Source organism: Leucoraja erinacea, chromosome 5, assembly GCF_028641065.1.
Source record: "Leucoraja erinacea ecotype New England chromosome 5, Leri_hhj_1, whole genome shotgun sequence".
Lineage (NCBI taxonomy): Eukaryota > Metazoa > Chordata > Chondrichthyes > Rajiformes > Rajidae > Leucoraja > Leucoraja erinaceus.
Genome location: NC_073381.1, coordinates 58,510,801 through 58,799,158, shown reverse-complemented (window position 1 = coordinate 58,799,158; position 288,358 = coordinate 58,510,801). Strand labels below are relative to the sequence as shown.

At 41.3% G+C, this 288,358-nt stretch overlaps 1 protein-coding gene across 1 annotated transcript; it reads left to right on the top strand.

The window, feature by feature from the left end:
• The first annotated feature begins 102,044 nt into the window (after positions 1–102,044).
• LOC129697302 (synaptotagmin-like protein 1) lies at positions 102,045–257,548 on the top strand. Its single transcript, XM_055635734.1, is given in 16 exon segments — positions 102,045–102,520; positions 158,439–158,584; positions 160,541–160,646; positions 161,927–161,990; positions 163,081–163,123; positions 186,431–186,798; positions 186,800–187,730; positions 231,398–231,486; positions 232,181–232,300; positions 233,285–233,460; positions 237,334–237,436; positions 241,643–241,804; positions 248,884–248,962; positions 250,734–250,833; positions 255,082–255,287; positions 256,864–257,548. Coding segments are annotated over 16 exon segments (2,961 nt in total). The 5' UTR covers positions 102,045–102,392; the 3' UTR covers positions 257,004–257,548.
• Positions 257,549–288,358: the final 30,810 nt, after the last annotated feature.

The window sequence follows — 288,358 nt, the reverse complement described above, 5'->3', positions numbered from 1 at the left end:
AGTTGTGCCAAAGGACCTATTGTCATGCTGTATAATTCTATTGGTGCTGGTCAAATAATAATTTATTTATCTGCATCTACTGTATGTTCTCAAATCTTCCCACCTGGTTTTCTCTCTCTTTGATCTCTTCCAGCCCACCAACCAAGACACCAGTTCTCCTTCAATTCTCCTTTTGAGTATAGACAGATAGATGCAGTCTGAGGGAGGATCTCGACTTGAAACGCCATCCATTCCTTCTATCCAGAGATACTGCCTGTCCCGTTGAGTTACGCCAGCATTTTGTGTTGATCCTTTCTGCAATTCCTTCCTATTTTGCTTGTTTTTAATCTTTCTATCCTTTTCAGATTTGCCTTTATCTTATTTTTATTACTAACTTTCCTTCCATAAATCTCGTTGTCTTTCCTCCCTGTTTTATTATGTACGAGATGTACTATCAAATCAAGTTGTTGTTGCTATAGCCAGGAGCCACATGGCAGAGACTTTGGTGAAAGGGTATCCTTTCATATTTTCTCTTCTACTTTAGAGCAGAAACAGTTTTAGAACTAAAATCAGATATGTGGCCTTCTGCTCGGCCTTTATAACAAGAGGAATCGAATATAGGAGCAAAGAGGTCCTTCTGCAGTTGTACAGAGCGCTAGTGAGACCACACCTGGAGTATTGTGATCAGTTTTGGTCCCCTAATTTGAGGACGGACATTCTTGCTATTGAGGGACTGCAGCGTAGGTTTACAAGGTTAATTCCCAGGATGGAGGAACTGTCATATGCTGAGAGAATGGAGCAGCTGGGCTTGTACACTCTGGAGTTTAGAAGGATGAGAGGATATCTCATTGAAACATATAAGATTGTTAAGGGCTTGGACACGCTAGAGGCAGGAAACATGTTCCTGATGTTGGGGGAGTCCAGAACCAGGGGCCACAGTTTAAGAATAAGGAATAAGCCATTTAGAACGGAGATGAGGAAACACTTTTTCTCACAGAGAGTGGTGAGTCTGTTGAATTCTCTGCCTCAGAGGGCGGTGGAGGCAGGTTATCTGGATACTTTCAAGAGAGAGCTAGATAGGGCTCTTAAAAATAACAGAGTCAGTGGATATGGGGAAAAGGCAGGAACAGGGTGCTGATTGGGGATGATCAGCCATGATCACATTGAATGGCGGAGCTGGCTCAAAGGGCCAAATGGCCTACTCCTGCACCTATTGTTTATTGTCTATTGCTCCATGGATATGTGCTGATGATCCAGCTCTGGTAACAGACCACTTCATTTATGATTGATTTTGGCATGCTGACTGCCAATGTGAAAACATTGTGTTATGCGCATCGTCTGGTAGTTACAAAGTGATGAAAAGATAGATTGGGTATTCAGAGGACAGATCACCAGAATTACCCATCTGTCCTCTTATTTTTCCAAATCATTATAAATGAAAATAAAACAATGTGTTGGTAGATGCTATTACCATACTACACTGTTGAATCTGGGAAATGAAAGCACACTATTATCTCTCTGTCATGGTCAAAATTTGAAACATGGTGCAAGAAAGGTAGAATAAAAATGAAACATCTTATCTGAAATTATGTTTAATTGGGTATCCTGCCTTCTGTTTCAACATCAATGGTTTCCTGGCATACGTATTGTTGAATATTGATGTGTTGCATTTAGTCTATCAGTTTCCACTTTGCAAAAAGGATATTTGCTATCTGCATGGCGCAAAATACACAAATTGAATGGGCACTGCTCATGTGAATTTACAATAAATCACAGTAATTTTGCAACACACAATTGTAAACTAAACCTCATAATTGTCATAGGACATTGAAGGACTTTCCTGTTCTGATTTTGAGAATAACTTAGAACACAGAACGAATAGAACACAGAATTATACAGTACAAGAACAGGCCTTTCCGCCCACAATATCTCTGCCAAACCTACAAAATCTACAAAATACACTGTGAAAACTCACCAGCTCCTTCCTTCTGATCCATATCTGCCACGTATGAATAAGGAAGAAGGGGCATAACATATCGCCACCTGAATGATTCCCTCAAAGGTGTGTCATACATTAACTTAGAAATATATTCGGGTCCCTTCAAAGTCACAGGGCTAAATACTGGAAGGTCTGAAGACGAGTCCCAACCAGAATCATCACCTATCCATGTTCTCCAGAGATGCTGCCTTACATGCTAGGGTGGGGATTTTATGTTTTGACATACTCAACACATCTGGCCTGCAGCCAAGGCAGTGAAGGGAAGGAACAGTAGAGGAGCAAGTACATTAAAACAGAGGGATTAGATAAGAATCTTAATTAGGTAAATTATGAAAACAAGTGGATGTGTGCACTGGGAAATCCGACGGAAACCTTCTTCTCACTGTCTGGGATCCTGGAGGTATCCGGAGTTTGGAATCTAGTGCAGAAGGAGAATCCAATTTTGTTTGCACATCTGTGCTTCCAGCCATAATGCAATATCCACCGGGTGGCGCCACCATTGTGGCAGCCTCGCCAACAGTATGTGTGTCCTTTCTACTGTTTTAATTATTTTAAGTATGTTCTAAAAGTTTGTTTCAATGTTTCTTGGTCAGTTTATGTGGGGGGTGGAAGGGGGAATAGGGGGAAACTTTTTTTCAGTCACTTACCTCGACGGAGATGCGATTTTCTCCGTGTCGCAACGCCGTCCCCCCTGCGGCCTACAATGTGGAGTGGCGCGGCCTTTCCTGGAGACCGGCCCGGAGATTCAAGCTGCGAGCATGGCGTGGACTTACCATCGCAGAGCTGATCCTTTGCTGAGGATCACCAGACGAAGAGCTCCGACCACGGGGCCTGTGGACTTTAAAACCGTGAAGCCCGCGGTCTCCAGTAAGAAGTGGCCGACTCGGGAGCTCCATGCGCGGAGTGTTCCAATCCGTCCCGACGTCCGAGTGTTCCAATCATTCCGACGAGAGGGCTTAGATATTGGACCATAGGCAATGGCGGAGGGTTCAAGGCCCCGACCACGGGTGAACAAAGAGGAAGATGACTGAACTTTATTGCCTTCCATCACAGCGAGGAATGTTGATTCCACTGTGGTGGATGTTTATGTTATAATTATTTTATTTGTGTATTGTGTTCTTTTCACTTAGTATGATTGTTTGGTAACTCAAATTTCACTGGTTAAGTGCCAATAAACGCAAACTTGAACTTGAACTTGATGGGCAATGTTTCAACTTCCATAGTTGTGTTGGCAACAGCTATTCAATGTTTTAATTGCGTGGCCATACCGATGCTTGATGTTTAGCTAGCTCAGTCTGCTGCCATCCCAATTTGGATAACGTCCTGCAGAGGAGTGAGCACGGTGTCAGAGCAGTCTAATAGGATTGTCTCAGTGCCACAGAGGAGAAGTGCCAGTGGCTTTGAGGATCATGACTGTACTGTTCTCCCACATTGCCAGACATTCAGTGCCCTTGCTGCAGTTTCCTTCACTGATAGTCAGCACTATTTCTTCTGCCAAGCTGCACACACTGGACAAATGAGCACTGAGGCCAAAGCAGATTGGGGAAAAGATATTAAGGAAATGCAAAAAAATAAATCCTGTGAGTTATTTTATGAGCACATTTAAAAAAAAGAATTTTGAATTCCAATTTCTGGTATATCTTTTTATTTTACTAGTAATGGCACAGAAGACGACCAATTCAATTGGGAGCAATTGCACTGATATCATTCCCCCTCTCATTCTTTCTCATATTCCCATCAACATCCCTTTAATTACTCTTTCCGTCAATCTACATTGAGGAGGAATTTACAGTGGCCTATTAATTGAACAACATATTTTTGGGATGTAGGAGAAAACTGGAGCACCTGCAGGAACCCCCTCCCCATTCATTGGGAGAACATGCAAACTTTACACAAGCAACATGCAAGGTGAGAATCAAACACAATTTCCTGGGGCTGAGAGGAACTATGTTTATAGAAAAAGAGGGAAAAGGAAAGTTAAGGAGAATGGCATGCATTTTCCAAGCATTCATTGTAACCGCAGACTTAACTTGACTTAATAAGCATTAATTCCCTCAGTAATTGAGGTCATACATTTAGTTTTAGTTTAGTTTAGAGGTACAGCGTGGAAACAGGCCCTTTGGTTCACTGAGTCCGCACCGACTAGCGATCCCCACACATTAACACCATCCTACTACTAGGGACAATTCACGTATACACCAAGCCTACATATCTGTATTTCTTTCGAGTGCGGGAAAGTAAAAGAGAGCGGGAACCGAAAATCTCGGAGAAAACCCACGCACTCACGGGGAGAACGTTCAAACTCCGTACAGACAACACCCTTGGTTGGGATCGAACCCAGGTCTCTGGCGCTGCAAGCGCTGTAAGGCAGCAACTCTACCGCTGTGCCACCAATATATTCTCAAGCAACACAAATCCATTAATAACGTTTCCTAATTTGAATCTTTCTAAGGACTTTCAATCTTTGTTGATCGCTTGGCCCTCTTTTTGGCCAGGAATTCAATTTTTTGATTAATACAGGTGTCAATGGTTATGGTTATGGGGAGAAGGCAGGAGAATGGGGTTAGGAGGGAGAGATCAACCAGCCATGATTGAATGGCAGAGTAGACTTGATGGGCCGAATGGCCTAATTCTACTATTATTCCTTATAACCTTATGACCTCTGCGTTGCTCTTTATTCTCCATTTTTGTTTCCCATTGTACTTGTACATTTTCTCTCCTCTGCTGACCATTTGCAAGTCAGAAAATGGTCACCTATGACATTCTGTCTCCATGTTCTGGTCATAACTATTTTCAGTGTATATTGATGGACTTTGGCCACACTCTTTCGAGATGAGTTGCCCTCAAATTCCATCCATAATGATGGTTTACAACTTGGTTCTTGATCACCCAACCTAGTTCCATAGTGAGAGTCTTTACCTTCCTACCTGGTAAAATCTTCCCTCCCTTTCTCAGGCAATATAGGAGTAGCTGTTGATTTCACTTTCGGTCTGATCTCTGAGCTGCAACTGGTGATCTGGTCTGATAGGATTTATGAAAATGCTTACGCCATTCTGACCAGTAAGGCCAGCACACCTTACTTCAGTGACCCTGGATATCTTCTGTACTGTTATTTTCTGTTGCATTCTCTTGTTCATTGAAATCGAAACTCTGCCAATCTGCCAATCTGCCAATCAAACCCTCTCCCTCACCTGCATCCACCTATCACTTGCCAGGCTTTGTCCTGACCCCACCTGTTTTACAGCTTTCTCCCCCCTACTACAGTCATCTGAAGGAGGGTCCTGCCCCAAAATATCGCCTAGGTATTCCCTCCACAGATACTGCCTGTCCTCTGTTACTGCAGCACTTTGTGTTCTGCTTAATACCATTATGGCCTGCCTCTATGAAACATTTTTGAGATTCTTCCTGGTCTAAACTGACCAATGGACTGTGGATTGATATGTTAATGATCATGACATTTTCAATTGGCCAGATGGCTATTACCGTTATGTCATTAACCTCTTCTTTAAGTGTACAACAACTTATGTTTAACATACACATTTCCACCTCTTCACTTTCCAACAGAGGAATGGTCTGCAAGATGTTTCTTATATCTGCAGCACCATCAAAAGGGTTCTTCTCTACGCCTACAGGAAACGCTGTTCTTGCTGTTTTGTGGTTGCAATTGAAGCTGCTTCACTTAGCGTTTTCCACTCACAACTATTTTGCAAAGCGAAGATGTCTTATCTAATGGTCCATGCTTAATTTAAGGTAAGAGGTACGCTGCCTGTACACAGTGGGATGGCATGGCCCGCTGATTCTCTTCTTTCTGCTCCTTCCCATTCTAATAACAACTTGGGCTTCATTGTGGGACTGACTACATCTTTGTTCATTCACCTGAGGGCATTGTATAAATCTGCACACCAGAATTGCAACCTGAGAAGCTGCATTGAAGATTGAGATCCAGTTTCAGGCCCTACGTTCAAACCTCATTTGGCTCCAACAACCTAATTAAATGAGTGTTATGCAGAACAATTGCATCCATTAAGTTCATTAAGTTCACTGAATGCAGCTAATTTAACTCCAGTTAAAACACTGTTTACAGAGGAAGGTGTGAGGGTTTAACAGAGAATATAGAACAGCACACCGCAGGAACATGCCGTTCAAACCACAATTTCCATGTCAAACATGATGCTAATTTAAACTAATCTTCATTGCCTGAACATGATCCATATTTCTCCATTCCCTACATATCCATTTGCCTATCAGACAGCCTCTTAAGTTCCACAATCATATCTGTCTCCACCACCACCCCTGGCCAGCATGTACCAGCGCACCTACCACCCATCAGCTCCTGCCTTGAATATTCTTACGCAAAATCTCATTCTCAACCGTACAATCAAGAAGGGCTCAGAGAAAAGCCTAAGTACTGTCCTGATAAAATCAGTATATAAGTTGCCTGTTCTGCGATGTTTTAAATCAGTTGGCTTGAAGTCAACGATACGATACGATATGATATGATAGAACTTTATTCATCCCAGGAGGGAAATTGACCTGCCCACAGTCATAAAAAACACGAAATACATGAAACATGAAATTAACGTGTCGTGGAAAACCTTGGGGGACGTGCAATGATTGAGGAGGGGGAGCGCTGGATAGGCGAGTCAGTCTCAGTCTCAATCTACTCCGTGACAGAAGGGGGAGGAGTTGTAAAGTTTAATAGCCACGGGGATGAAGGATCGCCTGTGGCGTTCTGACCTGCATCTTGGTGGAACCAGTCTGTTGCTGAAAGGTTGACCAGTGTCATGGAGGGGATGAGCTGTATTGTTCAGGATGCTTCGCAGTTTGAGGACCATCCACTCCTCCAAGACCACCTCCCATAAATCCAACACCGCTCCCAGGTCAGAGCCAGCCTTTCATAGAAACATAGAAACATAGAAATTAGGTGCAGGAGTAGGCCATTCGGCCCTTCAAGCCTGCACCGCCATTCAATATGATCATGGCTGATCATCCAACTCAGTATCCCGTACCTGCCTTCTCTCCATACCCCCTGATCCCCTTAGCCACAAGGGCCACATCTAACTCCCTCTTAAATATAGCCAATGAACTGGCCTCAACTACCCTCTGTGGCAGAGAGTTCCAGAGATTCACCACTCTCTGCGTGAAAAAAGTTCTTCTCATCTCGGTTTTAAAGGATTTCCCCCTTATCCTTAAGCTGTGACCCCTTGTCCTGGACTTCCCTAACATCGGGAACAATCTTCCTGCATCTAGCCTGTCCAACCCCTTAAGAATTTTGTAAGTTTCTATAAGATCCCCTCTCAATCTTCTAAATTCTAGAGAGTATAAACCAAGTCTATCCAGTCTTTCTTCATAAGACAGTCCTGACATCCCAGGAATCAGTCTGGTGAACCGTCTCTGCACTCCCTCTATGGCAATAATGTCCTTCCTCAGATTTGGAGACCAAAACTGTACGCAATACTCCAGGTGTGGTCTCACCAAGACCCTGTACAACTGCAGTAGAACCTCTCTGCTCCTATACTCAAATCCTTTTGCAATGAAGCGTTCTGATGCGTTTGTTGATCCTGGCTGACAATGCAAAAGTGTCAGAGCTGGGATACATTTTGGGGTATTATCTGGTAGAATTTTTCAGACTGCTGGAATTTGGCACATTTTGCAACATGTTGCAACTGCTTCAGTCTTGTGTGCTCCCAGCATAAACGTGGAGCCATTATTTGGAGGACTGATGGCCCAGACTCTTTTGAGAAGATGTTAGGTTTTGAAATTGAAGTTCCATGCTGTTTCAAACCTCTTAGCTCTTATAATTCTTGACATCAGCAGCAGCTAATATATTCTGTTCAGAGGTAACCTTGTTTTTTTTATAAAGATTTCACCACTGTGAAACAAAATAGCAATGATTGCGATGAAAAGAATATATCAGACAGCACGATTCTATATAATCAGTTCTTCATTATGCTTGAAATGTGATATGCTTTTTATTTTAACTCAGGTGCACTATCTCTTAGGAATTTTCATATCATTATAAATGCATGGAGGATAAAATGCTGAGGCAGAAAAATAAAACTTATCAGATATTATATCTTGCTAAATTAAGATTTGGCTACTAGTGCAAAAAACAGTAGAGAAATAGGCTTAAAATGAGAGGGGAACGATTTAATGGGAATCCGAGGGGCATCTTTTTCACACAGAAGGTGTTGGGTATATGGAAAAGCTGCTGGAGGGGTTAGTTGAGGCTAAAACTATAGCAACTGTGGCATCGGGGACGACGCTGGGTTCGACCACACCAACACTTGCACAAGGGTTATTTACAGTGTCAAGAAAGTCCAGGCCCATATGGGAAAGCTGTCGCTCATTGTCAGGGTGCATGTGCAGTGGCACTTGACAACCTTGGGGGCTTGTCCCGGCTGCTCAGTCCTGGTCTCAAAGAAGGAGGCGTGGCGATCTCAGGCTTTTCCCTGCAGTTCACCCTTGCCTCAAAACAGGCGCTGGAAGTCTCAGGCTTATCCTAGCGTCTCAGCTTTTGGCTTGAAGTGGCAGCTTTGGCAGTTTCTGTCTCATTCTGGTCGCTCAGATTTTGCCTCTCGTTATTGGCGCAGTCCCTAGTTGTTCAGGGGCAGGAAGAGGCACTGGCATCTCAGATTTCCCCGGCCACTCAGTCTTAGATTTAGTAGAGATGCTGGCTGTCTAGGACTTGTTCTTACTAGCCCAGTCTTAACCACATAGTGGCATTGGTTGTCTCAGGTTTGTCCCAGTGGTTCAGTTTACCTCAAAATTGTAGCAGAAAGGCTCCCCACTCCCCTCTCCTCACTCCACTCCCAAAATTGGGAGAATTCAATGTTCATGCCCGCAGGATGCAGACTGCCCAAGCGGAATATGCTGTTCCTCCATTTTCCAGTGTTGCTCACTCTGGCAATGGAGGAGACCCAGGACAGAGAGCGTACAGTTGGAGGGCAGGGGTCTGTCCTGGGCCTCCTCCATGGCCAGAGTGAGCAAAACCGGAAAATGGAGGAACAGCACCTCAACAGCACCTTGGGCAGTCTGCATCCTGCGGGCATGAACATTGAATTCTCCCAATTTTGTTAGCCCTTGCTGTTTCCTCCCCTTCCTCAGCCCTCGTGCTGTCTCCTCCCATCCCCCAACCCTCGGGCTCCTCCTCCTCCTTTTTCCTTCCTTCTCCCCGCCACCCTCTATCAGCCTGAAGAAGGGTTTTGTCCCGAAACGTTATCTATTTCCTTTGCTCCATAGATGCTGCTGCACCCGCTGAGTTTCTCCAGCATATTTGTGTACCTTCGATTTTCCAGCATCTGCAGTTCTTTCTTGAACACTTTGTCTACTCCACTGCGATATCTCCTCAAGGTATGCCTACTGTGAAGAGGTTCTCCTCCTCTCTCCGGAGACAGTTTCACAACCTCCTCTCTAACTGCCCCCTCTCTGTGATCCACCTGCCCTCCAACTGTACGAGGCCACGCGCCACCTCTCGGACACCTCCACCTACTTACCCCTGGACAATGACCCCACTGACGAGCAACAGGCCTCCATCTCTAGCACCATCACCGACTTCATCAACTCCCACGCCCTGCCCCACCGAGCTTCCAACCTCATCGTTCCCGGCCCGTTTTTACCTTCTCCCCAAAATCCAAAAAGCCTGACTTCCCGGTAGACCCATTGTCTCTGCCTGTTCGTGCCCCACCGAACTCATCTCCTCATACCTTGACTCCATACTATCCCACTTAGTCAAATCCCTTCCTACCTATGTTCAAGACACCTCAGACACTCTCCGCCGCCTCCACGCATTCTACTCTCTAGGCCCTCACCCCCTCATCTTCACCATGGACGTCCAGTCACTCTACACCTCCATCCCCCACCAGGATGGCCTCAAAGCCCTCCGGTTCTTCCTCGACCAGAGGAGCAACCTATACCCGGCCACTGACACTCTCCTCCGCCTAGCGGTGTTGGTCCTTACCCTCAATAACTTCACGTTTGACTCCTCCCATTTCCTCCAAATACAAGGCGTAGCTATGGGCACACGCATGGGCTCCAGCTACGCCTGCCTCTTTGTCAGATAGGTCGAACAATCCTTGTTCAATACGTACTAGGGCCCCATCCCCGACCTCTACCTCCGTTACATCGACGACTGCTTTGGTCCACCTCCTGCACCCGCACACAATTGACTGACTTCATCCACTTCACCACTAACTTCCATCCAGCACTCAAATACACCTGGACTATTTCCGACACTTCCCTACCATTCCTTGACCTCACTATCTCCATCGCAGGTGATAGACTTCTGACTGACATCCACTATAAACCCACTGACTCCCATGGCTATCTGGACTTCACTTCTTCCCATCCTGCTTCCTGTAAGGACTCCATCCCCTACTCCCAATTCCACCACCTACGCCGCATCTGCTCCCAGGATGAGGCGTTCCACACCAGGGCATCTGAAATGTCCTCATTCTTCAGGGAACGGGGTTCCCCTCCTCCACCATAGATGAGGCTCGCACCAGGGTCTCTTCCATACCCCGCAACACTGCTCTCTCTCCCCATCCCCGCACTCGAATCAAGGGATATGAGGAGAAGGCAGGCACGGGTTACTGATTATGGATTGTCAGCCATGATCACAATGAATGGCGGTGCTGGGTCGAAGGGCCAAATTGCCTCCTCCTGCACCTATTTTCTATGCTCCTATGTTTCTAGAACAGGCATCATCTCTGGATAGAAGGAATGTTGATGTTTCGCGTCAAGACCCTTCTTGTGTGTCTGAAGAAGGGTCTTGACACAAAACATCACCTATTCCTTCTATCCAGAGATGCTGCCTGTCCCGCTGAGTTACTCCAGCTTTTTGTGTCTATCTTTGGTGTAAACCAGTATCTGCAGTTCCCTCCCACACTGTCAGAAGGAGTAGGCTGACGAGGTTCAGGTGGCCAAACTGATGTTAATTAATTGGACCCAGCTGTTACTAACGATACTGAGGACTGGTCTCTTCTGGCCTGTCTACCAGTGATGGGGGATCAGAGCGGCATGTGAGGGAAAGGACACCGTCACACAACATTTAAAAAACATTTGGACAGGTAGGTGGATAGGAACGGTTTAGAGCTATATGAGACAAATACTGGCAGGTGGGACACCTTAGTCGACATGGACATAAACTGGGCTCAAGGCCTTGCTTGCATGCTGCATGATTCTTTGACTATTATTCCATTACAAATATTTCAGTAATCTCTTCAGTTTTATACAGTAATTGTCTCCCATTTTGGGGATCTTCTTTCTTCCAATAATTCATGACCTGCTGTGAAATATTACTTTGTGTTTTTGCAAGTGTTCTTTTGCATTCATTTCACTGAGAACAAACTTAAAAAAATGTCTTCAACCAGGGCTCATTAAAACTACTGAGTCATCTATTTATAAATACTTATGAATTTTGAAGAATGAATAACAGACAAGAGTCAAACGATTTTTGGTTTCACTCAGCGGTATTACACCTGGACAGCCAATTTGGAACATCTGAAGGGTGCGGGAGTTGTTAAATAAATGCAAGTGTTTTTTCAGGTAGTGGATGTTGACTGAATGCAACTACTTATCATTCGTGTGACTCAGGTGCATTAACAGCAGTCGTTTGTTGACATGCAAGTCTCGGCTGAAAGGTGTGAACTTTCGCACTGGCATTAGCATAACGTTGAGAATGAACGTACACTTGGAATAGAAATAAAAGGTAACATGGGAGAACTGAAAATCAACATAAATTATCCAGGGCAAGAAAAAAATAAATTAATTGATGACATGTACTGCCAACACTGTGCTACATTGAAATTCCACTTATGTACAGTCGCTGTAATGTAGCTGTGGTTTCATTCACATTGGTCACAGATTTGATTTCAACTGACCAAACCTTGAATTTCTAAGCATTTTTGTGTGATCATGTTTTCATCTCTAAGTAAAACCTTTTTCAAAATCTAAATCTGAAGCCAAGTTTAAGACCAGCTGAAGAATGGAAATGACTAAATATAGTCTTTATTCTCGAGGGCCTTATGCCGGTGCGAAAGTTCACACCTTTCAGCCAAGAGTTGCATGTCAGCATGCGGCTGCTGTGAATGCACTGGATCATGCTACATCTTGTTGCTTAGCAACAGGGGTCGGTGCTGAGGCCTCTCTCCTGACAACACTATCAATTGTGGATGTGAATTTTGGCAAAAGCTCTCTCACTGGGCAGCATTTACTGTGCAGAAGAGATGTGGAAACCCCATGAAAAATAGTCACAGTAACTGAAGGGAGAAATGTTTAGTATAAAATTCTTAAACAGTCCCCCCTACTCCCATTCAATGGAGGGGTGTTGGGACTGGGATCTCCTTCTGAAGGGAGATTGCAAGACCGTACCATCTCTCCTCAGTATGATGCAGGTTCGGCGCGCAGAGGTCCATTTGCAGCTGGATAGTGTGCGAAAACAAGAAACACAGCAGGTCTGCAATCAACTTGAAAGCAAAAAGATAGTTTATGATGTTTTGGGCATCCACCTTGAAACGATGAGAGAATATAAGGGGCCATAATGGAAACTGTTTTAAGTCAATACATGTAGTAACAAATGAACCCACTCAGACTACAAGACCCATAATTTTAGAAGAGGGGTCTCATTAATTCTAAGGATTAAACAATAGTTTTGGCATTAACAAAAAAGGCTAGAAACACTCTGCAGATCAGGTAGCAGAAGATTCTTGGACTAACATTTAGACAATTACATGGATGTGAAATGTTTAGAGGGATGTGAGCCAAATGCAGACATCCTGGTCATCATGGACAAAGTGCCTGTTTCCGTGCTGCATGACTTTATGGCCATGACTCTGCAGAAGACTCTTTATCAGTTTTAATTTCCATGGACACTGCCTTACCTGCAGAGTGTTTCTACCTTAAATAGTTTTTATTTCAGGTTTTGGCATTTGCTGTTCTTTAATTTCCAAATTTGGTATCATCGCTTTTCCCTCTTTTCCCATTGGAACAAAAAAATAGAGGAAACTACCTGCTATTTCAAAATTGTTACCAAAAATAAGAACAATCTTTTTCTCAACAACCAAGTGTTGTCTGTCCCTGTCCCTGTCCCAATCTCGCACCTCCTCCACTAAGCATGTCACCAAATATGCTCTGCTGCGTTAAGCTGCTTTTACATCCTTGTTCTGCATTCATCCCCAAACTCCAACTGTAAACGGAGGAAAATACATCCTTCCATATCCAATGTTTGCTATTTCTCCTAGGCGTTATGGAGAGCAGTAATTGCATGGACATCTTTACCACTTGCAATGACCCTCCCATCCCATAATTTCCCTTGTGCTCATCCTTTCTCAGTATATCTTGGAATATACTAGTCAGCAGAAAATTATAATTATAATTATCAGTTTATGATTGGAGAAAGTAATGTTTTGAGGGCGTTTTTGATATTTTACAATTCCACTAAACTCTATGTTTAAGTGAGCCCCTCTCCTTCAATCAGACAATTCAGAAATTAAATAAAGACATCATGAGTTATATCTTCTTAATGCTAAATTTTCTTTTGTTTTCGTTTTTGTTTTTTTTTTGTTTATTTTATTAGAAGTTAATACAGTACAAAACAGTACAGTGGAACCTAATTTTAGGTGCCAACTATGTCATTCCGTAATCCATTCTATGTACAACCTCTATTTTTATGTTTTGAGAAGGAAGTAAGCAAGACAAGAAAAAGAAAACAATAGAAAGGGGGAAAAAGAGGGAAAATAGAAGGTGGAGAATAGAAAAACGTGAAGTGTGTATATATAAAAAAGAAAAAGTAGAAATAGGAGAGAAGGCCCCTTAAAAGAGAAATTTTCAAATCTTTATTCGGAGATGTAGATCTATCCACGGCATGAACTGAAATCAGCAATCTTTACAGTACCGCTGCATCACATGATTCCAAAAAAGTCGATGATAGGAGACGAACTCCTTAAGAATTGGTCATATTTATCTATTAGTCGGAGTCTCATTTCTTCAAGGCGTGCTATGTCCATCATATTCCTAATCCACATGTTAACAGTTGGTATGGCTGTATTTTTCCAAAATTTAAGTATCAATTTCTTTCCAATTGTTAACCCATAATTTAAAAAAAAAGTTTTGGTCTTTATTTAAATTGATATCTTCTACTATTATTCCAAATATAATCCATTCCGTTTTAGGTTCTATTCTTGACTTGAAAAGCTTTGTAAATATATCAAATATATCGCTCCAAAATTTATTCAACTTTGTACATCCTACAAATGAATGTTATATTAGGGTTTTGAAACAAACATTTATCGCATCTGGGAGAGACGTTTGTATAAAATTTATTCAACCTCGTTTTTGAATAATATAGTCTATGTAATAATTTGAATTGAATTAAATTATGTCTTGCATTAATAGAACAATTATGTGTGTTCATCAGATAATTTTCCCATCTATCCTTCGAGATCTTTATCATTAGCTCATGTTCCCAATCTTCTCTTAGTGCTTCTGTTGAGGGTAATTCTCTATTTAATATATTATTATAAAAGTATGATATTAGTTTTTGTGAATCAGCCTTAATATTCATTGCTTCTTCTAAAGGGTCTAAAAATATAGTTTGAAATCTATGTGTATATTTCTTCATAAAGTCACACATTTGTATATATTTAAAATATTGATTATCCTTCAGTTTAAATTTTAATTTAAAATGTCGAAATGATAACAGTTTGCCCAATTCATACATATCCCCTACTTTCCTAATCCCCAGTATATCCCATTGTTGATATGTTTTGTCGATGAGAGATGGTTTGAATGCGGGGTTGTTCAATAGTGGGGTTAGTACTGATAGATTATTTAATTTCAAGGATACTTTTATTTGTTTCCAAATTCTTATTGTATTGTGAATTGTGTTGTATTTGTTGAATTGTTGAATTGTATTGTGAAGTTCTTCTTATATATTATACTATTCAATTTTATCGGTGAGGGCAAGATCGTTCCTATATCGTGCGGATAGCACTGTTCTTTCTCCATTCTTATCCACTCCAACTGCTGAGTGGAACTATCCAACCAGTACATTATGTTCTTAATATGCACTGCCCAGTAGTAATACATAAAGTTAGGTAATGATAAACCCCCAACTTCTTTAGGTTTACACAAATGCTTTTGTTGAGTTCTGTGTGCTCTGTAATCCCATATAAAATTAATGATAGTAGAATCTAGTATTTTGAAAAAGTATTTTGAAATATATATTGGGATCGCTTGAAACAAATATATTAATTGTGGTTAGCTAAATTTTCTAACTGATATCTTTTTGACAATAGTGCAAGAGCTGCTTTTTGGTGGCTCCAACCTTAAATCAATAAAGTGGCAACCTCGGCAAGTAGAAGAGTGAAAATGGTTTATCATTGGACTGAAAAAGTATCAATAATTCAAACAGACCCTGTGCAAGTGGGAGCAATTTTAAATGATGTGAAGACAGTAAAGTGAGAAGTTACAGCATGTTATGTGAAAAATATTCTCTCTGTGCTTTTCCAAACCTTCCATTTTATTATTATTGGAAGTATTAATATTGCATCTCCATCAAAAACAAATGAAATCTACAATAATTATATCCAGGCTAATGCTCTTGCTGTCTGCAACCTCTGTTCTTAAGTGAAGCTGAATAAACCACAGCTGACCACTTCTTCAAAACCTGATTAGTTTTCTCAAGCAGAGATAGCCATCAACTCAGCTGGCATAGAATGAGAATTGGGACTATTTGGAACAGATTTGATGTTTGACAAATTTAAAGCATTAATGGAAAGGTTAAACAATGTTATAAGAGTATTTATTTGATCTTTAATATACTTAAAAATCAATGTATTTAGTTCTTTGCAAAATCACAGAACATCGAGTCATACCCTCTTGTGAACTAATCCCACAAGGAAACCTACTGAAAATTATTCATGAATCTGTTTAAATAAAATGAAAAGAACTGTACACACAGATTCAGAAATAAAACTGAACAGAATATCTTCATGTTAAATCTTTGGTCAGTGAAAGCTACTTAATATTATTGACTTAAACTGCATGAAAGAGTGATTTAAACACACAGGGGCAGATAACAGCCTCAATGCAGCAATGCTGGAACTTCTGCACTGCGGACACTGACTGCCTGGAGTACAGGAAGCTGACCTTGTGCTTGGATGTGATTTGAGCTCATTTGCATGAAATCTTGGTGCTCCTGGGACAACTCGCGATGCACCAGCTTTAAACCAGGACATGCACCTTTCACCAACAGCATGTACATGGACGGTGATCACCTTCAAAGCTATTCTGTCTCTGAATAGGTGGGAGACATAACAGCAGCAAGTGCTCATATTTGAACAGCTCCGTTTAAGAATGCAGCTTACTGATCTATTTTAAAAATTAAAGGGCATTTTGGTGGCTGAGAAAAGACATATTGTCATATTTCTGGCATATTTTCCATTGAATACAAGGAACAGGAAATCTCTCACATTTCTTAATGCCTTGACTCTTGATAGGTTTGAAAGTAATATACAGATATAGGCATTATTCATGGAATAGAGGGTTTGCAGGAAATTGCAAGTACTGTAAGATAAAGATTTTTGGTTTGGAAACCTGCAACCTGTTGGGGACCACAGGGATCAGTGCTGGAACCACGGTGATTTCAAATATGTATTAATGATTCACAGGCCAATTTGTGAAAAGCTTTTGGATTGACCATTAATAGTAAACTTAACAAATAAATACTATAATGGTTGTGTACGCAAATACACTAGAGGTTCAGTGCCCTCCATAATGTTTGGGACAAAGACCAATCATTAGTTATTTGCTTCTGTACTCCTCAATTTGAGATTTGTAATAGAAAAAATCACATGTGGTTAAAGTGCACATTGGCAGATTTTATTAAAGGCCATTTTTATACATTTTGTTTTTAGCATGTAGAAATTACAGCTGTGTTTATACATAGTCCCCCATTTCAGGGCACCATAATGTTTGGGACACATGGCTTCACAGGTGTTTGTAATTGCTCAGGTGTGTTTAAATGCCTCCTTAATGCAGGTATAAGAGATCTCTCAGCACCAAGTCTTTCCATCATCTTTGGAAACATTTACTTGCTGTTTATCAACATGAGGACCTAAGTTGTGCCAATGAAAGTCAAAGAAACCATTATGAGACTGAGAAACAAGAATAAAACTGTTAGAGACATCAGCCAAACCTTAGGCTTACCAAAAACAACTGTTTGGAACATCATTAAGGAGAAAGGGAACACTGGTGAGCTTACTAATAGAAAATGGACTGGCAGGCCAAGGAAGACCTCCATAGCTGATGACTGAAGAATTATATCTATAACAAAGAAAAACCCTCCAACACCTGTCTGACAGATCAAAAACACTCTTCAGGTGTGAATTTGTCAATGACCACTGTCTGCAGAATTCATGAACAGAAATACAGAGGCTACACTGCAAGATGTAAACCACTGGTTAGCCGCAAAAGTAAGATGGCCGGGTTACAGTTTGCCAAGTAGTTAAAAGAGCTACCACAGTTCTGGAAAAAGGTCTTGTGGACAGATGAGATGAAGATTAACTTATATCAGAGTAATGGTAAGAGCAAAGTATGGAGGAGAGAAGGAACTGCCCAAGATCCAAAGCATACTATCTCATCTGTGAAATACAGTGGTGGGGGTGTTATGGCCTGGGCATGTATGGCTGCTGAAGGTACTGGCTCACTTATCTTCATTGATGATACAACTGCTGATGGTAGCATGATGAATTCTGAAGTGTATAAACACATCCTATCTGCTCAAGTTCAAACAAATGCCTCAAAACTCATTCTCACTCTAACCTCCCCCCCCCCCCCCCCCATGAATGTACTGTCCTCCACTCATTCTACAACAACCCGATTGGGTGATCAAACCTGCCGATTGGGGGGGGGGGGGGGTGCCGTGGTAGTCTGGCGCACTGATCTCTGCTGGTCTGAGACCAGGCGCTAATTCTCAGACACCTCATCCTACTTATCCTTGGACCATGACCCCACAGACTAGTACCAGGCCATTATCTCAAACACTATCACTGCCTTCATCACCTCTGGCTCCCTGCCCTCCCAAGCCTCCAACCTCATTTTACCTTTTCCCCAAAATTCACCAACCTGACTGGCCTGGCAGACCCATTGTTTGTGCTTGTTCTTGTCCCACCAAACATATTTCCACCAACCTCGACTCCATCCTCTCCTCCCTGGTCAAATCCCTCCCTCCCTATGTCCAACACACAACTCACACGCTCTTCGTCCCCTCCATGAGTTCCGTTTTCCAGGCCCCCACTCCCTCATCTTCACCATGGATGTCCAGTCACTCTACACCTCCATCCCCCACCAGGAGGGTCTTAAAACCTTCCGTTTCTTCCTTGACCACAGAACCAACCAATCCCCGTCTACTCTCCGCCTCGCGGAGCTGGTCCTTACCATCTACAACTTTTCCTTTGACTCCTCTCATTTCCTCCAAATCCAGGGCAGAACTATGGGTATGTTTATGGGCCCCAGCTGTGCCTGCCTCTTTGTTGGGTACGTCGAACAATCCTTGTTCAAGGCATACCATGGCTCTATCCCCGAACTCTACCTCCACTACATTGATGACTGCATTGGTGCTACCTCCTGCATCCATGCAGAACTCACTGACTTCATCCATTTCACCACTAACTTCCATCCGGCACTCAAATTCACCTGGACCATTTCCGTCATCTCCCTACAGTTGCTAGACCTCACCATCTCCATCGCAGGTAACAGACTACCGACCGACATCTACTACAAACCTACTGACGCCCATGGTTATCTGGGCTGCACTTCTTCCCACCCTGCTTCCTGTAAGGACTCCACCCCCTACTCCCAATTCCTCCGTCTACGCCGCATCTGCACCCAGGATGACGTGTTCCAAACCAGGGCATCGGAAATGTACTCATTCTTTAGGGAACATGGGTTCCCCTCTTCGACTATAGATGAGGCTCTGACCAGGGTCTCCTCTATATCCCGTAGCTCCGCTCTCACTCCCCTTCCCCCCACTCGTAATAAGGACAGAGCCCCCCTTTTTCTCATCTTCCACCCTACCAGCCGTCAGATACAACAGATAATCCTCACATTTTTGCCACCTCCAACGGGATCCTACCACTGGCCACATCATCCCATCTCCTCCGCGGATCCATAAATCCCTGGTCAATTCATCCCTTCCCACTCAAACCACCCCCTCCCCTGGTACTTTCCCTTGCAACCGCAGGAAATGCTCGACTTGTCACTTTACCTCCCCCCTCGACTACATCCATGGACCCAAGCAGTCTTTCCAGATGCGGCAGAGGTTCACCTGCACCTCCTCCAACCTCATCTATTGCAGCCGCTGTTCTAGGTGCTAACGGCTCTACATTGGTGAGACCAAGGGCAGGCTTGGCGATCACTTCGCCCAACACCTCCGCTCAGGTCGCATTAACCAACCTGATCTCCCAGTGGCTCTGTACTTCAACTCCCCCTCCCATTCTGAATATCCTCCATGGCCAGAATGAGTCCCACCACAAATTGGAGGAGCAGCGCCTCATATTTCACTTGTGTAGTTTACACCCCAGCGGTATGAACATTGACTTCTCCAATTTCAGGCAGTCCTTGCTTTCTCCCTCCTTCCCCCTTCCCCCCCCCTCTGCTCCCACATCCGTCTGAAGAAGGGTCTCGATCCGAAATACCACCTATTCCTTCGCTCCATAGATGCTGCCTCACCCGCTGAGTTTCTCCAGCATTTTTGCCTACCTCAAAACTCATTGGCCGGCGGTTCATTCTACAGCAAGACAATGATCCCAAACATACTGCTAAAGCAACAAAGAAATTTTTCAAAGCTAAAAAATGGTCAATTCTTGAGTGGCCAAGTGAATCACCTGATCTGAACGCAATTGAGCATGACTTTTATATGCTGAAGAGAAAAATGAAGGGAACTAGCCCTCAAAACAAGCATAAGCTAAAGATGGCTACAATACAGGTTGGCAGAATATCACCAGAGAAGACACCCAGCAAGTTAAATGAGATAGTGATCAACTTCAGGAAGCGAAGTGGTACACATTCCCCACTTTGCATTGATGGTTCCAAAGTAGAGATGGTTGAAAACTTCAAATTCCCAAGTGTCAATATCAACAACTTTTTCTGGACCACCCATATTGAAGCAATGACCAAGAAGGCACACCAACAACTCTACTTGCTTAGATGGCTTAGGAAATTTGGCATGTTCCCGAAAAGTCTCATCAACTTCTAAAGATGCACCATAGAAAGCATTTTATCAGGGCACATCACAACTTGGTTTAGGAACAGCTCCATCCAGGATGGCAAGAAATTGCACACAAACTAACCTCAGTTCTATTGACTCCATTGATACCGCATGCTGCATCGGCAAGGCCAGCAGCATAATCAAGGACAAGTCACACCCAGGCCACTCCCTCGTCTCCTCTCTACCATCAGGCAAAAAGTATAGAAGTTTGACAACACACACCACAAGATTCAGGGACAGTTTCTTTGCAGCTGTTATCAGGCAACTTAATCATCCTAACACAACCAGAGAGCAGTGCTGAACTTCTATCTATCTCTTCGATGACCCTCAGATTATCCTTGATCGGACTTTGCTGGCTTTATCTTGTACTAAAGTTATTGCCTTATCATGTATCTATCCCCTGTAAATGGATCGATTGTAATCATGCATTGTCTTTCTGCAACTGGTCAGCATGCAGCAAAAGCTTTTCAATGTACCTTGGTACACATGACAATAAACTAAACTCAAACTGAAGCATTATTGATCCTACGTAACACTCTTACACAGTGTGGAACACGGCAAAGATATCAGTGTGCATATCTCTGAAGATTTCTCCGAGAACACGGATGCAATTATAAAGAAAGCACATCAGCGCCTCTACTTCCTGAGAAGATTACGGAGAGTCGGCATGTCAAGGAGGACTCTCTCGAACTTCTACAGGTGCACAGTAGAGAGCATGCTGACTGGTTACATCGTGGCTTGGTTCGGCAACTTGAGCGCCCAGGGCATCGTGGCTTGGTTCGGCAATGAGCGCCTAGGAGCGGGAAAGACTACAAAAAGTTGTACACACTGCCCAATTCATCATCGGCTCGGACTTCCCTACCATCGAGGGGATCTACCGCAGCCGCTGCCTCAAAAAGGCTGTCAGCATCATCAGCTGCCACACCATCCTGGCCACACATTCATCTCCCCGCTGCTCTCACGTAGAAGGAACAGGAGCCTGAAATCTGCAACATCCAGGTTCAAGAATAGCCGCTTCTCCACAGCCATCAGGCTACTAAACTCAACTCATACAAAACTCCGAACATTAATAGCCCTTTGTACTTTATCCGTTTATTTATTTACGTGTGTGTGTGTGTATATATATTCAATTGTATATGGACACACTGATCTATATTTATGCCTACTATATTCTGTTGTGCTGAAGCAAAGCAAGAATTTAATTGTCCTATCTGGGACACGTGACAATAAACTCTCTTGAATCTTGAACTCAAGAATTGACAATGCCATGCCAATTCTTCTTCGATTTTGGGATGTTTCAAATTTTTGGTATTCCATATCACACACTGGAAGTGGGGCACTCACCATATTTGCACTGGTTGAAAAGTCCTCTATACCTTCCCCAGAAAGAGTATCGGCCTGAAAATGGGGAATTAAATGCTTGTTTAAAGTCTTCCTATCAACACACTCCACAAGTATAGGTTGCCCTGTGATAGTAGACATTGGTTGCACTTGTCAAAACCACACCTTTTTATTATTTCAACTAAAAAGATGTGTATGTTGAAATACCCCTACCTGAAGGTGGGGTGGAAGCAGCAAGAGGTAGCAGCTCCTTTGCGCGAGTGACACAGGCACACCCAATCAGGCAAAATACAAATTTGATTTTTCATTCCCAATCTGTTGCCCTTAGGACAAACACTAATATCTCACTGAGCCTGCCCTGGCATGCTTCCGTTGTTCTCTGATTGTCTTATTATTGTTGCTTCCCAATTGATGTAGAATATGGTATTGTACATTGTCAGCTACTTCATGTTTTTTTTTTCCAAATTCTCTTGATGAAACTAGACTAGTAGGAGATATATTTTAAAGCATGTGTATAACCTGCAACACTCAGTCATAAAATCAGTTTATATTGTAATATAATTTGATCTATAATGGATCTATGTAATGTAGTTATTACTACACATTTGTATTTAAAACTAAATCTTGGTCATATTTTAACCTTGCCTTATAATACAAACTGGGGCCATCCCAATGTCCACCTGGTGCTACTGCTTCCCATTTAATGATTTGGAGTCATTGCAGGATTTAGCAAAATTGCAGTTATTTTCAGTTAATTAGCTTTGGAAATATTTTAATCAAAAAATACAAAACACCATGTTAGCTTTAGGCTACCAATACAAATCTCTGATATTGACATTTTTTGATGTGTTTTTTGTACTCATATCTGTCATTCCCAAGAATTATTACATAAAACTATTTTAATATGACAGCACAAGGGACCTGGGTTCGATCCTGGCTTTGGGTGCTGTGTGTGTAGAGTCAAACACGTTCTCCATGTGATTGCATGGGATTCCTCTGGGGTGTTCTGGTTTTCTCCCTCTCCCAAAGATATGAAAAGGTGTATATGTTAATTGGCCTCTTGTAAATGTGTCCTTAATATATAGGGAGTGGATGCGAAAGTATGATAACATAGAACATGTACGCTTAGGTGATTAGTGGTCGACATGGATAGACAGAAGGCCTGTTTCCATGCTGCATCTCTAAACTAAACACATCTTTGAATGTGCCAGTATTGGTTAACAAAGCAGTTATAGCATATGGGAGACTCTGTTTTACAAATAGGGGCATTGAGCATAATTTCTCGGAAAAATCAGTTCCTAGCTGAAGTATTGTGTCTGATTCTTGGCACCATAATTTAGAAAGAACATGAAGGCTCTGGAGAGAATGCAGAAAAGGTTCACTACAATCTTCCCAGGGATGAGGAATTACAGTCAAGAGGATAAATTGGTGAAGCTGATGGAAGATTGTGAGTGTAAACTTGTTTTTAGTTGCAAAACGCCCACAGTAAATGAGTTTGCATGTTTTGCGGCATTCACGCACATTTCATGGAGTTCAGGAAATTGGATTAAGCTCATCCTGTTACACTTCACCTTAATGCTGATATCATTCCCAGTTGCACATAATGCTGCTGCTGATGCTTGCGATGTGTCATTTATTCAACAGCAGAAACTGGATCAAAGGTCATGACACAAAATGGTGAAGTAACTCAGCGGGTCAGGCAGCATCCTTGGAGAACATGGATAGATGAACTTTCAGGTCGGGACCTTTCTTCAGACTCTCTGAGGAAGTGTCCCGACATATAACATCACCTATCCATGTTCTCCAGGGATGCTGCCTGATCCTCTGATTTACTCCAACACTTTGTGTTTTTTCTTTGTAAATCAGCATCTGCAATTCCTTGTTTCTGAATCAAAAGTTTGTGATTTACAACCATCATTTTTATTTCACAGTACAACAAAGAGCTCATCATACAAAAAGTTGTGCGCTGTGCTCGCCTGGGAAAATCATTTTCCCTGGAAGATTATCTTTTTAATGTTGAAAATCATCTCCCGTAATTGTTATTGCTTTAAAACATTACTGCAGGCAGGCTTGTTATAGATAGAGGATTTGGTGAACAAACTTGCAGATTACATCAGTGAGTAGATGCTGCTGCTGACATTGTGGACTCTGGACCATTTGCCACACTGGGCATGGTGGCCTGCTTCAAGCTCAAGGAAACTAACTTGGGGGAGGCAGGCCCCATTACTTCACCCCCAACAGCAGATGATGCTACTCCAATACAATACAATTTTATTTGTCATTTGAACCTCGCTGAGGTCCAAATGAAATGTTGTTTCTGCAGTCATACATACAAAAAGCTTCAAGCTCCAAATATTGGACTGCCATTCAGGGATCCCTTTATTAGAGCTGCACCTTTCCATGAGTCAGCACATTTGCAGCTCTGTGTTAAGCAAGCAGAAGTGTGTGTGAAATACATGGGGTGGATTGGGTATCCACTTTGTGGAGCACCTGTGTGCTGTCTGCTCTTTCCTTTACTGTCACTTTAATCTTCATCATACTTCTCCTCTGACGTATTGGTCTGTCGTTTCCTTTACTGTTGTAATACCTTGAGGAACAGCCTCATCATCCATCTGGGCATATTGCAACTTTCTTGAGATATTACTGAATTCTACAACTCCAGGTAACTTAATTTATTTGTCTGTAATGGTCATCTATCTGTGACATTGGCTCAGCCTGTTGATTGTTTTAATCTGCTGGAGGAACTCAGCGGGTTAGACAGCATCTATGTAAAGGCATTGACAGATGGCATCCGTTTAAGGTCTGGACTTTCTGCAGACTATGAAACGGAGACAATAGACAATAGGTGCAGGAGTAGGCCATTCGGCCCTTCGAGCCAGCACTGCCATTCAGTGTGATCATCCCCAATCAGAGAAAGTTGGTAGAGAGATCCCGCTTCAACAGTTCCTTCAACAGCTCAATATTCCAACAGTGGTGCAGCGATAGTATTGCTGCCTTACAGCACTAGAGACGCGGGTTCAATCCTGACTATGGGTGCTGTCTGCATGGAGTTTATACATTCCCCGTGTGACCATATGGGTTTTCTCTGAGTGCACCGGTTTCCTTCTACATTCCATAGATGTGTAGGTTTGGAGATTATTTGGCTTCTGTAAATTGTGCCTTGTGTGGAGGATAGATAGATCTAAATTATGGGTGATTATTGGTCGGCCTGGACTCGGTGGGCCGAAGGGCCTGTTTCCATGCCAAATTGTGAAACTAAATCTACTGTTTATTGGGTCTCTTTTTTATTCTTATTTTTCACCCTTTTTGTTTTGAGGACTGGAGGGCTGGGAATCTGCCTGACTTGCCAGACACATCATCCTTTTTTGTATTTTGCAATTCCTACGTTCTTTTGTTTACATTTGCACTCCCTAACTTCTCCCATTCACCCATTGACCAATTAACCTTGTTTACAGCTTATCCCTGTAGTTATGCCAGTTTTACTCCATCAAAGCTCCCCCCTCTCCCCCTCTCCCCCTCTCTCCCCCCCTCTCCCTCTCTCTCCCCCCTCTCCCCCTCTCCCCCTCTCCCCCTCCCCCTCTCCCCCTCTCCTCTCCAAGTCTAACAAAGGATCCTTGACCTACAACATAAGGCCTGTTTGTCTTCCCCTAGATGCAGTCTGAATTGCAGAGTGTTTCCAGCTGTTCCTCTTTTTATTTGGGGTTTCAACATCTCTTCACATAGGCAAGATAGATTTTGGGAAACTGGATAGGACACCTCATATTACAATTGTTAAACATCCTTTGACCCCAAATGCTCCCAAGTGTCGGTGTGACTGACACAACTAGAATCAGAAGTCATGATGTAGCCACTTACACCAGATCACCAGGCCACTTCGCTTTCACTGGTCTATTCTGGGAGATTGGCAGGTCTTTTTCTGTAACTCATTGATAGACTAGTATTGATAGACTAGTATGAGCAAGCCCAGGGCAAGTCAACAATGCCCAGTATGACCAAGGCAGTAGGTCAGTGGTGAACATTACATTTTCTCTGGTAGAAGGCCACAAATGAATAGTTTTTTCTACAAAATGCTATTTTAAAGGGTGCTTGTCCTCTTGCTCTGTTATTTATCTCTCAATAACAATGACCCTGAGCTTTAGCCTTTAGTTTATAATACAATCTCTACTGGCGTGCCTGCCTGCCTGGTGTGTGTTGCAGATACAGCCTACTTTATTTCAAGTGTAAGGCCCAATTAAAGCCAATAGGATCAGGCAGGGAAATAACAAATAAAGAGGAATAAAAAACTTATGTTTCCATGTCCTCTGAGGGTGTCAGCCTCTCAGTGATGCACTCCTGCACAAGGGCCCAAGCCTTTGTTTTTTTATCCTCAGTTCAGACCCTGACATTTCTCTAGAGAATATGGAGGTTTGCAGCTCTACTGAAGGACTGTCTTTTAGATGAGACATTAAATCAAGGCCTCATCTACTTCCTCAAGTGGACATAAAAGATTTCAAGCACAATTTGTAAAAGGAATCTACAATTTTCTTGACATCTTGGTTATGGAACTGATTGAATTTCGAACTAATTGGTTGTGTTGTTTTCGTTTCTGTGGGAAAACAGGAAGTCACCTCTTCTGCACCATAACACGTGTTGCACTAAAAAGAACCATTTTATTGGCTGTAAAGAGGGGTCTCGACTCGAAATGTTACCTATTACTTTTCTCCAGAGAATCTGGCTGACCTGCTGAGTTCCTCCAGCGTTTTGTGTCCAACAATTTGGAAGATCCTGAGGATGTAAACAGAATTACTTTAAAAAAAAATAATAACTTCTTTATTTTCCTACTGTTACCGAAGGCCCGTTATTAATTTTGATGGGGAAAGCCAAAAGATTAATAGGTTGATTGTTTCTAAACCAACTGCATTATCAGTCAACTGAGGCCAGAAGGTTAAAAAAATCTGACAAAACGCCAGACCAATGCAGTTCTGTGAACTCGGAGGGCCACTTGAATTTATTGAGTTGCCATGCTGTTTCAGGAGTTGATTGGCCAGAATAAGATGCATTGCTGCCACTAGCAAGAGTTTCATCTAGGCTGAAGCTTGCAAAGTTCATTTATGCAACTGGAACAACCAGCTCAATATGTTGATTAGGAAGATGTTAAAAAAACAGAGCTGATATTTTCTGCTCATCACCATTGATGTTGATTCATCTACTTCACACTGGTAGATCGAACAACTCCTCAAGCACTTTATCAAATGCAATCACTGTTTAAATATTTAAATATTCACAAAAAAAACTTACTGAAAAGTTCATGTAAATGTTTAAATCTTAAAGATGCTGATTTGAAACACAGAAACATTGGGGGAAAAAAAACAGTAGGAGGTTGTACAGCCTTTTGATCATCCTCTGCCATTTAATGTTCACATAACACATTCCTGTACTTCCCTCATAGCTATGACAACCTTGTGTCTAGAAATCCACGTCTCTTTAAATACATTCAGTGAATTTGCTTCCACATCTTTCTGTATTATAGATTTCTGACTGAAGAACTATATCCTCATTTCAGCATTAATGTCTTACCACCTACTCTGTGACTATGTCTCCTGGTTCAAACGCTCCTTCCTCCCACCACCCACCTAGCAATCATTTACCCTGCATCAGTGTGTATAGCCCTGACAGAAGCTTGTGTATTGCCTCGTAGTCTTCTCAATGTCAGAGAATAGAGTTCATCCAATCACTCTCCATGAGGCATTCCTGCTGTCCCTTCCTGCTGTCCCAGAAATTACTCTGGTGAACATTTGTTCCTGGTATGATCCTTTCCAAGGTTAGAAGAAAACGTAATGGTGGAGAATACATTATTCCAGGTGTGGTCTCACCAAGAATCTTCATAAGTGTGGTCAGATATCCTTGCTCCTACACTCAAAACCACTTGCAATGAAGACCAACAAACCCTTTGCCTTAACTGCTTGTTGCATCAGCATGTTTACCGCCAGTAACTGGTGCACAAGAACATACAGATTCCTTTGTACATCAACACTTTTTAATGCTCTATCATTCAGTCTTTCCTGTCAAAGTGGGTAACATCGCATTTCTGTAAGTTATGTTGTATCTGTCATGCATTTGTCCACATAATCAACTTGTCTAAATCACCTTAAAGAGTTGTATTCCTCATAACTCACAATCCCATTAGTTTAGGTGTCATCAACTAACCTAAAAATATTACTTCTCATCAACTTATTGATATATGTATATTATGAACAACTGAGTGTCATTATGGGATGCCATTATGGGAGATATATAATACTTATCTAGATCCACAGAGAAAAATAAACAATTTAATTACTTTCCCTGAGGAAAGGGAGATAATTTCCTGAGATTAAAATCAATTTTCCATTTACAGACTAAGCAAAGGGTCTCGACCCGAAACGTCACCTATTCCTTCGCCCCATAGATGCTACCTCATCCGCTGAGTTTCTCCAGCATTTTTGTCTACCTTCGATTTTTCCAGCATCTGCAGCTCTTTCTTAAACATCTTAGGCTTTCTTGTAAGTGCTTCACCTATCAAAATGTTACAATACTTGTATATTTAACTTTGTGGCTCACCACTACAAAGTAAAACACTATAGGGCCTGTCCCACGAGCATGTGAATCCTTGCGGCAAGCGCGACCTGAAGGGCCGGTCCCACCAGCATGCACCTGCATGCGGCAAACGCAACCTAACATGGTCGCTTGAGCCGTACGGCCTCGCGGGGCCGGTCCCACTTCAATCACCGGAGCCATATGGAGTTGTGCGGAGCTGGTCCCGACATCGCGCGGGGCTCCGAAAAACTGACCGTGTTTAAATTTTCCGCGCTGTGTCTCTAAAACTAAAATTAACTCTGCACCTCCTCATCAAATGCTGCTTAACTTGATGGGTAGTGCCAACTATATTTTTTTTTTTACTTTTCATGTGAATAGGTTTCCACTTAATACAAACAAAGTTAGATTTTTTTAAATCCTGAACACCATGGTTCATATATATTTTAATATTTGTCTCGTTTGCATTTGTAGACGTACAATATCAAAGTTTGTCAAAATAATCTATTTGCATGAAGCGTTAATATGTGATAGAGCATGATGCTTCCAAGAAGTTGTGTTCACATAGCTCATATATTCAGGCAAATTTATAACCACTAAAGGAATATTTAAATTATAGTAATGTTGCTGACCACTTCATACAGTAGCTCTTAGGTTTTATCTTTCACATTGACCACTAACAGCATTTATTACCAGGGAGAAAAAAAAATCAGAAACCATCATATTGAGTTTTCTAGTTTATTTTGAATGGTCTATTTTTGATGCAACAGTTTCCGAAATGTATAAATAAACACGCAACATAACAACAACTTATCTCCTGTAAATTGGCTGAGCTGGTTGCAAAAATTAGTTTTGTGAGAGTTTGGTCTTCTCTAGCTATCAGCACTCTGCTCGTTGCTGGAGCTAAATCAGAAAGATATGAGAAAATAAAAGCTACTTCACCTACATCAACCGACTCCAACTGGTCCAGAACGCAGCCGCCCGACTCATCACCCACACCAAATCCTGGCATCACATCACTCCAGTCCTCAAACAACTTCACTGGCTTCCCATCTCCTACCGGATCACCTACAAAATCCTGATCCTCACCTACAAAGCCCTCCACCATCTGGCCCCCCCCATATCTCACTGACCTCCTCTCCCCCTACCAACCCTCACGGTCCCTCAGATCCACATCAGCCCGTCTCCTCTCCATCCACAAGTCCAACCTCCGCAGTTTTGGGGACAGAGCCTTCTCCAGGGCAGCTCCCAGGCTCTGGAACTCCCTCCCCAACTGATCCACAATTACGTGTCCCTCACCATCTTCCAGTCCCGCCTCAAGACCCATCTCTTCACCTCTGCCTATCCTTAGCCCCATGTCCCCCTCCCTTTTCATCTGTGCATTAATTGCCTCATATTGTGTTTTGAATTGAATTCTGTCTTTACTTTGTGTACTAGTCATGTCTCTACTATTTATTTCATTCCCCTTGCATGTTTTTCCTCTACCTGCTAAATTTTTGTAAGGTGTCCTTGAGACTCTTGAAAGGCGCCCATAAATAAAATTTATTATTATTATTACTTAAAAATTCTGCACTAATCTGGCCTGACATAAATTGCATGTGCATTCAATTTAAGGCAGTTTACATTATACACTATTGTCACTTGCAGTGATATTACAGAATCTTATTGTGTTACATTGTTTACTTCAAGGCAAAGATGGACTTTATTGGTTGCCACAATGACAGTAACAAGGAATGCATCTGCCACACTTTATAGATCTGAGCACTCCTCCATATAGCTCAACAGTTTGTGGTAGCTTCCTTTTCATTTTGTTCAACCTTTCTTCCTTGCATGCCCATTGCTCCTTCCTTTTGTTCCCCACCTCACCCAAAGCTTTCATGTTGTCTTATTCCTGATGGTCTTAGTCAGGAGGAACTGCCAACCGTGGCTTTGACTGTTTTGTGGAGTTCAGCATTGTGGACCTCTTGCAGATGACCTGAATTTACTGCTTTGTAAGCTGTACACCTCAGCTTTGAAGCAGTCTGTTTATAATTCCATTTGGCTGAGCACAATACAATGTAATTTGTTGCCCTTTTATAAGATCTAATTCAAATCATTAAAATATTATCAGTGTGCAAATCTTACTGAATAATCTGCATCTCTTTTCTCAAAAAACTATTTTTTCATGTTTTTTTAAGTCAATTTTACTAATGGAATGAGAAAGGTCCTTCATCCAGAAAATGATGCAAGGGTTTAATTTACAAATGTATTCTCATGCAAGTCAACTGATTTCATGATGTTAAAGCCTGATTCATGCACTGAGCTTCATCCAAATAATCTCAGAGCTAAAGGCCAGACGAGGACCAGATGAACTGTGAAAGGTTTAGCTGTTAAAGCAAAGTGATTAAAATGGAATGCAGCATTTTGTTCTCTGTTCCTGAATTTTTGCTGTGAAGAAGTGCCTGAAAGAAGAGAAAAGGACGTTTATTTGTACATGAGATGGAATCCATAGGCCTGTCAGTGTGTAAAGATATCCAAGACTTCTAGATAACTACTGCCTTTTGCAGAGCAGCCTGTGATCAAATGGTTTAAACTCTTGAAATAGGGCAGCACAGTGGCGCAGCAGTGGAGCTGCTGCCTCGCAGCGTCACAGACCCGGGTTCAATCCTGACCTCGGATGCTAACTGTGCGTAGTTTGAACATTCTCCCCGTGACTGCATGGGTTTCCTCGGGATGCTCTGGTTTCCTCCCACATCCCAAAGTCTGTAGGTTAATTAGCTTCTGTAAATTGCCCCTAATGTGTAGGACGTACTGTAGAACTAGTGTACCGGTGATTGATGATCAGCATGGACTTGGTGGGTCCAAGGGCCTGTTTCCATGCTGTATCTCTAAACTAAAGTAAAACTGATATGCAGGCCAGCCTGAGCTCAGAGACTGCATTCGCATTAGCAGCTGCTTACAATGGGGAAAAGGCTTGCTGCATGTTTTGCATTTAATAAACAGATTTAATAAACATTTAAAAACATGTAAAAGCTCAAATGTAGAAACAAGGAACTACAAATACTGCTTTGCAAAAACAGACAAAGTGCTGGAGTAACTCAGCAGGCCAGGCAGCTTTTCTGGAGAACATGGATAGGTGATATTTTGGGTCGTGACCCTTCTTCTGAAGAAGGCACATGATCAAAACATCACCTATCCATTTTCTCCAGACATGCTGCCTGATCCACTGAGTTACTCCAGCATTTTGTGTCTTTATTTAATGAACAGCACAAGCCCAGCTGAAGTCGAAATTATCATCAATATTTCTACAGAAATTCAACTGATGGAATACCTATTTCTATTAATTATATCTTAATTACTTAATGAGCTTGATGTCAGATATATCTGAACGAGATTACGTATGTTGTAAACACTGAACACTTTGTAAACCTCATCATCGCGGAGCACATAATTAGCCCCAAGTATGGAACATTGTTGGCCACATTTCAGTGAGCCGACAGTCCATTTACACTCTACTCCTATTACTATTATTGTCCAAGAGGAGCTTTTTTGCCCAGAGCATGAAATAATGAGAAACTTGTGACACAAGGAGGATCTAAGACAGATAACACAGAAGCTACAAATGGAAATTAGACAAGTGCTTGTGGAGGAAAGAAGAGGTTATGCTGATAAAGTTAGATGAAGAGAAGTGGGAGGAGATACTTTTGGAGGATAATCACTAGCATAGATCAAATGACTCATTTCATTGCAGTATATTTTTATCATTTTTGTTCCTGACCACTGAGTATGAGATAACTTACTCTTTCCTGATGCAGTGCAGTCTTCAAATTATAAAGAAGAATATTGTTCAATTAATCACCCTGCCCACAAACCCAACCACCAGCTGCACCATTAACTTTATAAATACAAGTTAAAAATACTGCAAATTGCTGTTTCCTCTCACTAAAACGTGGTATATGATCTAAATAAAAGGAGGCACGTGAAATAAAACTGCATTTTACCTTTCATTTCACTGTCAGCAATTACCTCAAATCAAAAGGATTGATGATGGTTTTTTCAAAAATGTGAGCTAAATAAATAGACCAGAAACCCCCCCAGAAAGATGGTCATTTTGAAGGCAGTTTTTGAAGTTTCTGAGTGGTTGGAAATTGAATCATAAAAGATAGAATTGAGTGTTATTATCCCGACACAAGATGATTGTTTCTCTCCTGTTCCATTTTTTAAGACATCGCCCTTGGTAACTCAGTGTCATTTGTGCCTTCTGATGAATTGAATACTTGATGGACATGTTCTTTTTATTTTCCCTTCAAGCCTATAAAGACAAATCATCTCCGGATTTTGGTTGCATTCAGCAGATTGAAATGTTGACCTAAGACCTGCTATTGTTTTCTAGAATGGAATCATCCCATTCCGTCAATGCTGAAAACAATCTTTTTTTGCTCCAGATATTTATTTAGTTCTCAGGAAACCAAGCAAAAATAGGGTGAATGGATTAGTAATTTTTACCCTATATGTGCACTTGGACTCTTATAAGGAAAATATGACATGTACTCATGATAGCCACATTTAGTTTAGAGGAATAAGATGACTACTGGTTGTTTTTCCATGGGGATGGGAGCATCCCCAAGGGGATTAGAGCATGAGCAGAGAGACAGAGGGGTGTAAAATGAGGGTAGAAGCAATAGGTAGCAAGGTGAAAAGTAAAAGTGGCAGGCAGACAAATCCAGGGCAAAAATCAAAAAGTGCCACTTTTCAACATAATTGTATGGGGTAAGAGTGTTGTAAAAACAAGCCTGAAGGCTTTGTGTCTCAATGCAAGGAGCATTTATAATAAGGTGGATGAGTTGAATATGCAGATAGTTATTAATGAATATGATATAGTTGGGATCACGGAGACATGGCTCCAGGGTGACCAAGGCTGGGAGCTGAACATCCAGTGATATTCAATATTCAGGAGGGATAGACAGAAAGGAAAAGGAGGTGGGGTAGCATTACTGGTTAGAGAGGAGATTAACGCAATAGAAAGGAAGGACAATGGCTTGGAGGATGTGAAATTGATAAAGGTAGAGCTGTGAAACACTAAGGGGCAGAAAACACTAGCGGGAGTTGTGTACAGGTCACCTAACAGTAGTAGTGGAGTTGGGGATGGCATCAAACAGGAAATTAGAAATGCGTGCAACAAAGGTAAAACTGTTATAATGGGTGACTCTAATCTACATATAGATTGGGTGAATTAAATTGGCAGGAATGCTGATTCCAAGAGGATTTCTTGGAATGTATGCGGGATAGTTTTCTAAACCAAGTGATTCTTAAAGGGTTGACGGTGGATATGCAATGGAAGGCATTTAAAGACCGCATGGATGTACTACAACAATTGTTCATCCCAGTTTGGCAAAAGAATAAATCAGGGAAGGTAGTGCATCCGTGGCTAACAAGGGAAATCAGGGATAGTATCAAAACAAAAGAGGAAGCATACAAATTCGCCAGAAAAAGCAGCCTACCAGAGGACTGGGAGAAATTCAGTACAGCAGTGGAGGATAAAGGGCTTGATTAGGAAAGGGAAAATAGATTATGAAAGAAAACTGGCAGGGCACTTACAAACTGATTGCAAATAGATATGTGATACTGACTGCTGCAAATAGATATGTGAAGAGAAAAAGATTAGTTGAAACAAATGTAGGTCCCTTGCAGTCAGAAACAGGTGAATTGATCATGGGGAACAAGGACATGGCAGACCAATTGAATAACTACTTTGATTCGGTCTGCACTAAGGAAGACATAAATAATCTGCCGGAAAGAGCAGGGGACCGGGGGTCAAATGAGATTGAGGAAATGAGTGAAATCCAGGTTAGTCGGGAAGTGATGTTAGATAAATTGAATGGATTAAAGGCCGATAAATCCCCAGGGCCAGATAGACTGCATTCCAGCGTGCTTAAGGAAATAGCCCCAGAAATAGTGGATGCAATAGTGATAATTTTTCAAAACTCTTTAGATTCTGGATTAGTTCCTGAGGATTGGAGGGTAGCTAATGTAATCCCACTTTTTAAAAAGGGAGGGAGAGAGAAAATGGGGAATTACAGACCAGTTAGTCTAACATCGGTAGTGGGGAAAATGCTAGAGTCAGTTATTAAAGATGGGATAGCAGCACATTTGGAAAGTGGTGAAATCATTGGACAAAGTCAGCATGGATTTACGAAAGATAAATCATGTCTGACGAATCTTATAGAATTTTTCGAGGATGTAACTAGTAGAGTGGATAGGGGAGAACCAGTGGATGTGGTGTATCTGGACTTTCAGAAGGCTTTCGACAAGGTCCCACATAAGAGATTAGTATGCAAATTTAAAGCACACGGTATTGGGGGTTCAGTATTGATGTGCATAGAGAACTGGCTGGCAGATAGGAAGGAAAGAGTAGAGTAAACGGGTCCTTTTCAGAATGTCAGGCAGTGACTAGTGGGGTACCGCAAGGCTCAGTGCTGGGACCCCAGCTATTTACAATATATATTAATGATTTGGATGAGGGAATTGAATGCAACATCTCCAAGTTTGCGGATGCCATGAAGCTGGGGGGCAGTGTTAGCTGTGAGGAGGATGCTAGGAGACTGCAAGGTGACTTGAATAGGTTGGGTGAGTGGGCAAATGCATGGCAGATGCAGTATAATGTGGATAAATGTGAGGTTATCCACTTTTGTGGCAAGAACAGGAAAGTAGACTATTATCTGAATGGCGGCCGATTAGAAAAGGGGGAGATGCAACGAGACCTGGGTGTCATGGTACACCAGTCATTGAAAGTAGGCATGCAGGTGCAGCAGGCAATGAAGAAAGCGAATGGTATATTAGCATTAATAGCAAAAGGATTTGAGTATAGGAGAAGGGAGGTTCTACTGCAGTTGTACAAGGCCTTGGTGGGACCACACCTGGAGTATTGCATACTGTTTTGGTCTCCTAGTCTGAGGAAAGGCATTCTTGCCATAGAGGGAGTACAGAGAAGGTTCACCTCACTGATTCCTGGGATGTCAGGACTTTCATATGGAGAAAGACTGGATAGACTCGGCTTGTACTCGCCGGAATTTGGAAGATTGAGGGGGGATCTTATAGAAACTTACAAAATTCTTAAGGGGTTGGACAGGCTAGATGCAAGAAGATTGTTCCCGACGTTGGGGAAGTCCAGAACAAGGGGTCACAGTTTAAGGATAAGGGGGAAGTGTTTTAGGACCGAGATGAGAATTTTTTTTTTCACTCAGAGTGGTGAATCTGTGGAATTCTCTGCCACAGAAAGTAGTTGAGGCCAGTTCATTAGCTATATTTAAGAGGGAGTTAGATGTGGCCCTTGTGGCTAATGGGATCAGGGGGTATGGAGAGAAGGCAGGTACAGGATACTGAGTTGGATGATCAGCCATGATCGTATTGAATGGCAGTGCAGGCTCGAAGGGCTGAATGGCCTACTCCTGCACCTATTTTCTATGTTTCTATGTTTTTATGCTCTGGAACATTTATGATTAGCAAACTTCTGAGATAACCGTTGCACTTTAAAATGGAGTAAATATTATCGTTGATGATGGCTGATAATATCAGCAAAGATGTCTACTGACATTTAGCTCCGCAGGGTGAAAGCATCGGATGCTGGCTTTTGTTGTCACAAATTGCAATGCCATTTTCAGGGCTGCAATTAAAGTTCCTCATTTGGGAACACACAGTACATCTGATTTATTTTAGCCAAGCATGAAGAAAATTGTTGCCAGTTCTTTTTCAATTGATAGAGTCAAGAGTTTGTGCCGCTCCAGAGATTGAGCACATTTTCTAGGCTGACCATTCACTGTGTAACCGGGGAAAAGCTGTACTTTTGAAGCATACCATTTGCTGTGACATTAAAAAACGCTCTCCGTCTGTTCTTTCAGGTGTAGATAAAAGATTCCATGCCAGTATTATATTGAAAAGCAGTCCTCTGTGATATCCTGATTATTACCAACTATCATCACTAAGATAACTAATTTGACCTAGTAGTGCACTGCTGTTTGTGGGATCTTGTTGTCTTAAACTGAGCTATTCCTACCTTACAACAATCGTTCCTCTTCATTAATATTGCATTGGCTACAAAGTGCTTTGGACAACCTGAGTTCCTGAAATATAAATGCAAGTCGTTCCTCTTTTAGGTGACATGTTGTTGTGTTTTCAAGGCAATCACTGGAACTATGGAATCTATATGGGTATACTGAGAGACTCATTTCTCTACTTCAATCAAGCAATTCAATCTGTTCTGACTGTCCACGTACTCTCTATATAATTTTCAGCTTCAAATATCACCCAGTTGTGTGAAAAATATGGAGCAAGGGGCTGTAATTTTATATCAGCCACTCTCATCGGGATCCCAATGACAATTTTATGTTAGTGAAACTTTGTTGCAAATTCCCCAAAATAGTATATTTTTAAAATGTATTCTTTCAAAACTCTCAGGAACACCTGCAAAAGGTCTCTGTACATAAAGGCCTTGTTGAGATTAGAATCTTGTGCCAAGGGGGCTGAAATTGTTGTGAACCTGGTCCACCAAGGACAGTGGGAAGATTGAATATGAAGTCTTTGGAGACAGAGGTCCAGAACCTGTCCCCATTTACAACAATATTGGTCCCTTGCGCATGCCACATTGGGACCACACTTCTACACTTCAGCAGGCTCTGCTTTGATGAGTGATCTACAATCAGGGAGCATCTTTGGTTTGTGGGCAATCAGATTAGCTACTTTTGTAACAATTTAGGATCTTCTGAGGCCTAAGAAAGAACTTTGGCGATTGAGACTTGGACCTTGTTCATTCAAGCTCTTAAACATTACTCTAGGCTGAATTTCCTGTGTTCGTTCATAGGCCGTAGTATTTATTTTCCATTAATTTGATCGTGGCTCTGTATTACTAGACCAGGGCTCTGGATTACTAGCTGAGTTTCATTATCACCGAAATGCCCACTGGTAATTCTACTGAGGCTAAAAATTGATTAGCATCCCAGATTGGAGACCAGCTCCACAAAACATTGGCTTTGTTTGGTCCATGTCTAGCTGAGTTTCATTATCACCAAAATGCCCACTGGTAATTCTACTGAGGCTAATTTACAAAATCCATGATTGCTAGCATCCCAGATTGGAGACCACTGCACTCTCCCCGAAAAGTCAAATTGGCTGGCGATGGCAATTGTCCCGCGGCCATTAAAGCCCGCCGGGTGGTCTCAGCAGACACGCTGGTAAGGCCCCCAAGGCAAATTGCTCCCTGGTCCAACCATGCGGCTTGTCAGGCCCCGCTCCAGGTTCTGATACTGGGAAGTCGCCGTTCCTGGTCTCTCTTTAACCTGCAGTTGAACCCTTCTTCAGATGCTAATGAGCTTTGTGCTGATACAACCTCCTGATCTTTGACACAGTTTCTTCAGATGCTAAAGATTGTGCTGACAATACTGATGTCAATCATGATTGAAAGATGGCTCTCAAAATATGGGAAATGGTTCACTCTCCTCATTATTTTGATGTGGACTGCTGTTATTGGTAGAGTGGGGGCTGGGGTTGTGCACAATAAGGTGCATCTGGAAGAGAACCTGGTTTGGAGATGTTCAGTGTAAGGCCCAGATGAATGTGTTGATGATGTCATGGAGCTCATTCACATGTGTGCAAGATATGCACCAACAATGCTGTCTGCAAAATCAAGCAGATCACTTGGCAGGATATATAAACCAATGCCAGCATCCACTCGAATGTTAATGTCCCTAGAACTGTTGCACCAATCATATGCTCCGATGGGCAGAACATGTCATTAACATATCCTGCACCAGACCTCTAAAGCACTCTACTTTAAGATCCGTCGCTGCATGAGAATACGAGGAAAACAAACACAACAATTTAAGAATGTTCTCTAGAACCATGTCATTCATATTGACTAATGGGAACAGATGGAACTGCAGATTCAGGAATCTTGCACAGAACACAAAGTGCTGGAGGAACTCAGCAGGTCAAGCAGTATCTCATCTGAACCTTGAGACCGGGAAGGGTCTCGTCCCAAAAGGTCACCCATTCCTTTTCTACAGAGATGATACCTGTCCCGCTGAGTTACTCCAACTTTGCATGTCTATCTTGAGACCATTCAACAGATGCACAGTGTAAATGGTGAAAGGGGTATTCCACCTCCAATCCACCACCTGTCATATCAGCCACCACAGAGCCCACAAACTAAAAGTGGAAGTTCATTCTCAATCCTATGGAACTGCCCAAGAAAAATATCCGTGATTAGAATTTTAGACTTGCTGCTTCTTTGGATTCAGGGTTCATACATTTTTCATTGGCTAAAAGGAAAAATCTGAGTGCTAGCCAAACTGAACCAATCTCACACACCCACAACATGGAAATGAACCCTCCAGTCAATGGACTCCCCACTAACCATCGATCAGCCATTCATATTCTGTTATCCCACTTTCGCATCTATTTCCTACACACAAAGAGGGCAATTTTCAGAGGCCATTTAACTAAATCCACACGTCTTTGGGATATGGAATCAAACCGGAGAACCCAGAGAAAATCCATGCGATCACAGGGAGAATGTGCAAACAATACCCGAGGTCAGGATCGAACCCGGATCCCTGGCACTGTGAGGCAGCAGCTCTACCAGCTGTGCCACTGTGCCACCTTTAGTTGGTTGGATATTCAATATACTGGTAGTAAAATAAGTTGTGTATCGGTTTACATTTACTTATGGAAAGTAAGGTAATTAAAAGAGTTGTCTGTTTTTATATATATATATATATATTATATTATATTATATTATATATGTATATATATATATACACACACATACATATACATATACACATATATATACATATATACACACATATATATACATATATATATATATATGTATATATATGTATGTATATATATATGTGTATATATATATATACATATATGTGTGTATATATATATGTGTATATATATATATATATATATGTGTGTGTGTATATATATATACATGTATGTGTATATCTATATATATATATATCTATATATATATATATATATATTTGTATATATGTGTGTGTATATATATATATATGTATATATATATATATATATATATATATATATATATATATATATGTGTGTGTGTATATATATACATACACACACTCACACACACACATATATATATATATATATAGATTTTGAGTAATTGTTCATTTTAGTTTAGTTTAGAGATACGGCGTGGAAAGATGTCCTTCGGCCCCACTGACCAGCGATCGCCTGTACACTGGTTCTATCCTACACACTAGGTAAAATTTACAGAAGCCAATTAACCTACAAACCTGCATGTCTTTGGAATGTGGGAGGAAACCAGAGCACCCAGAGAAAACCCACATGATCACAGGGAGAATGTACAAACTCTGTACACACAGGTCAGGATTAAACCCAGGTTTCTGATGCTGTAAGGCAGCAAGTCTACCACTGTACCACCTACCATTGTGCCCATTCCTTCTCTCCAGATATGCTGCCTCACCTGCTGAGTTACTCTATCATTGTGTGTCTACCTTCGATTTAAACCAGCATCTGCAGTTCTTTCTTACTCCCCACTGTCTTATTCCATTCAGGTAAGCGATCCAGTACACATTTTGGTATTCACTGTGGGGTGTGTCCAAAATTAACAACGAAACAAAGAGCTCTTATATACCTCTCTTTCATCATTCTTTCCCATCTAACAGCTTGAGTTTCACCAAGCAACGCTGTGACAAATAATGATGACACTCCAGAGAGAGGCGTGGACTTTGCCATCCAAGTAATTTGGAGGAAGAAATAAACTGAAATTCAAAAACCAGTAAAACCTGTACTGACACTTTTCAGTCCCTACTTGCTTGATCTATGGCCTACTTTGAAGTATCATTGAGAAGTTGTTGAAACTGCTACCTCAACCTCAATATATTTGTTGATTTGCTTCCTCGGGTATGTGTAGCAGAACAGTCTTAAAAAACCCAAATACTTTGAAAAATTGAAGGTGTAAACTATATGAAGAATGCAGTGGTCATATTTCCATGGTTGATTCTCATAGTTTTTTGCTATAATTTACAGTCTTTTCACAGTCCCTGTGCAGTACAGTACAATTAATAGTCTGCAAATCTCTCTGGGAAAGTGATTATAGGGACATAGATTAACAGAGAGTTTGAGAACCAGGTACTTGAAATTGGAGTCTTAAATAATCTCAAATGTATAAACTGGCTAAGGAAGATTAAAAAGTATGAGGGAAGATAAACTTTGGGGAAATTGTGAAGAAATACTTCATGATACCCAATGAGCATCCATTACATCATTTTGCCAAGAAGAGCAGCAAATCAAGTAACCAAAAATGATAACATTAGTAAAGAAATAGAATATGTGAGCACACTAGAAATGAATACAAAACATATTGCAGAGCTTTGACAAGTAATTGAAAAAAGAGTAAGCTAAATGAATTTGACTGACTTTGAGTGTAAGAAGAAAGAAACTATAATAGGAAATACGGATATGGTTGAAATTCAAAGTACCGGTAAGTATTTTGTATGCTTGTAGTAGAAGACTTGCGTAAAGTATTGGTAATAGTAAAGAAGCAAGGGTTTGCTGAGAGTTAGTAACTTAATTTAATTTCATGCAGAAAGAAAGGACTCATTAGATTGGTTTCTTAGTATTCTGTAGTCAAGTTCAAGTTCAAGTTTGTGTTTATTGGCACATGCACCAATTAAGGTACAGTGACATTTGAGTTACCATGCAGCCATACTAAGTGTAAAGCAACAGTACACAGCCACATGAAATAAAATTTAACATAAACATCCACCACAGTGGAATTCACATTCCTCGTTGTGATGGAAGGTAATAAAGTTCAATCATCTTCCTTCTTTGTTCACCCGTGGTCGGGGCCTTTGAACCCTCCGCAATAGCCGTTGCTGACGGTCCGATGTCAGAAGTCCTCGCATTGGGATAATTGAAACTCTGGCATCGGGACAGAGACCACGGGCTTCATGGTGTTAAAGTCCACAGGCCCCGCAGTGGGAGCACTTCCACTGGCGATCCTTGGCGAAGTCCACGCTGCATCCGCGGCTTGAAGCTCCAGGCCGGTCTTCAGGAAAGACCGCACCATTCCATGTTGTTAGGCTGCAGCGGTCTCAATGGGGGCAAGGTCGGTGGGGGCGCTGCAAGCCGGCAGCAGCGGGTTTGTTTTTTCAACTTCTTATATATTTTTTGTGTGTTTTAATGTATGTTTTCGGGGGAAACCGCTTTGATTGCCTCCTCCACGGAGAGGCGACATTTTCCATGTCGCCTCCTCCATAGCCTAACATCAAGGATCGGCATGGCCTTTCCCGGAGACGTGCCTGGGACTTCTGCGGGGGGGGGCGCAGTGCCGACTCTCGTCGCGGAGCCGGGCGAGCCCCCTCCGGGGTCGCCGGAGGGGAGCGCTCCGTTAGCTGGCCCACGTCAGCCTGAAGCTGCGGTCTGCGGAGCTTCCAGCTTGTGCGGCGTCTGCAGCCTGGGATCACTCGTTGGGGACCCCGGAGGAGAAGAAGCACCGACCGCCGACCCGTGGCCCACATCTACCTGTAGCCGCAGTCTCCAGTGGGGAATAAAAGATTCAGGACTTACCTGGACTTCATCTGGACTTTACCTTGTCTGTACATCTGGACGCCCGCAGCGGCGGCTGCAGAGGGTTGAGGTCCCGACCACGTGGAAAATGATGGAGTACTGGCCAAATTTTGTGATGAATGCTGTGGTGAATGTTTGTGTTAAAACATTTTTTTTGTTTTGGTGCTCTTTTTTCATTGTACCGCTGCTGGCAAATTCATTTCACTTGCACTTTACTGTTATTGATATTGATATTGAATGGTCCCAAAGAATGGAAGGTAATGACAATAACTCTGTCATTCATCAATGAGGATAGGGAAACTAGGGATCTCAATATTTGTCCGCCCACCATCAGTAGGAACGAATCTGCTGAAATAATCGTTAACTAAATGGTAATAGAAATTCATAACTTTATGAAAATTGTCATTTTTTGCATAGAACAGTGCAGCTCAGGAACAGGCCCTTGTGCCCCCAATGTCCAAGCCAGACCTTATGCCAGGTTAAACTAAACTCCCTTGCCTGAATGTCATCCATATCTCTGGATGTCCATGTATCTACCTAATAGCCTCTTAAATCCCACTATCACATCTCCTTTCATCACACCCCTTGACAGCACTCCCAGGCACCCACCAGTCTCTGTGTAAAGAACTTGCCCTGCGTATATCCTTTATGTCCCCCCCCCCCCCCCCCACTTTAAACCTTGGCCCACTGGACGTTGACATTTCCAACCGAGGAAAAGGGCTCTGACTGACTACCCAGTTTGAGAAATGTGTTAGGATTCTTTGAGGACAAAGCCAATGGTCATATAGTCACAGTCCCAGCACAGAATAGCCATAGTACAGAAATAGGCCTTTGGCCAAGCACATCCAGGCTTACATTCTTTGCCCATTTAAACTAACCCTTCTTCTTGCATATTGCGTGCAAAGCCTAAAGTTGTAGGACAACTTGTTCTATTTTGATCTTATTTGATTGTGCACGCCGGGTTGATTGCATTTGTCAAAATAGGGCGGACCACGTGAAGGTTGCAATCTTTCACCCCTAAACTAACCCAATTTGCCTGCATTAGGTCAGCATCCTTCTCTGTCTTGTCTATTTAAGTGCCTGTCTGAATATCTCACTGAATGATTGTGAATGATTCGTCCACCTCCTCAGCCATCAGGTTCCATAGATCAACCACCCTCTATGTACATAGAGAAGTACTGCACAGGGATAGGCACTTTGACCCCCTATATCTGTCCAAATACGATGCCAAGTCAAACTAATTCCATCTATTTGCACATGATCAATATCCTCCTCCATTCCCTGCATATCCCATCCATGTGCCTACCTAAACAATGCTTTTCCCTCTTTAAATCTTCCTCTCATCTTCAGGCTATGTTCACATGTTCTTGATTTCTCTACCATGCAAAACAGAGTCTTACTTTTAATATCTATATTACTAAATGTCTGATCTTGACCGCTTTTGGCCCACTGTGCTGCGATTTCCGACAGAATGCCGCCACCTACGGCTGTCATTTTTGGCCACCTCACTCAGAGCCCCCCTCCGCATTTCGGTACTGGAGGATTTTTCCCATCAATGAAAAATCAGAGAGATATTAATGTTTTTTTTTAAATTGCCATTCTCTCTGCTGCCCCAGCTGGTGGGAGGGGGGAGGGACTATAAAACCCGGAAATGGTGTGCCTCACTCAGTCTCTGCAAGATGGAGGAAGCCTGAGGGTCATGTCTCTGAGCTGTGAATAACACTGAACACATGTCTACTCAAATGCGAGTGCCCTTAATGTGGTTCTAAAATGGTTGCAAAAAGTGTCTATTGTTTCTAAAATGCTTGCAAAAAAGTGTCTATTGGTTTTTAAATGTTTTCAAAAAGTGTCTCTATTGGTTTTAAAATGCTTGCAAAAAGTGTCTCTATTGGTTTTTAAATGCTTGCAAAAAGTGTCTCTATTGGTTTTAAAATGCTTGCAAAAAGTGTCTCTATTGGTTCTAAAATGCTTGCAAAAATGTCTCTATTGGTTCTAAAATGCTTTCAAAAAGTGTCTCTATTGGTTCTAAAATGGTTGCAAAAAGTGCTATATTTGGTTCTAAAATGGTTGCAAAATGTGTCTCTATTTGGTTCTAAATGCTTGCAAAAAGTGTCTCTATTGGTTGTAAAGCTTGCAAAAAGTGTCTATTTGTTCTAAAATGTTTGCAAAACGTGTCTATTGCCTGTTGTTGGTTGTGGTATTTGCTTTGAAAGGCTGCATTGCAAAAAAAAAAAATGGCTGTTGTTGATGGTGGTAACTGCTTTTAAATAGCTGCACTGAAAGAAAAATGGCTGTTGGTGGTGGTGGTAACTGCTTTGAAAGGCTGCACTGCACACAAAAAATGACTGTTGTTGGTGGTGGTAACTGCTTTGAAAGTGTCTATTGATTCTAACATGCTTACAAAAAATGTCTCTATTGGTTCTAAAATGCTTGAGGCTGTCATAGCTGATCATTACAAGACGGAATAGGGTATAGGTATGCATGGGTCAATTTTACTGTGGTTGATTGTTATTAATTAAGTCCCACTAGGACCAGAGCTGGGGGCACTGTTTAAATTATATTAAATTATTTGATAATTGGATTAAGTGGAATTTGTCCAAGTTTTCTGATTGTGCCAGACCGGGTGGGGAAGTAGATTTAAAAGAGAAGCATAAAGTATGGAGACAGATGGTATAAGTAACCAAACAGGTGCTTGCACATGAACACTGGTGGTGCAAATTATTAGGAAGGTAAATCGTTTATTGTAGGGGAGTAACAATCCAGCAGCAAAAAATGCTATTTGTCCCTGATATTTTTAAGAGCCGCATAAGAGCAAAACCCTCAGCTTCACAAATTAAGCATTTGTTTATTTAACATTTGTATATATTTCGGGCTCAGCACAATGACACAGCGGTAGAGTTTCTGCTTTACAGAACTAAACACCTGGGTTCGATCCTGACTATGGGTGGTGTCTGTATGGAATTTGTAAGTTCTTCTTGTGGCCTTACGTGGGTTTTTTCCGGGAGCTCCGGTTTCATAGAAACATAGAAAATAGGTGCAGGAGAAGGCCATTCGGCCCTTCGAGCCAGCACCGCCATTCATTGTGATCATTGGCTGATCATCCCCTATCAATAGCCTGTGCCTGCCTTCTCCCCATATCCCTTGACTCCACTAGCCCCTAGAGCTCTATGTAACTCTCTCTTAAATCCATCCAGTGACACTGCCCTCTGTGACAGGGAATTCCATAAATTCATAACTCTCACACACTCCAAAGACATACAGGTTTGTAGGTTAATTGTTAAAATTGTAAATTGTCCCTATTGTGTGTAGGATAGTGTTAGTGTCTGGGGATCGCTAGTCATCGCTTATTTAGTGGGCATAAGGGCCTGTTTCTATGCTGTATCTCTAAACTAAGCTAAATTGTGAAGTATCAATATCGTTATCTGAATCCTGAGCTTAAATTTTTTTTGGGGCGGTTTCCTGTAACTTTCTTATCAAGGTTCTGTGGAAATCCATCCATCCAGGTTCAAGGTCAGCATGATAATAAAGGATCTGATATCACAATGAGAAAGAGGTGTGGTGAGCAGTGTTTACCATAATCACGCCCCTTCACATTAAACAATGACATCAATAGGATGTGGAATCAATATAGGTAGAGCTATGAAACATTAAGGGGCAGAAAACGCTAGCGGGAGTTGTGTACAGGCCACCTAACAGTAGTAGTGAAGTTGGAGATGGTATCAAACAGGAAATTAGAAATGCGTGCAACAAAGGTAAAGCAGTTATAATGGGTGACTTCAATCTACATATAGATTGGGTGAATCAAATTGGCAGGGGTGCTGAGGAAGAGGATTTCTTGGAATGTATGCGGGATAGTTTTCTAAATCAACATGTAGAGGAACCAACGAGAGAGCAGGCTATTCTAGACTGGGTATTGAGTAATGAGGAAGGGTTAGTTAGCAGTCTTGTTGTGCGTGGCCCCTTGGGCAATAGTGACCATAATATGGTTGAGTTCTTCATTAGGATGGAGAGTGACATTGTTAATTCAGAAACAAGGGTCCTGAACTTAAAGAAAGGTAACTTTGAGGGTATGAGACGTGAATTGGCCAAGATTGACTGGCAATTGATTCTTAAAGGGTTGATGGCGGATATGCAATGGAAGGCATTTAAAGACTGCATGGATGAACTACAACAATTGTTCCTCCCAGTTTGGCAAAAGAATAAATCAGGGAAGGTAGTGCATCCGTGGATAACAAGGGAAATCAGGGATAGTATCAAAACTAAAGATGAAGCATACAAATTATCCAGAAAAAGCAGCCTACCGGAGGACTGGAAGAAATTCAGTCCAGCAGAGGAGGACGAAGGGCTTAATTAGGAAAGGGAAAATAGATTATGAAAGAAAACTGGCAGGGAACATAAAAGCTGACTGCAAACGTTTGTCTAGGTATGTGAAGAGAAAAAGATTAGTTAAAACAAATGTAGGTCCCTTGCAGTCAGAAACAGGTGAATTGATCATGGGGAACAAGGACATGGCAGACCAATTGAATAACTACTTTGGTTCCATTTTCACTAAGGAAGACATAAATAATCTGCCGGAAATAGCAGGGGACGGCGGGTCAAATGAGATGGAGGAACTGAGTGAAATCCAGGTTAGCCGGGAAGGGGAAGTGTTGTTAGGTAAATTGAATGGATTAAAGGCCGATAAATCCCCAGGGCCAGATAGGCTGCATCCCAGCGTACTTAAGGAAGTAGCCCCAGAAATAGTGGATGCATTAGTGATAATTTTTCAAAACTCTTTAGATTCTGGAGTAATTCCTGAGGATTGGAGGGTAGCTAATGTAACCCCACTTCATAAAAAGGGAGGGAGAGAGAAAATGGGGAATTACAGACCAGTTAGTCTAACATCGGTAGTGGGGAAACTGCTAGAGTCAGTTGTTAAAGATGGGATAGCAGCACGTTTGGAAAGTGGTGAAATCATTGGACAAAGTCAGCATGGGTTTACGAAAGGTAAATCATGTCTGACGAATCTTATAGATTTTTTCGAGGATGTAACTAGTAGAGTGGATAAGGGAAAACCAGTGGATGTGATATATGTGGACTTTCAGAAGGCTTTCAACAGTCCCACATAAGAGATTAGTATACAAACTTAAAGCACACAGTATTGGGGGTTCATTATTGATGTGGATAGAGAACTGGCAACAGGAAGCAAAGAGTAGAAGTAAACTTGTCCTTTTCAGAATGGCAGGCAGTGACTAGTGGGGTACCGCAAGGCTCAGTACTGGGACCCCAGCTATTTACAATATATATTAATGATTTGGACGAGGGAATTGAATGCAACCTCTCCAATGACATGAAGCAGGGGGGCACGGTTAGCTGTGAGGAGGATGCTAGGAGGCTGCAAGGTGACTTGGATAGGCTGGGTGAGTGGGCAAATGCATGGCAGGTGCAGTATAATGTGGATAAATGTGAGGTTATCCAGTTTGGTGGCAAAAACAGGAAAGTAGACTGTTATCTAAATGGTGGCCGATTAGGAAAAGGGGAGATGAAACGAGACCTGGGTGTCATGGTACACCAGTCATTGAAAGTAGGCATGCAGGTGCAGCCGGCAGTGAAGAAAGCCAATGGTATGTTAGCATTCATAGCAAAAGGATGTGAGTATAGGAGCAGGGAGGTTCTACTGCACTTGTACAGGGTCTTGGTGAGACCACACCTGGAGTTTTGGTCTCCACATCTGAGGATAGACATTCTTGTCATAGAGGGAGTACAGAGAAGGTTCACCAGACTGAAGTCCTGGGATGTCAGGACTTCCATATGAAGAAAGACTGGATAGACTCGGCTTGTACTCGCTAGAATTTAGGAGATTGAGGGGGGATCTTATAGAAAATTACAAAATTCTTAAGGGGTTGGACAGGCTAGATGCAGGAAGATTGTTCCCGATGTTGGGGAAATCCAGGACAAGGGGTCACAGTTTGAGGATAGAGGGGAAATCCTTCAGGACCGAGATGAGAAAAACATTTTTCACACAGAGAGTGGTGAATCTGTGGAATTCTCTGCCACCGAAGGTAGTTGAGGTCAGTTCATTGGCTGTATTTAAGAGGGAGTTAGATGTGGCCCTTGTGGCTAAAGGGATCAGGGGGTATGGAGAGAAGGCAGGTACAGGATACCGAGTTGGATGATCAGCCATGATCATATTGAATGGCGGTGCAGGCTCAGAGGGCCGAATGGCCTACTCCTGCACCTATTTTCTATGTTTCTATGTTTCTAATATATTTCCTCAAGATTTCTGCAACTCATCTTCTGGTTACAACTCTCTGGAAGGAGAACATGCGTGGATATTAACCTTGCAGCAAACCTTTGGGTTGTTACAGAGAAGCCTACATGCTCACAGTTGAACTAGCCTATCAATTTATTGGTTTAATTCTACATTTATTAATCACGTATATTCTTCTTTCTCCATGAAGTCCTCTCATTATTTGCTGTTCTGGGTATGTGCCTGAACTGACTCTTCACATATTGCTATATTTTTTTTACTGAGGATTGACTTAGTATGGAGTCTATTAGGCTGCTTTCATTGAGATGGATTTTTGCAATTTTTATTTAAGTAGGATATTAGCAGATGTTAAAGTAACATAATCTATAAACAGCAGCATCTTGATGATTATGAATTCAGCTCTTAATCTTTGCTATTCAGTTATCTTCAGCTAACAACACTTTGGTGTGTGTTTAGGAAGGAACTGCAGATGCTGGTTTAAACCGAAGATAGACACAAAATGCTGGAGTAACTCTTGAGGGAAGGAAAGGGTGATGTTTTGGGTCAAAACCCTTCTTTAGACTTTTTGTTCAACCCGAAACGTCACCCATTCCTTCTCTCCAGAGATGCTGCCTGTCCCATTGAGTTACTCCAATACTTTAGTGTGCCGTCCAAAATTAATTCTTCATTGTTCAGTTGATGGACAGTGTGTGATGGTCGGTTAGAATACAACCGTTTTCAGCAATTGTCACCTTCTCCTAAGGAAGCAAATGACCTGAAGTGAACGGGGCCAAGACTGGTCAGTTTCCTACTGGATGTTCACATTCCTGTGGCAGCCGGCTTAAGTAGCGACAGGACTAGAGCCAATGGTCTTGTACAAGAGACTGCTGGGACCATGAGCAGGCACAGCCTGTGATCTGAACAAATTGCTGTCCACTTACACAGAAATTCGAGAACAGGAAGGTACAGGCAGGAGTAAGGTCTGCAGATTTGGGGGAAGAGCTAGCTCGCTGTCAGATTTACCATGTGATCCTGGTGGACCCTCCAGCACACTAAAATATTGATGCCAATTTTCATTTAATTTTAAATGCCTGTATCTGCATTTGCAGTGGAATTTATCTTGGTAACCTTGCTACATTGTGCGATCAGACTTGTTCACTTCTCATTTCCTATTTTAATATTTCAAATTATTAACATTTCATTTAAATGATATGATCATAAATTAATATGTCTTGCTCAGATAAGCCCCTTCCTGGGATCAGGGAGGTACTCTATACACTTTATTGCCAGAATGAGGGGGACATAATCTATTGCACTTACCAGCAGAAAATAGTTTATTGAAATGACTCACAGCTGACTGTGCATTCAGTCAACTCTTAATTTTTACCATTTACAAGAAGATTAATGACGTGAATGATAATTAAGAATCGGAATGAATCCGACCTGTGTTACAAAGCTCCTACGTAATTTAACTCTGCAATCCTCAGATTTAACCAATAACTGTATAAAAGGATTGAAAAGTATGTGCCCTCAAATTTAAAAAAAAATCACTTGACATTTGTATTTAATGAGAAATTTAATTTTCTAAAAAAATGTTGATCACACAGCTTTCAAGGTTCAACTAGTTTCCTGCCTACACAATGTTTATAATTCAAAGCCCTTTTTTCACTTGACAGGTATTTTTATTTCAATTTGATTTTGTCATGTACATCATTTTTTAAATGCAGTACAGTAAGAACATTTGTTAAGTATTCAGTGACTCACCACTTAAATAATCTCTGATTACACATAGGTCCTCAACAAATCAGGCTCCTCCTCGGGTGCAGTGCAGAGAGATTGGAGCACAGTTGATTGAAGATGTGTTGCTGTGAAAATCTCACAGAGGAAGCAGGTAGGTCTGAAACGATGCCTGATTCCCTAAAGTTAAAACTAAACTCTCACAACTTAAAAGTTGTCTGCTTTCAGTCTTCTACGATGGTGCTTCTTAATTTTAGTGCCATTGTTAGTTTAATCAAACATCTTTAAACATTCTATAAAGTTGGCACTTTTGCATATTTTTAAACCTGCTGCAGCATTGTATGTGGAGTGATTCTTACTTAAAATTTCAGGATTTTGTTTCAACTTTTTGTATTCAGTGATAAGTAAGTAAGTAAATTTTATTAATATAGCCGGTTTAAATCAACTCGTGTTGAAACCAACGTGCTTTACAGAAAAAAAAATAAAGTTTCCGTACATCCATAGAAAAATTAAAAAAAAGAAATATGACACAACACATTATAGAATTCAACTTGAACATCCCTCCACAATGTTCATGATGTTGCTAAGAAATGAAGCATCTTGACAACATGAATAATATGATTGTGCAAAATCAGATTTTTAAAATTCCTTCTATTTCCAAACTTCAGCGTCAAATGAAGTTATCCCACTACACCTGTGAGGTATGTCTATTCTCTCAATGGTCATTTAAATGGACTAATGAATTGAGTGACAAATGAACCATATGCAATTTGTTTAATAGACTCTCAGCCACATAAACTCAATGAAGAAAGTGTCAAAATAAATGTTGTTTCCAATAGGCCTCCCACCCTGCTTCCTTCAAAGACTCTATATCCTACCCTCAATTCCTCCGTCTTTGCCGCATCTGTGCCCAAGATGAGGTGTTCCACACCAGGAGATTAGAGATGTCCTCATTCTTTGGGGAATAGGATTCCCCTCTCTCGTCATAGATGAGGCCCTCACTCGTGTCTCCTCAGTACCCCGCAGCTCTGCCCTTGCCCCCCCCCCCCCCCCCAGTTGCAATAAGGACAGAGTCTCCCTATTCCTTCCCTTACACCCCATCGGCCGTCGCATACAACACATAATCCTCCGACATGTTTGCCACCTCCAACAAGATCCTACCACTAGTCACATCTTCCCATCTCCACCCCTTTCTGCCTTCCGCAGAGACCATCCCCTCCGCAATTGGGTTCCAATTGAGAAGCCTTTTGTTTTAACACCATGGTAGGAATATAATTTTGATGTCACTTTGACCCCTTTGCCTTACTATTATTGACCAATGTTCCTGTTTTATGCCAGTTAATGAGTCAAGCGTAGAGATCACACCTGACTGGAGAACTAACGTTGATACTGAAACATTAATTTTTATATAATTTCTGGTTAACCACTGATCCATTGACAATGTAGTATAACAGGACTCCCAATCTCACCTTGAACACGGCCAAGCTATCTTTTGCACACCAGACCTGGTTTATTGAACCTGATTGTTGAGGAACACAATCAGTAAACTAAGGTTTTGCTTAACAACCTCATGACTTGGTATGTACTATCAAACTTCTTTCTCAATATATTTAAGTTGCATCTATAATGGAAATAAGAATTCATTGTGCAAACACTTTGTGCGATGTTATTGAGGTAAGGTTGAGCAGAGTGAACCATCAGGCTCTTGTGCCACTTTGCACAATGTAACTCAGCCCCCCCCCCCCCACACCCTACATCCTACCTTACTACTATTGTACTGAGGATGCATTATGAACTTTGGCTTTCATTAACATGGTCTAGTTTACCCAGAATAACCAATCATTTGTTGTATTAATTTGGTGATTTCTTTCAATATGCATGTAGAACTAAGAATTTAATTGTTTCAGAACCCATGCATATGACTTTGTTAATCCTGGCCAGATTGGAGACGCTAGGACTTTGAAATGGGTTAAAAGCTTCAGGGCTACTGGGAGATTTGGTAAATTTGGAATTGCTCTCTGCAGAGCTGGGACAAGCTGTGGAGTGGCGCCAGTGTGTCTAGAGCTGAGATACAATTTTCAAGAAAAGAATAAGAAAATCTGGAGACCCTGTCAATTAGGTGCAAAATGCATTGAATGGATTGGATGGCTGCAAACCAGACATACACCTTGCAAATAATTGTAATTAATGTTGCAGAGTTCAACTTTGCTGACCGTTGATTGGATGAGGTATTGAGCCTTGTCTAGGTTTCTGGCAGATCAGGGTAAATGTTTGGCTTCCTTGCGAAGTCCGGTTTGAATACAATGTATTGAGCTGCTGTATTATTGAGAGGGAAATGTCTGTTATGTACGGTGTTAATCGATATCTGTAATTGGATTATTAAGAGACCACCCCCATGTGGTTCGGCCCCTCGTCCCAGGACATATAAAAGTCCACTACCATGATGTCCAGTGTCGATCTTCTGGGAGAGCGCTTGGGACTGCGTGACCTTTTGAAGTGTCTCTGGCTGAGCGAGGCCGAGAGGGCTTAAGCAGGCAGATACGAGGATTGAACCCATGGTGGGATAGGTACAGTTGTTGAACTGCAATTGCGCTTTAAAAAAAATAAAGATTAGTTGTTTCAAGTGCTTGATTCGGTGTTTTTACTAAAACTAGACTGGGGGGAAGCTTAAAAATGAGCAATTTACATTGGGGGCTCGTCCTGGATCTCAAAAGACCCCCAAACACAAGTTTGCGATCAAGGGTGGATCTGTTTCGATCGCGAGTGCAGAAATCGGGCCCACGGTGAGGTTTTCGCATCGATTTTTGGCACTTCATTTATCGGAGCGGATCGATTATTCGTGGGCTTGGGAAAGGGTCTAATCAAGATCATTGAAACAGAGTCTAGCAACCACAGAACGCCTTTGGGTTAGGGGCCCATAAAACCAGGGTGGGATTAGTGGCCCTGCTGGGGTTGGGTTAGATACAGATTCAGATTCAGATTCAACTTTAATTGTCATTGTCAGTGTACAGTACAGAGACAACAAAATGCAGTTAGAGTCGCTTTCCTGGGTTAGAGGCCCAAAACTTTGGTCGTAGTTGGCAGACTGTAGCTGCTTTAATGAGAGCCAAACGTGCTTCATTGGGCGAGGAGTGGCACAGGGTTAGACTTGGTATACAAATTGGTGGGGTATTAAAATACAGGTCCAGCCTTTGATCGTATCTTTGCTGGGAGCGTGAATTGCAAAGGTGCGCTCTGAAAATAGGCATTGATAACTCACCGCACGAAGCGGCTAGGCGCTGAATCCTCAGTGTCCAGCAGAGAGGAGTATCTGCATGAAGGTATCTGGGTCTCTACCTGAAGTGACAGATGAAGAATCTCGCAAAGGTATCAGGCTTGGACAGACAGAGTATAGATTGGCTGGAATACTCCAGTCCATTCAAGAATTCAACTGGGCAATTTTAGTTTGATTCGAGAGCCCGCGTAGTAGAAGAGATACGCATTAAAATTAGGAGTTTGAGTTCAAGTCTATATTTGCAAGGCCAAATTTTCAAATACTGATTTTCATATTGAAGTTCTGCCAGTAAGATGGAATTTGAATTCCTATATAGAACTTCGGAGTTGGTGAATGTGTGACTGATTCCGAATAGCGGCAGATCAACAGTGAATAGTAACCCTCTGGTCGATTGTTGACTTGTACCTGATAGCGAAAAGTACCTGAGAGACGGGAACCTGATTTACTTGATGAAAAGTAATCCGAATAGCGAAGGGTACCCCTAATTCTGTCGAACTTAGAGAGGAGGGATAGAGGTCTCCCTATAGAAGTCAGTTTTAGCAGAGGGATAGCAACATTTGGGAGGAAAAGTAGTCATTTAAGGAGTAGTACCCCTCAGCAAAGTGTAAACTAGGAAGGGGAAAATCTTCGGTATCAGAGAGAGAGGTTCACTGAGTGATAACAGTGTGCCTCGGCGTTGAGATTGAGTGCTCGTGAACAGTGCGCTGGTGCTTTAAATCATTTTATAAATTGTAAAAATCTAGCTTTTCGTATTGTCATAGGATCCGGATTTTGTAAATGTTCTGTGTATGTAAATAAACAAAAGTGTATTAAGAATTAAAAGTTAAGATTTAGATCGTGTTAAGTCCGAGGACCGTCATTTGTGTTGCTGCTTGTGTGCGTGTTTACGGATTTAGAAACTTAAAGTAAGAGTGTGTTTGAGTAAAATATTTGTATTTGTTTAAGATTTGTATTGTAGGAATCTGAATCATGGTGGTTCGATCAGGGGCTGTTCTCCTTCGATAGCTGCATTTGGGGAGGAGTCATCCCGCTGATTGATTGCGCCACGAGGAAGATTTTTTAGTGCGTTGTTTATAATAAATAAATGTTTGTGGTTTATTTAAGAGTGTGGTTGTGCCTGATAGTGATAGGTAGCGTGTTATCCTGCTTGTGGACTGTGTTACATATGTGTCTGAAGATCATTTTTGGATGTTTTGATTGAGGATTAAATGAGTGTGGGAGTGTGTTTGATTGTGTTTGGATGTGTTTGATTGTTCCCTGGAGTACTCTGGTTCCTGAGTGACTGGGGATTGAGAATGTTATAAGGTTGAAAGGGTGTGGACATGTGGGAGATAGAAGAAGAATTTGAATAAGAGAATAAGATTGGTGGAGCAAAGGAGTAACGAGATGCAAGGTTGCAGTCGCTTTAAACCATTAGACACTGTCTTCGGAGCGATCTGGGTACATTTAGGAATCAAAACAAAGGATTTAAAAGTTATGTTTCAGTTGTTCGGAAGCATGGGGAATAATGTAGAAATAGATGTAACAGAAGAGGAAAAGAGCCCATTGCAACTAATGTGTAATGAGTCTCCTCACGGCAGAGAAATTAAGAAATTTATCAGGAGCATTAAATAAGAAATTAGGAAATAAGCTATGACCGCCGGGGGGATTTAGAACAGTAAGAGGAATAAAATACATAGAATGGATCATTTGGCAGCATAGTAATAATGAAGGTGCAAAAGAATTATTAGGGTTATGGAGAAAATATTTTGAGGAACGAAAGGTGAATAAGGAGGTTAAGAGAATGACTAGTTGGGAAAAGGCGATCGCTAAACCTGGATTAGCACTAAAAGAATGTAAAGTAGATTGACCTCCAGGCTGTGGGAAGGACAGGAGTGGAGATGAAGGGAAACACTCAGAACAAGGAAAAGTTGGATCTCCTGGAAGAAAAGTAGCCCTGTAAAATTAAATATTAGGAATCTGATGGTTAGTGCTGACTTCGAGGGGGAAGAAGATGAATATTTAGAAGAATGGACAAATGTTAACGCCAGTGGAAGTTTGCAGCTCCCACCATGTTTTTGTTGTGTTTCCAAGGCTTCACTAGTATCGTGTATGACTTGTGTCTGTAATAAATATTTTAGGTCTGCAGAATCTATAACAACTCCTGCAGATTCTACATCTGGACAGATTCTACTAACGGCAGATTCTGAGGTACCAGATCCTTCGATCCTATCCATGCCATCGTTGATAGATCATCCAGTGTTTTATGGCACCCGGAGTAGATCGAAAAGGTTAGCTCTGGTGTATAAAGAAAAGAAAGGTATGTTAGATATAGTGCAACCGCCAGAGTATTTCTGTAATCCACAACCTAGACAGATTACTCGAGTAGAAAGGAATGATTTATTCGGGAAGTATCGGGAAACTCCTAACGAACAGGAAGATTTATCTGAGGGTGAGACAGTAAATTTAGATACCGAAATAGATTTTGACGTAACCGAAAGCTTACAAATTGAACAGGTATCCCATAGGCAGTTACCAGTAAGGGAAGGGATAGGTACAGTGGATTCGGCCAGCGCAGTGAATATGAATAATCCCCGTGCCACAGACGCCCATATGCCGTGGAAGCCCCATGAAATAATGGCAGTACTATACAGAATCCCCGATAGGATGAAGTCACCTGCTGCCTTTATAGATTATTTACAAACCACAATGCGTGTATATCATGCAGATTCCCGGGATTTGTGAGAGACCATACAACAGATAATTACTCCAACTGAGAATACCAAATTTCTAGTAGCCCAAGGACACCCGACTTATGAGACATTGGCAAAGGCAGTAATGGATGACAGTGCAAGAGAAGAGGCTGTTTTAACGGTCCTTGCAAAAAACATTTCAGAAACAAGATTTCAGAAACAAAAGTTCTGGAAATAAAACCAGAGAAGGGTGAAGGAACAGACAAATTTCTAGACCATTTTTCAAAATTGTATATGGACCAATCAGGTGATTTAGATTATCAGAATGGAGCAATTTCCCCTCAATATTAGTTATCTTGTTGAATTGTCTCTCCACTAAAGAAGCGGATTTAATTAAAACTGATAACGGGAACTGGTCTGAGAACCGAGCCAGTCAAATAGCCAGAGCTGTGAGATATTATTGGAAGGGAGGTCGGAACCTAGAAAATGATCCTGTAACTAGGAGAGCAAGTGAATGCACAGCCAAGGAAGAATTACCAAAATCTAACTTAACCATGGATTCCCAGAGTACCAGCAAATTATGGATTGGGAGAAATTAGGGTCCCAGATTACTCAGATTGTTATCACCACTACACTCCCAATTTAGAACCCATTCCAATGAAACCCAGGGGAAGAATAAGATCAACCATGTTGCCTAATCAATGCTATACATATGGGGGAATGGGACATTGGAGTCGGGCCTGTCCAACAAAGGAGGGAATGAAAGAGAGGGTCAAAGAAGGGATTTCCAGGATTACAAAGAATTTAGAGATCCTAGAAAATATAGAAACATCCGAAATCCAAGGAATTATGGGAGGTCCTTTAGTTCAAGAGATTACTGGGACCCAAGAAACCAGAGAGAGAGATGGCCTGAATGTCAGGAACTGAGGTCACACACCGTTTACTCAAGCTAACCCATTTTCTCAGTCCCGACTCACCAACCGGCTCTGGCATTGCGGTCGTGGAGACATGACCCCTACTCTAGACCCCCCTCAAATAATTTACCAGAATGAACAAATTGAATGTACTTTTGTATTAAAAACTGAAAATCTCACAGAAGAAAAATATAAACCATCTTATGACTACCCCAGAAAACCCCTTGGAGCAAAGAAGATTGTAAATCAAGGAGCTTGTTTCAACTGCACCCAATTAGGTCACTGGAGCAAGGAGTGACCAGCAAGAAGGCAGAACATAGCAGGATTAAAGTAAAACCAAGGGGCAATCAAGAAAGTAAGAAAAGGAACACAGTAGCTAGCATGAGAAGGGATGGCAACTAAGAAATGGAAATGGCACTAGGGAGAGAAGAAACAAACTTACTGTGCAGGAGGAACGGGAGTGGGGAAAGAAGATATTATATTAATGTGTTACTGAGTTTGTGCCTGCAGGACAGTATATCGATGAGATACTATCTGGAGAGTGAGGTAAAAATTGCACAGACCCCTTAAGAACGTGAAGAAGACAGCAAAAGGTAATGTCGCTCCCCAGAAACAGGTGACCAGCAGGAGGAACTGATACTGTCCTGCACTGTAAGATATATCTGGGAAGGCCAGCAGACAGAGAGAGCTGCTCCTCAGAATCCCCACTGCCTTGTAATTGAAACTACCATCAGAAAAAAAGAAGAAAGGACCTACCCTAGTCCGTTCCTTGATTCCTTGCTCAACTTTAATATCACCTAACTATTGGAGAAAGAAAAGGCAGGAGAATAAAAGACACTAATCATCTTTAAGAGAAACAACACTGACCTCGTAACGCCTATTGGGATAGCTCCTCTTTAGAATTGGATCTGAATAAAAAATGAATTTCTCTGTGGTTCGGGGCAAAATACTCACTTTGCGCCAAAATTTAATTATTAGTAAATTCATTTAAAGAGGACTTATGGGATACAGTCTTAAAATTGTTAGAGAATTGACTGTTTGGCATTCTTCTCTTGTCTCACCCATAGTAGGATAGTCGAAGATAGGACTGGACTATTTAGTTACTATCAAGGAATGGACAGACCCTAGCGGATATCAGGAATTAAGACATACCCTGGAAATGTAAGGCGGTAGTATAAAATGATGAGGTAGACTGAAATTTTATGTTCCCCTCGGAAAATCAATACTAACCAGTCAGAAGAATTACTTCGAGATAAAAAGAACTAGTACCAGCAAGAACCTCTAGACAAAGAACAAAGTCAACATAGTAAAGAGCCAATAGAGTAAAAAGTCAACATTGTAGAGAATCAACACAGTAACAAGTTAACATAGTGAGGAGACATATATAAATAAGAAGAGGTAATGGAGGAGAGACTTAGTAAATTAGAGGGAAAACTTGAATCGGTATTGAGAATAGGAGAGCCGATGCATATTTGACCGATGGATTTGAATTGTTTAACCCTTGATGGCAAAGCGGCTTCTATTATCAAGGTGGAAAGAAATTGTCCCTCGATTTGGCATCCTGATTGGATTTATGATGAAATTGACAGCATATGGAAATTGATTGTTTAAATTTGAACAGCTGGGAATTCCACAGGAATTGGAATGGAATTGTATTATCGGCTACAATGTGTGGAATGAGAAGGATGAGATGGACACTGAAATTTGAAATAGTAAAATGAAGGCTGAGACTGAATTTGGTTAAATTGGAACATTTATCATGGTTTGCTTTAAATTAGTCACGCCTGTAGGGAAATCTGGACTAAACCGGTTGAAATTTATATGATTACCCATCATCAGATATACATATTATAACATCGTGTGAGTATGAAGATGGCTAATTAGTGTTGATCCTAGAATAATAAAGAGCATATTAGGGAACAGAATAGGAATAGGGATCTGGTAATAGGATAATACAATAGGTTCAAATAGGGATAGTATTGCAGAACTATAGATAATGTATGGGAAAGCATGAGTGCATGATGGTAACTTGCTTTGTCCCAAGTTTTTCAGGAATTTTTAGGTTTTTGGTTCGACTGTGGAAGGTGATGAAAAACTGGGCAGCAACATGGATAGAGGGAATTCACACCCACAAAAACACAGGAGGTGAAGATTCATTAGACGGAACTTATGAAGTTATGCCCATGAAAACTCGGGATGCTTGACAAGATTCTGGGAAGAAACATCATCATCTTGTGTTGCTGATAGATGGGAAATGTAAAGGACACACTTATGTATATCTGGTTAGCTGATTATTGAACTATTTGGTTATCATAAATGGTTATCAAATATGATAATAAGGAAGGAATGTTAATCCTGGCCAGATTGGAGAGGCTAGGACTTTAAAATGGGGTAAAAGCTTCAGGGCTGGTGGGAGATTTGGTCAATTTGTAATTGCTCTCTGCAGACCTGGGACAAGCTGCCGAGTGATGCCAATGTGTCTAGAGCCAAGATACAATTTGCAAGAAAAGAATTAGTAAATCTGCAGACCCTGTCAATTAGGTGCAAAATGCCAAAACAGAAGGTGAAGGAGTTGTAAAGTTTGATAGCCACAGGGAAGAAGGATCTCCAGTGGTATTCTGCCCTGAATCTTGGTGGAACCAGTCTGTTGCTGAAGGTACTCCTCAGGTTGACCAGTCTACCATGGAGGGGGTGAGCTGTATTGTCCAGGATACTCCACAGTTTGAGGAGCATCCTCCTCTCGAAGACCACCTCCCATGAATCCAACTCCGTACCCTGGATGGAGCCAGCCTTCCTGATGAGTGTGTGGATCCTATTGGCTCCGCAGCCTTCGCCCTGCTGCCCCCGCACACGACAGAGAAGAAGATGGCACTGGCTACCACCGATTGGTAGAACATCTGTAGCATCTCACTGAAGATGTTTAAGGAGCAGAGCCTTCTCAAAAAGTACAGTTGGCTCTGCCCCTTCTTGTACAGGTCCTCAGCATTCCTGGACCAGTCCAGTTTACTGTCCAGGTACACTCCCAGGTATTTTAGACATTTCCCTACCCTGGGTAAGAAAACTCCATAAATTTCACACTTTCTATTCCCCTATTTAAGGTCATCTCTCAGCCACCTGCACTCCAAGGAATAAAGTCTGAGCTTGCCAAACCTTTCCTGACAGCTCAGGCCCTCGTTGTCTTAAACCTTTTCTGCATTCTTTCTGGACTAACAACATCTTTCCTATAACAGGGTGACAAAAAAAACCCATAGAACTCCAAATCAGGCCTCATCAACGAGTCTACATGACTGTAATAAGATCCCAACTTCTGTGTTGGAAGGAACCAGAGCTGTTGGTATATACCGAAGATAGACACAAAATGATGGAGTAAATCAGTGGGTCAGGAAGCATCTCTGGAGAAAAGGAATACATGTTTCAGGTTGGAACCCTTCTTCAGACTGAGAGCTAGAGCAGGCCAGAACAAAACCGGGGCCAGCAACATATGACCCAGGAAAGCTGGAGTCCATTGTTGGCTGGAGAAGATTTGCTAATGACAGGGATACGAGGGTGCAAACAGTGCAACTTGTAGTACTACAATGGTGTGGGAGGTGGGGGTGGGGGGGGGGGGGGGGGGGGATGAAACGCAGGAGGTTACTTGTAATTTGAGAAATCAATATTCATACTGCTGGGTTTTAATCTACCCAAATGAAATGTGAGGTGCTGTTCCTCCAATTTGTATGTGGCCTCGCTCTGACAATGGAGGAGGCCCAAGACAGAAAGGCCAGTATGGGAATGGGAAGAGGGGTTAAAATGTTTGGCAACCGGGAGATCACATAGGTAAAGGTGAACTGAGCGCAAGTGTTCAGCGAAACGATTGCCAAATCTACACTTGGTCTCGCTGATTAAGAGGAGCCCACATCGGGAGCACCGGATGCAGTAAGTAAGGAGGTGTAAGTAAACGTCTGCCTCATTTGAAAGGACTGTCGGGGTCCCTGGATGAAGTCAAGGGAGGAAGACTATCCCAACTTCTACACTCACTACCCTGATTGATGAATGCAGATGTACCAAAAGCCTTGCTGACTGCCCTATTTACCCGTGACACCACTTTCAAAGAACTGCATCTACACGCCATGATGCCTCCACACACCAGCCCTCCCCAGGGTCCTACAATTGACAGTAAAAGTCCTGCCCTGGTTTGATTCCCAAAATGCAACCCCTCGCATTTATCTAAACTAAACTCCATTAACCCACTTTCCATTTGTCTCAGCAATGATCTTCTTTCCATGAGAAATGTGGATGGTCCATTTGCAGCTCCTAAATAAATGAATGCAGCAAGACCGAGACAGTATTCAGGCATGGGCTGATTTTCTTTTTTATAAGCAAGCATTCTTGCAGATTTGAATCTTTGATCCTTGACATTCATTGGCATTGCCATAGTGAATTACCCATCAATGATGTACTGGGGGTAATCAATAACCAGAAACTGAACTTGACCACCCACAGAACAGCTTCAAGAGCTGGTCAGAGATTCTCAATCCTCCAGTGACTGACTTCCTTACACATCCAAACCCGCGGGGTGACACGATAGCGCAGTGGTAACGCTACTGCTTTACAGCGCCACAGTCCCGGGTTTGAACCTGACAGCGGGTGCTGTCTGTACAGAGTTTGCACATTCTCCCCGTGACCAGCGTGGATTTCTCCAGGAGATCCGGTTTCCTCCCACACTCCAAAGATGCGCAGGTTTGTTGGAATATTGGCTTGGTAAAATTGTAAATTGTCCCTAGAGTGTGTAGGATAGAGTTAGTGTGTGGGGATTGCTGGTTGGCGTTGACTCGGTGGGCCGAAGGGCCTGTTTCTGCACTGTATCTCTAAACTAAACTAAACCATCCCCTGTCTACAAGACATGGGCCTGGAGTGTAATAGAAACATAGAAACATAGAAATTAGGTGCAGGAGTAGGCCATTCGGCCCTTCGAGCCTGCACCACCATTCAATATGATCATCGCTGATCATCCAACTCAGTATCCTGTGCCTGCCTTCTCTCCATACCCCCTGATCCCTTTAGCCACAAGGGCCACATCTAACTCCCTCTTAAATATAGCCAATGAACTGGCCTCGACTACCTTCTGCGGGAGAGAATTCCAGAGATTCACCACTCTGTGAGAAAAAAGTTTTCCTCATCTCGGTCCTAAAAGATTTCCCCCTTATCTTTAAACTGTGACCCCTTGTTCTGGACTATCTCCACTTGCTTAACTGACTAACTCGAGAAACATAGAAACATAGAAAATAGGTGCTGGAGTAGGCCATTCGGCCCTTTGAGCCTGCACTGCCATTCAATATGATCATGGCTGATCATTCAACTCAGTATCCCATACCTGCCTTCTCTCCATACCCCCTGACCCCTTTAGCCACAAGGGCCACATCTAACTCCCTCTTAAATATAGCCAATGAATTGACCTCAACTACCCTCTGTGGCAGAGAATTCCACCGATTCACCACTCTCTGTGTAATAAATGATTTTCTCATCTCGGTCCTAAAAGACTTCCCGCGTATCCTTAAACTGTGGCCCCTTGTTCTGGACTTCCCCAACATCGGGAACAATCTTCCTGCATCTAGCCTGTCCAACCCCTTAAGAATTTTGTAAGTTTCTATAAGGTCCCCCCTCAATCTTCTAAATTCTAGCGAGTACAAGCCGAGTCTATCCAGTCTTTCTTCATATGAAAGTCCTGCCATCCGAGGAATCAGTCTGGTGAACCTTCTCTGTACTCCCTCTATGGCAAGAATGTCTTTCCTCAGATTAGGAGACCAAAACTGTACGCAATACTCCAGGTGTGGTCTCACCAAGACCCAGTACAACTGCAATAGAACCTCCCTGCTCTTATACTCAAATCCTTTTGCTATGAATGCTAACATACCATTGACTTTCTTCACTGCCTGCTGCACCTGCATGCCTACTTTCAATGACTGATGTACCATGACATCCAGGTCTCATTGCATCTCCCCGTTTCCTAATCGGCCACCATTCAGATAATAGTCTACTTTCCTGATTTTGCCACCAAAGTGGATAACCTCACATGTATCCACATTATACTGCACCTGCCATGCATTTTTCCACTCACCCAACCTATCCAAGTCACCTTGCAGCCTCCTAGCATCCTCCTCACAGCTAACACTGCCCCCCAGCTTCGTGTCATCCGCAAACTTGGAGATATTGCATTCAATTCCCTCATCCAAATCATTAATATATATTGTAAATAGCTGGGGTCCCAGCACTGAGCCTTGTGGTACCCCAGTAGTCACTGCCTGCCATTCTGAAAAGGACTCGTTTACTCCTACTCTTTGCTTCCTGTCTGCCAGTCAGTTCTCTATCCACATCAATACTGAACCCCCAATACTGTGTGCTTTAAGTTTGCATACTAATCTCTTATGTGGGACCTTGTGGAGAAGCTTGACACCATCCCGGACAAATTACCTCAACAACGACCATTCATTCCCTGCACCACCAACTAATCGTGGCACTGTTGCGTGTCAGCTACAAAATCCACTGCAGTTATTCACGTGGTATGCTGTGTATCCTGCAGATAGCGGTATAGTAACACCGCTATCTGTAGGATCTCTTCCAGGCTGTGCAACATCCTGACTAGGATATATATATATATATATATATGGTCTTTCATTGTCACTCTGTCTGAAGCCGGGAACTCCTGAAACAACAGCACTGTGGGAGTAATTTCACCAGAGGCACTGCAGCTTTTCAAGGAGGCGGGTCACCTCCACCACCTGTATGGCAATTACTGCAGGGATGGGCAATAAACACTGGACTTGGAAGAAATCTAAAAACTTGGATGATTAAAAAAAAGCTGAATGCAAGCAGTTTTGTTAATGGATAGAATATAGAATTTAATACCACTTTAAAGCCGAACTGGGAAGCAGAATGATAAAAACCTTATCTGTCTGTTTCTCTCTTGTGACACATCAGCTGTTACTGCCAACAGTCTTATCAGAGCTGACCACTTTTTAATAATGTTCTCCTTCATGTGAATGTGCTTGGAATAATAGGTTGGATTGTCTTCAGGGATACAACCTTATATAGCCCTTAAATGTACCTCCATATATCAGTGGTGGTTCAAAAGAGTGTAGTACAGCTATACTTGATTTATGATTCTACTTGCATTTTGCCAGTTGCTGTACTGAAAGTGAATCCATTAGCAGAAGATTAAAGATAAACAAAAGAATGAATACAAGTTGGGGAGATTCAGAAATGTTGGAGAGTAAAAGACGTGAGCAGCTGTCGAACAACAATATCAAGTGTCACTAAATAAATTGGATGTGAAGTTTAATTATAACACTTTCCAACCCAGAAGCAGCTAAAAACATACATTTATCTATTACATATGGTCTGCTGGGTGCAAGTGGCTGAATACATTAGCATAAATTGCTGGAGTTACATGACATTGCACTTGGTAATAATATTTTTTTACTGGCAGGCAATGTGTGTATATGTGTATAGTGGGAGATGCACCATGCAAACAATGGATCCCTAACTAATTAATGGCTTACTATAGACCTTAATCTCTCTGGCATTGATTCCAACTGTTAGCACCCATGCCATAGAGATAATATTTGAAATATGTCTTTGTTACATTAGAATGGTGTATTACATTCAATCTTGCCAATTTTAGTTTTTCATTACATTTTGTGATTGCATCTTGGTTACAAACTTGACATTTGTCATCTCCTGGCAATTACTGATACTTATCTGTGTGGTTCTCCCTCGAGCTCAAATATCATTAAACTTGTCGAATCAAATATCAACTGTTCTGTCACTGATGGTATTAGAGATATGGAGAATAATCGAACTTGTAGTCAAAATACTGAAACAGTTAAAGAAAATTGATCTTGTTGGGAAATGGAATATGTTGATAGGCATCTGTTTCAATATCAAAAATAATGGAGTGGATCAAGCTTCTATGTAAGCAATGGTTCCAGAGAAACACTCCCTTTTTCTTTTATATTATATTTTTACCTTCCATGTTGTGATCTTGGGTACGGAAATCAAAATGAGTTAGAAGTCAATTGCCAGTGCGCTCATTCTGCTCGGCATTGACTTCAGTGGCAGTCTTTTTTCCTGAATCGTTTAAGGACTGGCGTATTTCCTTTGCCAAAGATTTTATTATTTAGTTCTTCCAAAGTATATTACTTTATGTATGTCCCCATTATCTTCTAATTTCATATTCCATAAATAACAAATTGTTAATGTCACTGCTTCTATTTTACAACTAGATCTCCTTCTTGAACCACTTTAAAGTAATTTGAAAGCCAAACATTTACTGCACTAACTTCATCTACCTTCTCTGCTACTTTATCAATCAAGTTAGTCAGCAATAATTAATAAATCCGTGAAAGCTCTCCCTGCGTAAATGAGAAGGTAATATTAAAGTCGGACAGAATAATGCTGCATGAGTAGATTTAAATACAGATTTAAACACCTCTAAATAGTTAAATTTATGTACCTGAAAAGACACTTGCACCATTCCTGCATAAATTGCATGGTGTCTGTTGGCAGAGCCCACTCTTGTGGGTTCATCAAAATGAATGGATGCCGGCAAGTCACCAAAAAAATCGTGTAAGTGGGACAGGCCCTTTACTTGCTTCATATTTCCATTTATTTTAACCGTTGTGTTTTCTGAAAATATTTTGTTTAATATTTCTGTACTTTAATAATTTGCTTAAAATTTACTATTTATAAATGAATATGTCAGAGTACTTGGTGTTTTGTCAGCTGACGAAGCTGTCAGCTCAGCCCTGTATTCTGTTGGGGTTGTCAGAGGTGTTGTCGGGTGGAGCCCCAATACTAGGCTACTTGATATCCATACTTCAACATCCGACTTGAGGGAGTGGAGTTTAAGTAGGGCAGTTCTCTACATCTGGTCAATGCATTTAGAGGCCAACAGTGGTCACAGCTGGTATTCTGTCCAGTTGACATTCAGCTAGATTTGACATATTTCATCAGTACTGCCTTGCACACTTTATTTCCTTTTCCTTCCCAATCCATTATGAATATATTGTAACCAGAATTTTTTTTTTCATTTCTGCCCATGTTTAGACCAGGCCACCATAGATGTTCTATAACATAAGCCTGTATGGCAACTGGTATCTGTGCATTTTATGCATTAGGATCAGGGTTCCCCTGGTGTCACTGCTGCAAGCTGAACATGAGCTTGTCCTTCCATGTTCTTCGCACTGGGTCAGACAACATCTCAGGAGAAAAAGGATGGGTGACGTTTCGGGTCTGGACCCATCTTCAGAGAAGTAGTCTGGAAAAGGGTCCCGACTCAAACCGTTAACCATCCATTTTCTCCAGAAATGCTGCCTGACAAGTTGAGTTACTTCAGCACTTTGTTTCTATCATTTTCACAAGTTTTTGGAGTAGAATAGGCCATTTGGCCCTTCAAGTCTGCCATTCCATCATGGCTGATCTCTGCCTCCTAATCTTATTTTCCTGCCTTCTTCCATAACCCTTGACACCCATTTTAATCAAGGATCTATCTATCTCTGCCTTAAAAATATCCACTGACTTGGCTTCCACAGCCCTTCGTGGCAATCAGTTCCACAGATTAACCACCCTCTGACTAAAGAAGTTTCTCCTCACCTTTTTTTTTTAAAGAGCACCCTTTAATTCTAAGGCTATGACCTCTGGTCCTAGACTATCCCACCAGTGGAAACATCCTTTCCACATCCACTCGATCTATGCCTTTCATTATTCTATAAGTTTCAATGAGTTCCCCCCTCAACCTTCTAAACTCCAGCAAGTAGATGCCCAGTGCTGTCAAACGCTCATCATATGCTAAGCCACTCATTCCTGGAATCATTTTTGTAAACCTCCTCTGGACCATCTCCAGAGCCAACACATCTTTCCACAGATATAGGGCCCAAATTCGCTCACAGTACTCCAAATGAGGCCTGACCAGCACCTTATAGAGACTCAGTATTACATTTCTGTTTTTGGATTCCAGTATAAACCAGCATCTGCAGTTCCTTTCTACACAGCAGTCCTTCCTGTTGGTAGACACAAAATGCTGGAGTAACTCAGCAAGACAGGCAGCATCTCAGGAGAGAAGGAATGGGTGACGTTTCGGGTGATATCCTACTTCAGACAGACAGTCCTTCCTGCTGCATAGTTCTCCGTCAAGATGAACTTCAAAATTGGAAGCTGTTTGTTGGAACGATTTATAAAGTTGAGGAATTTGTCGAACAACTCCCTTTATGAGCATGTAACAATTCTATTTTTGTGCTCTAGATGCCAATCTGTCCCACCCATCCCATCTAACTATTAAAAAATGTGTATGGGAGGTAATGTTCAGAGAAATGAAACCGAGGGATGTGTCAGAATTTTCTCTGGATTTGGGGCTGTTTTCGTTTTTTCAGAAATTGTGAATTTTCACATTATTTATTAATACAGTATATGTTTTGGCAGGTTAGGAGGAAGGGAGATTGTTAAACATTGAACCTGCTGCTAACTTTTTAGAGAGATTTCATGCCTTTAGTTTAACTTCAATGTGAGTTTTAATGCCTGTATGCTGAATTTCCAGGCAAAGGGAACCCCACCTGTTGAGAGTACTGGATCCACTTTGGTCAATGTTCTACCACTGGAAGCAGCTATGCCCTCTACAGCACATTCTGCTAATTCATGATATCGCCACACTCCCTGTTCAGTCTGCCCGACCATTTATCCCAGCTCCCCCTCCTTCTCCATGCAATCTTCCTGTGACCAGGATCTTCAGCAAAGACTAACCTACTGCTCCCTGTCACCGACCAACTCTTGATGATCACATAATTGGCTGTGATGACAAAATTCCTCGCAATGATGGCCCTCTGCTGATCTGGCTCTCTGATGGTTATTTAACCAAATCAACGTTCAACTGACAGTCATTTACTGCATGTAGAAACAAAGAACGGCAGATGCTGGTTAATACACAATAGGACAAAGTGATGGAGTAACTTAGCAGGTCAGGCAGCATCTCTGGAGAACATGAATAGGTGACCTTTCGGGTTGAGACCCTTCCTCAGACTTTGTGCATGGGGGGTGTGAAGAAAATGCGAAAAGGGGAGAGCCAGGACATGATTTGAAAGGCACCACTTTCATGTCACCTGGCTGTTAAATCTCCTCCTTCCCCACCATTTTATTTCTTTCCCACCTTGTGAAGTCGTGAATTAGTGCTTTCAATGGGCTAGTATGAGCAGCATGAGGTTGGGAGTTAACCAATGTAGCAAACTGGGTGTGGTTGCTCAATGTGGCAGAGATCTGCTCCGATTCAGGTAGTCAGCAAGTTACCGAATATGCGGCTGAAAGTACAGCAAACAAGACCCAGCCAGTCTGCAACAGTGGCTCTTTTACGAATCTGTTTATAACCTGGGATACACTTCAGCCTAGCTGCTGATGCGAGATGTATAATAGCAAGGCAGGATTCTTATCTGTTATTATTCTGTGACTAATGCTGAAAAGTGTCTTTTTCTCTGTGTCAGTGGAAAATAACAGCCAATTGCGCCCTGTATTTGTCACTTTGGGGTTTGAGGAGGAAGCAATTATAAATAAATGTACTTACATTGAAAAATTGGTGCAGGAGTAGGCCATTCAGCCCTTCGAGCTAGCACTGCTTAATTTAAATTTACTTTGCTTTAATTTACTTAAAATTCGAAATATTTAACTAATGTCAGAAAATCACAAAATATATTAGTCAATATCTTTTAGTCATAAAAAAAAATAAAGCTAACAACATCTTGTAAGGTAAAGATGTAGAAACAAAGAACTGCATTTGCTGGTTAATACACAAAAGGACGCTGGAGTAAATCAATAGGTCAGGCAGCATCATCTCTGGAGAACATGTATACGTCATGTTTTTTTTGGGGGGGGGGGGCGGGAATTGGTTAGATGTTACCCAAAATTGGAGAGTTCAATGTTCATACCATTGGGTTGTGAGCTACTGAAATGGCATATGAGGTGCAATTCAGATGGATGTCAATCAGGATGGTTTTCAGTGGTGGGGGTGGATAATGGGGAGACTAAAGGTACTGTTGACCAAATAGATTTTTAAGAACTTCTGAAGGAAGTAAGAGTGTTTGGAGATAGTATTACATAAATAGGGTGACACAAACTTCTGGTCAAACTGCTGCCTCGCAATGCTGGAGACCAGGGTTCGATCCTGACCTCTGCTGCTACTGTACGGAGTTTGCATGTTCTCCCTGTGACTGCATGGGATTCCTCTGAGTCCGCTTTCTTCCCATATCACAAAGACGTGTGGGTTTGTTGAAGTTAATTGTCTTCTGCGCTCTGGAGTGTAGGGAGTGAATACGGAAATAAAATAACATAAAACTAGTATTAATGGGTGATCAATGGTCGACATGTGCTCGGTGGGTTGTAGGGCCTATTCCATGCTATATCTCTAAAAACAAAGCATTAGTTTAACGGGTGGTAGATTTCAGTCTGCTTTATTTTATTTATGCCTGACTTCTAATGCCTTTGAGAAAGCGGTGCTGCACCACTTTCTTGAACCTCTGCTCTCCGAGCCATGAAGGTGTTCTCCCAGTATAGATAGAGAATACCATACTGCAGCGATGTATTTGGAAATACCTGTCATGTATGATGGTGGGGATAACCTGCAGCAAGTGGTATTTTCATGTACCTTTGTATTAATTGCCTTGTAACATTAAAGTGGTGCTTTCCTGAGGTTCTTGTGTATAACCAGAGAAACCCATGTTTGAAATAATTCAAAGCCATATCCAATCAGGTTGGTGACTGAGGAAAAAATGACCCAGTGTCTGTAGCAGCAGTCACAGAACAGCAAAAACAGACAGCATATGAGTGGGTGAAAGTCATTATCGTAAGGTGAACATTGATTTGGTTGAATGATCATCAGAGAGTCAGATCTGCAGAGGGCTATCACTGGGAGAGTGCTACAGATATGTTGCTGCAATGAATATTTTGGATAATACTGGCTACTGTTGTGGCCAAATGGAATTAATGTTTGGTGTCGTGAGTGCTGTTTTAATCTGTTTTGTTCAGGATAATGTTGAGTTTCTTGACTGATGTTGGAACTGAACTCATGTAGATGAGCAGAGAGAATTCCATTATAATCCTGTCAGGCCTTGTAAAAGGTGGAAAGGCTTTGGGGAATGAGCTGCTTTACGCAGATGTGAAGAGAAAATGGGAACATTAAATTATGGTTAGGAGGAAAGGGTGATGTGAATCATTCAAACAGAGTGAGATGTAACCATGCAAGAGCCTGTTATTGATCAGCTTCACCACAATGTGACAGTGAAGTTTGGAAGGTAACGTGCGGAGCTCTCAGTTTAGTTAAATCTGTGAAAAGTGGAATTAGAAACATTATTTAAAAAATCCTGAAAAATGTATACTTTTGAGATGAATCTGTGAAATAGAAATTCATCACCAAAGAAGGAACAGCTGTGAGGTAACTAGAAAGATCCACACATTGGCACCAGAAGAGATGTGTGATTTAAAGAGAACTGAGCAGAGGAGATTAATTTAATGGCATCATGTTTGGCATAGAAATTGTGGGCCGAAGGGTTGTCCTTGTTCTCTACCAATGTCTATGTTCCAATAATAAGCAATTAGTCTGTTCAATTAGGCTGAGTTGGCAGTGGGGAGGCTTGTCTAATTGGAGGTTGTTGGATGAAACTGAATAACAAAAACTGAAGCCAGTAAAGCAGGCTTAGGAATGTAAAAGAATACAAAAGGCCCAATGGATTGTTTCAACCACTCCTTCATTTATGACCTTTGAGCTAAATTGTCAGCAAGATGGAATCTTGTTTTGCAGGATTTCAGTCATCGAGGCAAATTAGGTTTACTAAGTCAGGCAAGACCATAAACTTTTGGTCGTTTACATACAATGAGGAAATATTTTGGTCTATAAGATGAATTACAAATGTAAAGATGCTTCAAATAAATATAAGTACGAGTGTCCTTAATGTGTTCTTGCTTGTGTTAAGAGGAATTATTATCCAAAGTTCTACTCCATCTAGTATTAAAATGAGCACAAGTCATCTCCAAGCAAAGATATCCCAAATTATATCAGCAGTTTCATTCTAATGTTACAGGAGAATAAATGGCACTTATTGAGATTTGAGATTTGTCCATTGAGATAGTCATTATATTAGAGCAGAAAAAAGCAGAGCACTAAAAATCGATGACTATATTAATACGTTAAAATAGCAAAGGAAATTGCATTCCAATAAATATAAATAAGGACAAAATTTGAGGATTGTCAGACAACTAATTGGCTTCCATTCTAATTCTGAGGTGGCTAATGAGATCAATGTGGGACTTGCAGACTCTGTCAGCGCAGCAGGTGCTTTATGGGTGGGCGGGTATTTTTCTGAAGTGGTGTGCTCCTTCATCTGTTGGTTATTAAATTTTGGGTGTTTCCAAATAATCAATGCCTTCTCATTGTATGTGTACAAAAACAGTTGAGTCAGTATGGTTCCAGGAGTGAACTGTTCTCCATGACCAATAACTTTTTTTTGACAACAGAAAAAGACTGGTTGGTAGCCCTGTAACAGGATGTATTTTAATTTTTGATATAATTCCATAAAATGCAATTAATTAACCAAAATCTATAGAAATTCAAGCAAGTTTAGACACTGTCTAAATTCCCCAAGGACGATAAAACTAGTCTCCTAGGAAACTTCAACACCATTGTCGGACGGGACCAACACCTCTGGAAGAATACAAATATCCACACACAAAGCATACTAAACCAGAAATTATAGACAGCATTGCTCCTGGAAATACTTTCTGTCCTTAAAAAAAAATAAAAAATTCTTAAATAACACAAAAAGATATGATGCATTATGCATTACTTATGGATTAGACTCTAGTCTTGCTTTGTAATCATCACTGTAGTTCATTTACTTCAAATCTCACTTAAGAGCATGTCCCTTGACCATGACGAATGCTGAATGGCAAAACTTCATGGACAGCTCTTTCAGATGGAAACCAGCAAAGAAAATACCACAGATAATAAGGATGACAGGAAAATAAAAGAAACAAGGTAGATGCTACAAATAGTATAGGAGCAAAGAAGTCCTTCTGCAGTTGTACAGGGCCCTAGTGAGACCACACCTGGAGTATTGTGTGCAGTTTTGGTCTCCAAATTTGAGGAAGGACATTCTTGCTGTTGAGGGAGTGCAGCGTAGGTGCACAAGGTTAATTTCCGGGATGGTGGGGCTGTCATATGCTGAGAGAATGGAGCAGCTGGGCTTGTATACTCTAGAAATTAGAAGGATGGGAGGGGATCTTATTGAAGCATATAAGATTATTAAGGGTTTGGACACGCTAGAGGCAGGAAACAGAGTAGTTAGGTAGAGTAGTTGAGATTCTAATCATTGGATGAAGTGCACAATAATGGAAAAAGCGTAGCGTGTCCCTGCTTCAATTGAGAGAATTGATTGGGTTCCCACATGGTAGAAAAGAAAGAGGTAAAAGAGTATGTGTTTTGTTCTGCTGTTTGCCACAGTAGTGGAATGGTTCATGGAGACAGAAAGCAGACAGAAGTGTTCCATAGGGCCGAAGGGCCGAATGGCCTCCACCTGCACCTATTTTCTATGTGGAACAGGCCTTTAAACATGCTGCAAGGAAATAGTGAGATTTGTTTTGGTGGTGAAGTTCATTGAAGCTGGTGGTATTTGCAAAGGATAATCCATTGAATGTGGAGGTTGTTGGGCTGGGAGCTGATGACCCAGGGAACTGTATTCTTCTTGGATCTAAGGGAAGAGTGAGTGAGAGCAGGGTTATGGGAAACAGATGCTCAAGTACTATAGTTGGGGGAAGCTGTGGTTTAGGAAGATGGCAGACCTCTCTGATACACTTAGGTGGATAATCTCATCATCGGAGGAACTGGTGCAATGCAATGGAATTAATTGACCATAATCTAGATAATAGTCAGTCTGTAGGCCTGTAATGGATACTTTCCATTACCCGTTCCCCTCCAATGAAGAGACATTCAGAAAAGCAAGGAAAATGTCATGGATGAATCACAAAAATGGAATTAAATATTTGAGTTCTGTTTGAGCAGAGGGAGCAGCTGGAATGTAGTTGTCGATTAACCAGAAAAAGTTGAGGGCGGGGCCCTGGGCTTGACTCTCCCTGTTCTGATCAAGGCTCTTTTGTTTCTCTTTCCACAGATGTTGCCACACCTGATTTTTGTTTTTTTAATTTCTGCAGTTGTAATAAATTAACTGTCTTTTTACAAAGACACTGCCTGATCAGCTGAGTTTTTTTTTATTTGTTAGCATTCTCCTTTGATTTCAGGTTTCACCACAAGTCTGACCTGTATATGTTTCCTCGCTATAACTGGCTTCATTAATCTATTAACCAGATGACTCTGTGAACATTGGAATCACCTGTGTAACCCTGACCTCCCCCAATGAGAAATCCTCCTTCTATCTTAACCATCCCTCCCCCATTGCCTTTATAACTTAAAACATGTTTTCTCAATTTCCCAGTTCTGACAAAAGGTTCTTCAACTTGAAATGTTATTCTGTTTCCTTTCCATGGACACTGATTGAACTGCTCAATGTTTCCAGCATTTCTACATTTTAACTGAGTTAATGTCAACCAGATGATATTGGGTTTTGTGGATTTCCTCAGCAACACTGTAGAGTACAAAGCCATAGATCTGTACAGCATTGCAAAGGGCCCTTTGGCCCATCAAATCAGTGTTAATCATTATGCACCCATTTGCACTAAATCCATTTTAATTTTCACCAATTCAATCTCAGGTTTTTGCTTGCTAACTTGCTCAATAGTAACAATCAGCCTACCTGAGTCATTGGAGCTGCACCATTGTGCCACTCTTTACTAGTGAGTTGTTGGGGATGAACTGAGACCTTGATGGCCTTTTCCACCTGTTTGAGGTGAGTGTGAACCTTATGATCCAGTTTATTGGATCATTATGCAAAATGCACCATATAAGTTTATGCAGAGAGTTATTTAAAAAGAGTTAAATATGATCTTAGTTTGGAATATACTGAGGCCTGGAAAAGATATACATTTAGACAGTTTGCTCGTAAAAATAATGTATGGATATTTGAATTAGATGCGGTGTGAGGATGTGAAATAAAGCTAAAGGTTTTACTGCTGTGAAATATTTCACATGAAGTACTTTTGAAAGGTTAATGCTCTGCAGGCCTGTGCAGCCTTAAAAAACAGTTTGTAGAAATCAATAGTTTATTTTTCCCAATAGCCCAGAATGAAATAAACATGCTTTTGGTATATCTCAACAGATTGGTTTATGTGCCTGGAGCGATTCATGATCTTCAATATTTTCATAAGTACACAAATAGTGGATTGGGGAGATCATGTGTAGGGGCCAACATTCTTTATTCTGGCAGGAAAAAGTTACAAACTGATGTTGTCGGAGAAGGGGGAAATTGGAACTTCTAATGTGATTTAAGTAGGTCTGGGATATTGATTTGTACCCAAAAGGTAACAGATGGTAACATTCCTGGAAGGATTGCCTTTTAATCCAGATAAAAGATTCAAAACAGATTTGATTGTACCTGAAGACATATATAACAGATGGAGCTAGCAATATTGACATACTGTTAGAAGTGTTTAGCGGAGGCAAGTGTCTGTGCTTTCAGAACATCCTTAGGGTAAATGTTGATGGAAAATATTTAACACCCTATTTAAGCCTGATCAAAAATATTCATTCTTTTCTCAGTATTAAAAAAAACCCAAAGTGCTGGAGGAACTCAGTGGGCTAGGCAACATCTGTGAAGGGAAATAGCCCAAATTTGGGTCCAGACAGGCATTCTTTTTGTGGTGTTTTTGCACAGGGTAAGGAACAGGCCAGCGCCTGCAGTCTTTTGTGTGTCCAAAAAAGGGGAAATTATCTGATATTAATCTGTTGATTAAATGTATGGAAATCTAACTTCCCCTGCCGATTTCCTGCTGCATAACCTTCTGTTGGGAACATCTAAGTCTTTCTATTCACCACAGGTGTGTGTGGGCTGCATAAGCTTGGCTTCCGATTGTACATAATATCAAATAATGTTGTCTAACAGAATATTAATGTGGGAATAGAGGTGTGAAATATTTTTTTTTTCAATGACTGGTGGGATATGTATTTGGAGAACTTAAAATGCATATTCATTTGCAAATAAAATTATCCACCATTGGACTGCCAGGAAATTTGGACTCTGGGCCCTCGGGAGCATCGCCCAGTCTCTGAAATAATGTGCTAATTCTCTAATCACAATGTGAGAAAGAGAGGGGGTTCACACCAACCTAGGAACACCTTTTAGAGGGAATGTTAACTTGGCATTCAAGACCCGGGAGCTGATCCTGCGACAGCCAAGACCAGTGATCAGGCATTTACACTCTCTGCTGTGTATCAGAGGAAATGAGTATAGAACAAATTCACATGCAATTCCCATCTTTGGAAAGGAACGAAGTCGGGCTCCATTTTTACTTCCCAACCCCATTCTCACTCGCGTGTCATGTTACGAAAGACTGATTTCTTAATTTGTCATCTCAGTGCGGCGCACTGAAGTTGTGGTAGAAAAGAAAAACTCTAAGAGGTTATATATGAGCCCACTATTGTTGAACCTTTGTTACACAGGGTAGAGTTCTCTGCTCACTGATAATCATCCCCATGTTAAATTAGTGTAGATTAGATATAAATACAAAACACAATTCTCCCATGTTTTCTTAAATATGGCTGGTGAATGGAACTGTTGGACATGAAAAAAGACAGATGCGATCGAAATGGGGGCAATCTTGAGTAATATCTCCTTTTGAGATCTTCCAAAGACCAAGTGAATGAAGACCGTCCAAGGAACAGTTAATCAACATAGGCACAGGTTCAGGTTTCATTAACATTTTGTGCATAAAAACATGACTAGAATTGGTGAAAGATAATGGGCCAGAACATTCAATAACAAGCCAGAAGTAGCACCAGGTATTCCAAAAATGATGGTACCAAGCTGATAAATCTAAAACACAGTATATGTGTACTAAACAGCCAATATAGCATGCAATAGGCAGAGCTAAATAAATACAGCTCATGTAACACATTAAAACTGAGCAACCCTGTCATATTTCACCAGTTAAAGAACTAATGAGAGGAGAAAGTTCCACAAACATTCCCTCCTGAACGTTGTCATGGCCCAGCTATTGAGAGTTAAAGACCAAAGTGAGGTTTAGGCATCCACGTTCAGCCACAGGGATGAATCGATATTCCTTCTTGGCTCCTCCTTGAGCTTGCAATGCAGAAGTCAGTCTGCAGACAATTTGATTCACTCCACATGATATCAAGAAATAACTGAGCTCACTGGACCCAGCGAAGATTCAGCGACCAAACAAGATCTCATAGCACCGAAGATCTACATCCCAGAACCAGCCTGGCATCAAGTCATGCTATTTCAGTGCAGTCAAAGCACTGGCATCAACTGGTATAAATGGGACATCTAATTTGACTAATTACCACCCAATCTGATTTCTTTCCATCATCAACAATGGTGTTAGTACAGTGAATTCTATTGGTACGGTAAAACCTACTGCCCAGGAGCTCTGTCATTAGATAAGCCGGTGGACATCTGTGGGAAAGCGTACCGATGGTTAAAGCCAGACCTCACAGAAAGTAGTTGTGGATTTTGGGTGAACCATCAAAGACCCAGCATATCACTGCAGAAATTCCTTGGAGTGGAGTCTTTAGTCTGAATTTTTTGAGTTGCTTCATTTATGATCTTATTCCCATAATATAGCCAGGAGTGGACATGTTGCCGATGATTGCACAATGTTTAATTCTATTTACATTTCCTCAGCCAATGTTTATATAATGGTATATGGACACACTGATCTGTTTTGTAGTAAATGCCTACTATGTTCTGTGTGCTGAAGCAAAGCAAGAATTTAATTGTCCTATCCTATCAGGGACACATGACAATAAACTTACTTGTCTTGACAAGACCCAAAATGTTGCTTACTCCTTTTCTCCATAGATGCTGAGTTTCTCCAGCATTTTTTGTCTGCACATAAATCTGAGGGGTAACTTTTTCACACAAGCTACCAGATGAGGTAGTTGAGGCTGGGACTATTCCCAACACTTAAGAAACGGTTAGACAGATATATGGATAGGATGGGTTTGGAGGGATATGGACATTGTAGGCAGGTCGGACTGGTGTAGCTTGGACATGTTGGCCAGTGTGGGCAAGTTGAGCTGAAGGGCCAGTTTCCACACTGTATCACTCTATGACTCAATGACCAGTCCTTGTACCTTCTCCCTTGCATCCATCCAGAGACCCCAGCAGTCATTTCAGGTGAGACAGAAGTTCATGGACACCTTGTCAAACCTCATTTGCATCTGTTCCCGGTGTGGCCTCCATTAGACTCTGTGACAATTTTGCTGAACACTTGCGCTTGGTCTGCCAAAGCCTAATGGATATCCCATTTGCTAACCATTTTAACTCTTCTTTCCATTCCCGTATTGGCATTTCAATCTTGGGCACCCCCCATTGTCAGAGTGAAACCACATGCAAACTATGGGAATATCACCTTGTATTCCAGTTGGGTAGCATACAACTTAATGGTATGAACATTAAATTCTTCAATTTAGAATTGTGATCATTTCCATCCCCTGTGCCCCATCTTGAATTCCATCAAGCTCCTGTTTGATGCCTTGCACAGAGCGGAAGGACCTGGAGGTGTCGGGTAGGTCACTCAACGTAGGACCTGCTCTCATACCTAGAGCATGTATGTAGCAGGTCCAAACCCATTTATCAGATTCAGATTCATATTCAGATTCAATTTTAATTGTCATTGTCAGTGTACAGTACAGAGACAACGAAATGCATTTAGCATCTCCCTGGAAGAGCGACATAGCAAATGATTTGAATAAATAATAATAATAAGTGTGTGAGGGTGGGTGGGGGGGGGGGGGGGGGGGGGTGGTGATTGGCAGTCACCGAGGTACGTTGTTGAGTAGAGTGACAGCCGCCGGGAAGAAGCTGTTCCTCGACCTGCTGGTTCGGCAATGGAGAGACCTGTAGCGCCTCCCGGATGGTAGGAGGGTAAACAGTCCATGGTTGGGGTGAGAGCAGTCCTTGGCGATGCTGAGCGCCCTCCGCAGACAACGCTTGCTTTGGACAGACTCAATGGAGGGGAGCGAGGAACCGGTGATGCGTTGGGCAATTTTCACCACCCTCTGCAATGCCTTCTGGTCGGAGACAGAGCAGTTGCCATACCATACTGTGATACAGTTGGTAAGGATGCTCTCGATGGTGCAGCGGTAGAAGTTCACCAGGATCTGAGGAGACAGATGGACCTTCTTCAGTCTCCTCAGGAAGAAGAGACGCTGGTGAGCCTTCTTGATCAGAGTTGAGGTATTGTGGGTCCAAGAGAGGTCATCGGAGATGTTGACTCCCAGCAGCCTGAAGCTAGAAACATGTTCCACCTCCGTCCCGTTAATGTGGATGGGGGTGTGCGTGCCGCCTCTGGACTTCCTGAAGTCTACAATGAGCTCCTTGGTCTTCTTGGAGTTAAGGGCCAGGTTGTTGTCAGCGCACCATGCTGCTAAGTGCTGGACCTCTTCCCTGTAGGCCAACTCAACGTTGTTGCTGATGAGGCCAATCACCATTGTATCATCTGCATACTTGATGATGGTGTTAGTACCATGTACAGGTGTGCAGTCATAGGTGAAGAGGGAGTAGAGGAGGGGGCTCAGCACACAGCCCTGTGGAATGCCAGTGTTCAGGGTGAGGGTTGAAGAGGTGTGCTTGTCTAACCTCACAGACTGGGGTCTGATGGTTAGAAAGTCCAGTATCCAGTTGCAGAGGGAGGGGTCGATGCCCAGGTTACCGAGTTTGGTGATCAGTTTTGATGGTATTATGGTGTTGAATGCTGAGCTGTAATCGATGAACAGCATTCTTACGTAAGTGTCTCTGTTGTCGAGGTGGGAGAGGGCGGAGTGAAGTGCCGTTGAGATGGCATCCTCTGTACTCCTGTTCTTGCGGTAGGCAAACTGATAGGGATCCAGTGTGGGGGATAGGCAGCTTTTGAGGTGTGCCAGGACCAGCCTCTCGAGGCACTTGGTGATGATGGGGGTAAGTGCAACTGGGCGGAAGTCGTTGAGGATTGCCGCAGTGGAGTGTTTTGGCACTGGCACGATGGAGGTGGATGATGACCCCCGAGGATATTCATTATGGAGATGTGGAAATGGTAATGCCACTGAATATTTTTATGGTCAATGTGCCACTTCTATAGCACAACCACTAATTCTCACATCAGTGGTAAATGTTGTCTAGGTTGTGCATGCAGGCATGAACTGCCAGGAATGTTGTACTATGGCAATCCTAAATCTATAGTTGGGGTGCAAATGTTTTCTGCATGATTGTGGCAGTACACTGAATACTTCTTTACAGTAACACTGATTTGTTTTGGTTGCCTTTAAATGCGAACTGGGTGAGGTTTCCAAATATTTGTTTTCTTGGAATTAATTCAGAATATGAATTTAATCCAGTCGGATTCTGACTTCAGATCAATAATTCATTCTGAGAAGCTAAATTGTACAGCTAAGCAAAAGATTATGAACAAAAAATATGAAAGGGACAGTTTTATGCAAGTCATGTTGCTGGCAGGGTGCCTCGCTCATTGGCAGTACAGGAAGCAATCTTGGATGCCTGACTCACTGTTTGCCATCTGTTAAAATGAATGGGTAGGCAGACTCATTAAAGCATGTTGAGTTCATAATTTTTACAATGCAGGAATAGCCAAGCTTTAGGCAAGGCGGTGGTCCATGTCATTCTGCCACTTACATACTGTACTCTGAATTGATTTATTCATAAGGTCAGGGAGCAGGAAAGCTGAGAAAAACTGAATTTAGATTTCCCAACTGCTGACAATCACCCTGAAATGTTAACTGTTTTATTCTCCTCGGATACAGCTCAACTTGCTGCGTATTGCTGGATATTCTGTTTTTTATATTTCATAAATTGCCTGAATCTGCAGTTTTGCTTTCTGAACGTGGGGTTAACGATTGAGAGAGAGTTTAATGACGATACAATTTATCAAACAAATTATGCATGAGAGAAAAATGTAAACTTTTAACAAATATATCTAAAGTATGTGCAAAAAATTACTTGAATGTTAGATTTTCAGAGGGTGGGGATTTATGACTATTGAATATAAATAGTTTTTATTTTTGCCTTATTTTTCATGGAGTCATCTCTGTGATTGCTGATGTTCTACTCATTTGGTGCTCTTTTATATTGATGGTTATTCTTTGCCCATTTCAAAACTAGGGTCAATTGAACAGAAAGGCAATGTTGGAAAATGTAGCAATCAGTGCTAGAAGGCTAGTTGGCTAAACGTAGTCTAGCTGATTCATGGAACAGCAATGGGAATGGAGCTATTGTGAGAATAGAGGTAGGTGGTGTTGATTTATGAGTAAAGAATGGACTTCTTAGGAACTACTGTTTCTGAAATTTGTTTCCTCTTTGGGCTATTGCCATGTGGAGGAAACTAATAACAAAACGTAACTTCGTCCAAATCATTTCACAAATGTAAGAGGAACAAAATAACAATTGGCTCTTTACTGAGATTCATTGTCATTATTACATTGTCGATCCCAAGCCCTGTAGGCAACCATTCAATTACCACTGCAGCTGAAATTTAGAAGTAGGTATTGAAAAGGTGTCAGTAATGGAAACCAGGAAACTAACAGGTTGTGTAAAATCCATGCCACGTTTGTTACTGTCTGAAGGAAGGAACTTTGTCCCATCAAAGCTAAAGCAAGCAAGAGTGACAAAGCACTGTACAGCATAGGAACAGGCTGATCAGCCCACAATGGTGTGCCGAATATGATACCAAGATGAACTCTTGCTTGCCTGTGGATAATTCAGATCTCTCCATTCCCCATATATTCATGTGCTATCCAAAAGTCTCCTAAACACTACTATTGTATCTGACCTCTATATGCCTGCCACAAATTTAAATACTTCCATGCGGTTTCCTTTCAACCACTGACGTTCTTGAGAAAACAATTTGTCCAACTTCTCCCGACAGCTGATACCATCCAATCTATGCATCATTCTGGTGAACATACTCTGCATCCTTTGTAAAGACTTCAAATCCTTCCGGTATTGGCACGACCAGAACTGCATGCTATACTCCAACTATTTTCTTATCAAAGTCCTATAAAGCTGCATCATGACTTCCTGACTCGTACTCAATGTCCCAACCAATGATCAGCCATGATCACATTGAATGGCGGTGCTGGCTCAAAGGGCCGAATGGCCTACTGCACCTAATGTCTATTGTCTATTGAAGGCAGGCGCATCATATTGCTTCTTTGCCACACTATCTACTTGTGTGTGCCACATTTTGGGAGTTATTGACATGTATCCCAAGATCCCTCTGTTAAGGGTCGTCTCATTAATTGTATATTTTCCTCTTGCATTCGGCCTCCCAAAGTGCAACACCTTACACTTGGTCAGAATAAACTCCATCTGTCATTTCTTAGCCCATTTCCATATTTGATCAATATTGAGCTGTATACTTTGACAGCCTTCCTCACATGTCTGTGACTGTAGCAATCTTGGTGTTATTTGCAAACTTACAAACCAACCCGTCTACCAGTCTGAAGAAGGGTTTCAATCCAAAACGTCACCATTTCCTTCTCTCCAGAGATGGTGCCAGTCCCGCTGAGTTACTCCAGCTTTTTGTGTCTTCGGTTTAAAGCAGCATCTGCAGTTCCTTTCTATACATTTACTTCCAATTCGTTTATATATTTCACAAACAACAGAGGTCCCAGAACAGACCATTTACAATATTCTTGATTCTAACTATCCTCTGAAACAATATAGATTTCATAACTAAGAGGTATTCTGAGGTGAATTGCAAAAACTGGTGGAGCCAAAGGTGCCCATATTGTGTCAACAGGTAAATAAAGATGCCATATGAAGCAAATTTCACTAGTGAGAAATGCACTGCTGTTCAATCCCAGCAATAACAGCTGCATGAAGTGTTGGCATTTAAATATTTGACCATTCATTTTTCTGACTAAAAAATACAATGCACTATTGCCAAAATGTAACTTGATTTTACTTTTTTGTGTTTTGTTTTTGTTTTGTCTAGTTACGTTTTTGTTTTTTAGGTTGTGTTTATGTGGGGGTGGGGGGTGGGGGGATTGAAACGGGGCTTGCTGTCTCTCCCTTCAGGACTTTTTTGTCGTATCCCCCTTCTCTGCCTCCGTCTGCGCTGAGGCCTAATGGCAGAGCTGGCGACCTCGAGACTCCGGAGGCAGCCTGACAGGACTCGCCCTGGGCTCGCTCCCGTGAAGGCGGCCCAGCTCGGGGCTGGAACTGCGCTCCCGTGAGGGGCTGTGACGCTGGACCGGAGGGCGGCAGCTTCGACCGCCCCGGGCCGCGGTGTTTGAGCCGGCCCGTTTGCGGGGTTCGGTGAGCCGCGGGACTGTTTATGCCATCGCCCAGTGGGGAATCGCCTCAGCGCAGAGGGAGAAGAGGAGGGAAGAGACAGTAACCCTAAGATTTTTGCCTCCACCACAGTGAGGAGGTGCTTGGAGGACTCACTGTGGTGGATGTTAATTTGTGTTTATTGTTGTTATTATTGTATGTATGACTGCAGGCACGAAATTTCGTTCAGACCGTAATGTCTGAATGACAATAAAGGTATTCAATTCAATTCAATTGAGCTGTATTGACAGCGAGATCTGGGCAAAATTCAAGAACTCTGAATTTTTAGAACGTGGTGACATTTTCATATATATAAAAATAAACACTTTTCAAGGAACCTGGTCAGCATGAAGGGGGACAATTTACAGCCTTAATTTTACTGTGAATAAATATTTCCTTGAGGTGTAAATTTGGTATTTTATGGAGGGAGTCCCATAATTGGGTCCCATCTATTTGCAGGAAGTACATGTGAAAAGTTACATGAAAAGATATTAGTGTCTAGTAATTCCTTTGTATTTTCCACTTGTATTGAAAATATTGTTAAATGTTTGGCTGATGTATGCTGGTATTGATACTCATTCTAAGTGGAAGAAAAAATATGGGTAGAACATGCCTTAGATGCAAAATTCTGGAGTAAATCAGCTGGTCAGATGGGTCTGAAGAAGGGTGTAGACTCACTGTCATGTATCCATTTTCTTCAGAGATGCTGCCTGGTCTGCTGAGTTACTCCAGCATTTATTGTTTGTCTTTGGTATAAACCAGCATCTACAGTTCATGTTTATTACATGACTAGAACACAAAGTATGAGTAACTCAGCTGGGAGGCAGCATCTCTGGACCATGGATGTGACATTTCAGGTTGGGACCCTTTTTGAGTTTTTAAAGGGTCCCGACCAAGTTGTCGAACCATGGCTTCCAGAGATGTTGCCTGACCTGCAGAGTTGCTTCAACCCATTTATTCCACACAAGATTCCAGCATCTGCAGTTCCTTGTGTCAAGCATTTCATGATCCTAGTCCAGAGGCCAAATCCTGCAGATGCTAAGAACCTGTAATAATAGCTGTGAATGTGGAAATGATTAGCCATTCAGGCAGTGAAAAGGAGAGGAATAAAATCTGAAATTACCTAGAGTAAAAGTTGGTGGGAGGGAGAGATGGGGGAAGGAAGTATATGTTTGAAACGGAAATGCAAGACTTGAATGACTGATTATCTGAAACTGTTGAATTCAGGGTAGAGTTTCTATGGCTATAATGTACCACGTTGGAAGAACCGGTACAGTTCCTCATACTTGTGTTGAGTTCTGTTGGAAGAGTACGAGGTCAAATGGAGAGACTTCACATTGGAAACAGATTGGAATGGAAAATTACAATCGCATCCGTCAAAATTATTGCCCAAATGACTATTTATTTCATCATATCAATCCAAAATGTGACTAATCTATAATATGAATCTACATATTCAGCATGTACAAATCAATTCAAAATAATGCTGTTCTTTTTCTATACTTATAACAATCTTAGAAGGAAGAAAGATGCTGGTTTATAAAATCTTAGATATTCCCCTGAGGGCCTTTTGATTTGGAAAGGAGATAGAAGGCCTAAATATAACAGTTCCCAAAAATAGGATTGATATTGATATTGGTATTGTTTTATTTTTGTCATTGGCACTGAGATGCAGTTAATATTCATGGGTGCAACTAGGGTAAAGAGAAAAATACCAGAGTGCAGAATGTAGAGTTACAGCATCATAATGTTACAGTTAAAGGAAAAGTGCAGATAGGAAAAGTGCAAATACCATAATGAGGTAGGTTGGGAGATCAGAACTGCATCTTTATGAGGGGTTCATTCAGTCATCTGCAGGCCTGGAAGAAGCTCATGGTAATTGTTTTCAAGCTTTTGCACCTCCTGTCTGGTGAGGTGCAAGGGAAGAAATTTGACTCCGTAAATGGGTACTTTGGCTGCATTGCCAAGGTAACGTGAAGCATTGATGGAGGGTGGCTGGTTTGTGTAATAGACTGGATTGCATCTAGATAGGATACTTTCTACAGTGTGGCTTTTGAAGTTGGTACGCAATGGAGACATGCCAAACAAACTTCCTCTAGTGTTCTGAGGATGTAAACACTCTGGTGTGTTTTCTTGGCCAACTTTTATGTGGTTGGTACAGGATACATTGTTGCTGATGTTTATCCCTTGGACATTGAAACTCTCAATCTTCTCAACTCCTGGACCATTGATGTTGACTTGGGTATGTTCACCACCTTATTTCCTGAAGTCATTATCTACCTCCTTCCTCATGCAGAAAATGGGGGAGAGGTTGTTGTCTTGACACCAGAAGGCCAGGCTTATATTAAAAGGACTCTGGATGACTGTTTTCAAAGTGTATATCAAAGTGCGATGACAATTCTGCCTTTGACCAGGCATGAATTGTTGTTATTCTTCCCCGGGGATCTAGCAAACACCTGGTGGAGAAGATCTTTATTACCCTCTCCCAAGATGATAGCCTTTCCACCAGGTGTGGCACGGTGGCTGCTACCTCGGTGTCAGAAGCCTAGGTTTGATCCTGACCTCAGAGCTCTGTATGGAGTTTGAACATTCTCCTTGCGACTGGGTAGGTTTTTCCAGGTGCTCCTCCCACTTCCCGTAGCCGTGCGGATTTGTAAGTTAATTGGCCTGTGTAAATTGCCCCTAGTGTGTCTGAGCGGATGAGAAAGTGGGTTAGCGTGAAACTGGTGCGAATGGGTGATCGATGATCAGCATGGACTGAGTGAGCTGAAGGGCCAGTTTCCATGCTGTATCTTTATTTTTAAATGAAGGATCCTTTCTAGATTTCTGTCGATCAGTTAGCCTACATTGTAGCTGAAGTCCCTCTCGGCTCAGAGCTCCATCATGTTGTCCTCGAAGGTCCTTAGAAATCCTTTCTAAGCCTCATCAGCCACCTCAGAACCGATCAAAGGGAGGTTGAAATAAGCCCTCCTTGAACCAGAGAGACTACTGGAGAAGAACCACCATCCCAAATACGTGTACTTTGCTCGGCCATGGGCCAGTAATATACAGAAGACAAAGTGAATGTCAAGAAGGTGGATTACCTTTTGGTTTTGTTACCAAGTAGAGACAAGGAACTGCAGATGCTAGAATCTTGCATAGAACGCAAACTGCTGCAGCAATTCGGAAACGTCGCCCAGCCATGTTCTTCAGAGATGCTGCTTGACCTACCTGACCTCCAGCACTTTGCATCTTTTTTTTGAAAACCAGCACCTGCAGTTCCTTGTGTCTCCATATCTTTCTAACTGTTGCTCTGAATTTTTCAGTGTAGAAATGTAAAATCTTACTAGAAATTAACATTCTTTGTATTATTATGTACTTTCCATTGTTATTTTTCCAGTTCTACATATTGGCGTGTCTGATATAATTTTCCCCATGTAAGATATCTCACTTGTGCAATAAAAAATCTATTAAGCAGTTCAGCAAGGTTTTATTTACTTCACTAAATCATAATGCTAATTTTGTAACTTTCTAATCGATTGCCACTTTCTCATGCATCTTATCAGAACTCTGATAACATCCGACGGGGGAGAGTAGAAAAAAATGCTAGGATGAAGCATTTTTTTTAATGCAACCTTGGATTCTTGCCAATATTTTCATGTAAATATGCTAAGCTGTAATATTAGTAATTCTACAGAGACAACGCAGGAAATACAAATGTGTTTTGCTGTTGCTAATCATACGTTGGTTGCATGTGTCAAATATTGTTTATCCATAGAATGGGTTTAAATATTTTAAAAAAATCCCCAGTGAGATTCGAGACCACTTGGGCAATGTCAAAGTGGAGCAACAAAAATCTGAAGATAAGAATCATTTATGAAATAAACATGAGTTGATGAGGCTTTTTATTTGTTTAATTCTCCCATGCCTTGAAGGTCAAGTAGCTGATCACTTGTCAGTTGTACAGTTAGACAAATTATTCTTTGACCTCTGCTTGTTTCTGCAGAGGGCAAAAGAGGAAAGAAGGCCAATGAGAATTTCTACTGACTCTTTCTCAACACTTTAAGGATGCTTTGCCACTTCTACCTCTTTATTCTACAAAGATATAATTGGCAACCTGGGATCGGTCACTTTCTGTGGTATTGTAAACTTGCATTAAATTCAAGGCTAGACTCAAAGTGCTGGATTAACGCAGCGGGTCAGGCAGCAATTTTGTAGAATAGGGATCGATGACATTTTGAGTCTGGACTCTTTTGACTGAACAAGGGTATCAACCCCAAACGTCACCTACCCTTTTTCTCCAGAGATGCTGCCTGACCTGGGTAGTATGCAGGTAGATAAATCTCCCTGGCCTGATTAGATATATCTGAATCAGGTGTGTATTTTTACTTACTATACCTTTTGCCCAATGGAAGAGGGGAGAAGTGGGACACATTGGCGGACTCGAAGAAATTGCAGGAGCCCTGGCTGTGATATATGAATCATCATTAGACACAGCTGGTGTGACAGATGACTGGAGGGAGGCTAATGCTGTGTTTTTACATAAGAAAAGCTGCACGGAAAAAGCTTGGGAATTATAGACCAGTGAGTTTAACATCTGTAGTTGGTAAGTTGCAGGGGGGGATTCTGGGAGATATGATATTCATTTTAATAAATAGGGGGCTGATTAGGGATAGGCAGCATTGTTTTGTATGTGGGAAATTTTATCTTATAAATCAAATTATTTTGAAAAAGTAATCAAAAATGATTGATGAGGGCAAAGCCATAGACATTGTCTATGTGGACTTCAGCAAGGCATTTGATAAGGTTCTGCAGGCTGCTCTGGAAGGTTAGATCGCATGGAATCTATGGAGAGCTAGCCAACTGGATAGCGAATTGGCTTCATGGAAAGAAGCAGAAGGTGATGATGGATGGTTGTTTTTCAGGGTGAAGGCCTCTAACCAGTGGTATGCCTCAAGGATTGATTTTGCACTCATTGCTGTTTATTGTTTATATCAATGATTTGCATGAGAATGTATAAGGCTTGATGTAGGTTTGCAGATGACAGGTGAAGGTGGTCAAGAGGACTTTGGTTATCATTAGTCGGGTATTTGAATGTAGAAGTTGGGATGTTTTGTCACAGTTGCACAAAATGGTGTTGAGGTTGCATTTAGAGTATTGTGTACAGTTTCGTTCATCCTGCTGTAGAAAGGATGTAATTAAACTGGAAAGAGTGCAAAAAAAATTGACAAGGATGTGGCCTGGCACATCAGCAAGGATCCCGAATGAAAACATTGTTGGCCAATTTCCTCACTGGTTTATAAAAAAAAGAAAAGTAAACTCTTATGGTTTTACCTTCTTGACCTGAGTCACATTTAAACCCCAATCTCAGCAAGAGTGCAAATATTACACATTGTTTCTCTGGCCTTCAACCACTCAGTTAAGTTGCAAGATAGGCTATACAGTACGCCAACTATCCAATGATGTAGTTGACAAATCATTTTCTTCTGTAGGCCACTGGTGGAAATTGACTCAATCTTCGTGCAACCCAAAGGCAACCGTTTTTGTTTTTGTCCCACTGTATTAAAATTCACTGCTGCTTGAAGCCTTTGTAGGGCATTGCACATGGTTGAAAATGTGGAGGCCAGGTTAAAACCAGATGCTGAAGATTCTTAGAGGCTAGGCAATAAGATTCTGAGAATCGGGCAGGAAACTGGAATTGAGGTCACTTTGAGATCACAGTGATCGTATTAGATGGCAAACCAGGGTCAAGAGGGTCAAGCATTCTTGTCGCTAAATTTTTTAAATTCAAAATGGGGAAATCATCCTCCCAAGTTGTCTGTTCATTACTCTTTATTTGCATACATTTATTTGTGGTGGCTACAATATTGATTGTTTCATCCTCTAATCGTTTGTTTTTCATTAGTACTGTTCTTGGGCGAGGTGGGCAGGGGGATGTCTAATCCAGATGGCATTGAATTTCTGATTGCTCAATTTGGCCTGTAATAGAATCAGGGGGAATTCCCCTAAGAATAAACTCATAATTAAGATGTCTGTAAGATTTGACACTTGTGTGGATGAAGTTGACAATGATAAATGGCTTTGTCTAATTATGTTAACTATTAATTGCATGCAATGCTAGTAAATCCGATTACACTGAAATATTCATTTTGATATAGTTAATATGAACTGCAGTCAATGTGCTGAGTCCATACCTGCAATAAGGTATTTGCTGGCAAATATTTAAATAGAAGTTGGTCAGAAAGCAAAACGTAACAACGTAAATAATCCACATTTATCATTAGATGGTTCAAGTGAAACAGTTTTAATTTTATAATGGTGCCAAGCCTTGGGCAGATGGTCAGAGGACTGAATTGTATTATAGGCCAGATGTAACCAAGACATTTTCAGAGCTGGAAAGGAATGTGAACATATTCTCAGATCAGTGGTAAACATGTTATTGTAGATATATACGGCCAAAATAATGACATAGCATAATATTGTGTTGTAATTTTGAAGACATTGTAAAGAGGAAGCATGATTCAATTGCAATTTGTTTAACTGTTATGTTTTGCGGCTGACTGATGTTTAGCCACAGGTCTGTATTTGTTTCCTCTATCTGTATTTCAACAAAGCAGGTGATTGCACAATCAATGCAGAAATCATTGAAATCTTAAAAACCCCCTAAAAAAACAACAACAACCACACATTAATTTGTCCCTTCTGAATGTGATTAATGTATGCTTGTCATTTAATTTACATAAGGTAGCAAGGTGATAGAAATGCACAGTAGATAGATGGGAATTGAAACAAGAAAATGTGTGGCAATGTCATGTTTTCTCAATGGGATTCTGATCTCTTGCTTGATCTCATCACAAAAGAAAATGTTTTTCATTTTTGTGGCAGAACTCCATTTCAGTCTTAAAAGAATCAAAGTTTACAAAGAATACAGTACAACCAGAGCTGATGAGAGCATAATGTCACAAAGACACATTATTTTACAATTCTTGTCACATTAGGAAATTGAATCATAAAAGAAACAAATCATGAAAATATTTGTTTTATTTGTAAATTGCTAATTGTATGTATGCAAAGCTCAAACATGCATACCATTTGTGTGGGCTTATTTCTGCAATACTCTCTCTGAAATGGTGAATGTGGGAACTTTAACCTATCAATCGTGTCCATGTTATGTAGCTGGCCATTGAAAGGAGTTCAATAATATCTCTTAGAATTCCTTCTTTATTTTCACTGGAAATACCAGTCTTCCAATCAGCCCCTGTTTAAAATGTTCCCCTCAACAGCACTGATGTACAGAGGGATCTTTGGGTCCAAGTCCATAGCTTCCTGAAAGTAGCAATACAGGTAGATAGGGTGGTAATAAGGATCCTGCTTGTCTTCATACATCGGAGCATTGAGTATAAGAGTCAGGATGTCGTGATGCAGATTTACAGGACTGGTTAGGTGACATTTGGAATATTGCGTGCAGTTCTGGTTACACAATTATAGGGTGGATGGGAAAGCTTTAGAAAAGGTGCAGAGGAGCTTTACCCAACTGTTGCCTGGATTCGGTGCTATTAGATACAGGGAGAGGTTGGACAGACTTGAATTGTTTTCTCTGAAGTGCCAGAGGTTGCGGGGAGACCTGATATAAATATATAAGACTATGAGAGGCAGAGGTAGGGTGGGCAGTCAGAACCTTTTTCCAGGATGAAAAAAATCAAATATTGGAGGGCATAACTTTAAGGTGAGAGGAGCAAAGTTTAAAGGCGATGTGCGAAGCAACTTTTTTTTGCATAGAAGGTGGTGAATGCCTGAAATGCACTGGCAGGGTTAATAGTAAGTCAGATACAATGGTGGCTTTTAAGAGGCTTTTGGATAGGCATAAGGAAATGCGGGGAATGGAGAGAGATTGATTATGCGCATGTAGATAAGAGATGGATGGATGCAGTGCTTGAGTAACTCAGCGGGTCAGGCAGCATCTATGGAGAAAAAGGATAGGTGATGTTTCAGGTGGGTTTTTCTCAGGAGATGCTGCCTGATGCACTGAGTTACTCCAGCACTTTATATGTGCCTTTGGTTAAAAAAATCTGCACTTGCAGTTCCTTTCTATGCATAGAAGAGATGGTCTTGGCATCACTTTGGCACAGACATTGTGGGCCAAAGGGCCTGTTCTTATGCTGTACTGTTCTATGGTCCTTTTACACTGGGTATTGAGCTCTTCATGCTAGATGATGTTGATAGAGATGTAATGAATGTATTACAACAGAATGCATTGTACTTGAAATGTGCTGCAGCACTGAGAAAGGATCGTGTTTCACTTTACCTATCTGGGATTTATTTTAACATTAATACTCTTAAAATAATGTAATAGTACTTGGGCAATATAATTAATTGCGTGTACTATTACTAAACCTAGTGCAATAATATCAAACTATGGACTGTAATGTTTCATACATTTTAACTTTATATCTTGAACTGTTGAAGATCTGATGTAAAACATCTTTGTTTAGGAAATTAATAATTAAAGGTGTTAAATTATTTTAAAGAACAATCAGAATCACATTATTCAATTATGTTGGAAAATGAATGGTCTGAGGTTTTACTAGGACCCTTCAAAGATTTGACTACAGTCAGTATTAATGAGAACATTTTCGAAGATGCTTTATTAAATAATTAACAATAGACAATAGGTGCAGGAGTAGACCATTCGGCCCTTCGAGCCAGCACCACCATTTAATGTGAGCATGGCTGATCATCCACAATCAGTACCCCGTTCCTGCCTTCTCACCATATCCCCTGATTCTGCTATCTAAGAGCTCTAACAATCATAATCCATAATTGTAAGTAAATGCATGAGCTTGTGGCAAGTAACATTTATTGGGCTAGTTTGGGTAGTTGAGCAGTTTATGCATTCTCTTAAAGTATTTTCTCTTAATGTGCCACTTTTAAAGTATTTCTGACAATATTTTTGCATTTCTCCTGCATGTATTTTTATGATTAAATTTGTGAACTTCCTGTTTTTCTTACAATTCAGTGCTATTCGTTGTAGGAATAGAGAAATCTAGCATTTAGACGGCTATTTGACTAGTGAACATGGCACAGTATAGCATAGGATCAATGTCTGTGCCAAACATGATGTCATAAATCAACACTTTTCTGTCTTCACATAATCTATATTCCTCCATTCCCTGCATATGTTTAGTTCAGTTTATTGTCATGTGTACTAATAATAATAATAATAATAATACATTTTATTTATGGGCGCCTTTCAAGAGTCTCAAGGACACCTTAGAAAAAATTAGCAGTTGGAGGAAAAACATGTAAGGGGAATGAAATAAATAGTAGAGACATGACTAGTACACAAAGTAAAGACAGAATACAATTCAAAACACAATATGAGGCAATTAATGCACAGATGAAAAGGGAGGGGGACGTGGGGCTAAGGATAGGCAGAGGTGAAGAGATGGGTCTTGAGGCGGGACTGGAAGATGGTGAGGGACACAGCATTGCGGATCAGTTGAGGGAGGGAGTTCCAGAGCCTGGGAGCTGCCCTGGAGAAGGCTCTGTCCCCAAAACTGCGGAGGTTGGACTTGTGGATGGAGTGGAGACCGGCTGATGTGGATCTGAGGGACCGTGAGGGTTGGTAGGGGGAGAGGAGGTCAGTGAGATATGGGGGGGGCAGATGGTGGAGGGCTTTGTAGGTGAGGATCAGGATTTTGTAGGTGATCCGGTGGGAGATGGGAAGCCAGTGAAGTTGTTTGAGGACTGGAGTGATGTGATGCCAGGATTTGGTGTGGGTGATGAGTCGGGCGGCTGCGTTCTGGACCAGTTGGAGTTGGTTGATGTAGGTGGAGCTGATGCCAAGGAGAAGTGAGTTGCAGTAGTCCAGTCGGGAGGAGATGAAGGCATGGATGAGTCTTTCAGCAGCGGGAGGTGTGAGAGAGGGTCTGAGTTTGGCGATGTTGCGGAGATGAAAGCAAGTTTTAATGACATGGCGGATGTGAGGCTCAAGGGAGAGGGTGGAATCAAAGATCACTCCAAAGTTGTGGGCCTTGGGAGATGGGGAGACAGTGGTGCCGACGATGGTGAGAGTGGGGTTATTGATTTTGCTGAATGTGGCTTTGGAGCCTATGAGGAGAAATTCTGTCTTATCGCTGTTGAGTTTGAGGAAGTTACGTTGCATCCAGGTTTTTATAGCTGACAAACAGGAGTTGATATGGGAGGGGGGGGGGGGTTGGGGGGGGATTTGGTGCCGAGGTAGATCTGGGTGTCATCGGCGTAACAGTAGAAGTCCAGGTTGAAGTGGCGGAGTATCTGACCAAGGGGGGAGGATGTAGATGATGAAGAGGAGGGGGCCGAGTACGGAGCCTTGGGGAACGCCTTGAGTGACTGTGGCTGTAGCAGAGGTGTGGTTGTGGAGAGAGATGAAGTGGGATCTGTTGGAAAGGTAGGAACGGAGCCAGCTGAGTGCAGAGCCTTCAATGCCGAGGTCTTTGAGTCTGGTGAGCAGGATGTTGTGGTTCACTGTATCGAAGGCTGCGCTCAGGTCGAGGAGGATGAGTATGTTGAGGGAACCAGTGTCAGCAGAGGTGAGGAGGTCGTTGAGGACTTTGAGGAGAGCAGTTTTTGTGCCATGGAGGGGGTGAAAGCAAGATTGGAGGGGTTCAAGTAGGTTATACGCAAGGAGGTGGGAATGAAGTTGCGACGTAACTATACGCTCCAGGGTTTTTGAAAGAAAGGGGAGGTTTGAGATTGGGCGATAATTAATGAGAGAGGAGGGATCAAGACCAGGTTTTTTTAAGATTGGTGTGACAGCAGCAGTTTTGAAAGCGGAGGGGACAATTCCTTGGGACAATGAGGAGTTGAAGAGATTAGTGAGGTAGGGGCAGAGAAGGAGAGGCAGGACTTCAGCAGGTGGGGGAGCTGATTGGGAGAGAGGGTCGAGGGAGCAGGAGGGGTAAGGGTGGGATTTGGAAGAGCCTGATTAGTAGATGCTTTGGAGATTTCATTGATAGGGGTGATTTTATCAGTGAAAAAACTGAGTTGCAGAGATCCGGAGTAGAGCAGTGTGGAGGCTTGAGGAGGTTGTAAGGAGGTCTGTGGTGGAGGGATCATGAATTGAAAGGAAGCAATGACCTTTGTAGTCAGTGGTGGAGTTTGGTTTGTTGGAGTAGATGCTCGGGGTTTACGAAGTCAGGTGTGGTACCAGGGTGAAGATGTGTTGAAAGTTACGGTTCTTGTTTTGAGAGGGGCCAGAGTGTTAAGGGAGGTAGACAAGGTGGAGCTGATGGTTTTGTTCATCAGAGAGATGGGGGCCGAAGGGGGGGAGTTGGAGAGGAAGGTCAGAGGATGGAGGTGAACCGATTTTAGATAAGCTCGGAGGAAGCGGGATCAGAGAGGGGGAAGGGATGGGCTGTATAAGCTTATGATCATGGAGGTCGAGTACCGGTTGATTTGTGGAGCAGACCAGGTCAAGGATGTGACCTTTGTCGTGGGTGGGAAAGGTGACGTGCTGAGTGCGAGAGAAGTTGTCAAGTAAAAATGGGAGAGGAGGGAGTGTCCAGGGTAAGACTGATCCTTGATTATGCTGGTGACCTTGCCAAGGCTGTGTGAATTGTAGATAGAGTCAATGGAAGAGAGGTTGTTTTGCCTAATGGTCTGGGCTGCGGCCACAATTCTCTGGAATTTCTTGTAGTCTTGGCTGGAACTGTCCCCAATCCAGCTGTGATGCATTCTGATAAAATGCTTTCTACAGTTTCCTAAGCCTTCTAAAAAAGTAGAGAAGGTGGTGTGCTTTCTTGGCCATTGCTTCGATATGGCAGGTCCAGGACAAGTTGCCGGTGATATTTACTCCTTGGAACTTGTACCTTTCAACCATTTCTATTTTGGTGTTGTCAGTGTATGTGTACAGCTTCGCTTCTTGAAGCTGATCACTATCTCCTTTGTCTTGCTGACATTGAGTGAAAGGTTGCTGTCTTGACACCAGGTTACGAGGTTCTCAATCTCCCGAGTCTTGAAGATCCAGTTGTAGAGATGAGTGCCGACGAGTTTGGAGATGAGCTTGGATGTCCCTATTCAAAAGTATATTTAATGCCACGATCTTTCAGGGAACTATGGACTATGGACATGTGATCCCTCTGTAAATGCATGCTGTTTAGGGTTTTGCCATTAATTGTATATTTCTCCTTGCATTCGACCTTCCAAAGTACAACACCTCTTGTTTGGATTAAAATATGCCATTATTCTACCCATTTTTGTGGCTGATCTATATTCCTTTGTACACTTTGTCAGCTTTCCTCACAGTTCACGACTTCACCAATCTTGGTGTCATCTGCAAACTTACTAACCAACCAACCCATCTACATTTATGTCTGAGTCATTTATATATTTCACAAGCAACAAAGATCACGGAACTGATCCCTGCAGAACTCCATTGTTCACAGACCTCCAGCTTGAATATCGTCCTTCCACCACAACTCTGTCTTCTACCAGTAAGTCAATTATGAATCCATATAAACAAGTCACTGTTACTCCTGTGGATCTTGATCTTCTAGAGCAGCCTACCATGGGGGATTTTATCAAATGCCTTGCTGTGTCAATTCTGGTCACAAATGGAGCTATTTAGGTCATTACAACCTCCCAGATCTCAGCCCATAGCATTACAGTAAGTTATCAGCTGAGCAACTTCACATCAGTACATCACCAGCTGGGTGTGTCCTGGTTAGTTGTCTCTCCGCGGGCCTTTTGTGTGGCTGGCTGTTTTTGCTTCTTAATCCGTGGTGTAACATTCTAGTCATTTCCTTATCTAGCCTGGTCCTTATAAGTTAGCAACGTCTTGGAGAAGATCGAAACAAGCTTTCATGTCGAAGCTGACAACACTTTTGACTTTGCCTCAATGTTCTCTCCAGGTCATGTAACCCTTATTTGGTTTTTGTTTCCTGTTTCTACTGCTCTTTAATTCTTTTCCATTTAATTCACGTACCCTATGCATTAGATTAGATTTTGGCAGTGAAAGGAAATTGAGATCCAATATCTCCTTAATTTCATGAACAGTATCTTTCCTTGGACTGACTTGTTAACGGCTGGTGAGTTCAAGGGTCACTTCTTTGTATTCTCAACAAGCACACAGAGGCTTATAGTAGGTTTCAGATCTTTGCTATCCTTTTTGATGTTATTTTGTGGCTAATTCCTTTAAAGACATGACATTGCTGAGAGGTACAGAAGTAACATACTGCATTTATACAAGACTTTGTAGAAGGTTTGTTGTGTGAATATACTTGCCGTAAAGGGAAGGAGAATTCATGGGATGGCAGGATTGTTGTATAAGGAGATATTTAGTCAACTAGGCTAACCTGAGTTTCAAAGAACAAAAGATCTTATGGAAATGTATATAATTCTGATAAGGCTTGACAGGATGATGATTTCCCAAGACTGATGGTTTGGAATCACGTCACAATCTCAAGAATCATCTGTCATTTAAAACAATTATGACTGGAGATTTTTTTCTTTCATGTGAAATGACCTACCGCAGAAGGCATGGAGCATGAGCCATTGAATATAATTAAGGTGGTACATATATTTAGAGAGACAAAGGTTATCATAGTGTATGAGGAGGGTGTGGGAATTTGGTATGCAAGTAGAAGACATTGATGTGGCTGCATTCAATTTTAGTCATGTTAAGCTGGAAAGAGTGCAGAGAAGATATACGAGAATGTTGCCAGGACTTGAGGGTCTGAGCTACAGGGAGAGGTTGGACAGGGGACGACTTTATTCCTTAGAGTGCAGGAGGATGAGGGTGATCTTTTTGATGTGTATATGATCATGAGAATAATAGAGAGGGCGAATCCACATAGATTTTTACACAGAGACCTTTACCCAGAGAAGGGGAATCAAAAACTAAAGGACATCAGCTTAAGGTGTGAGGGGAAGGATTTAATAAGAGGGGCAACGTTTTCGCACAGAGGGTAGAGGGTGTATGGAATGACCTTCCAGAGGAGGTAGTTGAGGCAGGTACTGTAACAACATTTAAAAGGCATTTAAACAGGTGCCTGGAAAGGTTTAGATGGTTATGGGCCAAATGCAGGCAGATGGAATGAGAGTCAATGAGGGTGTCTTGGTTGGCATGGACAAGTTGGGCCAAAGGGCCTCTTTCTGTTCTATATTACTTTAGAGGATCTGCTATAGTTGTATTGAATGGCAGAACAAGCTATAAGGCTAGTATTCTTACTCCTGAACCTACTTTACTATTTTTTTTACAATTTTCTTCAAAATAAATTTAAAGAGTAAGTTAGTGAAGCAGGTAGTTTTCCTCGCAGCAAAAAAGAATGGTGGAGATTGAGTTGAGAGTGTTTTATTGTCAATTGTCCTGAAACAGAACAATTAAATTCTTACTTGCATGATTTTTCAGATGATATGATTTGTTTGGTTAAAAATGGAGACAGATGCTATCCCTGTGTTTGGCTCAAGGACAAAGGGTACAGATTTATAGTGATAGGAATTAATCCATTAGGAAATTTGCTCAGTTTAATTATAATCAGAAACTTGCTGCTTGTGAAGGTGTTGGAAACGGAGGCAGCCAGAACTTTCAAAAGTTAGTTGTGTAGACACATTAGAAAATTAATTTCTGTATCATTCTTAGAAAGTCATAGAGCTGTATAGTGCTGAAACGGGCTCTGCGGGCCACCGACTCCATGCTGACCAAGTTGGCATATTGGGAGTCCCACTTTGCCTGCACGTGGCCCACAGCCTTCCAAGCCCTTGGTGTCTATTTATCTGTCCAAATATCTTTTAAAAGTCATAATTGGATCTGCTTCTTTAGCTTCTATGGCATCTCATTCCAGATATGGACTACCCTCCGCGTAGTCATTTTAACGATGATAGCATTGAAAAACAGCATGGACAGCAAAGGCTGAGTGCCCGACTGTTCCTAGTTAGACTGTGTGCCTTGAGACTGCAGATGCTGGAGCAACAAAACAGATTCTGCTCCTTTATTATCAGGCTTCTAAAAACAGACCTTCCATAAGTTAGGATACAGTTCGATTCTCTTCTACCTCATTGCGTCATTGGATTTTGCCTCTGGAACTGTTGTGCCATAATGCTGAGAAGTATATTCAGCATTCTGTATCTTTTCTTTGGCTTATTGTATTTTAGATTGGCTTGATTGTATTTATATATCATATAATCTGATTGATTGGATAATATGCAAAAACAAACCTTTTCACTGTACCTCGGCACGTGACAATAACAAACCTCAACCCAACATTTTCTGGAGGAACCATTCTTTTGCATAAATAGACTTTTGTTTGAATTTGGTAGACTGGTTTTCAGATGTTGAGAAAGACAAATGGGAGAAGAGAGTAGAGCATAAAGTCTCTAGGAAGGCAGAAGAGATTTAATGAAAAAAAGATGCCTGCAAATTGAAAGTGGGTGGTAACAAGTCACGTTAAGAAACATAGGGTAGGTCTGTGGGAGATTTAAATGGGAGAAGCCCAAGCTGCATATGATGAATGCTGGAATTTTGAAACTAAAATGCTCATTTTCTGAAACATTGCTTGAGGGACACAATGTGTCGAGGAGCATCTGTGTGGGGAAACAAATTGTCAATGTTTCTGGTTGAAAGCCAGCATCAGGTCTGTGTGACAATTGAAATTTAGTCAAACTTAGTCATATTTTGTGAATTAGATTTTAGTGAAGGTTACTCATGGTCACTCCTCCAATTGATTTTCATCAATTGACAATACCAGCTGCTTACAAGGGCATATCTACTGTGAAACTAATGAAGTTTAAGCTTCAGGGCCCCTAATCCGGAGGAACCCCAGAAGCATATTCTTCTGATTTAAATCCCACAGAGGAGCTGTGGCCGCCACGGGCGTGTGGGGCTGGGTTTGGGCGCGACATCAACGTCAGTGCACGTGCGCCCCTCCCCTCCTACTGGCTCTCTCGGGCAATGCGCCTGTGCCACTCTCCATCCTCGCCCCCCCCTTCCTCCCCTGGTTAAGTTGAGGTGGGGTTAAGGTGTGAGGTGCAAGGTTTATTTGAGGGGCGAGGTTTAGTGAGGCAAGGTTTAGTCAAGGTAAGGTTTAGTCGAGGCGAGGTTTAGGTGTGAGGAGAAGTTTGGCAGTGAGGTATCGAGGCAAGGGGTTTAGTGAGGCGAGGGGATTAGTCGAGGTGTAGGTGAGGGGAAGTAAACGTAGGCGAGGTGAGGAGAAGTGGGTGTCTGAGCTCGGGAAGGGAGACTGAGGTGCTGCTGAAGGAGACAAGGCCACTGCCTTCTGTGGCAGAGAATTTCACAACTCTGGGTGAAAATGTTTTTTCTCATCTCAGTGCTAGGCAAAGAGACATTTCAGGTAACATTTTTTGTAAAGATTGTTTTAGCTGTATGAGGCCATTTATTGAAACATATAAGATTACTAAGGGTTTGAACACGCTAGAGGCAGGAAACATGTTTCCAATGCTGGGAGAGTCCAGAACCAGGGGCCCCAGTTTAAGAATAAGGGGTAGATCATTTAGAACAGAGACGAGGAAATACTTTTTCACACAGAGTTGTGAATAGACAATAGTTGCAGGAGTAGGTCATTCGACCCTTCAAGCCAGCACCGCCATTCAATGTGATCATGGCTGATCATCAACAATCAGTACCCCGTTCCTGCCTTCTCCCCACATCCCCTGACTCTGCTATCTTCAAGAGTGGATTAGCAGTGGAGGCTAATTCTCTGGAGGCTTTCAAGAGAGAGATAGAGCTCTTAAAGATAGCAGAGTCAAGGGATAGGGGGAGAAGGCAGGTATGGGGTACTGATTGTGGATGATCATAGAAATGTCTATTGTCTATTTCATGAAATATATATCATTTGGGGGGAGGCTAGCCAGCCTGTCGTGGAACAACCCCATTGAAGAAGATAACAGTGGTTACCCAGACCTCATTGCTGGTTGCAAAAGGGCCCCCATAACAGTTCAAGCTTCAGGGCCCCAAAAATGTAGGTCTGCCACTGGGTGTTTAGCAGTAACTCATAATGGCCGAGAAGTTGTAGTGCTCGTGAATGGGTACATTGGGTGGTCAGAAGAGCAGAGAATGAGGCTTTGATATCTACGGTTGCAGATTTTACTGGTGCCCGAAGGAGCTAGGACTGTCAACAAACAGTCGGCTAATCAAATCATGGATTGGGAGGAAGACATCGTGATCAGATAAACAGCCTGTGGTGGGCAGATGGGTGACGATAGGGTGTACATTGCAGGCCATAGTCAATTGAGAGAGGATTATCTTTGGGTCGGGTGGAATTGGATGGGAAGAAAAGAGCTTGGAGCCAGATGTCAGTGGATTTGAGTGTCCCAGAGATAAAAGGCCAAGTTTGGAGTCTCCCTTGGAGTGATTTCAATCTTGTGCTGCTCTGTGAAGACTGAATGTTGCTGGCCACACTTGAAACAAATTGGTGTAATTTTCTGTGCAAAATGTGTCAAAGAATTATGGCCAAAGTGCAAAAGTGAATCTTGACCAGAGTGAATACAGTTTCAAGAGAGTCTTAGACTTGGAAAATCTGTAAACACGTGTCGGGATATCAGATAAAGCATTTGAGGTAAAAAGTTGACCTATGCGAAAGGCAATTGATCAAAAAAGAGCTGTTCATTTTTATAAGCTGATTAACATGTCGGTTGGAGGGAGGTGGAAGGGGGTGCATCAAACACAATCTTTAATGAGGTGCTGTCTTAATGCTTCATTAATAGAACTCTGAATTCTGTCATTAATTCAAAATTGCTATCATTTACCTATGATCACTGCAAACAGATTGGCTACAAACTATCATACGCTTTTGATGTCATCCTCCCTCCCTCCCTTTCCCAAACATTTTTATACTTCACAACCTATTTATATTTGTTATTGTTGTCATGAAGTCCTCTGTGACAGGTTTTGTATTAAATCGTATAATGAGTACAATTAAAGACACATCTGTGCATCATAAATTAACAGTCAGCTTTCTGGTCATCTCGGAACTGCCAAATCATCTGCCCAATGGAGAGGGGGAGTGTGAAAAGCTTTCATTCTGATTAATATTGTGCTCTGCTGTGTGGCCGAGTGACAGTTAACTGCAAAAGTGTTTCCTTTTTTACAGAAAGGTCAGTTTAAATAAAAGCAGACCAGTTCTGCAATGTTTTATGATTCAACCATGACCATTATTTCAATTCCTCTCTGCAAGAAGTGGCTGGCTTGTGTATACCGTTGCACAAAAAAATGCGCCATAATCATAAACATGTCTTTTTACCAGAATTAAACAGAAGGGTTGGGTGGGACGCACATTCTTCAAATAGTCATTGCAGTCGTCAGGTTTTGAAAGATACAGCTGATTACATTAACTGAAACTAAACTAGTTTTACTGCATTCCAAATTGTATAACACAAGCTCTACTTTTAAGTAAAATGAATTTGTGTTCATATTCAATTGATCAAGCTTGAAGCAGCAAGGGGCTGAATTTACAACTGTTGTGCCCACTTCATGGATTTAAGATGGCCAACATGGAATGCAAACTGCATGGGTGCTTTAATTCAGTTGGTTAATTCAATTGGACTCTTACATTAGGCAGCTGGTACCTTGCCAGAAATGAGCACAATCTTATTTCAATGATGGGATAGAGCACCTGTGCTTCTCCAGATTCCTTTAGATTTGTAAGTTTCAAAAAGATGAACCCATGTACATTATAGAGAACCACATAGGTAATGCAACTCCAATGTTCCAAGGTTACTGGGAATGAGATCAATGTAATTTTGGAAGAAGCTCTGTTTGGATATGTGACTTGGGCTTGCAGCTTGCATGGATCATTTAAAGTCCAAGGTTTAATGACCTAAAGCACAAGGTTTGTAGTCTAGTGCCTCTGAAAGTGTGCATGCTTTGTATTTGCAAATCCAGGTTTCACAATTCATTCTTGATTTTGGTTTGACCCACGTTTTGATTTATGTTTGAAATGTTTATACAATTAAATACATCGCAAATCACGAAACTAAAAATATTGGAATGTTTTATCGTCAGTTAACATCAATGGTGAAAAATGTGGTTAAGCTATCTGACTGATGACCTTTGGTCAAGCTGAAACATTAACTACTGAGGTGGGAGAGTGGAAGTGCCCCATTTGCCCCCCCCCCCCCCCCCCCCCCCCCCCCCCCCCCATTACCCTTACCTCTCCCTCATCGAGCTCTTCCACCTACATCCTTTCCCTGGCTTCACATTTCATGCCTTTTCTCTCCTTGCATCGTAGCATTTTCTTTTTAGCTTTTTTAGCTTTACTCTTTTATCCACCCATCTGTCAATCCACCTGGGAGAGAGGCCAAATGCGAACAGGAAGAACACCATCTCAAATTCCACTTGGGTAGTTTCCAATTTACAATTCCAGGTAACCCACATCTCCCGTACTCTTCCCTCCGAATTGCATGCCCATCTAGGTTCTCCAGAGAAGCTGCTCGACTCGTTGAGTTACTCCAGCACTTTGTGTCTTTTGTTTTGTAAGCCACTATCTACAGTTCCTTGTGTTTGTTTGTTTTTTCCTACTTTTGTTCAACCTCATTCATCCTCTTAGTTTTATCTGCCCACCATCCTCTTCTTTCCCCCCCCCCCCCCATCTGGTTCCACCTATCACTAGCGACTTCTATACTACCCCTCCCTACTCTGTTCTCATCCCTCTCAGTCCTGGGGCAGGATCTTGTCCCGAAATGTTGACACACCTTTTGCCTCCACAGATGGTGTTCAACCCACTTAATTCTTCCATAATTCTGCTTTTTAATTGAGCAAATAAGTGACTTGCTAAATAATCAATCAATCAATGAACTTTATTTATCCATTAGGAACATCAAATAATCATCATATTCTAAATGACAGTTGAAAAATTAGAGTCTTCTGTGTTTTTTTTCATTATACACACTTTAATTATCCAGTGATCCATTTCGGGCAAAATAAATTAATCAAAAATTCTGTGAAGTCCAAACCTGTAAAACAACTCAGACACACATGCAGGTTCACATTCCTGTAATAACATAATTTGCATAGAGAGAGTATGTGATATATAATGATACTAATAGTTTACTTCCCTGCATTCCTACAGAGAGACTGCGAGTCCTGCCCTACGCTGGAGTCGAATTTTAAAAATCCTCCCAAAGTTCCTAAAAGTCTGACATAAAAATTAATGCTTGTGAATAAGACAGTACATCTTTGAGCCTGAAAGTGCACCAGCAACCAACTGAACAACTTGTTATCTCTGAACAATCTTAAGAGGCAAACAGACAATTGAATGTGTTGATGAAAGCCAGAGTGTTCACCGTGGAAGGCAGCAACTGAAGTACGGCTGAGTCGTAATTATTCTGCGATTGGCTTCATGCAAAGTTTCACCAAAGGTACTGGAATTGTTGGAAAATGAAGACTGGGTTAGATCTAAGCAAAATGATGGACCTCAGCTTCCTGTCGGAGGAAGAACGACTGGACCTTCAGAAAGTCCTTAAAAGAGATGCTGCTCTGAAAAATGTTGAAGAAAAGCGCATCAGGTAAAAAAAAACCTAATGGATTTATCTTGTCCTATTATTAACAATTTTTTCACACATTTCTTTACTCCCTATTACTTTGTGTCTTAGCTGATACTTGAAAGCAAAGATCTCTCAGTTTTCAGTTGGATGGAAGATCTCCTTCAGTATAGTTCTCTGTTAAGCAGGATGACAGTGTCTTAGACTATATATACATCTGCACATTCATTCTGTATACATTTATAAAGAGGGTGTTTCAGATTTGAACCACAAATTATAGATCCTATATAGTTCATCGGTGACACAAGAAACTGCAGAGGCTGGAATCTTGAGCAAAACACAGTGCTGGAACAGCAGTAGATGGGTGATACTTCCAGTCAGGATTCTTCAGGATAATGCATTATCCTGGCAATGTATCTTTAATTTTAAATGGGTATTACCCCGCCTCCAAATATTTCTATGAAAGCTGTACTTTCTCACGCTTTATGCCAAATGAGCCCAGTTGTTGCCAGGTGAGATCAGGCAGTGTGTACAGTATCCTGGAGCAGCAGCAGAAGGTTTAATGATGACACTTTGGATGCAAAGGGCTTATTTTCATGCACCTCGCCCTCGCTTCAAACCATTTAGAATCTTTAATTGCTTTCTGCCAGTTATTGGGATTGAATCATCTGGCAAGAATCATTCTATAAACATCATCATCAATCTCGGGGATATACTTGGTGCCTTGTCATTCCTGAGGCAGTGGTTTTTTCCCCAACATTACACCTCCTGTTTTTCGTCCTCTTAATGACTGGCATTCATAAAGATCACAATAAAGGAGGCGAGGAGCTTCAACTGAATTATTTCCCATGTTTTATAACTCAACGAGTATAATGTAATTACCTGTTTTTGCAGTATAAATGGCAGTGACATTTTTTAGCTCTAACAGTACTTAAATAGTGAAATTGAGAAAAACCTGGATTATGTACCTTCACAGTTACCTGTGGACACACCATGGTTTCTGTCAATGAATCTTTGCTCCTCTCTGGTGTATTATCTTACGGCCTTTTCTAGTATAACCTTCAATAATTAGTAAACAGAGTATATAGTTGGTTCCAAAATAAATCTCACTTTAAAACTCTATGAAAATGTTGTGCTTTGTTACATGAGGAATCCAGATTGTTGTTTAGGTTATCATTCAGATATTTTCAAAGCTAATTTATAGATCATTTTAAGAAAAGTTTAATACAAGAGATCAGAAATTTTGCTTCTGGTTTATGACTGAAAGATCTTCAATGTGAAGACATCGCTGCAGTGATGCTTTAAAAGTGATTCCTGAATTTCCATTGGGGAAAAGAGGGGAATTTTGTTACAGAGAGTGCAAAATCTTTTGTGCGCTGGAAGTTTTGGAGCAAGTGCCATTATTTCACTCCTGATTGGTAATGCAATTCTAGCTTAAGCAGTCTAGTCTGATCTAAGGTTTTCCTAGACATTTGACATCCAAGATAACATAAACTTAGTTTGTTTTGCTGGTTGTCTGTGTGTGGCTAGTTGATTTGTGTATACTCTATTTAGCCCGTTGAACTAAGTAGGAATTGTAATTCAGTCCTAATTTGGCCTAATTCAGTCCAAACCAATGGAGGTTTTCAATCCAGTCCTGAGTGTTTGTTGCCTAGGCTTATAATGCAATTATATAATTGTGTTTTACAAGCTGATCTGTGCTGTGTTGGCATGTAGTCCTTGGCGAGTTTTGTCGTCGTTGAGCAATGGTGGCTTTTTAATGAAACTTGAGATGTGTAATATAAATTGTTTTTTGTGTGCATGTTACTTACCAGTTTAGCCATGCTGACGTGGTACAGTGAAGAGCTTTTGTTGTTCAGGTTCAACTGTGTTGCGTTTCCATTGAAGGTATGTGTGCGCATTGTGCAGTCCTGGGTGTGGACAGCCCAGGCAGGTATGTGTAGAATTTGTGGGGCATTCCTAGATGTTTACGGCCCAGGTTGTGATGTGCTGTGTTTGTGGGGCAGTTCTTGTATGTGTGCAGTCCAGGCTGATCTGCAAATCATTCATTGTCTAGCCATCTGTCAATGTGACACAGAATGTTTTGTGCTGAGTTTGTAGTCCTGTGTGTGTTTAGATTGGCCTGTGCTTGGTTTGCGGTACAGTCATGGGTGTATGTAATCCAGGGTTTGTCAGACTGTGGTGGATGGTATGCATTCAAGGTTGATCCAATGGGGTATTAATACGGTGCAGGGGATATGTGTAGCCTAGGCTCGTATTTACTGGTGTTGTGTATATGTGGACCAGATTGGTAAATGCAGTCTTTGTAGGACATGCCTGTGAATGTTATTCAGGCTAATAGTTTTGGGGTTTTAAAGGAAATTGAGTGAGTGTTTATGTTCATGCTCATTCCATGCAGATCTGTTTTGGGTTTGTCATGAGGTTGTGCATTTGTGTGGTCCTGCTTGATATAGGCTTGCTTTGTAGTGCAGTATTGTATTACTATGTGGAAAATTATTTGTACTGACATGTTCGACAATCACGTATGTGTATTGTCCAGGATGGTCTGGTAGTTGTGTAGACCATGTTGGTGTGAGCTTGAAGTGTTCTCAGTGAATGGATTCCAGTTTTTGATCCAAGCTAGGATCAAGGGTCTTGCGTTCTGTGCCCTTAAGGTTGGCTGTGGGAGGTGCTCCTGGTGAACAAGGGCTGAAGAGGGCTGTGCAAGGAGAGGACAACGGTTCATGGGATAACTGGGATGGAGGCGACGGATGCAATGGGCACTTTGTAGCCAGATGCAACTGGCACTATAAAATGGCGCCAAAGTAGCACTTCTTGCATATCGACTAAGTGGGTTTCTCTGTACATTTTGGTCTAACTGGGGGATTGTGCTCATATATGGTGACGGACTTCTGGGTTGTATGCAAAAAGAGTATTTCACTGCACCTGAGTATTTGGTGACACCCTGAATCTCCTCTTCTAAGGAAATAGGTGTGGATGAGCTGTCTTTGTGATTGCGGCAATTTGCTCAGCCCAGGACAGATCTTCAGAGATATGCACACCCAGGAACTTGAATCTGTGGACTTGCAATCCTGTCAAAGAAGACAAGTTCATGGACCTGTGGCGTTCCCTTCCTGAAGTCAACAATCTGCCCCTTGGCCTTACTTACATTGAGAGCTAGACGGTTGTTGTGGCATCATTCAATCAGATTATTAATCTTTCCCCTCCCCCCACCCCCCACCAAATGGAGCTGTGTCTTGTCATAGAGGATGGTGCAGGAGTCATACAGAATGGAAACAAGCCCTTCAGTGCAACATGCGCACACTGACCAACATGCCCCATCTACACTAGTCTCACCAGCTTGCATTTGGCCCCTGTCCTTCTAAACATGACCTATTTATGTACCTGTCCAAATGTTTCTTAAAAGTTGTGATTGTTCCTGTCTCAACTACCACTTCTGGCTGCTTGTTCTGTACTGTACACCACACTTTGTGTTGTACACCACACTGGCTGCTTGTTCTGTACTGTACACCACACTTTGTGCTGTACACCACACTGGCTGCTTGTTTTGTACTGTACACCACACTTTGTACTGTACACCACACTGTGCTGTATACCACACTGGTGCTTGTTCTGTATACCCACCACACTTTGTGTAAAAATAAAAGTTACTCCTCAGGTTCTTGTTAAATCTTTCCCCCCTCACTTTAAACTTATTTCACCTGGTTTCTAATTCTTCTATTCTGTACATTTAGCTGATCTATTGCTCTCATGATTTTGTACACCTCTATAAGATTGCCCCACATCATTTTGCACTCCAAGGAATAAGGTCCTAGCTTGCTCAACCTTTCCCCATAACTCAGGCCCCCTAGTCCGGGAACATCCTCATAAATCTTCTCTGCACCCTTTTGAGCTTGACAACATCTTTCCTATAACATGATGAGGCCTCACCAACATCTTGCATAACTGCAACATGACCTACCAACCTCTGTGCTCAATATTCTGACTGAATGCAAATGTGAATAGTTTAGACCACCCTATCTTCCTGTGATGCTACCTGTCTAGCTACACAGTCGTGGGTGTGGAGAGATCTGCGTTGTGATTTTTGAATGGCACTGGTTGTTCAAGCTCGGATGGTCTGACTTTATAGTCCAGTCCTGTATGTAGTCCCCAGTGATCTGTGTGGAGCTTGTTGTACACTCCATGCAGATCTATGATGAAGAACAAACAGCCAATTTTGTTGGTCACAACTCAGAAAAGGCACAGTAGAAAATATCTGCTGGAGACTGTGACACTCACGGAAGTACTTGCTGCTTTGGTGCAGGCTATAGAGTAGCAATTTCAGGTGCAAGTGCTTATTTTTTCCTGTTTTGTGCAGTGGAATACCTTCCCCAGTTATTTAGCACTCCTATTTTTCTATTTACAATATACATTAATGATTTAGATGAAGGAATTAAAAGTAACATTAGCAAATTTTCAAATAACACAAAGTTGGGTGGCAGTGTGATCTGTGAAAAAGGTTCAAAGGTTATTTTATTGGTCACATACACCTAGGTGTAGTGAAATGCTTCTTGCCAATGCAGGACATAAAGAAAGAATACAGACATAACAGCAATAAAGAATTTAAACATAAAAACATCCCCCCACAATGGTCCCCGTTATGAGGGAAGGCATTATGTCCAGTCCCCATCCCATGTCCACCCATAGCCGGGCCTATTGAGGCCTCCACAGTTGCCTTTACGGAGGCCCGATGTTCCAGGCCGTTCTCGCTGGGTAATGGTGCTCCGGCGTCGGGAGAATCCTCTCAGTGGCCTGGGAACCCTGGAACAGCCGCTTCCCTTACCCGGAGACCGCGGCTTCTGAAGCCAACAAGGCCGCGCCAGTTGGAGCTCCACTACTGGTGATCTCGTCGTGAGATCCCAGGCTCCTGGTGAAAAGTTCAGCACCGCCGCCCACAGCTGGCCGCTCCACAGTCCCACAGCTCCGCGATGTTTTTATCGGCAGTCTTCAGCTCCAGCGCGGCGACCCGGGCAAGGCATCACCCGTTCCGCAATAGCGCTCCAGCGCTGTGCCGCCGCCTCCGAAGCCGAAGTTCTGGCCGGTCCCCTCAGGAAACGCTGCTCCAGGCCCGCTGATAGGCCGCGAGGACTGGTCGATGGTGCAGCCCGGAGAAAAGCTGCCTCCGACCAGGTAGGGACCCTGAAAAGTTGTTTCCCCCCCCCCCCCCCCCCCCCCCCCCCCCCCCCCCCCCCCCCCCCCCCCCCCCCCCCCCCCCCCCCCACATAAAAAAGAATAGAAACAAACATTAAAACTCACTTAAATTTTTTTTTAAAAAAGAGTAAAAAAACGAACAGCTGCAGGCTGGGCAGCCATACCACAAAGGATGGCGCCCTCTAGGAAGAGGATGCAGAGTGACTTGGACAGGTTGGGTGAGTGGGCAGATGCATGGCAGATGCAGTTTAATGTGGATAAATGTGAGGTTATCCACTTTGGTTGCCAGCAAAAGGCAGATTATTATTTGAATGGTGTCGCATTAGGAAAATAAAACATTACAAAATATTAAATGGTCAGCTCGACATAGACTACAAGACCTACACCAAACTCAAACCAATTAGGAGCAGACGAGGGCATTCGATACAATTTGTGATCGCAGCTACAAAGACAGATGTATACTGCAATTCGTTCTTCCCCCGCACAATTAAAGCATGGAATAATCTCCACCCAACTATAGTTACCCAACCAGATGCAACTAAATTTAAAGTAACTCTTTCTTCCCAATAACCCTTTCTGGCTTAAGCCCTCCCTTCACCACCTCCAGTTTAAATTCCATTTGGAATATTTTGGAGGACCAAGAACCAAGGGGAGGTGCAACAAGACAAGGGTGTCCTTGTACATCAGTCTACGCTGATCTGCAAATCATTCATAGTATAACCATTTGTCAATGTGGCGCAGAATGTTTTGTGCTGGATTCGTAATCCTGTGTGTGTGTGTGTGTGTGTGTGTGTGTGTGTGTGTGTGTGTGTGGGAATCAAGGGATATGGGCAGGAACAGGGTACTGATTATTGATGATCAGCCATGATCACATTGAGTGGCGGTGCTGGCTCAAAGAGCTGAATGGCCTACACCTGCACTATTTTCTATGTATCTATGTAAAAATAAAGTGGAATTGTCCCCTGATTATATGTTGAGCCCCTTTACCTGTGCAACCTGCATCAATTTCCCATGTGATCATTGCTATTTTAAAATGATTTTATAGTAAACCACATTGGCACATTCTAGATTTACCATTCGATAAAGTGAACCATTGATATGTGATGAGCTAAGTACATGAATAATTTATGCCATCTGTACATTTCTGACAAATGATTTTAATTAGTTAGATAAACAGCATGCATAAATTTTGTCTCGTACCAAGGGAGTTGATGATCTTGTTTTGGACACTGTTAACACTGAAACGTTTTTGGCAAGAGTTATTATCTCTGAATTAGTGAGCTAAAACGGACAGTATTTTTGGTGTTATTCTGCTGGAGGAGGCTGAGTGCACACTTAACTGTTATGTTGCTGTATGTCACTGATATTAAGTATTCATTCTGAGAAACAGCTTGGATTTATAAGCCTGATGAATAACTGTATAGATGGTATAGCATGGATTTGGAAATGTAACTGCTGGTTCCTAAACCACTAATTTTATTATGTTATAAAAACAGCTGTGCTTGCTGCTCTGGCCACTAAATTTTACATTATTGACCTGCATAGAATAATAAATATTTCAGCTATCTTTTTTAAACTTATCAATAATGTGACTACATTAAAAAAAGCAAAGCACTTGAGTAATTTAGCGTGTCTAGATGACATGGATAGGCGACGTTTTGGGTCAAGGTCCTTCACTAGATTCATCCTGACCTGAAACATCACCTAGCCATGTAAACCAGCATCTGCAGTTCCTTGTTTCTCGATATTGTGACTATATTTGATATCAGCATTCAGGAAACCTTCCATGTCTTCATGCCATAGTTTCTCCCTACCAAATTCATAGATATGGATAAGAAAGACAATTCATTCAATAATAACCCCTTTTACAGAAATGTGGCGGTGTCTCTCTTCCTTCCTAGAATAACAGACGGGATTGATAAAATGTCATCTCTTTTGAATTGATTGCTAGGATTGGGGTTGATTTATCGATAAAATCTGTGTAACTGTCAGACTTGGGATCTCCTCTCTTTTGCACGCCTATATCCTCATCTTCTGTCAGCTACCTTGCTATTAGGTGTCCTTCAGACCATTCATTGATCCATTTGATAATAATTCATCAGTTATTTGCAAATGAAGCAGACCCACCCAACTGCATTTGGTCTGCCATCCAAACATGTCCCTCTGATTGAATTGGCAGTTGTGTGTGTGTGTTGAGAAATAATGCTCTTGGGCAAAAACGGCTGGAGAATTGATTTATTGTTTGAAAGTTAATCACAGCAGAAGTAGGTCATAGAGCCCCTTGAGACTGATCCACTATTGAATAAGATCATGAGTGATTGTCTACCTTAACTCATCATTCCCATCCATTCCCCAATATCCCTCAAATCCCTTGCTGCCAAAAAGTTTATCAATCTTAGACTTGTGTGTGTGTAAATAAATGCTGTCACCTTGGATAGATAATTCCAACCATCTGAAGAGATTTCTCTATCTCAATACTAAATAACGGTTTCACTTAGCTTTGGGATGATATCTTCCAGTTCTGTCACTAAACTAAACAATTATGCTATCAACTCCTTCCAGAATTTTACATGTTTTAGTAAAATCACTTCCTATTCGTCCACACTTCAGAAAATTACAGGCCCTTTTATTCAGTTGTCAGTTGACAGCCCTTCATTTCAGAAGACGTCCAGATCGTCAAATGCTCAAGTACGATGGGGTAAAGGAAGGATGAAATTCTTGCTTGCAGCAGCATTACAGACATACTGGGTAATACACAGAAACATGAATTGTACATGAGCAAAAACAAGTAATTGGTGCAAAGAAACATAATTGGGAAATTGGGTCTTTTATACTGACGAATTGTAATGTTTATGTTGGCCTAAAATAGGACACCTTGATAGTGTCCTCTGTGATGTTCAAAGGAAAGACTCTGAACTCTTGAAGCAAGAGTTCCATAGTGTTCAGAAGCTGAGGTAAGTTTACGATATGATACAATGGAACTTTATTTATCCCAGGAGAGAAATTGGTCTGTCATCAGTCATAGAACAGAACAAGATACATGAACACAGATGCATTGCGCGGATCAGTTTGAGAATCCAATGGTTGTAGGAAAGTGGCTACTCCTGAATCTGGTAGTGTAGAACTTCAGGCTTCTGTACCTCCTGCCCAGTATAGCAGAGAGAAGAGGACATGGTCCAATCATGTGCATCCTCAATGATAAATGACAACCCTTTTGAATCGGCGTCTTGTGTAGAAGCTTTTAATGGTGGAGAGGGCTGTGCCCATGGGCTGGATTGGGGTGAATCCAACACTCTCTGCAATGTCTTGCATTCCTGTCCATTAGAATTGCCCTACCAGGCCATGATGCAACGAGTCAGGATACTTCCTACAGTGCATTTATAGATATTTGTTAGACTATTTGGGGAAATCCTAAATCTCATTTAAACTTCTAAGAAAGTAGAGGCACCAGTTCTCCTCTTTAGTGATTACATTTATGTGCTACCCTCAGGACAGGTCATCAAAGATGTTGACATGCGGGAATTTGAAACTGAGAACTTTCTTTACCATTGCCCACTAATGAAATTAGTATACCTGTGTTGTACTGACTTTTAAGTTAAATAAGTTCTTAGATACAAACATCAATGCCTTGAAACCGGACGCTTTAATTTGTAAAGTGTAAAATACATAAACATCACTTTGGCTTGTTCTGTTACAGCTAAATTTGTATTTGGGTGGCACAGCTGGTAGAGCTGCTCCCTCACAGTACCAGAGACCTGGGTTCAATCCTAACCTTGGGTGCGGTGTGTGTGGAGTTTGCACTTTCTCCATGTGACGGTGTGGGTTTCCGTCAGGTGCTCTGGTGTCTTCCCGCATTCCAGTGCAGGTTTGTAGATGAATCGACCTCTAAAATATTGCACCTCGTGTGTAGGGAGAGGGTGTGAAGGTGGGTAAACATAGAGCCAGTATGATTGGCTGATCAATGGTTGGTATGGTCTCGGAAGGCCAGTTTCTGTGCTGTATCTCTAAATTAAACAAAACTACATTTATTTCCAGTTGAAGTCTCGCCGATTGTGAATTTGGAGAGTGCGTTCCCAAGGCCAAAATCATCCAAGACCAGGTGTCACATGCTGGCATCAATTGTGCATGTGTTTCTGAGATCAATGCTTGTGATACTGAATTTTTAATTAATAAGAAAGTATCCAACCTAATACCTGTGGGGGGGGAAAAAACTGTTGTGGTGGAAAAGGGACCATTCTTCAGTCTATCCCTTGTACTCAGGTTTTTCACTGTTGATAAAAGCAGAAGAAGTCTGGCATATCCTCCATGCATTAAAGTGTACCTACTGGACTTTGATAATTTTCTTCCTCACTTGGTCTGCCTGACTGCTCACTGCTGTGCTTGCATGCCAGCTCAGTTCTGCTTGATTGAGTGCCTGCACAACTTCTTGCCTGCAGAGATCTGACCACTGTCTGTATTATGATTTGATCACTTGGGTCTCCTGTGGGACCTGGTCAGCAGGGATGTGGCCTAACACAGTGAAGAAATATGGTCCTCCCTTCACCTAAGAATTTTCCCTACTCTTCATGACAACCTTTTGTATATCTGATATGCTCGCCATGAAATGTGTTCTTAAGATTTCACATGCTTCCTTGCCACCAACTGCAACCTCTGCAATAAGGTCAAGTCAGTAATAACACAGGTTGTATTTTATTCCTTGTAAAGTACGGCAATACATTTTTTTTGAATGATAGATTTCACTATTTTAAGTATTTTTGCAGGTCACTTGATTGGACTTTGAACATGGCATATATTTAGCACAAGAAAGGGAAAATTGAATTCAAGAACCATGCACAGTTCTCCAAATAAATGGAAGCTCGGCAAAACAATTTATTATTGCAGCAAAAATAACTCGGAGTAGAAATTCTTTGCTGCCTGCAACATTGTTTATTTCTTTGAAAGAATAATTTTACAGAGGTCACTGGGCAAATCCATTTTTTCAAGTCTGTATACAATGCTTCTTTTCAAGAAGGGCTACAGGGAAAACGTTGAGAAGTATAGGCCAGTGAGCTTAACATCTGTAGCTGGTACGGTTACTGGAGAGTATTCTGAGGGATACGATATACAGGCATTTGCATGCTGATTAGGGACAGTCAGCATGGTTTTGTATGTGGGAGGTCATGTCTCATAAATCTGATTTTTTTGAAGACATGAGCAAAAAGGTTGATGAAGGCAGAGCTGTAGATGTTGTGTACATAAACTTTAGTAAGGCGTTCGGCAAGGTGCTGCATGGTAGGCTGTTCTGGAAGGTTAGATATCATGGGATCCAAGGAGAGAAAGCTAAATGGATAGCAAATTGGGTCCATGGAAGGAAGCAAAGGTAATGGTGGAATGTTGCTTCTCAGAATGGAGGCCTGTGATTAGTGGTGTGCCACAGGGTTCGGTGCTGGGCCCATTACTGTTTGTCATCTACATTAATGTTTTGGATGAAAACATACAGGGCAAGATTAGCAAGTTTGCTGATGATACAAAAGTTAGGGGTTTTGCAGACAGTGAAGATGGTTGTGAACGATTGCAGCACAATCTGGATCGATTGGCCAGGTGGGTGTTGGAATGGTTGATGGAATTTAAACAGAGAAGTGCGAGGTGTTGCGTTTTGGAACGTCGAACAAGGGCAGGACCTACACAGTAAATGGTAGGCCTCTTAGTAGTGTTGTAGAGCAGAGGGAACTAGGAGTATGTGCATGGTTACTTGAAGCTCGAGTCGCAGGTAGATAAGGTGGTCAAAAAGGCTTTTGGCACTTTGGTCTTCATCAGTCAGAGTATTGAGTATAGAAGTTGGGAGGTCATGTTGCAGTTGAATAGGATGTTGGTGAGACTGCATTTAAAATATTGTGTTCAGTTCTGGGCACCATGTTACAGGAAAGATATTGTCAAGCTTGAAAGGGTTCAGAAAAGATTTACGAGGATGTTGACGGGACGAGAGGGTGTAGCAAGAGGGAGAGGTTGCGTAGGCTGGGTCTCTATTCCACGGAGCAAAGGAGGATGAGGGGAATTCTTATAGAGGTGTACAAAATCATGAGAGGAATAGATCGGGTAGATGCACAGAATATTTTATCCAGTTTAGAGGAATCGAGAATCAGAGGACATAGATTCAAGGTGAAGGGAAAAAGATTTAATAGGAATCTGATGGGTAACTTTTTCACACGGAGGGTGGTGGGTGTATGGAACAAGCTGTCAGAGTAGGTAGTTGCTGCTGAGACTATCCCATCGTTTCAGAAACGGTTGGACTGATACATGGATAGGACACGTTTGGAGGGTTATAGACCAAACGCAGCCAAGTGGGACTAGGGTAGCTGGGACATTGTTGGCTGCTGTTGACGAGTTGGGCTGAAGGGCCTGTTTCCACACTGTATCATTGTATGACTATATGACTCTAATACACGATGAACATCAGACATGGAATTACCTATAGCAGATATGAAAGGAGCACTCCTTGAAAACCGGGTCAGCTCTTGACTGGAGGGTCACGCATAATGATATGGCATGCTCATCCATTAGAAGGCGCAAACTCACTTCTATCAGACACTGAGCTTATCACCACGAATAACTATACAATAAAAATTTAAATTGTATTTTCCTTGCAAGAACAAGATACCATGCACAGATGTTACCACCTCATAGTCTTAAATGTAAATTGATGGCTTCAGGAACATTTAAAATAATGTTTTCAAAAATTGAGGAAAGACATTGGATGGAACATACACATGCAGAGTGTCTTGATTTGGGGCACGTTGAGTCTGAACTTTGTTCCAATATTCATTTATACTCACTATTGCGTAACAGTATGGGGTCAAATGTGAAGTTGACAATTACGATGTTATATGAAGAGATTAGGTTGCATTCTGGGATATTAATATGTCAGCACAAACACACTGATTTCAGAGACTAATCCAGATTTTGTACATGGGCACGACATTTTCAAAGATTTGAGTTATTTATATATTTAAAATAAGTTAAACCCATTCAATGTCAGTGTGTTGTAAGTTTTTCCAGGTATTTTGCTCAATAACAAGGAAAGCATGTCTGTTAACAGAAATGCATTGAACGATGATTTTTTACATAAATTCTTGAGAGAAAAAGCATATGAAATTGTGCCTTACTGCATCTCCACTCTATGTTGGTGAAGTGACCTCAATTGATTCTCTATTTATGTGTAGTTTCTGAAGATTGAGGAGATAAATGACATGGTGTAACTACTGGCATGGATCTGTTTTCTTTTTCAGATTGCTGCTGCACTTTGTACTCTCACCTTAAGCTGCAGCAGTTGATAATCTAGTTGTGATATTACAATAGACTACAAAATGTCATATTTCCAAATGATATAATGTAGATATCTATTGATATAACTAAAAGTTACATCTTGACCACTTGCTATCTGTGCTGTATATTGATTTTAGAAACAACGCTACCATATATAGCTATGATTTTTGGCCTCGCTCAAAATAGTCCTCCTCCACTGAGGCAGCCCCGAGGATTTTTCCTTTTGATGAAAAATATAGTTATGAATGTTTAAAAAATCTTGAGATCAGCTTGTTGCTCCTCTCGCCTGTCAATCACCATGATGAAGGTAACGCCCCTTCTGGGGGGGGTGGGGGGTCAGGACTATAAAATCCCGAATGCCTGGACGCGAGTCAGTCGTTCTGGAAGATCGCGAGGGAGAGGCCACAACTGTGATTCTGCTGTGAGTCCACTGAACTGTGAGTCTACCCTTTCTGTGATTATGTGGTTATGTGCTTTATGTGGTTATGTGCTTTGTGTGGTTAACTCTTTATGTGCTTGCAATAAATGATTTGTTAGGCAGGAATGTGCTTGCAATGAATGATCATTTGTTAACCCTTAATGTTCTTGCAATTAATGATTTGTTAGCCAGCAATGTGCTTACAATGAATGATGATTTGTTAACCCTTAATGAGCTTGCAATAAATGATTTGTTATCCCTGAATGAAATGAAATTTATTTGGCCTGCCCTGTGCTTGAAATTGAAATGGAAATGGAAATGAAATGGAATGAGTTGCTTGGCCTGCCCTGTGCTTTCGCTTTGACTTTGCTTTGCTTGAGCTCACCTGAAATGAAAGCAAATGGATTGTACATTGGCTGGCCCCGCCTGCACTGTGCTTTTGCTTTGCCTTTGGTTTGCTTGAGCTCACCCGAAATGAAAGCAAATGGATTGTATTGTTGGCTGGCCCCTCCTGTCCTGTGCTTTTGCTTTAGCTTTGCCTTTCCTTTGCTTGAGCTCACCTGCAATGAAAGCAAATGGATTGTATTATTGGCTGGCCCCACCTGCCCTGTGCTTGACTTGAAATGGATTGATGACATGAAATGGATTGAAATGAATTGTTGGCCCTGCACTCACTGTCTTGACTTGACTTGACCCACAACACCCATGCTAGTGCTCTAGTCCCCCATCTCACTGGCCACCAATATTGGAATTGGTGGCGAGGTGAAATATTGCATTGGGAGACCAGCCCTCTCATGTAAACCTGGGACCCCTGGGTCCCACTTAGTCTAGTAACAAGTAATATTCCTTAATTGTCTTATGCTCGGATGGATTAGTTATGCTTTTGACTGGATGTTTCCAATGCACTAAAAGTGCTACAAATGGAGCTGTTCTTGTTTCCCCTTCAATATTATTCCGGATGGAACCACTTTTCTTGTTGGCTTCTGGTTTCCTAATCATAGTATCTTTTTAGCCATTTCAAACATATACTTCCCAAAAGGAATCGCAGCAGGGATTCTATAGGTTTGTGGTCACGCTTCTATTGGCCATGCCTGTCCATGTTAAACCAGGAACCGCTGGTTTACACAAAAGGACACAAAGTACTGGAGTAACTCAGCAGATCAGGCAGCATCTCGAGAAAACATGCGGAGGTGACGTTTTGGGTCGTGATCATGTTTCAGACTCCACAGATGCTGTGGAGTTGCTCCAGCACTTTTCATGTTCATGTAAGATTAGTTTACCTTCTGGATCATACCTTCTGGATCGGTTGCTTAATATCCATGGCGTAACAAACTATCTAAAGGCAAACTATCTAACGGTCAATCAGCAAGCCACCAATTCTAATCAATTATGAATTAATGGCCAGGCTGTTTCTGTGAAGTTGGGATATTGAATGAACTATTCACAATATATTTTGTTTTATGATAACTGTTCCAGTGTATAATTTTGTAATTTTCACGGTTAAAATGCAATCCATCATTTATTTCCATTATGTTCATTTCAGTAGCGAATAATGAAAATGGTCCACAAATCAGAGATGTTATATTATCTGTATAACGATCTCTCCACTGAAAAGACATCTGATAAGAGTTATGACAGTTAGAGACATGGCATTAACGATAACATATAAAGGATTTGTTCTGCGAGTGGTTTGATGCCTATTTCCATACATTTGACTGGTGGGCAGAAATTCAACCTTTATTTTAAATAATATTGGAAAAAACTTTCGAAAGGATGAATTTGCAAGAACAAAAGGAAAAGTGCCCGATAGTGGGATTGTGGTTGTAATTTTACATTGAAGTATGGGAGTATGGGTGCAGGGAACCGACAGGCTAAACGACTTTCCATTTATGCGCATGTCCTAACATTCCTTACTTTTATCACATCCCATGCACTTGCTCTCTAATAACCTCCAGACTCTCTGCCTAAAAAAATACCCCTGTAATGCATGTTTATTTGAGAATAATTACTCTCATGCAAATGATCGTGCAAAGATAATTGAACTGCAGGTTATGAGGGATGTCATGAGTAAAATTCCCCACTGAGGACATTTGGGTACTGGGTAGAATTGTTTAGTTTGTCTCAAATCAGCAGGATTCAGCAATGCAGGCAAATATTGCAATTTATCTCCACAATTTTATTTCTATTTCTTTCAAGGCACAAACAATTGTGTTTTACTCCCCCATATTGTTTAACATAACAATTACATTGGTTAATTATTCAACGCAAATGCAGTGCAAATGAATCCATTGAATAGAAAGAGATCAAACAAAAAGCATACCAATCCTCTCAAATTCAATTTACCATCAGTGGCCTGTTCATTGGTCAGCATTGATGAGTTTCTATGCTTTATACCTCTGACTCTTAAAAGCTGGATGTCCTGTGAGTGTATAGAGAGTAATGCAGATTTTGTACATAATTTCAGTATAATATAACATTAAAAACTCATGTATCTTCCTTGTTAAATATATTATTTTATCCCAATTAATCAAATCAACCAAATATAAAAACATTTGTACAGGTGCTAATTTACTATAGACTTTTTGATAAATCAGATTTTTGTTGATTTTTAAATATCTAAATAGCCCACTAGACAGTGGAAAATCCTGTTGTGGTCTTGGATATCAGACAATAAATATCCTGGATTGGGTTCTGGTCATCATTTGGTTAATATTTTTCAGCCGGTGGAATCAGTAAAAAAATTGCTTCACTATCCTCCAGGTGGTAAAAGGAAACAAAAAACAGCTGGGGTCTCCATTCTATATCACTATTCAATTAGCTCCTGCTGGGAAGAAAATTTGTTTGAGGAAGTGTATGTATGAATGGAAACAGCCTGTGCCATGATGCCTCTTCTCCAGCTGATTAAACAGCCGACACTTAAAGCCCAAACTAAGGCATGAAAGATAATCATCACATGGAAGAGGTACTCGATGAATGCCACTGTCTACAGTTGTTTGCACATATTAGAGTCAGTGCACAGCCCCTTCGGCACTGACCCGCCAATATTTCTTTGCCCCAATTTCAGCTGAGCATCCACACTGCACTAATGTGAATTTCTCAACGCCATGCTTGGGTACATTTTTGTCTTCACTGCTTGGGAGGTAATCTAGTGGAACAGGTTGCTCAGCCGTAATAGAATCTGTCCAATTTACATTTCATTAGAATCCACGGAATGAAAATCAAGCTGTTTCTGTGACATGCGACTGGTCTCTTCTATCAGCTCTCCACCAGCAGGTGAACGATGAACATTTACCTTCCCACGTCCTGAATGAGTGAGATTGACAATTTTGTGCTGTGACCACTGGGAACTTGATTCGCACTGTTCATTTCATTGAGACAGGTTGACACAAACACAGATGTATATGGCAAATGGTGATGTGTGTGTGTACCATGCATGTGCCACCCATTTCCCAATTTGTTTCATCCTTTATCTCACTGAGACTTTTGGTAGACAGCAGATTCTTAAAGAAACTGCAAAGCACATGGTTAATTGGGATAAATGATTCTCTATTTATTGATTTTGTACAACACAAATATTCCAAAATCACCCCCTCCCTTCCCATCCCCCATTTTCTTTCTCCACACAAACCTGCTCCACAACCATGCCACAAACATGATTTCGAGTGATCACCTAAATGCTATTACTTTCCAACACCGTCCATAAAATACTAATTCCTTAAAATTTCATTTTGTATTTGGTCTGTTTTGAATTGTGTCAGCCCACACCTATTGCTGACATTAGTCATAGTATTAAGCTCCTGGTCAGTAGTTCACCCAGAAATGCTGGATGTTGAATCTTGTTATTTCAATTTCTCAGCTGCCATGAACTGAGTTTGTTCAGGTTCCAGTACTTCCCAATTGAACTTTTCTATAAACAGGCAAGTTATTGTGTAGAAGGACACAAAAAGGTGGAGAAACTCAGTGGGACAGGCAGCATCTCTGGAGAGAAGGTAATGTGTGTTTTTTTGTCGAGGCCCTTCTTAATGAGTAATCCATCATTGACTGAGTGAAGACATTGAGATACAACTCCATTCAACACCAGTATTTGTTGGGAAGTTTGTTAAGAGGAGAAATTGGTCTAATGCCCCTTAGTTCTGGTCATCATTTGGTTAATATTTCTCAGCCAGTGGAACGGAAACCTCTGGAGACTTTGCGCCCCACCCAAGGTTTCCGTGCAGTTCCCAGAGGTTGCAGGTGGTTGCCGGAGGTTGCAGGTTGTGGAAGCAGGTAGGGAGACTGCCAAAAACCTCCGGGAACCGCACGGAAACATTGGGTGGGGCACAAAGTCTCCAGAGATTTCCATTCAGGTTTCCTAAGTGGTACAGGGGCATAAACGATCTACAATATGCTTTGGAAATGGATTTCATGCGGTTATGTATTGGAAACTTACATTTCTTATGTATTTGAACTTAAAGAAAGGTAACTTTGAGGGTATGAGACGTGAATTGGCCAAGATTGACTGACAATTAATTCTAAAAGGGTTGACGGTGGATATGCAATGGAAGGCATTTAAAGACTGCATGGATGAACTACAAAAATTGTTCATCCCAGTTTGGCAAAATAATAAATCAGGGAAGGTAGTGCATCCATGGATAACAAGGGAAATCAGGGATAGTATCAAAGCAAAGGATGATGCGTACAAACTAGCCAGAAAAAGCAGCATACCGGAGGACTGGGAGAAATTCAGAGACCAGCAGAGGAGGACGAAGGGCTTAATTAGAAAAGGAAAAATGGATTATGAAAGAAAACTGGCAGTGAACATAAAAACTGACTGCAAAAGTTTTTATAGATATGTGAAAAGAAAGAGATTAGTTAAAACAAATGTAGGTCCCTTGCAGTCAGAAACAGGTGAGTTGATCATGGGGAACCAGGATATGGCGGACCAATTGAATAACTACTTTGGTTCCGTCTTCACTAAGGAAGACATAAATGATCTGCCGGAAATAGCAGGGGCCCGCGGGTCAAAGGAGGTGGAGGAATTGAGTGAAATCCAGGTTAGTCAGGAAGTGGTGTTGGGTAAATTGAATGGATTAAAGGCCGATAAATCCCCAGGGCCAGATAGGCTGCATCCCAGAGTACTTAAGGAAGTAGCTCCAGAAATAGTGGATGCATTAGTAATAATCTTTCAAAACTCCTTAGATTCTGGAGTAGTTCCAGAGGATTGGCGGGTAGCAAACGTAACCCCACTTTTTAAGAAGGGAGGGAGAGAGAAAACGGGGAATTACAGACCAGTTAGCCTAACATCGGTAGTGGGGAAACTGCTAGAGTCAGTTATTAAAGATAGGATAGCAGCACATTTAGAAAGTGGTGAAATCATTGGACAAAGTCAGCATGTCTGACGAATCTTATAGAATTTTTCGAGGATGTAACTAGTAGCGTGGATAGGGGAGAACCAGTGGATGTGGTGTATCTGGACTTCCAGAAGGCTTTCGACAAGGTCCCACATAAGAGATTAGTATACAAACTTAAAGCACATGGCATTGGGGGTTCAGTATTGATGTGGATAGAGAACTGGCTGGCAAACAGGAAGCAAAGAGTAGGAGTAAACGGGTCCTTTTCACAATGGCAGGCAGTGACTAGTGGGGTACCGCAAGGCTCAGTACTGGGGCCCCAGCTATTTACAATATATATTAATGATCTGGATGAGGGAATTGAAGGCAATATCTCCAAGTTTGCGGATGACACTAAGCTGGGGGGCAGTGTTAGGTGTGAGGAGGATGCTAGGAGACTGCAAGGTGACTTGGATAGGCTGGGTGAGTGGGCAAATGTTTGGCAGATGCAGTTTAATGTGGATAAATGTGAGGTTATCCATTTTGGTGGCAAAAACGGGAAAGCAGATTATTATCTAAACGGTGGCCGATTGGGAAAGGGGGAGATGCAGCGAGACCTGGGTGTCATGGTACACCAGTCATGGAAGGTAGGCATGCAGGTGCAGCAGGCAGTAAAGAAAGCGAATGGCATGTTGGCTTTCATAGCAAGAGGATTTGAGTATAGGAGCAGGGAGGTTCTACTGCAGTTGTATAGGGTCTTGGTGAGACCACACCTGGAGTATTGCGTGCAGTTTTGGTCTCCAAATCTGAGGAAGGACATTATTGCCATAGAGGGAGTGCAGAGAAGGTTCACCAGACTGATTCCTGGGATGTCAGGACTGTCTTATGAAGAAAGACTGGATAGACTTGGTTTATACTCTCTAGAGTTTAGGAGATTGAGAGGGGATCTTATAGAAACTTACAAAATTCTTAAGGGGTTGGACAGGCTAGATGCAGGAAGATTGTTTCCGATGTTGGGGAAGTCCAGGACAAGGGGTCACAGCTTAAGGATAAGGGGGAAATCCTTTAAAACCGAGATGAGGAGAACTTTTTTCACACAGAGAGTGGTGAATCTCTGGAACTCTCTGCCACAGAGGGTAGTTGAGGCCAGTTCATTGGCTATATTTAAGAGGGAGTTAGATGTGGCCCTTGTGGCCAAGGGGATCAGAGGGTATGGAGAAAAGGCAGGTACGGGATACTGAGTTGGATGATCAGCCATGATCATATTAAATGGCGGTGCAGGCTCGAAGGGCCGAATGGCCTACTCCTGCACCTAATTTCTATGTTTCTATGAAATGTGAGTTGAGCATAGTGCTGCTAATACCAATGTGGATTCCCAAACATATCAGTGTTATTGGGCTGGTTTATTCAAAGCTCTGCAGTAACATCTTGCACTTGAAATCATGCTGAAGTGTCTTCAGTGCAGTCTTTTTGGACAACAAACTAATACCGATATCAATGGTACATGATCAACTCACAACTACAACATCTTTGCTGTGGTGATGTAAGTGATCAGTGGTGCAGCAGTAGAGTTGCTGCCTTGTAGTGTCAGAGACTTGGGTTCGATCTTGACTACGCTGGGTGCTGTCTTTATGACATTTGTGCATTCTCCCGGTGACTGCATGGGTTTTCTCCCACATTCCAAAGACCTGTGGGTTTGTAGGCTAACTGGCCCCTGTGAATTGCCCCTGGTGTGTGGGATGCATTACTGGGATAACACAGAACTGGTATACCGGTCGGGTGCAACGATTCAGTGACCCGAAAGGCCTATTTCTACACTGTATCTCTAAATTAAACTAAAGTAAGGCCTCTAAGTACATTGCCTGTTGGTAGCCCAGGCACAGTTGCATAGATGATTTCTGTGGATTTCAGGGTAACGCATGACAGGAGTCTGATGATCTGTTGTCTGCCTGACATGCCCAGTTTGAGTCTTGCACTCCACACTATGAGATGTGGAATGTTGGAGGGGTCAGTAATTGCAGTATACAACTCGAAAGTGAGAGGTGTAAAGAGAATGAAAACCATGTTAGTTCAACCACTGGTACAGTTTCAGTTGTCCTGACCAATTTGAAAAGGGAGGCTGTCAGATACAGTGAACAACATATCCTAGTTAATGATCAATCTCTGCATGACCTGTGATGTTGTTTAAGTGTGTGACTGACCACAGAGAAATTACAGGTGCACTAAAGGGAACTAATACAAGTGCTTGGGCCAAAATTCTAATGAGCAGAATATCACCTATAAATGATCACAAAGTACCACTAGTAAAACTGTATATATGTGATTCGCACATAAGCTTAGTTCAGTTCATTATTGTGTTAAAACATTTTTTTTTGAAAATTAATGTGAAGCGATTCAAATTCGACAAAAATAAATGAACTGCCTTCACTTTCCCAAACAAAATACCATCACATTGTCACACAGTTCAGTTTGTTAAAAACACCAAAAGCATGTGGTACCAAAACGGCAATAGACCTCTTCCAACAATAAAATCATTTAAACTACCGTATACTTGAAACTGAAAATTGGAGCAAGTACAGTACATCTTTCATTTCCTGGGTCTTTTCTTTCTAGATATGCCCCACAGATCTTATATAATGAGTCACTTTCTTTAGTAAAAAACATACTGCTTGGTAATATGTTGAATGTTACATTGCAGACAAATACAATGGCTATTCTATGCCAGTATAACTTGCAAGTAACAGTTAGCTAAAAGACCTGGCAGTTTGTAAACAATGTTCTGATTTAAAAAAATAAATACTATGTATAGCTAAAAATAAGTTGAAAGAATTATTGAAATGTTATGAGACATGTGTACTGAATTGAATTTAACATGAAAACAAGCCTGAGATTTGTGAGGGTTGATTAAACCACACCTGTTGCTTTGAATGTAGGCAGTATATCAGCTTTGTGCAACGTTCCTACATGCATGGTTTTTATATGCACCTGGCTGCAGGATTTCATGAATGGTTAGCTTCACTTATTTCTGATCCTAAAAGAGAAGTACACCATGGCTTCAGCAAGTACTGCTGGGCATTCTGCCACTGAAGCTGACTAGGATAGCTGAGGAATGTTTTTAAAAGGGCAATTTTCAGCTGTTGCATTGGTGGGCTTGGATTAAGAAAGGTAAGTACAGCATCTTCATCCTCACAGAAAATACCTCCAAAAGAGTGACTGGGGCTATTGGGGGCTCCCAGCATAGTTAAGCTTGGTGAAATTAATCTACAAGTGCTACATCACATCAACTATATATCATACGTATCAGAGATTGTTTGATGCACTACACCCTCTTAATTGGCTACCGGCAAGTTCGAACATTCATTATTTTGTCGTACATGCTGAACACAACACCAATGCAAACTTGTATCCACATCTCATGGCTAACATAAATTATTAGCGAGAGAAACAAGGACCTGCAAATGCTGGAATCTTGAGCAAAACACAAAGTGCTGCAGGAATACAGAGATTCAAGCAGCATCTGTGGAGGGAATGGACCACAAACAGTCTGATGCAGGGTCCCGACCCAAAACCTTGACTGTCCATTTCCTACACAGATGCTGTCTGATTTGTTGAATTCCTCCAACACTGTAGTTTGCTCATATTATCAACTAATCAACCGCAACAGGAAATTCCCAATAGCACTCTTCCAACCGTATTTCCCTCAGCCTTTGAACATAGATCATGGAAACTGTAGACTTGCTGCCAGTGGTACATGAAACTGAACGGCCTTCTCCTTCTGGGCAGCATTTAATGGTGGGGGGCAGTGGCGAGGTGGAATCCGTCAACAATGACAGTAATAAAAGAAAATGTCAGAAATGCTCAGCAGGTCCAGCAGAATCTGTGTGGGGAAAGAAACAAAGTTAATGTTACCAAGCAAGGGGTCATTAACATAAAATATCTGCAGAATATTTAGCATCAGTCAGGCAGCATAGAAATAATGAGGATGATTTAGCCAGTGGTGAATCTGTAGAATTCATTGCCACAAACGATGGTGGAGGCAAAGTCATTGGGTAATTTTAAAGCGGAGATCGATAGGTTATTTATTAGTCCGGGCATCAAAGTTGTAGGGAGAAGGCAGGAGAATAGGGTTGAGAAGGAAAAATACATTAGCCATGATAAATGGCAGAGTGGACTTGATGGGCCAAAATCCCTAATTCTGCTCCTATATCTTATAGCCTTATGACACAGTTCCTTGGGCCCAACTTGTCCATTCTGATCTAGATGCCCATCTAAGCTCCTGTTTGCCTGCATTGCTTCGTATCCCTCTATGCCTTTCCAATCCACTTCTGATGTTTTGTTTCCATTTCTGAATTTTAGTATCTGTGGCAAGTCAGTTCTGTTGTGGTAGCATCCTCTAATCTTTCTCCTTGCATTCTATGTCCCTGTTATCCACTATTTGTTCTGATTTAAACCTGAAAATGGGTAGGTGTGCATCTTTTTCTCCCCCCCCCCCCCCCCCCCCCCCTCCCCCCTCCCCCCCCTTAACACAGCATTCTTTCCAGATAGCCAAGAACTGCCAGGTACTTGCTGATAAACAAGTAAAATGAAAGTTAACATGAAATGAACATATGACTTTGCACTCTCAGCCTCCAAACCAGATAATGTGTAATTCAGAAGTAGAATCTGCATGCTCCGAGACATCAGGCATGAAGAGCATATCGCAGATGCTAGTTCTATGGAGGGTGAAGAACTGTGTTACTTTTTCTGCAGAGATCCTGCGATGAGAACTTTCAGAGGATCGTTTACAGAGGAAGGCTGATGCATGTGAATAAAATGTCCGGTACATTAATAGAGCTGCCAGAAAACCTAGATGTATTGTGAAAGGATTTGGAAAATTAAAGTCTCATCCTAATACAGGGCTTTATGCAAAGACTGCTGCTCACTTTTTCTAGCACGGAACTAGTGAGGAACCCTATTCTTGTGTATCCAACTATATCACAGCCTCTAATTGCCGGTTTCACTTTATATTCCAGCACAAGCAGCAGCCTCTCATTCGTAAAATACTGTGGTTCTATCCCCCAGAGTCTAGGTGTTGTAGCATAAGCTGGGCATTTGACAAATAAGCTGCCAACAAGTCTGTGGATAAATATGAATAGGGGTTTGCAGGATATAAGCAATCACTTCCTCTACTTCTTCCACAGGTGCTCGCTGGTCTCAAAACTAGGCTCTCCTGCTGAGCCACTAATCGACTAACAGGGTGTTTCGTGCTTACTGGACATTACAAACATATTAACAAGGAAGGCACACAAAGTTTTTGAAACGTAGAAACATACAAAAATAAGTGGCATTCGGCCCTTTGAGCCAACACCACCATTCAATATGATCATGGCTGATCATATAAAATCAATAACCGTTCCTGCTTTCTCCCCATATCCCTTAATTCCTTTAGCACTAAGAGCTGAATCTAACTCTCTCTTGAAAACGTCCAGTGAATTGGCCTCCACTGCCTTCTATGGCAGTGAATTCCACAGATTCACAACTCTCTAAGTGAAGAAGTTTTTCCTCATCTCAGTCCTAAATGGCCTACCCCTTATTCTTAAACTGTGACCCCTGGTTCTGGACTCCTCCAACATCTGGAACGTTTATCCTGCAATACCCGCAGCCAGTTTTCATCATGTTACAACTTATTCACTTCATTTCTTTTTAAAATATTAGAATGTATTTTAATGCAAATTGCAATGCCAGAATTGTTGGCCAGGTATAACATCAGCCAGCAGAAGAAATACCAGTTCATGGTAATTAATGGCATTGTGGGCAATGATGTGTACAAAAATTAACATTAATTAAAACATTTAGCCTTGCATAAAACTGAAAAAAAAGAATGTGTGTTTTGAGCCTTGAAATTATCTTTTCAACTGTTTCTGTTGTGACATTGAAATAAATTTGATTTGATGAATGGTGAAAATGGAGTGAAAAAATAGGTTAGGTTTGTAAATTCAGTAACATACACGAATCTTAAAATTAAAAGTGAGAGCAAATTTAAATTATTTTGTTTATCCATTTATTGGGTTCAGTGCTGTTTCAGAAAAAAAACAAGCAGCAAAAAAACTGCAGATACTGGAAATTCAAAATGTATAGTAAATAATAATGGCCAAGACACTCAGCAGGTCAAGGAGCATCTGTGGAGATGGAAGCAGTTTTTATGTTTTGGTTCAATGACCTGACCCAAAATGGTGAAACTGAAATGAACTACATAGAACTATTCAAATACTACACAGAGCTCTCATCAAACTCATATAAAAATTATATTTATACGGAATATATTGGAAACATTGTGCAGTTATTATAAATATCTCGTAAGGGATATGAAAGTCTGAACCCTGTGCTTTTGACATTTAGATTTTAGACTTTGGAGATACAGAACCGAAACAGGCCTTTTGGCCCACTGAGTCATTGCTGGTCAGCGATCACCCTGTACAATAGCACTATCCTACACAATAGGGACAATTTTACCAAAGCCAATGAGCCTACAAACCTGTATATCTTTGAAGTGTGGGAGGATAACTGCACCTGGAGAAGACCCATGCAGTCACTGGAGAACATGCAAGCTCCTTACAAACAGCACCCATAGTCAGGATTGAACCTGGGTTTGTGGCGCTGTAAGGCAGCAAATCTACTGCGGCACTGTGGGCCCCGGAGATAATTTGTTGAAGGAGAGAAAATGCTGAGCCATGAAGAGAGAAATCTTGACTATTCACTTTCTATGATGCTACATTAATCTTTAGATGTTGATGCTTCTTTGTGACTTCCTAACTCTTGGTAATTTATTTTCAGAACTTCAGGATTCATTGATTTTTTTTTTTAAAGAATATGCAAATGCAACATATTCTTTAGCTCCCATTTTATAGAAACATAGAAATTAGGTGCAGGAGTAGGCCATTCGACTCTTCGAGCCTGCACCGCCATTCAATATGATCATGGCTGAACATCCAACTCGGTATCCTGTACCTGCCTTCTCTCCATACCCCCTGATCCCTTTAGCCACAAGGGCCACATCTAACTTCCTCTTAAATATAGCCGATGAACTGGCCTCAACTACCTTCTGTGGCAGAGAATTCCAGAGATTCACCACTCTCTGTGTGAAAAATGTTGTTCTCATCTCGGTCCTAAAAGATTTCCCCCTTATCCTTTAACTGTGACCCCTTGTTCTAGACTTCCCCAACATCGGGACCAATCTTCCTGCATCAAGCCTGTCCAACCCCTTAAGAATTTTGTAAGTTTCTATAAGATCCCCCATTCAATCTTCTAAATTCTAGCGAGTGCAAGCCGAGTCTATCCAGTCTTTCTTCATATGAAAGTCCTGACATCCCAGGAATCAGTCTGGTGAACCTTCTCTGTACTCCCTCTATGGTAAGAATGTATTTCCTCAGATTAGGAGACCAAAACTGTACGCAAAACTCCAGGTGTGGTCTCACATATGCATTAGTTTTTATCATATCTTTCTGTCACCCTTTCTTCACATATCATTTCCTGATGATGTGTGAGCATCTTCTTCCCATTTTCTCAGGCATCAAAAAAGTGTAAATAAGGTTTTGGTTGTCCTGATCAGAGGCAATAATGGTCAAGTTGAGTTTGTCAACATGTACAAAAAGGCGGTGAGATACAGATCAATGAAAAATTTGCAGCATTGTCATGCTTTTTGTGAACAGGGCACTACTTGGCAATGTTCCAGATTGTTGTGTTAATCCAGTGCACTGACTGGTTTGCGAGGACCACAGCTGTTTCTGGAGTACAGGCCCAGGACCAAAATAAGAAAATGCTATATCCAGTGCCCACAGCCACTTCTTGATATCTTATAGAGTGAATGAACTGGTTGAGCTGTGGCTTCTAGGAATGTGGAGATCTTGGAAGGAAGTCGAGATGAATTATTTCGGCACTTCAGGCTAAACATGATTGCAAATGCTTCAGCATTTATTTATCATTTGCTGGGCCATGTCATTGTTGACTTGAACCTTCCTCCCCCAATTAGCTCTTTAAATGTCCACCACCATGTATGACCAGGTGGCAAGTCGACAGAACTTCAATCTGATCTGTTCACTGGATTCTGTCTGTAGCATGTGGTTTGCACAGTTTAGCCAGCACTCATTTGAACAGGGTCCAGAACCAAAATGTCACCCATATATATTCTCCAGATATGCTGCCTCACCCACTGAGTTACTCCAGCATTTTGCCTATTTGTATAAACCAGCATCTGCAGTTCCTTGTTTCTTTGTTTAGTTACCACATTGTCTTGTGATCTTACCTCCTTAGGCTGGAGCCCCGTCATTTTGCGGTGCATGTGGTACTATTCTCAGCATGTCCTTTTGCACATGGTAACTTAGGGTGACTGACCCCTGGCTAAATAGTCATGTTAGATTGACTCCAGTCTGAAGAAGGGTTTTGACCCAAAACGTTACCATTTCTTCTCTCCAGACGCGCTGCCTGTCCCGCTGAGTTACTCCAGCACTTTGTCCATCAACCAGCACCTGCAGTTCCTTCCTACACATGTTAGCTTGAGGATGGGTTTAACTACGAGGTCAAATGTTATGGCGTTCCATATTTTTCCTGTTACTGGGTGTGGGCAACAAGGAGATTCCATCAAAAATGTAACCATGGGAGAAAAATGTGCAAACATGTACGAGAGTTTTACATTTGAGGCATTGCTGGACTGGGAGGGGAAGGACAATTTGGGTGGAAGAGCCAGAGGTTTTGATGAATTGAGTTGCAACTGGTGCAGCTAGTAGAACTACTGGCTCACAGCTCCAGTTAACCTGGGTTCAATTTGGATTAAATGAATGAATGCATTGTCAAGTCACAGTGAAAATCTTTGCTTGCATACCCAAGGTATGCAAACAGTCACCCATAAAAGGCACTTACAAAGTTAACGATTTTGATCATCCCCAATCAGTACCTCATTCCTGCCTTCTCTCCATATCCCCTGACTCCGCTATCTTTAAGAGCCCTACCTAGCTCTCTGTTGAAAGTATCCAGAGAACTGGACTCCACTACCCTCTGAGGCAGAGAATTCCACAGACTCACAACTCTCTGTGAGGAAAAAGTGTTTCCTCGTCTCAGTTCTAAATGGCTTGCCCCTTATTCTTAAACTGTGGCCCCTGGTTCTGGACTCTATCAACATGGGGAACATGTTTTTAGATTAGATTAGATTAGATCCTTTATTTGTCATTCAGACCTTTTGGTCTGAACGAAATGTCGTTGCCTGCAGCCATACATATAATAATAAACAACAAAACACACAATAAACACAAATTACCATCCACCACAGTGAGTTCACCAGGCACCTCCTCACTATGATGGAGGCAAAAGTCTTAAAGTTACTGTCTCTTCCCTCCTCATTCTCCCTCTGCGCTGAGGCGATATGTTGTTACCCCACCGGGCGATGGTAGTCAGTCCCGCGGCTCAACCTATCTTTCCTGCCTCTAACTTTTCCAAACCATTAATAATCTTATATGTTTCAATAAGATCCACTCTCATCCTTATAAACTCCAGAGTATACAAGCCCAGCCGCTCCATTCTCTCAGCATATGACAGTCCCGCCATCCCGGGAATTAACCGTGTAAACCTACGCTGCACTCCCTCAATAGCAAGAATGTCCTTCCTCAAATTAGGGGACCAAAACAGCACGCAATACTCCATGTGTGGTCTCACTAGGGCCATATACAACTGCAGAAGGACCTCTTTGCTCCTATACTCAACTCCTTTTGTTATAAAGGCCAACATGCCATTCGCTTTTTTTACTGCCTGCTGCACCTATATGCTTACTGTCATAGACTGATGAACAAGGACCCCCCCAGATCCTGTTGTACTTCCCCTTTTCCCAACTTGACACCATTTAGATAATAATCTGCCTTCCTGTTTTTGATACCAAAGAGAATAACCTCACATTTATCCACATTAAACTTCATCTGCCATGCATCTGCCCACTCACCCAACCTGTCCAAATCACCCTGCATTCTCATAGCATCCTTCTCACGGTTCACACTGCCACCCAGTTTTGTGTCATCTGCAAATTTGCTAATGTTACTTTGAATCCCTTCATCTAAATCATCGATGTATATTGTAAATAGCTGCGGTCCCAACATCAAGCTTTGCGGTACCCCACTAGTCACTGCCTGCCATTCTGAAATAGACCCGTTAATCCCTATTCTTTGTTTCTGGTCTGCCAACCAATTTTCTATCCATGTCAGCACTCTACCCCCAATACCATGTGTCTTAATTTTGCCCACTAATCATCTATGTGGGACCTTATCTCATTATTCCATTTCCTCCAAAATCCCAAAGGCGCTTGAATTGGTGGGTTAACTGCCTAGTGTAAATTATCCTTAGTGTGAAGATGAGAGGTGCCATCTGGGTTTGTTGGTGTGAGTGTTATGAAGGGGGGGGGATAGATTACAGGGGAAATTACAGCCTACCCTCATTATTGTGATACTCTTTGTAATGATTTAGTTAATAACGGACGGAACGTGTCCACTGTAATCAGATGTCACTGTCTCTTTAAGAACACGGGTTGATAATTACACTGCGGGGGGTCTCTGAAATTGACAAGCAATTGCTTCGATCAACCGTGATACTCTAAACACTGTAACAAGCGGCATTTAGTAGTAACAAAAAAAAAAGTTAGCTGTTAAAAATAACTTTGTATTTGAAAACAAATATCAGAAGAGTTTTGAAGATGTTTAAGATTATGGAGGGTGGGAGATAGATGGCCAACCAGGAGATAGTGAGGTCCTCAATTGAATATTTCTGTTTTTATTGTGGAGAATGATGTGAAGACTAGGGCATTCGGGGAAAGATCATGGGGATATCTTGGGTACAGTCCACATTTCAGTAGAGGAGGTGCTGAACATCTTAAAACATATTAAAGATAAATCTCTGGGTCCTGATCCGGTACATCCAAGAACACTGTGGGAAGCTAACGATTGCAGGGACTGGATGAGTTGGGCTGAATGGTCTGTTTCTGTGCCGTATGACTCTATAACTAGGACATCATTAGAATCTGGTATTAAAATTGAGGAGCTTACCAATGGCATGAATGTTACTGTGTGCAATATAATTGCTGTGAACTAAACTGCGAGCAGAAAAAGATGTATCACCTATCTTTCCCATCTTTCTTAAGAGAAAAGCTTAGAGTTTCTATCATCTATAAAATGGAGGGGACCATTAGTCAGCTGATCAGCCATTTATCTATTGTTGCTTGCACAGCATTGTGAGGCAAATGAAACTTACGCTACTCGTAATTTACTTAAACTTTATTTAAGCTTTAAGCAACTCATTTCAGTAAGATACATAACTTTAACGAATCTTGAAAATATCATTGATTCTGCAAGCCTCGCCGTCCTGAGACCCTGCACATGTGCACACTCTGGAAAAGCCCTGCACATGCGCACACTTCATTCTGCCCTCCTATTTATAAGTTGAGAGGGTCAGGAGGTTTAGTATGTCTTGATGACCGTCGCAGCAATGGAGCATCAGGAAATAAAAGTGTTTCAATAGATGATGGTACATATATTGCTTTGTCATCAACTTCACTACTATTGTTATTTACATTTTCAATTTTAGAATTACATAGAAGTTTTCATAGGGGATGATGGGAGTATTGAAGGAAGTTCTCAATTAATATTATCAAGGAGTGATGGAGCTGCTGGAGAAGATGGACATGGTGCAAGGTCACGAAGTGAGACAGTTGACTGACGTCCATCCTGATACTTGATAGTTGCATAAGAAGGGTTAACATCAGTCAGTTCAACTTCATCAACAAAAGGCTCATTCTTATTTGATCAGACATACCGACAAAGCAACACAGGCCCAAGGCTAGTCAACCATGATGGCAGAGAAGTAGCACTAGAAGAACGCCATTAGAAGTCAAAGAACCGCTCATGTGGAGTAGTATTGGTAGCAGTTGACAGTAGAGAGCTGATGGAGTGTAATGCGTCTGGTAGAACACACTCCCACTGCTGGTCTGGTATGTCATTTGACTTTAAAGCCAGTTTCACTGCTTTCCAAATGATTCCGATACCTCTCAACCTGACCATTTCCAATAGGATGATATGGTGTTGTTTTACTTGTTGCAATTCCTCTATTAGAATGGTAGTATTTGAAATCTATTGACATGAATGAGGTGCCCCTATCAGAATGTATGTAACTTGGAAATCCATAGAATGAAAACAGTTGATCTAAAAATTTAATAACAGTAGCAGCTGACATATTTGGACAAAGAAAGGCAAATGGAAACCTTGAATATTCATCAACTATGGTAAGTATATAAACATTTCGAGAGGAGGATGATAAAGGCCCTTTGAAGTCAATACTTAAACGTTCCATAGGATCAGTAGCTTTGATCAATCTTCCTTCTTCAGGACAGAAGAACCTTGCTTTTAATTCAGCACAGATTCTACATGAAGCACATGTCATCTTCACATCTTCACATCTTCTGTAGAGAAAGGTAAGTTTTTGGAATGAACATAGTGTAACAAACAAGTGGCTCCAGGCTGACACAGCCCATTGTGAAGATCAGTGAGTGCAGAAGAATGAACAGAGACACAAAATGCTTGAGTTAATGTATCCAGAGCAACATTATCCTTACCAGGGCGGTACTCAATTGGATAACTATATGCAGATAATTCGACCCTCCATTCATGAATTTTACTGTTTTTAATCTTCGTTCGTTTCCGATTATCCAGCATAAAAGCTACTGAACACTGATCTGTTTTCAAAGTGAAGTTCTGGCGAGCAAGGAAATGACTCAATGTTCCCACTGCTTCAATAATTGCTGTAGTGTCCTTTCCGACAGGTGGGTAGTGCAATTGACTACCTTGGAGAGTACGAGACATGAAAGCCACTGGTCGTCCTTGATTTAATGTTGCTGATACTGCTAAATCATAGGCATCACATTCAACAGCAAAGGGTAGATCCTCATCGATGGCATGTAATTTTGCAGTTTCTAATTGTTTCTTTAAAGAAGTAAAGGCACCAATTGCTGTAGAGTCAAGGAGGAAAGATTTTGCTCTAATCAAAGGTTGAAATTTGTCACAAAAATTTGGTATTCATTTAGCATAATATGCAAACATACCAAGAACCCTTCGTAGAGAGTTTAATGTTGCTGGAACAGGTATATCTTGGAGTGGGCAGAGTCCTTTTGGATCAGGCTTGATTATATAATTTCCAACCCAATAACCAAGAATATTAATTGATGACACTGATGTTATTGACTTAGCCTCATTCAATGATAGATTTTTCAAATGTACAACTTCTAAAAACCGTTGTACATTTTTGTCATGTTCAGCTTGCTCTTTTCCTGCAATAGTTATATTATCAAGATAAGAAAAGTATCTTTAAGGTTTTCCTGCTCAACAAGTTTGTCCATCTCTCTCTGAAAAACAGCCACACCATCAGTTACACCAAAAGGAACTCTGCAGTAGTGGTATAATTTCCCATTTGCTTCAAACGCATGTATTTCTTCTCTGATTCTTTCAAAGGAATTTGGTAGTAAGCTCTTTTTAGGTCAAAAGTAGAGAATATCTTATACTTAGCTAATATATCTCTTCTATACGAGGTAATGGATATGCATCAAGCTTCGTGTACTGGATTACAGTTTAAAGTAATTAATGCAGTCTCTTTCTATGTCTCTCCAAGAGGTCCTTAACCACGACAACTTGTGCCCTCCAAGGGGAAGAGCTGGATTCTATGATACCTTCTTGTAAAAGATTAGTTACTTCTGTGTTGATAAAGTTTCTGTCATTTTTACTAAAATGTCTTGATTTTGTAGCAATTGGCATGCACTTAGAGGATAAATTAGTGAATAATGAAGGTCGTTCAACAGATGCAGCAGAAAAAACGCACAATACTGGTGACTTTGACAATACAAGATCAGGCATAGTTCCTTCATACATTATTTGAAGTGATCTGTGCTGTTTCTGAAAATTCTGACCTAGAATTATATCGCTACACAATTTTTCCAAAGTACCAAGACATACAGATTTATAACCAGTTTTGTTAAGAATAAAGTCTATAATACAAGATCCAATAATTTGAGTATTGAGAGTTGTCAGAGCCATCAAGATTTCTCTATTTGAAGGAATTATAGTTAGATTTAGTCGAGACACAACTTGTTCACATAAAACTTTCTGAACTGCCAGAATCAAGTAGTACATTAAGTGCATGGCCATTGATGGATACTGTTGTAGCTGCATGAGACAAACTCTGAGGAAATGCAGCTGTAATTGCACATAAAGAAGGCATATACATGGCAGCAGTCACACTTTCAGTAGTTGCTTTGGACTTGCATACTAGAATAATGTCCCTTCTTGCCACAACTATTACAAGTTGCCTCATGAGCAGGACATATCTCTCTATTGTGACTATTAGCCCCGTAAAAGTAACACTTCCTTTTCGAATAAGTATATGCTGCATCAAGGGCACATTTATCAGTAGAAATTGTAGCAATGTTACAAACATTTTTGGTTTTAAAAATCAAGTCTGTAATTTATCCCATCAGATAAAGAAAAAAATGAAGTTTAATTTGACACCTAATTCACTTTAATATCTTCAGTATTAAAAAGGTTATGGCCATTTTCATACTCATAAATTAGCATTTTGTTCCCTATTGCTTTTCCATTGACTTAACGCAAAAGCTGTGATCGAGGACAGTCATAAACCCATAACTTTCTTAAAAATTAAGAGAACTGAAAGAAAATTTCAGTTATTATAGATTGAAGCATTCTGAAACAAATATGAAACAATCTTACTTAGATGACTTGAAATTAAAGCATATAATTAGTTCATTACCTAATTGTAGCTAATTACAAAATTCAATTACTAGATCTAAACATCTATCAATTTCTTAAGAATAGATTAACATTTTTAAATAGCCTGTGTCCAAATAACATACACACAAGAATTCACAATATAACATAATTTTTAAATCTCAATATCATGGATTTATAGGCCAGATGGAAGGAATTTAATGTTTAATACCTGTAAATTAATGGCCATTTAAATCATCTATTGAGTGGGCTTTTCTGGAACGCGATCATTTGGAACGTTGAGGTTTGCAGTGAATTTAAACCCGTATCGGCAGCAAATATACTGCCGGTTTGTATGGGGAAACAAAATCGCCGTTTCGCAACTTAAAATGTGAATTAAAGGCATCTTAAGGAGCACTTTTATACATAAAATAAACGGCTTTCGCTTACCTGTCCTGAAATCTGTCCTCGTTGTCGGTGTTGATGGCTTTTGAAGCTGATTTTAAAATGACTCCAGCGCTGAACTTGTCGGGCGATTTAAAAAACAAAAAAAAAATACACAGATAGCCTGTCGGAACGATTCTTCAGTAAAAGCTTGCATTCCAACCAAATATAATCCAGGACAAGGTAGGAAAAAAACACGTTTGTAAACCCCCCCCCCCCCCCCCCCCCGTCCCCCCCCCCCCCCTCAAAGGCGCCAAAATCGCGCACACGGCCAGTGGCAGAATTGCAGCGCTGCTGAAGGTAAGTATTGTAACATCCTTAAAATTGTTTCAGCTTGCTCCATATTAGAACTTGCGTGAGATTCTTTTATAGTAGTTGCAGTAGAATACACATTAGATGATCCATAAGCATCTGAATTTTTCTGAGCCAAGTCGAATGAGTAAGCTTGATTGTAAGCTGACTGTAAATCCAATGTTTTGTTTTCTAATAGTCTGTCTTATTAAAGGCGATACGAAACCATTGATAAAAGAGTCTTGAATAAGTTCTTGTCGATATTGACTGCTTTGAAGGCACAGTCTTTACTAATTCTTTGAAGTTTTTTGTAAAAATTCATCAAGTGACTCACAAGGTTTTGTTTGTGAGTAGCAAGGAGGTGTCGATCAAATATTACATTGGGTGTTTAACGAAGAGTCTGCTTAGTACATCAATAGCTGAATCATAAGTTGTACATTTCTCTATGTAATCATATACATCATAAGAGACAGAGCTTATTAATGTCCGGAATCCATCTGGTACATTGTTGCCCCACTCATCAAATAAGTTATTTAGTGTACAAAGCCAGTGCTTCCATTCCTTTTCAGCAGTAGGTGAGTTGGGATCCAGATCCAAGCATTGTGGTTTCAATAGTTTCTCCATCTCGATGTCACACTGCTTAACTTCTGAGGATGAGTTGCTTAAATTGTTGTGAGGCAAATAAATCTTTTACGCTACTCGTAATTTACTTAAACTTTATTTAAGCTTGAAGCAACTCATTACCGTGAGTTGGGGGGGGGGGGGGGGGGGCAGCTGTGTTTTGGAGGAGCAACTGTGTTGTGGAGGAGCAAAGGAAAACAAAGCAAAGCAAAAAAAAAGGCTATATTGCCTTCGAATTATGAATAGGGAAAGAAAGTATTTCAGCAAAAGAAACCATCAGCAGGATGAGATTGATCATTAACCAGCATTGTTGCCAATAAGCTTTTGATAAAGTAGCTGCCCAGGTATGCTGGTTGCACATTAAGAAAACCTGAGTATATACTACATTCAAAATTGGTGTGCAAGGGGGTGCCTGGTTTGCAGTGATTTGAGGCATCTATTGTTGCTCTGAAAATGCTTCTTAACTGGGCCTGTCAGATTCTTGAGGAATGAGGAGCAAAAACTGGTCCATTCAACTGTGCCAGCTGCTGTCCATCAAACCTATTTACTGTAAGAGCAAACTGATTAGAACGGTTGAAAAATCCTACAGTTATGAATGATCTTTCAGTTAGAGCAACTCTGGAAAAAAAATGACTGCGTAACTGGCATTTATCATCCTACAATAACAAAATATTAAAGATTTACAGCACTGTCATTTCGGTTTCTACATCCTAATCTCTGTATATTAATGTTCCACGTCCAGATACTGAGGAACAATGAAACTCTCAAATTCAAGTTTTAGCCTTAATGAATTTCTGCATATTGAATGAATGCAAATAAAATATGAAACGCTATATTAGTGACCAGGGACCATTATGTCAAATTTCCTTGTCCTTCCCTATAAAATGATCCTAATAATTTTCTCATGTATAGTATATTTAATAGAGAAAATTGTCCCAGCATAATTTGTTGCAAAAATTGTAATTTGAAATAATGGTGAAGCTATCAAACTTTGCCTGTACAATGGCCAAATTCCATCCGCAACTTCAGGATAGAAATCATGCATTGCTCATTTTGTATTCCTTTCTATGTATATGTCTAGAAACTAATGAACTGTTGAGAATTTCAAGTATTTATGAACATTTTTTTTGCATAGAGTAATGGAATTTTTAACAGCAAAATAAGGCATAATTAGTGTTTTACAATTCTCTGGCCCAGACAAAAAAGGCACATGGTCTACTTGTGTACATGTGTACAAATTGTCAGTCCTGCAAAGATTTCAAAAGACAGTACCCATTAAAATAATGGACACTTTTTAAAGTTTAATTATTAAAACTCCTCCTGGATTAGAATTAGAATTAGATTTAGATTCCTTTATTGTCATTCAGGCCTTTCGGTCTGAACGAAATTATGTTGCCTGCAGTCATACACAGAACCAATAATAACAAAACATATAATAAACACAAATTAAACATCCACCACAATGAGTTCACCAAGCACATCCTCACTGTGATGGAGGCAAAGTCTTAGTCTCCGTCTCTTCCCTCCTTGTTCTCCCTCTGCGCTGAGGCGATCGATCCAGGCCGGAGATGCCGCCCTCCAGTCCAGCGGACCTCCGTGGTGATGTCGCCGCCGCCGAAAGCCGGAACGCCGTCTCCGCTCCGAGATGGCCCGCCACAGCATCAGCTACGGGCAGCCACCCCAGCTCCAGGCCTCCGCCCCAGCTCCGGGTCCCGCAGTCTCTGCTCCGGGCCGCCGCCCCAGCTCTGGGTCCCGCAGTCTCTGCTTTGGGCCGCTTCCCCAGCTCCGGGTCCTGCAGTCTCCGCTCCGGGCCTCTGCCCCAGCTCCGGGCAGCCGCCCCAGCTCCAGGCCGCTGCTCCAGGTCCCGCAATCTCAGCTCCGAGTCCTGCTGCATCGGCTCCAGGCTGCCGCCGAAAGCCAGAACGCCGCACCAGCAAGTCGGGCCACCACTGCCTCAGTCCCGAAGACGGCCAGCCTCTCATTGGTGAGTCCTGGCTGGCTCTGCCTCCAGAGCCTCGGGGTCAGTCGCAGGCTGGAGGCCGCCAGCTCCGCCATTAGGCCTCAGCGCAGACGGAGGCAGAGAAGGGGGATACGACACGAAAAAGTCGCATTCCCCCGAAGGAAGAGACATGGAACATGTTTCACCCCCCCCCCCCCCCCCCTAACACAACCCAACAAACTAAAACGTAACCAAAACAAGACAAAAAAACAACAGAAAAAAGTAAAGACAGACGGACTGCAGGCGAGCCGCAGCTGTTAACAGCGCCGCCACTTCTTCTGCTGGATGCTCCATTTTTTGTGGAAAATGGTTAAAAGTTTAACTGTGTTTCTTAACTCCTGGTTTTCTGTCTGTGCAAATTCTTCAATTAAGTCAAGTCAAGTCATGTTTATTTGTCACATACACGTACGAGATGTGCAGTGAAATGAAAGTGGCAATACTCGCGGACTTTTGTGCAAAAGACAAACAACCAACAACCAAACAAACTATAAACACAGTCATAACACACATACCTTTACATAATAAATAATGGAAGGAAAAACATTCAGTAGAGTTAGTCCCTGGTGAGATAGGCGTTTACAGTCCGAATGGCCTCTGGGAAGAAACTCCTTCTCAACCTCTCTGTTCTCACCGCATGGCAACGGAGGCGTTTGCCTGATTGGGTACCTGTTTTGCTTGATGACCTTATTAATCCTTACTCCAGTGATGCAGGTGATGTGATGAAGGGTTAAGCCCACAATACAGGGACTGTTTAATCTTTGTGATTATCTTTTTTTGCAATGCCTGTACATTAACTGTAAGTTTCAGGACAATATTGTTATGTACGCTATTGTTGCATGATGACTTTGAGATAATGGCGCCATCTGATATTTTACTGTGCCTTGCAAACTATAAAGGTCCCAGTTCTTGTATCAATTAACTGGTTTTGAGCCAAATCCATTCTTATCTACGTTATCTTGACAGTGAAATGAATTATTTTACAACCGTTTGCTGTGAGGTGTTTTTTGCTGGGAAGGGCATCTTTATGAAAACAAGATAATGTATTACTTTGCAATCACAAATGGTAGACTAATATTTCATACTTGTCATCAAAGTTTGAAAAGGGGAGAAATGTCAATTGAGTAATATTGCAAAGAGCAGGTCGTGCCATTTGTGGTCCCGGCTTGTCAAAGAAAGGAGGGAAGTTGATGATCTTATTTACTCCAAAGACAGGGGAAGATAAATAATGGCAGGAAGTTGAGTTAATACACAAATGTTGATCACATTTTCTTGTGAACTTTGTTTCAAATATGTGAACAATGGATTATTTTATTATTATTCTAAGTTTTTACTAGAAAGAGAGAGAGATAAAAACAGAGAGAGAATAAGGTTTGTTTAGACTGTACTCTGTGATGGACAATTTGGCTTTAAATTTTTTTTTCGATGATAGGCTTAACAATTGTTGCTCATATCTTTCAGATCTGTAATTGTTTTGGTGGAGGTCTTTAGAACAAGAATTTTAACTGCACTAGTTTTGTAATGATAGCCATCATCACAAACGCATGATCTGCCATATTCATAGGATACGTCATACCCGCAGTAAAAAGACAAATGGTATCATTATTTTGCAATTTATTTATAATTCTTGGGGAAGATAAGCAAAAGAAGGAAACGTTTCCTTTTTAATAAATTTCTTCAGCTCGTCAAATAAACAGAACTAAATTTAAATTAAATTGAAACTGATAACAATACCAAATCAAAATGATGTTTAAAATTGGAAATAAAACATCAAAAGATGGTTAATTGAGAAGTCATGGAATATCAGTGGAGGTTAATATTGCAAAGATAGACACAAAAAGCTGGCATAATTCAGCGGGACAGACAGCATCTCTGAAGGGAAGGAATGGGTGACGTTTCGGGTCGAGACCCTTCTTCAGATTAGTTAGGGATAAGGGAAATGAGAGACAGACAATGATGTAGAGAGATAAAGAACAATGAATGAAAGATATGCAGAAAAGTAACGATGATAAAGGAAACAGGCCATTGTTGGCTGTTTTTTGTTGGGTGACAACAAGAAGCTGTTGTGACTTTGGTGGGGGAGGGATAGAGAGAGAGAATGCTGTGGTTACTTGAAATTAGAGAAATTAACTTTCATAGCACTGGGCTGTAAGCTGCGCAAGTGAAATATAAGATTCTGTTCCTCCAATTTGTGTTTAGCCTCACTCTGACAATGGAGGAGATATAGGATAGAAAGGTCTGTGGAAATGGGAAGAAGAATTAAAGTGTTTAGCAACTGGGTGATCAGGTAGGTTCAGGTGGACTGAGCAAAGGGGTTCAGCAAAACAATCGGTCAATCTACGTTTGGTCTCGCTGATGTATAAGAATCCACATCTTGAACAACAGATGAGGTAGGTGATGTTGGAGGAGAGAGAAATGAACCTCTGCCTGACCTGAAATGACTTTTGGGGTCCATGGGCAGAGTTGAGGGAGTCAGTGTAGGGACAGGTGTTGCATTTTCCCACAATTGCAGGGAAGATACCTGGGGAGGGGGTGGTTTAGGTAGGAAGGGATAAGTTAACCAGGGAGTTGTGGAGAGAACAGTCTCTGCGGAAGGCGGATATTGCATCCGATTTGTGATCTAGTGTTAGAATAGTTATATCTTGGCACTAAATGTTGATCGCAACAACCACAACCATCTTTTGTACAAGGTATAATTCCAAACATTGGAAATTTCCTGTGATATCTGTGCCTCGAAATAGCCCTTGATGCCAGATGGTCAAAGATGATGCATGGTTGTCCAGAGTCCCCAACTCTCATTGTTCTGCTGGAGTTTTGCTCTTTGTTCTGTGCTTGGACCACGACCTGAAATGTAAGTGAAAAAACAACTGAACAGGTTATTGTGCTAGTGTTGTTTGATAACAATGTCAATAGTACAGTTGTTCACTTTGATGATTGAGTGTTGACTGACTTGCATTTGAATGGATTCGATTTGTTCTATATTTTGTGGGCATGTCTGACTAATATTCCACCTTATTGGGCAGATATAAATGCTGGTACAGTACTTGAACAATTTGATTAGAAGTTAAGTCGCTGCTACAACACAACTTTTCCCTGCTACTGCTATGTTGCCACTTGGGACCAGAGCTTTTACTTTATCTAATGTTCTTTGCTGTTTCTTCATAGAAAATGAAGTGAATTGGCTACAGAATGGATTCTGTGGTGGGTGAACCTCGGGACAAAACTGTGATGGGTCATCCGCTTGATACTTTTGACTTAAGGCAGTTGCAAATACTTCATGGTTGCCTGAGTCTAATGTTAATTTAATGGTCCTGCAATCTTTTATTTTCCTCCAGCTTGTGTGCCATATTACAAACAGGAAATTGCAGTTTTTAGAATCTTCGGTCTTCTTTCCAAATCCCACCTCTCTTCCTCAGAGTTCTAAGAAGTTCTTCAAGTCTGGCTGCATTATTCTGCTCTATTGTGTGAAGCCCTGCTGTCTCGACCAATGTAGCAAAACTCTTATTCCCACAGGTGGCAAAATTTCAGCCATTTCAATTTTGAACAAGGCATTAACAAAGTTTGGCTTCTCTTGGTAACTGTGGCTTTTCTTTTGTATAATGGCTTCCCAATGGATTTTATTTCTGGAACATTTCTTCACCCTCTGGCTTCTCTCCCTTTATTGCTTGATATGTTTTTATCTGAGGGTAAAGGAGGACTTGCATTTGTAAATCTACTTTTGAACCATTGCATAGCTCCTGGAGATATCAGTTCCAATTTACTCTCATGATGTCAAGAAGCCAACATTAGAGATGGACAATGAATGTTATTTTGCTTGTGCCTTCCTCATCAGATGAACAAGTAAAAAAACTCAAGCATCTTGAAAAATTGCCAAGTATATCCTATTCACAATGAGCAGGAGAAATCCAATCTGGCTAATGGCAATCACAGAGTTTTCTCAATCATCAACAAAGTGATTACAGTGGTTGCTGCTGGTGTTATCACTCATCGATAATTTGCTTACCCATGTTTGGGTTTTATCAGGATTTCTTTTGTCACAGGTTCTAACTTCCAAAGCTGCTTCACCGATGGCCTAGTTTCCATCTTCAGGTCAGAAGTGTGGATCTTTGTTAATTCTATTTTGTTCCACAACAAATTAACCATACTGTATCCGTATGCAGCAAAGCAAGACAACATCTGGGTATGGGCTGATAAGTAGCCATTTGATAACATTTGCTCTGCAGAAATATCAGACAACGTCCACTTCTAAGCGTCTAACAAGCCACCATTGACTTCCTATGGCAGTCCCCATTTTCAATATTCTAAGGGCCTCCATTTGCCAGAAACTCCTCTGAAGCAGCCATATCAATACTGTAGCCATGATAGTGGTTCAGAGACTGGGTATCCTACAGGACTTGGCTCATCTCTTCTCACCCAAAAGCCTTTCCACCAGCAACTTTTTTTCCCCAATTATAATGCATATTCCCTGTATTTCCTGCTACATGTCTCATGATGAGAACAAAAACCCCAGCAAAACATTTTAATTATAATATAATTTAACTTGCTGAACTTCAATTTATCTTGTCTTTTGTTTCTGGAATCTCTTCAAATAAGAGGGAGCCCTTGAGGGTAAAAATATATCAACTTTCAAAAGGATTACAAATAATGAAGTATTAGGTTAATTAGATCAACCTGCATTGAAATGTCATGCACATAAATATAAATCAGGAACCTAGCTTCTAAATATATACTGTTCTTTGAATCTTTCAGAACATTTTCAGTTCAAAGAGTTACTGATGCCATTTGTATCCTGTTGTAATGAACAATCAGCAGATTTATTGCAATTGATATTCAGTTTCTTTTTGAAAATATGAGAAAAATGCACATTAGCATGTTTTTGTGCAAGTCAGTGAGACCAAAGATGTGTAAGTCATCTTACTGTGACTCTGTAATTGGGTTTGGAACTGGTCATGTGCATAATGCTGCACAGCAGATTACAACTCCCAAAAGTAAAACAACGCCACTTAAAACTACCATTCTTTCCAGCACAGCTTAATTTCTGAAACTAATGGAATTTATGTGCATTTTCAATGGCAATATTCACATTTTAATGTTATATTAATTACTAACTGAATAGCCATTGTGAAGGTGCTTTTAATTTGTGCATATTTTGTGCATTGTTTGTGAGCGTTCTGCTGTGGTATTTAGGAGAACTCGCCCAGTGCACAAAATATGCACAAATTTAAAAAATTCCTTCGGAAAGGCTATTCAGTTACCAATTGCTCCAATCAGAAGTGAGGATTAGTGGTGCAGAGATGGTGTCATGGCCTGGAGGAAAGCATGAATGTATACGCTTAAATAAATGCCTTCTCTATAGCCCTTTAATGAAATACTAACTGCGTCTATCTTTGAAGGAAAATTGATGATAATAAAGCAAGAAACTGTTGGAACCACAAAATGTACATTCTTTCTGTGCATGTAATAGTCAAGTGGACACCTACAGGTCAAATGGGTTAATCTTTATTTTCACCATGCTTGGTTGAGTACTTTCCACATTGTCTGGTTCTATTTAAGAGTTTCATCAGCAATTTTTCAGTTCTTTAAAAATAAATAACGGTACCAATACCAGAGAAAGATAATGAAAAAGGACTGGAAAGTAGATAATAGACAATAAGTGCAGGAGTCATCCTTTATAATTGACTCCAGCATCTTGCCCACCACCGATGTCAGGCTAACTGATCTATAATTCCCTGTTTTCTCTCTCCCGCCTTTCTTAAAAAGTGGGATAACATTAGCTACCCTCCAATCTACAGGAACTGATCCTGAATCGAGAGAACATTGGAAAATGATCACCAATGCGTCCACGATTTCTACAGCCACTTCCTTATGTACCCTGGGATGCAGTCCATCAGGCCCTGGGGATTTATCAGCCTTCGGTCCTATCATTCCACCCAACACCATTTCCTGCCTAATGTGGATTTCCTTCAATTCCTCTGTCACCCCAGATCCTCTGGCCACTAGTACATCAGGAAGATTGTTTGTTCCCTCCTTAGTGAAGATGGATCTAAAGTACCTGTTTAACTCATCTGCCATTTCCTTGTTCCCCATAATAAATCCACCTCTTCCAGTCTTCAAGATTCCAACTTTGGTCTTAACTAATTTTTTCCTCGTCACATACCTAAAGAAGCCTTCAAATACCTAAAGTATACAGGATAGGCAGGAGCAAGGCAGTGAGTGCGGAAAGATGGTTGGATTAAATTTATTTTAATGTCTTTAAAATGTATTGGTGGGCAGATAGGAAATATAGCTTATTTAAAATGAAACCGAAACGTATTGCTTTGATCAACTGATTCTGGAAGACCTGCAATTTATATAATTCTGATTGTTTGGGTCACATGCAAATTGTTAACAGTAGGAAGGAAGGCAAATTCAATGCTAGCATTTATATCAAGAGGATTGGAATACAAAAACAGAGATGCAATGCTGAGGCTCTTTTAGGCGCTGGTCAGGCCGCATTTGGAGGACTGTGAGGAAATTTGGGCCCCATATCTGGGGAAGGATGTGCTGGCTCTGGAGAGGGTCCTACAGGAGGTTTACAAGAATGATTCCTGAAATGAGTGGGTTAGCATATGATGAGCATTTGACAGCACTGGGCCTCTACTTGCTGGAGTTTAGAAGGTTGAGGGGGCCACATTGAAACTTACAAAATAATGAAAGGCACAGAGAGAGTAGATGACATGCAGCCATATTGCCAACTTATCAACACTGAAAATCAACTGGCATCCTGTCAGTTAACTTCCTGTTCTTAATAGTTCTGGCAGAGATTATCTGTTTTTACTCCAACTTTGTCATTGATATGACATCTGCCACAATTCAGCCTCAAAGTATGTGTTCGTGCCATTTGAATTTCAAAAGATATTTGTAACATCCAAAAAAAACTGTGCCAAATATATTCCCAACCATATGTGAAGCACCAAGAAATATTGCAATTAATATCTGGCACTCCTATTGAATATTTGCAAAGAAAATTAGTCATAATATTGATTGTAACTGCTGTAATACTTCTATGAACCAATATTTCCTCATGAAACAATGTAATCAAACCCTGCACTGAAGCTTTCTTGTCCAACTTTAAAGTTTACAAAAAAAGAGATAGGATACCCACTGGAGTTTGAAAAAAAGCCTTTGTACTGATATGTTCTCTAATGTATCAGAAATTAATGGATTAACATTTAAAAAAATCTTTGATTTTTGTCACAATATATTCAAGTTGTATTTCAAAACTGTGCAGGTCCCACAACTAATTTAAATGATGGGGCAAGTCATGTATGATCTTATTAGCTTTCTGCTCCTCTGCAGTCATCCATTACTTCTTTTCTTTTTCCGCACAGCCCAGTTGAAAACTAATTTTCTTTTTTTGTTAACTATATAATCATTAGTAATCAGGAACACAGAATCTGAGCACTGTTCGTAATTAGTAAAAATAAATGCAATTAATTTATTTGTAGTTGAGGAATTTCTGCCCATATCCCATTTCCCTTTCGATAAAGCTGTTGTTTATAGACAATAAGTGCAGGAGTAGGCCATTCGGCCGTTCGAGCCAGCACCACCATTCAATGTGATCATGGCTGATCTTCCCCAATCAGTATCTCATTCCTGCCTTCTCCCCATATCCCCTGAATCCACTATGATTAAGAGCCCTATCTAGCTCTCTCTTGAAAGTATCCAGAGAACCGGCCCCCACCGCCCTCTGAGGCAGAGAATTCCACAGACTCACAACGCCCAGCCAATTCATTCTTTCAGCATATGACAGTCCTGCCATCCCGGGAATTATCCTTGTAAACCTATGCTGTACTACCTCAATAGCAAGAATGCCCTTCCTCAAATTACGGGACCAAAACTGAATACAATACTCCAGGTGTGGTCTCCTCTTGTTATAAAGGCCAACATGCCATTCACATTCTTCACTGCTTGCTGTACCTGCATGCTTACTTTAATTGACTGATAAACAAGGACCCCCAGATCCCGTTGTACTTCCCCTTTTCACAACTTGACACCATTTAGATAATAATCTGCCTTCCTGTTTTTGCTTCCAAAGAGGAAAATCTCACATTTATCGACATTAAACTGCATCTGCCATGCATCTGCCCACTCAACCAACCTGTCCAAGTCATTCTGCATGCTCATAGCATCCTCCTCACAGTTCACACTGCCACACAGTTTTGTGTCACGTGCAAATTTGCTAATGTTATCTTGAATCCCTTCATCTAGATCATTGATGTATATTGTAAATAGCTGCGGTCCCAGCACCGAGCCTTGCAGTACCCCACTAGTCACTGCCTGCCATTCTGAACGAGACCCATTAATCCTTACTCTTTGTTTCATGTCTGCCAACCAATTTTCTATCCATGCCAGCACTCTACCCCCAATACCATGTGTCCTAATTTTGTCCACTAATCTCCGATGTGGGACCTTATCAAATGCTTTCAGAAAGTCCAGGTACACTACATCCACTGGCTCTCCCTTGTTCATTTTCCTAGTTAAATCCTCAAAATAAATTCCAGAAGATTAGTCAAGCATGATTTCCCCTTTGTGAACCCATGCTGACTCGGACCAATCCTGTTACTGCTATCCAAATGTGCTGCTATTTCATCCTTTATGATTGACTCCAGCATCTTTCCCATCACCGATGTCAGGCTAACTGGTCTATAATTCCCTTTTTTTCTCTCTCCCTCCTTTCCTAAAAAGTGGGATAACATTAGCTACCCTCCAATGCACAGGAACTGATCCTGAATCTAGAGAACATTGGAAAATGATCACCAATGTGTCCACGATTTCTAGAGTCATTTCCTTAAGTACCCTGGGATGCAGTCCATCAGGCCCGGGGATTTATCAGCCTTCAGTCTCATCAGTCTACCCAACACCATTTCCTGCCTAATGTGGATTCCCTTCAGTTCCTTTGTCACCCCAGGTCCTCTGGCCACTAGTACATCAGGAAGATTGTTTGTGACCTCCTTAGTGAAGACGGATCCAAAGTTCCTGTTCAACTCATCTGCCATTTCCTTGTTCCCCATAATAAATTTACTTTTTTCAATCTTCAAGGGCCCAACTTTGGTCTTAACTATTTTTTTCTCTTCACATATCTAAAAAAGCTTTTACTATCCTCCTTTATATTCTTGGCTAGCTTACCTTCGTACCACATCTTTTCTCCCTGTATTGCCTTTTTAGTTATCTTCAGTTGCTGTTTAAACATCACCCAATCCTCTTGCTTCCCGCTGATCTTCACGTTGTAATTCTTCTCTTTTATTTTTATACTGTATTGACTTCACTTGTCAGCCACGGCTGCCCGTTACTCCCCTTGGAATCTTTCTTCCTCTTTGGAATGATCTTATCCTGCACCTTCTGTATTTTTCCCAGAAATACCTGCCATTGTTGTTCCACTGTCAGCCCTGCTAGGATATCTTTCCAGTCAACTTTGGCCAGCTCCTCCCTCATGGCTCCATAGTCCCCTTTATTCAACTGTAACATTGACACCTCCGATTTACCCTTCTCCCTCTCAAATTGTAGATTAAAACGTACCATATTATAGTCACTACCTCCTAATGGCTTAAAGGTTTAAGTTATCAGTTGAGGATTAGGTTACATATTTGGAACATAAAAGAAATCCCAGTAAAGCAAGTTAAAATATTAGATAATGGTAATTTAATGTTTGTTCTGTGCAGTATTTGGAAGTATGATTTGGGTTAACATAAGGAAAACAGTTGAACATTTTTCCTAAATAAAATTACAGTGAAAATAAGGATTTCAGAATGACTTGGGCTCACGGTATTATTTCTCCAAGGAGCAGAACAATCCACTATCTGCACATGTACACTGGAGAACTTGGGATGTCTTGATTGAGGAAGATAGATTTGAAGATGCAGGGTTGTAATTTAATGTATGGAGATTGGGCTGTGAGCATTGTCCCTGGAGAGTTAGACAAGGAACAATTTCTGGGCACAATTTTTAACCTTTCCATTTACAACTAGGAGCATTTTCAAAATATATTTGATATATAAACAATGTATTCCACAATGGCAAAATACACTACAACTGGGGCCCTTCCTGGGTTATGAATGCCCAGTCTGCAGGCACCTGCATGTACCAATGAGGTGCAAACAATTAAGGGGCTGGGTTGAGCTGAGCAGAGCTGGGAGCAATGAGCAGAATCTCAGGTTGACTCACTGAATCAGTGAGACCAGCTGGCGACCATTCTTCCCTCACCTGCTATCTCTCCCATCGCAGCTGTGATTCTGAACCTCTCGCATACAATATTTTTGTATGTTTATGACTTCAGAACGTCATGTTTGTGACCTCTTAAGAACAAACTGTTCTTAAGAGGCAGTCATGAAACCCAGGGACTGCCTCTATAAACGATACTAAAATCTAATTACTTCCTCTAAATAAAAGGAAGAACACAAAACTGCATTTCATACTGTTTTGATGAAATTCACTCAAATTACAAGTTTGGCTGAAGAGTTGGGTCTATAGGAAGAAAGGGATCTGGAGATATGGGAGAGTTTAAGGAGGGAAACCAAAAACTAGGCACATACATGTCTGTTGTGGACCACAAGGAAAATTAATAGATGAGCTGGAGTCAAATGTATGGAGATTTTGGGAGGGGTTCCATAACATTGGAGAGAGTTACAGATCAGGACACAGTGAGGTCAAGTGAAGATCATAAAATAAGGAGTATGAGAAACTTGTACAATTTTCTCAAAGACAAATCCTATTAATTTGATTGTCCCACTTTCTCTATCACTAGCGTATTCATTGCAGATCCAAGGAACTGCAGATCCTGAAATCTTGCAGAAAACTCAAAGTGCTGGAGCAACTCAACAGGTCATGTGTCATCTGTGGTAGGAATGGATAGGTGACATTTCTGCTCTGGACCCTTTTTCAGAGCGCCCAACTCAATCTGAAGAAAGGTTTCAACCTGAAATGTTGCCTATCCATCCCTCCTTGTCCTGCTGAGGGTTTATAGAGATCTGGTCAGACTGCATTTGGTGTATTGTAAGCAGTTTTGGACACCATATCTGTTTGTGCTGGCATTGGAGAGGGTCCAAAGGAGGTTTTTATGAGAATGATGATCCCAGAGATGATTGGGTTAATGTAAGTTGAGCGTTTGATGGCCCTGAGCTTTTTCCTCTCTGGAGTTTAGAAGGATGAGGGGATATCTCATTGAAACTTACCGAATAATGAAAGATCTGGATAGAGTGAATATGGAGAGGATGTTTCCACTAGTGGGAGAGTCGAGGACGAGAGGAAACAGCCTCAGAATACCTTTAGACGTACCTTTAGAAAGGAGATGAGGTGGAATTTCTTTAGCCGGAGGGTGGTGAATCTGTGGGATTCATTGCCACAGACTGCTGTGGAGTCCAACTCTTTGAGTATTTTTACAGTGGAATTTAATAAGTTCCTGATTAGTAAGGGTGTTAAAGACTTCGGAGAGAAGGCAGGAGGATGGGGTTGAAATGGAAAAATAGGTGGAGTAAGACTGATGGGCCAAATGGCCGAGTTATCCTCCTAAGTAATATGAACTTATTATGAATGCTGCATATTTGGCCTTACCAACCATCTTGTACAAATGTAACAACATCCCAACTTCTGTACGAAATATTCTAACTGATGAAGGCCAATATACCAAAGTCGTCTGAACCACCCTCTCGACCTGTGATATCACTTTCAAGGAACTATGTACCTGCACCTCTAATTACCTCTGTTCTATTGTACTCCCCAGGGCCCTGGCATTTACCTTGAATATCCTGCCCTAGTTTGACCCCAAAACCTAACACTTCACATTTATCTGCATTAAGCTCCGTTAACCATTACTCAGCCCATTTGCCCAAGTTCCTGCTGTAATTTTTTATTACCATCTTTTCTACAATGTCACCCACTTTAGTATCATCTGCAAACATACTAACCATGTCTTCAACATTTTCATCCAAATCGGTGATATAAACTCCAGGGAGAGCTAGCTAACTGGATGCAGAATTAGTTTGCTGGTATGAAGCAGGGGGTAACCATGGAAGGCTGTTTTCGGACTGGACGTATTTGTCTAGTGGTCCATCTGTCCATTGCTGTTGTCATCAATATTAATGATTTGGATGAGAATGTACAAGGCATGACATACATTTGCAGATTACAGTAAAATATATGGTATTAGTCATAGAGTGATACAACATGGAAACAGGCCCTTCGGCCCAACTTACCTACACTAGCCAACATGTCCCAGCTACATATGGACCTGGATTTGGTCCATATCTCTCTTATCCATGTACCTGTCTAACTGTTTCTTAAATATTGGGATAGACCCAGCCTCAACTACCTCCTCTGGCAGCTTGTTCCATGCACCCACCAGTCATTGTGTGAAAAAGTTACCCCTCTGAATCCTATTTATATCTTTCCCCCTTCACCTTAAACCTATGTCCTCTGGTCCTCGATTCACCTACTCTGGGCAAGAGACTGTGCATCAACCCGAACTGTTCCTCTCATGATTTTATAGACCTATATAATATCACCCCTCATCTTCCTGCACTACATGGAATAGAGTCCCAGCCTACCAAACCTCTCCCTATAGCTCAGACCTTCTAGTCTTGGCAACATCCTTGTATATCTTCTCTGTACGCTGTCCATGCGGTCTCACAAATGTCTTATACGACTGCAACATGACCTCCAAACTTCTTTTCGCATCGTATTGTAGGTAGTGAAGATGATCTCCCCACTTCTATACTCATCGTATCGTAGGCAGTGAAGAAAGTTACCAAGAATGATAACAGGATGTTGATCAGTTGGGCAAGTGTGGTCGAGAAATCGCAAATGGAGTTCGATTCAGATAAGTGTGAGATTTTGGGAAGCCAAACTCAGGCAGGAGCATAGGGCCTGGTGAGTATTGTGGAGAAAGTGTCTCAATTGGTAATTACAGAAGAGAAGTCATGAGCAAGATCTTTCTCAATCATCTCCTCACAACTCCCCAAATCCTAGTGAGATTTCTGACCATCTGGGCGTACAGTGGACATACCAAAGGTACTGTAAATGCAGGGACCCACTGTTCATGGCCTTTTCTGACCTCACTATAGTCTTTTTCTCTACCAGTCAGGAAGGACTGTTGACCATCATCCTCAAATTTGCTTTCCATCAAAAATCCCTTCTATTTTACATTTACTCAAGGATGGATTACAATGTACATCATAAATAACTTACCATTATATAATTGCAGTCTAGTTCAGTAATTTTGCAATAGGATTTGTAGCGATGTTTAAGTGTACTTTATGGTATAATCAATTGTCAGCATGAAATTGACTGTTCTACACTGTTATATGAAAGAGTCTTCAATTGCAGGATTTCCATCTTTAGTGGCAAATGTTACAAAAGCAAAACGTAAACTAAAATCAATTCTTTACAAATGTTGCATGTACAATTTAATCACGATGCTATAATTATCAAATAAATGTTGTTTAAAGAAATATGATGTTTCTATTCACATAGATTGAAATGAATGACTCTCTTTAACAAAAACAGCCATGATCTGCCATACAATTTTCCACATTCGTGTTGAACTGCATGCGCCATCTACTGGCCAAACTGTCATTCCTTAGTTTCATTTGCAGAGATTTTCACTAGAATTAGAACATGGAACTTAGAACAGTACAGCACAAGAACGGGCCCTTTGGCCCACAAAGTCTCTGCTGAACATGACGCCAAGACCATCACCTATCTACCTGTGCATAACCCATATCCTTCCATTCCCTGCAGAGAGATTTTCACAAATCTTTCAGCTATTGATAAGCTTTTGGATAATCCTCAAATGTTTCTTTTTTTTGGATATCCTTCCATTGCTTACAAGATATTTGATGGTTATTTAAAATTGCAAGTCATCTTTCTTCAGTTAATATACAATCATTCTCCTTCCATTATACCATATTATCTGATATATCAATGCCTTATGCTCATATTCACAAAAGGCCCATTTTCCATTTGCCCTTGCCATTACTTCAGTAACATACTTATTCCCTGCCTCCCTCTAACTTGTTCTCACTCACACACATTTGTCAAATCCCCATTGATTTTTCATTTGTCATTAATCTCCTGCAAAGGGTAATTAGAACCTATTAATCTACCGGCATTTTGAAATGTTGGATGAAACCAGAACATGAAGAAGAAGCCAGCAAGACCATGGACCAAAAGTGCAAACTTGGTACAGTCAGGATTGTGTCTGGTTCTTCACATTGTCAGGCAACAACATTAAATGTGCACCACAGTACCCCAATACTTCCCACATTGCCTCCATCAGGCTAATGGTGTATGGATCACTCCTGCTGTCCAACCCCTCTTGATTGCTGGCCTGGCACATTGCATCAATCCTGGATTTCCTGCTGGCAGGGACTGAGGCCAATAGTTTCTGATTACCTGAATATCTGTTTTTAGAACTTTCATTCAGCATTGGTTTGGAAGCCATAAAATAAATTTAAAGTTATAAGCTTGATCTGTCCCACTTCCATGTTTAGAGCAGTTTTGGAAAAATAATGGGGAAAATGTAAATGTTAATTGTGGTTGCTGCTTCGCGATCGTCAGACACATGTTTCATTCATTTCTCTTTGTCAGACATATTCTTAAGAATCTAATTATTTAACAACCTAATTTTCGGATCCATTTCTAGTCCTCTTTTTCTAACCCACACTAAGCCCAGTTCATCCATCAGCCCTAGAGGTTCTAGTTGAAAAATCTTACTCCGCTGTTCATATCCCTTATTTTCACACTTTATTTATACCTATTACATATCCAGCCCCGTAATCTTTCAAGAACATTGTATTTTACCAGCAATTACACTCTCTCCTACACAAATAGGACTTCAAATATTTTTGTCTTAGACTTTGGAATGCTCTTTTCATATGTCCTCGTATTTTATTTTCCTTGGGATCAATGCTGGTCTGATTACACCACAACAAATTTCCTTTGGACATTCTTCTATATGCTGTGGTAAATGTGTGCAATAAATGCAAGGTGTATTCTCTGTTAATTTAAATTAATTATATTCTAGGATCATTAACAACTAATTAGTGACACATTTATAAGTGTTGTTATGGTTTATTAAATCCTGTACAATGGATTACCTCTTAAAAGTTTAATTAAGTTTAATCAACATGTCTTTCTGAAAGCATGCTGAAAACGTATGTAAAATAATTCAATTGCCTTTTGGTTCTGCACATAAAATTTCATATTCCATAAAAGTGTGAAATATTTCATATTTCACACTTTTCCTCCTTTACATGGCATTGTGAATGCTGCTCTATTTTCGGATGAAGCATATTAGTATGTTTTTGAAAGGTATCTGATGTAATTATATTGTTTTGATAAAAAGCAATGTCTCTGTGTGCATAAACAATGGTTTTCTGTGTAAAATATTAACTACATGAATGTTGTTGATCATGACAGTAATTTTGGAAGAAAAACGATGTGCTCTTTTCCAAATGCTCACCAAATGCTAGCTTTCTGTTATAATTTCTAAGGGTTTGGTAAACACTAATAGTTTCCAGGTATGTATTGAGATCCTAATTTAAGTGATTTCATTTACAGCCAGATGCCAGCATATACCTTCCCTCAGTGGTTTGTGGCTGACATTCAGTGTTCAAATGTCCAATTTTTCCAACAGTTCCTTTAACAGACTGCCATTCAATACCAATAGCATTAGCATCCCACACATTTAATGATAACGAGGGTTGCTACATCGCAGCACAGAGGACGTGTTTAAAGTTTAATTTCCAACAAAGCCTTTTGTGAAGTTCTGAAATGGTATCAGTATCCGTATAAATTAAGGTTCTTTGTTTTACTGCTCAATTTTCAGCCATGGACTGAGCCACATTCCACAAAACCAACACTGGGTTTGAAAATGATCCTAGATGAATTCTTGCCTCTTAATTCTGGTTGTCATGTCCGAAAGTCATTCCTTCCCTGAAATTCTATTTTTTAAATAAGGTAATTTGAGGTCCTTTTGTTGGGGCATGGTGTTCATCTGAGATTGGTATAGGTTTATTATTGTCACAACTATCAAGATATGGTGAAAAACTTTGTTTGGCAAGCTATCCGGGCAAATCGTGCCATACATGAGTACATATGGTACTGCAAAAAAGAAAATATTCAGTACAAAATATAGTGTTCTTAAAGAAGCCTCTGATCTGTGTAAGGTGAGGTTAAAGGAGTCTGCAAATACTCTTGGTCCACACATGTTCTGAGGGCATGTCAGGGGAATCTGTCCAGGCCAGTTGCCTTTCACAGGTTCACTCTTGTGAAAACCAATGCAGCATCTGCGATGGTGACTGTATGTCTAGGCATACCAAGGCTATCATTTGACTGTTCTTCTATTCAAAATGAGAATAGAATGCATTGAGCTTGTCGGGAATGCCATGTTGCCACTGATTCTACCTAACTTTGGCTTGTAATTGCATGCGAGCTTTGCAACCATCAATGCGTGTCCCAGTGGATAGTCTGGGAGTCCTAGAGTAATACAGTGTGGAAACAGGCCCTTTGGTGCAATTCGCCCACACCAGCAAACAATATCCCAGCTACACTGGTCCATAACCCTCCAACCCTGTCCTATCCATGTATCTGTCCAAAATGGAGTAGCTGATCTACATCGGTGAGACCAAGCGTAGGCTTGGCGATCGTTTCGCCGAACTCTTCCGCTCTTAACCAACCTGATCTCCCGGTGGCTCGGCACTTCAACTCCCCCTCCCATTCCGAATCTGACCTCTCTGTCCTGGGCCTCCTCCATGGCCAGAGTGAGCCCTACATCAGTCTGAAGAAGGGTTTCGGCCCAAAACGTTGCCTATTTCCTTTGCTTCATAGATGCTGCTGCACCCGCTGAGTTTCTCCAGCACTTTTGTCTACCATGTATTTGCCCAACTGTTTCTTAAACTATGGGATAGTCCCAGCCTCAATTACCTCTTCTGGCAGCTTGTTCCATACACCCACCTTCTATTCATTTTGTTTGCTCACTTAAAATATCTATGGTGTGATATGCACATAATCATAATCATACTTTAGTAACATACGAGGAATTTGATTTGCCATACAGACAAAGCAAAATAAAAAGCAACAAAATGCACAAAATACTTTTTAACATAAATATCCACCACCGTGACTCCTCCACATTCCTCACTGTGACGGAAGGAGAGTAAATAAAATGTTCAATCACTTCCCTTCTTTGTTCTCCCTTACGGGGGCCTTGAGCCTTCTGTTGACGGGACGGTCTTGGCTCCCGTGGCCGGCGGTCAGGCCCTCCACGTTGGGGCGATCAAGCTTCCGCATCAGGGGGGTTCTCAGCTTCCCCGCACTGGGCGATCTGGGTGATCTGACCCAGGGTCGTGGCTGGTCGAAACCTTCTGCGTTGTTTGGAGCTCCCGACATCGGTCTTGTTAAGTCCACATCCCTGCGGTGGGGCTCAAAGTCAGTCCTGAGCAAGGCCGCCAGCTCCATGATGTTAAGCTGCAGAGCGACCAGAGATATGATTTGGAAAACAATCGCATCTCCGTCAAGGTAACAGATTGAAAAATTTTCCGCCCACCCCCCAAATAAAACCAGTTCATTGGCTATATTTAAGAGGGAGTTAGACATGGCCCTTGTGGCTAAAGGGATCAGGGGGTATGGAGAGAAAGCAGGTACAGGATACTGAGTCGGATGATCAGCCATGATCATATTGAATGGCGGTGCAGGCTCGAAGGGCCGAATAGCCTACTCCTGCACCTATTGTCTATTTTTCTGTTTCTAAAACAAAACAGAGAACATTATGACATACTTTTAAAACACACTAAAAATAACAAAAAAAAAAGACGAAAAGACAGACAGACTGTTGGCAAGGCTGCCATCGCTGCGCCACCCGGTGGTCAATGATCATGTTCTGCTTCAGACCATAACAATGTCCATCTGAAATTTCAAATATTAGGGATGTGCTCAGTTTTATATATGGGACTGTTATTAAATTGACTGCTCGTTAAATATCAATTAAGTTTGAAGGATGAGGTTCCCAAATGGTATTTGTAGACATTTAACTATTATTTTTATGAGATTTGTTTTTATTGATGGCTATTAATATTCTGCATTGCCACAGGCTTGTTAAAATAAAGGTTTGGCTCGCATTAAGCTGTGTTGCTCATGCTAGTATTTATTAAAATACATTTACAACGTCTTGGTAATTGGTAATATTTTCTTTGAAAATGTTGAATCAAAATTTTATTTTCAAGGCACTTGAAATCATGTAATTTGAGGGCTCCAGTGTTCTGTTCTTGTCTTTGAAAGAGTTAGTGTTGGGCTTTGGTTTCCCTTTGCCTCACCCGTGGTTCAGGTGTGAACAAGTGAATTATAAATTAATGAGGAGATTATTTTCCACATCCCCAAAAATCACTCCTCTCCAGAAAAAAACAAATAAATAGTATTCCCATTCAATAAATGTTTTTTTGGACTTGTTCTATTTTGATTTGTAATCCCTTTGCAACCTCTAGCTGCACACTTGTCCTCTTAAGCCTGTAACTGGCAATTCACCATCTTTCTTCAGGGATATCCAGATGTCTTGCCTTTTCTTTGTATTCACAAAATCAAAATAGCAAAAAAGCTTTAATAGTTGCATCTCAGGAGGATGGCAAAATGCTCTGAATGCCAAATCATTCAGTTTAATCTGCAGGAGATGTTTTGGTATTATTGTCATGTGTACTGAGGTACAGTGAACTGCTTTTGCTTGCATGCTATCTGGTCAAAGAGAAGATTATCCATGAATTTGATCAAGGCGTTCACAGCATTTAGAGCAAGATATAACAATGAAGATAGTTCAAAGATTTCCAAGGTGCAGATGGTAGGTTTGGACTGCACTCGAGCTGACAATTTGCCTGATCACAGCCGGGAAGAAGGATGGGGGGGTGACTGGCAATCACCGAGGTGTAGAGTTAAGTAATGTAACAGCCGCAGGGAAGAAGCTGTTCCTGGACCTGCAGGTCCAGCAACGGAGAGACCTGTAGCGCCTCCCGGATGGTAGGAGGGTAAACAGACTGTGGCATGGGTGAGAGCAGTCACAGTCTGCTCTCACCCCAGAGAGATGCATCCTATGACACATTTGTAGAAGTCGGTGAGAGTTATTGGGAACATGCTGAACTTCCTAAGCTTTTTAACGAAGTAGAGGCATTATATGTTGTGGGAAAAAACTGGATCTTTTAGCCAAAGTTGTACTGCTTGTGTTTACCACTTTCATCGCCTGTGTCTTTCTTTGCAAAAAAACCAAGATTGAAACATAAATGCTCCCACATTTCAGGGAAAACCTTTTTATTCACTGTGATTCAGAGGGGGAAATAAATTGATGGAATTGGGATAAGAATATTTTACAAAAGGTGTGTTCTCCATTGGATATATCCTACCTGATACAAATGTTGTATTTGTAATTGACTTAAATTAGGAGTAACAATTTAACAGATTGATTTATTTTGTTTGAATGTCACAACCTACAGGTATAATTTTGAATCTTAATTGTTGCTGTAAAATCCTTTTGAAATGAAACAATAATTAAATTCTTTGAATTCAAATTCTTTCACAGGAAATTGAAGAAATCGAACTTTGAAACAAAGAAATTGAAAGTGATGACAGGCGAATGGTTCAATGAGGTTAAAGCCAAGCGTTATGGTGAAATTACTAGTGGCATAGACATTTTAAAGAATTCGTTTAACAAAAAAAAGACGCCAGGTAACCTTCTCTTGGAAAGTCTTGATTTTCCAATTTCTTTTCCTCCCTGAAGCTATGTTGATATATTGAAGATGTTGCTATATTGACCAAATGACTTATTTCTGTGTGAGTTCACCCTTGGGCTACTATTAGTGATATTTCTTTAACCATCTAGAAAGAACATGAAGCTCTCTGAACTCTGCTACATTAGTCTTCATTGAATAACAGCACAGTGGTAGAGTTGCTGCCATACTGCGTCAGAGACTCGGAAACGATCCTGACTATGGATGCTGTCTGCACAGCATTTGTACGTTCTCCCTGTGGATTGTCACGGAGTGGGATTTCTTCAGGTGCTCCGGTTTCCTCCCATGTTCCAAAGGCATGCGAGTTTGTTGGTTAATTGGCTTCTGTAAATTGCCCCCTGATATGTAGGAAAGATCTAGTGCTAGTCTCTAAAACTAATGTTCCAGTGATCACTGGTTGGCGTGGACTTGGGCCCAGGGCTTGTTTCCATGCTATATCTCAAAACGTTAATTTAAACCTCTACCTTCTTAACATCTGCACCTTTATCTCTATCTTGTATACCTGCCATGGATATATGTTTTAAAATATCTGATTTTCCATATGTTTATTGTGGTAACAAACTCTGAGCATTAAAAACAATGAATGGAAAGCACTTGTTCCAAATCAAGTTTGCTTTCAGAAATTCAACCCGGTACAGCTGCTACCTCACAGCACCAGTGAGCCAGGTTCGATCCTGACCTCGGGTGCTGTCTGTATGGACTTTACACATTCTCCCTGTGACCGCGTGGGTTTCCTCCCACATCCCAGCCACATGTGGGTTAATAGGTTAATTAGCCTGTATAAATTGCCCCAAGTCTGTAGGGAATGGGAAAGTGGGATAGCATAGAACTAGTATGAATGGGTGATCGATGATTGACATGGATGTGTGGGCCAAAGGGCCTATTTCCATGCTGTATCTAACTCAACTCATTCACTGCTGGTGACACTTGTGTTTAAGATTACCATCAAACTAGATCTCATGATAATCTCACACTCACATTTTGTAGTTTGAGTGAATGAATAATGAGGAGGTGGATCATATTTGCGCAATAGTTTCTCCCCCCGGTTGTGGGATACTAAAGCCAGTTGTACTGCTCTCCCATTGTTTTGCTTAACATAAATAAGATTATTTTTTTAAAATCTTCCGCATTGTACATAGTGCTCTTAATTGAAAGATTATGACAATGAAGCCTCTGTTCTGACATTGTAATTATCTTGGTTTTATCAAACATAAGGTTTAGCACTACAAGCTATGAATCCCAGCTGTGGAGACATTGGTATAGTTGCCTTGTTGTAGGACGCCGATCTTTTTATTCTGGATTTTAAACCATGTACTGTGTTTTTGTATATAATTCATGATGCTCTTATAAGTAATTTACTAAGCTTTTATATGTATTTTATGGTGTTTGTATACGTAATGTATTCTATGTAATGTCGTCTTTTATCTGGACCTTGAGTCTGAAATTTAAAGTTTAATATTGAACCAAACAGAATTTTCTTCTCAAAGTCCTCAACTCTACCAGTGCATAATTTATTTTGATTTCATTTGACATTTGAGTTGCTGATGTTCAACCCAACAAAACCTCTGTTTGTCATTACTGGCACTTATTAAGTTGCATCCATGCATACCAATCTCAAATTGGGAAAGCACATAACTACAAAACAAAAGGAATAAGATCAAAATACAGATGAATGCCCTTTTAGTAGCAATCCCTGGATGACGACGCCATATGTTTTTACTGATAATTCTCATCTGCTATTATTATTGACATTTGACTTTTAACAATTGTGCATTACATGGTTGGGTGCATTCGCAAAACCTGGACTAGAATGGAGAATATATGGAAGTTGCTGTAAATAGTGAGTGAAAGGAAATTTCTCTTTGTGAATATGTTTTTTTTTCTTCCTGTGCAGTTGTTCCGGATGTTACAGAGGAGGTGTCACAGAAGGCCAGTGTGGTTCTCAATTCCAGCCCTCCGTACCGAGATAGTCCCTCGAATCCAGAAACATTAGAGAAAAGGTAAAACATCTTTTGAGATATGCACATTGCATTATGGCTATTTTGCTAAGAAGTCGGTGAACATCATCATTTAAAGAATGAAATGGATGGAGGAAATTGTACTTTTTCAATTGAAGATCTTAGCAAGTTTTCTTTATGACACTGACAGATACTTGTGTCTTTTCATTGAGTTTTTTAGATGTTGTTATGAAATCATTTCAAACATTTGTGTGTAAGAGAGAACTGCAGATGCTGGTTTAAATCGAAGGCAGACACAAAATGCTGGAGTAACTCAGCGGGTGAGGCAGCATCTCTGGAGAGAAGGAATGGGCGACGTGTCGGGTCTGAAGAAGGGTCTTGACACGAAACGTCGCCCATTCCTTCTCTCCAGTCAAACTTTTTGTGTTTTGTTTTAAGATAGCTTTAATCTACTTAAAAAAAAAAACGCCTCACACTATCCTTAAAGCAGGGAATGGAATGTTACCAAAATATTAAAAACTCTGCACAAATATACATACATGCATTGAACTTTCAAGCCACCTTGTTTTCAATAACTTATCATAAACCAAGAAGTGCATTTGAATGAAATATATTTATGATGTTGCGTTGTTTGCAATGTTTTTCAGTGTTTTCTATGTTATTGTTTTTAATGTGGGCTCTTGGTGAAGAAGTAATTGGTTTCACGAGACCTAATGTTATTATTTTGCCTTCCACAACATTTAAATTCTCAGACCTTTGAAAACGAGGGTTTTTCTGAGACTGTTTTTCAGTGAGATTATTCCCCATGTATGTACAAATCCATAGGAGCAGGGATGGAGGAAATTAGGAAATGAAGTGGGTGAATGGTTATTCCCAAACCTCCCTCCTCAGAGTTATCCTTGATAGACCAAAGGATATCCACTTTGACGAACACATTCAGACTTCCATAAAAAAAAAATATCAGAAGATTTGATGGCTTCTCTCAGCCCACTCAGCCCAAGAGGGAACGTCATTCATTCAGTTTCATATGTTTCAGTATTCCCAGCGACAAGTCTCTCGGCTCCATCTGTGTTACTACTCTGGTTCGTTCATAGAAATTACCAAATCGTCAAATGTGGACATACAATAACTAACCTGATTCTTGAAGTGAAGTATTTAATTTAGCCAATTCTGTATCTATGCTGTTACAATTATGCTAGATTTACTGAAAAAAAATAATTATATTTCACATCAGGAAATTATATATTTGCAGGAATTTTAGATCATTTTTAGACAAAATAATATTTCTTCCTTACCGTTATTTTGCATTTTTATTTGAACAGGTTAACAAAAGAAGCAGAATTCGCACCAGAGACAGAGATGATGATGCCTAAATCCCATAGTCAGGTTAGAATCATAGTCTTGACCTGTTAGATATGGTCACATTTTTCCTGGACGGTTTTAATTACCTTCATTAAGCAATGTTTCAACTTGTATCAAAGAGTGCAAGAATGTCATATTTACTCCCTGAATGATTTATTTCTCCAAATGTGGGTGCCCTATGAATTTAGATGTTTAGTGTTTAGTTTAGAGACACAGCATGGAAACAAGCCAATCGGCCCACCGAGACCATGCTGACCATTGATCACCCATTCACACTAATTCTATGTGTAGGAAGAAACTGCAGATGTTTGTATAAACCGAAGATTGACAGGTGAAGCTGGAGTAACTCAGCGTGACAGGCAGCATCTCTGGAGAGAAGGAATGGGTGATGTTTCGGGTTGAAGGTGTTACTCCAGCATTTTGTGTCCATCTTCACACTAATTCTATGTCGCCATAGTTTCTCATCCATTCACTACATAACAGAGGCAATGTACAGGCTATTTAACATACAAACCCACACAGTCACAGAACAAACATGCAAATCCCACTCAGACAGCACCTGAGGTCAAGATTGAACCTGGGTCTCTGACAGCAGTGAATTACGTCACTGTGCCGCAGTACTTGATTAATCTACTGGGAATTATGAATGCATACTAATATTTTGGTATTTTTATTGCCTTCTGCTTCAAATATTTATTTTTACTTAACAATAGCAAAATAATCCATGGTATCCATAAAGCATGGTGATGCATCTGTACCTTTGTGCATCATTAAAGTGTATGGATAGATCTGAATTCTGTAGATGTAAATTCATGAGCACAAATTTTATGCAGGAGCATTTTTAAACATGCATCTCGCTTAAATTTGGATGCTCTGATCCATTCATTCTCCCGTTGTCCAAATGTTGCTGCAATAAATTAGTATTGGTCAGCCTAACCATATGGAGGTATGGATGACTGATTTTCAGTTAATAAATACAATTTACCGTGGCCTGCAAAACCAATATAACAGAAGGAAACTTAACAGACTGGAAGGATTATTGCAAATGCAAGCAATAAAATTGTTTAGTTTATTTTTAATTTAATTTTCTTTCTCTATCTCTTCACTCATATAGGCACCCACAGATAAACATGAAGATGAAGCAGTGACATGGGAAGGTACAGTGCATTTATATAGCTCCTATAAGACAAGATTATTATGCCCAGAATTTTAGCATGCAGATCTTTCTGTTCATGCAAATAATACCATGTACGTTTGATAAACTATTGACAGCAACAAGGAAAAATATCTAATTTGCTTAAAGACTTTGTATTTTCTTCCCTTGAACACTTAACAGGAACTAAAATTGGATTGATTAGTGCCAACATGCTTTAAATCTAAGGTTATTTAACTTTGGTTACATTGTGTGAGTGAGTTTCTGGGTGAAATCGCACCCATTCGTGAAATTGGACTGGGTATGCTATGCTTACCTCATGTTCACCCGTGTCAGAGCCCTCCTCACATCGTGCTCAGACAGCGAGAATGTGTGCACATTCCTCCCTTCAGCTTCGTTAGCCAGCCCGCTGGCGGTATTGTCGTTAGTCGGCAGACCTGGGGTGGTGTGGAAACGAGCGTAAAAGGAGTTTAGGTCATCAGCTAGGGAGGTGCCGGCACTTGCGGATGAGGGTGTGGTGCTCCGGTAGTTGGTTACAGTCCGTAGCCCCTGCCACAGGCGTCTGGTGTCCTGCTGCTCCATCTGTGACTCCATCTTGTCCCTGTACCTCATTTATGCGTCCTTCACCGCCCTTCACAGTCGGTAGGACTCTACCTTGTAGACGTCCATATTGTCGGATGCCAGGCGCGAGTTGTAGGCAGCGGTGCGAGCATTCAAGGCAACACGAACGGATCTGTCTACCCAGGGTTTTTGATTCAGGAGGTGCTTACCCTTACCGTGGGGACGATGTTGTCAGTTATTGTTGCGATGAAGTCCGTGACTGGAACTCGCTTGGAACATATTCCAGTCGACATCTGTCAGTGCATCTTGCAGCATGGCCTCTGACTGGTCGGACCACTGTTTAACATCCCTCGTCACTGCCGCTTCCCGAACTATCCTCTGTTTATACTCCAGCAGCAGGGAAATGGCAGCATGGTCAGATTTTCCTTGGGGAGGGAGTGAAACGGCTTTATAGCCCTTCCGGAACGGTGTATACCAGTGGTCCAATGTTCTTTCCCCCCTTTGGCAAACGTGATGTGTTGGTAGAAGTTCGGCATGCAATATTCTGACTCTATGAAGGACATTGCATTTACAGGTTCCTGTTTTTTTCAATACTGTCATTACAGAGAAATGCATTATACTGTAGGAAGACTTTCTGTCATGCTCCCACACCCGAGTTTCGTATCTCACTGGAAGTCATGGTCATATTGACCTTGCCATAGTATCTCTCCAATCAGTTTGCAGCAGATCTCTGCAGTACCTTCCAACTCTCTGTACACTGCTGCAACAGGGGGGTCATCCAGGCATTACATTCATGCAGAAATGCATCTCATTCACTTTGATTTCAGCAAGGAGAATGTGCTTCTTGAGCATTGGGTCCGGCTTCTCGTCAGTCCATTCAAGTGCCCATAAAGGACTTTAGCAATGTTCAGGTTGTCATGGATCATTAACAATATTTCCTGAGTCAAGGTCATATTTCTTGAAAGCATGCAAGATAACTTCTTCCCAGGGAGATTGCATTGCATGACATTGTCTGTGGCTAGAACTGTCCAGAGGGATTAGATCCTGGGGTTTAAGGGCTACCATCTCTACCATCTCTTTCTTGGGATCGTTGTTCCATAGTGCAGAGTTTCATTGTTGTGTATTAGTGTGCATTTTCAGCCTACTGACTACGGCAGCTGATCACAGCGACATACAGCACAGAAACGCATCCTTGGGCCCACCAATGACCATCAACATCATTTACTTTAAACCTATAATAATCCCTTTTTTCCCCCCACTTCCATATCAATTTTAGACTTTAGAGATACAGCGAGGACACGAGCCTTTCCGCCCACCAAGTCCGCACCAACTAGTGATCATTCCATACACTAGCACTATCCTACACAATTTACAATTTTTACCTAAGCCAATTAGCCTACAAAACTGTCATTGGAGTGTGGGAGGTAACCGGAGCACTGGAAGAAACCCACGTGATCACAGGGAGAACATACAAACTCCATACAAACAACACCCGTAGTCAGGATTTAACCTGGGTCTCTGGCGCTGTGCGTCAGCAACTCTATCACTGCACCACTGAGCTGCCCTTTTTATTAAATGGAGGGCTGTGATAGGTATGATTTTATGCAATTAGGGAAGGAGAACTCTCCCTAGATTCTACCACTCACATGTCAGGTTCAATTTACCTGCCAACCCACATGATCATGGCGAATTTTCAAACTTCACGTAGGGTGGAAGTCATTCTAACACCTTTTTGAACAACTCTTCTTTGTTTTAGTAGATGTTGTATGATTAGTACATCAAAAACACAATTTCCAATTTTGCACCAAATATTTTCATTGTTTGGCATGTTTCCTGATTTCTAAGATTAAAAAAAAAATGTTATCTATGTTTAACCATGAGCCATTTTAATGTTGGGATTGTTTTTAGTTAGATTTCCTTAAGATTAGGCTCCATTAACTGAGGTCTCTATTTGATACACTGCCCTCCTTTGTCCAAGTTCAATGTGTGGTGTTATTGTCATGAACACAACTGGCACATGTTCATAACATTTGTGCCAATATTTACAGTTCTGCTGTCCAAAAACCTGAGGCACTTAAATAACTCTAGCATGAAGAGTGATCATAAAACGTAGACATTGAATTATGTGAAGATCAGAACTACTGAGTGAATATTTCCTTATTCATAAACCATGACATTTTTATGCCTCTTCATTACCTCAAACAAGAAATTCAATTGAATAGCCTTTATTCGGACTGTTTGAAGTTGTGTTTGAAGACAATTTAAAGAAAAAGTGAATTATTTAATGAGACCTTGCAGTAAAAATTTTGACTGAAGGTTTGGACATAGAAAGTCAATATATAGTCATTTGATACAATAATAAACAATAATTTAAGTGGTTCAATCCATTTGTACTTTTGGCAGGGTTTATGACATTGCCCAAGGCATTTAGTGATTATGGATGAGAGTTTTACAAAGATCATTTCAGTCATTTTACCTATACTGGCTCTTTGAAAAGGTTATGCTTCTTGTAGGTTGATATCACTGAAGCTACACCTGAAGTTGCTATGCATCTCTAATATACGTTCTTGTCAGGTGCTGCTTCCATTTGGCAGTGAGAGAGAGTTCTAAATTTACCTTGGACATGTCGGTCGTTTGTACATGTGTGTCAGTCACACTGTCTGCTAATGCACAATAAATGTTTAATACAACCCCAGAATTCAAATGCAAAATCTTTATGGTCTAAATAAAAGAATATCTCATAGATCCATTGGTCAAGAGACTTTGGTTAGGCTGTATTTGGAGTATTGTGTGCAGTTCTGATTGTCCCATTACAGGAAGAATGTGGATGGTTTGGAAAGGGTGCAGAAGAGGTTTGCCAGAATGCTGCCTGGATTAGTAGGTATTAGCTATGTTGGACAAACTTGGATTGTTTGCTCTGGAGTATTAGAGGCTGAGGGGAGTCCTGAGGGCGATATCAAAAATGGTGGGAAGCGCACATAATGTAGACAGTCAGAATCGTTTTTCCGAGGATGGAAATGTCAAAATCAGGGGGCATAACTTTATGGTGAGAGAGGCAAAGTTTAAAGATGTGCAGGCAAGTATTGTTTTACATTGTGGTGGCTGCCTGAAAGCACTATGAAGGGAATTGATGAAGGCAGATACAATAGTGGCATAAGAGGCTTTTGGATAGGCACATGGATAAGCGAGGAATGGAGGGATTTGGATCAAATGTAGGGGGAAGAGGTTAGTTTAACTTGGAATCATGTTTAGCACAGGTATTGTGGGCTGAAGGGGTTGTTCCCGTGCTGTACTGTTTTATGGTTGTTTAGTCATGATCTTGGGGTTGAAACCTGCAGTCAGTGCACCCATTATGCTGTTCCTGGAGAAGCTTGGGAAGGCAGTGAGTGAATGGAAGTCTGTATATTTGAATGGATGCTCGACCCAGAAATGCTCCGGGTATGCTTAGTAATTTGTCCGGGTATTAAGTTGTCTCTCCTGTGTGGTGGGCGGTGCAACTCGCGTCGCAGCGGCCTCTGCAGTCCGTCTGTCTTTTTATTATTTTTTGTCTTGTTTGAATGTAGTTTTTATTATTTTTATTTGTGTATGTGTGCAGGAGGTGGGGGAAACTTTTAAAATCTATCCCCTGCACGGAGAACCCGACCTTTTCTCTGTCGGGTCTCCGTTGTCGTTGGGGCCTAGCACCGTGGAGCGGCCTCCAGCAGGAACGACCTGGGGCTCCAGTCACAGAGCTGTGGACCTACTCACCATCGTGGAGCTGGCCGAGTTCGGAGCAGGTGGAGCTGTGGTGGCGCTCGGCTGCGACCTGACCCCGGAGATTCGGAGGCTTACCGCAGGTCTGGTGGACAGTAACATCGGGAGCCCGCGGGTCCCTGGTGGGAGACCGCAACGGCGACTTCACCCGCCCAAAACCAAACAAGCATCCTCACATTTTCTATGCTTGTCTGGTATGGCCACACAACCTCGCAGGATAAGATTCGGCTGGAGAGAATAGTGCGCCGAGCTTCTAAGATCATCGGTTGCAGCAAACTTCCCTCAATGACATCACTTTACTCAACAAGACTCACCAGAAAGGCCAGGAAAATCATAGCAGATCACTTTCACCCAACACATTACCTCTTTAATCTCCTCTCTATCAGGAAGGAGATATAGAAGCATTAAAAGTAAAACATCTCGCTTCAGAGACAGCACCTACCTCCAAGCCATCAGATATTTGAATTTGCACTAATCACTTTGCACTTTCTTTTGCACTTGCACTTATGCTTAGTATGACGCTGCTGGGTACTGTTCTTCCTGTATATATTGTCCTTCGTACGGTATTGTCTGTATTATTTAGTGGTGTATGTGGTGGTTGTATTGCACTGTATTGTGTTTGTCTGAGAGCGAACCAAGACACATTCCTATCAACTTGTTGACATGGCAATAACATTTCTTGAATCTTGAATCTTGAATTTTGGAACAGTTTCCTTTATTCCAAATAATCCCTCCTTATTCTTCCTAACAATGTGCAGCAATTCACTTCACTCTACATTAAACTCCATTTGCCATATGTCTGCCCATGCCAACATCCTGTCTGAATCTTTGCTGCAATCTATCGCTTTCCCCTTTGTAGTTCACAATACAGCCATGTTTTGTGCCATTTAATCTTGTATCTCTCAAGTCTAGGTCACTAACACAAATCAAAACAAGGCAATGGCCCCAACATCAATCCATAGTGAATGCTTCTATTCATTTTCCTCTAGTCTGAAAACAAAACTAATAGCAGAATCAGTGGTGCCTCCAATATATCCGGGAAGATCTGTTGTTCTCTTACCAGATGGGACTGAAATATTTCAGCTGTATTCTGCAGCAGAAATTTGGGAACTTATTTAGAGGCAGTAAGCTGTTTAATAAAGACAATGTTGTTGGTCATTAACAGTGGACACTCTAGCTCAGTTGCACAAAAGTTTGTTTTTGACTACTTTTGGGATGAATCAGGTTTGAAATCCATAAGAAATTGAAGAACTTGGAGAACTAAATCAATTTAATGAAATAATTTGCACATAACCCTTAAGGCATGTAGATAATTATAACAGAATAATATGTTCGTTCATGAATGGTGTCAGTGTGGCAAGTAAAATGTCATATAAGTAACATTCCTTCTACTGCTCATTTTTAATGGCAGGCATGATGTTAATGTGAGAGCCTCATTAAAAATACATTCTATTTCATAACAAACATGATGGATGGTGTATTAGGGCTGATGTTGATGAATTATGCTTGAGAATTTATTTCCAATAGCAGCAATTCTAACATCTGGCATCTAATTTTTGCTGTTCATGAATTCATCAACTGCGATTCAAGCTGTAGAAACTGTAAAAGAAATTCACTATAAAGTTTGGATTTTGTTATAATAACAAATTGTGGTGGTATATTGCCAGAAAAGAGTCTCAAAGCAGTGCAGAATGGTACAGGAAATTGCTTTTTCTTAAATGTTGTTCAATTGAATTAGCTCCCTACTCTTTCAATAGCTGAAAGAGACAACTTTGTTGCCCAGGGGAATTATGAACAGATTTCAGTAATCATTTTTATGATCTAATTTTTGTGTCAATGGTTCTAACACAAGTGCTTTCTTTGCTGTTTGTTAAAGGTAATATGTAGTTCTGTGACACATAATTATAGTTTTGTAGTTTCCTGATAATTGTGAAAGCAAGTGTTGCACAGGATTAAAAATATAGAAATACTGGACTGAATAGATCAAAAGTTGAGAAGTAAAATTGATTAGCTTTTGGGCTTCACAATTTTAATACATAACATTTCCCTGGAGATCAAATAAATTGAATTAGAAGGCTTGTTATATGCTGTCTAAGGAAATATTAGGCCTCACAGACTGAAAGACCTTTGTTTTTCTTTGTCTTTGTGCTTACATTTACAATAAATAAAATGGAAATTTCTATCAAGTTTGCTATGCTGTAGGATTATAGTACTTCCATTATGGAACAAAATATTGAAAGGATAATTCCGTGATACGGTATTGTAGGAAAATTCAGATGTATGAAAGAATTATTTTGAATTTACAGGGTGATATTTAAGTAGCTCGAATAAGGGTTAGGACACACATGCTGTATTCCACTTGAAAGTCATCGTCACGTTAGAAAAAGGAAAAAGATTAGCAATGTGGATTACCTCATGTATGTGTCAAATTAGAAATCTAAAACCCGTTTCAGACACCCAGTTCAAAGTTTTCATTGCAATGCTCGATAAACAAACCTTTTAGATGTGTGATCTAAGAGGTAAATTTGCACTCCCTTTGTTTCTGTCTTTCAATCCTATATGTCTCTTCCATCTGTCTCCACAATCCCTTATGCCAGTATCTCCTCCAATCAACTTTTGTAAAAATGCCAATACCACATCTCCCTTTAATCACCACATTTCCTAATCCCACTGATCAACTTCTCACTCAATTGCCTGTATGACTGCTTCTTCCAATGCTTGGATCCTTACTTCTCTGCTAATTTAATCCCACTATCAAATCATTACATTTCTTAGACTCCCAATACCCTGGATCAAACCTCCACCTCATTGCCATCTCTCCTAATTCCTCATGTTGCTGCTCCATCTTAATAACCATGTTTCCCAATCTTCCATTTCAGCATGTCAGTCTTAATACACATAGCCCATGCCCTTGCAGTAACAGTCCCTCCCAATTACATGGACCATGATCCCACAGATGTGCACCAGGCCTTAATCTCACACACCATTTCTGATTTGACACCTCATGTATGTGTCAAATTAGAAATCTAAAACCGCGGCGCGACTCTGGTCAGCAGCAGCCTCTGCAGTCTGTCCGCGTTTTATTATTTTCTGTCTGTGTTTAAATGTAGTTTTTGTTATTTTTTGTTGGGGTGTGTGTGGGGAGGTGGGGGTGGGGTGGGAGGGGGGGGGGAACTTTTTTTAAATCTCTCCCTGCACTGGAGACCCGACCTTTTCTCGTTGGGTTTCCGTTGTCGTTGGGGCCGCAACGAGGAGCGGCCTCCAACAGGAAGAAGCCGGGGACTCTGGTGCTACGACTCACCGTCGCCGTCGCGGGGCTGGCCGAGTCCGGAGCGGGTGGAGCGGTGGAGGAGCGCTGCTGCTGCTGCTGCTGCTGCTACCGGAGAGTCGGAGGCTCCAACGGCAGGTCTGTGGACGGCGGCACCGGGAGCCCGCTGGTCCCTGGAGGGAGACCGCTTTTCAGGGCTCTCGCAACGGCGACTCCCCCCGCCCGAGTTGCGGGGTTGAAGAGCTCCTGGAGCGGGGCCTAACATCACTGCCCCGCGCGGCTTGGAATGGCCGCGGGACTCTGTGAGCGCACGCCGGGGGCTCCAACACCAAGACCCGGTGTGCGACCTCGCACCACCCGGCGTGGCTTTAATGGCCGCGGGACAATCGCCATCGCCAGCCGGGGGCTTTGACTTTGACTCTGACATCGGGGGGGGAGAGTGCAGTGGAGAGATAAGTTTATTAGACCTTCCATCACAGCAATGTGATGGATGTTTATGTTAATTATGTTGTGTCTTGGGTCTATGTGTTTGTAATGTATGGCTGCAGAAACGGCATTTCGTTTGGACCTCAAGGGGTCCAAATGACAATTAAATGTATCTTGTATCTTGTATTTCATCAATTCTGGCTGTCTGCCTTCCACAGCCTCCAACCTTATCGTTTCCCAGCCCCGCTCAGCCTGGTTTTACCTTCCCCCCCCCCCCCCCCAAAATACATAAATACAACTGCCCTGGCAGACCCATTGTTTCTGCCTGCTCCTGTCCCATGGAAATCATTTCCACGTCCTCGACTCCATACTATCACCAGTCCAATCTGTCCCGACCTATGTCCAAGATACCATGTATGCCCTTCGTCTCTTTAATGACTTTGCTTTCCGAGTCCCCACTCCCTCATCTTTACTGTGGACATTCAATCACTCTACACCTCATTCCCCCCCCAAAAAAGCCTTAAAGCCCTCCATTCCTTCCTCGACCGCAGAATCATCGAATTTCCCTCCACTGACATTCTACTTTGCCTAGAGCAGGACTTTCATATGAAGGAAGACTGGATAGACTCGGCTTGTACACGCTAGAATTTAGAAGATTGAGTGGGGGTCTTATAGAAACTTACAAAATTCTTAAGGGGTTGGACAGGCTAGATGCAGGAAGATTATTCCCGATGTTGGGGAAGTCCAGAATTAGGAGTCACAGTTTAAGGATAAGTGGGAAGTCATTTAGGACCGAGATGAGAAAATCATTTTTTACATAGAGAGTGGTGAATCTGTGGAATTCTCTGCCACAGAAGGTAGTTGAGGCCAATTCATTGGCTGTATTTAAGAGGGAGTTAGATGTGGCCCTTGTGGCTAAAGGAATCAGGGAGTGTGGAGAGAAGGCAGGGATGGGATACTGAGTTGGATAATCAGCCATGATCCTATCGAATGGCGGTGCAGGCTCGAAGGGCCGAAAGGCCTACTCCTGCACCTATTTTCTATGTTTCTATGTTTCTAGCAATCCTCACCATCAACAATTTCTCTGTCAATCCTCCCACTTACTCCAAGGCATAACCATGGGCACCCGCATGAGCCCCTGCTACGTCTGCCTCTTTGTAGGGTACAATGAACAATCCCTGTTCCAGGCATACACTGGCCCTATCTCCAAACTCAGTTACATTGACGATTGCATCGGTGTTACCTCCTGCACCCATGCAGAACTCATGAACTTCATCAACTTCTCCACCAATTTCCATCCTACACTCAAATTTACTTGGACCATCTCCGACACCACCCTCCCCTTTCTTGATCTCACAGTCTCCATCACAAGAAATAAGCTATTGATTGACGTCTATTACAACTATCTCAACTCCCAGAACTCTCTCGACTCCACTTCCTCCCACCCTGCCTCCTGCAAAGACTCTATCCCCTACTCCCAATTCCTCAGTCTACGCTGCATCTGCGCCCAAGTTGACGTGTTCCATACCATACCTCATTCTTTAGGGAATGGGGGCTCCCCTCTCCCATCATAGATGATGCCCTCACTCATGTCTGCTCGGTACCCCGCAGCTCCGCCATTGCTCTCCCTCCCCAAAGTCACAACAGAAACAGAATTCCCCTAGTCCTTACCTATCACTCCATCAGCTGTCACATACAACTCATAATCCTGTGAAATTTCCACCACTACCAACGGAATCCCACCACTAACCCCATTTTCCCATCTCTACCCCTTTCCACCTTCTGTAGAGACCGTTCCCTCCACAACACCCTGGATAACTCATCCTTTCCTGCCCAAACCACCCCCTCCCCAGGTACCTTCCCCATCAACAGCAGAAGATGCAACACCTGTCCCTATAACTCCTCCCTTGACTTTGTCCGGGGATCTCGACAGCCCTTTCAGGTTAGGCAGCGATTCACTTGCACCTCCTCCAGCCGTATCTACCTTATCTGTTGTTCAAGATATGGACTCTTATGCATCGCTGGGACCAAACACAGACTGGCCGATCATTTCGCTGAACATCTTCGCTCAGTCTGCCTGGACCTACCTGATCTCCCGATTGATAAGCACTTTAATTCTCCTTCCCATTCCAACACTGACCTTTCTGTCCAAGGGCTCCTCCACTGTCAGAGTGAGGCAAAACGCAAATTGGAGGAACAGCATCTCATATTTTGCTTGGGCAGCTTACAGCGGTATGAATATTGATATCTCTCACTTCAGGTCGACCCAGCATTCCCTCTCTATATCCCTCCCCCACCCAAATTTCACAAGCTTCTCGTATTCACCCAACAAACTGCTTACAATGGCCTGTTTCCTTTATCATCGTTACTATTTTGCATATCTTTCATTCATTGATCTTTATCTCTCTACGTCATCATCTATATCTCTCGTTTCCTTTATCCCTAACCAGTCTAAATAAGGGTCTCGACCCGAAACGTCGCCTATTCCTTCTCTCCAGGGATGCTGCCTGTCCCGCTGAGTTACTCCAGCTTATTTTGTCTATCATCCATGTATCATGATCACTACGTATACCTCTGCCCTGATCATTATTTCCCCCAGTCACCCATATTGGTGCCTTCCCTCTGATTACCTCCCAATGCCTCCAGTTCTTCCCGGTTCCCAAACCATTGTCTCCTCATCTTCCCTCCTGAATACCATTTCTCACACTCTCCCTACTGCCACCTCCTCACCATGACATTTCTCTCAATATCCCCACTTCAACCTTGAACATAACTTTTCTTGCACACCCATTATCATCTTTATTATAATTTACCCTCTCATTAACAACCCTTCACCCAACCACTCCACCTCATTGTCACCAAACTCCAAATGTCTTCACCCTGAGTGCCAGCTCACCAAAATCCTTGCACCTTTCGCAAAGCCTTCTGGGTTCATCTCTTCACCCACCTCCCCCCCCCCACCCCCCCCCCCACCCCCCCCACACACTTCACACTTGCCTCTCCTGAATTCCTCAACCACATCTTTTATCACAAAAAGATCATCGACTTTCTCCATCAGTCACCCAGATGTACAAATCTCTGACAATGTCTCCACATCTCTCATCCCAAGTCTCGATTGTCCACCTCCTCCTCCTCCAAACACAGTACTCACCCACTCACCAAAACCCTTCCCTAAAACACGCACATGATCATATCTTCTAGCTCTCATCATCTCCCATAGTACCTGGATCACCATCTCCCCTTAACTTCCTGACAACCCCCTCTCCCCCAAAACACCTGGATCGCCATCTCTCCTGTCATCCGCCTTCTCCCCTCTCCAAAATGACGTGGTTGACCAACTCTCCTGGTTCACCAGTAAATGCCCAGATCACTCTCTCTCTCCTAATTTCCCCCAAAACACCCTTGTCATCACTTCCTCTCACTCCCCCAAAATCCCAGATCAACACCTCTCCTGACACCGCCTCTTCCAACTCCCAGACTCAATCTTAATCCTGTCCCAGTCACAATTCCTAATCTTAGTTAGTGAAGCCTGTGTAAAAATTGCTGAGCATTGCTTTGGTGGAGTTCTGCCTTTACTGTTAACGTTACATTATAATGAGATTTGATATTGATTGCATCTGACTTTCCAGATCAAATTTCTATTACCAATGTTATATTACAATAAAGGGCAATCCCACTGTTCATTTTCTTTCTCTCTAGAATCACCATTACATAGTGATTACATTTTAGGGAAGCATGGATAGGTAATCCATGATTTTCTATCCATTTAAATGAGTATTTTTGAAGACGTTCATTTCAATTGCAGAATTATTGTCTTTATTCATAATTAAGCCAAAGGGAGTTACTGAACTGTACAATACATTCATTATCACTTCCACAAAATCTGTTTGCAAAAGTCTGTGATTTACACATTGCAAAAGAGCAATATAAATCCCAATAATCCCCAGTAAGCAATCGTGTTATTTTCCTGTTATCTTCTAGAGAGACTCTGCTGAATGCAAAAAGATGTTGATAACTAATGTTTTTCTTGCTTTATTGCTCCTTGTTCAGTTCTGATTAAACCATTCAATTCTCAACCTAAACAAGGATTCAATGGCCACATTAAGTAATTAATCATCTAAGTTTCTTAAATAGTTTTCAGCATGCAAATAATAATAATAATAATACATTTTATTTATGGGCGCCTTTCAAGAGTCTCAAGGACACCTTACAAAAATTTAGCAGGTAGAGGAAAAACATGTAAGGGGAATGAAATAAATAGTAGAGACGTGACTAGTACACAAAGTAAAGACAGAACAAAACAAAGACAGTCAAGAGTGTTTAATTGTCATATATCCTGAGACAGAACAGTAAAATTATTTCTTGCAGCAGAACAACATGTTTGTAATCACAGTACTCAAGAGATAATACAAAAACAGACAAAAACAGTTCAATAAATTCAAATAATATATAGTGCAAAAATCAAACAAAAGCCCTAATGCAACCAATGCAGTTTGTAGGTCGAAATTTAGTTGGTATCTGTTGCTTGATGGTAGTTGGGAAGCTCTTGAACCTGGAGATCATGGGTTTCTGACTCCTACACCTTCACTCTCACGAATGCAACAAAGCAAATGCATAACATAGCAGGAACTGCCACATGGTTCAAAGTAATTACAAAGTAGACAACAGAATGTGATTATTTAGCAATAAACTGAATCTAAGAGTGAAATGAGAGCATGGCCAGGGTGATGTGTCTGCCTATTTGAGGCAGCATCTCCTATAGATCCCTTCAATGGTGTAGATTGGTTATTGCATGTGAACCAATCATAGTAGAATAGCATCACTATCCCCACCTTACTGTATGATTCATACTAACACCCACTTCCTATACTGGTCAGTCTTGGAAGCAGTAATGATTAACTAACAACAAACAACCCACTGTACCGCTATACTATGGGTACTGATTAAAGATGATCTTGAACTGCAGATTGTACAGTTTGCTTATTAACAAATGGTGAGGAGGTGTGTACCCATGATTGACTGGACAGTATTCACCACTTTTTGGAATCTCCTTCGTTCCTGGGCATTCAAGTTCCCGAACCAGTCAATATGTTCTCTTTTGTACACCTGTAGAAGTTCAAGAGAGTATTTGTCGACAATTGGTAGCTCTTAAATCTTCTAAGGAAGTAGAGGCGCCAATTTCTTTATGATTGCATCAAATGACAACAAATAAAAATTATTTTCTACAGTTTATTTTTAGTTTAAAAAAATACGTGCGCAGGAAAATATAGTTAATTTAGCAAGAAATGTATTGATTAGCAATCTAGCACATTGGCTATGATTTGAATGAGCATTTTATATATTGCTGTGTGAGTTACAAATCTTGTGTAGATCAATCCTGAGATGGATTTGACTGAAAGCTATCCCTCTATTGATTTAACATGTGTAGAGTAATGCCCCTGTCCCACTTAGGAAACCTGAATGGAAACCTCTGGAGACTTTGCGCCCCACACAAAGTTTCCGTGCGGTTCACGGAGATTCCCGGAGGTTTTTGTCAGTCTCCCTACCTGCTTCCACTACCTGCAACCTCCGGCAACCACCTGCAACCTCTGGGAACCGCACGGAAACCTTGTGTGGAGCGCAAAGTCTCCAGAGGTTTCCGTTCAGGTTTCCTAAGTGGGACAGGGGCATTACTAAGTATTGTCAGTTTGATGTCATAATTGACAACAATCAGTTTTGCAAATTCAGAGTCAAGCCTGAAAGAAAAACATTGACTATTTATATTCATTGAGGCTTGTTGCTATTTAATATAACACTGCTGATCAAGTTGGTTGCTACAGATTGTTGTTTAGTTGTTAGATATAAATGCCTCCAATCATTTGCAATTACTAAGTCTATTGTTTCCATTTTCATTGGACTCAGTTTATTGCTACATAATCATATTCTGCTGTTTTATTTGTGATTACTTTGAACCACAAGGCAGTTCCTGTTACATCATGCAATTGCTTTGTTATATTAATTAAAAATATGGACATGGTTTGATTAAAAACTATGAAGAATAAGCTCAGCCATTTAATGGACATGGGTTAGACTATCAGGAAATCAGAAAAGGTATGCACAGGGAAAAGTCAAGAAGGACCATGTTAAACATTCTACTAAAACTATTGAAATATGTGTGTGTGTAAGAGAGCGAGTGAAAGCCAAGAAAAAACAAATTGTGTATGTAAAACTGCTCCATGTTAAGATTAATGCTTTGCACATTGAGTCAGGAGTGAAAGTGTAGTCCAGGATAAGAGCTTTTGTGTTTGGGTGATTTTTTCATGGGTTTGTGCATGACAAATTTCATTTTCCAAGACTGCATAGTGGAACTGTGATGGTTATTATTTATGGTAGACACAGTATGTTTTGTATTCCGATTCACAATGCTATTAAACCCACTCTGCCTGGGAGCTGGTTTGCACTAGGTGTGGATTCAGATACATAAATGTGGTCCCCGATAAACAAGATGCCATTTCATTACCCCAGATGCCCTGATGTGCACTGAGCATTCATAGGCAATTCAGTTGCAGGCTGTTGGTTTGTTTTTCTTGACACCCCCTGAGATTGTTATTAGTTTGTGCATTTTTCTTTCATTTAGTAGCATATTTAAATGTTATTTACCTTCAAGAGTTTATTCCGGCAGATCTCGCCCACTGGCTGAGCCCATCAGGCAATAATTACAGTGCTACCCACAATTTTCTGTTCATCAGATCTAATGAAAAGAGAACCAAGCATAGTCCTGGTATTTTGATATATGTGGCCGTTGAAGTAGATCAGCAAAATGAGATGGGAAAATTGGCTCTTAAGTTCAAGGTGTCTCCCTGTTTCATTAGTGATATGTTTCATTGGAAAATATACAGGAGCTGTAAGTCAGAGATTGCTAATGATAGATTGTTGAGAGTAAGTATCAGGTGGTTAGCGTTGATGAAGTTGGTCAATAATATTTTGTGACAGCTCATTTGAAGCATTTGATTTTGTGCCTCTTCCAATCTGTTTTAGAGATTTCTGATATTCTTGTAAGCATTTTCATTTTGATTTTTTTTAAACTCCTTTTTCATTTCTGAAGCTGAATTGCTTTTCTTGATGTGGAAATGTTCTTGGGGCTGTCAGGAGACATAGAGTACAAGAAAATAAAAAATTGTTTTAAGCTGTCTACAAGGACCCTGTGGGCAAGTATTTGTATAACCCCTATTAAGGATGGGTGTCTAACACCATTCTTTGCATTTATTCGATTAATTCGGTGATGCTTTGGTCTCTGGTGTTCCCCAGTTTTAATTTTAACAGTAGAGGTTTAATAATAGTTTTAAAGGGCCATTTGGGAAATTAAAGTTCAAGGCATCCATTTTGTTAACTTGCATGTTGTTTATATTGTTAATGTGCTCTGCCCCTTGGTTTTATGATGATGATGATGATGATGATTGCTGCAGGTTTCTGGAGTTTAACAGTAATGGGTTAAACTCCAGAATGTCAAGGTACCACTGGTCATTTACTGAGATATCACCATAAAGTTCAGCCTTTGTGATCACAATTTCCATTTTTAATTCAGATATCTCATTGATTTGTGATGTGGAAATAAAGTGAATATGCTATTGTCGAATATTTTGCTAAATTTAAAACTAAAACAGTAGTTGCCATTCATATGAGAATGTATTTGCCTATCTGTTACCATCCAATTCATTGTTAGGAAACAATGAGACTGTTATCACTGCACAGTTCCACTCCTCCAGCACTAAAAATTGGGTCAAACACCACCTCTTGAAGCACATCTTGCCCAACTGCAAAAATTGTTCTCGTGTTTACTTTGATTCCTTGTTTCTTGCATATTAATCAACTTTATTGATTTAGTTTCTCCTTTATCACTTCCCCGAATGGTTTTGGCTATTTTCACATGAGCCATTAAAGATCATCTGATAATCCATCATGTTGCCTACCTTCTTTAAAAAACAAAACAATACAGTGGCCCAGCTGGTAGACCTGCTGCCTTCAGTGCCAGAGACCTGGGTTCAATCCTGACTTCAGACCACTCAGAGCTCTGTGTGGAGTTTGCCAGTTATGCGTGTGACATCATGGGCTTCCTCTGGGTGCACAGGTTTCCTTCGACATCTCAGACATGCAGGTTTTGAGGTTAAATAGCCTCTACACATTGCCCATAGTGTGTAGGGAGTGAATATGAAGATGGGATAACATAGAACTAATGTCAACGGGTGATTGATGGTCTGTGTGGGCCTATCACTGTTTGTGGTTTATATCAACGATTTGGATTAGAATGTGGAAGGCGTAATTAGATGCGTACTAATTACAAATGACATTAAAGTGGGTAGATAGAGAAGATGGTTATCAAAAATTTCAGCACGATCTTCATCAATTGAGCAAGTGAGCTGAGGAAGGATTAATGAACTTTAATGCAGATAAGTGCGAGATGTTGCATTTTGGGAAATCAAACCAGGGCAGGACTTTCACAGTGAATGTCAATGCTCTGGGGAGTGTTGTAGTGCAGTGGGATTTAGGAATGCAGATACATAGTTCCTTGAAAGTGACATCACATGTATTTAGAGTGGTCAGGAAGACATTTTTTTTCACATTGGCCTTCATCAGCCAGGGTAATAAGTATAGCTGTTGGGAAGTTATGTTACAGTTATACAAGACATTGCTGAGGCCACATTTGGAGTATTTTGTACAGCTTTGGTCACCCTGCTATAGGAATGGTGTTTTTAAGCTTTCAAGAGTACAGAGAAGATTTACAAGGATGTTACTATGACATGAGAGGCTGAGCTATAGGATGATGTTGGGGAGGCTGAGAGCACAGGAGGATGAGGGATGATCTTACAGAGGGGACAGATGCACAAAGTATTTTACCCAGAGTCTGGGAATCAAGAAAAAGAGGACATAGGTTGAAGGTGAGAGAGGATAGATTTAACATGAAGCTGAGGGGCAGTTATTTCATAGAGGGAGTGGTGCGTATATGGATTGAGCTGCCAGACAAGGTAGTTGACGTATATACGAAAACAACATTTAAAAGAGGAACATGGATAGGAAAAGTCTAGAGGGATATGGGCCAAATGCGAGCAGATGGTACAAGTGTAGATGGTGCTTTTTGATCAGTGTGGACAAATTAGACTGAAGGGCCTGTTTCCATGTTGGATGAATCCATATACTTACCCAATCTTTCCCATTCTGCACAAAGTTAATATCAATGTTCCATTCTTTTGGTTCAGTTTCTCTGTTCAAAAAGGGTTGAAAAGCTGTGAGCAGAAATTCCACTCTTTTCCACAGGTTCTTTCGAAACTCAAAGGTTAAGGTATTTCTGGGTACTTTCTTTTTTTAGTTTAGTTTAAAGATACAATGTGGAAATAGGCCCTCCGTTCCGACCAGCGAGTCCCTGGTTGGACTCACTGGTTGGTAGTCATTGAGGCATATCACCTTACTCCTCCTAGGCACTGCTATTATTGATGTCCTTTTAAAACAGGTGGGTAACTAGGATTTCCGTAATGGGAGGTTGAAGATGTCCACAAAACTCCAGCCAGTCTATGAAGGTTTGAAATATGTGGCCAAGTACACCATTGGGTCTGGACGCTTTCCAAGGCTTCACCCTCACAACGGATATTCTGACGTTGGTCTCTGTGACTGAGATTGCAGTGCTGTTAGGACCTATGGGTGCCTGAAAAGATAGATTGACATCCCTCCCTTTTGAAGCAAACAAAGAGAGCATTTAGACTGAAAGTGTCTCTTTAGTTTAATTCAGATCTTTAATTCAGAGATACAGCGTGGAAACAGGCCCTTCGGCCCACCGGGTCCGTGCCGACTGGCGATCCCCGCACATTAACACTATCCTACACCCACTAGGGACAATTTTTACATTTACCAAGCCAATTAACCTACAAACCTCTTTGGAGTGTTTGAGGAAACCGAAGATCTCAGAGAAAACCCACACAGGTCACAGGAAGAACGTACAAACTCTGTATAGACAGAACCCATAGTCTGGATCGAACCAGAGTCTCCTGCGTTGTATTCACTGTAAAGCAGCAACTCTACTGCTGTGCCACCGCCATCTTTTCTTTTCTGATGGCCTAATTTTCTGATAGTATAGGATAAGTAAAGAACCATTCAACAATGTTCACTATATCAAAATTCACTTACAAAATTCTTAAGGGGTTGGACAGGCTAGATGCAGGAAGATTGTTCCCGCTGTTAGGGAAGTACAGGACAAGGGGTCACAGCTTAAGGATAAGGGGGAAATCCTTTAAAACCGAGATGAGAAGAACTTTTTTCACACACAGAGAGTGGTGAATCTCTGGAACTCTCTGCCACAGAGGGTAGTTGAGGCCAGTTCATTGGCTATATTTAAGAGGGAGTTAGATGTGGCCCTTGTGGCTAAGGGGATCAGTGAGTATGGAGAGAAGGCAGGTACGGGATACTGAGTTGGATGATCAGCCATGATCATATTGAATGGCGGTGCAGGCTCGAAGGGCCGAATGGCCTACTCCTGCACCTAATTTCTATGTTTCTATGTTTCTATATCCTGACTCTGTTTGATAATGCCAGCATATTTCCTCTTATAATATTACACATTTGTCAACTCTGGGAGCGTTTTTCCTACAAATAACTTTCAAGTGCAAAACTGATAATGCAACCTTCTGTGAAATCTCAGGTGACTGTGATACCTCTGAGTTTTGACAGTGTCAGATCTTCACATTCTGGAGATTACATATGCATCAACTACAATTGACCCCTCTATTCACATTCACATTGATTATGTCAGCATGAACGCAGTGCTCAAAACAATGACATGAATCAAAATCAAAGTTACATAAACCAAAATGCTGTTTCATCCCCATTTGTAGCAACAACTCAGTCATAAAAATTGAAATTCAATTGAAGAAGCAAATACTCTGCAAGGTTTGTCTAGAGTTCATGATGAATTTGTGTTTGCACCACCTCAGATTTTCTGTTACAAGAAAAGCAGGTTGTCATCACACAGTTGCGAATGAAGCATATTACAGGTATTGCCTTCAAGGATTCATGGTCACATTAGTATTGTTAAGTGAGGAGGTATGGTTACCAAGCAACCATGAGTAAAGATCTGCCAGATTCAATATAGATCTTTAAGAGTTACTCAAAGACCATGAGTTAATAACTTTGTTTGCTTTGCCAATAAAGGATCAACCCATAAGGTAGATGATCGGCATTCGCATGAGTGTAATAAACCTTGAAAATATCTTTGTGAAAGTTATACTCATAACTTGAAAAACCACATGATCAAAGATCTTTTGAAATATACAGTGGCCCAGCTGGTAGAGCTGCTGCCTCACAGCGTCTGTTTTGACCGTGGATGCTGTCTGTCAGAGTTTACGTTGTTCTCGCTGTGACAGCATGGATTATCTCTGCGTGCTCCAGTTTCCTCTCACATCCCAAAAATGTCCATGTTTGTCGGCTATTGGCCTTTGTAAATTGCTCCTATGGTGTAAGGAGTGGACAAGAAAGTTGATTGACATAGAACCATTGTGAACGGGTGATTGATGGTTGGTGTGGACTCACTATTCTTCAAAGCAATCAAGACACCACCCATTGTCACTGAATGTATAATATCAAGGCTGACAAAGAAATTGTATCCAATTTCAGTTGATGCATCTGGAAGTCACTTGGGCCATCCATTACATTAGCACTCACCTCCTTGTCTGAGAGACTTTGCGAAGAAGAAGAATACAGATTAGAAAGGTTCTTTTAATTAACAGAGAGAATGTGGTGTTATTTTTATGTAACAATAGTACATTTCCCCTTTAAGAATACTGGATGTATTTCCGTCATTGGAGTGTATTGCTCTGATCATGCACAGAATCTTGAATGTGCCAATAAAGCAAGCAGCCATTGTTCTACACCATGCAGTAGGGAATTTGTCTAATTAATCGTATATATATCAAAAACTGGTTGCAGTTTGCATTCCAATATAACCCTGGCCTCACTCAATATTCAATCACATCCCCCCACTCCTCGGAGCAAACTACCACACACCGACTAATTGCCACTCGTATACCCATCATCCCCGAAGATGGTGCCTTGCCTTGACTTACCGATTTACTGGCCTAAACCAAGCAACTTGGTCTTGATTCCATTTCCTATGTGTGCTTTACACTGTGGAATCACATGAAGGAAAGGCTTTACCTCAGCAACAGTCGCATTGCACCGTAATTTTTTAATTGCCTTTGCAAATGCTGACTGACTTCTCAGTCAATAAACATATCAATTATGGACATGTGTAGGAAGTAACTGCAGGCGCTGGTTTAAATAAAAAATAGACAATAAAAGCTTCAGAAGGGTCTCAAACTGAAACGTAACCCATTCCTTCACTCCACAGATGCTGCCAATCCTGCTGAGTTACTCCAGCTTTTTGTGTCTATCTTCAATTATGGACATGTAGTGCTCAACATGGATTGTTGCTAGGATCTTTGATGCTTTATGATACATATGTGATGTCAGCAGATAGTCAGACCACTTGCGGTCGAACCCTCATCAGTGGTTACGAGGGCTGTCACGTGACGTCATGGGTTAAGGGGATTGACCTGCTACATAAGCATATCTCACCTGGTGATTTGTAGTCGTCAGGTAGCTGAGCTTGAGGCAACACCCTAGCTCAGCAACAGCAGCAGCAATGATAGCACGTTAGAGGACCAAACTTGCATGTACACCAACCATGTAATGTCTGAATAAAGCAACTGTTTATTCACCACGTTTGGTGCCGCTACATTGGTGACCCCCGATTATCCAAATTGGGATTTTGGATTTCTCCCGCGCACGCAGTCTCGGGAGACCTGATGTCTGCAGCCGACAGCCCAGCCCTGTTGAAGGACACTGCCGCCAACCCAGCCCTACCGTAAGGTATGCCGTAGGCCTCCAGGGTCGATGGGCGCGTACCGGGCCTTGTTTGATGGCCACCAGTCTCTCACGCATGACCCGCCCAGAGCTGACCACCGGGGCTGAGAGGCTGCAGTTGCCACCTCTCCCCCGCCAGCTGCTGCCCACCGGAGCTGAGATGCCGCAGCTGCCGTCGCTCCCCCGCCAGCCGTCATTCCCCGACCAGCTGCTGCAGCAGCTGCAAGTTTAACAGCCCCCCCGCCCTCAGCATCACCACTGCCCAGCCCGGGTGCGGGGAGAGAGTGGGCCCACCGATTACCCCACCGGCCACTGCTCAAGGCCTAGCCTCCCGATCGAGTGGGCCCACATGGGGCGGCTGCCCGAAGATGTCCTTCTGCTCCTCACCGGCATGAATTTTGAAGATCCCCAGCAGCTGGCTGCCTATCTGGCCGGGCTGTGGTCAACCCAGCAGCTGGGTGGAGCCTCGACAGTCGTGTTTTGTGTTTTATCCAGATAAAACATCCGTATGTGCATACAATCAAACCATGCAGAATATAGTGTCACAACTATTGAGTTTGTTTTAGGATACAGCAGGATATTTATTCAGCTGGAAAGTTGGGTAGAGTAATAGCAGATGGAATAATGACAACTGTGAAGTGATGCATTTTGGAAGATCAAATTTGGGTAAAACATGCACAGTAAACAGTAGGGACTGAGTGACTGCAGAAAAGCAGAGGGACCTTGAGATACATCTTTATAAAACATTGGTGAGGCCACACTGGAGTATAGTGTACAGTTCTAGTCACCACACTATTGACTATATAGCGATTGTGTTGGAGAGGATGCAATGGAGATTAATTGTGAAACTGGCCACATTAAAGCATGAGACTGGATTGGCAGGGTGCATTTTTCATGGAGTAAAAGAGACTAAGGTGTGACCTAACACAGGAATACGAGATTACAAGGGGTAAGATAAGTGAGATAATAAGAATTTTTTCTATGGTGAATATGTCTTAAACAAGGGCATTGGCATAACATGAAGAGAGCATGTTGGAGTATATGAAGAGGACATTTTTAATCGTGCTGCATGAGAAAATAATGGAAGCAAACACGCTTACAGCATTCAAAAAACAATTAGACTAGCACGTATCTCCAGGGTATTGATGGAATGCTTTAAATGCAAAAATGGGGTTGGTATAAAAGTGCTTGAAGAAGGGTCTCGACCAGAAACATCACCCATTCGATCTCTCCAGAGATGCTGCCTGTCCCGCTGAGTTACTCCAGCATTTTGTGTCTACCTAAGATGTATACAATGGTCGGCATGGACATGGGGAGTCGCAGGGCCTATTTTTGTGTAGTGTAACTTCTTGACTCTACAAAAGTGAAAAAGATAATGGACTCTCAAATTAAATTGCATCCAGAGCAAACCAAATGTCCAAGATCTTTAGTTATAATTTCTAAAAATAATGTTGCTAGAGGATACTTTCACCCTCAAAACCATGCACAGGCCCAGAATGAATCAATCATTGTGCTGAGATTCAGTAAATTACACTCACTTGCAAGCTTTTGCAGTGACCCTTAAAAGTGCTTTTTGTAAATTTGTTCTTGTAGATTAAAAAACACAAGGGACAATTTGAATCCCAGCTATTTGATAGACACAAGTGAGACAGAAACATATATAAAATGCCTTTCAGAATCCCAGAACATTCCAAATGCCTTGGCACCAATGAACACATTTTGAAATGTGGTAATTAATTGTATGTAGGAAATACCAAACAATCTCGACACAATTAAGCCCCACAACCAGCAATGAGATAAGTTACCTGATGTTAGCAAAGGAATAAACCTTGGCCAGGACATTTGGTGAGCTCCATTGCTCTTCGTCAAATGGGGCCATGAGATTTATTTCATACCAAATCTCAGGCTGATTGCCTTAATTTAACATCTCAATTGAAACTGACTCTCAGGATAGTGTGGCATTCCTTTTGTGTTATCCTAGAATAAGTACTTAAGTCTCCATAGTGGGGCTTGAACTCAAAGACAAGAATGGTACCATTGAGTTAAGTCCTGACAATGTATTTAAACAGTTATATATACCCCAATATTAATTAATGACAATAAAGGAAAAGGCTAATGACTTGCATCAGGACAGCTCCCTTAATTATGTGATCCTTGAACTATATTCTTGCATGTGGCTTAGAAATTCAAATGTATTGCTGACTTGGTCAAAGCTGATTTGTTAGTTTAGTATGATGGATTGGATTGACACTCTTATTTAAATTATTATAGATTTTGAATCTGTGACTCTTTCATATGTCAAGAGAAGTATATTCAAATGGCATGTCTTAATAGTTTAATTTGTAACCAATGTATGTTATATATAGAATACACTGAACCAGACCGTTTTCTCATACAACTGTAATTTTTGTTTTACAGGAGACATGGTTCGAGCATTGAGACGGAGAAGTAATCAGAATCACCAAGGCAAGTCTACGTCCCCCCGCACTGAGGTACTTCTGCCCATCAGTGATGCTTTGGTTACAGCAAAGGATGTACCCACATCAGAAACAAATCCCTTTTCTAATATTAATACAAGCTCACCCAGTGAAGCTCAAGTTTGGACAGCAGAAGAGGCTCCACGTCATCAGAGTCCTCGTAAAGGTTCCTTGAATCTAGACGTACAGAATGGCATATCTGATGAAGCCGATGCAGCCAAAAGTGCAGGACTTTTTAAACAAATCAATGACTCCGCACGCAGTCCCACCGCAATGGATGACAGTGGCGTCGCTTTCAGTGGTGTAGAAAATTGCACAAGATCCAAACAAGAACAGTGAATCAATTGAAGGACTTTCCAGGCCGGAGAAAGTAGAATCCAATTCAGAGAAAAACTATCCCAATGCTGGTCTAAGTAAAAAAACCTCGGTTTCAAGAAGTCCAGCAAATTTGCTATCAGAAATTCTGAAAGGTGGAAACAAGCCCCAAAAAAATGACAATGATTATACTGAAAAATCAAACACGGGGCCATTGCAAAATTCAGCAGCAGAGAGTGTTGTGAGACAGTCCCCAGACTCAGGTAGTCTGTTTTCAAGACCTTCAGATTCAGCATCAGCTGAAGTTGGTAGAAAGTCTGATGCATCAACGTGGAAAGATCAATACGGAGACAATAATGTGGGCCAACATTATGAACCAGAGCACTCCACAGGTTCAATGAGCAACCTATCAAGCCAAATCCGGACACCAGGAGAATATTACAATGATGTACCAAATGTACCATTTGGGAAAATAGAGTCTGAGAATTCAAAAAGAAAAGGGATTCTAAAGCGCAGTCCAAGTACCAGCTCCACTGAGTCTGAAAATCTCTCCAAACTGATCTCAATTCGGCCTGTAGAAGAAATAGGCGACATGCCACAACAATCAGAAGATTACAGTGGCAACGCAAAGATGGAGGCAGGTAGCAAGCAAGTGAGGTTCTCAAGCAAAAAGGAAAACAAGTCACAGCCAAATGTAGTGGAAGGGTGGAAGACTGACCTCAATGCTTCAATGACTCCAAATGAAGACCGGACCATGTCGCAGCAAGAAGGAAGCAATGACAACAATTCTTCAACATTGTCTGCAGGTGGAAGAAACAAAACCAATCCAGTTGAAAATCCGTATTTGACCTACACTGGAACAACTGAACGTTTCCTACCACCAAACTTGAGAGACAACACAGAGGCGCTGCAAAAGAATGTACAAGGTATGCTCATTATGAGTCCGTTTAGTAAGGACATAGATTTCCATTGAAATTTCAGATCAACTCTTATGTATTCACTTTGAAAAATTTAACGTACTTTTCTTTTGAAACTGGCAGTTCAGCAAATCGAAGCTCACTCAGAGCTGTTTTATAGTAATAGGTTAAATCAATGCAAAACAAAACAAGCTACCCAGGTAGAACTAGAAATAATTTGGTGCACAGGATCTTGTTTTCAAAAATAGGACCCATTTAGTTCAATTGTACAGACTACGTAGATTATGTGTTATTTTATATGGATAGGAATAGATTATAAAGAAAGCTTCTAAAGCCTGGTAATTGCTACCCTGCCTTGGCAATATGGAGGCTCTGGTGCCGCATGGTCTTGTATCATCAAAAAGTACTCCTGGAATGAAGGTGGCTGTAAACTTGGCAGGACTCCAACAATCCATGCTCTTTCCGAAATTGCAATAACACAATGAATTGATTCAGAGTTGGTCCTAACCCAATAACGTTAAAGGAGATCAACCATAATTAAATAAATTGACTCTTTCTTATGTATCTTAATTTGATCACCATTTACTTTCTGGATTTGAATAGTCAACTGCAAAAATCAATAGAACAATGCCAAGTTCATATTGATTAAAAGGTTGAATTGAAACTCGTTTGCAATCTGCATTTCAATGCCATAGTTCCACTTAGGATCTTCCATAAGCAATTTGATTCACTCTACTTTTTGGTGTGTGGAATCACCATTTTTATGGAATACTTTTCATATCCCATCAATGTCTAAAACGTGTGTAAGAAGGAACTGCACATGCTGGTTTATCCCGAACAGAAACAAATTGCTGGAGTAACTCAGTGGGCCGGGCAGCATGTCTGGAGACAAGTAATAGGTGATGTTTTGGGTCAAAACCCTTCATCAGACTGAGTCATGGAGGGGGAAAGTGGAGGTATGTGATGGAACAGAACAAAGCAGAGCCTGCATCGATGACTCAGGATGGGTGGAGCCATTTTCAGCTCAAGAAGAGTCTGAAGAATGGTCTTGAACCAAAACATCACCAATTCCTCTCCAGAAATGCTGCCTATCCCGCTGAGTTACTCCAGCATTGTGTGTCTGTTCCCAATATGTGCAGGCTGGCGGGTTAAATGGCCGCTTTCAACAGGTCATGTAGGTCACTGATAGAATCTGGGGGTAGTTGTTGTGAATGTTGGGAGAATAAAATAGGTAAGCACAGGAATTGTGTAAAAGTGGATGCGTTGGTCTGGTGGATTTGGTATGGTGAAGAGCTTGCTGCTATCTTGCATTTCTCTTAATAATAATCATTCAGGAAGATAAATTTAGATTAGAAAGTGTGACTAACAATATTTTTAATGATCCAGTTGATGTGTGCATTGAGGCTGCTGCTAAAAACTGATTAGGCTAATTTTAGAATAACTTGACTTTTTTTTATTTTTCCAAATGGTTCACAGTGAAATGGAAAAAAAAATGAGGCCACAGAAAGGGAATGTGTGGGACTTTTTTTACACAGAGTGAAGGGTGCATGGATTGCACTTCCAAGGGTATATACGATTGGGTTATTTAAGAGTCTTTTAGAAATGGAGGGATATGAATCATGTGTAGGCAGAGAGATTAGTTTATCTTGGCATCATGTTTGGCACAGATATTTTGGGCCGGAGTGCCTGTTCCTGTGGTTTACATTTCTATATTCTATCTTCTAATAATGTTCCACCAGGTCTGATTCATTGGCTAGGCCTTGGCCTGACCGTATAGATTTTGACTTGATATTTTCACCGTCTAAAAAAGTTTTGTGTTTTTTGTTCTAATTCCAAGAGTTGGATAACCTTTGATACATTCTCTTGTGGATACGTGTTCTGTTTTTTTGTGCACTGCTATCCATTGAATTACTCTCAGCAGATTAGAATGCAACCTGGAATCTTCCAAAAGAGAACAGTATTCCATTGGCAATTTACAGCAATGAGTTGGGTCGTCAGTCATTTGAGCAGCTGGTGCTTCTCAGAGGTTAGCTAAAGCTTGTGTCGTTATGTCCCATATAAAACGTTACAAGTGTAACCCAGAGGTCAAGTGAAAGCACATTAAACCAATGTCACAATAATTGTTTGTGTTCAGCAGACAACCTCGCTTGGAAAAAAGTTTACCAAGTAAACATTGTGAGTTATAGAATTAAAAAACAGAATCTTTGTGGAAATGCTTATTTGCTGTGAGCAGTTGAAGATTTCAATCTCTTATTGAACTATATTTTCTGTAGTTCCGGTTCTGATGTAGACTTTTGGATATTTGTATTAATTTTCCAAGTTGTTTGTGGGGTTTGTCAAATATGTGGAATATAATCTTCTTCTTCTGAAACTTCAACTTTCACTAGAAAAAAATAATAATGTGGTGCCGAGTGCTTCAAAAGGAAGTGTTAAGAACACCATGAGGTGTTACATTTTCAGAGCTACAATTCCTGTAATTGCACCAATATCGTGTCTCTTGCTGAACTCAACTATTGATCCTGAAGTTCTGGCAGTTCAGGAATGGGACAATGGAAGTTATGCAGTATGGATGGCACTATCAGTAAACACCGTTGATATGCCACTAGGTATTGGCAACTAGGGATGTAGTCCCATGTTTTCCCCTTCAAACCGCAGCAAGATTGCACAAGCAGCTCGTTATGAATCAAAAATAGACACAAAATGCTGGAGTAACTCAGCAGCACAGGCAGCATCTCTGGAGAGAAGGAATGGGTGACATTTCTGGTCAAATGGTCACATACACCCTTCTTAACAGCTCTCTAGGACTGAACATAAGACATCCTCATGTGCACGTGAAGCATCTTAGAACTATGACCTTGAGAGGCAGATGGAAGCACTGATTTCACCAAACCACCCTGGAAACTGAGAAAATGGCTGAACTGAGTTGAGGTGACAGTGTTGCTGAGTTCCTAGCAGCTTGCAATTGGAATCTACCAGGACAAGATGTTGAGTATGCTACTCTGAAATCTTTATCTTTTAGTCTTATTTCAATATGGGGGACTAAAATTTGCTTTTTAAAAGTAGAACTTCTCTTCAACTATACTTCCAAACTCTTAAAATTAGACTACCTCCTGATTTCTATCACTTTCTGGATGTTTTTCTTTTAATCGCCTCCCCTTACTTTAAATCTGTGCCACTTGGTTTTCACCCCTTCTGCTATCAAATTGTTTCTTCCTAATACCAAGAACCCACAATTTTAAAACCTCTATTATGTTTCCTCTCAGCATCCTCTGTCCAAAAGAAATAACCCTAGCTTTATCAATCTTTCCTAATTATTGATTCCTGGATACTGAGGATGGGTGCTGACCTAAAGCGGCATCTGTCCATTTCCCTACTCAAATGCTGCCTGGTCTAATGAGGTCCTCTAGCTGTTTATTTTTCAGTTTCCTAATAATTACAGGTTTCCAGTCTCAGCAATGTCCTCAAAAGCCTTTGTGCACCCAATTGTATTTTTAATGTAATGTGGTGACCAGAAATGCAAGCAAAACCCATACTGTGGTATAGCTAACATGCTGTACAGTCTGAAGAAGGGTCCACTTCCAAAATATCACCTATCCATGTTCTCTAGGGATGCTGCCTGACCTGCTGAGTTACTCCAGAACTTTCTGCCTCTTTTTTTTTGTCATAACAACCCTGCTTCAAAATGTCTTTCTATTCATCTTATTGTTTGTTATTGCTATATTTAAAGACATGTGGACGTGCATTGCATAAACCCTCCGCACTATGCTGCATCGTTCAATTTACTGCATGTTCCCTTGCCTGGTTGGAACTTCATAAATACATCACTTCAGTTCTCTGAATTAAATTTTAGTTGCCATGTTCCTGCCCAACTGACCAAACCATCTGCCACTTAATGTTTACTAATTTTTGAATCCTATGCAAACTCCCTTATCATGCCCCCTTAAGTTAAGTCTAAGTCATGAGCGAGTGACCTAGTAATGATCCTTGTGCAACCCTCACTGATACGGGTAATATTCATAGGGGTAATACCCTATCACTCACAAAATTACCCAATATTCCTAATGCCATTTCATTTCTGGCTTTAAGCCAATTTTAGATTCCATTTGCAATTTCTCATTAGATCCGATGCGGCTTTACTTTTTTGAGAAGTCTACCACATGGGACTATTTTGACTTCATCAAATGCACTACCCTCTTCATTCTTCCTCAAATAATTTCAACCAAACAATCAGACATGACTATCCCATAATAAATCTCTGACTCTACTTAAAATGTGCTTTTCTAAATGAGGGATTATGCTGTTCCTTAGAATGGATTCCAGTAATATCCCCTTCGTTGAAGTTGCACTAACTGACCTGTGATTACCAAGTAACATATTTTCTCCTTTTTGAAATGATACAACATTAACAGTTCTTCAATGTTCTGAAACCCTTCCTGCAAACAGAGAGGATTGAAAAAAATGTTATTGATAGTCTCCACAATTCCCTCCTCCTCCTCTTTTAATAACCTGGCATATATTTTATATGAACATTGATTTTATTCATTTTTAAAGATGATAAACCTCTTGGTATTTCTTCTTTTACTTTATGCATCACATAGTCCACACTCTGCCTTGAATAGAAAAAAGGCATCATGCATCTTTTTAATGAATGTAGTTGTGAAATATTCATGTAGAATCTTAACTACATCCTCCTTGCACTCCATGCATGGTTACATTTTTTTTTAGGATGGGTGGGGGGAGTAATAGTCCCTATATCTTCAGTTGTCCTTCAGGTTTTGTTTACCCATTTAAACAATATTTAGATTATCTTTGAATTTGCTTCTCAATTCTCATTACTCTGCTTTCTCTTTCCCAATCTTTATTTTAATTTAACCTTCCTTATTGTTCTGTACTTCCTGATGTCTGATGTATCCATCCTGTTACCTGTATCCTACCCTCTATGAATTGAGTTATCCACAAGGTGCAGGATTTGGCAGTTCTGAAACTTTGTGGGAAAATGTTTACTCCAAACTGCTCAAACGTCTCCTATTGTTCCCAGTGATTTATCTAGAGGCTTTCAGTATTTTTTCCGCAGTTTTTTTTGACACAGGAAGAACTTAATCTTACCCAGTTTAGAACCACTAATAATATTTTATCTTTGTCCTTTTCCATAACTGTTAAATCTGACTGAATTATGATGACGACTGCTACAATATTTGACAAGTACTGTCTTAAATTCTCCAGAATGTAACATAGGAATTATGTATTTTTACCGTGACTGTATCCCAGTTAATATTCAAGTGAAACAAACCCCATTGCTGTTATTACACTAATCCTTTTACATTTGTCAGAAATGTGCTTGCTTACCTCCCTTGATGTCAATAGTGCAGCGCCAAAAATGTGAATGAAAAACAAAAGTGCTACAATTTAACCCACATGGCTTCATTTGATAATCCTTCCAACATATTATCCTTTCTTGGAGCCATAGTTGTTTTTTTAAACCATTATTGCTGCTACCCTCCCATCTTGTCTAAAACCTTTCTAACACCAACAATAAGATGTCAGTCCTGCACCCTGCACACCACCCATCAAGTCACATTTCTGTAATAATAATAGTAAGCTACCTAGACATAACTCGTCTGCTCTATTCACAACATTCCTTACATTTAGGTAGGCATCATTAGGCACAGCCAGATTCTTCTTTTATTTACGTACTAATCTTCTTTTTCTCTACCTTTTAGACTCTATCATTACATTTCTGTCATCCACATCGTGTTGATTTGCTCCATTCTCAAAGATTCCTTAGCTTTGTTTCCTCCAGCTAATCTAATTTAAACTCTTCTGAATAGCACCAGAATCCCAGGCAAGAGGATATTAGGTACACAAAAATGCTGGAGAAACTCAGCGGGTGCAGCAGCATCTATGGAACGAAGGAAATAGGCGACGTTTCGGGCCGAAACCCTTCTTCAGACTGATGGGGGTTGGGAGGGGAGAAGGAAGGAAAAAAGGGAGGAGGAGGAGCCCGAGGGCAGGGGGGGGGGGCTGGGGGTGAGGGGGGGTGCCGGGGGGGGGGGGGGGGGGGGGGGGGGGGGGGGGGGGGGGGGGGGGGGGGGGGGGGGGGAGGAGACTTGTGTCACTTGTGTCAGTGAGTTAAAATAAAACATTGCCAAGGAATTATTCTGATAGATGACATGGTACACGAAATCAGTCTTTCAAATACATGATAAATTTAATTCATTGACCGGCAAAGAATTCAAATGTCGACGAGAACTATTCACTCCCCCTGATATTGCTGTCTGGCTTTGACAATCAATCATATAAATGTGAACACAGATTTTACAGTGATGACCCAAGGAAAATACTGGCAGTGTTTCTTCATGTTAAGGCACATCATGCAGCTTATAAAATATCAACAGATACAGGGGAAGATTTTGGGCAGACATTTTCTTCCACTTCCCACTAATATTACCAGAAGTGCAGCAGGCACACTATTCAGACGCATAAGCTGTCAGTGATATGTTTCCAGCTTTTTAAATAACATAGAGTATATATAACAAATGAAGATGAGCATTTTGAACTCCATGGCTGCAATGCCTTTAAGAAGGCATGTGATATGCGTGCTTTCATAGGTTATTGACTATTAGAGACAGAAAGTCATCATGCAGCTTTATAGGACTCGGGTTAGGCCACCTTTGCAGTATTGCAAGTAGTTCTGATTGGCCCCTTACAGAAAGGATGTGGAGGTTTCGGAAAAGGATTTACTGGAATTATGCATTAGCTACAGGGTGAGATTGAACAGACTTAAGGGCCTGTCCCACGAGACTGCGACTCCATGCGGCAAGCGCGACCTAAGCGACTCCATGCGGCAAGCGCGACCTAACCAGAAGCGGGGGCTGCGCCAAGGTTGAAGGAGTGACATGAAGTGCAAGCTTAGTCCGCGGGAAGTTCGTGCGTGACGTACGGCGTCGAGGCGGCTGCGTTGCCGCGCGGAATTTTTGACACGGTCTGTTTTTCGGACCAGCTCCGCACAACTCCATATGGCTATGCCGATCGAAGTGGGACCGGCCCCGCGAGGCCGTACGGCTCAAGCGACCACGTTAGGTAGCGCTTGCCGCATTGAGTCACTTCGGTCGGCTTGCCGCATGGAGTCGCATGCTCGTGGGACAGGCCCTTTGGATTATGTTCTCTGGAACCCTGGAGGTTGTGGGGAGAGCTGATAGAAGTATATTAAAGTATGAGAGGTATAGATACGGTGGACAGTAAAGGGGCTGTCCCACTGCGGCGACCTAATTCGCGACTAGAAGAGTTTGCCCTCGACTCATATTCGCAGCATGGTCGACACGAGGTCCTAGGAGGTCTTTGTATTTCTCCTTCATGCTCGAGAGTAGTCCCGCGTACTCGAGGCCTCAGCTAGGCCGCGGCATTTTTTTCAACATGCTGTAAAATGCCCGCGAGTAAAAAAAGGTCGCCATGGAAAAAAATCGATATTTCTTTACTAGAGGTTTAGTCGAGTTAGGTCATAGTAGGTCGGTATGTTATTCGTAGGTAATCGAAGGCAATCGAAGATAATCGAAGGTAGTCGAAGGTAACGTTTGTTGAGAAAAAAAGGTGAGTAAACCGATCGGTAATGTTAAATGCCCACTAAACTTTATCAAAAGTTGTCTGGCTTCTTAAAGGTGTCTCCACTCCTTCTGCCCCCCCCCCCCCCTTCTGCCCCCCACACCCCCCCCCCGTCTGCCCCCCCCGTCTGCCCCCCCCCATCTGCCCCCCCCCCCCCCCGTCTCTCCCCCCCGTCTCCCCCCGTCTCTCCCCCCTCTCACCCCCCCCTCCCGCTCCGCGCTTTCAGACAGCTCCTCCCCACTTTCCCTGGCCCCTGCCTTTGCAATGTGTTCGCGTGTGTGTGTGTGTGTGCGTGTGTGCAGACTGTCAATCCGGCTCGTGGTTTCATCGCTGACGGTCAATCCAGCTCGAGGTTTTTCAGGCGAGTGCCCTCGAGCTTGAAGGTCGAAGGCAGTCGCTGAAAAGTCGCGTTAGTGGGGCAGGCCCTTAAGAACCATTTTCCTAGGGTGGAAAAAAGCAAATACTGCAGGGCATGGCCTTGAGAAGAGCAAAGTTTAAAGGAGATGTGCGGGTGAGTTTTTTGTACAAAGGGCGGTGAAAACCAGGAACATGCTGCTGTGGGTGGTGGTTGAAGCAGATAGGATAGTGGCATTTAGGGAACGTTTGGATAGGTACATGGATTATGTGCAGGTAGATAAGTGATCATCGTGGCATCATGTTCAGCACAGGTATTATGGGCCTAAGGGCCTGTTCTTGTGCCTTAAAGGCCTGTCCCACTTACGTGTCCTTGGCATGCAAATTACGTGACCTCGTGGTCGCGTTGAGGCCGCGGAGGGGTATGTAGTTGTGCGCGACATCACGCGGGGCTCCGAAATGTTTGCAGTGAACAAAATCTTGGAGTGCCAACGGCCTGTCGCGGAACTGAAGGTCGAAGGCAGTCGCTGAAAAGTCGCGTTAGTGGGACAAAGTGGGACAGGCCCAAGACCCTGGCGCGACGCAATGTGTCACCTCCTAGAGCAGCAGAAGCAGGCAAACGATCGTCTAACTCAGCCTGGGGCTCACGGCCGCTGCGGATCCGGATCCGCCCCCACTTCTACTTCCAGAGCGGGGCCAAGAAGATTGAAGATAGACACAAAATGCTGGAGTATATTTCGGGTCAAGACCCTTCTTTTCAGACTGAAGAAGAGTCTCGACACAAAACGTCACCCATTGCTTCTCTCCAGAGATGCTGCCGGTCCCGCTGAGTTACTGCTGCATTTTGTGTCCATCTTCAAATGACATCACGTGTTTCAGGCGGCTGTGCGGATGCATGAAATCGTGCCCGACTTTCGCGGGGCCGTCGCGGCTCAACACGACCACGAGGTTGCGTAATTTGCGTGCCAAAGTCACGTAAGTGGGACAGGCTCTTTACTGTTCAATAGTATATGTTCTTTCTTTTAACTATAATATAAATATATATTCTGAGCTGCAACATTGTTTCTAGAAAGTTAAAGGGGAGTTTGTTAAAAATCCTGAATACAATACCTATGGGCACACTTGAAACTAAATCTATAGAAATCTATGTTTCTATATTGGGGATGAGTACAAGAGATTGAGCCATGATCACAATGGAAAAGGATTTGCAGGAGAGAACATTTCTGAGGCTGGAGTTGCCAGGACTTGAGATAGCCTGAAGTGTATGTCCAAGCACAGCCACATTGCTCCTGACTGGTTCTGCCTGCTCCAATGGTTTATCTTTGTACAGCAGTACGAAACCATCAGTGATCTGGCCCTGGCCATCTTATGCAGTACTGGGATGTGGTAGTTGATAGTCAATTATGCAGAGATGATTTCATGTCAACTGAGAATTTTGCAAACAGCTTTCCATGTAAGAAAAGCATATCATAGAATAAAGGACACGGCCACTTATGTGCGATCCGATATATATATATCAGTGATGAGCTTTCAAATGGTGGAGAGTCTAAGAAATCATGTTCTATGCTCCCAAGTAATGGCCACTTTAAGAAGTAGTAAAGCAGAGGGACTGAACACACTTCCTACTGCTTATGTATTCAGCTGTGTTTGAGAGAACAAAAGCTGCAGAAATGAGCTCTAGTTTTCATTACTGGCATTGAATTCAGCATTAGATGGTGATTGACATCACAATCTTCCTAATCTGTACATATCCACCATTATCACTGTATGCACTCTAACATCCTCGGCAATGTGGTGTATGGTGCCGTTTGTACTCCAGATGTTTGCATGTGCTGCTTTGCCATTTTTGAGATCCACAGACAAAAATAGATGCTAATTATCTATAGTTCATGAATAATGTGTTCTCATTTGTAGAGCAGTTCTTTTTTTTAATTTCCCCCTTTTCCCATGACAGATAGAGAGTAAGTACTACTGCTTGACTGTCACAGACTTTCTGGCTGCTTGACCCATATTTCACCTTTATGATAATCTTCAAATTGAGGTGGAATATTTCAGGACTCGGCAATTAATCCAGCTTTGATGGCAAGAAATTAAGGCATGCAAGTGAGGTGCAAGGCTTCAAGAAAAGAAGGGAAAGAAATGAAGCATCAAAAAAAGTCTGAAGGATACTCTAACCTTGGAATCCATTTTCAGAAATCGTGAAATGATTAACGTTTTATAATCCCACGTACTGGAGTCTGCTAACACGCAGGTGAAATGTATAGCATGGTTTGGTATTCTTATCTTGAAGCAGAGTACAAGATTCATTAGAAATGATTCTACTCTCATGCACTGATTTATCTTGCTGTTGAAGATGTTAACTGCAACTTTGTATTTGATAAAGGTTTTTGTGATTATTTGATTACAATAGTTTCCAATGTGCATATTTTCTGGGAACCTGTGTAATTTTCAGGCCAGCTAAACTATATTAAAACACTGAAATGGCAAGGATGACCCATTTTGAGGAAATTAAATCCAGTCTTTACAAAATTTTTTCACTATTGTACTCCATGTAACTTATATTAACACCAGGTATTGTTCTGGATGTTGCTTTGGATAATTCTGGTTGAGGTAATAGCTTTGACCTGAGAAAAACATGAGAGGAACTCGAGGTCAGTTCCAATTTATCACAGGTTAGGTCCAGATAGAGAATGTGATCGTTCAAATTGTCTGTGAATGTTACTTTAATAGTTTTTGAGAATGGTTGAATCATTACAGGAAGGATTGTTCTGCACAGTTCACCCTCTTTGTGAGGGAAGAACATAACAACACATAAATTGAAACTATGTGATGGAAAGTTCTTTCATAATGCAAAAACATATTATGGATGTAGCCTGTTTCCTGCACAATCAATATAACTGATTTACAATGGCATTTATAAAAAATATTATCTCGCCTCTCTCGTTGATCTAACAAAATGTGAACCTGAGGATTTATGTCCCTTTTAACCCCCATTTCTGCATCATAATTCTTATCCAATTGCTATACGTAGACCTATATGCAATGCAAGGCATTATGGAAAATTATTTAAAATGTACTCTTAAAGTGTAATCATTTAAAAAATCAAAAAAAGTCAACTTCTTACACCCCATCTAACTTGGGCCAACTTTTTCCTCCTTTCCTCAGCTGCTGCCAGCACAAGACTAAACTGTAAATTTGTTCTGTATATTCATCTCTAACTAGGCTGTCATAGGATGAATAACAGCCATCTACACTGGGTTAAACATAAATACCATCAGTGTGGATCAGCGAATGCCTAAATTCCATATTGGATCACTGCTAACAAATATCAGAAATGGTCAAGATGTTACTGCTATCCTTGTGATAGAGTCATACTGCATAGAAACAAGCACCTCATCAGTGTATAAGCTAGAGGAGCAGAATTAGGTCATTCGGCCCTCCTGCCTTCTCCCCATAGACCCAGACACCCGTACGAATCAAGAATCTGTCAATCACTGCTTTGGAAATATCCATTGACTTGGCCTCCACAGCCTTCTGTGGCAAATAATTCCGCAGATTCACCATCCTCCGACTAAATAAATTTATCCTCGTGTCTCTTTTTTAATGGTACGTCCATTTAATTCCATGGCTATGGACTCAGGTCCTCAACTCTCCCTACTAGTGGAAACATCCTATCCACATCTACTCCATCCAAGCATTTCACTATTCTGTAAGTTTCAATGTGGTGTCTTCCCCCCCCCCCCCCCATCTTTCTAAACTCTAGCAAGTACAGGCCCAGTGCCGTCAAATGCTAGCATACGTTAACCTAATCATTCTTGGGATCATTCTCGTAAACCTCCTCTGGACCCTCTCCAACGCAAGCACATCTTTCCTCAGATATGGAGCCCAAAACTCCATATTACTCCAAATGCAGTCTGACCAGTGCCTTATGAAGACTCAGCATTATATCCCTGTTTTTATATTCTAGTCCTCACGCAATAAATCATCTCAGCCTGCCTGGTTTGTCCTTGCTGACCAAGCTGCCTATTTATCCTTAACCCATTGTCCAGCATTTGGCCCATTTGCCTCTATTCCTTTCACATACCTATCCAAGTGTTTTTTAAATCAGTGATTGTACCTACTTCTGCCACCTCCTTTGTTAGCTTGTTCCATATACCCACTACCCTATGTCTTTAAATAAAAATTCAGACAACCTTTAAATCTTTCCCCTCTCAACTAAACCTTTGTCCTCTAGTTTTAGATCCCTACCTATCCTTCGAATAGGACTGACCATCTACGCTTTCTATGCCCCTCATAATTTTATAAACCTTTATAAAACCAGCCGACAGCCTTCTGCATTCCACTAAAAACTATCCCAGCGATATCAATCTTTCCTTTTAACGAATGCGTTCCGTTCCAGACATCCTGGTGAATCTCTTCTGCACTTTTTCAAGCTCTACCTCTTTCTAGCACATGTTTTCTATAGTCTGGTGATTGGAACTCAATACAATATTCTAATTGTGGTTTAATTAAATGCTGTAACATGATGCCATGACTCTTTTGCTCAATACCATTGCCAATGAAGGCAAGCAAGCAAATGCCTTTTTCACTACCTTACCCACCTGTGTCACCATTTGTAGGGAGCTGTAAACATGTACCCCACTGCACATCAACACTTCTAAGGTCCTTGACCGTTACAGTATCTGACCAGCCAGTATTAGTTGATCCACAGTGCATTACCTCACATCGGTCCGGATTAAGTAACATTTGCTACCAATGTTCTCACTGCAAATAGCAAGAGTGCCAACTTATTACAGAGATTGAAACATCAAGTCCTATTAGCTCCACTGTATCCTTCTGCGACCACGTTCGTTATCTACTACTTCAACAAAGTGTCATCAGCAAACCTGCTTATCAGACATCAGAAATTTACATCCAAGTCATTTGTATATGACAAGCATTAAAGGTCCCTGCACTGATCCCCATAGGACACTCCTGGTTGAAGACTTCCTTCAGAGAAACCAACTGTTGTATCCTATCGCTAAGCCAATTTTTGTTCCAGTTTGTCGAAGCATCCTTTGATCTTCTGAGTCTTAACATACTGGACCAGCCCACCATCTTGGAACGTGAAAAGTCTTGCATGTCTATGTATACCATGTCTACCCAACCTTCATCTTTTTTCTTTAAATTCTTCGAAAACCTCAATCGGATTTGTTAGACAGGATTTCCCATGCACAAAGCCGTGCTAATTCCCCCTTATCTGGTCCTGTTTAGTCAAGTGACCACAAGTCTCCACCCTAAGAATTTTGTCCAATAGTTTCTCTACCACATAGAATCACAAACCTATAATTTCCTGGCCTTTTGCTACTGTCCATCTTAAATATGGGAACAACATTGGCTGCCACTAATATTAATATACAAAGGAGCAGAATTTTGGGACGCCAGTGCCTGCGATAGCAACCTAAATTATGCTTACCTAAAATGCACCTTAACTTTAAAGTAGCTGGAAATTGAAGCATATCTTTGCTATTTTTCAGGTATACACATTTGTCTCCATCATAGATTTTACTTCCACAGTTTAAATAATTGTGAACCAATTCTTCCCAACAAGCAAAACATTACAATTACTATATGCAGGTGCACATATCATTGCAGGTTTGAACCATGTTGTGAATCTTAATTGCAACACTCATATGGTAGAACAGGTTAAAACTCAGGGTCCAACTGGATTTGGGAACACAGCTGTTGTGTGCAAATTGACTTTTGTACATGCCTAGAAAAATAGAATCACTTCATTATAAAATGAATTAATTAGCAACAAGCATTTGTTTTGCACGAAGACACGGTGGTTACATTCCAAAGTAATATTTTTGATTTCAAAAAAGGAATTGAGTTGAAGGTAAGAAAAGATTGTATTGTATGGGGAATGAGAAGGGGAAATTTCACCAATTGGTTTTGCATTACAACGAGAAGGCACGTTTAATGAATTGTTCACTTTTATTGGTATGGTATTGTTGACTGTTATTAGTTCATTCTTAATTGTCCTTGAGAGTTTTGGCAGGAGTCATGAGCCACCGTAGTCCTGCTTGTAAAGATATTCCCAAAATCTTTTGGGTGGAGTGTACGAGTATTAGTCATGGTGAGGATGAAGGGAAGGGATATATTTTGTTAGAATGGTGTTTCACTGCAAGGGGAACACGCAAATACACTACTTTTGAAGTAGCCGTTGTTCAGTCCACTTCGGGACTATGGAGGTGGAAGGATGGGTAATTTATACCAAATCTTCCTCCCATTAACCTGTCATTCCACTTGCTCTCCTGATTTACTGCTGCAGATGATATAACATGGAATCTTAGAGTTCAATAAAACTGAATGCTGAAGTACTTAGCAGGTCAGGCAACACCTGTGTGGAAATAAACATGTAGCCTGGATTATTGGCTCGTGCTGTCTCAACGGTTGCTGTTTAACCTACCAAATATATTCAGTATTTTTCTGTATTATTTTCAGCATTAGTTAATATTTGCAACATCGAAAGGAGTATTGCAGATAGATAGATAGATAGATAGATAGATACTTTATTAATCCCTTTTCAGGGAAATTCGTTCTTTTGCAGCACACCAATAAAAGTAAGACCACATTAAATAAGAATTTAACATAGAACATAAAACCATCCCCCCCACGGTGGTTCCCACTGTGAGAGAAGTCAACAATCTGAAGAATAAATAGATCTGAAGAATAAATGCTTCTCATCTTTTCCAATGTAAAGCTCAACATGCTAATATTTAAACATGCAGAAGTAACAACATACTTACATTTGTGAGATATTGTTTAGTTCTACCTGTAATTGGGGGTTAGATAGCGGTGAAGAAGTTTTATAATAACAATACTTAAAATGATTTAAAAGAGATGAGTTTGAAGCAACATTATGAAGAATATAATAGTCACTCAGAGGCTCAGAGCTAAATTGTTAATTTAGGGTTGACTTAGGCTTGGTTTGAAAACAATAAAATAGAGGGTAATGTCCCTAAATTTTGTTTCATAAAAATAGGAACATTTGAAAAAGTGAAAGTTTGTGACTATTTTAGAAATTAAAGATGAAACTTGGTATGGATGCTGTTTATTCATAAATATAATAATATTGCAAATGCAATAGTGGCATTTGAGACTTAGATAGGCATATGGATATACATATGGAGGGGTATGGAATATGTGCAGGCAGGTAAGAGATGGACTTGGCATCATGTGGACCAAAGGGCGTTGTAATGTTGTAATGTTCCACGTTCTAAAGGCGCCTTCCAATATAGACTGATAATAGTACAAAACATGGAAGTAGATCCATCTTATCCATGAGGGCCTGTTCGAGCATCTTTAGTCTAGTTAATTTAGTTTAATGTCACATGTACCAAGGTACAGTTAAAAGCCTTTGTTGCGTGCTAACCACCCAGCGGAACGACAATACATGATTCCAATCAAGCTATGTCATTGCAAGAATTCCTTTGTTCCAACTTGAAACATGTATCTGAAGTTTAATATTAGGAACTTGAAAGTAGGAAATTGATTGCTTTTTAATGCTTCAATGCAAATCATAAATTAATATTCCTCGTACTGTAAAAATATACCGCTGCGGCTACAGTTTTGCACATTCAATAAATAAAATAACCAAATTACCAACATTACATTTTTTTGCCATTAACCCATTTCCACTTTTAGAAGGAACTGCAGATGCTGGAAAAATCAAAAAATGCTGGAGAAATTCAACAGGTGAGGCAGCATCTATGGAGAAAAGGAATAGGCGACGTTTCGGTTCGAGACCCTTCTTCAGACTGATGAAGGGTCTCGACCCGAAACATCGCCTTCTCCTTTTCTCTATAGTTGCTACCTCACCCGCTGAGTTTCTCCAGCATTTCTTTTGTCTACTTTCCACATTTATTTATTTCCACAGAGGGTTGTGGGTATATGGAATGAGCTGCAGACAATGTTGTGGCATTATATATGATTATAATGCTTAATGCCCCAAGCAAGTAAGTGTTTGGAGTGCGGGAAAGATCTCAGATAAACTCCATGTGGTCACATGAGTGAAACAGATGGGTTTTTGCAACAATCCAGTAGTTTTCATCTGAAAAAAAAATACCTTTTTTCTAAACTCCGGATTATTAACTGAATTTAAATTCTGCAACTGCTACATCAGGAAGTGGTCTTCATTCTCTGCACAGTTACTCTGGGTCACTGATCCGGGTAACCTCTCCACTATTGGACAAAGTATAGAACAACAAAAAAAGCAGAGTTGGGCCTGTGGTTTATTTGGAAATGGAAGAAAAGTCTATTGAGAGATGTTTGAATGGACAGCCTGCATGCCATAGTCATACAGCACAGAAACAGGCCCTTCAGCCCAACATACCCACGCCGGCCAACATGCCCCATCTACACTAGTCCCACCGCCTGCGTTTGGCCCATATTCCTTTAAACCTGCTCTATCCATATACCCTGTCTAAATGCTTCTTAAACTTTGCAATAGTACCTTCCTCAACTACCTCATCCAACAGCTCATTCCATATACCCACCACCATTTGTGTAAAAATGTTATCCCTCAGGTTCCTATTAAATCTTTTCCGCTCTCCCCAAGTTAAAATTATGCACTCTTGTTCTCGATTCCCCTACTCTGGGCAAAAGACTCTGTGCATTGTCTATTGTCTATTGAAATACAGCCAGTTTTGAGATTGCCCCTTTTACACAATGACTCAAGGAAGACATGTGACACACTTGCCCACGTACACTCAGTACAACCATCACTTAAAATAGTCCCAAGCGTTTGCAGAATAGTGTTAGCGTACAGTGTGATCGCTGGTCGGCGCGGACTCGGTGGGCCGAAGGGCCTGTTTCCATGCTGTATCTCTAAACTGAACCAAACTAAAGAGCTAGATAGGGCTCTTAAAGATAGCGAAGTCAGGGATATGGGGAGAAGGCAGGAACGGGGTACTGATTGGGGATAATCAATCATGATCACATTGAATGGCGGTGTTGGCTCGAAGGGCCGAATGGCCTACTCTTGCACCTATTTTCTATTATCTATTGTCTATAAAAGATATTTGGACACATACTGGCAGCAAAATGCATTCAAATTAGTTCAGGAGGAAACTTGGTTGGCATGGATGAGTTGAGCAGAAAAGCCTGTTTCTGTGCTGTACAGAAATCCCTATCATTAAGTCTTGGTATTTCAATTGCAGTTCCTGTAACTTAAAAATTCCTGTGCTTTCTTATGCACATAGAACATTCCCGGTTACATAAGATGAGCAATCAGATGGTTTGGGATCAACTGTGATTAAAACTAAGTACAGTATCATGCCTGACACAGAGAGTGATTCATTGTCCAGTTATCTGTCATAATAATATAATATAAGGTTGATTTTTTTTTTTGACTGAAGATTTAACTAGATTGAATTCCCATCATTTAAAACATTCTAACGTTAGTTGGTAAACAAGAAATTACCTTGAAATATTATGATTTGATATTTGCCTTTTTTTTGCAAGATCTTGATTGCACTTTTGAAAACTAAAGTCAAAATCAACATAGGTCCCCATGTACATTCATAATACAGTACAAAACCGGAACAGACCCAATGTGACAATAAAATACGTTATTCAGTCTGAAGCCCATGATGTCTTTGTCAAACATGAGGCCAAATTAACCCAGTCTATTCTGCTTGTGTGTGATCCTGCCATGCCTGCATAATCATGTGTCTATTTAAATGCCTCTTAAAATTCACAATCATAACTGCTTCCATCTGCAGCACCCCTGGCAACACTTTTCAGGCACTTACAACAATCAACGTAGAAAATAAAACCAGCTCAGCATATCTACTTCAAAATTTCACCCTAATGACCTTAAACCTACAATATGTGACATTTCCACCTTCGGACAAAGATCATGAATGTATATTCTTTCTATGTCTCGTGTAATTTTATAAACTTGTCCCCTCAGCCTCTGAACACTAGTGTAAATATCCAACATTTGTCCAGTCACGCCTTATACCTATTATCTTCTAATTCATGCAGCATTTCAAAAGCCTCTTCTGCACCCTCCCCAAGGCATCCACAACCTTCTCGTAACAGGGAGACCAGAACTGTACGCAATACCTCAAATGTAGCATAACCAAAGTTTTGTAATGCTGCAACATGACTTCCTGACTCTTATACTCAAGGCCCTGACTAATGAAGGCAAGCTTGCCTACAGACTCTTTATCACTCTATCTGTGCTGCTATTTTAATGGACTTGAACCCCAAGATCATTAATGCTCTTTAGGGCCCTGCTCATTTACTGTACACTTTGCCTTTTTTATTTAACCTCCAGAGGTGCAACATCTCACACGTAAAGCAGAGATTGGCAGCTTATTGATTAATAAAGGTAACAAAGATTATGGGGAGAAGGCAGGAGCATGGGGTTAAGAAGGAAAAATAGATCAGCCATGATCGAATGGCGGAGCAGACTCAATGGGCCGGATGGATTAACTCTGCTCCTATGTTTTACGATCACTTGCTAAAATATAAATATATATTTGTTAAAATATGAAAGATGGGAAGACTTTATAGGCATCAATCTTGAGGAGACATATTATTAATTGAGAATGTATGTTACATCAGAATTGTGATTTAAAAAAGGAATTTTAACTTTTGCATATCAGAAAGTGCCCTTCTTATGGGCCTGTCCCACTTAGGCGATTTTGCAGGCGACTGCCGGTGACTTCCTTCACCAGCCCGTTATGCAGGTGGGGGACAGGACAAGTGGGGGGAGCGCTGTCTGAGTGAAATTCACACGGTGTAAAGTCAAGGTGATGCAGCCACACACCGCGATGAACAGGAAGGTTGGCGCTGTAATTAAGATGGCGAAAGCACAATGTACGGGAATGGTCATGTAAATCCTTTAAGAGAGGGGGGAAGAAAGAGTGGAGGCAAGCTCGGCGGACATTAACATTACCAGTAGGTTATCCCTTATGTTTTTTCCCAATGAGCCAATGAAATCCACCGGTCAGCACCGGCTACAACCTACGAGAACCTTCGACCTCCTGGCGACCCACCTACGGCATGAGAATTCTCGCTTCTCTCCACGGCAGCTTCATTCTGGTCGCCGCTAATTTTTATCAACATGTTGAAATATTTGCGGCGATCATAATGAGTCTGCGACTAGTTCCCAGAATGCGTGAACTCCTCACGACCATGAAGGCGACTGCCCGGCAACTACCCGCGAATAGGTGACGACCTTGTGACGACCGCATAGTCTCCTGCAGTCGCCTAAAATGTCGCCTAAGTGGGACAGGCCCATTAGGGTTTCTTCTGATTTGATTACTTTAACAAAATAATTGATCACCTTAATAAAACATTTTAAAATTTTCATTAATCTTTGAAGGAATGGAATATTAATTTATTTTCCAGAGGGGAATTACAAAATGATTTATTTTTTCATTCCTTTTCAACTAAAATTACATATCTATAGATCTACTTTGGAGTTATTAATGTCCTAAAAAGCTTTTATTTTAATGATGTTGTGTCGGAGACAAATGTCTCAATTAAGAAAATAGATTTGCCACTGTAGTTAAATATTTATAAATTAAAATGATATACCAAAACTTATTTAAACATTTTGTGATGCATCTCATTGTTTGTTTAATGAGCTCCTCTGCGAATGTTTGGTTTCAACCTCAATTGGACTGCTACTGAAAAACATGGATTTCCAGGAGTAAGTTTAATATGAATCAAATCTTTGATATAAACCCATTTACTCATTATTTCTAACAAGATTGCAGCATTTTGATGTAGTTTAGAACTAATTTGCACATAGAGCGAAGAACCATACAGCACAGGAAGAGGATCTTTGCCTCACAATGACTTTACTGAGCATGGTGCCAAGATACTATCAATCTCTTCTGCCCACACATGATCCATATCCCTCTTTTCCCCTCTGTATCCATGTGCCTATCTAAATGCCGCTTGAACATTACTATCCTATCAGCCTCTACCACCACACCTTTCCCTTCTATCCCCTTCTCTGGCTACACAATTCATAGTTCAATTGGCAGTGTGTTCCTCAACTTCCAGAATTCCAGAGAAAACAATTCAATCTGTCCAACCTCTCCTTATAATTTATATCTTGTAATCCAGGGAACATGCTGGTAAAGAAATTCCGAAGATATTCCGATATTTTTGTTTTAGGAAAAAGGCATTTTGTTTTGGGCAAGGAACATGAGGTGTTACGTCATTATAGAGACAATAATTGAAATCAGCACATACAATTTAATGAAAAAAGAGACGAAGTGTTGGAGTAACTGAGTGGATCAGACAGCATCTCAAAAATGTGGGATATAGTAGAAGACATGCAAATTGTGAAGCCAGGGGAAAGAATATATGTGAAAGTGAAGGAGGTCCTCAGGTTATGCCTACTTTGAAGATACTGCCTGAGTTAATCCAGCACTCTGACTTTTTTTGTAAACCAGCAATTGCAGTTCCTTGTGTCTACATTAATGTTATTATCAGGACTGAGTATGATTCAACTAATGACTCAATATCTCTGATACTTAAAATATAGAAGGCAGCAATGCACGTGACTACTGTTATTCTGTTTACATGTTGTACTATAGTGGCAACGTTTGTTACATTTTCCAATTGGTTTGCGCATATAAATTTCCCACATTTTAGCACGCTATCTGTTTGGATGATGTCTGATGTGCTCAGTTTGTGATAAGTTTCTTCCTGAATCGTTTGAAAATTTCTATTCACCATGGTAGTTTTCAACATGGTGAACATTTGCTTTCAGGTTTTGCATACATTTTCTTACTCATTTGCAACCTTTGCTGGTAGGTTGCTGAAGTAATTCCTCTCACGAGAACAGCCGTACTGTTTGCAATCAGTTTCCAGAATTTGACAATTTACGAACATGCGGATTAGGAGCAGGAATAGGTCACTTAGCCCCTTGAGTCTGCTCTTTCTGTAGGATCTTTGCTGATTTATTGCATGAATTAGCACTTCACCTTTAGTTCTGCATGTTTTTGATGTTTTATGTTGCAATATAAAAGAAAATGTGAGTGCCTTAGAATCATGGAGCTATCCAGCAGAAACAGATCCTTTGGCTGATCTTGCCCATGCCAACCAAGTTGCACATCTAGCTGAGCTACCTTTTCTTGCCTCTGTCTGCCCCCCTCCATCCAAACCTTGCCTAACGATGTTTCTGTCTAAGTGTTTTTTAAATGTCGCGATTTTATCTGCCTCTATCACTTCTTATGGCAACTCGATCCACATGCGGTGTGTGAAAAGGTTGCCCCTCGGGGACCTTTTAAATCTTTCCCTACTCACCTTAAAACCTAGTTTTAGAATCACCTACCCTGGGGGAAAACAAACCATGGCTATTCACCTTATCAATGGCCCTTATGATTACATAAACCTCTGTAAGACCACCCATACTCTCCAGCCTATCCAGCCTCCTTATCTCAAACCCTCCAGACCCAGTAATATTTTTGTATATCTTTTGTTTAACCATTTTCAGTTTAATGACATCCTAGCCAAGCAACCAGACATCAAATGTAGCCTTAACAACGTCCTGTACTCAATACCCTTGTGGAGAAAATTTGGGCACTGGAGAATATTTCCCTTTTTCAGAAGGCATTCAAATTATCATCTGGGATAGAACCAAGGGCTTTGTGCATTCGTGCTGGGTGAAGTAGAGTACAGGTTTCTGTTTTACTTCACAGAACAAGAGCTCACTTTGAAGTCATTGTGGATTCTGCAGGATTCAGGAACAGATTAGAACCAAGATTCTATGCTTTATTGCTTTCTAATTGCAGTGGATCAGAGCCAATAGCTACGATAGTCAGATAAACAACCATGGCTGATGAGTAGGAGTATGCTGCTGGCTAACCAGTGGTTCTGTGCAGAAGTGTCTGCGAGTTGCAGTGTGTGTCGGCACTTTCCTGATTTTTACACTTGGGAAGCTGCAGGAGGTTGGAGGATGGCGAATTGAGACGTGTCACAGTGTAATCAAATTTGGCTGCACACCTGGTCCTTTAAGTGGTGCATGATCCTGTTGATTTGAATGTGGTGGCTGACCTTCATTGCAAAAGTGAAAGCAATTAGTTGGGTTTTTTTAAGCCAAAAGTTTAATATTAAAATTTTAGCTAATTAGCAGGTTTATTCTGGATTATTTTTTAATTGTCCTATTGATTATTAAAATAGCTTTAATTTTGGACTGCCCACGGGATGGGTATTGGCTTCTGCTGCTTAGTTCCATTTGCTCCATCTAACAGAAAGGCCACAGCATTCAGCCAATCCAAGACCTGGCCAGGGCCCAATGTAAGCCACATCATCAAGTTCTTCTTTATTTCAGGCAACATTAATGTATCTAATCTTCAGTTGCATTTTGCTTTTATTGAAGTGGAATTCTGAGAATCACCACTCCAAAATCCCACCAATTAATAAGTTTGTCAACTGTGCCAAATCACTTTAGATTATCGATTAAACTTTTTAAATTCAGCCATAATGAAATAAAAATCAACATCGTCCGGTGCAATCAATGTTCTCGATGCCTCCTCTACATCAATGGGACCAAACTTAGACTAGGCGATGGCTTTGCCCACTTACCCCATCTGGTCATCATCCCACACTCCTCTCACTAGATAGTCTCCTCACCTCACTCTGTTGCTCCAATCTTCCACTATCCCTTCTTATTTGTTTCCAATTTTCACCTTCTTATCAGGTTCCAGAATGTTACCTCCACGTCACCTCCATATTACCTATGTCACCATCTCCACTTGACTCTTATCTCCCAATCAACGCCTGCATCAACCGATTACTTGGTAGCTTTTGTTCCACCCCTCTCCCCCACTTGTTTTTTACTGACTACTTCCCCTCTTCTATTTCATTCAAGAGGAAGAATCTCAACCACCCATTTTTTGCAAATGTTGCATGACCTGCTGAGTTACTCTAGCTGATCTTTTTGTGCCAGATTCCAGCATCTGCAATCTCTGGTATCTCAGAATATTTATCTATCATGTACCTCCACAACTTAATTTAGTCTGTTACTTCCACATTATTGGATATATTTGATCCTGCAACCCTCAGTTACATAAATCAGCAGACGACTTGAGGTTAATCATCACTGTACCTGGGTACATACGACCATTCACATCTGCAAATAATAGGAAATATTCCTAGTGTAACGTAACATCTTCTATGACTAATGTTATGCAAGTATTCTACAATATATAATGTTAGAAAAGTGTTATCAGTTGGCTCAGAACAAAGCTTCATTCTTGATCACCTATAGACAGATCTTCATTCCTTGGTGTCATTGGAGAAATTTATAGCCAGATCTAGGAGCATCTGACCATTACATGGTCGTTAGCAAAGAATTAACAAAGCTGCACCCATTATCTGAGTAAATAGTAAATTGGAAAGGTGAGCTCTGCATGTGCTTGATTTCTAGTGCTTATATTGAACAAGAGTGACTGGAGAGACAAGAATATGAGAGATGAGGGATCTTGGGGACCAATTCCGTAATCCCCTGAGCGTGATAACACAAGTAGATAGAGTAGTAAAGAAGACATAAGGTGTGCTTGCCTTCATTGGTTGGAGCATCGAGCATAAGAGTCAGGAAGTCATGAATGAATGAATATGTTTATTGTCATTGCACAATACTGTGCAATGAAATTCCATTACATCTCCTCCGGCTAAAAAAAATACAAACATGACAACCATTGACACATATGTACACCTACTAGTAAAATAATAAATAAGTATTTAAAAATAATTTGGCGGCATTTCTTGGAATTACATTTTGCTTCCCCAGTGTTCTCTGTTGGAATTAAGCTCTTTTATCGCACATGGGTAGAAACTATTTTTTAGTCAGAGACCTGAATCGCCTCCCAGAGGGTAGCAGAGTGAAAAGGTGGTTGGCAGGGTGGGATGTGTCCTGCTTGATGTTTGTGGCCCGGCACAAGCATCGGGCCCTATATATATCATCCAAGGAGGGCAGTTGGGCGTTTGTAATGCTCTGCGCAGTTTTTATAATTCCCTGCAGCGCCCTCCTCTCAGCCACAGTGCAGCTAGCAAACCACACCAGGATTCCATAGGAGAGGATACTTTCCATGGCGCATCGGTAGAAGGACAGCAGCAGCGGCTGTGAGACGTTTGCTCTCCGCAGAGACCTCAGGAAATACAGCCGCTGATGTGACTGTTTTATAGGACTTTGGTTTGACTGCATTCGGAATATTGGATGCAGTTGTAGTCACCCTATTACAGGAAGAATGTGCATGATTTGGAAAGGGTGCAGAGGTGGTTTACCAGAATGATACCAGGTCATTAATGTTACCTTAAATAAAGAATACCAGAATGATTAAAGGGTTTTATCCACAGGGAGAGGTTGGACAGACTAGGATCATTTTCACTAGAACACAGGTTCCAAAAGCCTCTTATGCCACTATCCCATTTTGACCATATGATTATTATAGCAAGGGAGGACATTCTCAATCCCATTGTCCATGCCACACCTTTAGAATAATCCAGTCCTATTTTATTTATAAATTTAAACTAAATCCTCTGTTGACTAAGAACTCCGAGGACCCGTGGATTTTGAAGAAGCAGCAGCAAAGAGAAGCAGGAAAAAGCAGTGATTGGCTCTAGCCCGAGTGGTAGGAGAGTTAGAAGTGAGTCAGAGGGGGAAAGCAGTTTAAAAAGAGAGGCAAAGCACAGAGAGACAATTCAGAGCTCCCGTGGATTTTGAAGAAACAGCAGTGATTGGCTCTAGCCCGAGTGGGAGGAGAGTTAGAAGGGAGTCAGAGGGGGAAAACAGTTTAAAACTGAGGAATTTGATTTGTAAATTGGTAAATTAGGCAATTTATCAGTCAATATAAGCATGACGGCTCTTACGGAGCAGCAGTGAGGTAGTGGCCTTGTGAGTAAAGTGTGAGTCTTTGGCTCGAGTCTTCGGCGAGGAGGCTGAGGAGAGGAGGCTACGCATAAAGCTCGAGAGGCCGGAACGCGGTGAACACATGTCGGGGCAGATGAGACAGTGTGAGGCTTGCAGCATGTGGGAGCCCAGGGGCATGGATGAAGCCTCCGGCTGCTGCAACTGGGCAAGTGCATCCAGCTTCAGCTCCTAAAGGACCGTGTTGGGGCACTGGAGAAGCAGCTGGATTACCTCAGGGCCATCCGGGAAACAAGAGTTTCCTGGTCAGGACCTACCGTGAGGTAGTCGCGCCGAGGATACAGGAAGAACCAAGTTGTGTGACAGAGAGAAAGGGTGGAAATGGTGGAGTACAGAAGAATCAGGTGGCTGTGCCTAATGAAAACAGGTTCGCCCTCTTGGGAACTGTCCGTGGAGACGATGTTTCCAGTCCGAGCGGTGGACACGTTGGTGGCTCCAATCCCAGAGATGGGACTCGACCGGCGAGACCGACATCGGGCAGGGCCCTAGTGGTGGGTGACTCCATTGTCTGAGGAGCGGACAGGAGATTCTGTGGCGGCAGACGTGATGCGAGGATGGTCTGTTGTCTCCCTGTCACGATGTCACGAGCCGAATTCAGAACATCCTCGAGAGAGAGAGAAGGTGAACAGCCAGCAGCAATTGTGCACGTGGGCACAAACGACATCAGGAAGAAGAGGAAGGAGGTTCTCCAACATGACTTCAGGGAGTTGGGAAGAAAACTGAAATGCCGGACTTCCTGGGTGGTAATCTCTGGATTGCTTCCAGTACCTCGTGCTAGTGAGGACAGGAACAGGGAGATAGGGGATCTGAATGTGTGGCTGAGGGGCTGGAGCACGGAGCAAGGATTTAGATTCATAGACTACTGGGATTTCTCCTGGGGTTGGGGTGACCTGTACAAAAGGGATGGGTTACACCCTAACTGGAGGGGAACCGACGTTCTGGCAGGCAGGTTTGCTAGGGCTACACGTGTGGGTTTAAACTAAATAGTGGGGGGGAGAGATTGACAAATTGGGAGTATGAAGATGGAGTTGAAGGGGAAGTGACTACTGGAAAAATTACAAAAGATTCTCGAATTAATGGGAAGGAAAGCTCGAGAATGGACAACAGAGTAAGGCCAGGGCCAATTGCGAGCGGTGTGAGGGGGGAAGTGAATACGGAGGTCAAAGTGTTGTATATGAATGTACGAAGTATAAGGAATAAAGTGGACGAGCTTGAAGCTCAGTTAGAAACTGGCAAGAGGGCCAGGGCTGGGAACTGAATATTGAAGGGTATACCTCCTATTGAAAAGACAGACAGTGCAGAGGGGGTGGGGTTGCTCTGTTGTTGAGGAATGAAATTCAGTCCCTTGCAAGGGGTGACATTGCAAGGGGTGACATTGAAACAGAAGATGTGGAGTCAGTATAAATAGAACTACAGAATTGTAAGGGTGAAAAGACCCTAATGGGACTAATCTACAGGCCCCCAAACTGCAGCCTGGACATGGGGTGCAAGTTGAATCAAGAGTTACAATTGGCATGTAGCAAAAGTAATGCTGTGGTTGTTATGGGAGATTTCAACATGCAGGTAGACTGGGAAAATCAGGTTGGTACTGAATCCCAAGAAGGGGACTTTGTGGAGTGCCTTTGTGATGGATTCTTAGAACAGCTTGTATTGGAGCCTACCAGGGAGAAGGCAATTCTGGATTTAGTGTTATGTAATGAACTGTATTTGATAAAGGACCTCGAGGTTAATGAGCCATTGGGAGGCAGTGACCATAACATGGTCAGGTTTAATCTATAATTGGAGAGGGAGAAGAGTAGATCAGAGGTGTCAGTGTTGCAGTTGAATAAAGGGGACTATGGGGCCATGAGGAAGGAGCTGGCCAAAGTTGACTGGAAAGGTACACTAGCAGGGATGATAGTGGAACAAAAATGGCAGGTATTTCTAGGAATATTACAGAAGGTGCAGGATCAGTTCATTCCTAGGAGGAAGAAAGATTCCAAGGGGAGAAAGGGATGGCCATGGCTGACAAGGGACATCAGGAACAGTATAAAAAATAAAGCAAAGATGTGCAACGTAGCAAAGATGAGCGGGTAGCAAGAGGATTGGGTAATGTTTAAAGAACAACAGAAGATAACCAAAAAGACTCTATGGGAAGAAAAGATGAGGTACGAAGGTAAGCTAGCGAAGAATATAAAGTTGGATAGTAAAAGCTTCTTTAGGTATATGAAGAATTTTAGTTTAAGACCAAAGTTGGACCCTTGAAGACCGAAAAAGTTAAATTTATTATGGGAAACAAGGAAATGGCACATGAGTTGAACAGGTACTTTGGATCTCTCTTCACTGAGAAAGACACACACAATCTTCCTGATATAGTAGTGGCCAGAGGATCCAGGGTGACGGAGGAACTGAAGGAAATCCACATTAGGCAGGAAATGGTGTTGGATAGACTGATTGGACTGAATAGTGACAAATCCCTAGGGCCTAATGGTCTGCATCCCAGGGTACTTAAGGAAGTGGCTCTAGAAATCATGGATGCATTGGTGATAATTTTCCAATGTTCTATAGGCTCAGGATCAGTTCCTGTGGATTGGAGGGTAGCTAATGTTATCCCACTTTTCAAGGAAGGCGGGAGAGAGAAAATAAGGAATTATAGACCAGTTAGCCTGACATCGGTGGTGGGGAAGATGATGGAGTCAATTATAAAAGATGAGATAGCCGAACATTTGGATAGCAGTAACAGGATCGGTCCGAGTCAGCATGGATTTACGAAGGGGAAATCATGCTTGACTAATCTTCTGGAATTTTTTGAAGATGTAACTAGGAAAATGGACAAGGGCGAGCCAGTGGATGTAGTGTACCTGGACTTTCAGAAAGCATTTGATAAAGTCCCACATTGGAGAATATTGGGCAAAATTAGGGCACATGGTATTGGGGGTAGAGTGCTGACATGGATAGAGAAGTGGTTGGCAGACAGGAAACAAAGAGTAGGGATTAATGGGTCTCTTTCAGAATGGCAGGCAGTGACTAGTGGGGTACTGCAAGGCTCGGTGCTGGGACTGCATCTATTTACAATATACATCAATGATTTGGATGAAGGGATTCAAAGTAACATTAGCAAATTTGCAGATGACACAAAGCTGGGTGGCAGTGCGAACTGTGAGGAGGATGCTATGAGAATGCAGGGTGACTTGGACAGGTTGGGGGAGTGGGCAGATGCATGGCAGATGAAGTTTAATGAGGATAAATGTGAGGTTATCCACTTTGGTAGCAAAAACAGGAAGGCAGATTACTATCTAAATGGCGTCAAGTTGGGAAAAGGGGAAGTACAATGGGATCTGGGGGTCCTTGTACATCATTCTATGAAAGTAAGCATGTAGGTACAGCAGGCAGTGAAGAAAGCGAATGGCATGTTGGCCTTTTTAACAAGAGGGATCGAATATAGGAGCAAAGAGGTCCTTTTGCGGTTGTACAGAGCCCTAGTGAGACCACACCTGGAGTATTGTGTGCAGTTTTGGTCCCCTAATTTGAGGAAGGACATTCTTGCTATTGAGGGAGTGCAGCGTAGGCTTACAAGGTTAATTCCCGGATGGCGGGACTGTCATATGCTGAGAGAATGGAGCAGCTGGGTTTGTACACTGTGGAGTTTAGAAGGATGAGAGGGCATCTCATTGAAACACATAAGATTGTTAAGGGTTTGAACACGCTAGAGGCAGGAAACATGTTCCCGATTTTGGGGGAGTCCAGAACCGGGGCCACAGTTTAAGAGTAAGGAGTAAGCCATTTAGAACGGAGATGAGAAAACACTTTTTCTCACAGAGAGTGGTGAGTGTGGAATTCTCTGCCTCAGAGTGCGGTGGAGGCAGGTTCACTGGAGAGAAGCTAGATAGGGCTCTTAAAAATAGCGGAGTCAGGATGGGGAGAAGGCAGGAACGGGGTACTGATTGGGAATGATCAGCTCATGATCACATTGAATGTCAGTGCTGGCTCGAAGGGCCGAATGACCTACTCCTGCACCTATTATCTATGTCTATTGCCTATTGACAGCTACACCTTCAGCTGCTTAGGAATTAAGTTTTGGAATTCCTGCTCGAAGGCATTACACATCTTCGCCTCTTACATCTTTTGCGATGAAATGTCTTAATCAATTTATCAATTTATTGGTCATCTGTGTTGATATCTCCCTGTGTATTGCTATGGGATTATTTTACCCCTGTGAAGCAACGAGGCAATTTAACACATTAAAAGGGGTTATATAAATACAAATTGTTGCCAATACAAAATATGGTGGAGATTACCTTGAACCAAAAATTAAAAAAATATTAGAATCTTAAATTTTAAAAAGTACTGGAAAGCAGATCCATTAATCCAGGCAGTAAAGAAATATGAGAGTTGTAGATGCTTTGTAAAAAAAACTGTAAAAGTCTCTTTAGGTATGTAAAAAGGAAAAGATTAATGAAGACAAATGTAGTTCCCTTACAGTCAGAGACAGGTGAATTTATATTGGGAAAGAAGGAAATGGCAGAACAGTTAATTAAGTACTTTGGTTCTGTCTTCACAAAGGAAGACACAAGCAATCCCCTGGAAATCCTCAGGGACCGAGGATCTAGTGGGAGGGAGGAACTGAAGGGAATCCACATTAGTCAGAAAATGGTGTTCGGTAAACTGTTTGGACCGAAGGCAGATAAATCCCCAGGGCCTGATGGTCTGCATCCCAGAATACTCAAGGTGGTGGCCCTAGAAAAGATTGGATGCATTGGAGATCCTTTTTCAATGTTCCCTCGACTTTGGATCAGTTCCTGTGGACTGGAGGGTAGCCAATGTAACTCCACTTTTTAGGAAAGGAGGAAGAGAGAAAACAGGGATTTATAGATCAGTTAGCCTAACATCGGTAGTGGGGAAGATGCTGGTGTTGATTATTAAAGATTTTGTAGCAGTGCATTTGGAAAGCAGTGACGGGATCAGACAAAGTCAGCTTAGATTTATGAAGGGGAAATCATACTTGACCAATCTTTTGGAATTTTTTGGGGATGTAACAAGTAGAATTGATAAGGGAGAGCCAGTGGATGTGGTGTATCTGGACTTTCAAAAAGCCTTTGACAAGGTCCCACACAAGAGATTAATGTGCACAATTAGAGCACATGGTATTGGGATAGGGCATTGACATGGATAGAGAACTGGTTGGCATACAGGGAGCAAAGAGTAGGAATTAACGTGTTTTTTCAAGAATGGCAGGCAGTGACTAGTGGGGTGCCGCAAGGCTCGGTGCTGGGACCACAGTTGTTTACAATATATCTTAATGATTTAGACAAGGGAATTAAATGTAACATCTCTAAGTTTGCGGATGATACAAAGCTTGGTGGCAGTGTGAGCTTCGAGGAGGATGCGATGAGGCTGCAGGGTGACTTGGACAGGTTGGGGGAGTGGGCAGAAGCAAGGCAGTTGCAGTATAATGTGGATAAATGTGAGATTATTCACTTTGGTGACAAGAAGAGGAAGGCAGATTGTTACCTGAATGGTGTCAGATTATGAGAAGGGGAGGTGCAACGAGACCTGGGCGTGCTTGCAAATCAGCCACTTAAAGTAAGCATGCAGGAACAGCAGGCAGTGAAGAAAGCCAATGGCATGTTGACCTTCATTGCGTGAGGATTTGAGTTTAGGAACAAGGAAGCCCTACTGCAGTTGTACAGGGTACTGGTGAGACTGCACCTGGAGTATTGTGTGCAATTTCGGTTTAATTTGAGGAAGGACATTATTGCTATTGAGGGAGTGCAGCATTGGTTCACCAGGTTAATTCCCGGGATGGCGGGACTGAAGTATGATGAAAGAATGGGTTGACTGGGCTTGTATTCGCTGGAATTTAGAAGGATGAGAGGGATTCTTATGGGATTGGACTGGGTAGATGCAGGAGAAATGTTCCCGATGTTGGGGGAGTCCAGAACCAGAGGTCACAGTTTAAGAATAAGGGGGAGGCCATTTAGGACTGAGATGAGGAAAACAATTTTCACCCAGAAAGTTGGGGAGGCCAATTCAGTGGATGTGTTCAAGAGAGAGTTCAATTTTGCTCTTCGAGCGAAGGGAATCAAGGGGTAAGGGGGAAAAAACGGAACGGGGTACTGATTTTGGTTGATCAGCCATGATCATATTGAATGGCAGTGCTGGCTCAAAGGGCCGAATGGCCTACTCGTGCAAACTTTTTTCTATATTTCTATTTGTGCAGACAGTTTTGATAAAGATTTCACATTTGAAGCAGAAGTGCAGCATTTTACATGATTTGTTTTTATATCCATGAAGAGCAAATTGCTACTGCTGCCTTACCACTGAACAATAGTGCTGCTGCTCCACAAATCTCCCCGGTGTGCATTGCAACATGCATCTTCAACATCGACAATGCAAACTACTTCAATGGATCTTCCAAATGTGCACCATTTGCACACCATTTATTTGATCATGCAGATGGCTAAATAATTTCCCCTTTTAATTAGCGCAGTCATTAAAAAGCATGTGCTAGGATTTTTTTTTTGTTGGTGAGCAGATCAAGCTATCTTTGGAAAGAAAACAATTGATGTTTCAGTTTTAATGATTTTTTATTGGAATGTTTCCATTTCCTAATTTCTTTGCCTGACGTATTGAGCATTTCCAGTATTTTATGTCTTTATAATAAGCAAGATCAACTTCAGATAGGGGATTGTTAAACTTTCATAATGAGCATGCATTGTGTTGTTAGTAAAGCTATAAATATTTAAAAAGCTGCAGCTTTGGATCAAATGGATGGCAGTGATCTAGCGAGTAGAGCTGCCGCTCGCTACATAGTTCCAGCAGCTGGTTCCGTCCTGACAGTGTAGGTTTCCTCTAGATGCTGTGGCTTCTTCCCATATCCCATAAATTGTCCTAATGTGTAGGTAAATGGCAAATTCTGGGAGTGGTTGGGAGGCAATTAATAGATGGTACAGGGCAGTTCAATACAATACAATACAACGGTTTATTTGTCACATTGCACAAAAAGTGCAAGTGAAATGATACGTCAGCAGCGATACACTGATAAAGGGCACACACAAAAACACAATAAATTTTTAACATAAACATCCACCACAGCATTCATCACTGTGGTGGAAGGCACACAATTTGGCCAGTCCTCCTCCATTTTCCCCCGTGGTCGGGACCTCAACCCTCCGCAGCAGTCGCTGTGGGTGTCCAGATGGTAAGTACAAGGTACAAGTCCAGGTAAGTCCAGAGTTGGCTCATCCCCACCGGAGACCGCAGCTTTTGGTTGGTATAGGCCGGCGGCCGAAGATTTAAAGTTCCCTCCACGCCGCAGCCATAAGCACCGCAGACTGCAGGGCCGGCGGTCGAAGCTCCCCTCCAGGGGTGATGTCCATACCGGACCCGCGGTAGAAGTTGGCCGCGGGCCGGCGGTGGAAGCTTCTTCTTCCCCCCGGGTCCCCCACGAGGGATCCCGGGCTGTAGACGCTGCGCCAGCTGGAGCTGTGCAGACATGCAGAAATGAAATGATTACAAGAATTATGTAAATGCTAAACACCACTATACTAATTATTTGCCACTGATGGCAGGGCTTTTAGAAAAAAGCAGATTGTTCTAAGTTTAGATTTCAAAACCTTGCAATAATCCTTTGCAAACATGAGTGCATCAATAGACAATAGGTGCAGGAGTAGGCCATTCTGCCCTTCGAGCCAGCACTGACATTCAATGTGATCATGGCTCCGCGATAGGCCTCAGCACAGACGGACACGGAGACGGGGGATACTGCAGGAAAGGTCGCATCCCTCCCCCCCAAAGGAAGAGTCAACAAACATGTTACACCCAACCCCCCACACATACACAACTAAATAAACCAAAATAAACTGTAAAATCGGGACAAGAGAAAACAAAAAACAGAAAAGACAAACGGACTGCAGGCGAGCCGCAGCTGCAAGGCAGCGCCGCCACTTCCGGAGTGTCCAATCCTTAATAATTTTATGTGTTTCTATAAGATCTCCTCTCATCCTAAATTCCAGTGAATACAAGCCCAGTTGTTCCATTGTTTCATCATACGACAGTCCCACCAGGGCCGGCCTTAAGCCGATTGGACCAATTTCCCCCAATTGGGCCCCTCTCAGTGCCCGGCTTGGCACTGCAGATACTGGTTTATACCAAAGATAGACACGAACAACTGGAGTAACTCAGTGGGTCAGGCAGCATCTCTGGAGAAAGTGAACATGACGTTTCGTGTCGGCGCTGACGACGTAGTGCGGAGCAAAGATACGGGATGTGGGGTGACAAAGGGTTAGAGCGAATGACGGGCCCCGCACATCAGTGCCCAACTATAGGATCTTTGGCAGCGACAGCGATAATGGCTCCTCCTCCTCCAGCACTCGCCCGCCCTGATTGCGGCTGCTGCTTGCCAATACACTAACAGCGATACCGCTTTCAAAACAAACCCTCCCATATGCCGAGGCCAGGAGGAGGGAGAGAGGGGGAGGCCCCCTTTCGCCGTCTGAGGCACCTGCACTGCTCGGCCCCGCACCTTGCTGTTGGCTGGTGGAGGAGGGGAGGCGGTGGCGAGGAGATCCCAACGGCCTCCCCCTTTGGCAGCAGCACTTGGCGGTGGACAGAGACGGCCAAGGCAGCGGGGCGATGAAACTGTCCCTGTCTGATGAGCGCTGACCTCTCCCTCTCTCCACCCTCTCTCCCCCCTCTCTCTCCTCCCCCCCCCTCTCTCCCCTCATCGCTACCCCAATATTGGGACCCCTCCTCTACACTGATCCCCATTCTCGCCTCTATTCAGTCCTCACTGACATCCCCTGTGCTCCGCACCCCATCTACCCCCCCCCATCTATTCATCCTGCACTGATCCCCCTTTCCACCTCACATTGGTTCTCCTGCCACCCCCCCCCCCAATTCATCCTACACTGGTCCCCCAATTCATCCTGTACTCACCCCCTTTCCCATCCATCCTGCACTGCCTCCCCTCATTCATCCTGTACTGATCCCCTCATTCACCTATACTGATCCCCCCCCCCCCCCCCCCCCCCCCCCCCCCCCCCCCAATCCATCCTATACTGATTCCCTCATTCATCCTGTACTGATCCCTCCATTCATCTTTTACTGTTCGGCTCATTCATCCTGTAGCCATCCCACCATTCATCCTGCACAGGCCCTCTGATCCACACTGCACTGACCCCCCCCCCCCCCCCCCATCTATCCTGTAACGATACCCCATTCAACCTGTAACGATTCCTCCATTCATCCTGTATTGAACCTCCATTAATCCTGTACTGATCCCCCACATTGATCCTGTACTGATGCCCCCTGTCAATCCCGTACTGATCCATCCCCTGCGCTCTCCCCTCACAATTTTACCTACTACAATCAACACGCACTAATTCCCCTGCCTCAATCAATCCAATCCACACCGATTGCCTTCTCAACCTCCCTCCCCCACCACCCACCACCGCCATCTATCCATACTGCATGATTCCCACCCCACACCCCCCCCGACCTTATTGTGCTGGAAATGTCTTCAGAGCGAAAATGGACTATGTTTGATAAACGAATGCAATCAGATGTGTTTTAAATCCCAATGTTATTATTTGTTTTAATCCATAAAGATGGATTAATTAAATTGTGAACATGTGAAAAATTAAAACCACAGTGTTCGATTGTCACTGCTACCGTTGACACGTTATTACAGAATTAATTTTAACGGCAAATCAATGCTCTTAATATGAAGTATCAGTACAGTTATTTATTGAGCAACATTCACAATTATATGGATTTATCCAGGCTTTACTTCTACAGTCGGTCATATACATCACAAATTTGGTCAGGAGATATTTGTTGAAATTTTAACGTTAATTCTGAAGTGGGAATGATGGAAACAGCTTTTATCAATAATTTAAAAAAAATCTGGTGCATACAAACTGGGTATCTTCATTGCTGTTCACAACACATAAATATAATCTGAATGCCCTGTAATGTGGCATTTTGACACCTTTAAACATATTACCAAAAGAACATTTGCTGCAGTTATGTCCTTTGGCCATCTCTTGTCAGTTAATGTAATGTTTAACCTGTCAGATGGGTATAGTCGGTTTTAACAGCTATTATCATAAAATGCCTTTAGAAATTTCCTTGCAACCTGTATATTTTGTTGTGGATAAATTATGTGGGAAGCAAGTGTGTTTCTGTACCAATAGCAATAACGACCCATGCTATGGCCATGTCATGATCATTTTCGGTCCGTCACAGAAAACATGCTTGCATCAATCTGTAGTGTGCATGGTTAAGCATATATGTTACCATGGTCCAGGATTTATTGACACAGGTTGATCATACACTGAATAATCTAACCACATGTATGACTCTAACCCATGCCACATCAGCAAGTCCTTGAGAACATTCAGGGAAAGACAATAAACTGCAAATAGAAGTGTAAGGCAGTGACCATTTCTCACAGGAGAGTCTAACCACCTGGCCTTTATATTCAATGGTGTTGCCATCAATCAGTTTCCACCAAATAAATATGACAATAAAACTTGACCACTTGAAATCAACTTGCTTATCTCCAAACAATAGATGCAGTGATGCACCGATTTACAATTGTTTGTTCCAGAAAATAAGTGTTGCGTTGCAAGTTTAGAAATTAAAAATCACCCCATTTAATAAGGAATCCAAATATTACAGCAGATCTGCCAGATGTGCAAATCTTCAGGTCATTCCTTGAACATGATGAATTGTCTACTTGAGATGACACATCATCTGTTTTGGCACCTCATTAGTATTTTTCTTACTGCTAAAGAGGGCATGGGGAAACAGGGTGCTGGTAACTGTTGAAAACTATCCATTTGCAAGTAGCTCTATGAGACGAGTTTGTGGCTTATGTTTAAAATAATAAAATCAGAAAATCATTTCCTTGTGTTTTTATATTTTGGAGGTAAGATTTGATAATAGAGCCTGGATAGAGTGGAGAGAATTTCAAATTAAAATGTCCATCTTTTTAGTATGCCTTTGTGATTACGTCAAAAGACTTTAAAATAGATTGCATTTCATTCCCCTACAGTGATCAGTATCTCATTTAGTTGCGATTCAGTAATTACATCCACTCACAAAATACAAACGTCATTTCAGATTAAAAGAGTACTGTTATTCCTGACCCCTCACAAAAACATAAAAGACGTGGCCATTACTATCATATGGGAGTCAGAAAAAAGTTTGATTTCTGCATCTGGAATTTTTTTTAGTTTAGAGATTCAGTGTGGAAACAGGCCCTTTGGTCCACCAAGTTTGCGCCGACCCACAATCACCCATACACTAACTCTATCCTATACATTAGAGACAATTTACAGAAGCCAATTAACCTGCACATCTGCACGTCTTTGGAATGTGGGAGAAAATCAGAGTGCCTGGAGGAAACCTACACAGTCACAGGGAAAACATGCAAACTCCGCACAGGCAGCATTCATAGTCAGGATCGAAACTCACTCACTGGTGCGGTAAGGTACCAACTCTATCACTGCACCACTGTGCTGCTAAAATGTTCGTTTATTTTTTTGAAGACAGTCTTGAGAAACGCAAAACACATCCTCGCCTGCCCTTCACACTTTCGCCATCCTCTGAACTAAATGCCTAACATCCAACACACAGTAGATCAATCTCCCTCACAGAAAGGCATGCCATTTTACATTTTTCCCACACAATAATTCTTGATTATTCCTTTGAAGGATGATCTGTATCCACAGTCTCTAGGTACGGTCCACTTTAACTGCATGGCCAACTCTCTTACTATGCCTATCCCATGGCTATTCTCGTCCTTCATAGATTCAGATGTGCAACAGCACCTGTCAGTTCGTACATTCCTGCCCCTTGAAATGTCTTAAACTTTGGAATTTCACTCATTTGAAGTTGAAAAGGACTCCATCCATCTCCAAAATCATGTCATGGAACCAGGCTTGGTATATTTGAATCCCAATTAATGTCCATCCCCTTTGTCAGCCTGTTCATCTGGTTATGGAGGAAAAGGTGATGCACTGAGCAGACTGGAATTTTATCTATGAGTATCAAGAGCAAAGGTCATTACTATATTCCAATATCTGGTGTCAGTGAGCAAATTATCTGATGATTTCCTGAGAGTAATTAATCATTTTATCTTAAAGCTTGATGCACTATTGTACATGATTAGACTATGAGTATTTCTTTGGGGTTAGAAATTATTCAAAGCATGACAACACTCTGCCTGCACCAATCTAATACAAACTCTCTAATGCACTGCGTTGTCTTATTGTATTGCTGTGCTGTGTAGTTCAACCTTACAGACAGGACTTGCTTCAGATTCAAGCCCAGCTAGATTTCCTGTTTTGTATACGCAAATTTATTATGCCTTCACATGTCATATTGCACAGATACAGGTTCTTTTGCCCAAATAGTCCACACTGATCTTTTTCCAATATTGAATATTGGTAGCTTACTGCATGTGAAAAAAATATCCAATCTTTTAGATAAAATGTGGTCATGTCGTACATTAAATCGATGGCTTTGCAAGATAATTTCTAACCCCGTCTCAAATATAATTTATTATTCAGGTATGGTTAAGGCAGATTAATTTAGCAAACTGATCAGACAAACTTTACTGAATACTGCCCATTATACATCAACACTTTTCAGTTTTACATGCTAGTTTTCCCTTTCACAACCATGAATATGACCAGGAAGACATCTTGCACAGGGCTTATTGTGGGATTCTGGTATTGTCATGCTTATGCTAATTCAGATAAAATTAGTTCAATCCTATCTTGTTATTTGAGAATTTGAATGTGTTTAACTGAAGAGCTGTTATCCGTTAATGGTGACCTTTAAGCTTATGGCTGTAGTAAAAATCAAAACTGCTTCACCAAAGCTTATTAGGGAAAAAAACATGCTGTCCTTACCTGTCTGCCTTACAAGTGATTCGAGTCTCATTGCAATAGTGTCGATTTTTAACTGCCTTCTCCAGTGGTTTAGCCGGCCACTTAATTATACAAAACTACTACTGCAGCTCAAGAAGGCCCGTAGCTTCTCAGAGGGCTAGGGATTAGTAATTAATGCCAGCATGCCTAAATGAATAATAGAAAAGGGTGCTAGGTCTTTTTAATTAGTAAAGCATAGACCAAGGACGTTTGATTAATGTCTTTGAAATAACAAAGATTTAGACTTGAATCAGTGTCCATAGTCTGAATTAAGCAAGCAAGGCAGAACAGAGGCACAAATTGAACTCCTGTAAGGCAGACTTGTTAAGTCATTCCCCTGACAATCTCTGTCCCGCCCACTCCCCTGACATCAGTCTGAAAAAGGGTCTCGACCCAAAACATCACCCATTCCTTCTCTGCAGAGATGCTGCCTGTCCCGCTGAGTTACTCCAGTATTTTGTGTCTACATTCGATTTAAACCAGCATCTGCAGTTCTTTCCTACACAGCTCACTTAACCTATACTAACATGTATACTCTACCATTTAGCTGGGTTTTTCCCCCAAAATTGACCCTTTTTTTCTTGCTTTGTTCCTACTAGAAGTTAATTTCACCTATGGGTAGATATTTCTCTCTGGAATGATTCTGTTTAGTAGCTGTGCAACAGTAGCATAAGCAGGATCATGGAGTCGGCTAATCTCATTTTGTTCTTGTTTCTGTTTAACCCCAAATGACCAAATAAGAAATAAACTGGGACTGATACTCATAGAACTTGGAAATACTACCATGCATACAAATGGACAGAATGTTGATGATCATGAGGACAACATTTGAAAGTCAGGTTGTTAGTTGACTTTCTAATTTTTGTAGTTACTTATAACAAGATTTTGGCATCATTGAGAATATCACATCTATTGTCTATCCTTAACTGCCCCTGAACAGATGAGATACTTAAGAGTCAACACATTTCTTAATAAACTGGGGTTTAAAGTTGAAGTTAATAGATTGGAAGATAAAATCAAATAGTGGAACTACACAGCAGTTCCATCAGGCTAATTACTTAATCACAAGGCCATAATGCAGATATGGATGAGGACCTCCAGTCAGCCAATTCTAGTATTTGATTTTTTTTTTTTCTGATTATTCTGCCAATCTAGACTGCTTGGATCATACCTTAATCGTGAAGTGCAACTATTAAAATGTTTCTTATAGAACATTTGAAACATCAAAGGTAGACTAAAATGCTGCAGAAATTCAGCGGGTGAGGCAGCATCAATGGAACAAAGGAATAGGCGACGTTTCGGGTCGAGACCCTTCTTCAAACTGATGTGGAGTGGAGGGGAGGGGGGGGGGGGGGGGGGGGGGGGAGTGGTGCAGGAAAAAGAAAGGAAACATCAAAATCTGTACTTCACAAACTTTCTACATGCTGACAAGTATTTAAATTTCAAGTTTCACCAACTAACTACACAGCTGGAATTAGTTCAACGGTGCTAAGGCTGTCGTTGCAAACCTTGCAGTTTTTTTCATTATTAGGTTTTGCAGATCTTTTTTTATTGGCAACCACATTAAAATCTGAAATGTGTCACAGCCTTTCCAATGTATTTCCTGATAATGGCATTTGTGCATTAAAATCATTTTGAAAGATTGAAAAAATTAACTGACAGCTGTTTACTTGGGCATGTGCTGTTGTTTATCTATTTTCTTAAGAGCTGATAATTTTTAGATGAGTTATTATGATATATCATACTGATGCATATAAAAGTGAAATTACTGTGATAATTATTTTACACATTGGTTAAGATCATCAGTGCAAATTAAGTAGTATGATTCAAAATATTTTCAGAGACACAAAATGGTAAAATTAATCAACCATTTTCCAAATGCCAGCTCAATTTTTTCTTCAATTGCCTTTTATTTTGCAATGAAACTACAGTTAATAAAGATTCAACTACTTTTTTGAAATTATTGGTGGTACTTTGAAGGACATTTATAAATAATGAATATGGGGGAAACATAAGCATATCAGGTGAAAACCTAAACATTTTATAGTACTCCTTACTGGCACCCTGGATGCTTGCAGCAATATGCCCTTCATCATACCACTACAAACGTTAATTTCCAATCAAATGGATGTTCAATGTCTTGTGGTTGATAATATGCTTCCTGGAGAGGAGGATTGGGACTGGTCTGTATAGAAAATGACAACCATTTTATAGGGCTTCAGCAAATTAGAGCAAGATCAGGCAGACTGAGGAGAAACAATGGTTGACTCGAGGATTAAAAGAAACAGACAGGATAAGAGGCACGAAGCAAAGAGTATTAAAATTAGTTTAGTTTAGAGATACAACGTGGAAATATACCTTTCAGCCCATCGAGTCCATGCCAACCAGCAATCACCCATACTCAAGTTTTATCTTACACACTAGGAACAATTTGCAGAAGCCAATTAACTATATCTTTAGAACCAGGGAGGAAACCAGAGCATCCGGAGAAAACCCACGTGGACACAGCAAGAATGTACAAAATCCAAACAGGCTGCACTGTAGTCAGGATCAGGGTCTGGCACTGTAAGGAAGCAACTCTACTGCTGTGCTACTGTGTTGTCCCAGTTGGAATAACAAGACTCTCTCAGGTTGGCAGGCAATGGCAAGACAGGTACCACATATCGGTGATTGGAGCCCATCTAGTCACAATCAATATCAATGATTTGGCTGAGGGGACTAAATGGTGCATTTTCAAGTGTTGAAAGTACAAAACCAGATGGGATTGTCAGAAGGAAGGTAGATATAAAGAGGTCTTAAGTGGATACAGGGCCCAAAGATGCATTTGAAGTATAGTTTGCAAAAATATGGTCCTCTTTTGAACACAAAAAGGAAATGCAGGTTTTTTTAAATGGTGATGGATTGTAAAATGTTAGTGTTCAAAGGACTCTGAATGTCACTGAAAGCTAACATAAAGATGCAGAAAACAATTAGGCAGGATAATGAAATATTGGCATATTGCAGCAGTAGTTGAGTATCAGAATAAAGATGTCTCACTATGATTTTGTAAGATGTTAGTCTTACCTAAGACACACCTAAGATACTGTTGTTTGTGCCTCCTATACACTGATGTTACCTCAACACTGATGCATTTGCCACAGAGGGAGTTCAGCAAAGGCTGGTTCTTAGGATTGTCATGTCAGGTGAGATTGAATAGATTTGGCCTGTATTTTTAGAGATGTTCAACAGCACAGACACATGTGGGATATTTTCCCTTGGCTGAGATCAGTGGAACCAGATGTCAATATTCCGAATGAGGGATAGGCATTATATAAAGGGTAGAGTGGGGAATCATCAGAATGCCCTATCCTGCAAGCTTGTGGAGCTTCAGTAATCCAGTTCACTCAAAACATGCTTGTCATTTTCTGGGCATGAAGGGAATAAAGGGATAATAGACAATAGGTGCAGGAATAGATCCTTTGAGCCAGCACCGCCATTCACTGTGATCATGGCTGATCAGGTGATATAGGAAATGCAGGAAAATGGCATTGAGATCAAAGATCATCCAATATCGATGAATGGCAGAAAAGGTGGCAGAAAAGGTGCAAAGAGCGCCCGGCTTCAATTGTGACCTCGGCTGCTGTCTGTCCAGTGTTTGCATGTTGTCCCCGTGACCACGTGGGCTTTCTCTGGGTGCTTCCGTTTCCTCCCACACTACACAGATGTACAGGTTTGTAGGTTAATTGGCTTTGGTAAAATTGTCCCTAGTGTGCAGGATAGTGTTAATGTATGGGGTGATCGCTGGTCGGCGTGGACTTGGTGGGCCAAAGGGCATGTTTCTGTGATGTATGCCTAAAGTCTAAAGGGAAAGGCTGTCTTTAGCCAAGTTTTAGGTAATTATGGAGTTTATCTTGGTGGAATTTCATCCTGTGTAGCCTATTGTGAAACGACTCATTACTCATAAATGCCTGATAATAGTTGCTAATGGAAGAGCCTAGTCTAATTTCTCCCAATAGAGAACCATATGTGACCTGAAACAAGCCTTTATTACATTTCAACAGATAAAATAAATAAAAGCTACAGGCACACGTTTCTAGGTCATACACCCAGTATGAGCATACAGTGGTATTTCATCCAAATTTTTTAGCAGCATATCCTAACCCTTTATGCACAGAAAGGACCAGTACATAAAAGGGATTCTCTTGCAAGTTCATGACAACTCAGCTATTTTGTGAGGGCAAGATTCTGGAATTCCTGTATAATGTCAGAATGGAATCATTCATTTAATTTTGTTTATTAGGTTATTGTCATATAATCCAGGGTGCAATGAAATTTCTTGTTCGCAGAGAAAATTGTATCTACACAATAATGATAAATAGAACAATAAATACATGATGATTGGAAAATAGCAGAATAATACAAGAGTGTAGTGAAAGAAAATTAAAGTACAATAACAGAATAACTGTAAGATAAGGGTGTTTGTCATGGGTCTAATGGATGAGGGGGAGTGAAGATGAGGAAGGACACATCATGAGAACAAATAAAGTAACAAGGCCTTTGAAAATTCTTTATAATATGTAATCTGTACTGTTTTGGGGCACCTCACCGCAGTTATTATATCTCCTTTAATGTTTAAGTAAAACATTGACAAATCACTAATGTACTTAGGAAACTGGAAATATAAATAAATTGCAATCTTTTCCTTTGTAGTGATGTCTCCCTTTGCAGATGAAATGTTGATTTAACTGCTTCTGATGATTTATTTTGCATTTTAATTATTTTTTGGGGGATCTGGGCACTACTGGCAAAGCCAGCATTCACAGTCCTTAAGCTGGTAGTGAATAGTGGCTTGAATTGCCACAGTCCTTCTGATGGCACTCCCTTATTGTTGTTGGGAAGAAAGTCCAGGATTTTGATTCTGGATAAAATTTGCTGTTTGAATTTTCATTCATAAGACGATATTGTTAATCAATGAATTGCAATAAAGTATTTCTGTGCTAATAAATTCATCAGCCTTATATGTTTTGTAAAAAGTAACAATAAGTGAAAAGGATTAGGGTTTCCTGGATTAGCCTTTTTTTCTGGAATGGCTATGGAAAGAGTAAATATTCACAGACAGCATTAGTTTTTGTGGATTAATAAAGTGGAACTTCTTTATTCCTTTACATAGTTTTTCTTTGCAAGCAACTTAAAACAATTAAAATGCGCTCATCAACCCTGGAGAGTTATGAAAGGGGCTGAATGTCATAATTAATAATAGCTGTACACAGTAATCAGTTTGATGGACAGGGCTTAAAAATATGAGCTTTGAAGCATTCTGTTGAATTCTTGTTCAGCAGCAAAGTGTGAGTTAATAAACATTTAGAAAATAATGCTGCCGTGTTGCTCAACTGTCATCATCACAAGGACACCAAACCTCCAGAGTTGTCTTTAAGAATTATGATAAACTGCTCATATTAAATACTGTTCATTTTGTGTACATTGGGGGCACACAAGAGTGTGTGGATAGATTGGCCTGATGACATATCCTTCAGTTTTATCTCATGGGTCATCTATATTTTCTGTCGAGAGGGAAATTATTGTTAATTAAGTATATTAATTTCCTTTTCACCATGCTAGCTGACATCAACGGGTTTGTCAGGTAATTCATGTATTGTGATTTGGCTGTACAGCCATATGTAAAGAATTAAATCTGAACCACTAAGGGACACTCTTCTGAGCTTAGATATAATAGGGCTGAAGAGGAAAATGTATTTTTGGTTTAACTGTGGGATATTTTACGAGAATGAACTGGAATGGAAGTTTTTCATTATCAACACTAATATCTCCCAAGTTAACGTTCACACAAGTAAGGTTGAATATTCTGCTTCTAATTTCAGGACCCAGTAATGATCCTTCAGACTTCAGTGTCAAAATAAATAAACCGGCCTCAGCAAATACCATTAGGGCACCAAGTCCTTTAACGTCGGTAAGTTTTTGGGGCGGCACTATTCTATGAATATGATGCTTTGTTAAAATAGAAAGTCAATTATAGCATATTGTGGAAAACATTAATTAGCTTTGGAGAATGTGGGATTGCTCAATAACGATCATGGCTTTGGGTTAGCAACCTACTTGTGCTGAATAAAAATGTGATGAATCAACTGATGGGTTTATCTCAAAACAATGATTTATGTTTATCTTAGAAGTTCTACTTTGTGAGTAAAATATTTAGTTAGTTAGAGATGCAGCATGGAAACAGGTTCTTTGGCCCAACAAGCTCACGCTGACTATCGATAACCTGCACACATGCTCCCTGTTATTTTACTTTCTCAAACACTCCCTACACACTTGGGCCAATTTACAAAGGCCAATTTACCTACGAACCTATACATCTTTGGGATGTGGGAGGAAACTGGAGCAACCAGAGAAACACACGTGGTCAAGGGGAGAATTTACAAACTCCGTACAGATGCACCCAAGGTCAGGATTGAATCCAGGTCTTTATCAGCGTGAAGCAGCAGCTCTACCAACTGCACAACTGTGTTATTCTGAATGACTAAATTCTGAATGACTCATTTATGAACGGCTAAAAGCTCAAGTTTGCTTAAGAAAAATGCATAGGACCATCCAGTGTCTTAACATTTCAAAAGCTGTTTTATTTTGAAATTTGTACCTTATAGAATGATCCATACAGTGAAGAGTATGATTACTTTGATGATATAACATCTGAATCCAGCTTTGGCTCAGACATCCTGAAGCAGACAGATGTACAAGTTAACTCAAATCTGAGCTCTTCCAAGGTGAGTTGGGCTCAAATATATCCAGTCGTTTTTACACTACAGAATAATATAAGATGAATAATAAAAGTTATTGAGGCGAATCGATGGATTTTGTAAAATACATGGATATTTGACCACACCCGTATTGCTATATTATCACATTTATGGTACACCATGATTTTAGTTCACTTGGATAAAGTATTTTTGGAGTAAAAAACATGTTAGCAGAAATCTCAATGGGGGAAGGAGCCTCAACCAGCTTCACTGAAGCTGGTGCTTAACCCTGAGACTAAACCCTATGACTAAAACACACCAATTTGAAGGTTGATATAAAAAAAATAGTTTGTAATGATTTTATAGAGCTGTGGTAAATACAATTGGGCATTTCAAAACGTTTCTTGCATGAGATTAGATAAAATATTGCAAGTACAAGAAATCTAAAACTTACAAATATACAGTCTGTTGGAATTGTAGTGATAACATTTGACATTGAGAAACTGTTACAATAGGATTACAGTCAGAAATGTATCTGCCATGTTGTGATCTTAAAAACGTACCTATCAGTTTCATTATTGGAGAAAACAATGTAAAAGTGAAATGTCAGCAGTGCTTCAATATGTGAAGCAAAAAAAGTACAAAATGTTTTTCCTAAAATGGTTTAGGATTCTAATTACTGTGGATTTTTGATCTCCCTTTCCTCATCACTGCCTCACCATCAAGGAATTTGCTTAGTTTAGTTTTGCTTATTGTCATGTGTACCAAGGTGCAGTGTAATAAGCTGAACTGTCTGTCAACTACTTCCTTCATTTGTAGTTGTGGTAAACTTTAAAAAATAAATTGGAATTTTAATCATTATGGAATTATCGGTTACACTTGGATTAATTAATAATTTTTGGTGTTCTGAGTTCCTTTTATACTATTTTGTGCTTTTAAGAATTTTGCATTAATATCTTGCAATTCTGGGAATTCATGCTCAGAGTAACACTTCTTCTCCATATGTTGCAGCTGAGTGGCAGTTTACTGAGTCTGTACAGTGATGCTGGTGATTTTGGAGATGTTCCAGTTCAGGGAGCTGTACAATTCAAACTACAGTATGAAGAAACAAAAAAAGAATTTCAAATCCAAATAATGCAATGTCAAGGGTTGGCTGCAGCAAACATCAGAAAGTACACCTCTGACCCGTAAGAAAACTCTTGACACTATTTTCAGAAACTGAACATCTGCAAGCATTTTCATGTACGGTTTAAAACATAAATCACAAAAAAATGTTTTTTGAAAAACAAAGGGTTTTATATATGTTTCTGCACGAGGAGAAGCGTTTGGTTTGCGCAGTGCTGCTGTGCCAAGGAGCAGGAAGCAGCAGCACATCATGCACAATATTGCAGACCCTACATGCTTCATGGAGGAAAAGCCTATTCTCAAACAACTCTACTGGGAAGCAAAGAGAATCAGGGAACCTAAAACCTAGCTTAAGGGACATCAGGATTAAAGTATCCCACACACCACTGTGGTCAGGCAAGATGGTGAGGCAGGGAGAAGAATTTGGCAGTAGGGCACCATCTCCCATCTGTCTGCAAGTTAGCCATCATTGCTCTCACTAGGTTTTTGCTCCACATGTGCCCATAGAAGCCCCCACAAGTTATTTTCATGTTTCGTGCTATTTTAACAGCATGTTCCATTTTGCAGTTCTTTATTAATTTCTAGAACATCCTTTTCCAAATTCTACTGTTCTCTCTTTTCTCTCGATACTTTAGGATGCTTTTCCTCAGACTTAACAGAGGAAAAAATAAACATTTGTTCCATGCTTGGTCCATTTTTCTGTTTGTTTCTGTTACTAACCATTGCCCATCCATTGTCTTAGACATTTATGATTTCTAATCTATCACAGAGAACCTAGTCCTCATACATTCATAATTTCTTTAAACTTTATAAACCTGATTGTTTGACTCTCTTTTTCTCTCTTCACAAAAGCCAGCTGCTCTGAATATTTCTAGAACTGTCTGTTTTTATTTCATACAAAATTATTATTTTTTTTAATATAAAAGCAAGGAACTACAGATGCTAGTTTACAAAGTAGGCATAGCTTGAGGAGATTTTGCAAAGGAGCACTTCAAAGCGTATAAACAAGAAATCCTATATATGTTCTCCAAGGGCTGCCACTCCCATTGACTTACTCCAGCCCTTTGTGCCTGTTTTGTAAACTTGCATCTGCAGTTCCTATTTCTACATTTTGGCTGAAGACACAAAAATCTGGAGGAACTCAGCAGGCCTGGCAGCATCTCTGGAGAGGAATGGGTGATGTTTTCGGGTCGAGACCCTTCTTCTGACCAGACTATCTCCTCAAGATATTCCTACTTTGAAGAAGTTCTTCTTCTCTCTCCAAAGGGGATTCTATGATACCTTTTCTCACTGCTCTCCCTCTGTGTATTCCTACTGCTCTCCTGCTGAATGAACAAGGCTCCCGACCTAAAACATCACATATTCACATTCTCCATGGATGCTGCCTGAACCACTGTTACTCCTGCCCCTTGCATCTAATTTTTTTATGTTGGTTTAAAATATTCTCTGCTATTTTATTGTATGTATGTGTGTGTGTGTGTGTGGGTGTGTGAGTACCAGAGGGAAGAGTAAATTGGATTAAATTAACTCTCTTGACAAATACTTAAGGAGATGTATGACATATGTCTAAAGTAGATATGCTGTGTTTATGTGGGCCAATTGAATGCTTGCTACTGCATGTTAAATGTTCAATGCATTTTTGGTTTCATTATATCTCAGGAATCGTAAAATTGTTAATAGGTGTGCATCTGTTAGATATATTAAAATAAAACTGAAGCTCCTAATTTATAGATTTCTAGCATTCACACAACAAGCAATGTGAATCTTTCCAAATAAAATCTTTCTTTTGGAACCGTATTACAAACTTCAACTGATTTAATTGGATACAATGAATGTTGTTATTTTGTTGATAACTGACAAATCTGTAATAATTCCCCAAATAAATTTTATTATCCAATGTTGCGATAAAAGCAGCCCCTGTTTAATATCTACTTAGTAATTTTTTAAACCACACAATAACTCTAACCCATGGCAAAACTAAAGCCTCTAAATTCATTCTGTTTATACAAATCACAAACCAGACACAGATACTTGTATGACTTTCGAAATAAAGGAAACGTCTAAAACATATTTAAAAATAAATGTATGCAGTTTTGTTATTTGATGTAGAAATCCAATTTTCAGCATTGCAGCTGAAAGATTAAATTCAATGTTTCATTATTAATTCCTTGAATTCTCTATCTTGATGAATGCTGAGAGAGAAGGATTCAAGAGTAAACCACGAAACAAGAACCAGGTTCCATCAATAATCTAAAATTGCAGTAATTATCTTTTTTACTGATAAGCCTTGTGAATGTAGTTAATTTCATAGGTCGGGGGTTGGTGGATACTATCTCTCTAATTTGTAAGTTCAAACATCAGCCTTGCTATCAGAGAAAAGCAAATACAACCCACTGAATCCACAACAGTGTGAGGGTATATTAAACCTCCAAATATCCTCGGTCAATCTTGAACCACTTCTGAAATCTAGTTGCAATCTGGCATATTAGGTACATGATTAATCTTTCAGCAGGTATAATATATTGTATTGAGAAACTAGGAAATGGGTGATAAATGCTCAGGAAATATTTATAAATACAGTCAGTATTGGCACGTTTTTCATTAGTTCTGTCATTTGTGATAGGATATAAAACAAAGTATTAAATTTGAAGCAAGTCCTTGTTATACATGAAATATTAAGCTGCCAAATGTTTCAGCAGAACAGCAAACAATGGTCTTTCAATACCTGTAAAGTGAATACTGTTCACATGTTAGCATTCAAAACATAGTGAAGTTAAAATAACACAGATATAGAAGTGTTACAAATTGAAGGATGCTGCTTCAATGTGCAGTATAATGTGGATAAATGTGAGATTATCCATTTTGGTGGTAAAAACAGGAAAGCAGACTATTATCTAAATGGTGGCCGATTAGGAAAAGGGGAGATGCAGCGAGACCTGGGTGTCATGGTACACCAGTCATTGAAAGTAGGCATGCAGGTGCAGCAGGCCATGAAGAAAGCGAATGGTATGTTAGCTTTCATAGCAAAAGGATTTGAGTATAGGAGCAGGGAGGTTCTACTGCAGTTGTACAGGGTCTTGGTGAGACCACACCTGGAGTATTGCGTACAGTTTTGGTCTCCAAATCTGAGGAAGGACATTATTGCCATAGTGCAGAGAAGGTTCACCAGACTGATTTATGGGATGTCAGGACCGTCTTATGAAGAAAGACTGGATACTTGGTTTATACTCTCTAGAATTTAGGAGATTGAGAGGGGATCTTATAGAAACTTACAAAATTCTTAAGGGGTTGGACAGGCTAGATGTAGGAAGATTGTTCCCGATGTTGGGGAAGTCCAGGACAAGGGGTCACAGCTTAAGGATAAGGGGGAAATCTTTTAAAACCGAGATGAGAAAAACTTTTTTCACAGAGTGGTGAATCTCTGGAACTCTCTGCCACAGAGGGTAGTTGAGGCCAGTTCATTGGCTATATTTAAGAGGGAGTTAAATGTGGCCCTTGTGGCTAAAGGGATCAGAGGGTTTGGAGAGAAGGCAGGTACGGGATACTGAGTTGGAAGATCAGCCATGATCATATTGAATGGTGGTGCAGGCTCGAAGGGCAGAATGGCCTACTCCTGCACCTAATTTCTATGTTTCTATGTTTCTACAAACTTTTAGTTTGCTTAAGAGTGAAATCTACAAGGGTCTGTTGAAAATATCAATAAATATTGATAGTTCATTCTGGTTTTATTAAAAAAAATGTAACCAGTAGTCCATCATATATAACATATTTCCAATTGATTTTTGGGCCTGAGGAGAACTAACATTGTTATATACTATGATGTTTCATTGATTTCTGATTAAAGTTTCAAAACAGATATCAGCTGTTAGTGTGTCTGTTCCCTGATAGTCTGCACCTGAAACCTAGAGACCTGTTCACTTTTTCTCATTCAATAGCTATGTAAAAACCTACCTTCTTCCTGATCGTTCACGGCCAAGCAAACGCAAGACATCTGTAAAGAAAGCTACAATGGATCCTCATTATAATGAAATCCTGAAGGTAGGTTCATACAAACTTGTGATATAGTCTTTAAAAACTATTTTTTAAACTCACTCACTATAGTATTGTTTGTTTCTATGGAACCCACACACACAGAACTGTGCTTGACTGAAGTTTCATCGAAACTCGGAGATCACCATGTGCTAGCCACCATTCCTGCTATTCCTGGAAAAATGATTAAAACAAGCTTTTCTATGATATTCCCTCTGAAGATTTATTTTGGAGTGGAACCCACCAGTATTAATAATCACAATTGGGTAGCTTAATTTCTCGTGCCCAAAACCTGACAGGTATTTCACCTTTCTGTAAGGGAGTATACTTTTAGATCAAAATAAACTACAGGTACTGAACTGTGTCAACATTTTTTTTGTGGTTTGTCCTGAATGTTTAGCCTGCTGAATCTTCATATAGCTAGTAGAGACTTCATATAAATCTCTGTCACTCTCAATCTTAACATCTTTGTGGTTAACTACCACAAATTATAAAAGACATGAGATTTTATAAATGCATTTCCACTGCTTCAGACTACTCATCTTTTTCTATTATTTTTTTCAGAATGTAGGTCTTGCCAGCAAGGCCAGTATATATTATCTATCCCAGTTGCCCTGAAAGTTATTGTTGGTGAGCCACCTAATTGAACTCTTGCACTCCGTCTGATGATATTTTTCACACTTAAATCCAGCAGGGATATATTTCCTTGTCACAAAAGGAAACTTGGAGGTAAACCTGCAGATAGTGGTGTTCTCATGTACCAGAAGCCCAAGTTATTTTTGGGTAGTAAAGATCACTTGTCCCACAAGTTGATGTAACCAATACAAATAATAGTGTGGCATGTTGTACATGACAGCTACAGCTACAATGTTCTGGTGGTCGAAGGGAATGGATATTTAGGGTGGTGTATGTGGTGTCAATCAAATTAGTTATTTTGTCCAGCATCTTGAATGTTGCTGGAGCCACACTCATCCAGGTAGGTGAAGAGAATAACACCAAGATCCTGAACTGTACCTTGCACTAAATGGAAAAGTTGGGGAGTATCAAAAGGTGAGATATTAACTGTAAACAACTCAGCCTCTGACCAACTCTCACTGCCACTTTATGTATCGTATCTAGATGAGTCTCTGGTTACAAGTGACCTTCAAGATATTGAGGGTTAGGGGCTCAGTCATGGTAGAGGCATTGAATATCGAGGGTAAATGTTTGATGCTATGAATGGTCTTGCCATTTATCATTTCATACCAGAATGATGACTAAGTCTCATCAAATGCAGACGAGGCCCGTTTTATTTACCGCCAAGATGAGAATTGAATTACATATTGTGCAATCATCTGTGAATTACCCTAATGTTGGAATGAAAGTCAATGATGAGGCAGATGCAGGCGTTTGATCCTAGGACACTGCCCTGAGGAACTCTGCAGTTAGCGTTAGGGCTGGGACGATAACATTAAAAAATGCATTCTATGTAATTTTTCTCAAACTCTTATTTGTGACTGTACTGTCAAGTGATAATTTTCCACAGGAGAAGCTCAATTCTAGTAACAAATAAATATATATATATATATATACATGGACATACATTGGACCTTGTACTATCTTATGGTTTGCCTGTGTTAAGCTTGGAGGTCTGTGATAGTGTGTTTTCTGATCACATGCCGGTAATATTTGATGTTGGTTTCTCCAGTGCTGCAGTTAGACCTGTTGCGTCTGCTCGGCGCTGTCGGACCTTTAACCCCTCTGCTGCTGGCCAGTTCTCTGCCGCTTTCAATCAGCTCTGTGCCCCCTCTGCGTCCATTTCCATCGGTACGGAGGAGATTAGTTCTTGGTTCCACTCCTCCTGCAGAACTATTCTCGACTCTGTGGCCCCATTAAAAACTTTGCAGCCCAGAGCTAAACCCGAGCCCTGGTTCAGTGACGCAACTCGTACAGCTCGACGGGAGTGTCGCAGAGCTGAGCGAATGTGGAAGAAGGACAGGCTACAGGTTTTATCGCAAATCCTAAAGGACAGCTGGCGAAACTACCAAAATACTGTTAAAGAGGCAAAAAGATATTATCTCTCTAATATAATAGTGTCTAAGCGTCACGATCCACGTGCGTTATTCAAAACTATTGATTCTGTTTTAAATGCCCCACAGCCTGTCTGCCTGGAAGCATCGCCCGAATTGTGCAACGACTTCCTGCACTTCTTTATAAACAAGGTTGTTTCTATTAGGGCTCTTATCTCAGCTCCTGCCTCAGACCCACCTGTTCCGGCCCCTTGCCTGGTGGCATTTGATAAGTTTGTTCCCCTGACGCTGTCGGGTCTAAAGGATGTGGTTACCCATATCAAGCCATCGGGCTCCCCATGTGATGCTGTCCCTCCTCTTCTTTTTAAAGAGGTCTTCCCGAGCATAGGGCAGTCGGTCCTCGCCATCATAAACAGTAGCTTGTCTTCTGGGGTTGTCCCCGTAAAATTTAAACATGCTGTAGTGCAGCCATTACTCAAGAAACCTGGCCTGGACCAGACTGTCCTGGCCAATTTTAGGCCAATCTCCAAGCTGCCATTTATCTCGAAAATCATGGAGAAAGTAGTTTATGCTCAGCTGAAACTCTTCCTGGATGACCACAACATCCGGCAGGTCTTTCAGTCTGGCTTCAAGGCTATGCATAGCACAGAGTCGGCTTTGCTAAGGGTCTCTAACGACATCCTCCTGGCAAACGACTCCGGTAATTATGTGGTTCTTGTCTTGCTGGACCTATCTGCCGCCTTCGACACTGTGGACCATGGAATATTAATTTCCCGATTACAGCAATAAGTGGGCATCTGTGGCAGTGCCCTGGGATGGTTCAGGTCCTATCTGGCAGATAGAACCATGCGTGTAAGCCTTGGTGGCTTTGAATCCTCCTCTGTTCCCTTGGCATATGGGGTTCCACAGGGCTCAATTTTAGGCCCCCTGCTTTTCTCCCTTTATCTACTTCCACTGGGCTCAATTTTAAGAAGGCATGGCATCTCCTTTCACTTTTACCCGGATGATAGCCAGTTGTATATGCCACTCAGGAAAGAAGATAATTATTCCCTAAAATCACTTCTGTCTTGTCTTGAAGACATTAAGTCCTGGATGGCCTTAAACTTTCTGGGACTTAACGAAAAAAAGACAGAAGTGATTTTGTTCGGCCCTAATGGCTGCCGTGAACCTCCCTTTGTTGACTTGGGTCCACTGGCAGTGTTCTTAAAGCCAACAGTTTTAAACCTGGGTTTTATGATGGACGGTGATTTTAAATTAGATAAACAAATAGGCGCAGTGGTTAAGTCCAGCTTCTTTCACCTAAGGAAGCTGGCAAAGGTGAAGCCCATTCTCGAGCGGCAGCATTTTGAAACAGTGATCCATGCCTTTATTTCATCTCGGCTGGATTATTGGAATGCACTCTACTCTGGAGTCTCACGAGCTTCGTTGGCTCGTCTCCAGTTGGTCCAAAATGCTGCCGCTCGCCTTTTAACCGGAACTCGAAAGAGGGAGCACATTACGCCAATTTTGGCCTCCCTTCACTGGCTCCCAGTGCACTTTCGAGTTCATTTTAAAATTCTTTTATTTGTTTTTAAATCATTGAATGGCCTCACCCCGCCTTACCTCTCTGAGCTGCTCCACCTATATGCCTGGTGCCTCAGGTCAGCGGATCAGCTGCTCCTTGAGGTACCAAGGTCTAAGCGGAAGCTCAGAGGGGATAGAGCCTTTTCTGTTGCTGCTCCGGCACTCTGGAACACCTTGCCGCTGCAGATCAGACAGGCCCCTTCACTGTCCATCTTTAAATCCTCCCTAAAAACTCACTTTTATTCACCGGCTTTCGACACTGGCTGAGACATTGTTCCTGTTTTTAGTGCTTTTAATGTCTTTTAATTTTTACTGTTTTTATAGTCCTGTCATCTTAATGGTTTTAGTAGTTTGTAATAACTTTTTGTTGACTTCCCATGTACAGCACTTTGTGGTAACTGATGTTGTCTAAAAGCGCTTTATAAATAAAGTTATATTATTATTTATATATATATATATATATATATATATATATATATATATATATACAAACACACATATATGTGTGTGTGTATTGGTGTATATACACACACACACACACACGTATATATATATATATATATATATAAACATGTATAATGGTTTCATAGGAACTCTCATAATAGATTTAAAAATAATTTAGTTAATGAATTGTTCTTTTTAGTACAAAATACGGAAGCAAGAACTTCAGCGTCGAACACTGAATCTATCTGTGTGGCACAATGATACCCTTGGCCGCAATGTTTTCCTTGGAGAAACTGAGGTGGAGATGAGTAACTGGGATTTTCACAACAACACTCTAAACTGGTATAATTTACACCCCAAGGTAATATTTGCCTTTTGATACTATTATCAAATTTAATACTATTTGTATTTTAACCATACAATTGTTCAATAAGCAGTTCCTTTGAGTGAGTTGATTGTGATTATATTCTGACCTCACTCTAGCTAAGTTCGAAATAGTGGCCAGGAATAGCAGCTGGCCAGCAATATATCGAGAAACACCAGGCAGCAGGTTTCCACTGGAAGAGAGGATGGAATCCTGTTGTGGAAGTGCCCCATGCCTACATAGGGGTGGGATTAGATAATAGAGGAAAGGAGTGCCTTTTGAAGGGTCTAAAGGAGGCCCTCTGGCTCAGCTGGTCCCACAAGGAAACATTTTGTTAAAGTAAAAAGATCAACTTCCCTGGGACCCTTCATGCCCTAGTTCCCCTTCCTGCTGATTTCATCTAGGAAAGCTATGCCTAACTCTCTGATCAGCATCATGGTTAAATTATTAGCAAAACTCCCGTGACTTTTTCATTCCCTGTTGTTGAGAAATGCAAAAAAATGAAAACTTCCAAGGAACTTGCAGGATATTGATGGACCGATCAAGGTTTGTTTCTGCTGCTCTAATATGTTTTCAAAAGAAAAAAATATTTTTTTGGTGTCTGCAAATCTGAAAACAAATAACCTGAATTATTTCAGATAATAACAGGATACAATCTACTCTATGAATAACAGAATGGAACAGTTTATACTGTGTTATTACTAGAGATGCATTTAGCTCTGAAAATAAAATGTTTTTTAAAATCACTTTGGTGGACAGTTGTACACATTGGTGGTGAGTTTAGAGATTTAGTTTAGAGATACAGGAATAGCATGCAAACACCATTCAGACAGAACCAGAATTAAATACTGATTCAAGCAACTGTACCACTGTCCAATCTGTGGCATTTTAACAATGGATGGAAATTGATCCCCAAATCTATTAGGCATGCACCATTTTTAATTTTTTTCCCGTTGGAAAGTCTCTTCTCACCTTCTTAAGTCCAAGGTGGAAAATCTCATATATCCACATTGAAATCCATCGGATGTTGGTTTCCCTTCTTATTCATGTATAGTCTTTCTTTGACTGAATAGCATACAAACAAAGCTTTTCACCTTGGTGCACATGACAATAATAAACTTTTTTCTCCTCACAGAAATATTGAGTAAGCTAATGTCCCCATCCATCTGCCCATCTTAGTGAGATGGCATAGATAATGGGCTTTCTTTCTCATCACTTCAGCATGATGAATGCGGTTAATAATTACTGTGTACACACAGATCCTTGGGTGGGGTAAAAAAAGGCATCAGAAGCTACATACAACCATTTAGCATACCAGTCTTCTGCTTTTCAGTCTAATTGAGTCAATAACTTCCCTCCCATTCCATGAGCTTTAACTAAGATTTTCTTAGGGGTGATTTAATTAATATCCTTTTGGAAATCCCTATGAATTACAAAAAACAAATCAATTAAGTTAATGAGGTCCATCAGACACAATCTTTATAAATCTACTAGACCAAGTGCAGACCCGTTGGGTCTGTTCCCCCAACGTGCGGTTGAGGGTGGGGGGAGACGGCATGCAGCGTCACACACTAACTATCCCCCGCCCCCCCACCCCCACTGGACAGCGCAGACCCGGTGGGTCAAAGGGCCTGTTTCCGCGCTGTATCTCTAAACTAAACACTATCATTAATAATTTCTTGACAACTGTAGTTCGGTTAACAGTCTACAGTTTTCCAATTTCTATCTCTCACCTTTCTCAAACACCAGAATTAATGGAGTTTTCTTAATCTTACTGAACAATTCTCAAATTGAGAAAACTTTGATAGATTAGATTATAGTTAGACATCCACCATTTCAATGAATTAGAAACGTAGACATTTGGCCCTTCGAGCCTGCACCACTGATCATGGCTGATCATCCAACTCAGTATCCTGTACCTGCCTTCTCTCCATACCCCCTGATCCCTTTAGCCACAAGGACCACATCTAACTCCCTCTTAAATATAGCCAATTAACTGACCTCAACTACCTCCTGTGGCTGAGAATTCCACATATTCACCACTCTCTGTGTGAAAAATGTTTTTCTCATCTCGGTCCTAAAAGACTTCCCCCTTATCCTTAAACTGTGACCCCTTGTTAACATATAACATATAACAATTACAGCACGGAAACAGGCCATCTCGGCCCTACAAGTCCGTGCTGAACAACTTTTTTTCCCTTAGTCCCACCTGCCTGCACTCATACCATAACCCTCCATTCCCTTCTCATCCATATGCCTATCCAATTTATTTTTAAATGATACCAATGAACCTGCCTCCACCACTTCCACTGGAAGCTCATTCCACATCGCTACCACTCTCTGAGTAAAGAAGTTCCCTCTCATATTACCCCTAAACTTCTGTCCCTTAATTCTGAAGTCATGTCCTCTTGTTTGAATCTTCCCTATTCTCAAAGGGAAAAGCTTGTCCACATCAACTCTGTCTATCCCTCTCATCATTTTTAAGACCTCTATCAAGTCCCCCCTTAACCTTCTGCGCTCCAGAGAATAAAGACCTAACTTATTCAACCTATCTCTGTAACTTAGTTGTTGAAACCCAGGCAACATTCTAGTAAATCTCCTCTGTACTCTCTCTATTTTGTTGACATCCTTCCTATAATTGGGCGACCAAAATTGTACAACATACTCCAGATTTGGTCTCACCAATGCCTTGTACAATTTTAACATTACATCCCAGCTTCTATACTCAATGCTCTGATTTATAAAGGTTAGCATACCAAAAGCTTTCTTTACCACCCTATCTATATGAGATTCCACCTTCAAGGAACAATGCACGGTTATACCCAGATCCCTCTGTTCAACTGTATTCTTCAATTCCCTACCATTTACCATGTACGTCCTATTTTGATTTGTCCTGTCAAGGTGTAGCACCTCACATTTATCAGCATTAAACTCCATCTGCCATCTTTCAGCCCATTTTTCCAAATGGCCTAAATCACTCTGTAGACTTTGGAAATCCTCTTCATTATCCACAACACCCCCTATCTTGATATCATCTGCATACTTACTAATCCAATTTACCACACCTTCATCCAGATCATTGATGTACATGACAAACAACAAAGGACCCAACACAGATCCCTGAGGCACCCCACTAGTCACCTGCCTCCAACCCGATAAACAGCCATCCACCATTACCCTCTGGCTTCTCCCATTCAGCCACTGTTGAATCCATCTTGCTATTCCTGCATTTATACCCAACAGTTGAACCTTCTTAACCAACCTTCCATGAGGAACCTTGTCAAAGGCCTTACTAAAGTCCATATAGACAACATCCACTGCTTTACCCTCGTCAATTTCCCTAGTAACCTCTTCAAAAAATTCAAGAAGATTAGTCAAACATGACCTTCCAGGCACAAATCCATGTTGACTGTTCCTAATCAGACCCTGTTTATCCAGATGCTTATATATATTATCTCTAAGTATCTTTTCCATGAATTTGCCCACCACTGAAGTCAAACTAACAGGTCTATAATTGCTAGGTTTACTCTTAGAACCCATTTTTAAACAATGGAACAACATGCGCAGTACGCCAATCGTCGGGGACTATTCCCGTTTCTAATGACATTTGAAATATTTCTGTCATAGCCCCGGCTATTTCTACACTAACTTCCCTCAATGTCCTAGGGAATATCCTGTCAGGACCTGGAGACTTATCCACTTTTATATTTTTCAAAAGTGTCAGTACTTCTTTTACTTTGAACCTCATAGTATCCATAGCTACTCTATTAGTAGTTTCTAGTAGTTTCCCTTACCTCACATAATTCAATATCCTTCTCCTTGGTGAATACCGAAGAAAAAAAATTGTTCAATATCTCCCCCATCTCTTTTGGCTCTGCAGATAGCTGTCCACTCTGTCTCTCCAATGGACCAATTTTATCCCTCATTATCCTTTTGCTATTAATATAGCTGTAGAAACCCTTTGGATTTACTTTCACCTTACTTGCCAAAGCAACCTCATATCTTCTTTTAGCTTTTCTAATTTCGTTCTTAAGATTCTTTTTACATTCCTTATAATCCTCAAGCACCTCATTTACTTCATGCTGCCTATAATTATTGTAGATCTCCCTCTTTTTCCGAACAAGATGTCCAATTTCCCTTGAAAACCAGGGCTAAGTTCTGGACTTCCCCAACATCGGGAACAATCTTCTAGCCTGTCCAAACCCTAAAGAATTTTGTAAGTTTCTATAAGATCCCCCCTCAATCTTCTAAATTCTAGCGCGTACAAGCCGAGTCTACCCAGTCTTTCTTCATATGAAAGTCCTGCCATCCCAGGAATCAGCCTGGCGAACCTTCTCTGTACTCCCTCTATGGCAAGAATGTCTTTCCTTAAGTAGTTTACTTAATTTAAAAGAGCCATCTCCTGGTGTCTCTCCTGGAGCAACACTACTCCCATGGTAAAATATTTTCTTATCCTTTTCATGCCCAACCAACTATTCCCAAAATAGACATAAAATGCTGGAGTAACTCAGCGGGTCAGGCAGCATCTCCGGAGAAAAGGAATAGGTGATACTTCAGGTTGAGACCCTTCATCAGAGGCACCTATACGTTTTCTCTAGAGTTACTGCCTGACCCGTCTAGTTTCTCCAGCATTTTGTGTCTATCTTCGGTGTAATCCAGCATCTGCAGTTCCTTCCTACACAACGTTTCCCAGTCTTTGCTCCCTGCAAAAAGCATCCAGGTGCTCCTTCTACTTCCCATATCCTGGATGAGTTTCTCATTAAATTAGGTGAATATTTACTTGATTTCTCAGATATGCTGACTGACAGACATCTCCAAACTGAAATGGTGCCATTTTTATATTTAGAATGTTTAATATTTTTTAACTGACAAGAAAATAACATTGAAAATCCAAACCTTTGGACAAATTTATTTGAAAATAAAATGCTCAAAGTGCCCAGGATTGTGATACTATGTGTATAAAACCGTTTCTCCTGTTTTTGATAGTTCTAGAAAGTTACCGTGGTACACTCTGTAAAAACCTCTAGGCTTATTAAGTGTGCACAAATATACACAATCGAGCACTCGTGTTCATTGGAAGGTGTAATGAGGATTATACCAAGCAACAACCTGCTGAGAGTTACACTACTAAACAACAGTTGTTGCATTCTGGAGATACAAAAGCAACAGATGCTGTAAAGCCTGTGTAAAAAGCAAAGTTCTAGAGGCACTCAGCACATTTTGGGTTGGGACGCTAATTCAGACTGCTGAAATGTTCAGTTTCAGTTTAGTTTATTGTTACATGTACCGAGCTACAGTAAAAAAAACTTTTGTTGCGTGCTATCCCGTCAGCAGAAAGACAATTCAAGTTCAAGTTTGTGTTGCAATATGAGATGACAATCAAGCCATTTACAGAGTAAATACATAATAAAGCAATAATGCTTAGTGCAAGGTAAAGCCAGCAAAGTTCAATCAAGGATAGTCTGAGGGTCACCATTGAGGCAGATTGTAGTTCATCACTGCTCTCTGGTTGTGGTAGGTGGGAAGAAAGCTGGAAATGAGAGGTGGGGGAGGGGTAAAGCTTGGCAAGTGATAGGTTGTTACATGTGGGGGGGGTGTGGGTTTAATTTAGCCACCTCTCATGCCGTTGCAGAGGAGGTCACAGTAGGAGAACTGATTGCAACAGACAAAATTGAAAGAGATGGAAGTGAACCTTTGTCTCATCTGGAAGGGCCACTAGGGTGGAAGGCCCTGGACAGAAGTGGGAAATGAGGTGTAGGGAGGTGTTATATCTCCTGTGATTGCAGGGGATTGCACCTTGAGAGGGGGGTGTATTGATGGAAAGGTAAGAGCGTACCAAGGAGTTGCAGAGAGAGTGGTCTCTACAGAATACAGAAAGGAGAGATGTGACTGGTGAGGGTATCACATTGAAGATGGTGGCAATGTCAAAGAATATGCAGAGGCTGGTGAGGTGTCAGATGCAGATTAGGAGACTTGGGTGAGGGCTTCATCCACAACAGCAGCGGGGAAACCATAATTTCTGAAGGAAAATGACATATTGGATGTCCTAGAGCCGACAGCCTCTATGTGGGAGCAGATGTGGTGGAGATGGAGATCTTTGTCCTAAGGGATGGTATCCTTACAAGAGGTAGGGTGGGAGAAGGTGTGGTCAAGGTAACTGGGAGTCAGTGGGTTTATGGTAGATGACAGTAGTCTGTCCCCTGTGACAGACAGAGAGAAATTAAGAAATTGGGGAGAGGAGTCAAAGGTAGTCCAAGTGAATTTGAGGGCAGGGTGGTAGTTATTTCTACCTGCATCTCTCTTTTTAATTTATCCTCCCTACCCCAGCGTTGTTTTTTGTAATTGCAGGTCAATTAATTGAAATTGTAGGAAATTCCTTTATAAAGCTATAAACCCCCACAAAAAAAAACATTTAGAATGTGATTTTACTGATAGCTGTCACCTACATCAGCATGTCTATGAATAATCTATCTAGCTTCTACAGATGTACTAGAGAGAGTATACTGATGAGTTGCTCTGCAGCCTGCTATGACATTTGGTCTGCATTTTGAATATCTGAAACTGCAGAGTAGTTAATTCTACCGAGTCCAAGACAGAATCATTACTTTGTTCCATCCAGTCTATGATGCATTGCATTATGATACATTGGCTTGAAGTATTGTCTAAAGATACTAGTATTTTTGGTATTGCCAATGATGGCTGTGTCCCTGGTCATTCCCTTTTCTCTCTTCTACAAACTGGGAGAAGATGCAGTTGCTTGAAAATCCAGATATCATACTTAGGATCAGCTTCTGCCCCACAGTTATCAAACTCCTGTACTCTTAATGCTAGCTCATTCAGTTATTCCATTACTGAAGTATAGTATTTTTTTACTAATTCAGATTGCACTCCAACCTTTGCACAATTCTGCTGTTCTTGCATTATTGTGCAGTTATTGTAATAATTGTTTACTCGGTCAGCTTCATGTGTAGCATGTATTTCATTGCACCCTGGTGAATGTGACTGTAAACTAATCTAAATCTGAAAGTCACGTCTTGGTACCCAGTATCTGTGATGCAACTTCTGTGTAATTCCAGCCATCCAACTTACCTGAAGGAAGCATTAACCAAGGAGAAGTTCATGTGGCACTCAAATATGTTCCAGCAGATGCAACAGGTATGCTTGCTTTCATTAGTAACAAACTTTCAATGAATGAGTGCATAAAAGTTCTTACAAATTCAGTGTGTTTAAAAAAAAAAATCATGCATAATATTAGAACAACCGATGTCCAAAATATTTATTCAGGCCATCTGGGGCTGCAAAATGATAATTGTGACCAATTTATGTACAGCATAGTTTATTTTACAATAAGCTTCATTGTAACCTGCCTCACCTTATGAAAATATAACACTGGTATCTTGTTTTGCAATGTAATTGTATATTTTCAAGATTACAATTGTTTCAGATAAAAGAAGATATTCAGTTGTGACCCTTGCTGTAATATCATCTTTACCATTATAATGATGGCATTCAAGGTTAAAAGAACATTTTACTGAAGATTCAAGATGATGCAGTTGAATAAGTCTCTGATCACAGAAACCTATTCTCAGGAGAAAATTGCCTGAATTATAACCAAAGCTTTCAATTCTCTCTTGGTGCTCCAGTTAATTTTGTTTTCAATCTGAAAACAGTTTCTTGATCCCTCATGTTCTGCAGTTAATTGAAATGCATGTACAGTCATAGCTTGGCTCCCCAGCTCGTACAGAACTTGACAAACACAAGTTAATGAAGTACTCCAGTTAACCAAGTTGTGTAATGAGAATAAACACCAGCTCATTCATTGAAACTTTAATGATATAATTACTATTCTTCAAGCAATTAATATATCACTGACCATTCATATTTGCACTCATGGGCATTGAACTTGATGTGGCCCTGGGCACAAGGGTTACTTCTAAGTAATGTGTAGGAAGGAACTGCAGATGCTGGTTTAAACTGAAGACAGACACAAAATGCTGGAGTAATTCAGCGGGACGGGCAGCATCTCTGGAGAGAAGGAATGGGTAATGTTTCGGGTCGAGACCATTCCTTCTCAGCAGAGATGCTGCTTGTCCCGCTGACTTACTCCAGCATTTTGTATCTATCTTTTTGTTAGTGATGTGCCTTATTACTGGGCTTGTATTGTACTGTGAATTGAAGATAGCATTGCTGCACAATGCACACAACCATCACTTGTGATCTCGATTCACTTCCATTTACCCGAGCTGGATGCAGGTGGTGAATGAGTTATATCTAGACCCAGGAGACACTGGTGAAACTGCAGCAGCACAATGTTGTAAAGCCTTGCAGCAGACAAGGCTTGGAATGCCACCTCATGTCCTACCAAACCTTTCAAAAATGTGAAATGCTTCTGTATTTAGTGTGTTAGGAACTATTAAACTTACTTTCTATTATAAAAAAAACCCTCAAATATTTAGTAATAAAAAACGATTGAAACACACACTAAAAGTAATGAGCAGAATTTATTTTTTCACAACTAATCCACAAAGTTGTGATTCCTATACCAGATCCAGTGGGGGTGGTTACAAGGAGACAAGTACTGACAAACTGGGAGCTGGCAATATGAGTGGGTTCCATGCAAGTCCACTGAGTTGAGTAACAGATATGGTGGCATCCCCAATTCAGTATATTTCAAACCTAGTGGGCCCATGCAATTCTGGGACTTGCTTGGTGAACAGGAATTGGTGGTATCAGTTTGCAACAGAATAGATAGCTTGATAAGGCTCAATGTGCTAAAGAGGATGGCTTTAAATTTTGACCATACCATGATTTGAATGAGAATGTACGGAAACTGATTTATTGATGTTTTAGTGATAGAATTGGTGTTGCCCATTATTTCAAGCACTTAATATATCACTAATTATTTGTCATTTGTAAATACCTATAGAAGGGAATAAATCACTGAGCGGTGAAGTTCATATATGGCTGAAAGGAGCAACACAATTGCAACAACTAAAGCCTGGCGGCGTAGATTCATTCATAAGGTGGTAAGTTGTGTTAGAACTGGAACTTTTATTACCACATAAAAATAAAAAAGGATATACAGGTACAATCAAAATGTTTAATACCTGCAGTAAATTTCAGATAGAAGATGCAAGAGACTGTACTTGTTGGAATTTTGAACAAAAAAACATGCTGGGACCCTTCTTCAGACGGATTAATTTCAGATAATTCTGTAGAGCTTATGTCTTCAAAGCTACAATTTGCAATAGAATCTATGTTCTTTTTGGGATTTACCAAGACGATAATGTCTATAAGAAATTAATTTAATATTTTCAGTTCATGTATTAATCGTACTGCACTAGTGAATTAATAAGAGAAAACAATGAGATGACAGAATAATTAAATAGGCATTTTTCCAATCTTCACTGTAAACAATACAAGTAGCATTCCAAAAATAATTGTAAATCTGGAATTGGAAATGAGGGAGGAACTTAAGAAAATTAAAATCATCAAAGCAAAGGTACTGAGCAAATCGTTAAAGCCAGGACGACAAGACTGGGTCCTGATGGACTGCATTGTAGGATCTTAAAAGAAGTGGCCTGTGGGGTAGATGATGTGTTATATTTATGGATAATTCCTATAGAATGGAAAACAGTGAGTGTAGATCTTTTATTTTAAAAAAGGGAGATGGGAAGCATGAAGCAACGAGCCTAGTAGCTTAGCATCAGTGTTGGAAAAAGAAAATGCAAAATCAATGTGCTTGTGTGAAAGACACCATGCTTGACTAATTTATTTAAGTTCTTTGAACATGTGCTTCACATAAGGAGGTACTGATCGATGTACTATATTTAAATATGGATACAAGATGGGCAGGAAACTGATTTGCCATAAATAGGCCTTTTTTTCTGATTAGTAAAACAAGTCATGTTCTATGGACATGCTAGGGCCTAGTGTTTATTTCAGATGTATTTAGATAACCTAGATGAAGACAATCAATACAGTATATGGCTGCTTCAGTTGTTGATGTTTCAACTGAAAGGTAGAAAGAAATGCTATGAAGAGGAGGTGCAGAGAGAGAGATGAATTCTTCAAATGTGTGGGCAAAAGTCTGGCAAATAGAATAGTATGTGAAAAATGTGACATTTTCATCTTGGCAGGAAAAAATAAAAAAGAGGCTTTTTACCTAAATGGTGAGAAATTGCAGAGATCTGGGTGCCCTATGCATGATTTGCAAAGGTCTTGTATGCAAGCACAGCAAGTAATTAGGATAAACTTACAGGACGTTGTCAGTGCTCAGGAGAATTAAACATAAAGGTTGGGTGGTTATGCTGCATACAGTATTGGTCTCCTTTAAAGAATTATGCTAATGCATCAAAAGCAGTTTAGAGAAGGTTTATTGGACACATTGCTGAAAATGGGCAGGTTGTCTTGTGAAGAATGGTTGGACAGGCTGAGTTTGTATCTGCGGGAGATTCTGAGAGAGATAATTTGATTGAAACAGAAAATCCAGCATAGAATACAGGGTAGATGTAGAGATGGAGAAGCAAGAATCTGCAGATGCTGGAATTTTAGTAAAAATCAAATATCTGAGGAACTCAGCAGGTGGGGCAGCATCTACCGAGGGTAAGAGTTGGGACTTTTCGTCAGATTGATGGCGTAGGAGGATCAAATAAATATGTTCCTCGAGACTGGGAGATGAATAGAGAATGTAATATGGAGGAGGAGAAAGGAAGAGGGTGGCTAGGATGATGAGAGATGAGGAGAGAAATATGTGCACACTGTCTCGGTGATGGTGAAATTCATCAGATGCTTCTTTCTCGAAGAAGCATTTATGGGTTAAATAACGAGCCAATCATTTCTTGCCATTGATGTCAACAAATCAAAAGTTATTGGCATGTGGGAGAAGACACATTTATAGAGCTAATTGGGGATATGGTGGGGGCAGTGGTCCAAATGGGACTGATGGGATTGTACTGCTGGTATCTGGCATGGGTATGATGGGCCAAACAGCCCTCTTCTAAGCTTTAATTCTACAGTAGCTACAAAAATGAGTGGGTAAATGGCAGATGATGTTTAACCTCAGCAAGTGTAATGTGTTGCACTTTGGGAGGTTGAATGTAAGGGGAAAATATGCAATTAACGGCCATACCTGTAACAGTGTTGATGTGCAGAAGGATCTTGGGATCCATCCATAACATCCTGAAAGTTGCAACGCATGTAGATAGTGGTAAACATAGAAACATAGAAATTAGGTGCAGGAGTAGGCCATTCGGCCCTTCGAGCTTGCACCGCCATTCAATATGATCATGGCTGATCATCCAACTCAGTATCCCGTACCTGCCTTCTCTCCATACCCCCTGATCTCCTTAGCCACAAGGGCCACATCTAACTTCCTCTTAAATATAGCCAATGAACTGGCCTCAACTACCCTCTGTGGCAGAGAGTTCCAGAGATTCACCACTCTCTGTGTGAAAAAAGTTCTTCTCATCTAAAGAAGGTATATGGTACACTTGCCTTCATTTGTCAAAGTATTTATGGGTCAAGAAGTCCTGATACAGTGAGACGCTGGACAGATTTGGATTGTTTCGCTAGAACACCAGAGGTTGTGGGGAGACCTGATAGAAAAATATAAAATTATGAGAGACATCAATTGGATGGACAGTCAGAACCTTTTTGCTCAGGGTGAAAATGTTCAACACTAGAGGGCATAGTTATAAGGTGAGTAGGAGAAAGTTTAAAGAAGCTGATTGGTGTAAGTTTTTTTTTACACAGACAGTGGTGAGTGCCTGGAATGCGCTGCTGAGAGTGGTGGTGAAGTCAAATATGATAGTGATGTCTAAGAGACTTTGATAGGTACATGAATATGCAGGGAATGAAGGGGTACAGATTATCTGCGGGCAGGTATACGTTGATCTTGGCATCATGTTCGGTACAGATATCATGTGTCTAAGGGCCTGTTCCTGTGCTTAATCGTTCTATGTTCTAATTCAAAACAGCTGATAATTCCAAGAAATAAAAATTTAGTTGTAAATCAGTTGTAAAATCACCAATAACTAGGTAGGAGGAACCAAGAGTTAATTTCTGCCTGACAATACCATATATATTTGGTATTAAACTAATGTAGCTGCAATATAAATTGATTTATTACAAGAGAAGAAACAGGTGAATATAATTTGGATTGGTGAGAACACAATGTCCAAAGATCAGGTTAAAATTCATCTCGACTCGTATGTTCTAAATTATGATTGATTGCAGATGTAGGGGATTAAGTTGTTCAAAAACATGCAAAATCAGCGTACATTGCCAAACAAGATAAAATTAAAGGAAGAATTGAAAAGCAAAAATTGCATATGCTTTAAGAATGAATTAAGAAATGAAAATGTTGGGAAAGGCCTAGGCCAACCAGCATCCCAGGACAGAGAACCAGAGTTAGCATTGCCAGCTGTTAGCATAGTTTTGATAAAACGGCATTGATATTAAACATTAACTCAGGTTCTCTTTCTACAAATACTGTCTGAATTGCTGAGTATTTCCAGCATCGTCATTTTTTTTAAATTTCCAGAAGAAATAAACTGATTTGGGGATTGGTAGTTGATGTAATTTTACAAAGTTAGTAAAATTCTCAATATTGGTCATAAGAGCAGAACATCCAGTGATTTGATACATTTAAAGGTAAAGATATAGGTGTTAACTTATTTACTTTTTACTTGATGAACATTCCCTTGTGTGTGCACATGCAGATACACACACCCGAGACTGGAAAAAATAATCATCTTCACAATAATAGAAGGAAACTAATCTGATGTTAATAGATGCAAGATTATTGATAAATATTGAAAGATATATCCACTGGATTGGTGATTAATATTGAAAGGGTGAAAGGGGTGGCTAGAAAAAAAAGCTGCAACTATATAGGAACCTGGTGAAATATTGAAGATAAACAAAGCAAATGATATGGTCTTTGTGAATTAAAAACTCTTCCCAGCAGATTACAAATTGCAGCACATTGCAATGACTTTTCTTAACAGACTTGTTTCACCTTATGTGAAGCTAGAATTTGTAAAATACTGAATTTTGTTAGTTTTTATCTCTTCAAAATATTAAGTATCTCTGCTGTATAAAGTGTTTGCATAAATTCTATGTAAAAATTATACTTTGTTTACATTGGCATCTACCGTAATGTGAATGTGTGTGGTTGAATTTGAACCACAATTTCATTCACTGATTTCTATAGGCAAGTGTAAAAACTAAACTTATTTTACATTATTTTCTCATTGCCATTTTTCTTCAAGTTATATTTTACCAGACACTAGAAAGAAAAGCAGGCAGAAGACCCGAGTGGTAAAGAAATCTTTAAATCCCATCTACAATCACACAATGGTATATGACGGATTCAGGTTGGATGAAATAATGGAGGCCTCTGCAGAATTATCCATTTGGGACCATGAAACATTTACCAATCAGTTTCTTGGTGGTGTGCGCCTTAACATGGGCACAGGTATTAACAATTTTATTTGCAATTTTCTGGGTATAATTTGCTTAACACATTGCAATGCTGTGAAAGATAGATGTTTAGAGAACTGATTCAAAATATTTCTTAAAATTTACCATTAACTGGAGAGTTGCTATTTTATGCGCAATATTTCTATATATATTATCTGAGAAAGCAAAGAGCTGCTCTGTCTCATGTAGCAGTTAGAGTGAAATTTTTGATATGCATTATTCCTTTGGGAACCTATTTCCCATTTCATGCTAACATTGCAATATGTTACACAATATACAACAAACTATCCTAATTTCCCAGTCTTCCAATTAATTTTAGAATCTGTTTACTGCCATCATTAAGTAAATGCTCACAAAATACTGTTTGCATTCAAATTTTGGCTTTTTATGTATGCAAACATATAAACAATTTAAAATAAATTAAATCAATAAAATGCATTGTGTTAGATTTTAGGTAATTGGAATGCAAGATCTAGGGATTGCCATATTGTAATATAGCCCAGTTGTAGACTTTATTTCACTCCTTTCTGTCATAGTCAGGAGAGTTTATTGTCATGTGTCCCAGATAGGACAATGAAATTCTTGCTTGCTGCAGCACGACAGAATATTGTAAGCAAAAATACAGAACAGTTCAGTTCAATATATACATAGCAATCCAGATTAAAACCATTTTTGTATATCTTATTATCATGCAAACTTTTTTTCTTGCTTTCAATACATTTTGAGAAAATACATGCCTAGTTATTTAAGGGAAATGAAAAAGCACCTTTTATCTTCTGCTGATGTGAAAACATCACAATTATTGTCTATGATATAAATGGAAACTTGGCCAGGTCATTCAATCCCAGAAAAATAAACAATAGTGGATGAGTTTAATCGCTAAGGCTGCTTTCAGCCTGTACATTGATTTTGATTGCAATGTAATTTTGCCTTGAAGTAAATTAAAGCACACACAAGTGCTGTCGGGCTTACCTTATTGTGCACAACTTCCTACATTTTTCTCTCTGCCCCTATTTGTTCTTCTTCCTCTTCCTGTTTAGCTTAAGCCTTCCTTTAAAGCAATTTTATTTGCTCTAACCGCTACATGTTTCTGTTCCAATCATTTCTAAAATAATTCTGCAACAAATATAAGTGCATTTAGGGGTGACAGAGTTAGAAGGGCCACTGCTTCACAGCACCAAAGAGCCAGGTTCAATCCTGACCTTGGTTGTATGTGTGTCAAGTTTGCACGTTATCCTTGTGACGGTATGAGAGACAAAGACAGTACAGGGTTATTGGCTGTTGATGGTCAGTGGACTAAAGGGCCTGTTTCTTCATGCTGTATCTCTTTATGACTGCCATTTTAATTTAATAAAATTGAAAGATTAGCGTAGATTAGCTTAAATTCCAAATGGGATGCATTTCTCTTCAATGCTGTTTGATTGTAATTCCCATCTCTTAAGCAGAAGATGGCAAGTACAAGTCCTGAAACATCATAGTTTATTACAGTTCAAAGTAGTTCATCAAATATGTTTGAAAATTCTGAGCGTGAATGATTCAAATTATTTTTATGTCCGTTTCTTTTCCTATAGGACATAGCTATGGCCAAATTGTGGATTGGATGGATTCCAGTGAAGAAGAGACTGCTATCTGGAAGGACATGATAGACAAACCAAATGAATGGGTGGAAGCAATACTGCCTCTCAGGTCGACTATGACAAAAAGGAAGTGAAGAACTTTAGTTACTGATTCAATTGGTTTGACATAGTCAAACTTACGAGTTAGCAACAATTGCAAACATTATGCTTTCTGAACTTTTATCAATTAATTTCATTTTTGAGGGGTGATGGGTATTAGACAGTTTATTAAATATTGAACAAATATATGACTAAATCAACAGGATTATTTGAAGAATGAAATATACTTGGTATTTGACACTTCATTTCAGAAGATGCTGATTAGCATGAAATGTGTATGAAAGACAATATTAAGAAATTGAAAAAAATTTGGAAAATTTAAAGCATGATGAAAAACAGGTTAACGTTTGTTGAAAGGTGAAGATTGTGTTGAGGTTGTGTGCAGTGTTTAAAAAAAGGTTAAAGAATGGAACCAATTTTCATTAATAAAACTCATCGGCAATGAAATTTTAAATACAATATTGGAATAGTTGAATAAGTATGTATCTTTTCTCACAGCAAAATAATTAGGCAAGCAATTTATATACATCATGATTGTGTTGTTTCATATATTAAAATATTGCATCTCTTATTTTTCAAATGTGTAGTATGACTAATCATTCAAAATTATAGGGTGAATACACATGCAAAATCCAGTATTTGAAAAAGACTAATTGAGCATAGATTCAAAGTAAATTAAATCTCCAAGTTCGTTAAGGAAAATACATTTCAAATCTGTAACTAATATTGTGAATACAAAGAACAAAATACAGGCAGGAGCAGGGCATCAGGTCTGCATTCAGTATGATTATGGCTGGCCTAAACTCATTTTCTGTGCAGTTCCTATAACTCAATCCTTCCAAATCTTTATCCCCCCCCCCCTTAAAAGTATCTAATGATCGGACCTCCACCATCCTTGAGGGCAGATATTCACTGACATTGGAGAGAAAAACCGTACTATGTATTTCAGTTTGAAATGGTTGGCCCCATGACTGGAACTCTCACTTGAAAATAAAATCTCAACATCTGCTCGGTCAAGCTTGCTTAGCATCTTATACACTTGAATAAGGTTATCCTTCATTCTTCTTAACTCCAAGGAACTTAGAGCCAAACTGTCTTGCCTCCCTTGACAGGCCAGCCCTCACTTTCCGTGAATTTCCTTTGGACTGCCTCCAAAGCTATTATATCTTTTTTTGGTAAGAGGACCAAAACTGTGCACAGGATTCCAAGGGTGGCCTCACTTCTTCTTGTTCTATCTGATCGTGCACGGCAGGTTGATTGCATTCGTCCAAACAGGGCGGACCATGTGAAGGTTGCAATCTTCCACCCCGGTGGGCTCACCAACACCTTGCTCAACATGAACAAAACCTCCCTATTTTAAACTCCAACCCCTTTGCAATAAAATATAACGTGTTGTTTCTCTTCTTAACTAGTTGTTTGACCTGCCTGATATCTTTTTGTGATTCATGCATTGGACTATCTAAATCCCTCTGAGCTTCAGTCATTCTCCATCTCAGTAATTCCTCTTCATCAAAGTGCACTTCCCCATACGGAAACATGGCTTACCCATTGACTCGCCTGATGCAACTATACAACCTGAGGATTTCTCTATTTATGATGTGCACTGTATGGAATCCTCAGTCAATGGAAAGACTGTGACAATACATGGAACAGGCCCTTTGGCCCACAATGTCTGTGCCAAATATGATGCCAAGACCAACTCTTATCTGCCTGTTATATCCCTCTATTTCATGCATATCTATATACCTACACTAAAGCCTTTTTCGTCACCTTTTCTGCTACATTGATGTATGTGTCTTAGCTCAATTCTACTCACTGGACCTGAAATACATGTTTATAAAATACTGTCCCTTTTAACTATTGAGGGAATTTACCTCTACTATCTTGCCGGATGTTAACACCTTAAGTTGGTGCCACTAGATAAATTATGCTCAATCGTCAACCCGAGATAGGAAATCCTGATATCATGTTTACCATCACCAGTACCATCACCAGACAATTAAAATTGAATCTGAAATTGAATCATTCAACCCCACTTCAGGAACGTACTCTCCAAATACCTTCAGCAGATTTTCTGCCCCAGGTTGGCCATACCGCGATCAAGTATGCCGAGCGCTCCATCCCGCTCATCTGTTGGTGCTGCTGGCTCTTAGACAGACTGAAATGCAAGGAGAGGACAATGGGAGTAATACCACAGTGGAGGCCAAGGATGTACTTCAGGACTGCCGAAATGGAAGACTGTATAATTTTGTGTGGGTTGTTGGGGACATGCCAAACTTCCCAAGCCTTCTAAGGAAGTAGAGGTGTTAATGTGATTTATTGGCCATTGCTTTGATAATGACATAGTCATTTTTGTTTCATTCCCCTTACATCTAGTGCCAATCTCACTTTTATCCCACAGCTGTTACTTTCATGACTAGCCTTCCTTGTGCACCACATTCTTCATCAACTCTGTTACATCCTCAGTAAGGGCAGCTTCCAGCTCACGTCATTCTATTCTACTTATCTGCAAATTTTCTGACCAGAAATCTGTAAATATCATTAGAAAGTGCAAATGACAAGACAAATCAGAACTGGCTAATTAACTGAACTGCAAGCCTCCTTTCAATCATCCCTAACGTGAGGAAAATCAACAGTGCCATCAAATGACATTCACTATAAACCCATTTGGATTCCTCCATGTCTACACAGCTTCAAGACTTATTGAACCCTCGGTTCAAATCTGGGCAAAAGAACAGACTCCCTGAGGTGACATGAGGGTAATTTATTTTAACATTAAAGCAGCATTTGACAAGGAGCCTCAGTTAAAGTGGGGTCAGTGGGAAAAACACCTCATTAGCTAGAGTCATATCAGCTTAATGTCAAAATGGTGGTGGTTGATGTACTGTAGGTTAATTATCTCAGCCTAGAGATAATTAGTGACCCTTCTGAGTAAATATCTCAGATGAGGGATAGTTTGCAATGATAGAGCCTATCACTGCAGGTGTACCTTAAGTTTGTACTTGGCTCCACCATCTCCAGCTGTGTTATCAATATCTCCCTTATCACACGGGGAGATGCTCTCTGAAAATTGAACTATGTTCAGTTCCACTGTCAGCTCTTCAGATAACAAAGCTGTCCATGTTCCCACATGGCATAACCATGACAACATTCATGCCTGGACAAGCACAATTATCATTTCCAATAACAGAGCACTACTTACCTTCCTTTGGCATTTATTAGTACTAATATTGTTAGTTCCTCATCAATCAGATATTAAGTGACAACACTAATTGCAAATATAACTGATTCAGTTGTTCAGCTACATAAATATTGTAGTTAGAGAAGCAGGCGAGAGTTGGGGTATTTTTTTGCATTTTCTTAATTTCCCAAATCTTTTTCAGCACTTACAAGGGTATTACATAGTGTAAGTATAATGGAAGGCCCTTCACCTGGTTAGATGTTCACAGTTATAAACATTTCTGAGTTCAACACAATTGACATTTGACGGGCAGCACAATGGTGCAGCGGTAGAGTTACTGCCTTAAAGCGCTGGCTGCACCAAAGGCCCGGGTTCGATCATGTCTACGGGTGATGTCTGTACGGAGTTTGTACATTCACCCTGTAAAATTAGACAAAATTTGCTGTTACTTATGCATTTTTTACTTTCGTAATTTTTGCCTACATAAATTCCATTAAGAGTAGATTTGAATCTACATCTCAAATTTTTGGGTAGTAATTTGTTAATTTCACAAGGGCGAATTTCTGTAACCCAAATGCCTGGATTTGATTGTGATGGAAAGTTGTAACTATAGCACAGTTCATCATCACTGGGTCAAAATCTAGAAATGCATTGGCAAACAGCACTCAGACTTCAGCAGTCTCCTTCTTGAGGGCAATTAAGGAAAGTCAAGCAAAGTCAAGTTTATTCGTCACATACACATACGAGATGTGCAGTGAAATGAAAAGTGGCAATGCTCGCGGACTTTGTGCAAAAAAACAAACAACCAAACAAACTACAAACAGAATGGAACAGAATCACATATTCTTTTACATATTAAATATTGTGGGCGGAAGGAAAAAGGGGAAAAAAATGCTCAAAAGCCTCAACTATCTCATCTGGCAGCTTGTTCCATACACCCACCACCCTTTGTGTGAAAACGTTACCCCTCAGATTCCTATTAAATCTTTTCCCCTTCATCTTAAACCCATGTCCTCTGGTCCTCGATTCCCCTACACTGGGCAAGAGACTCTGTGCATCTACCCGATCTATTCCTCTCATGATTTTATACACCTCTATAAGATTATCCTCCTGTGCTTCATGGAATAGAGACCCAGCCTACTCAACCTCTCCCTATAGCTCACACCCTTTGGTCCTGGCAACATCCTTGTAAATCTTTTCTGAACCCTTTCAAGCTTGACAATATCTTTCCTATAACATGGTGCCCAGAACAGAACACAATATTCTAAATGCGGTCTCACAAAGGTCTTATACAACTGCAACATGACCTCCCAACTTCTATACTCAATACTCTGACTGATGAAGGCCAATGTGCCAAAAGCCTTTTTGACCACCTAAGTAATAAATGACTCAGTCTCTTTGGTGACGTAGCCTTTGCCTCATAAAATTTGCTCATGCCTGTATTTCTATAATGCCATATCCAAACTCCTTTTCCTACATCTTTAATGTTGGCAAGAGCATCTCCATTACTGGCTTCCACAGTGATTCATTATCTCTGGAGTATCCATGACATCTATTTTTACCTCCCTTTATTTACATTCTGAACACAGCCATATAATTTAAGGACTCGTTCCCAGTATTAACAGGCAGGTGGGGAGATGTGGGATTTATGCGCTGTTAGATGGGGAAGGGATTAAGTCTGGAATTTGAATCTGGAAACCCCAGGGATGTGGTGGAAATAAGACAAGAATTGATTAGCATTTTCATCCCTTCATTACCATTTCATTATCCTTGCCTGGCCAGTGGCCAGATGGAATTAATTGTCATGGCTGTGAATCCTGAAAATGTGTCTAATACAGAGATTTTGCTGACATTCCAAAATAACTTCAAATGATTTTTTTTAATCTCCCATCTCTCAGCCATCAGACAGAGAAATTATAAACTTGGCTGCTAGTGGACAGGTAGCAAGTAGGTGGAAAATATAGAGGAACCAGGGAACAGTAAAAACGCAAGTAGGAGTATGCCACCAGGCCCCTCAAGTTTGACTGTCATTAAATATGATTTTACCTGATCTGCCTTAGGTTACAACTGGTCTCCTGTGCCAATTTTCCATACCCCTTAATTCCTCTGTCTTGCAAAAAAAATTTACCTTCCCCTTAAATACCTCCAATGGTCCACTCTCCACAACCCACTGGGTTACAGAATTTGTGAAATTTACCTTACTCTGCACGAATAAATTTTTATGCACCTCAGTTTTAAGTGGCTGCCCACTTATCTAGTAACTTTGTACCCTTTCTTAAGACTCCGACTCATGGGAACATCTTAAGATCCATCTGATTTAAAACCCCCACTGCCTTGTGGCCATATCTAGTCATGGAAAAGGCTCCAGGAGTAAACCTCAAAAAAATCCAGAGTCGGAGCCCCTAAGGCAGTTTGTCATTATCTACAACTTCGCTCTGGCAGCTCCTGCAATGGCACTGGTGCCAAACTGTAACAACCCTGCTGTTCCTTTGGATCGATCAGCGACGTGGAGAAGGGGGACGTGCTGCATGGGCAACACCCTGTCCTCCATATGACATCGCACAGGCTTGCATCCGACCAGGAATCATCACCCATGGTCAGTCATGACCGAGGGGGGGGGGGGGCTACTAATACTAATTAGCAGACCAGCCTAAGACTCCAAGTGACATGTTAAGGAGCAGTGTTGTCTAACTACAAAAACCTTGTTGAGGGTTTTGCTCATCTTTTTCTAATGCACAAGTGACGGCTAAATACATTTCATGCTTGCTGATGCAACCAACATGCAGTATCTGATAATGATTCTCAGATTCTAAGCTTCAACAGTACAAGGAGCAGTTGTTCTCCATCAGGGACATAGCATCCATGTTTTTTCCAGTACCCTTGCTGCTCTCTCAGTCCGTCACTGTTCACGGTGAATAGACCAAGTTCAAATTCGAGCCATTTAAGCATGAGATCGTCCTTTAATAATAATAATAATAAATTTTATTTGGGGGCGCCTTTCAAAAATCTCAAGGACACCTTACAAAGATTAACAAGAATAATAAAACATATAATCGGAATAAAATAAATAATAAAGACATCACCAAAACACAAATTAAAAATAGAATTCAATCCAAAGACAAAAAATCAAAAACACAATGTGAAGAGAGAGCAGCGGCAGCTAAAGCGCGCCAGCGTCCACGCTCCCTTCCGACAGCCATCTTGGACACAGACTAACATGTTTACTTACACACAAAAAAAATCATCCCCCACAATGGTTACCACTGTGGGGGAAGGCACAATGTCCAGTCCCCAACCCCAGTTCACCCAAAGTCAGGCCTATTGAGGCCACCGCTGTTGCCTCTACGGAGGCCCGATGTTCCTGGCCGTTCTCACCGGGTGGTGTTGCCCCGGCATCGGGAGAGTCCTCTCAGCGGCTGGGCCACCTGGAACGGCCGCTTCCTGACTGGGGTCCGCAGCTTCCGAAGCCGACAAGGCCGCGCCGGTTTGGAGCTCCCAGGCTCCCGATGTTAGAGTCGGCGCCGCCCGCTCGGCAGACCCGCAGCCCGGAGGTGTTGAACTCGGCGGTCACAGCTCACCGGAGTTCCAGCGCGTCGATCCAGCGCAGCGACCCAGGCAAGGCAACGCCCGCTCCGCTCCGCGATAGCGCCCCAGCGCTGTGCCGCCACCGAAGCCGAGGTGCTGGGCGGACCCCGCCAGGAAACGGTGCTCCACGCCTGCTGGTAGGCCACGAGGACGGGTCGATGGGGCAGCCCGGAGAAAAAGCTGCCTCACCGACCAGGTAGGGACCTAGAAGTAGAATTACCTTATTCCCCCCACATTAAAAAGTCCATTCTCCAACAGACACAAACACAGACACAAACACAGACACAGACACAGACACAGACACAAACAGACACAAACAGACACAAACAGACACAAACAGACACAGACTAAAACTCCAAAAAAAAAGTGAGTTAAACGGACGGCTGCTGGTTAGCAGCCGTTCCCCAAGATGGCTCCTCCCCTCGAGGAGTCCTTTAAGGTCACCAGTTGAATCCTCTACTGAAGAAAAGCTTTTTTTAAAGAGCTGTGCTGCAACCATAGTTTCGAATAACACAGGCAAAGGCAAGTAACCTTAGACACCCTTAGTATTGCTAGGGCCAACTTGAACCGGGGCGTGAGAACAGCCAAGCGTGCCTATGGACAGAAAATTCAAGCACACTTCACAGACACTAAGGACCCCAAGCGCCTGTGGCAAGGCATCCAGTCTGTCACCGGCTACAGGCCAACACCCCCACCGTGCGAGGACAACACAGACTTCTTCAACACACTTAATACCTTCTTCAACTGGTTTGAGGAGGACAACACCATCACACCAACAAAAGCCCCTCCCTGCCCAGATCATGAAGCACTTCACCTGGACCCAGCTGATGTGCGGAGGACCCTACTCAAGGTGAACCCCAGAAAAGCTGCAGGTCCTGACAACATACCGGGGCGTGTGCTCAGAGACTGTGCTGACCAACTCACAGAGGTTCTTACGGACATCTACAACACCTCTCTGAGCCAAGCCATCATACCAGCATGCTTCAAAGCCACCACCATCATACCGCTACCAAAGAAATCCCCAGCCTCAACACTGAATGATTACCAGCCCATAGCACTCACGTCCATCATGATGAAGTGCTTTGAAAGGTTGGTCAAGGCCCACATAACATCCAGTCTCCCCTCTACACTTGACCCATTCCAGTTTGCGTACCATCCTAACCGTTCCACTGATGATGCCATAGCAACAGCGCTCCACCTAAGCCTGGCTCATCTGGAAAACAATAACAGTTACGTGCGGATGCTGTTCATCGACTTCAGTTCTGCCTTCAACACAGTCATCCCCCAACACCTGGTGAATAAACTCGGCGAAATGGGCATCAGCACCCCACTATGCAACTGGTTATTGGACTTCCTCACTGACAGACCACAGACGGTAAGAGTTGGCAAAAACTCATCAGAGACCACCATCATGAACACCGGGGTCCCACAGGGATGTGTGCTGAGCCCTCTGTTGTTCACGCTGATGACTCATGACTGTAGTGCCAAACACAATTCGAACCACATCATCAAGTTCGCAGATGACACTACAGTGGTGGGTCTCATCAGCCACGATGACGACTCTGCCTACAGAGAGGAGGTACAACAACTCATCAGCTGGTGTGACATCAATAACCTTCAACTCAATGTCAATAAAACAAAATAAATAACTGTGGACTTCAGGAAGAAACAGACAGCACACACCCCACTCACCATCAATGGCAGTGCAGTGGAGTCTGTGAAAAGCACCAAGTTCCTGGGAGTGCACATCACAGATGATCAGACATGGTTCACCAATACCATCTCCTTAGTCAAGAAAGCACAGCAACGCCTCCACTTCCTTTGACGGATGAGGAGAGCCGACCTCCCCCCTTCTGCCCTCACCACTTTTTACAGGGGTGCCATTGAGAGCATTCTTACCAGCAGTCTCTCAGTCTGGTATGGCAGTTGCTCTGCTGCTGACCAGAAGGCCCTACAGAGAGTGGTGAGGACAGCGGAGAAGATCACCAGATCACCCCAACCTGCAATCCAGGACTTATATCCATCTCGCTGTCGCAAGAGAGCAACCAATATCATCAAAGACACCACCTACCCAGCACACAAACTGTTCACTCTCCTACCATCTGGCAAGCGCTACCGCAGCATGCGGAGCAAAACCACCAGATTCAAAAACAGCTTTTTCCCCCAGGCCATCAGACTACTCAACACACTCAAGAAAATTCCATGAACATTTAACTTTAACTCAATGTCTGCAGTATGCTATTTGCACTTTTCTATATTGCACCTTTATTATTGCACCTAAATAACATACCTCAAAATTTTACTACAGTCTGGCACACTGTGTATATTTTAAATAATGTATATTGTCTATCTTATTGGTATATTGTCTGTCTGTGTTATAAATATATTATGTGTTATACTTGCACATTTGGAGTATGGGGAAACGCAATTTCAATCCAATTTATTTGAATTGACAATAAAGTTTACTTTGAACTTAAAAGACAGGAACCAATAGAATTGACATCAATGATTTTTTGATGTATGTGTGATATGTGCAGTCGATGGCATCTTTAACATTGAGAAATTTGTATTTGTATGGTCAAGAAGCTTTCCTGGAATAGACGGTATCTGTGACCACCCCACATACCCAGATTCTAGAATGATCATAATGGAATGTGGCTTATGTAACACTGCTAATCAATAAAGAAGGCAAGGAGAAAATAGGAACTGTGCCCTAATTAACTTGATAATACTCTTACAGAAAATCCTAGAATCCATTTAAAAGCATTGCAGCACTTGGAAAACCACAATATAATTTGGCTGATTCAACATAGCTTTATGGATGGGAAACTGTGTTTGACAAATCTGATATTGTATTTGGAGAATGTAATTAATAGGATAAATAGGTGGGAACAAAAAATATTTGATAGGACATCAGAGAAAGTTCATGTTCTAAGGGCAGAATTAAGCCATTCAGCTCATCATGTCTACTCCGCCATTCAATTATGGCTGATCTATCTCTCTCTCTCAACCCCATTCTCCTGCCTTCTCCCCATAACTCCCGACACCCTTATTAATCACAAATTTGTCAATTTCCAACATGGCCTCCACAGCCATCTGTGGCAATGAATTCCACACATTCACCACCACCTAACTAAAGACATTCCTCCTCATCTTCTTTTCGTAAGGTATGTAATTTTATTCCAAGGCTATGGAAGAGTCCTTTTACTCTGATCCTAGACTCTCCCACTAGTGGAAACATCCTCTTCACATTCATTCTATCTAGGTCTGTCACTATTCAGTAAGTTTCAATGTGGCTGACCTCCCCCCCCCCCCCCCCCCTCCCCCCCCCCCCCCCCCCTAATTCTTCTAAATTCCAGCCAGTGCAGGCTCAGTGACTTCAAACGCTCATCATATGTTAACCCAATCATTTCTAGGATCATTCTTGTAAACTTTACTCTGGGAAACTTAGGGCCCATGGTGACAGGGTGGTTGGAACATTAGAAAACATAGAGGACTGTAATAAGGAAAGTAAACAGAGAATAGGAATAAACAGTTTATTCTTTGACTGGTTGTTCAGCGTGGAACGGTCAACATTTCCATCAAGTTCCGGACCATTTTCTCATGGAATATATTAAACTTTTGTTCATATACCCACAGTATTTCAGAGGATGACCAACATTGACCAGGTCAATTTCTACCGCAGAAAAGTAAACTATCTAATCTGAATCAAAAGCATTTGAATTAATTGATCAGAAACTGCCATACCGCACAAAATTTGCCTGTGCTGTGATGTTTGAGAATGTTATCTGTGTTAGTCCTAACCTGCCATGAATTAATGAGGGCTCTGTGATACATTCAACTGTTAAAACACCTGAGAGGCTGTTTGATGTCAGAAATGAGATTTAATGAACCATATAATTAGGCAGAAATTAGTTCCACCTGAACGAGGACACCATAATGCAATTTATTGTTTTTAAAAATGTCACACCTCAATCATTTATTTTAAGACTGAGTGGGCTAAATCCCTCAATTTATTTGTTATATTTTACTCTGGTGACACTGCAGATCAATGTGGCTCTACTTTATGTAATTACCCCCCCCACCCACTATCCCCATCTTGGTTGAAACACTAAAGGCAAGGCACAAAGTGTGGCCCACAGAAGCATGCATTTGAAAATGATTATATACATGATGCACTCTTATTCTTAGCTGGCCATCTTTGTAACACCTGGACCAGGAGCTGAGTGCATATTTATCACCAGCAAACTGCAGTTGTCTTTTGGTTGAAGTGAACAGATAGAAAATCTATGGCTAATAAATACATCAGTGGAAACATTCCTGTTCTTTAATAACAATGATTACTAAGAAATGTTAAGATTGTGATCTTGAATTTCCTGCTCATTTGGGATTGTCAAGCAATGCAATTTAAATGAGAAACAATGGAAAGCATAGAAAAGAGATAGAAGTCAGTAGCATCCACCAGATTTCCTCCAGAGACAGGAGTGGTAAACAATTATTTGCAGCATGCAGTTCTTGTAAGGTAGCATCAACTCGCGGGATGTCAACTGCTCCTTTTTATTGTGCTCAAACATATTTAAAGCTAATCATCGAGAAGACCCAAATGAACATTTCAGGAATAGAGTTTCAACTCTATAAAACTAACTTTCCTAGAAAAGGTAGAAACAAAGAACGGCTGATGCTGGTTAATACACAAGAGGACGCAAAGTGCTGGAGTACCTCAGCACATCAGGCATTATCTCTGGAGAATATGGATAGGTGACGAGAAGGGTCTCCACCCGAAATGTCAGGTATCTATATGTTCTCCAGAGATGCTGCTTGATTTGCTGAGTTACTCCAGCACTTAGTGTCCTTTTTTCCTCGTAACGGTCTGATCTCAATATTGGATTAAAATTGATGTTGTATACAATGATTTCTTGAGCATTTGTTGAGATAGTTGCACATCATTCATTACTCATGTCCCTGATCCTCTTGTCATATCCTTTCATCACATAGCAAACTCTATGTTGTCGGGTCCGACTGCTTTCCACGGGTTGACCTTAGACAGGGTTCTCCGTGTGTCCATCGGGTCTATGGTCAGGACTGGCTGGTCGGTTTGTAAGCAGGGGCTGGCTCTCCCCTTGGGTGTGGTGTTTGCCGCATCAAAACGTGCAATGAAGTTGTTCAGTTCATCTGGGAGAGAAGTGTCCGTGTCGGTTACCTGCTGCCTTGCCTTGTACCACGTCAGTGTTTGGATTCCCTTCCACATCCTCCTTGTGTCTCCTGTGTAACAGAGGTGTCCCTGGATTTTCCCCGCGTAGGCACGTTTCGCTGCCCTGATTCCTTTTTCCAGTGCAGTCCTGGTAGATCGAAGAGCGGCTGTGTTACCGGCTCTGTAGGCTGCATCACGAGCCCTCAGCAGCGAGCGCACCTCTGCTGTCATTCATGGCTTTTTGTTTCCACGTGCAGTGAAGGTTTTCATGATAGTGACATCCTCGGTGCACTTGGCAATGTAGCTGGTTACAGTCTCTGTGTATTCCTCGATGTTGATGAGGTCATCATAGGATGCTGCTGTCCTGAATACATCCCAGTCAGTGTACAGGAAGCAATCCTGCAGTGCTGAGGCTGCTCCCTCTGGCCAGACCCTGGTGTGTTTTCTCTCCGCTCCGACTTGTTTTTGCAGAGGTCTGTAGGCTGTTGTTAAAAACCCTGAAATGTGGTCCGAGTGGCCCAGGTGAGGGCGTGGGGCTGCCTTGTAAGCCTCTGGGGTGTTGGTGTAAACCAAGTTCAAGATGTTCTCTCCCCTGGTCTCAAAATCCACATATTGCTTGAATTTTGGGAGCACAGTCTTAAGGCTGGTGTGATTAAAATCACCGGCCACCACAATGAAGCTATCAGGATATTTGGTCTGGAACTCACTGATGGCGTCATGCAGAGCTCCCAGTGCTTCGTTGCCCTTAGAATTTACATTTGCACTTGGTGCAACATATACAGCCACAACAAAAACAACGGAGAATTCCCTGGGCAGATAGAAAGGCCGACATTTCACGATGAGGAATTCTATCAGCGGAGAGCAGTGTTTCCCTGGATCCCAGGACGTGTGCTCAAGGAATGTGCTGAGGAGTTAGCAGATATGCTAACAGACATCTTTAACATCTCCTTTAGTCAAGCCATTGGCCCCACATGCCTCAAAACATCCACGATAATCCCCATAGCGAAGAAACAAGTGGTTGCCTGCCTAAATGACTACTGCCCTGTCGCCCTGACCCCAATAATAATGAAGTGTTTTGAACGCCTGGTGAAACCCCACATTACTGCCAGCCTCCCCTCATCGTTAGACCCCCTCCAGTTTGCCTATCGCCCCAACCGTTCTACAGAGGATGCCATCTCTACCACGCTGCACACAGTACTCACGCATCTGGAAAACAAAAACACCTACGCCAGAATCCTGTACATTGACTTCAGCTCAGCCTTTAACACCAGAGATGGAGAAACTAAGGCCTCAACACCACCCTGTGTCACTGGATCTTGGACTTTCTGACAATAAGATCATAAAATTCGCGGATGACACAACAGTGGTGGGACTCATCAGCGGAGATGACGAATCAATGTACAGGGAGGAAATAAAACAACTAGTGGACTGGTGCAGCAAAAATAATCTAGAATTAAATGTTGACAAAACGAAGGAGATGGTTGTCGACTTCAGGAGGGCGCAGCCAAAGCATACACCCCTCAACATCAGTGGCACCACAGTGGAGAGAGTGGAGAGCATAAAGTTCCTCGGTGTGCAAATTACAGACAGCCTCACCTGGTCCAGGAACACCACTGGGACCGTCAAACGGGCCCATCAGCGACTGCACTTCCTGAGGAAACTAAAACAGGCCTCACTCCCACCAACATCCTCAGGACTTTCTACAGGGGTACGGTGAAGTCTGTACTCACGTACTGCATAAATACGTGGTATTCCACCTGCAACTGCTCGGACAGGAAGGCTCTGCAGAGGGTAGTGAGGGGAGCAGAGAGGATCATTGGCGTCTCCCTACCCTCGGTACAAGAACTGTTCCAGAGCCGCTGTCTGAAAAAAGCTCAGATAATTGCTAAGGACAAACTGCACCCCCTCCACATACACCTGGATCTCCTGCCATCAGGCAAGAGATATCGAAGCATCAAAGCCCGGACTACAAGACAGCTAAACAGCTTCCTACCACAGGCTGTGAGGCTGCTAAACAGTCACTCTGTACTCACAGTCACCTGATTCTGCAGCTGGCACGGACACTTTAATAACTGGCACTGGACACTTTAATAACTGGCACTGGACACTTTAATAACTGGCACTGGCCACTCAAATCAGCCGCCCCGGACATTTTTTATGATTGGTTTATTGTATTTTAACGTTGTGTTTTACCTGCTTTTAACTATTTATTTATACTGTTCCATCAGGGACTGGATTGTTTTTAGTGTTATTATGTGTGAAACGTTTTAAATTTCATGTGCGATGCTCCGCTATTCCCTGGGAACCGTCTTTTCATTTTGCACCGTACAACTGTTGCTTGCAAGATGACAATAAAGGTTGATTGATTGATTGTATGCACTTGCAACAAACTAGAAACGGTACCGTATTAGAATATGCAAACTTCCCTGCCCCAGGAATCCTTGGAAGGGTCAGGCTTCTCTGTCATCAAAGAATCATGATTTCTGCTTCACCTCATTTATGGTGATGTAATGTTACATTTTTAATTCCTCTTTATAAAATAGTAACCAGGTAAACAATAATCACAAATTTAAAATGGGAATTTCCAGATTTAAACAATACAATTGGTTAGATTAACAAATGACATTGAATGAGATTTGACAGTGATTCAATGAGGGGAAACTCAGAAGTTACAAGATGAGTTGGACAAACTCTCGAACTAGACGGCACAACACATGACATTTTTTAAGTCATACAACACAGAAACAGGCCATTGGCCCAACATCTTTTATTAAAACTTGCAAAAAGTCTAATTTTGAAAGGAAAATAAGCAACATTTACTCCATGATTGAGCAAGGATATCAACTCAAACCTGTCTCTCACTGCATACATTTTCAGCTTGTATATGAAGTAATCTACTGATGATTCACAGAAATGTACACAGACCACTTAGCATCCTCTCAATTTAAACCGAGTTATATTACTGAACTATTCTATGTGCTATATTAATTTAGCTGAGACAACTAACACAACAGCACACAATCAACACTATCATTGACAGATACTCAGTTTTCTTACCTTTACAGAAAAGTTTTCTTACCTTTGCACGATTATTTGCAGTTCTCATTTCTCCTTTCGAAAATATCAATTCCTTTTTGAGATGCAATTCTACAGTTCAGGGTGTCTCTGGTCTTCATTCAGCACACCACTGAAGATGTTTAACAATTGATAATCAAGGCGCACTATTTTAAGACAAGGGAAACATCCCCGTAAGTAAAAATAATTGTATGGAGCAATTGGCTAATGCAGGATATTCCTAAATATTTGATAGGGACTTATGTATACTTATTAACATATGAACTCTAACCAAACAAATTTGTACTCAGCAGGATAGTATTATGATAATGGCCTGATATTGTCTCACTAATGTTGGGTGAAGAATAAATGTTGTCTCTCACACGACGAAGGATTGTTTTAAATTTTGAAATTGTGCGCTGGGATATTTTATTTCCGTCTAACGGGCATTGTACCGGGGGCAACGCTGTGTTAACAACGACTACACCAACACAAAGTTGTGAGGGTCTGGATCCGCGTGGGGTCACAGTCCCTCGTTATCTCTGGGCACGTAAGAGGATGGTCTGGATCCGCGTGGGGCAAACACAGTCGGTAGGGAAACACGCTGCTTCCTCTCCTGGCTGGAACATCCCTGCTTTGCAAGAAATTGTGGTGATGAGGTGCAGGTGAGCCAATCTAATTCCTGCTACTTGGATACAGCTGGTGCTCCCCTGGCTGTGCCTCACCTCAGTCTCAGGGCGCCATTCAGGGTGCATGTGTTTTCCAGCAGCAGACATTGTCCACGGTGCCGGCCATCAGCTCCTCCTAATCTGTCTGCCGTTAATAGGAATCAGAGCGGCACACAAGGAGGTGGCGTTGTCACGGGGGGGAGGGGAGGGGAGGGGAGTAAATTAAGGTTTAATTTCGACGTCTCATCCTAAAGAAGATACTTTTAATAGTGCTGCATTGCTTCACTATTCCAATAGTGTGTCAGCCTAGATCATGTGCTCAAGCCTTTGGCATGAAACTAATCTCCACAACTTTCTGGCAATGTATACTTATTTGGCTAATAAAATGTATTCAATTCAAAGGCTAGCTTGCAAACACTGCCACAGCAGACAGCTTAATATTGCCGTATGTACAATTTTAACTATTGCCATTAGATAACATGTAGAAGAGGAATCCGAGAGATAATTTAGTTATAAATTTGAACAAATCAAACTAAGTATTTTCATGATTTCTGTATATATTGACATTAAATGCCATATAAGTCTAGTAAGCTGGTGAAGTGTGGTAGAACATATAATTTCTGTGGGTCTTTCGCTACAATATTCCAACACATACGGGCTTCACGACACTACTATAATAGTTGGATTACTAAATATATACATCGATCTTTTCACAATTACCTTGCTATTGAAAGATGTATGCTGCAGTAAAGAAAGACCTGGACATAGACAGCAGAGTTGGAGGTCTGGGGATTAAATGGATTTAGATGATTGCAGAGGAGAGTTGGTGGTGATGGAAACTGGGATATTGAGAGGAACAGATGTGATTAGCTACTGGAGTGAAAGCAGACTGGGAAACAGTCTGATTAGCACAGGTGCCAGAGGTTATTGGGAGAAGGCAGGAGAATGGGGTTAGGAGGGAGAGATAGATCAGCCATGGTTGAATGGCGGTGCTGGCTCGAAGGGCTGAATGGCCTACTCCTGCACCTATTGTCTATTGGAACATTTTGGTTGGGGCCCAGTTGGAAATGCCAAGGGTGCTGGTGAGTTAGGGGATCGGTGGGTAGAGCAAGTATGAGAGGAGTTAGTTTTTAAAGGAGATCAACCTAAAAGAAGAGACCGGTATCAAAGCCATGCAACAAATCAGATAAGGCGGCTTACCTTAGTCGTGCAGATACAGACCTCACATGTGCTGGAATTGCTTGTGGGGGATACATACAAAAATGTTTACATGCCATATCAAAACATAATTTGCAGTTTTAAGATACTGCAGATATTTGATAGTTTTTCTGTATATTAGCATCATGCTCAATGAGAACATGGAAAATGGCATTTTGTAAGTGTGTTTGATTGAGCTCCTTTGCATAATGGAGAACACCGCTGCACTTTGCAAAAGTGCTTCTGGGCCTTTACGTCTTAATTTGGAAAGATTACTGTTGGTCATATAGGGTATATTGGTTAATACAGGAACCATATTTTAAGAAATATGTGTCTATATGTAAATAATATCAGGAGATGAATGTTCATTCTACAATGTACCAATGTACTCTAAAGAATAATTATTATCTACTCACCTTTTTTAATGGCATTTTGTACAGTACCAATTAAAGTGAAATTATTTATGTAAACAGTGTTAAATTTTGCAAACAAAAGCATACACACATTTTAAAACATATCTACTGTAAGTCACTTCATAATTTACAGTAACATATTGCTGCAGTATTGTGATACTGGCACACTCTTGTAATGTCAAAGGAGCTTCTTTTGGAAGAAACCTGAAACAAAGGTCCTGTATTCCTGACTTCTAGAGGTCCCACATCACAATTAAAAGAGCGCCCAATTCTCTTGAGGTCTTGTCAGTATTCTTCAAATGCATGAAAGATTAGTTATCATTCAGCACATTGTTGTTTGTGAGATCTTGCAGGAACAGAATCAAGCCTGCTGACTCAAAACTTTGCTCACTTAACCATTAGTGAGGTATCCGGAAGTGGCGGCGCTGCCTTGCAGCTGCGGCTCGCCTGCAGTCCGTTTGTCTTTTCTGTTTTTTGTTTTCTCTTGTCCCGTTTTTACAGTTTATTTCGGTTTATTTAGTTGTGTATGTGTGGGGGGGGTGGGTGTAACATGTTTTTTGACTCTTCCTTCGGGGGGGGATGTAACCTTTCCTGCCGTATCCCCCGTCTCCGTGTCCGTCTGCGCTGAGGCCTATCGCGGAGCTGGCGGCCTCCAACTGCGACTGACCTCGAGGCTGCGGAGGCAGAGCCAGGACTTACCAACGCGAGACTGGCCGACTTCGGGGGTGTGGTTGACCCAACTTCCGACCTGACCTTGGAGCCTCGGAGGCTCTGTCGCGGGCCAGTAGACGACATCATCGGGAGCTCGCAGGTCACAGGTGGTGACCTGTTTTTCCGGATCTCCCGCAACTACAGCTGCGTCCGCTAGACTGGAGGGCGGCAGCTTCGGCAGTTTCGACCGCCCCGGGCCGTGGAGTTTGAACCGAACGGATTCAGCCGCGGGATCACAACATCGGAGGCTTGGATTGCCACAGCGCAGAGGGAGAGCAAGGAGGGAAGAGACAATGACTTTGGGACTTTAAACTGTGTTGAGTGTTTGTTATTTATTCTATGTTATGACTGCAAGCTAAACCATTTCGTTGCACTGAAAAGTGCAATGACAATAAATTGAATCCAAATCCGAATCCGAATTTTGATATGACAATTTTAATAAAATTGCAGGGCCATAAACACATCAAATTCATCAATAAATCTTTGAAACATTATAATTTGCCTAACATGATTTTGTATAAAAGCATGACAATATGAACCAAGATTTTCTTGGAATTAGCCATGGAATTAGCCTGCGTGGCAAGACCTCAGATTGTACCTATGCTGGATAAATAGTGTTTTAATTTAAAGGAACTGGTTCCATTCTCTCAAAACTAAGAGTAATCTCTGCAGGAAGCACAATTTTCTTGTTTCCACAGGAGAACTGTGCTTCCTGCAGAGATTACTCATGTAAAGACAGATTACTTGAGCTATCCTAATTGAATACAATATTAGCAATCAGCACAAAATCCCCTCTTTGAAGAGCACTACTTTGAAAATGTGTGTTGTAAAATATAATCAATAGACTTGCATATCATTAAAAGCAATATTTGAAAAATATTGTTCTGATACTTCTCCAAATTGGGAGAGCAATGAGGCAATTCAAGCAGATATGAGGCGACACAGAAAACTGCAGATGTTGGAACATTCAGCAAGAAACAAACTGTTGGAGGAACTCAGGGGGGAAGAGTGTGAAGAAGGGTCCCAACCTGAAATGTTGCTATCCATATCTTTCTACAGACGTGGCTGACCAGATAATATGAGTTTTTTTTATCCCGTAAAATTAGCAGTGCATTTGTTGTGTGAGTACACCAATCAACCAAGAGGATACACTGAGATGATGCAAATGAGGGGACTACACAATTATTCCAACTGACATTGAACCATTCTGTAATGCTCAACTGCAGTGTTGCCAAGTATAAAGGAAATACCTTTAATATTGAAATACACTACAATATCTCTGCTGTAATTAAACAGGTGTTGAAAATAATTATTATAATGGGACCATTTTTGTCATTATATAGTTATCTTCTGAAACCATTGCACTTAATAATGCCACTGCAAGGTGTGTAATGAATCTCTCCATCTATTTGGAGATGGATTACCACTCAAGATGCACATATTAATTTCTCGGATGCATGAGTGTCAGGGGTATAAGAAATAGGAAGATGGAGAGTGGGGTTAGTGTTTGAGGTCAGTGATGTTGTGGCAAACAGAAAATTTGGACCTAACTGTTTATATTGTGATGATAAACAGTACAAATCCAAGTACAAATGTAGAAAATAATTTGCATATTTATTTAATGAAAATAAATTTAAATTCATATTAAAATTTTATTCTGAAAATGTTGATTTTTGGTACCAAAGATTTTTGCATTTTCACATTTCTTCAAAGGTCTTTTATTGTCACGTGTACCAATTAAGGGACTGTGAAACTCGATTTACCATAGAGCCTTACTAAAAAATGCAACGTCACATAACTACAGTGCATTCGGAAAGTATTCAGACTCCTTCACTTTTTCCACATTTTGTTACGTTACGGCCTTATTTCAAAATGGATTAAATTCAATTTTTTAATCATCAATCTACACACATTAACCCAGATTGAGGATGTGAAAACAGGTGTTTCGAAATTTTTGCAAAGTAATTAAAAATAAATAACTGAAATATCACATTTACGTAAGTATTCAGAACCTTCGCTATGACATTCTAAATTGAGCTTAGGTTCACCCTGTTTCCATTGATTATCCTTGAGGTGTTTCTATAACTTGATTGGAGTCCACCAGTGGTAAATTAAATTGATTGGACATGATTTGGAAAGGCACACCCCTGTCTATATAAGGTCCCACAGTTGACAGTGCACGTCAGAGCAAAAAACAAGTCATGAAGACAAAGGAATTGTCTGTAGACCTCCGAGACAGGATAGTGCCGAGTCATAGATCTGGGGAAGTGTATAAAACCATTTCTGCAGAAGTGCAGGTCTCGAAGAGCACAGTGGCCGCCTTCATTTTTGAAGTAATTTGGAACCACCAGGATTCTCTGGTCTGATGAAACCAATATTGAAATCTTTGTCCTGAACTCTTTTGTCCTTGAATTTATTTTCGGATTTCCGTAGATTAGGTAGGTAGCGTCTGGACTGTCTCCCGGGTGACCGGGAGAATCATTGCAGGCAGGGGGAAACTTTAATTCTTATCACTACCTGGTCGGCGACTCCCAATCGCGGAGCTGGGGGCTCCGTCCGGCCGCGTGCGGCGCCATACCCCCTACCCCTGGCTGCGAGGGTGAACGTCCCAGCTCTGGGAAGTCGGGGTCGGCAGGCTGGGATACCAGCGGGGACAATCTTGCTGTGGGGACACACAACATTGCGGAGCGTCGCTGGATTTGGAGCAGCGGAGCTGGGGGCTCCGTCCGGCCGCGGGGCCGGTTGGAGCTCCAAGGACTCTAGCTGCGCGGCTCCAAATAGTCCGCAGGACAGCGCTCCGGAGCTTGCCGCTGGACGCCGCCGAATTCGCGGAAAAACATTTGGAGTACAGGGGTAGAGATCCTTGATGAAGCGCTGCGGAGCTTACTGCACGGCGAACCGGTAAGGCACTGACCGCTCCCCGCCTCCAGAGCACCCCCCTCACATAAAAGCCCTCCAAACTAACTGACTAACATTTAAGCAATGATTTACAGATTTTTAAGCGTCTCCCGGTCTCCAGGGAGGAGGCAGACGTTTTGGGGTTTGGGCCAAACGCGAGCTTTGGTCATCTGGAAAAAAATGGCCGGTTTTCCACCAGGCACGGCTCATCACTGGCAATACCATAACGCACCCTTTCAGCGGCAGGAAGACTAGTCAAGGCGAGGAGAAAAACAGAGTTTGTGAGAAATTGAGAAAAACAGAGCCTCTGTGAAGTCACATAGTGGTGTAAACATCTTGCTTGTGTGGGATGTTTTTCAGCGGCAGGAACAGGAAGACTAGTCAGGATCGAGGGAAAGAAAAACAGAGTACAGAGATCCTTGATGAAAACCTGCTCCAGAGCCTCTGGACCTCAGACTGGGGTGGAGATTCATCTTCCACCAGGACAACGACCCTAAGCACACAGCCAAGACAACGCAGGAGTGGTTTTGTGACAAATCTGAGAATGTCCTTGAGTGACCCAGCCAAAGCCCGGACATGAACCCGATTGAACATCTCTGGAGGGACCTGGAAATAGCTGTGCATCGACGCTCCCCATCCAACCTGACAGAGCTTGAGGGGATCTGCAGAGAAGAATGGGAAAAATTACTCAAATAAAGGTGTGCCAAGCTTGTAGCGTCATACCCAAGAAGACTTGAGGCTGTAATCGTTGCCAAAGGTGCCCCAACAAAGTACTGCGTAAAGGGTCCGAATTCTTACGTAAATGTGATATTTCAGTTATTTCTTTTTAATTACTTTGCAAACATTTCTAAACACATGAATTTAATCCATTTTATAATGAGGCTGTAACGTACCAAAACGTGGAAAAAGTGAAGAGGTCAGAATACTTTCTGAATGCACTGTACATAAAAGTTAACATAAAAATCCACCACAGTGGATTTCCCACTGTGATGGAAGGCAATAAAGTATAATCTTCTTCCTTACTTTTCTCCCGCAGTCAGGGCATTCGAATCATCCACAGTCAGGGCAATCGAAGCCCCCGCAGCCTGCAATCGAAGCTCCTGCGTCGGGGCTCCCACTCCTGCGGCTTGGAGCTCCCGAAGTCGGTCCCTAAACCAGGGACTGCGAGCTGCACGATGTTAAAGCCCGCAGACTCCTGCGGTTGGAGCTCCAAAACAACAAAGAAGGAAAGGACGTGACAGACTATTGGCGAGGCAGCCATTGCAGATGCCACCCGGTGAACATTAATGACATTACTATCTTGTTCAATTTAATGAGGGGGAAAGGCATATCAAATGCATTGATTGATTGTATACCATTGTTGACAAAAGTATTTAGCAGACTAAAAAAAAAATAATTATCATTAATGCATATAGTTAAGATTTTCTCATGTGACACATAGCTGCAATTATCAATACTGTGTATAAATAATGCAGAATTGGCATTGATTTCTATATATGCAAGTTGAACAGCGTGTAACTATAATAGGCTTTGGTCCTATTGGAGTTGTTTATGACACCATTAAATCTTGAAGTGCCGGGTCTAATTATCTATTCCCCCAAACCAGCCTGTCAACAGAAGCTTACTGCTTGGAAAATGCAAAGGATATTTAGTCCCATTCCAGGGATTCAAAGGCCTACAAGTCAATTAAAATAAAATTGTTCCCTTAACAAAAGTATTAGCACATTATAAAACATTGACTCAATGGAACAGAAGTATCTGCAATATTACTGATATGGTAACTCATTATGTAAACAGGCTGCCGGAAGAATTGTAGCACAGCAACATTTCATTGTTTAATTTGCAGAGCACCACATAGCTGGGGTCAAACTCCAAGATATATTTAATGTGCAAGTAGGAACTGCAGATGCTAGTTTAAACTGAAGATAGGCACAAAGAGCTGGGGTAACTGAGCGGGACAAGCAGCATCTCTGGAGAGAAGGAATGGGTGACGTTTCAGTTCGAGACCCTTCTTCAGATAGATTTGTTGTCTCCAGATTATGTTTATTCTGCATTCAACAAAACTCTAACAGATTATTTAATTGTGACATTACCATTGGAATGATTTTGCAATGTGGAAATTTGCTGTTGACATCCTACATTGCAATAGTGGCCTGCATTCCAAAAGGAAGCACTTCATTGCCCTCAAGAGTACTTTGGAATGTTTTGGTGCTGTGAGCAAGTATGAAACAAATGCTTTTTTTCCTCTTTTCATTTATTTCTTCAAATGTTTGATACTCTAGCTCATTGGGCAAGTATATATCCCCCCCGGATTTTTACTGGGTTGAGGAAAGCATTTAGTCGACATTTTATTCACCCACTCAAATTATCTTAGATTCTTGGAATATTTACACTGCTTGCCTAATTCTATACTTGGTAACCAATTTACAACATTGACACACATCCATGGGCATTAACAAGCATACAAAGAGGCTATTAACAACCACTGTGCTGATTGATGTCCACAAAACGCATCCCATTCTAGTTAATCTGATCTCAGAACTTCAGTATAATCTGCCTACCCTACCTGATCTCCCGGTTGCTAAAATAACTCTTCCTCCCATTCCTATACTGACCTTTCTGTCCTGGGCCTCCTCTAATGTCACAGAGGCCGAGGATAAATTGGAGGAACAGCACCTCGTATTTCGCTTGGGCAGCTTACACCCCAGTGGTATTAATATTGATTTCTCTAACCTCATGTAATCCTTGTTTTGCCTCTCTCTCTCTCTCTCTCTCTCTCTCTCTCTCTCTCTCTTCATCCCTCCCCTTCCAAATTCTCCAACAGTCTGTCTTGATTAAATTTTAACTCTGTATGCTTCATTGTCTTCTTCTCCTAGCTAACAGTGATCTATTCTACATTTTCCTTGAGCTCCATCCCTTTTGATGCCTCGTTTTCACACCTTACACTCCCTTATCTTTGTGTCTCCCTTTCCCCTGATTCAGTCTGAAGAAGGGTCTCGACCGAAACATCACCCTTTCGTTCTATCCAGTGATGTTGCTTGTCCCGCTGACTTACTCCAGCATTTTGTGTCAATCTGCAGTGTAAACCAGCATCTGCAGATCCTTCCTGCAAAGTATAATTTGCAATTCCCTTTCCAATCATATATTTGATTTGTCTCCCTTTGAAAACAATTTTTCTCAACTATTTCCCATGGAAATAAATTTCTATTAAAGAAGTTGCACTTCATTTCCCATAATTTTATGGGCAACCATTTTGTTTTATGCCCACTTCAATGTAGAAACATTTTTTACATCAGTGCTGTCCAACCAGTTAAAAGTGTGAAGACACCTATCATATCTCCTTACACATTGTTTTTTTCGATGTCTAATTTTCTTGACAGCTTAATCTTTCAGTTCTTGCAAATTATTTTTGGATTTTAGTACTTTTTGTAATCTAGAAACTACGATTCTGACCTTCCCAGGGAAACCATGCAGCTTTAACATTCCCTTATTATTTTAATTGGCTTGCTTGAAATTAATCTTGATGCATTAACTTTTTTGATTACTCCATTGACGAGTACTACTTTTATTAATTTAAATAAATTAACATTTCTTTGCTCTTCTACTTTTTCTTATTTTTGAGAAGCAAATGACATTTATTTTTTAAAGTGTTTCATTCCAATTATTAATGATATGTAATCATCCAGTCTGCAAATGTTCTGACTTGAATTATGATGCACTCTTCTTCAGACATATTTAGTTTCATAACATCTGCAAAATTTGATATTGAGTTGCATATTGCTAATCCCAAAACAGTTTAAATAAATCATAAGTAACTGAGGTCACAGCACATTTATAGAACGTTGAACTTAACTTTCCTAATATATGAATAATTACCATTTATACCTGTTCTGTACTTTCACTTTTTAAATCAATATGTAATTCATTTGGCTACTTGTCTTTTGACTTAATATGGTTGGTGAATTAAGTGTGGAATCCCTAACTTGGACAGGACAATAACCTCTCCCTCGATGTCAGCAAGTTGGAGTTAGTTATGGAGTATGCACTCCATTTCAGGAAGCATGGTAGAGTACATGCTCCAATCAGCATCAATTGCGTGCAAGTGGAAATATTTGAGCGTGTCAGATTCCTTGTTCAAAATAATTCTAGTGATCAGTCGTGGACCAACCACATTGAGGCGGACCAATAATGCATATCAACAGCTCCACTTCCAAAGGAGACTGATTAAATTTGTCATGACTCCAGCATACAAATTAGCCAGAAAAAGCAGCCTACCAGAGGACTGGGTGAAATTCAGAGTCCAGCAGAGGAGGATAAAAGGCTTAATTAGGAAAGGGAAAATAGATTATGAAAGAAAACTGGCAGGGAACATAAAAACTGACTGCAAACGTTTTTGTAGATATGTGAAGAGGAAAAGATCAGTTAAAACAATTGTAGATCCCTTGCAGTCAGAAACAGGCAAATTGATCATGGGGAACAAGGACATGGCAGGCCTAGTCCTCACCTTTCACCCCACCAGCCGTCACATACAAAAAGTAATCCTCCGTCAGTTTCGCCACCTCCAACGTGACCCCACCACTCGCCACATCTTCCCATCTCCCCCCATATCTGCCTTCCGCAAAGACCGCTCCCTCCATAACTCCCTTGTCAATTCTTCCCTTCCCTCTCGTACCACCCCCTCCCCGGGCACTTTCCCTTGCAACCGCAAGAGATGCAACACTTGTCCCTTTACCTCCCCTCTCGACTCCGTTCTAGGACCCAAGCAATCGTTCCAGGTGCGACAGAGGTTTACCTGCATCTCTTCCAACCTCATCTATTGCGTCCGCTGCTCTAGATGTCAGCAGATCTATATCGGTGAGACCAAGCGGAGGTTGGGCGATCATTTTGCCGAACACCTCCGCTCGGTCCGCAATAACCAAGCTGACTTCCCGGTGGCTCAGCACTTAAACTCCCCCTCCCACTCCGTCTCCGACCTCTCTGTCCTGGGTCTCCTCCATGGCCACAGCGAGCAGCACCGGAAATTGGAGGAACAGCACCTCATATTCCGTTTGGGGAGTCTGCATCCCGGGGGCATGAACATCGAATTCTCCCAATTTTGTTAGTCCTTGCTGTCTCCTCCCCCTCCTCAGCCCCCCTGCTGTCTCCTCCCATCCCCCAGCCTTCGGGCTCCTCCTCCTCCTGTTCCCTTTCTTGTCCCCGCCCACCCCCGTCCCCGATCAGTCTGAAGAAGGGTTTCGGCCCGAAACGTTGCCTATTTCCTTCGCTCCATAGATGCTGCTGCACCCGCTGAGTTTCTCCAGCTTTTTTGTGTAACCTTCGATTCTCCAGCATCTGCAGTTCCCTCTTAAACAATTGAATAACTACTTTGGTTCTGGCTTCGCTAAGGAAGACATAAATAATCTGCTGGAAATAGCAAGGGACCGAGGGTTAAATGAGATGGAGGAACTGAGTGAAATCCAGGTTAGCCGGGAAGTAGTGTTTGGTAAATTGAATGGATTAAAGGCCGATAAATCCCTTGGGCCAGATAAGTTGCATCCCAGAGTACTTAAGGAAGTAGCCGCAGAAATAGTGGATGCATTAGTAATAATTTTTTTAAACTCTAGATTCTGGAGTAGTTCCAGAGGACTGGAGGGTAGCTAATGTAACCAAACTTTTTAATAAGGGAAGGAGAGAGAAAACGGGGAATTACAGACCAGTTAGTCTAACATCGGTGGTGAGGAAAATTCTGGAGTCAGTTATTAAAGATGGGATAGCAGCTTATTTGGAAAGTGGTGAATTCATTGGACAAAGTCAGCATGGATTTATGAAAGGTAAATCATGTCTGACGGATCTTATAGAATTTTTCGAGGATGTAACTAGTGGATAAGGGAGAACCAGTGGATGTGTTATATCTGGACTTTCAGAAGGCTTTCGACAAGGTCCCACATAAGAGATTAGTATACAAACTTAAAGCACACGGTTTTGGGAGTTCAGTATTGATGTGGATTGAGAACTGGCTGGCAGACAGGAAGCAAAGAGTAGGAGTAAACGGGTCCTTTTCAGAATGGCAGGCAGTGACTAGTGGGGTACCGCAAGGCTCAGTGCTGGGACCCCAGCTATTTACAATATATATTAATAATCTGGATGAGGGAATTGAATGCAACATCTCCAAGTTTGCGGATGACACGAAGCCGGGGGGCATTGTTAGCTATGAGGAGGATGCTAGGTGGCTGCAAGGTGACTTGGATAGGTTGGGTGTGTGGGCAAATGCATGGCAGATGCAGTATAATGTGGATAATTGTGAGGTTATCCACTTTGGCGGCACAAACAGGAAAGTAGACTATTATCTGAATGGTTGCTGATTAGGAAAAGGGGAGCTGCAACGAGACCTGAGTGTCATGGTACACCAGTCATTGAAAGTAGGCATGCAGGTGCAGCAGGCAGTGAAGAAAGCAAATGGTATGTTAACATTCATAGCTAAAGGATTTGAGTATAAGAGCAGGGAGGTTCAACTGCAGTTGTACAGGGTCTTGGTGAGACCACACCTGGAGTATTGCGTACAGTTTTGGTCTCCTAATCTGAGGAAAGACATTCTTGCCATAGAGGGAATACGGAGAAGGTTCACCAGACTGATTCCTGGGATGGCAGGACTTTCATATGATGAAAGACTGGATAGACTCGGCTTGTACACGCTAGAATTTAGAAGATTTAGGGGGTACCTTATAGAAACTTACAAAATTCTTAAGGGGTTGGACAGGCTAGATGCAGGAAGATTATTCACGATGTTGGGGAAGTCCAGAACTAGGGGTTACAGTTTAAGGATAAGAGGGAAGTCATTTAGGGCCGAGATGAGAAAATCATTTTTTACACAGAGAGCGGTGAATCTGTGGAATTCTCTGCCACAGAAGGCAGTCGAGGCCAGTTCATTGGCTATATTTAAGAGGGAGTTAGATGTGGCCCTTGTGGCTAAAGGGATCAGGGGGTATGGAGAGAAGGCAGGGGTGGGATACTGAGTAGGATGATCAGCCATGATCATATTGAATGGCGGTGCAGGCTCGAAGGGCCGAATGGCCTACTCCTGCACCTATTTTCTATGTCTATGTTTCTAACTCTTACAAGCATAGAAACATAGAAAATAGCAGGAGGCCATTCAGCCCTTCGAGCCAGCACAGCCATTCATTGTGATCATGGCTGATCGTCCCCTATCAATAACCCATGCCTGCCTTCTCCCCATATCCCTTGACTCCACTAGCCCCTAGAGCTCTATCTAAATCTTTCATAAATCCATACAGTGACTTCCATAAATTCACAACTCTCTGGGTGAAAATGTTTTTTCTCACCTCAGTCTTAAATGCTCCCCCTTTATTCTAAGTGCAGCCCCTGGTTCTGGACTCGCCCAACACGGGGACCATTTTTCCTGCATCTAGCTTGTCCAGTCCTTTTATAATTTTATATGTTTCTATAAAATGCCCCCTCATCCTTCTAAACTCCAGTGAATACAAGCCTAGTCTTTTTAATCTTTCCTCATATGACAGTCCTGCCATCCCAGGGATCAATCTCGTTAACCTACGCTGCACTGCCTCAATCACAAGGATGTCCTTCCACAAATTAGGAGACCAAAACTGTACACAATACTCCAGATGTAGTCTCACCAGAGCCCTATACAACTGCAGAAGAACCTCTTTACTCCTATACTGACATCCTCTTGTTATGAAGGACAACATTCCATTAGCTTTCTTCACTGCCTGCTGTACCTGTAAGCCAACTTTCAGTGACTGGTGTACAAGGACGCCCAGGTCTCGCTGTACCTCCCGCTTACCTAACCCCATTGAGATAATAATCTGCCCCCTTGTTTTTGCCGCCAAAATGGATAACCTCACATTTATCTATATTATACTGCATCTGCCACACATCTGCCCACTCACTCAACCTGTCCAGGTCACTCTGCGACCTCCTAACATCCTCTTCACAGTTCACACTGCCACCCAGCTTTGTGTCATCCGCAGACCTGCTAGTGTTGCTCCTCATTCCCTCTTCCAAATCATTAATAGATATGGTGAACAGTTGCAGCACTCCACTCACCACTGCCTGCCATTCTGAAAAGGACCCGTTCACTCCTACTCTTTGCTTCCAGTCTGGCAACCAATTTTCTATCCATGCCAACACCCTACCCCAATACCATGTGCTCTAATTTTAGTCACCAGTCTCCCGTGCGGGACCTTATCAAAGGCTTTCTGAAAGTCTAGATACGCTACATCCACTGGCACCCCTTCATCCATTTTACTTGTCACATCCTCAAAAAATTCCAGAAGATTAGTCAAGCATGATTTCCCTTTCATAAATCCATGTTGACCTGGACTAATCATTTTACTGCTATCCAAATGCCTCATTATTACCTTTTTAATAATTGACTCCAGCATCTTTCCCACCACCGAAGTCAGGCTAACTGGTCTGCAATTCCCCGTTTTCTCTCTCGCTCCTTTCTTGAAAAGTGGGATAACATTAGCTATCCTCCAATCCACAGGAACTGATCCTGAATCTATTGAACATTGGAAAATGATCACCAATGCGTCCACTATTTCTAGAGCCACCTCCCCGAGGACCCTGGGATGCAGACCATCAGGCCCAGGGGAATTATCATCCTTCAGTCCCATTAGCCTACCCAATACTATTTCTTGCCTAATGAAAATTTATTTCAGTTCCTCTACCCTCTTAGATCCTCTGTCCTCCAGTACATCTGGGAGATTGTTTGTGTCTTCCTTAGTGAAGACAGATCCGAAGTACCTATTCAACTCTTCTGCCATTTCGTTGTTGCCCATAATAATTTCACCTGTGTCTGCCTTCAAGGGACCCACATTTGACTTTGCTACTCTTTTTCCCTTAACATATCTAAAGAAGCTTTTACTGTCCTTCTTTATATTCCTGGCCAGCTTCCCCTCATACTTCATCTTTTCAGCCCATATTGCCCGTTTTGTTTCCTTCTGTTGTCCTATGAAACCTCTGGCTTTCGGCTACTCTTTGCTGTGTTATACATCTTTTTTAGTTTTATTCTATCCCTAACTTCTCTTGTCATCCACGGTTGCCTCCTACTCCCCTTAGAATCTTTCTTCCTTTTTGGAATGAAATGATCCTGCGTCTTCCGGATTACCGGACTTCCGGAAGGGCCGAATGGCCTACTCCTGCACCTATTTTCTATGTTTCTATTATGTCCAGAAATTCCTGCCATTGCTGTTCCACCGTCATTCCTGCGTAGGATCCCTTTCCAGTCTACCTTGGCCAGCTCTCCTCTCATGCCTTCATAGTCCCCTTTGTTCAACTGCATCACTGACACTTCCGATTTAACCTTCTCCTTCTCTAATTGCAGATGAAAACTAATCATATTATGATCACTACCTCCTTTACCTCGAGTTCTCTTATCATATCTGGTTCAGTGGACAACACTAAATCCAGAATTGCCTTTTCTCTGGTCGGCTCCATTACAAGCTGCTCTAAGAATCCATCTCGGAGGCACTCCACCAACTCTCTTTCTTGGGGTCCTGAACCAACCTGATTTTCCCAGTCTACCTGCATATTGAAATCCTCCATCACCATAGTGGCATTACCTTTGTTACATGCCAGTTTTAACTCCTGCTGCAACTTACACCCGGGCTACTATTTGGGGGTCTGTAAATAACACCAATTAGTGTCTTCTTGCCTTTACAATTCCTCAACTCAATCCACAGTGACTCCACCTCATCAGTCCCTATGCCTTCCCTCGCAATGGACTGAATTCCATCCCTCACCAGCAGAGCTACCCCCCCCCCCCCTCCTCTGCCCACCTGCCTGTCCTTTCTATAGGATGTATAACCCTGAATATTACGTTCCCAGGCCCGATCCTCCTGCAGCCACGTCTCAGTAATCCCCACAATGTCAAATCTACCAACCTCTAACTGAGCCTCAAGTTCATCTACTTTACTACTTATACTTTGCGCATTCATATACAATACTTTTAATTCCTTACGCATCTCACCTTTCACATCAATCCCTATTACACTTGGCCATACTCTCCTATCCCTTTGTGAGATTCCTTTCCCGTTAATTCTGGGGTCATTAACTATGCCTCGACTCTCTTTCCCTTTAACTCCACCCTCGACTATCCCATTTGACACTCCACCCCCGTTATTAATTTTAAAACCCCCCGTGTAGCAGTGGCAAACTTGTCTGCCAGAATGCTGGTTCCCCACCTGTTAAGATGCAATCCGTCCCTTTTGTACTGTTCTCCCTTATTCCAAAACAGATCCAAGTGATCTAAGAATCTGGGAAACGTCTGCCAATGCACCAAATAAATTATGCTATTGGGTTGCACAAGATCTTGGTTTGGGAACAGCTCTGCACAAGACTGCAAGAAATTGCAGAGATGTAGTAGATTGTTGTAGAGATTGTTGTAGATGTTGCCCACTCCATCACATAGACCAGACTTCTCACCATTGACACCATCTATACTTCACCCTGTGTCAGAAAAACAGCCAACATA